We start from the raw sequence: 257,452 nt of genomic DNA on the forward strand, positions 1-257,452 counted from the left end.
TGCATGTGTTTAGTCTTGACATTCTACAGGGTAGTTTATGAGATAACCCGGTATGGACATGTTCTCGTGTTTTTGTATATTGAATAAATTCTAACAGAACCGCTTGAGACTGAATTTGCCTGTTGTCTGTGCTGTCAATAGTGTGTATGTGTAAGCACGTATGTCTACTCTGCATACCTTCGCTCTCAACTGAGTTCTGATTCAGAGGGGACCATGGCAGTGCAAATGGTCAGTGCGTACCGTGTGTGTGTCTCAGTGCGTCTGTGTATGACTAAGCGAGTACAAGTGGTGCAGGTGACTCAGCAACTATGTGTGAAGAGGGCAAACAGGTGTTATGGATCCTGGCTTCACCATGACTTTCCCTCCAGTAACTCCAGACCGTACGGAGCAGGGGGAGCACAGTTGCATCCAGCCAGAGGGTGCGTAGTATGAGTACATTATGCATCTCCGCATATCTGGGCTCCTGGATGTTCTCTAATCCCCCATAAACCCGCATTCAAACAAAACAGATCGACTGGATTAATCGCCGTTTGCATTATCCCCCTCCCACCCCCAACTGACAAATCACAAAACAGAAAATAATCATTAAATGTTTTGCCTGTTAGTTGGTTTGAATCTTAGAAGGAAATATGTATTTTTAGAGAACATTAAAACATTCCTATTGGGCGTACCAACTCTGTTTTGTTTCTACAGTGGGGTGGGCTGCATCATGGTGTTAGGGGATCCCCAAAGCAAGGCATAACAAGTAAAGGGAAAGCACATCAGGAGAGGAATCTGTTTCTGCTACATCAGCACACAACCTAGGCCCTAACCCCCCCACGTTCCCAGACCATGCCTTCATGGCAACACATTCAATACGTTGTATAACATCCATTATACATACAAGCAACACCGGTTCATCCTCACCGACTCATCATCAACTTATTTTACAAATTGCACTGTCTCCAACCCTTCCCCCTGTACAAAGGTTACATTCTGGACATTAGGTAACAAGAACTCGTAATAGAACACAAACTGCATAAGACCAAAAACCAAGGACTGCAAGAGGGCTCAAACTTAACTGGGGAAAACACTGAACTCATGACTGAATGAAAAACAAAAACAGCCCCACCCCAAAACACACCAAACAGAAAAGAGTGGGGAGGGGTGAGAACGAGATGTAGAAGTCACCAACTTGAACAGAAAAAGGCTAAAAAAAGACTAAACTATAAAAAGAAAAACAGAACAGAGAACAGAAGAGGAGAGACAGAAAACAGAGAAGGTTAAAGTGTGGGAGAGGAGGAAGGATCCAAATGAAAGGCTTTGAAACTCATGAACAGGGGTCAAAGTCTTTTGGTAAGGTGGTAGTCGTGGCGTTTTGGGACACATACCCCTGCACTCCAACATCTGTCAGCAGGCCAGTGTTGTGCACTCAGCTCACTCCAGGTCAAGATTCTAAACAACTTCCTTGTTCCTATCCAATTCCAGCGGCCCCTCCTCGTCCCACATCACTGGTCCCAGGCAGAAAGAGAAGGGCGTTGCGCTGGTGGCAGGGTCAACTCCACTGTCACCCTCTCCCCTGCATGGCCTCATGGGAGTTGAAGGGGCATTACTGTCACTGACCAGATCCTGGTGCCCGCTAGCAACACTGGGCATCTCCTCCTACACATGTGGTTCGCCAGCTCGCATTCATCAAGAATGTTCATCACCAAGGAGGGAAAAAAAGACTAAAAGCAACAAAATGAAAATACAGATACTTTGTTTTCGGTTGGCTTTTTCTTTCCATCCTCATGGTCTGTCTGGCATCACAAACTCACAGTGACGTCAATCTTTTTTATTTTATGTGTTTGGGTCTCTATTCAAGATTTTTGTTGTTGTTAAGACTAGCTTGCAGGGGCCTGGTTTAATATGTCTCCAAAAATCCAGAACCGGTGATGGTTCACTGTCCAAACTACTCTCCATAGCCCTGGAACATTCTCTCACACACATACCTGTGTGTGTACAGTATGTGTTTGGCTTAACATAGTTCATAGTGCGAGACCCATTGACGTAAATCTCTTCTTCACACCATGGTCTGTGGTGTGGTTCAGCTGGCTGCGGCGCTGGATTTCCACAGTACTTACATATAATACATTTAGATTTAAAAAACTAGAATTGTTACATGCAACATTTGGCATCTTCTCAAGTCCCCACGTGTAAGTCTCAATTGGTGTCCTTTTTAGAAAAATATTTGCTTTTCTCTTCTTTTTTTTGTACAATGAAGCTTCTGATTGTAACAGAGAGAGGGGAAGGGGGAGGTATTGAGCTGTGTGTGTGCGCGCGCATGTGTATGTGCAAGTGTGTGTAGTCATTTGGCAGTAAACTATTAGATGAGTCATAGAGACTCTTTAAAAAGTGTCATCATTTTGCTGGATAAACTCAGCATAGCCTCTAGCAGGCCTGCACTAAGCTGCAGCTACTTTGAGTCTAGAGAAGAATAACTACTACCCACTGTATTTACAATAAGTTTGTGTGTGTGTGCGTGTGTGTGGGGGGGCTGTTTAATGACTGTAGAAGACACCAGGACTCTGTTAAATTAAACACCTTTTCCACTGGCACTTAAAATTTGGCCCAAAATAGAGATGGTTCGAATGGAATTCTCAAATTCGAACCAGCACAGCCCAGTTTCACAACGGGTGCTAGCTCGATTAGAATTCAGGCTGGTGACTCAGTAAATAAATACAAAAAAAATTAAATCACCGCTGGATGGTGACAACGTTTAGCAGCTCATCTAGGTGTGTGCGCTGCTAGTTAGCACATGGACAAGCAGTACTGCAGTAGTCAGACATGACACGAATTACCACCACAGCTGGATCCATTAATTTTTGCATTACACAATAAACTTTTATGACAACAGTCAGCCCTAAAATGCTAGCTACCATTATTAGCTAGCATATCAGAGTTAAAACAAGCTACTGTAGCTAGCTAACGTGAGCTAGCAGGAATTTTAGCTGGCCAGTTCGTATTGAAAGCTAGCTAGCTAGCTAGCTAGCTACATCATATCAAACATTTCGTATAAAAAAATATAATTAAATCAATTAAAAAAAACTCAAACCTGCCGTCTGGTTTGCTTGATTAGCTAGCTAGCCAATAGCGACGCTAACCGTTTAGCTAGTTAGCAAACTAAATACATGGTTCTGAGTATGGCTAGCACTGACAGGAGTATGGGTTAAAGTTAGTTACAGTATTGTGAGGGTGAATTTAAATTCTTCAACATCTTGCCAGTTAGCAACATTAGCGAAGCCAGCTGCAGTCACATATTGGCTACCTAGCAACATGACATAATTTATTCTATTTAGGAGGCAGTGGAAACAATTTCAGCTAGCCACCAAGTCCAGCCTAACCTGGGTTGACTTCAAAAGTGCCAATGGAAACGGATCTTTAGCAACAAAAAAAAAAAAATTGGTTTGGAGTGGGCAGTATGGAACCAGAGGCTAACAAAGATAACTTCACATTTAAGTGCAGTTATGTCTAGAGGTAGCTTGACAGTCGTTGAAAGATTCTGAGGGCATTTCTACCAAACCAATATCCTCATAGTAGCTCTAGCCATGTTTCTGGTTATCCTCCCAACACCCACAAACACACATTGGATGTGAGTTTCTTATCCAAACCTATCTTCCTGATCCTTCAGTAAAAGGTCATAGTAGTCCATAGGGAACCTTGTATCAAGTGAGCCCTAGCTTCATGTAGTCCATACAGTGTATTAGGAGCCTAATCTGTAAACAGCAGTGGTTCTATTATGTAATCCTCCCTGTAATGCTGCGAGGTCTTTAGAACATGGGCCTGCGGACAGCAGGGAATGTACTGACGCTCATCTGTGGTGATGTGTGTGTGTGTGTTTATTTGTGTGTTTGACAAAGGCTGTTGTGAGTGGGTTTGGTAATGTCGTTGGGAAGGTTCTTCCCAGACCCGGTGGTGTTTGGGCTCTCTCCCTCTCTCTGCAGCTCCAATCGGGGGGGACACACCAGCATGTATACCTTGAGGCCGGATCGGACCAGGCCGAGCCAGGTTGGGTGGAGGGGCAGATGTTGGGCTGAGGGGGGGTGGGGACGCAGTCTTCACATCATAGCAGGATACAGCAGCGACAGAATCTCTGGCGACTCCCCCCGACCGAGGGAGGTGGGGTGACGGGGGCGAAATACGCGTGCACTTTGATGTTAGGTAGATGGGTCTGGAGAGAAAGAGATAAAAAAGACAAACGCATCTAAGAAATGTTCATTCATCTACTGTAATCTGTGTGTCTGTGTGTCTGTGCACAACGCATAAGCAGCAATGTACGATGTCGCACCAGTGCCTACCCTTAGTCTCTTAATGCCTGCGCGGGTGATCTGCTGGCAGTCGTAGAGCTCGATGCGGTCCAGGCTGTGGCAGGTCTTCAGGTGCTCCAGCGAGGCGTCCGTGATCAGGGGGCAGTTGTCCAGCTCGATCACCTCCAGCCGGTCGTGGGCACAAGGCCCGCTGCCCAGATGTCTGATGCCATCGTCAGTAATCAGCTCACAGTGAGACAGGCTCTGAGAGAGAGAGACCACAACAAGGGAACAGTTAAGAACAGCAATACTACGGTCACCGAACACATTGGGTTTCTTTTGTTATTAACACCATGAGACTGTGGATTATCTAAGAAACAAGTTCTTCTGAAATGTATTTCATAGAATTTAAAGACGTTCCTTAGATTTAACAAAGCATGTTTGAGACAAGCGCCTAGGATAAAAGCCATTAGCTAGTGCTCACCAGAACTTGCAGACGAGGGCAGTGGATGGACAACTGGATAAGTGTGCCGTCCGTGATCTGGGGAGAGACATAAACAAACGTATCCTTCTGGTGGATGGTGCTACAAGGTATGTTAGTGTGTGTGGGAACGTGCGTGTTGCGCAGGCTAGCTCACCTGCACACACTCTTCCAGGTCCATCTTTTCCAGCTCATGACAATTCTGCCAGAAAAAAACAAAACACAAACAGTAAGACAACACATGTACACTACAATTCAAAAGTTTGGGGTCACTTAGAATTTTCTTGTTTTTGAAAGAAAAGCAAACAGTTTTTGTCCATTAAAATAACATCAAATTGATCAGAAATACAGTGTAGACATTGTTAATGTTGTAAATGACTATTGTAGCTGGAAACAGCAGATTTTTTATGGAATATCTACATAGGCGTACAGAGGCCCATTATCAGAAACCATCACTCCTGTATTCCAATGGCACGTTGTGTTAGCTAATCCAAGTTTATAATTTTAAAAGGCTAATTGATCATTAGAAAACCCTTTTGCAATTATGTTAGCACAGCTGAAAACTGTTGTACTGATTAAAGAAGCAATAAAACTGGCCTTCTTTAGACTAGTTGAGTATGTGGAGCATCAGCATTTGTGGGTTCGATTACAGGTTCAAAATGGCCAGAAACAAACTTACTTCTGAAACTCGTCAGTCTATTCTTGTTCTGAGAAATGATGGCTATTCCATGCGAGCAATTGCCAAGAAACTGAATATCTCATACAATGCTGTATACTACTCCCTTCACAGAACAGTGCAAACTGGCTCTAACCAGAATAGAAAGAGGAGTGGGAGGCCCCGGTGCACAACTGAACAAGAGGACAAGTACATTAGTGTCTAGTTTGAGAACCAGACGCCTCACAAGTCCTCAACTGGCAGCTTCATTAAAAAGTACCCGCAAAACACCAGTCTCAACGTCAACAGTGAAGAGGCGACTCCGGGATGGCAAGTTTCATGGCAATTTCTCGCATGGAATAGCCTTCATTTCTCAGAACAGGAATAGACTGACGAGTTTCAGAAGTAAGTTTGTTTCTGGCCATTTTTAACCTGTAATCGAACCCACAAATGCTAATGCTCCAGATACTCAACTAGTCTAAAGGCCAGTTTTATTGCTTCTTTAAATCAGTACAATAGTTTTCAACTCTGCTAACAAAACTGCAAAAGGGTTTTCTAAATGATCAATTAGCCTTTTAAAATTATAAACTTGGATTAGCTAACACAACGTGCCATTGGAACACAGGAGTGATGGCTGCTGATAATGAGCCTCTGTACACCTATGTAGATATTCAATTAAAAATCAGCCGTTTCCAGCTAGTCATTTACAACATTAACAAGGTCTACACTGTATTTCTGATCAATTTGATGTTACTTTAAAATTGACCAATTTTTTTTGTTGCTTTTCTCAAAAACAAGGACATTTCTAAGTGACCCCAAACTTTTGAATGGTAGTGTATGTCAGAGATGTGTGTGTGTGACCTGCGTCAGTTTCCACACTCACCCTTGCTAGTGTAGTGAAGCCCACATCTGTGAGCTGAGAGCAGCGAGCCACCTCTAATATTCTGAAAGGAGACAGGACATACTGTTACTGGTCGGGGGAACTTCTATGTATTGACGTGTCTGAGGAAATACAAGGTGGGTTAATTTGGGCACTAACCAGAAAGGAGAGCGGGGTGTATTTGAGTCTTAATGTATGAAGGGTTGTATGGAGTTTCTGGTGGCATTTGGAGTGAACAGGGGTTAGAAGCAGGGATGGGTGGGGGTGGCGTGGATGTGGGTTGGATGAGGTGGGCTTGGTGGGGGGGGGGACACACCTGAGACCACTGTGGAGGGGTTGGAGCAGGGGTCTGGGGTGAGGAGGTGGACTAGGAGCAGAGGGAGTACCAACCTGAGGCGCGGGCAGTTCAGTCCCAAGGCGTGGAGGATGGCGTCTGTGATGTTGGCACAACCTGAGACACACAGCGACTGCAGATGGTGACAGCCCCGGCATATAGTAATGAGACCTTCGTCTGTGATCTGCTGCTCAGAAGGAAGCAGGCACGGGTCACTAGCAGAACTTCCACGGCATCAAACACCAAACAAAATTAACTAATGCCGTAGGTTATGAATATCCACCTCGGAACAGGGAAGGAGAATCATATCTTGTTTTCTGTGATATATTTTCATCTCTTTTCCCTCTATAGTTCTGATCTTACAAGATTGCAGAAAGTTGCGAGGGGGAGCCACAAAGAGAAAGCACAGGTGTAAAAAGAGAGAGAGGACAGAGGATGAAACAGAGGCGAGTCTGGCAAAAGAAGAGGGAGCTGCTGAAAGATGGGAGATATTGAGAAGGAGACAAGGAAGGAAAGAGGGAGAGAGAGAGAGACATTTGGGGTGTAGACATAACAGGAAGGGAATTTGGAGACACAGATAAAGAGGATACCAGAGAAACAAATGTGTTGTCTGGGTGGATTTCACACGCTATTCGTTATGTAGGTTACATGGCAGGGCAGGCCTCAGTCCACACCAGTCCCTTTACTGCAGGGCAGACTGACTGAGCAGCCTTGTACACAATAAACTCCCCTCAGTCCACCAAAAAAAAAAAAAACAGCAGAGGAGAGGCAGGACATGACTCATTTACCTTCCATATGGATGGCCACAACAGCTATTAGAGATTCATAATTTCTCAATGACAAACCTATTCAGGAGTTACAAGCCCCCAACCCACCACAACAAAGCATTCAGCCCCAAACATGATGGGTGGTGAAATATCAAGCGAGACACTCACTTTATTTTGGAGCTGTGAGACCAGCAGGTTTTGCTGTTATGAGACCTAAACACTGAAAGAGGTGCTTGCTTACCGAACACGTCTGTAAGTTGAGAGTGACCAGCTCTGGACAGTGTGCACCAATGTGCTTCAGTGCTTCATCCTCCAACTAGTTAATAGGTGGAGATGGAAAGAAGCGAGAGCGCGAGAGAGGGAGAGAGAGAGCGAGAGAGGTGTCATTTTAAATCCCATTAGCAGTGTACCAAGGTAACCCCACCAATGAGCTAGCTAGCTAACCCCCTTCTGCAACTAAATGTCCTACCTGCTGTTTGGATCTACCCTCCCCATCACACTGCTTGCAATACAAACATTAGCCCTGGTCTCATATCTAGACTAGCTAAGCCCCTCTCCCCTCAGTCAGCCATTGAGTCTACCTATATCTTAATGCCTCATCCTCCTGCCTACAATACTAATCATACGCGATCCGTTTGTTCATTTCACCTGCAAGGGTGTCTGAATACCTCTCCCATATCCAGTCTGTTCTTCTGTTCACGCACCTTGCTTAGATTGAGGTAGCGATCTTATGCTTTTTAATGGTCCCAACTCTAGCTGACCCTTTTGTTGCCTTGCCCTGGCCCTACCTGTGTGCAGCCCTTGAGGAAAAGGCCTTTGAGTCCGGGACAGCATCGTACCAAGGCCTGGATGCCATCCTTAGTCACATGGTCACACCACGAGATGTTAAGCTGCTCTAACAGAGGACAGCCCTCACTGCAGGGGAAGAAATGGGTCAGACCACAACACAGATATTAGATAAAAAGCCGGCAAAACAACAACAAATGTGTCCCATATTTATGCACATCCCCTGAATTACCTGTTCACCCTACACTTGTACAACAGATGCAACCATCTGCTCCTGCTGAGGAGACTCCCCGGTGTGTGTGTGTGTGTGTGTGTGTGTGTGTGTGTGTGTGTGTGTGTGTGTGTGTGTGTGTGTGTGTGTGTGTGAGTATTGTCGGAGTCCTGGAAAAACCTTGTGTCTCAAAAAAGTCCCAGGATATTTTGAATGGCTTATATTAGTTCTAGAGTCAACAAACTGTCACGGAGCATGAAGAGGGATGACTACAATCAAATCACTAAAAGGTGAGTGACAAGGTTTTTCCAGGAATGCTGACAGTGTGAGTGGGAGAAGGAGAGACCCCTCACCTGAGTGCTTTGAGTGACAGGTTGGTGATTGAGGTACAGGAGGCGAGGTCCAAGTGCTTGAGCTTGGGACAGAACTTACTGAGGCTGTTACATGTGCTGCATGCGAGAGAAAGAGACAAGAGGCTTACATGTATAATAATGTAACACTTTAGTACATTAGCAAAACATCATTATACTAGACAAAAAAAACATAAGGCATAAATGTCTGCAAATACCTGTCAGTAATCTTGGTGCAGCCATTCAAACTAAGCAGCTCGATATTCCTGCAGTTCTGGGAGAAGGTTCTGTTGAAAAACAAACAGGAACAGACATATTTCCACTGGAGTGTGTGTACTTGCCCTCCAGCTCCCACATAAATCTCCTCCCCTCACCCTCCTCAGTGCCAAGAGTGCCCAGTCTAGGCCAGATTCCCAGTCAGTCCTCACCTCAGAGCGCTGTCCCCCACCCCCAGACAGCCCCTCAGACTCAACTTCCTCAGGAATCCCCCACATCGTTTCGAGATGTTCTCCACCACTCGCCCCTGCAACACACGGACACAAACAAACACCTCTCATAAAACATAGATTCATCCCCAGATCATCTTCACATACATGCAAGAATGCATGTAGCAGGGGCATAGGGTAGGAGTCTGCCTGTTCAGGCAAAACACAACCATCTTTGTAAACACTGACTGCTTAACTTGAACCAATTTCACAGAGCCTGTTGAGTGTCTGTCTTACTATTGCACTCACGTCTGGCAGACATGATTATACTTGACCTGGCGTTCAGGTCATTCATTGTTGATTATGGCAATGTACTAAACGTGTCACGTGTGAATACATCAGTCATACCCTTCAAATGCCTTTAAATGGTCATCTGTGGTCATCCATACAGTGACAAGGTCAATAGATTGACATACAGTACATGACATTGATTGTGGTGAACGCACAACATCAATAGTAGTCAATTCAAACGTTCCTTTGGTAGACAACCAACTGCTAAGGTCCTGGATTCAAATCTTCGATAATCACGGTATGTGGGTTTAAAGTCAATGTTGTTTGTGTTTATAAGGTCAAAGCCATGAATGTCCACTTTGTTTCCATAAAAGATAGCAAGACAGACAAAGACAATTGATAAATCAATGGCAGGTGAGGAGGAGATGGAGAGGATAGGAGAGAGAAGAGGTGAGGAAAAAGGTTTATGCGAGACTTCCTGACCTCGATATCTCTCTGAAAGTCGAAAAGGTCAATCCTCTGCCAATTACTGCCGTCCAGAGCGAGCACATTCCACGACTGAGGGAGAGAGGGGCACATGGTCAACTTCACTGGTTTCACTATTCTGTCCAACACACAATTACACACACACACACACTCACACTGAACCAAATACACACTTCAGAAACACAAACTCACCCGTGAGACCTGGGCACAGCGACAGAGTGTCACCACATCCAGAAAGGAGAAGATTCTGGAACACAGACAGGGATGGTTCAGAACCCCTGGTACCCAGAATCAGAACCAGAGCCCTCTATGTATACAAGGCTCTACCCAGAATCCCTGTTCGACCCTATAAATTACACTTAGAACTCTGCTATGTATGCCACTTTATGTTTGATGAATATATGACACTTATGATTGTGAAGTTATGTTAACTCTACTATGGTTATCGTGTTTGAAGGCTAGATAAATGTTTACTTTTGCAGAGAGAGATTGTGTGGTGGGGCATTACACACACACAAAACGTTAAAAACACCTCTTTCCATGACAGACTGACCAGGTGAATCCAGGTGAAAGATATGATCCCTCATTTGTCACTTGTTAAATCCACTTCAAATCAGTGAAGATGAAGGGGAGGAGACAGGTTAAAGAAGGATTTTTAAGCCTTGAGACAATTGAGAATGTGTGCCATTCAGAGGGTGTATGGGCAAGACAAAAAAGGTGCCTTTGAACGGAGTATGACAGTAGGTGCCAGGAGCCCCTGTTTGTGTCGAGAACTGCAACGCAACAGTTTGTGTGTATCAACAATGGTCCACCACCCAAAGGACATCCAGCCAACTTGACAACTGTGGGAAGCACTGGAGTCAACATGGGCCAGCGTCGCTGTGGAACGCTTTCAACACCTTGTAGAGCCCATGCCCTGACGAATTGAGGCTGTTGAGGGCAAAAAGGTGGGTGCAACTAAATATTAGGAAGGTGTTCCTAATGTTTGGTATACTCAGTGTGTACATACATACAATACAATACCAGTCAAAAGTTTGGACACCTATTCATTCAAGATTTAGTCTTTATTTTTTACTATTTTCTACATTGTAGAATAGTGAAGACATCAAAACTATGAAATAACACATATGGAATCATGTAATAACCAACAAATTTGTATTTTAGATTCTTCAAAGTAGCCACCCTTTGCCTTAACAGCTTTGCACACTCTTGGCATTCTCTCAACCAGCTTCACCTGGAATGCTTTTCCAACAGTCTTGAAGGAGTTCCCACATATGCTGAACACTTCTTGGCTGTTTTTCCTTCACTCTGCGGTCCAACTCAACACAAACTCTCAATTGGTTTGAGGTCAGGTGGTTGTGGAGGCCAGATCATCTGATGCAGCACTACATCATTCTCCTTCTTGGTCAAATTAGCCCTTACACAGCCTGGAGGTGTGTTGGGTCATTCTCCTGTTGAAAAAGAAATGAAATGATTGTCCCACTAAGCGCAAACCAGATGGGATGGCGTATCGCTGCAGAATGCTGTGGTAGCCATGCTGGTTAAGTGTGCCTTGAATTCTAAATAAATCACTGGCAGTGTCACCAGCAAAGCACCCACACACCTCCTCCTCCTCCATGCTTCACGGTGGGAACCACACATGCAGAGATCATCCGTTCACCTACTCTGTGTCTCACAAAGACACAGCGGCAGGAACCAAAAATCTCAAATTTGGACTCAGACCAAAGGACAGATTTCCGTCGGTCTAATGTCCTTTGCTTGTGTTTCTTTGCCCAAGCAAGTCTCTTCTTCTTATTGGTGTCCTTTAGTAGTGATTTCTTTGCAGCAATTCAACCATGACGGCCTGATTCATGCGGTCTATTCTGAACAGTTGATGTTAAGATGGGTCTCCTACTTGAACTCTGAAGCATATATTTGGGCTGCAATTTCTGATGCTGGTAACTCTAATGAACGTATCCTCTGCAGCAGAGGTAACTCTGGGTCTTCCTTTCCTGTGGCGGTCCTCATGAGAGACAGTTTCGTCATAGCGCTTGATGGTTTTTGCGACTGCACATAAAGAAACTTAAAGTTCTTGAAATGTTCCGTTTTGACTGACCATGTCTTAAAAGTAATAATGGACTGTCGTTTCGCTTTGCTTATTTGAGCTGTTCTTGCCATAATATGGACTTGGTCGTTTACCAAACAGGGCCATCTTCTGTATACCACCCCTGCCTTGTCACAACTCAACTGATTGGCTCGAATGCATTAAGAAGGAAAGAAATTCCACAAATTAACAAGGCACACCTGTTAATTGAAATCCATTCCAGGTTACTACCTCAAGAAGCTGGTTGAGAGAATGCCAAGAGTGTGCAAAGTTGTCATGGCAAAGGGTGGTTACTTTGAAGAATCTCAAATAGAAAATATATTTGGATTTGTTTTACACTTTTTTGGATACTACATGATTCCATATGTCTTATTTCATAGTGTTGATGTCTTCACTATTATTCTAATATGTAGAAAATAGTAAAAATAAAGAAAAACTCTGGAATGAGTAGTTGTGTCCAAACATTTGACTGGTACTGTATGTATGTATGTATGTATGTATGTATGTATGTATGTATGTATGTATGTATGTTACCAGTGCCTTCAGAAAGTATTCATACCCCTTGACTTTTTCCACATTGTTGCGTTTCAGCCAGAATTCAACATTTACCCCTAAGTCAATAGAAGAACCTTTTACAGCACAGCTGTGAATCTTCTGGTCTTGCCATAGATTTTCAAGTAGATTTAAGTCAAACTGTCTTTTTGGTAAGCAACGCCAGTGTAGATTTGGTCTTGTGTTTTAGGTTATTGTCCTGCAGAAAGGTGAAGTCATCTAGGATTTGCCTGTGCTTAACTCCATTCACAATTTTTTTATCCTGAGAAACTCCCAGACCTTAATGATTACAAGCATACCCATAACATGATGCAGCCACCACTATGCTTTAAAATATGTAGAGTTGTACTCAGTAACGTATTGGCCCCAAAAATAACACTTTGTATTCCGGACAAAAAGTGAATTGCTTTGCCACAGTTTTTGCATTATTACTTTAGTGCCTTGTTGCAAACAGGATGCATGTTTTCACATTTTTGTATTCTGTACAGGCTTCCTTTTCACTATAAAATTAGGTTAGTATTGTGGAGTAACTACAATGCTGTTGATCCATTCGCAGTTCCCCTTTCACAGCCATTAAACTCTGTAACTGTTTTAAAGTCACCAACGGCCACATGGTGAAATTCCTGAGCAGTTTCCTTCCTCTCTGGCAACTGAGTTAGGAAGGTCGCCTGTATCTTTGTAGTGACTAGATGAATTGATACAACATCCAAAGTGTAATTAATAACTTTACCATTCTCAAAGGGATATTCAATGCCTGCTTTTTAAAATTCTTTACCCATCTACCAATAGGTAGCCTTCTTTGCGAGTCATTGAAAAACCTCTCTGGTATTTGTGGTTGAATATGTGTTTGAAATTCACTGCTCGACTAAGGGACCTTACAGATAATTGTATGTGTGGGATAGAGATTAGGTAGTCATTCAAAAATCATGTTAAAAACTATTATTGCACACGGAGTGAGTCCATGCAACGCATGTCACTCGTTGAGACATTTTTACTCCTGAACTTATTTAGGCTTGCCATAACAAAGGGGTTGAATACTTAGTCAAGACATTTCAGCTTTTCATTTTTATTCATTTGTAAACATGTCAGAAAACAATTCCACTTTGACATTATTGGGTATTGTGTGTAGGCCAGTGACAAAAAACATCTAAATGTTATCCATTTTTAAATTCGGGTTGTAACACAAAATGTGGAAGAAGTCAAGGAGTGTGAATACTGCCTATGCCCTTCGAGAATAGGTATGCATGTGTGATGGATTCATATGTAACACATTGCACCCTGCAGCCCAGTGTGATGTAGGGTGAGTATAATGTTGCATTTGGCCTCGGCAAGCCTGCCCCTAACCCAAAAGCCCTAGTAAATCAGAGCTCAGTCTGTGGCCCCTGCACCTTCAGCACACCCCCAACCGTCAGCACCTCTATCCCAGACCGTTCTGCTGGTGAGACCCAGGCTTGAGTTATGGCCTCCATTTTCTGTTTGCTCAGGGGCTTTTTAATTTTTTTCTTTGCTTAATCGATTTGAATGTTTTATAGCCCAGACCATCCGTGTTTAATTAGTTTTAGCATTGGGGGGGGATTGGGGCAAGTGGGATGGGGCGCATGAGGGAGAGTGGCAGATGGCAGTTGGTCGGTGATGTTGACCAAACCACTAGAGCCCCGGTATAGTGACCCTTCGTTTCTAGGGTGGCTCATGGCTCAAGTGTCACGATGTAACCTCGCTAATTGTCAGTGGCTGTGTTGCGTGGAGCAGGTGGATCAGAGTGTACACGGCTGTGTTTTGGGCAGGTTAAGATGTTTGATGGTGTTGAGCATGCCATATTCTGTGTGTGCATACGGCCCAGTCATTGGAAAGCCCTCGCTCACCGTAGCAACAGCTCCTTGGGCAGCTTCTTATTGATGACGGCCTCATCGCTGTTTGAGAACATCTGTGAGGAAGAGATGAAGAAGAGCGTGTTAACTTCCTTTGGCTCCATCGCTCACAGCAGGACTGGCCTAGACTTCCTCTACTCTCTCTGCCCCACCCCAAGGAAAGCTCCAGCATATAACCAATGACAAACAATCACTGTCATCAGTAGAGATAGGTTCAATGTCAAAGCTTGACGGGAGAAAGGGGGTGATACAGTGAGTGCGATGGAGATTGAGAGGAAGGGAGACATTTTCTGTCTCCTAATCAAACAGTGACTACAGAAGAGGTGTTAACACACCCACAAACAGAAAATTAGGATCCATGAGATATTCAGGCCCTTGATACACTGAAAGATGATGTCATGGAAAACAGTATCCTACTCTAGTTTGCAGACTTTAGCGCTTATTTAGGAGCAAACCTACATTTGTCCAAGTATGAAGCACTTAATGGGTAAGTCAATTGTATTCATATTTGATTCCTGGGGCCACTCATACAACAAATGTTGTATGACTAATGCTGCATTTACAACAGGCAGCCCAATTCTGATATTTAGAAATAATCTGATATTTTTCTCTCACTCATTTGTCTTTCGACCAATCAGATCAGCTTTGAAAAAGATATGTGAAAAGATCTGATGTGATTGGTCAAAACACCAATTAGTGGAACAAATTTCTTAGTTGGCCTGTCTGTGTAAGTCGCTTTGGATAACTTTGGTCTGCTAAATGGCATATATATATATATATTTTTTTTTTTAATGGAGGAGTATTGTAGTCAGAATAGGACCTGTCAAATGCAGTAATGCTGAACCATGCTGGTGGTCCATGTAATGACAAAGATATCAAGCATAAACAGGAATACACTTTGTAGAGACTTGAGCAACTTTGTGACAAAGTCAACCTGAGTCTGCTGTTAGTCTGACCTCCAATATATGAATATTTTGAATGTGAATACAAATTCAGTGGATGCACTGGGTCAATAGTACATTAAGCCTGTCCTACGATCCCTGTTTACTTTAACACTCCGAGGGAGCAGGAAAGGACAGGCATTTCACTTTTGGATTTGGGGAAAATTCACTCTGACAGCTTGCCTTTCAGAGAACTACTCAACAGGTCAAATAATCCACGGCCATTTCCAAAATAACCAGATGCGCATGGTCTGGGGCATATAGGCTACATTGTTTTTCCTTTGTGGAGTTTTTCCTTTGTGGTGTAACATTATATGATTGTTTGCTGGGCCACAGTAGTTATTGGTCAATTCCATGTAAAAAGGACCCATGAGCACCAACATGTGAAGTCCATAGGAGCATATAAAATCTGGTGTCAAATGAAAGCTAAGACTATATTTGAGAAATTAAGGCATACACACATTTTTAAACAATTTTCCATCCTAAACATTTCAGAATAAGCAACGGCTTTGATTTCAGGCCAAACAGATGGAAAAGGGGTATTAGAAAACATCTACCAGAAAAAGTCAACAACAAAAAAAGGTATTAAAAATACATAGTAATAATGCTTAAGTAAATAAAGACCCCTGCCAACTAATATCAACATGTTCCATTTTGTATAACTTTTTTTGCCGTGTAAGTTTAAGAAACATTGCCTTGAAATTCCTTTACCAAAAACCCACATATCTTTAAGTAACAAGTAAAGGTAGACCTATCAATAAACTACTTTTACTGATATACATTTTGTTAATTTATTAAGTGATTAAAACCCCCCCAAAAATGTAATTGGTAAGTGATTTTCTGCAATTGAATTGGCTACAATGGTAAACTATACTCCACTGTTCTGTCCTTTACTGAGCTCTATTGTTCTGTACTATACTTTGAATGTCCAAGCTTATGAAACATAGATGTCTATGATTGGTCTTGTTTGGGGGCAGAGCACATTAAAATAATAGCCGGTGTGTAGAATAATACCCAAATATGCAGAGGAGGATATTACATATTTATACCTTTGTGTACCTATTTAGGTTATAGAACTATGAAGAGAATGACATTCATATCCATAACTATGCATTTCTGTGTAGTACAGATCAGGGACCCATGACGAAGTTCTGTTACCGCAATTCTGTTACCGGGTGTAAATCCACTTCACTTGCTGTAGTTTAATAATCAAATGAGATTTTTCAGTCAATGTGTCATGTCATAGCTCACATGCCATTCTGTCTACAGACCTCGTTGAATCTTAATTCGGAGCAGATGTTTATAGTTTCTGGAAAACGTTGACACAGGGAGATTTTACTGAAATTCTGTCACCAAACTTTGCATCTGCACAGTTCTTCCAGTAAATGTGTTATTGTAAATTGTTCTCAAAAGTATTCCTTGTGCATAAACTTGTATGGTTTGTTAAACTTTGAAAACACTGGTTTTTGTTGGGCATACATTTTAATTGAAAAATCTGAGTCAACGCAATTCCGTTACCGTGGAACTGCCCTTATGGTTTGAGTATGTTGCCACATATTATTACAAAGTACCTTTTCTTGAATGGTGAGAAATACTGTTCCATGTGATATATCTTATTGTACAGTGTATTCAGAAAGTATTTAGACCCCTTGACTTCCTCCACATTTTGTTACATTACAGCCTTATTCTAAAATGGATTAAATTGTCCCCCCCACCCTCAATCTCCACACAATACCCCATGACAAAGCAAAAAGTTTTCAGATCCTTTACTCATTTCTTTGTTGAAGCACCTTTGGCAGCGATTACAGTCTTGAGTCTTCTTGGGTATGACGCTACAAACTTGGCACACCTGTATTTGGGGAGTTTCTCCCATTCTTCTCTGCATATCCTCTCAAGCCCTGTCAGGTTCGATGGGGAGCGTCGCTGCACAGCTATTTTTAGATCTCTCCACAGATTTTATTTTATTTTATTTATCCGTTATTTTACCAGGTAAGTTGACTGAGAACACATTCTCATTTGCAGCAACGACCTGGGGAATAGTTACAGGGGAGAGGAGGGGGATGAATGAGCCAATTGTAAACTGGGGATTATTAGGTGACCATGATGGTTTGAGGGCCAGATTGGGAATTTAGCCAGGACACCGGGGTTAACACCCCTACTCTTACGATAAGTGCCATGGGATCTTTAATGACCTCAGAGAGTCAGGACACCCGTTTAACGTCCCATCCGAAAGACGGCACCCTACACAGGGCAGTGTCCCCAATCACTGCCCTGGGGCATTGGGATATTTTTTTTTTTAGACCAGAGGAAAGAGTGCCTCCTACTGGCCCTCCAACACCACTTCCAGCAGCATCTGTCCTCCCATCCAGGGACTGACCAGGACCAACCCTGCTTAGCTTTAGAAGCAAGCCAGCAGTGGTATGCAGGGTGGTATGCTGCTGGCTTACCACCCTGCTTTAACCCGATGTTGGATCGGGTTAAAGTGCGGGCTCTGACTGGGCCACTCAAGAACATTCAGAGACTTGTCCCAGAAGCCACTCCTGCGTTGTGTTGGCTGTGTACTTAGGGTAGTTGTCCTGTTGGAAGGTGAACCTTCGCCTCAGTCTGAGGTCCTGAGGGCTCTGGAGCAGGTTTTCATAAAGGATCTCTGTACTTCGCATCGCTCATCTTTCCCTCAATCCTGACTAGTCTCACAGTCCCTGCCTCTGAAAAACATCCCCAAAGTATGATGCTGCCACCACCTTGTTTCACCATAGGGATGGTGCCAGGTTTCCTCCCAGACGTGACACTTGGCATTCAGGCCAAAGAGTTCAATCTTGGTTTCGTCAGACCAGATAATCTTGTTCCTCGTGGTCAGAATCCTTTAGGTCCCTTTTGGCAAACTCCAAGCGGGCTGTCATGTGCCTTTTACTGAGGAGTGGCTTACGTCTGGCCACTCTACCATAAAGGCCTGATTGGTGGAGTGCTGCAGAGATGGTTGTCCTTCTGGAAGGTTCTCCCATCTCCACAGACAAACAACTCCGGAGCTCTGTCAGAGTGACCATCGGGTTCTTGGTCACCTCCCTGACCAAATGCCCTTCTCCCCGGATTGCTCAGTTTAGCCGGGCGGCCAGCCCTAGGAAGAGTCATGGTGGTTCCAAACTTCTTTAATTTAAGAATGATGGAGGCCACTGTGTTCTTGGGGACCTTCAATGCTGCAGAAATGCTTTGGTACCCTTCCCCAGATCTGCGCCTTGACACAATCCTGTCTCGGAGCTCTACGAACAATTCCTTCTAACTCATGGCTTGGTTTATGCTCTGACATGCACTGTCAACCATGGGACCTTATATAGACAGGTGTGTTGCCTTTCAAAATCATGTCCAATCAATTGAATTTACCACAGGTGGGCTCCAATTAAGTTATAGAAACATCTTGTTTTTTATAAATTTGCTAACATTTCTAAAATCCCGTTTTCACTTTGTCATTATGGGGTATTGTGTGTAGGTTGATGAGGATATATATATATTTTTCATACATTTTAGAATAAGGCTGAAACGTAACAAAATGTGGAAAAAGTCAAGGGGTCTAAACACTATCCGAATGCACTGTATATCATCAAATAGTTTGAAATAAGGCTAAATCATGTTTGAATCTCCAATCATACTCATACTATTTAGGACGTGTTTAAATAACTTGGATCCTTTCCCAGCATGACAGGTTAAAAGTTAAATGTACAAATTGTTCACTTTCCTCTACTATTTGAATATAAAGTCATATCAAGAATATCTCTAGATATGAATGACTTTCTAGAATTCTCTTAGACCAGAGCCAATAATGTTATATGAAAAACTGTTTCAAATGCTCAAGACTTACGGGATATGTGTGTTGCCTTGCCTTGGTTACAGTACATGAGCTGAGCTCACTGACTGATTCACACTAAGAATTGCTGAAGACAACACACCTCATCCCTTTGGAAACGAAATACACACAACGCAAGATAGAGAGAAACTAACTGTAGCGTTTCAATCAACAACACTAGGCCACTTGACAATAGGCAATATGTTGATGCATTAAAAAAACAGGGGCGTGACTAAGAATAGGCCTGCCTATAAATGCAACACAATTACAATTCTACTCTCCAAACCGTTAAAGTCCATTGTTATTGGCTAGTAAACTACAGCTCACGTATCTGCCGCAGATGTCAGGCCAGAAGGTACGGCCTGAATCTTCTGAGTCGTCAGCTGTTGCACTGTTAAAAATAAATAAAACAACACAAATCCCACGCCACCTAGATGAGGATTAAACAACAGAGTGCTCAGGGCAGACAGGCCAATGTCACGGCGTGAACACACACGGACGGCATTTGTTAATGAGACTGTATTTATCCAAAGCCATATTTCACATTTTGGTGCATTCTTTATCGCTGCGTATAAAGCGACGAAAACTTTGCCACAACGTTGAATAACGATCGCTTGCATAAAAAACATGGGGCTTCTGTCAACGTAAACATCTATAGGGAAATCATAGCCTGTATGATTTGAAAAACAGATATATATTGTTGTTTTTGCTGTTGATATTCGGAGTGTGGTGGTGGACTAGCCGAGTCGTGGCCGAGCGAATGGCCCATCTGTAGCAGGATCAACCCGCAGCGGCCATGAGTCTACACAACAGAACCCTAGCTGATCAAAGACAACATTCCAATTCTCCAACTCTGTGAAATAACTCAGTCACACAGTAGGATGAAGTAGGCCCGAATATTATCACATTTTATGTTTATAAAACGATGGGAAATATAGGGCTTCGTATCAGTGTGAAGCCTAAAAGTCTTTATTTGTGCCATTGTCTTTGTTTTGACGGCACAAAGAGAAAGCTCGGATAGGCTCCACAATTTTTTAAAATCAGCCCGGAAACCTATGAATGCTTTATAAACACAAAATGTGAAACTATAACCCCATTTAATAACTGTACATTCTGTTAGGCTATTGAAGAAATCAAGATATTGTCGATACTTGAAAACAACATGTTTGCCCTAATCCAAACATTGACTGCGGAAGCTGCATCGGTGCGCAACCATGGACGTAGTTTAACAAACACCATAACACCAATCAAAAATAATTGTCATCTATCAATCTCCTATATTATAAACTCACCTCAAACCGGCTCCGCGAAACACCATTAACCTCCTTCCCCATCTCGGACGGTGGTTTACCCGACTCGATCAGGGGGATAAGTAATGCTGTGTTAAAATTACAGTAACGTGTAGATATCGGCGCTCGTCTTGCAAACCCCAGTCCAAAGCTACCATGCTACCGTTGTTTCGGCAGCTGCGACGGCGGATTTCATCGTTTTTTCGGTTTGTAACACAATTGCAATAGCCTACCTCTCGACAACTGCCCCAGCCAACAACCCGAACTCTTGTATCTCCGCTCACTAGCTCGCCCTCCCCTCCACCGTTCCCCCTTTATATGTGAACACTGCTTTTAGCATTAGCCTTCTTTATTATGGACACAAATAATTACATTTAGTAATAACCCTGGACGAAGTATAGCCTGCATGCATTTTTCATCAGGGCAATATTCTGCCATTATTTAGAATTCTATAGAATTAGGCCAAGCCTATTTCTCCCTTTAGCCTAGGCCCTGCCTACATCATTTGGGCTATGGGATATCAACACATTAACCTTAAATAACTGTGATATAAATGAGGACACTATGCAAGAGCACTTTATTTGGTAGTCCTACTGTATATGCTATTGTGCTGTCTAGTTGTCATTGGAGCCATGTGAGGCCTAGTTTTGGACAGGAGCATAACCTACCTGCGATTTGTTTTGTACCGTTTTTTTGTGTTGTCTTTCATGCAGGATAAAGGGCATAATTAGTTTGCATAAATAAAGATTACATACATAATATCATCGCCTTGTGCATATACCTACTTTGTGTGTATACACATAAATGGTCATAATAATGTAGGCATATCTTTATTAAAAAATAATGTACTGTGGTGTCCATTATTTCCCATTATAAAACATACATATATATATATATATATATATATATATATATATATATAACTTCAATAGTCGTTGACAAAACAATGTACAACATTCTGAAACTGCCAATCTGATGATCGAATGGATACATTGTAACTTTGTTGTTGCTGTTTGGGGAAAGAGCACTTCCGCTTTGGACTGCTTCCAGCTTGCAAGAAACCAATGAAGACACATATACGTGCCTTGTCATCCGATGTCATTATAGCGGGAAAAGGTGCATGTAAACAAAGAGTAGAAATCCATACTGAGCCATTGCATTTTAAATCAAATTGTAGTTCTTTCTGGATTCCTATTGTCGACTCACACAATATAAAGAAAATGATTACACATAATGTCTTTATAACGGAGGAAATGTACTTTGGCTATAATTTCCAACGTCGCATGCACATACGTCCAGCTGCTAAGACGTCATATATCCGGGACATGTGCCGCGTTCAAAACAACTGGGAACTCGGAAATCTCCGACTTCCGACTAGTGCGTTCAAAACAACTGGGAAATCGGAAGAAGACTAGCTCTGACTGGGAAAAACATCGATTTTAACAATCATCCAACTCGGGTCTCTTTCTAGAGCTCTGACTTTCCAACCTGAAGAAAACAAACGTCATGATTTGCCTTCATATTTTTCAGAGTTCCAGGTGGTTCTGAACACAGCAATGGACAAGCGTAGTTGGTCGAGAAATGGCAGGCTGGTCTCATAGACTAGGCGTAACATAGTAAACTAAAAGCCGATTGATATGGTTACAAAAAGTAAAAACGAAATGAGGGTGGTTGGTTGGTTGGCCGGTCGGGGTGGATATGACAAGAACATCTAGCAACCCAAAGGTTGCGTGTTCAAATCTCATCATGGACAACTTTGTAACTACTTACTACTTTGCAACTACTTAGCATGTTAGCTAACGCATAGCTCTAAAACCCAAAGGTTGCGTGTTCAAATCTCAAAACGGACAACTTTAGCATTTTAGCAACTTTGCAACTACTTACTACATTTGGGGCGGCAGGTAGCCTAGTGGTTAGAACGTTGTGCCAGTAACCGAAAGGTTGCTAGATTGAATCCCCGAGCTGACAAGGTAAAAATCTGTCATTCTGCCTGAACAAGGCAGTTAACCCACTGTTCCTAGGCCGTCATTGTAAATAAGAATTTGTTCTTAACTGACTTGCCTAGTTAAATAAAGGTTAAATAAAAAAGAAAATGTTTTAACTACTTTGAAACTACTTAGCATGTTAGCTATCCCTTCCCCTAAACCTTAATTTTAACCCCTAGCCTAACTAACATTAGCATTAGCCACCTAGCTAACGTTAGCCACAACAAATTGGAATTCGTAACATATCATACGCATTGCAAAGTCGTAACATATTGTGAGAATTCTAATTTGTAACACGTTATACGAATTGTAATTCGCAACATATCATAGAAATGGATGATGGACATCCACAAAATAATAAATACCATAGTAAATGTAATGTATCATACCAATTTGTGTGTCCCGGACTTTGTTTACTATGTTACGTCTACCCTTGAGTCCAGTTTGGAAATGGAGGTATCTGTTAGATAATTTACTATTTGGTTCAACATACAATTATGGATACTTTTTATAACACAAGTCTCTGATGGTGGAGACCGGTCTACGATAACATTAGTGTTGAAGAAAATAAGTTTGTAGTAACGCCAATGTTAAATAAATACTATAAACTGTTCAATGTTGAGCATCTCGCTGATTTATTATGGAGCTAAATTAAATAATTATTGAATGTGCGGATACCTCAGGGAAGCAATAGTTGGTCTCTGGTTACCATTTGTGTGGTTGTTGGTGTGACACCACTGAGTGATGTGGTTTTTGAGGTGACACCACTGAGTGATAAAAAATACATTTGTTTTAAGTCGGTTAGTGTCAGTTTGATATGTTTTACGACAGAGAGGTCTCAGTATCTGTGCTTACACATCATACATAGCTAGCTGTTTCTCTTTGGTCGACTGCACAGGGCTATGGCCACTCTCTGTTTAATTTCTCAATAAAATTAAGACACATTATTCTAGCCGTATCGTTTTTGTGTTCCGTATTTTGTTGTCAACTTCTGAAGTTGTTTAAATTATTTACAAGTTAACTAATGTAGTTGGAATACAATAACGTCGACTTTCATGGAAAGAAAGTTATATTTAATAGGCCCTCTACAGGTGAAACGTTGCGTCTCGCCACGGGCGGAAGGCGGTGCAGCTCTCTGGATAGCGCTTTGGGATAGGCTGTTGCTGAGCTACCATGAAGAATGACAGCCGTCGAAACTTCCGGTTCTAGTCATAGGGCGATAACGATAAGAGCGCAGTTGCAGAATTTATAACAGGAGCCACAATGGCGGTTGTCGTCTCTTGACAGGGCTGTGGATGTTATTAAATCCACTATCATCGCCCTAAAGATAGGCCTGGTTGATTCCCAGAGCCATTAAAAATAAACTGGAACATCTACTGCACATGAAAATACTATAATTTCTGATCAATATCAAATTAACAAGAGATAAAATTATATTAAAAGGGACCATGTAAACAGTACCAACCGGGTCAAGTTTTCATTTTGTTCGAGAAACAACATCGGCTATTAATGACGGCTAACTGTTTGTTTATTGAACTCCAAAACCGTAAATCTAAGGAACAATAACACCTAAACTAACCTTGGCACCGGACAAGGGAAGCTAAAAGAAAAGGGACTTATTTTTTTCTTTCGTTTTTTTACCAAACAGCATGCTAGCTACACAGAGCTAGCTAGCCAAATAGAAACGGAGAAGAGCACACAATGCTCCGATTTATTGTTTGGGCCTTTTCAGCCAGTTTCTCTAACTAGCTAAATGCACAGGCCTTCATTTTAGTGGCGTTTTTTGGCACTAGCAACCTTGATTTTTCTGCTTTGACAAACCATGCTGCCGAACAACTTGGATAATGCGTGAGGACTAAAGCTGGGCACACTATTTTCCATTTTGTCGGCTTGCTTAGAACACGATCTCATTTTACCGGATTTCTGAGTACTACTCTCCCGTTAATGTATTATCTCGGCTACAGAGGCCCACGCTCGGGAGAGGTTCCGCCGCTGACGTGAGGAATGCCTGGGTCGGATAGACACCATGGGACCAAGAGGAAGCCGGAATCCAACAGTAGCATTGCCCTGCCGCCCCAAACAACGAGTGGTAACAGCGGGCTACACCAGCCCCTGGTCCTGCCTCATACCTCTGCGGGCAACATGACGAGCAAGGACGGTAACCTCCAGTCAAAGTCGTCAGTGCCATCTTCCAAGCGCAAACGGCATAAATCTGCCAAATATGGACGTGAGTCCGAGGTGGCTCAGGGCCCTGGTTTTTCTGCCCTCACCTCCACAGCGCCTCCTTCCGTTAGCGCCGTGAAGCCGCTGGTAGAATATGACGACATAAGTTCAGATTCGGATACTTTTTCGGACCCGCCTGCTGAAAGAGGGTCTGGGGATCGGTTAGAACCTGTCCCAGATTATAGTGATGGGGGTGGGGCTGTTGGTAGAGATGGTCGGGAACACAAGCACCGACACTCTCGCAAAAAGTCGAAGGATCCCAACAAAGTTAGAGACTCTGGGGAAGGGGGTCAGAGTACCAAGAAAAAAAGCAGCAAAGACCGTGAGAGAGGGAGCTCTGGGAAAGTCAAGGAGAAGGTGGACTCCCTGTCCTCTGTAGCATCCCTGTCCTCCGGGTCACGGTGTCAGGGTCAGATGGAGGCTGACTTGGGGCCAAAGCGTGGAGAGTTGCCCCCTTCCTCCTCCCAGGCCCAAACTGCAGCCAGTGTGGGAAGCACCACATCCTCCTCCTCGTCATCTCGCAGCAAGGAGGGTGGCCGCTCCGGGAAGTCTCGCAAGGATAAGCCACAGAAGACAGAGGGGCGTGAGGGTCGGGGGGATGCAACCGCCAGCCAGAGCACCTCTGCCTCTCAGAAGGTCCGGACGGATAGGAGCCAACGTAAGTCCTCAAAGAGCCACAAGTCCAGCCCTAAGGGCAAGGGGCAGCCTTCCTCGAGCAGGGGGAGCCCTCGCCGGAAGGTAACAGCCCCTACACAGTCCCCCAGCCCCCCAAGGAGAGGGGGTAATGGAAGCCCCATGGTCGGTGGTTACAGCCAGGAGGTGGACAGCTACCACCACCAGAGACGCAGGCCGGCCCCACAGAGCCCCAGCCCCTACAGGGAGATGTCCAGGCGGAGCAGGCAGAGGTCTGACAGCCCCTATGCCAGCAGGCAGAGGTCTTCCAGCTATGAGCGAGACGACAGCCCCTACTCCAGGAGACGCTCCATCAGTCCCTATGGTAACCGCAGGTCCTCCAGCGCTAGCCCTGTGTCCCGGTGAGTATTCTAGCCTGGTCCAGGCACCTTCCATTCAGCCTGCCTCATATTCACATTTATGCTAGTAGTGTAATACGTACCAAATCGCACTCTTCCCTTTATTCAGCACTACTTTTGACCAGGCCCCATGAGACTGGTCAAAAGTAGTGGACTACAATGGGAATATGGTGTCATTTGAGACACAGCCTAATACTAACATGTAGTTTTGGACTACTACTAGCCACCCAATCTGTTGGTTATTCACTCACTGTATGCATGGCATGCACCTCCACACACAGAGGCATATTCACCAGTGCTGTCTAACACACACGTTGATTCTCACAAATGCCCAAGGTGCCTTTTTACAGAGGCCCAGTAAGGCCGCGAACGTGATGATGAACTGGTGTTGCTACTGTTGATGTTCTTATTGGTCATACTGGAACATGGCCACGCCACTGGAGGAGACACCAGGTCCGCTCTGACTGTTTCTACTGTTAGTTTTCTACCCACTTTTGTGCTAAGGAAGTGCTTGTACTGTGTGTTTGATAAAGCTGCAATATGTAACTTTTTGGGCGACCTGACCAAATTCACATAGAAATGTGAGTTATAAATCTGCCATTCTCATTGAAAGTAAGTTTAAGAAGCAGTAGATCAGTTCTATATGCGCTATTTCTATACTTCCTGTTAAGTTTCGTTCTTGCGTCTTTTACTTTTCGGTTTTGTACACCAGCTTCAAACAGCTGAAAATACAATATTTTGGGTTATAGACAATGTTTCACAGCGAGTTTAGTTGGTACAATGATGCATTGCTTGTTTTTTTTAACAAACTGAAACTAGGGGAACTATTAGAATTTTTGCAAACAGGAAATGGCGGAGAGATTTCTGCATATTGTACCTTTTTAAATCGTAAGTGGTTGAGACAGTGCTTTAGACAGCTGAGGATTGAGCCATGGGTAACAGACGGTACTTGTAGCTTCCTCTCCGGTGCTCCTAGCCTCAAGGTGTTGGAAAGGGAATGGCTAGGCCAGGTTGCAATGTCCTGCACGGGCTACTTAAAACTATGGTCAGGGAAGAGACATTGATTCTATGTTCAGATGTGTGTGACACGCAGGGCTGTTTCTGCCAGGGAGTTGTTGCCTCTTGCCATGTGGTGTAGAATGGAAACCTATGGAAGTCAGGAGAGGCATCACATTGGGCTCAGACAGACAGACAGGCAATGCCTGTGTGCTCCAGTCTAGGGAAACCCTATGAGGAGCTGTGGTCTTTGGAGCAGGAGAGGGCATGGGTTGGGGGATAGGCTACACTAGCCAGGCAGCGGGGTGATGTTAGCTCTCCAGGAACAGGGTTGGAGAGCCTTGGGCTAGGCTGTTGACATTCAGCCATTTTGATTTTGTGTTGCATCAGTGAGTGGACCTTGAGCTTCTGTTGGTTGGAGGTGGCATAGATGCACAATAAAACATTCTCTGCTGTCAGTAGACTCTATTGAAAGATGCTGCTGGGGAATCATGTTGGTGTAGTCCTTTTATTTCATTTTCTTTTATTCAACCTTTTGTTAACTAGGCAAGTCGGTTAAGAACAAATTCTTACTTACAATGACGGTCTACCCCAGCCAAACCCTAACCCGGACGACGCTGGGCCAATTGTGCACTACCCTATGGGACTCCCAATCACGGCCGGTTGTGATACAGCCTGGAATCGAACCAGGGTCTGTAGTGATGCCTCTAGCACTGAGATACTGTGCCTTAGACCACTGCGCCACTCGGGTGCCAGTCGAGCATGTAGCTAACTGTAGGATATTTGTTTAGTCTAGCTAACTAACTTCAATGTCCCAGTTATTAACTTATAATAATCACATTTTAGATTTAGTTTGTAGACTTTTATAAGTTTTCATGCTCAGGGACATATTCACTTGCTACTAGTTAATTTGTTTTCCTAACCTTCAAACAAATTATGGAATCTGAATGTTGTTTCCGCAATTAAAGGGATACCTAATGATTTTCGTCAGTGCCATCTTCTTCCAAGCGCCCTTTATGAGGCCGTCATTGTAAATAAGAATTTGTTCTTAATGTTCTTAACTGATTTGCATTGTAAAATAAAATCTACTTCCCCAGAGTCAGATCAACTTGTGGATACCATTTTTATGTCTGCATGCAGTTTGAATGAAGTTGCCAACTAGCGCCAGCAGAATTGCTAACTAGTTAGCATTGTCTCGCAAAACTACATCTAACTTCCTTCATACTGGACACAAATATAAAAATTGTATAGATGAGTTTCTCACTCTGTCGAAATCCCGAGAGTATCCCTTTAAGTATGTTCAGAATCTTTTCTTCTTTTCATCTTACAACTCCCACGTTTGAATAAAAGTTACTTTGATGGTTATCAAAAGTATGTATGGTGATAAGGTGTATGAATTTGTCCCTAAGCTATTTGACCTAATGCCAGAGGACTGTTGAGGTTAACCCACAAGACAGTAGACTTCTGGGGGACGTTTGTACACACATTGCTTTAGTCTGAACTTAAAGTAGCCAAAGGTTGTCCCCCTGACTGACCTGTTTGTATGCTGACTAAGGGAATGGGAAGTGTAGCTTATATGGAAGGAGACATAACTCCTTCTATGTGTAAACTCAGTCCGTGTGCTATCGTAGCAAATAGCGCTACCTCTCTGAACTAGCCTCTAACTGAGCTTGGACCAGGGTCCTACCTCGCCAACACACGTGAGCGCCAGTTGACCACTTACGAACCAGTTGAGTGACAGAAAAGGTTCCAATTCGATAGCACAATTGGTGAAATGTCAAGCTAGCTGTGGAGTGAGCTTGCCGCTTGGTCTTATCTCATTATAGAAACATAACACACGTTCCGTAGTTATCATTTGCAGTGACGTGCCATTTGTTGTTTTTATTAACACCTTAATACACAAGTGCACAATTCCCCAGTAATGTCAAATGGCTTCCCTTCTAGTTCCTCTGTCTTGGTGCTCACTCCCAACTTAGAGAGAGAACTTGCAGCCAACAAGGAATTATTGTTTTCCTAACATCTTCCCTCCTCTCTCTCTCCAGGCGCTCAGTTCGCTCCCGGAGTCGCTCGCCGCCTTTCTCCTCTTCCCGTCGCTCCTCCTCTCGCTCTCGCAACAAGAAGCATTCGTCCTCTGCCGGGGGGGGCGGGTCTCACAGCAGCCGTCCCACCAGCCGCTCCCCACCCTCCTCCCGCCTGCCACTCAACTCCAGCCTGGGGGCGGAGCTTAGCCGGAGGAAGAAGGAGCGCCAGGCTGCGGTGGCTGCAGCTCGCCCCCCCTCCCCTCCACCTTCGTCACGCAAGACCAAAGGATCCACCTCACGCCCTCCTAAAGCTGAGCCCGAGAGAGTACCTGAGAGAGACTCTGTTCAAGCCACGGACCTCCAGCCTCCACCCATTGCACACCAGCCCCAGGACACTCTTGTTGGCGAAGAACACGGCTCTGCATCTCCACCCTCCACCTTCTCATCTCCTGCTCCCCCTTTGCCACCCGGTCAGACGACCCCACTACCTCCACCTCCTCTGCCCTCCGCCCCTGTCGCCCAACTTCAGCCACCTACACCCCAGGGCCAGACTGAGGCCAGCCTCGCACCCTCCACAGCCCTCTCCTCCTCCTCATTGTCGTCTCCCCAGTCCAAATCTCCTGCCCCCATGCCCACTCGCAGCCCTGCCCGCCTGACACCCATCCACAAGACCTCCACTCTGCCCCCCCTGCCTTTACCACCCATGCTAGTGGGAGACTGTCAGGACAGGTAAGCCATGAAACACACACACACACACACACACACACACACACACACACACACACACACACACACACACACACACACACACACACACACACACACACAACTCTCCTCTCCCCAGCCCTGTTGCTTGGCAAACGTGTAGTCATCAACAGAACAGGCATTAGGCCTATACCTTAGGCTCAGGTTTCACCCAACAGTCAGTCTCTCTGAAACACACACCTGCCTGCAGTACAGTACTGGAATTCTGAACAGATTACCTGAATGCTCTGTAGTCGAAGCTTTAGCTGCCATTAGACCGTTACTATGTCAAGTAGTCAAAACAGGCCTACGTGGGACTTCAAAATAATGACTAACTCCTTGCAGCCTTGTCAAATTCAGTGCTTCCTCTACAGTGGACTGCACTGGCCAAAATGGCTGCCAAAGTGAAACTGTAGTTCATGTGCCCCACATCCCTTTGTCATGGTAGTTTGGGATACATTTGTGCTACAGACATATGAGGAAAAGAAAATCCAAACTCACTAGAGAAACGATGATGCGGTGTAGTAATGAAATGCTCTTTTTCTCTCCTTCCTTCTTTACCTTTGATCTCTCGCGCTCCCCTTTTCTCTCTCTCCCTCCATCAGTCCGAAGAAGTCCACTCCTCCTCAGAGGTCTTCCAGGAAGGAGAAAGAGGTGCGGAATCGGCCGTCTCTGATCGACCTCCCGCTGCCCCCCACGCTGGCCGGAGGAGACCCATCGCCCCCCCAGTCCCCCATCTACAGAGCTCCACCTCCGCCCCAGTCCACTCTCAAGAAGAGACCAAAGTGAGTTCCTATCTGCTCAACCGAATCTACCCTTCTCCTTATCAATCCCCCCAAACCACCTATCTACACTCTTTTCCACAGCCCTCCTCTCCCATTGCAGCCTATTTCCTTTCAACAAGATGGTACAAAGTTATTATCAAGGGCTTATTCCGTGAGGTAAAACATTTCCTAATAGCAAGTCTCCTTGGCTCTCCTGTCTAGGTTTTGCTGTCCACGCTATGGCGAACGCAAACAGACACAGAGCGACTGGGGCAAACGCTGCGTGGACAAGTTTGACATCATCGGCATTATCGGGGAGGGCACCTACGGCCAGGTGTACAAGGCCAAGGACAAAGACACCGGTGAGAGCCCCGTGTGCTGCCCTTTCACTGACACACCTGTGTTTCGTTGTTCTTGAGAGCGGCACAAGTGATCACCACGCCTGCGGTATGTGTGTATGCTATGGGGTGTTGTGACTGATCTCGCCTCCCCATGTCCCCTTTGCTCTAGCCTCTCTCTGTGTGTCTTTCAGAGGAATTTGAAATTAAGCAGGAGACACATTTCCGTTGGGCGTCCGTGTACATTGAAGAAATGTGTTTTATTTAGCACATTTATTAAACTTTTGATCAGGACAATCAACAGAGTTGGTACCATAAAACGGACGTTTTTATCCACCCCCTACATTGGACAGTGACGCAATCTGTAATGTTCACGTTGTTCCTCCTGCCCTCCAGGCGAGCTGGTGGCTCTGAAGAAGGTGCGTCTGGACAATGAGAAGGAGGGCTTCCCCATCACGGCCATCCGAGAGATCAAGATCCTCCGCCAGCTCAACCACCGCAGCGTGGTCAACATGAAGGAGATCGTCACAGACAAACAGGACGCACTGGACTTCAAGAAGGACAAAGGTGTGTGGAAAGGGGGACTGTGTGTGTGGGGTTTGTGCTTTGGTGCATGTCTGTGCCTGTATGTGTGTGTATGTGCATCCTCCTTACCCCTGCCTGTCCCGTCAGGTGCCTTCTACCTGGTGTTTGAGTACATGGATCATGACCTGATGGGTCTGCTGGAGTCGGGGCTGTGTCAGTTCTCCCAGGAACACGTGAGGAGCTTCATGAGACAGCTGATGGAGGGGCTGGACTACTGCCACAAGAAGAACTTCCTGCACAGAGACATCAAGTGCTCCAACATACTGCTCAACAACAGGTACTAGTGTAGCATGGTAATATCACGGTACCAAAATGTCATGATACTTATGATACCAACATTTTAACATACCTTAGTACCGTTTCGTATGATACTACTGAATCTTTCAGCCCTACCGATCTAAAGAACCTGCCGGTGCCTGTTATAAGATGTTTATAAAGTCAGTTGAATTGAAGCATCAGCCACTGGTCTCTTGTATGCAGAGGTCCAATGCCACTTGACTTTCATGCTCATATCACGTATGGCAGCTATAATCAGCCAGCCTCATCCCCGCCCAGCCCTAACTCACCTGCTTCTCTCAGCATCCCCTCCCAGCCCTCACCTCACCTGCGTCTCTCAGGATCCCAGCCCTCACCTCACCTGCGTCTCTCAGGATCCCCTCCCAGCACTCACTCACCTGCTTCTCTCTCCGTCCCCTCTTCATGTACATCTATTCCTCCATTAGTTTTTTAAATGTAATTTATCCATGATGGCGAGTGGGGATGCAGACCCTGATAAGTCTTCCGTTGTTAGATTTGTACATGTTACATTGGAGCAGCGCACAGTTCGAGCAATGTTGATACATTGTATAATTTCATCGCCTGTTATAACCAAGAACACAGGCCAGTCTGAGTAGACTTTGCAAGTTCACTGTCATACAGGCCCTGAGTGTCAGAGGGGAAATGGAGCACAACTTCACGACAGGCATGCTTGCAGCTTTACAGAAAAGAAAAGAGCTCATCTGTAGCCTAAACTGCAACAACAACAAAACATCTGAGCAATATTACCAGAGATACCATTTTGTCTTTCTAGCAGGATTCGTGCGCATTTTATACAATTTCACAAATCATGTCGCGGGCAGTTTTAAACTAATCCCGAGTCTCTGACGTTGTTCGGTCATGTTACCTAGCTAGCTAACAACCTGGTGACTTGACAGTAGGTTTAGACTAATTTGATTGGCACAGGAAGAAGGAAAAGGGTCTGCTACTCATGAGATGTGCTTCAAAGCTATAGGCCTAAACTATATAAAAGAAGTATTTCTTTCTGGGGCTCCTTAAATTCTGTTTGGTTCCTAACGTTTTAAAAGTTGGGAGCAGTGTTTGTGGGAGAGAGAGAGAGAGAGAGGTGTGTGTGTTTATGACAGAGGGAGACAGAGCGCGTGTGAGGGAGTGTGTCTGTGTTAACTGAGAAGAGAAAGGTGAGAGAGAAAGAATTTTCCCCTTGCTGCTACAGTTTAATTGTTTTTATTTTACCTTTATTAACTAGGCAAGTCAGTTAAGAACAAATTCTTATTTTCAATGATGGCCTAGGAACAGTGGGTTAACTGCCTTGTTCAGGGGCAGAACAACAGGTTTGTACCTTGTCAGCTCGGTGGATTCGATCTTGCAACCTTTTGGTTACTAGTCCAACGCTCTAACCACTAGGCTACCTGCCGATCATTATGCATGTCTATTCCTCCAGCCAAATCACAGTTAGGCCTTTACAAATGTGAGCAAATCAGCCACTTTATGCAGTTTAATGCAATGTGTTGTATTAAGTAGAAGTGTGAATTTCAGTAACAGATTTTTGCGTAGCACGTGCGCAGAACGTTTAGAAAAATCTGGAGCAAGCGTCCGGGAGACGGGGCGAACAGGATGCTAGGCCACGGATCCCCCCCCGTGGTATCGTGATACTTGGCCTGGTATCGTATCGTTAGTAAAATGTTAGTATCGTGACTAATAGGTTCACAGGGAGGAAGGAACAGTGTCTCTCCATCCCTGGTCCTTGGGCCGGTCCGTGAGATGTTGCTGGCTGGTCGCCGAGATGGTTCACTGCCCATTTGAAATGATACAGTTCCACTGCTAGTTTTAAAGGTAGACTCAACGAGATGACGAGCAGCACCGCAGATAGTGAGATGAACGCGATGCAAGACTTTCCTGTCACACAGAGTATCTGCGCTTCACGCTGCTACAACGTGGTATCTACGGGGCCAAAACAGAGGCCGAGTTCAGCCTCCCGCTTCAACGCTCTTAGTTGTCGTGGAAATTGACCCACTACTGCTGTTTACTTTGTGCGTCTACGTCATCTCGCTGAGTCTACCTTTTAATGTAAGCAGTTCCCCAAGGAGGGAAAAGCATAGCTTTGCCGGTCCCTGCTATGAACAATTGACACACTAACCTAGAATGTTATGGTGATAGCAACGGTAGTAGTTTGTGTGGTTTTAGTGAGCACAGGGAGTTTTTTAAAATGATTGTTGTAGCTATAGTAGGATTGGGTTCTTCCTTTTGATTGGTCCTGTTTTCAATGTGCAACGTTCTACAATGGGAATTCAAATGCCCTTTCCTCTGCCTCGCTGTTGTGATTGAATTATTCACTTCCGTAGTTAGGGTTGTGTAAGGTAACAGCTGTAGAATGTAATACATTGTTGTCTTGTTATGTTTGATTCTCTGTCTCTAACTTCTTTATCTCTCTCCTTGTGCAGTGGTCAGATCAAGCTGGCTGACTTTGGTTTGGCCCGCCTCTACAACTCAGAGGAAAGGTGAGACTTGGATTTCTTGCTTTGGAGCAACGATGACATCATCATAAAGTCAGAGGTCCTTCCTGCCCCTGGTTCAATCCTTTTAAACTGTGACCCTCACACGGGCCCTTTCTCATTTTGTAAAAAAGCCCGTCCTTCACCCTCTCCTATGTCCGCTCTCCTCTGTGACCCGGAAACCGATAAGTGGTCAAGGAAATGTCAATTCGTTAGTAGGCGACCGGAACAGTGTCCTTCCCTCCTTGATAGCCACCTTTCATGAGGATAGTCATGTGTATTCTACCAGAGTCCTTCACGGAAGAGTTTTGATATCTGCCACACCCCCTTTGAATCCGCTTTTGTTTTGTTGGAGGAGAAAAGCATGCACACAAACAATATGCTGCTTATCGTTTTATCTATATCTATTTATATCACATTACTCATTTGGGATCCACCCCTTGTAAACCTAATTTGCCTGATTGTTCGTGAGTGGAGGAGTCTCATTTCATACAAGCACATTTTCATCCACGTTCCCTCGCCTCCTCGACTACCTTTTTCAAAAGAAGGCGAGAGAGGACGTGGGAGTTGAGCAAATCCAATTGAGAAAAGGCCTCTGTTGCCTGAATGAAAACTATCTATTCCAGTGATTCCCCACTAGGTGGTGCTGTGTCCTGTATAAAGAGGTTCTGCCTCCATCAGCCCATTGTTGAGAGATGAATTGTGGGTGTTTGGGCACTGGAGGGCATAGTAAAGGTACTGTATCTGTGTGTTATATCTGAATGTCCCCTTCCCTGCTCCCTCCAGTCGACCCTACACTAATAAAGTAATCACGCTATGGTACCGCCCCCCTGAGCTCCTCCTGGGAGAGGAGAGGTACTCTCCAGCCATCGACGTCTGGAGCTGCGGGTTAGTACACACACACTCACCCACACACCGTCATGCACCTGGACACTGATTCTGTACATGCCCAAGAACACTCATTCCCTGTGCAGGTTTATTGGTGCACAAACATTTCATTCGCACATATATTCTCCAATCGAACTAGCTCTAAGTAGGAAAACAGATTGTACTTACCTTATTTTACCACATGGTGTCACTATAAAACTGCTATATCATTTTGACTGAGTTAGTCGGAGCTCTGAACCTAATGATTGGCAGATAATTATCACTCTTAACCAATCCTAACTCAAGATTTGTGAATGCTTTAAAAAAATGTTTTTTTATATATGCAAGTGGCCAACATTGTCCATTGACTGTTTGTGCACAGGTGTATTCTGGGAGAACTGTTCACCAAGAAGCCCATCTTCCAGGCCAATCAGGAGCTGCTGCAGTTAGAGTTGATCAGGTATGCTGCTATTGCCCCCTGCTGCCTGGAAGACTGCATCGCCACATTAAAATCCTGTCTGAGACATGGCAACCTATTTCTTATATAGCAGCCATACTCAACAGGCAGACCGCAGTCCAGACCCAGAATGGGGTCAATACGGTCCGCGGGTCCTGACTTTGTTGTTTTTGGAACTCACGTCGGGCTTTCAACCTACTGCGGTTGAGTGCAATTTGTACATTTGGAAGTGCATGGGCAGGTTTCCTCTTATGTCATTCACTGACAGATCTTAAAGAGCTGTTTTTAACTTGTCATAAATGTCCAGTTGATGTTAGCTTGAGAGGTAAGTTGACCAGCTACCTAAATCTTGTAGTTATCGTGGCCAAATGATGTGCCCAGGGGTCTCGACCCACATTGGTCCTCCATTTTTAGATTTTGTTGAGTCACTCGGGTATCATTTGAACACACAAGAAATGGCCAAATGTGTAGAATTGCAGGAAATTCGCTTATTAAAAGTATGTTCTCTCCGCCAACAAGAGGGGTGTGAACCATTTCGGGTTGTATGGGTTGCGAGGTCGGGGGTTGTTACTACGGTGATAAATGACTTCCCATCCGGACTTTTGCCGCCTAGGATATTTGTGTGACCGGACCTCCTCAAATAGGAGTTGAATACCCCTGCTATATATTGCACTACTTTTGACCAGAGCTCTAAGGGCCTTGGGTCAAAAGCATTGCACTATATAGGGAATAGGGTGCCATCTGTGATAGAGCCCATGTTTACCACAGCTCTAACGTTTACCACAGCTCTAACTCTCTCCCTCTCTGTCTCAGTCGTCTGTGTGGGAGCCCGTGTCCCGCTGCCTGGCCTGACGTCATCAAGCTGCCCTACTTCAACACCATGAAGCCCAAGAAACAGTACCGCCGACGGCTACGCGAGGAGTTTGCCTTGTATGTAACATGACATGCACACCGTGGGATTTTCTTGTCCTTTCATCAATCTGATAGTTGTGGCAGTACATCAGTTGTTGATGCTATTTGTTTGACTCGCGCTCTCTAATTTTGCTCTCTCTCTCTCGCGCTCTGTCAGTCTGCCTGCTCAGGCCCTGGACCTGCTGGACCGCATGCTGACCCTTGACCCTGCGCGGCGCTGCACGGCCGAACAGGCCCTCAATAGTGACTTCCTGTGTAACGTGGAGCCCAGCAAGATGTCCCCGCCCAAGTGAGGACCTCGTCTTAGCCCTGTCCTTTCCTGGGCTCATTACATCTAGAGAACAACCTCAAACTATCCACCACCATACTCCCAACACCCTTATTGCTTTCTTTCTGTCACACCAACACCCCTCTCGCTTTCTGTTTCTCTCCAGTCTCCCTCACTGGCAGGACTGCCACGAGCTGTGGAGTAAGAAACGGCGGCGCCAGCGTCAGAGCGGGCTGCCCGAGGATGTGCCTGTGCCCAAAGTGCCCCGTAAGGACCCCTCGGGGGCTTCCAGTGGAGAGAACAGCCGGCCCCAAGCCAGCCCAGCTGGAGCCCCGCCCCCTCCGCCCGGAAGACCACCCTCAGCCATCTCAGCCAATGAGCTAGCAGGTCAGGCCGACACAATAGTCACAGTTCGCTACTATAGAAGAACATACCCTTATCCAAATGTCTCCTTGGTTCGATAGTGGCTGCACAGGCAGACGAGGGTTGTTGTAAGTCTATAATGTGAACACATGTTGTCTCCATACACTCTCAGCAGGCTGCTGTCTACAGTATGTGTGACCATTGTCTCTCTCCCATCAGGCCTGGGTGCTGCGGCAGAGCAGCTGAACCAGACAGAGCTGGCTGTACTGTTGAACCTGCTGCAGAGACAGACAGACCTCAGCCTGCCTCAGATGGCCCAGCTCCTCAACGTCTCCTCCAACCCAGAGAGCCAGCAGCAGCTAGAGACCCTTAGCCAGTCCCTGTCTGCCCTGACCGAGGCCTCCCACCACCGGGGGGCCTCAGAGGACCAGGGTCCGGCTAGGTCCCAGCCCCCCGAACCTCCCCCAGAGCCTCAGGAGCCCTCCCCGCACCACAGCGAGCCGCCCCTCAGCCAGGACGACCAGACCAACCTCCTGGCCCTCCTATTGGGCCAGCTCATTAAGCCGCAGGCCGAGGCGACTGAGCAAGGCGACGAGAGCAATGGCGTCCAATCAGAGGAGGCTGTGACTCGCGGTTCTTCTGCCTCCACTGCTGATCGCAAGGGCAAGTCTGGGTTCAGTCTCTAGGGGGAGGGGCAGAGAGCAGTGGGTCAGGGGGATCTCACAGGGGACTGGTGGACGAGGGGGAGGAGACTGGGCGGAGGGTGACGCCCCGTCATAGCTTACCTGTCATGGTGCGGATCTTGTCATCGATTATTTTTCTGCTTACCATAAAGCAGTTGTAAATTCCTTTATAAACGAGCTGATGAGATGAAAGATCTTAACTAAATGGCAAATCGGAAGAAAGATTCCACGGTTACTTTAAATATTTTTTGAGGAAGATGAGTTTTATGTTGTCTAGAACCACCTCCTCTCAACAACAGTTTCACCCCCCTACCCACCTTTTGTCTGTCTCACCCGTCTCCCACTTCAAAGGCTACTTTCACCCACTCAGTCACACATAGGGTGGAAACATACCATACATGAAGTTGGCAAGTTCTCAAGATGTCTGACCAGAGAGTGGCTTCGGACGGCCCTGGTCACATGGACTGGGCTTTGGGCACAAGGACTTTTCTCATTGGTGTGAATGTAAACTAAGAGAAGGTTTGTAGTTTTACAGCGTTAGAAAGACAATGGTTCACACTGCACTCTTCCCTTCAACCTTTCACTCCTGCCTCTCTTTATCACCCTGTTTTCTTTTCCCACTCTTTCTCTCTCATTTCTCCATTTGTTAAAGCACGTTTCTTGGATTGTTCTTCCTTCCATAAAAATATATTGATTTAAAACCAGTCTGTAATGTCAACATTTTTATGAAGAAAGTCTAATAAATTATCAAGCAAAAATAAATGTTTTGAACCTTAGACTTCACCTGCATGTCTTTCTTTTAACTTTTATTTAAATCACACATTTTCATTTTATGTTTGTATGTTGTCTTTTACATTAGACCTCGGAATCATCCAACGCTTGTAAAGCGTTCTCCTCTGTAGTCTGTATCTGTAGTCACCCTACTGTTGGCACTTAAGGCAACAACCCTGTTGCCTAGGAAACAACTGTAGCAGCAGTGTTGCCCGGTAGCCATGACAGCAGACTGAGAAGGTATCTCGCTCTGTCTCAGCTTTATGGCCTGCATGGAGCTTTACGTACCTCTCTCCCTGTAGTGTCACCCCCCTCCCCAAACTTCAGGTTTTACCCCTCCCTATCCATAATAACCCATGCTCGTATTGTTGTTGAAATATAACTTGTGTCTGTCAGGGTTGAACAAACCCTAAGGTGAGAATCCCCTTCTACTATGTAAAGCGCTTTGGGTGTCTCGAAAAGCGCTATACAAGTCCAATCGATTATTATTGTTATAAACACCCCTCGTGTCCTGCGTCTTTCTTTTGTTGTTCACATACGTGTGTGAATAAATGTTATGTTGATTATTTAGGCCACCGTGAGGTCTTTTGATATTCCATCATCTCAACATTACAACTTGTCTGTCAACATTCAAAAATGTTACCTACTTAAGGATTTTATAACATACCAGTCACCATGAACCAAGAGGGGAGAAATAACATAGGTGGCACACCTCCAGACTAATTTAGAGAATTAACATTTATCATAATCACAATTGTGGTATTTAGTAGCAATATCAACCCATGACAACTACACGTATTACTCATCCAATTAAAACAGTAGCCTATTGAAAACATTTATCCAACTGAAACTACGTTGTTGAGTGGAAGGTGAGGATCCAGCGGTAGGAATGGTACATGATCTCCCTCTGCTGGCCAAGGTGGGAAATACAGCTGTACGTTGTCCAGACCCCACTCACAAACACTTACCTGGTTCTCTGGGACGTTTCACTAAAGGGAATTGAATAAAAATGTGTCTGTAGTGTAGATGGCACAAATGTCCAGGTGAAATCTCACTGTAACTGCGCTTTGTGTTTCTTGTAAATATCTGATTGACTGTCTTGTTTTCTCTGACCCCCTCAGACTGTGCAGTCACCAAGCGGAAGCAGCAGATCGGAACAAATCAGGTCCCTCCATCCTCTGAGCGACGTCCCCCCTCTCCGCCTGGCCCTCCACCCTCAGCCCTCCTCCCCCCTGGCCAGCAGCAGCCCAGCTCTGAACCCCAGCCCGGGCCCGGTCAGGACATCAGCCCAGCGGTGGCAGCCGCCCTGCTGCAGCTCATCTCACAACAGGACCCAGAGGCTGGGGCCCCTCAGCGCAGCAGGGACCACTCCCCCGCCATGGGTACCCCTGTCCGGGGACAGCCACCCCCTGCCTGGACGACTGACTCCCCTAAACCATCTCCTGCCAGAGAGCCTCCTACTGGCAGGGAATCTGCTGCCGCTGCTATCCCAGCACAGTTCCCCAAGGACCAGGACCTCCGCTTTGCCCACAGGGCCGCTCGCTGATCCTGGGTGGGCCTGTTTAGAGACCTGGGGTACAGTGGGCCGACCTACAGAGACAGGAGCCAGGGACACCTACTGTACTGATAATGATGATACTATAGACCAGTCTCTCTAGGTGGGAACAGAAGAGCAGCTCACCTGAGCAGGTTGTGTATATTGGAAGATGTGAGGTTGTTAGTCTGGAGGAAAGAGCAGGTCTTTGGGTCAGGATGTTATTGTGAAGATGGACAGTGTTGGTTTGGCTAAAGGACAAACTAAGCCCCACTCTAGACAGACAGACTGGGGTTGGGCCCTGGTGACGTGCTAGACCTGGAGGTGCGACAAACTTCCACACCCTTCAATCACTAACACTGCCCCTCCGGGACCTCATGACTTGTTGAAGAAGTTGGATCCTAATGAGTTCCACACATGGAATGTGATCAGCTGTTATTTCCTTTTATTTAATTTGCAACTCAAATGATTGTTATGTCTACTGCAGTGCCCTCTAAAGATGAGGCTTTCAGTGGGGTTTGGAGTCTGGTGTCCTCACTCCTCTTCATCTGCAGTTGAATGGGTGGGGGTTGGTGTCTGCTACGTATGACACCGGTGGAACAAAGAACAAGTCTGAAATGTAGAGGTGGTTAGGGGGGGTACAAAAGGAAAACACTGGGACTGAGAGTGAGTTAACTACTCAGTCAGTCTCATCGTGCTAGCTGGCTCCTGACTTTTGACCTTGTGCCTCCTTTGTGACCTTAACAACCACTGAATGATCTTTGCCCCCAGGGAAGAGTTGGGTTGTTTATTCTGTTCTGGAAGGCACATTAAAAGCCATGGCTCAAAATTCATTAGCATACCTTGTGTGTCCTTGGCCAAAGGTACTGTAAAATAAGGTTTTCGGATCTCAGTCCTATCTCCCCTCGTTGTCTCTCTCGCTCAATCTATGTATGTCAGCCTCAGTGAGCTTTCCCATGTAGAAATGATCATGTTCATTCTCGAACGCTCTCTCTCTAGGAACAGGTACATGTGCCTCTAACCCTCATACTCCCTCTGCTACACACTGACAGAAAACACAAACTCTGACACTGTGTCATTAACTGCTCTACTATGCTCACTAGTCTTTCATTGACCCTCTGGTCACAGCTAGCAAGCCGGTCACCCAACCCCGTAGCAACTGGACACCTATAGACCTAGACACACACACATACACACACACCTCTCCAAAGCTTTCCCTGAAGATCTCTGATAGCCTTGTTATCTTTTGCCTAACTCTGTGCAGCAAATACGTTTTTGTGTGATTATTTTCTACTTTAAAGACCTAGTTACATGTTAAAAAGATGGTCCATGGTTTTGTTTCCTTTGTTTTGTTTTGGGAAGGGAGAAATTGGGAAGAGATCTGACTTTGGGTTTCATGTGACCATGTGACTGTAAAAGATGATATTTTGTAATATGTGTTTTCTCGGTTCAATTTATTAAAGGAAATCATGCGACCAGAAAGTTTTTAAAAAGTGATGTGCTTTATTCTCTTGTCATGTACACGGAGTATACCAAACATTAGGAACACCTTCCCAATATTGAGTTGTAGCCCTTTTGCCCTCAGAACAGCCTCAATTCGTCGGGGCATGGACTCTACAAGGTGTCGAAAGCATTCCACAGGGATGCTGGCCCATGTTGACTCTCATGCTTCCCACAGTTGTGTCAAGTTGGGTTGATGTCTTTTGGGTGGTAGACCATTCTTGATGCATATGGGAAACTGTTGAGCGTGAAAAACCCAGCAGCGTTGCAGTTCTTGAAACAAACCAGTGTGCCTGGCACATACTACCATACCCTGTTAAAGGCACTTAAATCTTTTGTCTTGCCCATTCACCCTCTGAATGGCACACATACACAATCCATGTCTCAATTGTCTCAAGGCTTAAAAATCCTTTAACCTGTCTCCCCTTCATCTATACTGATTTAAGTGGATTTAACAACTGACATCAAAAAGGGATCTTTTACCTGGATTCACCTGGTCAGTCTATAACATGGAAAGAGCAGGTGTTGAGCTGTAGTGGAGCAGGTTGAGAGCTTCAAGTTCCTTGGTGTCCACATCACCAACAAACTAGAATGGTCCAAACACACCAAGACAGTTGTAAAGAGGGCACGACAAAGCCGATTCCCCCTCAGGAAACTAAAAAGATGTGCCATGGGTCCTCAGATCCTCAAAAGGTTATACAGCTGCAACATCGAGAGCATCCTGACTGGCTGCATCACTGCCTGGTACGGCAACTGCTCGGCCTCCGACCGCAAGGCACTACAGAGGGTACTGCGTACGGCCCAGTACTACACTGGGGCTAAACTGCCTGCCATCCAGGACCTCTACACCAGGCGGTGTCAGAGGAAGGCCCTAAACATTGACAAATATTGACTACCTCAATAGGCTGACTAACCGGTGCCCCCGGACATTGGCTACCCGGAATATCTGCATTGTGTCCCACCACCCGCCAACCCCTCTTTTACGCTACTGGTACTCTCTGTTTATCATATATGCATAGTCACTTTAACCATACCTACATGTACATACTACCTCAATCATCCCGACTAACTGTGCCTATATATAGCCTCGCTACTGTTACTATTCAGTTTTTACTTTTTTTTAAACATTTCCTTACTTATCTATTGTTCACCTAATACCTATTTTTTACTTAAAAATGGCACTGTTGGTTAGAGCCTGTAATTAATCATTTTTCTACACCTGTTGTATTCGGCGCACGTGACAAAGAAACTTTGATTTGATTTGTTCTTAATGTTTTGTATGCTCAGTGTATTTTGCTTGTTAGAATTCAGAATGGCCACTAGGTGGCACATTGAATCATCTTTCTCTCACTCTTTCACACATACACACAGGGCCGCTGGAAAACGTGTGGCTATGCATACACATACACACAGGGCCGCTGGAGAACGTGTGGCTATGCATACACATACACACAGGACGCTGGAAACGTGTGGCAAGGCATATTTTACCACAGGACTTTTCAATCAGGTGTGGAGCTACTATTGATTAATTTTAATAAAATGTATTGCCGCACATTTTTTTAAAGGGGAAAATAACCAATATATATATATATATATAAATAAATAATGATTTGACAACTCATGCACAATTTCTGTACTAAACATCGAGTGCTGCTGCAGGCTCTGTGCGTGTCTTGACCAATCAGTCACGGAAATTGCAGTTTCGCGCGGCCCAGGCACAAATCTCTCCTTTCTTCCGGTATTTATTTAGAAAGCGCGATGAGCAAAAACTCATACATAAATGTAGCAGCATTAGTGATATGACATGCTTTATTGGATGGAAACGAGACAATTTTTCAGTCTGATCAACTGTAGGCTACTAACAGCAGCTGTCCCTCTGGCCAAGGTAAACGAAGCGGTAACGTTGTGCATTTCTAGCCCATTTGTTTGTGAGAATGTGAATGGGATCAAATTTGGTTTATACTGACAAATTTTAACGCAATCATTTCAAAGATATTACTGAGTTACAGTTCATATAAGGAAATGAGTCAATCTCGAGAAATTCACATGACTGGGCAGGGATGCAGTCATGGGTGGGTCTTGGAGGGCATAAGCCCAACCACTTGGCAACCAGGCCCAGCCAATCAGAATGGGTGGTTGGATGCACTGACAAATTCTCTAAAATTATGTTGGAAGCAGCTTGCAGTAGAGAAATGAACATTCGGTTCTCTGTCAATAGCTCGGGTGGACATTCATGCAGTCAGTATGCCAATTGCACGCCCCTTCAACTTGAGACATCTGTGGCATTTTGTTGTGTGAGAACTGCACATTCTAAAGTGGCCTTTTACTGTCCCCAGCACAAGGTGCACCTGTGTAATGATCATGCTGTTTAATCAGCTTCTTGATATACCACACCTGTCAGGTGGATGGATTATCTTGGCAAAGGAGGAATGCTCACTAACATGGATGTCAACACATTTGTGCACCACATTTTTGAGAAATAAGCTTTTTGTGCATATGAAAAATGTCTGGGATTTTTTATTGCAGCTCATGAAACATGGGACCAACACTTTAAATGTTGCGTTTATATTTTTGTTCCGGGTATATTCTAATTTGGGCAGACTAGGCTAGACTTTTTCAATGCCAAATTATTAACTGGAATTAATCAATAAAGGCAACAGCTGACAAGACTGTGAGTAATTGTTTTATTAGATCTACAGTTGCATAGGGCAGGACTACGTGATGCAAACCTGCATGATGCAAGCTCAGCTCTGAGTTTTACTGTCCAATCATGTTGCTTTCTCTGTGTGTCACAGGAGGTTGGTGGCACCTTAATTGGGGAGAACGGGCTCATGGTAATGGCTGGAGCAGAATGTTATCAAACACATGGTTTCTATGTGATGATTCCATTCATTCGGTTTCAGACATTATTATGAGCCGTCCTCCCCTCTGCAGACTCCAGTGGCTGTGTTTAGGAACCCCCCAAGTCCTTCTTTTAAGATATACAGCACCAGTCAAAAGTTTGGACACACCTAGTCATTCAAGAGATTTTCTTAATTTTTTACTATTTTCTACATTGTAGGATAATAATGAAGACATCGAAACTATGAAATATCACATATGGAATCATGTAGTAACCAAAAAAGTGTTAGAAAATTCTTCAAAGTAGCCACCCTTTGCCTTGATGGCAGCTTTGCGCACTCTTGGCATTCTCTCAACCAGCTTCACCTGGAATAGATTTCCAACCGTCTTGAAGGAGTTCCCACATATGCTGTGCACCTGTTGGCTGCATTCCCTTCAATCTGCGGTCCATCTGTTTTGCACTTAGTGGGACTATCATTTGTTTTTCAACAGTACAATGACCCAACACACCTCCAGGCTGTGTAAGGGCTATTTGACCAAGGAGAGTGATGGAGTGCTGCATCAGATGATGCACAATCACCCGACCTAAACACAATTGAGATGGTTTGGGATGAGTTGTACGGCAGAGTGAAGGAAAAGCAGCCAACAAGTGCTCAGCATATGTGGGAACTCCTTCAAGACTGTTGGAAAAGCATTCCAGGTGAAGCTGGTTAAGAGAATGCCAAGAGTTTGCAAAGCTGTCACCTTTTATACAACAGATTAATCATGTCATACCATATTAGGTCCGGAGTTTTACCTGGTTAGCTTACCAGATCAGGAAAAACTACAGGCCCCAGAAAATGTTTTTCATCCCCCACACACACACACAATTCATTCAACTCTTTTCTCTGTATACATCAATGATCTTACTGCTGGTGATTCTCTGATCCACCTCTACGCAGACGACACCATTCTGTATACTTCTGGCCCTTCTTTGGACACTGTGTTAACCAACCTCCAGACGAGCTTCAATGCCATACAACTCTCATTCCGTTGCCTCCAACTGCTCTTAAATGCATGCTCTTCAACCGATCACTGCCCACACCTGCCCGCCTGTCCAGCATTACTACTCTGGATGGTTCTGACTTAGAATATGTGGACTACAAATACCTAGGTGTCTGGTCTGACTGTAAACTCTCCTTCCAGACTCACATTAAGCATCTCCAATCCAAAATTAAATCTAGAATTGGCTTCCTATTTCGCAACATAGCATCCTTCACTCATGCTGCCAAACATACCCTTGTAAAACTGACTATCCTACCGATCCTTGACTTTGGCGATGTCATTTACAAAATAGCCTCCAACACTCTACTCAGCAAATTGGATGCAGTCTATCACAGTGCCATCCGTTTTGTTACCAAAGCCCCATATACTACCCACCACTGTGACCTGTATGCTCACTTTGGCTGGCCCTCACTTCATATTCGTTGCCAAACTCACTGGCTCCAGGTCATCTATAAGTCTTTGCTAGGTAAAGCCCTGCCTTATCTCAGCTCACTGGTCACCATAGCAGCACCCACCCATAGCACGCACTCCAGCAGGTATATTTCACTGATCACCCCCAAAGCCAATTCCTACTTTGGCCACCTTTCCTTCCAGTTCTCTGCTGCCAATGACTGGAACGAACTGCAAAAATCACTGAAGCTGGAGACTCATATCTCTCTCACTAGCTTTAAGCACCAGCTGTCAGAGCAGCTAACAGATCACTGCACCTGTACATAGCCCATCTGTAAATATCCCATCCAACTACCTCATCCCCATACTGTTATTTATTTTATTATGCTCCTTTGCACCCCAGTATCTTTATTTGCACACTCATCTTCTGTACATCTATCACTCCAGTGTTTAATTGCTATATTGTAATTATTTCGCCACTATGGCCTATTTATTGCCTTACCTCCCTTATCCTACCTCATTTGCACACACTGCATATAGACTTTTTCTATTGTATTATTGACTGTATGTTTGTTTATTCCATGTGTAACTCTGTGTTGTTGTTTGTGTCGCACTGCTTTGCTTTATCTTGGCCAGGTCGCAGTTGTAAATGAGAACTTGTTCTCAACTAGCCTACCTGGTTAAATAAAGGTGAAATAAAAAACTGCATTAATACACAAAATCAGATTTCATGGAATACTTGATATGATTAATCATGTGGTTTACAGTACTTTATTGCTAACAAGCAAACATTTAGAGTTGAAGTCAGAAGTTTACATACACCTAGGTTGGCGTTATTAAAACTTGTTTTTCAACCACTCCACAAATTTCTTGTTAACAAACTATAGTTTGGGCAAGTTGGTTAGGACATCTACTTTATGCATGACACAAGTCATTTTCCCAACAATTGTTTACAGACAGATTATTTCACTTATACTTCACTGTATCACAATTCCAGTGGGTCAGAAGTTTACATACACTAAGTTGACTGCTTTTAAACAGCTTGGAAAATTCCAGAAAATAATGTGGCTTTAGAAGCTTTTGATAGCCTAATTGGCATAATTTGAGTCAATTGTACCTGTGGATGTATTTCAAGACCTACCTTAAAACTCAGTGCCTCTTTGCTTGACATCATGGAAAATCAAAAGAAATCAGCCAAGACCTCAGATATTTTTTTTGGACCTCCACAAGTCTGGTTCATCCTTGGGAGCCGTCATACCGCTCAGGAAGGAGATGCGTTCTGTCTCCTAGAGATGAATGTACTATGGTGCGAAAAGTGCAAATCAATCCCAGAACAACAGCAAAGGACCTTGTGAAGATGCTGGAGGAAACCGGTACAAAAGTATCTATATCCACAGTAAACCAAGTCCTATATCGACATAGCCTGAAAGGCCGCTCAGCAAGGAAGAAGCCACTGCTCCAAAACCGCCATAAAAAAGCCAGACTACGGTTTGCAACTACACATGGGGACAAAGATCGTACTTTTTGGAGAAATGTCCTCTGGTCTGATGAAACAAAAATAGAACTGTTTGACCATAATGGCCATCGTTATGTTTGAAGGAAAAAGGGGGAGGCTAGCAAGCCAAAGAACACCATCCCAACCATGAAGCACAGGGGTGGCAGCATCATGTTGTGGGGGTGCTTTGCTGCAGGAGGGACTGGTGCACTTCACAAAATTGATGACATCATGAGGGAGGAAAATTATGTGGATATATTGAAGCAACATCTCAAGACATCAGTCAGGAATTTAAAGCTTGGTCGCAAATGGGTCTTCCAAATAGACAATGACCCCAAGCATACTTCCAAATTTGTGGCAAAATGGCTTAAGGACAACAAAGTCAAGGTATTGGAGTGGCCATCACAAAGCCCTGACCTCAATCCTATAGAAAATTTGTGGGCAGAACTGAAAAAGCGTGTGTGAGCACTAAGTTACACCAGCTCTGTCAGGAGGAATGGGCCAAAATTCACCCAATTTATTGTGGGAAGCTTGTGGAAGGCTACCCAAAACGTTTTACCCAAGTTAAACAATTTAAAGGCAATGCTACCAAATACTAATTGAGTGTATGTTAACTTCTGACCCACTGGGAATGTGATGAAAGAAATAAAAGCTGAAATAAATAATTATCTGAACTATTATTCTGACATTTCACATTCTTAAAATAAAGTGGTGATCCTAACTGACCTAAAACAGGGAATTTTTACTCGGATTAAATGTTAAATGTATTAACTGTGAAAAACTGAGTTTAAATGTATTTGGCTAAAGTGTATGTAAACTTCCGACTTCAACTGTACATTGCTTTAAATTGAGATATGTCCTCTATTTCAGTTCTGATTACTGGGAGTTCGCTCAAGGTCTTGTTCTGTTGTCCACTGACAGAATAAGGTGTTGGATATGCCAGGCTAGCTGCAGCTCAGTGTTAGCCTGGAGCTGGGCCGTTACTCAAAGTAGGTTGATGTACATTCGTGTCCACTGACTGTGACCGTGAAGCGGCAGGTGAGCTGGACTGTCTCTGTCCTTGCCTTGAATGTGCTGTAGGTATACCCTGTGGAAGAGATAGCAAGGGGTTAGACAAATCCACGACACATTCAACAAAAGTATCGATATCTGAATATTAGGCTCATATAGTTCCAATATTGAAGTAGCCAAATTAAATATGTTAGCCTACTGAGAAAAGAGAAGATACATGCAACAGTTTTGCTTAAATATGAGAGCGGAGAAGGACACACCCATGTCCTGTTCCGTCTCCTTCGCTTATACCGGGGTCTCTTCTCAGTCAACACAGTCTCACATTCAATGGGCTGTCTCAGTAGGCCTGGTCTCGTTCACTACCACCAGTCCAACGGAGGGTGCTGCGCGTCTTTGTCCTAGGGGAATGAGAAACACCCTGCGCGCTCTTCCGAATTTAGGTTGACAACCTGTTGGGACCTCCGTAGTCTAGGGAGGGCAATGTTTGGACCCTGAGGGACAGGGATGGGGTTTAGTCTTCTGGGTAGCACTGGCACATTAGGTTGCAAGGACTGTGTTGAAGACGCCGGCTCCGCATATTCCTCCTGTGTGGGCACTGGGGGCACTCACATGAAAAGAGTCGTCGGACAATTCTGAGACACCAAACCCATTTCGGTAGCAATAAAAAACGGTGCGCAAAAACCTTAAACGTAATCCAGCCTAGACCTACCTATATTTTATCCAGACGGTAACACGGTTTATTCGGTTGTAACCACAGACTATTTCTCTTCTAAAAATATCCTTGTCCTGTCCAGCACTTTATGGGCAGCACGGCCATTAGTACATTTTGATGAGGCGGGAAGCGTGAGAAACCGTGTTATTTACCGCGACAAAGACAACACTTGAATCGTCAAGAGCACATTACATAAGCAATTGACAGGTGCGTCATTTGGGTAGGCCAAATCCCATAGACTCCCAACGTAAATGCAGATGGTACATCATGTACGCAATTAATACCTACAGCATGCTATGGATGCTCAGTCATGAGAGGAGGACCAAAGGCCGAAACGATAATAGATTGTCTGTAATTTTAAACAAACTGAAACATTTGGTTGCAATTCAAAAGTAGCTGGACATCATGTGAAATTGAGGATGATACCTGGTTAAAGAGTTTGTCTAACTCAGGGAGGAACATAAGGGAAGCCAGGGGGAAGGTCACTCAATACAAGATACTACATACAGTAGGTTATATTGGACTCCAACAAGGCTTCATAAAATGGGTTTTATCGACAATAATCTGTGCTGGAAATGTAAATTTAACACAGGGATATCTTAACAGGCTATATAGGAATGCATAGCTAGGTTTCTGGAAGGATATTCTGAAACATTTGGGAGAATGGTCAGAATCAACAATCCCGGTTTCACCAATAATATCTCTCTTAGGTGACAACATAATTACCTAATGTATCAAATGAGGAATTTTCACTGATCACTGATGGTATCATTACAGCTTCTAGATTGATTCTTCTACTTTGGAACGGCCATGCCACGGCCATGCCACTCCTACTATGAAGCAGTGGATAGAATTAATGCTGGAAGGGGCATCTTATGAACAAATGGTTGCTAGAATCACTGGTCGAAATGAAAACGTTAAGAGAATCCGGACACACTTTCTTTGTCATGTCGTTTCTGGGACCGGGAGGTGATAGCCCATGTTGTATGTTAATACTGTGCTTGTGAACCCATGTTGTATTGTATCTTATGCGATGCTGAAGTAGTATTAGATTGTGAATGCGTGTCATCCTGGAGGGTAGGTCTGGATGTCATGCTCAATGTTTTTATGCTTTACAATGTGTTTGTTTGATTAAACTAATAACTTAAGTAGCCCCAATTAGTTTTCGCTGGACATCATTCTAACCCATGTAGCCGAATGAACAGTAGGAAGTAAAGAATGGGGCAAATGTAGAGGCGGGGCTGAACAGTCTAATGGCAGGCTGTGTGTGTTGGTGTCGAGTTCTCCTCGCGCCCTATTTTGCCCACAGACTAGTTCTACATTTGGCACACGTACAGACACGCTTACCCCCTGCCCCACCAGCCAGACACAGGCCCAGCTGAGCCCTCTGGGTGAGTGATCCTTTATGAGTGGTGATGGTGGGGGGCTCACCTGCCCCAAACGCAGAGTGTGTGACTGAGAGGGTTGTGTGTGTGTGTGCGCGCATATATATGTCTGTTTGTGCGTTCCCATGCTTGTGTGTGTCTGTCCTATAGGGGCTTTATATGATAGTGAATGTGCCCACGGGGAGCTGCCACGGGAGAAGTAGTGGGCATGCCAGTGCCAAGTCTTCGAGACAAGAGGAATACATTGAGGAGCGGGGGTAGACAAGGTTTTACCATCAATCAGGGAATGCCCATAAAAGTGGCACCCTGCCATTTTGATTCTCATACTCAGTATAGCCCATCCAGACAACCCATGAACTATGTCTGTGCTAAGACCCTCCATTTTGACTGTTGCCATCGGTTCCATCCCACAGCTTGTTCTACACGCTTCTTTTTTATATGGTTCTGGAGGAATAAGAAATATTATAAACCGGGTGTTTCGAGCCCTGAATGCTGATTGGCTGACAGCTGTGGTATATCTGACCATATAGCCCGGGTATGACAAAACATGTATTTTTACTGCTCTAATTATGTTGGTAACCAGTTTATAATAGCAATAAAGCACCTCCTGAGGTTTGTGGTAAATGGCCAATATACCACGGCTAAAGGCTGTATCCAGGCACTCCGCGTTGCGTTGTGCGTAAGAACAGCCCTTAGCCGTGGTATAATGGCCAATACCACACCCCCCGGCCTTATTGCTTAATTCTACCACTAGTCATGTTTTGTACCCATAGAGCAGTAGACCAAGATACTTTTATATGTTCGTCTGGAATATGGTGTTTGTGTGTGTGTGTATTTTTCTGCTTATGCTTGTTGTACCTCCTGAGTGTTTGCTTGTGTCTGGGCCACAGTTGCCTCCCTGCGCCCTGCTAGAGTTTGATGTTCAGTTTGATGACTGAGGCTCTTTGATCCAAGGCTGTGTAAATTCAGGGAGCGGAGACAGACTCCTGCGGCCCCAGAGCTAAGACATAGTTATACGCACACACGCACGCACAGATACACACACACACACCACTGGAACACAGAGAAGGGAACAGGCATCACTGCTGAGCACGTGTCACGTTCAAAGCCCATATAGAGTTGCATGAACAGCAAAATTGCAACATTTTGTTTATTAATGTCTGAACACTTACAACGAACCTCTCCTCTCATGGCTTAACCGAACGTTGCGGAGTCCTTACTTCCTTTTTTCGGGGGAAACGGAAGTTAGGTTGAAAAATACTGTATCCCTGAAAACCATAAACATCTGCTTTCTGCCAACGCCGCGAAGGGCGCTCATGGCTAAGACACAATTATAAACGTTGAAAAATATTTGAATTATGAATTCAACTCAGGCCGTGTGGTGAAAGTTAAGCACAATGTTTAATTAGCTGTCTCTTCTCACCATCTTTGCAACAAAATTGTGTGTCAGTCGTTCCAGTTATGGTTACATATTTGATGGGCTCTTTGAAAAACACGGACTTTATTCCTCTGGTGATATATGTTTTACTGCTGCAGCAGTGTGCTTTATTGCTGTTTTAACACCAAATACTAATCCTCCTCAGTTTATAGTTCACAGCCAAAATGGTGCCACAGTTTCTTGTTCACTGTTTTATCACTAATGAGTAACAGCCACAGAAAGACAGTAACAGAATCGCTAGTTGAACCACTAGACAGAGATTAGAGAAACCGATCAGTGTCCATACTGTTTGAGGGGGGTTGGTTAAGACTACGGTTAGTCAATAGAAAGCTCCATCGACCAAATAAAGTCACTGCATAATCCCACATTTCCGGTGGATAAAAGTGACCGTTGTCACCCATCGCTCTGCCACTTTCTATTTCTCACTCAGGTCTGCCTCTTTAAGGGAGCAGGGGCTGCTGGGATGGCAGACTGTTGGGGGGAAGGGGGGGTGGCCCTGCAGGACCATTTGTGCTGAAGCTCATTTGCACAGCGACACTTAATTGGCTACAACAATTAATTAATGTGTTGGAAAGTTGGCACAAAAAGTTCATTTAAGAGGGTTTTAATAAGCAATTAGAGGAAAACCAGGAGAGAAAGGGAATTACCAGACTGGAAAAGAGGAGAGATGGACAGGAGAGATGGAGGGAGGAGGAGAAATAGAGACAGAGGAGAAAACCTGATCACAAAAGGCAGGTGTATGTTTTGATAAAATATATCGGTCAAGTTCAACTCTCTCTCATGACCGAATGTGAAAAACATAGTTTTGAATACCTAACAAATGATCTGAGGTCATTATTCTCCTTTCAGAGAATGTCGTTACTGTTATTAACTAGACTTAAGCCTCATGCTATATGTAGTGTGTGCTGCACCCTGACCCCTAACCCTAGACCCAACTTGTCCCGGCGTCAGCCAGGCCCAGTGTAAAATATCACATGACTAATGAGAGGAGGTGGTTGGAATCCTGGGGAAGATGTCCTTGGAAGATGAATGCATTTTCAGCAGAATAATTAACTTAATTAACAAATTCACATGCATATTCATCAGCCTATTAATGTCTGCTCCGCGCTGCTTGATGAGCAATGCGGTAATAACCATTTCATTTGCATACTGCGATCACACTACTCTCTCCCGTCCCCAAAAAAGAGAGAGGGAAGGAAATTCAAAAAACGGGTGAAATAGGAAGCACTCATAAACACTCATACTGTCGCCAAAACTTACGTACACTTTCATATACTATACACACAGGTACATGTAGTCAGTACCTACAGTACTCACAACCCCACATTCAAACATACAGTTTAACTAGAGCTTCTGCTAGTTGTGTATGCAGTGAATAATGTAGTTCCTGCTGTCTATTAAGTTTCAACAGCTGTGAGTATTGGTATTAGGCTCAATAGGAAAGTGAGATGGGGGTCTACCCTCCCCAGCTGTCTCTGTCTTCACTCCCTCTCTCTCTCTTGCTCTTGTTTCCTGTTTGCATCTCTCTCTCCTTGTTATTAATTCATCTCTAACATACTTGTCTTTTTATTTATTTATTTGTTGCTTTTTGAAGTTTCTCTCGTCTGCCTGTCAGTCCGTGTTTGTGGGAGAGTGTTTGTGTGGCTGACTGTGTGAGCACTTGTGACAGTTATTTTTTTGTGTGCTTGCGAACGTGTGGAACCTTCTCCTTTTTACAGGATATGTGTGTGTGTGTGTGTTTACGTTCTATCTGTCTCCATTGGTATTCTGAGTGGTACTGATTCTGTATGTGCTGTTGTCACTGATGAACTGTTTGTGTGTATTACCTCAGAGTCTGTACACGCATCATGGAGTTGCATAGATGTCTGTGTATTTCTGTTAATGTCTTTGATGGAACTTGTATTTGATAGTGTTTGTATTGGGAGAGTGCATGTCAAAATACAGCTTGTTCTTTATCTATGATGCGAGCTTGAAAGAATGAGTGTGTGTGGTTTAACATTGAAAGTGTGTGTGTGTGTAGATCTGTACGTGTATGTGTGGGATCTTAAGTAAGTGTCTGTGTTTTAGTGTGTGCCAGAGAGTGTGTGTGTATAGATCTGTACGTGTATGGGTGGGATCTTAAGTAAGTGTCTGTGTTTTAGTGTGTGCCAGGGAGTGTGTGTGTATAGATCTGTACGTGTATGGGTGGGATCTTAAGTAAGTGTCTGTGTTTTAGTGTGTGCCAGGGAGTGTGTGTGTGTGTGTGGTGTGCCAGCTTGTGCTCAGACAGCAGCAGTTTGCGGAGCGAGAATAAAAAGTGAGGAGTGATGCCAAGTGAGTCCCAGGAGACAAATTCAGGGGATAGAGAAGAAAGAGGAAATAAAACAGGATTTCACACACACACACACACACACACACACACACACACACACACACACACCGAGACCCAGAGATGTGCTGTGTCGAACATACAAACAATCTAACACACACATACAATGCACACAGTCACACCAACACATATCATTGTACTCATTTACAAACAAACGTTTGAATACTTTCATCAATTCATACACCAACACATCAGCACTGAGAAGGCCAAGTACACACAAACACACTTGCAGTCTATCCTTTCTTTTCCCATCCCTCTCTCCCACTCTTTGTCAGAGGGTGGTGACACATTGTGTGCAGTGTGACACGGTAAGGTCTGGTTTGACTTCCAACTACTCCCAGCCTTCACACCTCTGCCCCCTACTGGGCTAGCCGCATCACAGCACCTGACCTTCCTCCCTCCCCCCACTGCTTGCCAACTGTCCAATAGAAATAAATGAATGGTAAATAATGTATTGTTTCATTTTGGAGTCTCTTTTATTATAATTAAGAATACAATATGTTTCTTAACGTTTCTATATAAATGTGGATGCTACCATTATTACTGATAATCCTGAATGAATCGTGAATATTGATGAGTGAGAAAGTTAGATGCACAAATACCAAAATGCTAATCTCTCCTGTTATTGTAATGGTGAGAGGTTAGCATGTCTTAGGGGTATGATATAAAATGCTAATCTCTCCTGTTATTGTAATGGTGAGAGGTTAGCATGTCTTGGGGGTATGATATAAAATGCTAATCTCTCCTGTTATTGTAATGGTGAGAGGTTGGCATGTCTTAAGGCTATGATATTTGTGTGTCTAACTTTCTCACTTATCATTATTCACAATTCATTCAGGAATATCCGTAATCATGGGAGCATCCACATTCATGTGGAAGTGTTTAGAAACTATTCTATTCTATTTACAATAAAAGTGACTCCAAAATGACACAATAGATTATTTACCATTCTTTTCCATTGGGCACAAAATAGCCTAGTGGTTAGAGCGTTGGACTAGTAACCGGAAGGTTGCCAGATCAAATCCCTGAGCTGACAAGGTAAAAATCTGTTGTTCTGCCCCTGAACAAGGCAGTTAACCCACTGTTCCTAGGCTGTCATTGAAAACAAGAATTTGTTCTTTACTGACTTGCCTAGTTAAATAAAGGTAAAATTAAATTAAAAAACAGCTGAAGAACCTTTTTGGAACCCTTTTTTTCTAAGAGTGTACATTTCATGAATATCACAATGAATTGATCCAGAAGTTGAAGTCAACACTTTATTGGTTTCTGATGCAGCTGGAATCATTTAGTCACTTGTAAAAAATATTATGTACAACAGCTAGCAATATCTATATCACAATGCAGTGGTGAGCATAATAGGCATTCATAATTATACTATAACATCAGTCCAACTGAATATGGATGTCGTGTTGGTTCCAGAATGTTCTTCAGCTGGTGAACCTCTTCTTGTGTTGGGTAATGGCAGCTGGTTTAGCAGGCTTTGGCACTGTGCCAATGTTGGCAGAGATGTTGAGTTTGGGGAGCTGTGATTCAGGCTCCTTGTAGACAACCGTCTGGTCCTTTCTGAACTCCATAGCCAGGTGGACAAGCCTCTGGTACACTTTCTTCCCCACCCACTGCTTGGACCTCTTGCAGAAGATTTGTTTCTACTGCAAGTCTCTTGGAAAGACATGAAGACTGATCACCAGGATGTGTAAAACATGAAGACTGAACATGAGGATGTGTAAAACATGAAGACTGAACATGAGGATGTGTGTAAAACATGAAGACGGATCACGAGGATGTGTGTAAAACATGAAGACGGAACATTAGGATGTGTAAAACATGAAGACTGATCACGAGGATGTGTAAAACATGAAGACTGAACATTAGGATGTGTAAAACATGAAGACTGAACATTAGGATGTGTAAAACATGAAGACTGAACATTAGGATGTGTAAAACATGAAGACTGATCACGAGGATGTGTAAAACATGAAGACTGAACATGAGGATGTGTAAAACATGAAGACTGAACATGAGGATGTGTAAAACATGAAGACTGAACATGAGGATGTGTAAAACATGAAGACTGAACATGAGGATGTGTGTAAAACATGAAGACTGAACATGAGGATTTGTAAAACATGAAGACTGAACATGAGGATGTGTGTAAAACATGAAGACTGAACATGAGGATGTGTAAAACATGAAGACTGAACATGAGGATGTGTGTAAAACATGAAGACTGAACATGAGGATGTGTGTAAAACATGAAGACTGAACATTAGGATGTGTAAAACATGAAGACTGATCACCAGGATGTGTAAAACATGAAGACTGAACATGAGGATGTGTAAAACATGAAGACTGAACATGAGGATGTGTGTAAAACATGAAGACTGAACATGAGGATGTGTGTAAAACATGAAGACTGAACATTAGGATGTGTAAAACACGAAGACTGAACATTAGGATGTGTAAAACACGAAGACTGATCACGAGGATGTGTAAAACATGAAGACTGAACATTAGGATGTGTAAAACATGAAGACTGATCACCAGGATGTGTAAAACATGAAGACTGAACATGAGGATGTGTAAAACATGAAGACTGAACACGAGGATGTGTAAAACATGAAGACTGAACATTAGGATGTGTAAAACATGAAGACTGAACACGAGGATGTGTAAAACATGAAGACTGAACACGAGGATGTGTAAAACATGAAGACTGAACATTAGGATGTGTAAAACATGAAGACTGATCACCAGGATGTGTAAAACATGAAGACTGAACATGAGGATGTGTAAAACATGAAGACTGAACACGAGGATGTGTAAAACACAAAGACTGAACATGAGGATGTGTAGCCATAGAATCAACCGTGTTCTTTAAACAAAAAAAGGGTACAGTAGACTGGTATGTTTTTTTATTTGTGAAAACTTTGAGGGGGGTTTGCCTTGTAGACAGTATAGTCGTGTATTGTTGTGTATGAGCACCTACAGTTGTGCTGTTGAGTAGACAAGAACTGCCTACTATACAGTGAAAAGGCTAGAATAGTGTATTAACAGCCTCTCTCCTCTATGCCAAAGAACTGACTGCAAGGTTGGGAAAAGTTTGAGGAGCTCTTGTCTAGTTGACAGTTTAGTGTGTTGGGGATTTTCTTCTTCTCAAGAGGGTATTGAGCTTTCATAAATACCGTTGGCTGTGCAGGTAGCCTAGTGGTTAGAGCGTTGGGCCAGTAACCGAAAGGTTGCTGGATCTAATCCCTGAGCTGACAATGTAAAAAACTGTCCTTCTGCCCCTGAGCAAGGCAGTTCATGTTCCCCGGGCGCCGAAGACGTGGAGGTTGATTATGGCAGCCCCCCGCACCTCTCTGATTCAGAGGGGTGGGTTAAATGCGGAAGACACATTTCAGTCGAATGCAGTCAGTTGTACAACTGACTAGGTATCCCCCTTTCCCTTTCCTGGCTTGTTTAAAAGTCAGATGATGTTGAGCTTATTCCAGGCTGATTCCAAGCTTTCATCTAATGTGTCTACAAGCTCTGTACTACTAAAACTGGGGTCAAGATCATCATCAACATCAGCAACAGGATTAGTAGTCGGTGATTTAACCAACATTTGACTACTTTGTCCCCATCAATACACACTCAAACAAGGTACTATATCCACCCACATCCCTCATATCAATAGATCATGCATTCTAACCTTCACACACAATACCCATCCCCAACAGACGCCAGTCAGTCACCAACACCATCCCCTCCTTACTAATACCTCCTTTTCTCCAATTGAGACTTCAAGCCTTGCAACAGAGAAAACAACAGTAGAAGTTGTAGCCTACTTGTAAACACACCAACCATGAAAACAAGACACTGACCATGTTTATTCCTCGCTTCAGTATATTGATTTGCTCGTCATGGAGACATGGAAATATTGAGTAGATTTTAGTCAGATTTTAGAAAGTGTCTTACACTAGTTACTGGTGCTGAGCTTGGTGTTGATTTGATCGGACACTAAATAGAACATATAGTCACGTTGACCTCTGCGGTAGGTAGTGAACTATTTTTCTAACTGTTAGCTAACGTAACCTAACAAAGCTAACGTTAGCTTGCAAAGTTACAATTCACATTGCCATATAGCAGCTGACTAACTACATTGATGTGCTTTGGAATGTCTAGCCAGCATATTATGAAAGCTAGCTAGCTAGATTTTGGTTCAGCCAAACAAATGTAGTTTGCTCGCTAGCTAACGTTAGTTATCCATGTAAAGTTAGCTACGTTACCTCGGCTTGACTTATTTTCTGCTGCTCTGATGCCATCCTCTTTGAAGTGAAGGGGAAAGTCTATGGAATAGCATCACTTTTCAACATTCAACGACATCAGTTGAGACAGCCCCATCTGTTTTGAAATCCTCTGGCTGACAGTGCTGGCTACAAACACAGACATTTTCTACTGGATACACATCCATGGGGCGGTACTATGTCCTGAAATCGCTATGAATTCTGGATGTTGTGGTATGCTTATAACTAGGAAATGTAAACTGTCCCGTTTCTACTGGTGAAGTGAAGAAACGCTCGTATTTGCATGTTGTGAGGAAATTCTAAATTTTATGACACATATGATATGTTAGTAACATATTAATGGAGCAGCGGTGAAATTTTCCTTTAAGCCAATCACAGTCTCACCAATTGCAGTCTGACCGTGGATCACCAGTGGGGTCATCTGTACATATGCTAGCCTGCCCTGTTGCCTTATGGGTAGACAAATGGGCTCAACTCCAGGAGGTGTGGCTCAGCCAACACTCCGAGTCATCACTCTAATATGGCTGAACTCTATGGAGGCGTGTGTGTGTTCTTTGTGTCTATCAAAATCTGCATCAGTCTGTCGATATCTGAGGATGATGCCTTTTCCTTCACATGATGTACATGGTTTTGTAATTTGGGTTTGTGCGATGTGCTGATACTATAAACATGTAAGTGCGTGTGTCCTGGCAGGGCAGTGGCTAGCAGGGCCGGAGTGATTGAGATATAGAGCATTAGCTGGTGTCAGGAGTAAATGAGGGGCCAGATCTGTTTTATAATCAGAGCACAAGCAGCGTGTTAGAGGAATTAGGGCGACAGCTGCTGGGAGCTTTTTATTCCTCTCTCTCTCTCTCAGCCAGAGACAGGCAGAGCCCAGCTCAGGGACCACCTCTTTACTGGAGCCACCTGTCAACACAACGGAGTGTGTATATGTGTGTGTGTGTGTGTGTGTGTGTGTGTATATGTGTGTGTGTGTGTGTGTGTTCCACTCCCATTTGCATGCACACACTCCACTCATACACGTATGGGTGCACACACATATTAGCAGTTAGAAGCTAGCGCATGTGCATGGCAGTACACACACCATGCCGGTATGCACAAACGTGCGAAAACACACACATACACCGTCTGTTGGTACACTGACCTCCCTCCAGCTCTTACATTAATGACAGTGCAGGTTTGGTGTGTCTGAACCCATTGGTTAGTTTTTGTTTTATGTACAGTATGTGTGAAAGGGCCTGGTTCAATTTAAACATGGTAGTGTAGTGCGTGACCTTGCACATATCGGTTTACTATGCATATCAGGCCATAATGCAATGTGAAATTAGCTATGGTTTTGTACCGCTCTATGGGGCAGTCTCAGGGCTTTAGACATTCATTTGATATTGGCATCATCCCTCCTCGTGCCTTGCTGCCCACTCACTCTTGTGGAAGCCCTTACTGTCCGTGTCCAATCAGAGGAAGCATGCAGGAATGCCTGCTCTGATTCCCTCCAATGACAGAACATAGAGATGCAGTGACCAAGAGAGGCGCCTCAAAGTGACCAGGTGGAACTGTAAGGAGGTACAGTGCCTTGCAAAAGTATTCATCCCCCTTGGCGTTTTTCCTATTTTGTTGCATTACAACCTGTAATTTAAATTGATTTTTGGGGGGATTTCAGGTAATGGACATAAGCCATTTTGCCACAACTTTGGAAGTATGCTTGGGGTCATTGTCCATTTGGAAGACCCATTTGCGACCAAGCTTTAACTTCCTGACTGATGTCTTGAGATGTTGCTTCAATATAGACACATAATGTCCCATCATGATGCCATCTATTTTGTGAAGTGCACTAGTCCCTCCTGCAACAAACCACCCCCACAGCATGAGCTGCCACCCCCGTGCTTCACGGTTTGGATGGTGTTCTTCGGCTTGCAAGCCTCCCCCTTTTTCCTCCAAACATAACGATGGTCATTATGGCCAAACAGTTCAAATTTTGTTTCTTCAGACCAGAGGACATTTCTCCAAAAAGTATGATCTTTGTCCCCATGTGCAGTTGCAAACCGTAGTCTGGCTTTTTTTTTATGGGGTTTTGGAGCAGTGGCTTCTTCCTTGCTGAGCGGCCTTTCAGGTTATGTCGATATAGGACTCGTTTTACTGTGGATATAGATTATTTTGTACCTGTTTCCACCAGCATCTTCAAAAGGTCCGTTGCTGCTGTTCTGGGATTGATTTGCACTTTTCGCACCATAGTACATTCATCTCTAGGAGACAGAACACATCTCCTTCCTGAGCGGTATGATGGCTGCGTGGTCCCATGGTGTTTATACTTGCGTACTATTGTTTGTACAGATGAACATGGTACCTTCAGGTGTTTGGAAATTTCTCCCAAGGATGAACCAGACTTGTGGAGGTCTACAATTCTTTTTCTGAGGTCTTGGATGATTTCTTTAGATTTTTCCCACAATGTCAAGCAAAGAGGCACTGAGTTTGAAGGTAGGCCTTGAAATACATCCACAGGTACACCTCCAATTGACTCAAATTATGTCAATTAGCTTATCAGAAGCTTCTAAAGCCATGACATCATTTTCTGGAATTTTCCAAGCTGTTTTAAAGCACAGTCAACTTAGTGTATGTAAACTTCTGACCCACTGGAATTGTGATACAGTGAAATAATCTATCTGTAAACAATTGTTGGAAAAATTACTTGTCATGTACAAAGTAGATGTCCTAACTGACTTGCCAAAACTATAGTTTGTTAACAAGAAATTTGTGGTGTGGTTGGAAAAACTAGTTTTAACAACTTCAACCTAAGTTTGTAAACTTCCGACTTCAACTGTATGTATTCACCCCCTTTGCTATGAAGCCCCTAAATAAGATCTGATGCAACCAATTACCTTCAGAAGTCACATAATTAGTTAGATTGCACACAGGTGGACTTTATTTAAGTGTCACATGATCTGTCACATGATCTCAGTGTGTATATATATATATATATCTGTTCTGAAAGGCCCCAGAGTCTGCAACACCACTAAGCAAGGTGCACCACCAAGCAAGCGGCAGCATGAAGACCAAGGAGCTGTCCAAACAGGTCAGGGACAAAGTTGTGGAGAAGTACAGATCAGGGTTGGGTTATAAAAAATATCTGAAACTTTGCACATCCCACGGAGCACCATTTAAATCCATTATAAAAAATGGAAAGAATATGCCACCACAACAAACCTGCCAAGAGAGGGCCGCCCCAAAAAACTCATGGACTAGGCAAGGAGAGCATTAATCAGAGAGGCAACAAAGAGACCAAAGATAACCCTGAAGGAGCTGCAAAGCTCCACAGCGGAGATTGAAGTATCTGTCCATAGGACCACTTTAAGCCGTACCCTCCACAGAGCTGGGCTTTACAGAAGAGTGGCCAGAAAAAAAGCCATTGCTTAAAGAAAACATGCATGTGGGAGACACCCCAAACATATGGAAGAAGGTACTCCGGTCAGATGAGACTAAAATTTAGCTTTTTGGCCATCAAGGAAAATGTTATGTCTGGCGCAAACCCAACACTTCTCATCACCCCGAGAACCACATCCCCACAGTGAAGCATGGTGGTGGCAGCATCATGCTGTGGGGATGTTTTTCATCGGCAGGGACTGGGAAACTGGTCAGAATTGAAGGAATGATGGATAGCGCTAAATATAGGGAAATTCTTGAGGGAAACCTGTTTCAGTCTTCCAGATTTAAGACTGGGACGGAGGTTCACCTTCCAGCAGGACAATGACCCTAAGCATACTGCTAAGGGTAATTGTCGGGTGGTTTAAGGGGAAACATTTAAATGTCTTGGAATGGCCTTGTCAAAGCCCAGACCTCAATCCAATTGAGAATCTGTGGTATGACTTAAAGATTGCTGTACACCAGCGGAACCCATCCAACTTGAAGGAGCTGGAGCAGTTTTGCCTTGAAGAATGGTGGCTCTACAAAGTATTAACTTTGGGGGGGTGAATAGTTATGCACGCTCAAGTTCTGTTTTTTTGTCTTATTTCTTGTTTGTTTCACAATAAAATATATTTTGCATTTTCAAAGTGGTAGGCATGCTATGTAAATCAAATTATACAACCCCCCCAAAAAATCTATTTGAATTTCAGGTTGTAAGGCAACAAAATAGGAAAAATGCCAAGGGGGGTGAATACTTTCGCAAGTCACTGTAAACCCCTGGCCCCATGCACGCACACACGCACACAACCTAACATACCCTAATCTCTCTTCTTTCTCTCTCTCTCTCTCTCTCTCTCTCTCTCTGCCTCTCTCCTTCCCCACCCCATGTCTCTCTCTCTTTTGCACATCACACACACATGCCCGGCCACACACTCATACATACACACATCTACAATCAGAGGCCTGGAGAGGAGCCAGGTCTGCAGCAGCTCAGGAGTTAAATTATTAACATCAACTGGGAGAGACAAAGAGAGGAGAGAAGCAGGGAGGAGATGAGAGCAGAGGAGGAGATGCAGGGTGGGAGAAGAAGAGAGGAGGAGAAGAGGGGACATATAGGCAGAAGATGAGTGAGGAAAAAAAGAGTAAAGACGATCAATTCATAAAAGGGGTGATAAAGAAAAACGAGAAGAGAAGAGAGAGAGAGAAGGGTGTAAAGACGTAGAGAATGTGGGGATGTTGGTTCTGATCCAGAGAGTTAATGTTGCGATCACTGATGGATAGAGTGCCAGCCGCGAGGCTCCTTACCCACACAAGATGGATGGAAGACCAGCCTCCCTCTCTCTCTTTCTCTTTCTCTCTCTCTCGGCCCTACCGAATCTAAATAACAGAAAGATCCAGATCACAATCAAAATCCCCATCACAAATCACACTCAAATCCTTCTCGTGGACGACCCAAGTGCAGCATGTGTGTGCATGTTTCATGCAGCTTTGCAAAATGGAGTCATGTATGCGGCCTGTTTCACTGTTTTAATATGTATGGGGTACAATATAAAAGTGTGTTTTGTGCGCATGTGTGTTTGTGCGGGTGAGAGACTGTGTGTAAGAAAGAGAGAGTGTAAGCTTGAGAATTTTGTGCGTGCGTGCCCCCCCCCCAGCACCCCTCATTTCTGGCGGGGGCATCAGGGGTGAAGTGATCTGTGCGAAAGCCTCCTGTTCTGCTGCAGCGCGGGGCTAAGGCAGAGGGGAATTGTGGGTAGCTGTCTGCGGGGTGGGGGTGGTGGGGGGGTGCAGCAGATGGCATGCCACACTGAGGGCCGTCGGCTGGCATCCAGAGGAGGGGGAGGGGGGCACAGGGATTGGAGGGGCACTGCTTCCAAAGTGCCAGCAGGCATCAGGAGCGAGAGAGAGACCGAGAGAGAGGGGCGAGAGGATTGGTGGGAGATGGAGTGACAGACAGACAGAGATTGAGCGGGAAGCGGGTGACAGCAGCAGGAAGCTGAACCCTGAAATGAGGGATTTACTAGAGCTTCAGTGGAGGTTTCAGGGCTAATTGCCTCCACTGAAGGAGAACAGAACGACACATCTGATCTGCCTGGAATCCAAGCTCACTAGTGACTTTTGACCTTCTCAGCTCCGTACAGATAGTCAGGTGTCTTAAACTCCCACAGAACAAGTGATTTACATACGCACATACCAGATTGGGAGAGAGGAGGGGTGGTGGTGGGTGCTCTGGCATAGGATTGATATAGGACTGCCATTAAGGGGGCATGAGGTTGGCGTGTGTGTGGCATAGGGTTGGCATGTGGAGGGTATGGATTTGACACTGGGTCTGTTTGGCAGAGGTCTGGTGTTGAGGTGGCATAAGATTTGCCCAGAGTTGGCTCACTCGGTTAGTGTGTGTGTGTGTGTGTGTGCATTTGTGTGTGAACATGGCAGGAACTCTCCCTGTCACAGTCACTCAGGAGACAGCACACACAGCAGCTGAATATTTCATGGTTAAAACTTTGCCCGTAATTTCACATACAGATGTGAACTCACGTACACACACATCTATCGTTGCGTCTCTCACCCACTCTAGCTCACACACAAATAGACTTACACACTACCGCACTAATGTGTTTAACAGTTGATTTAGGCACAGAAATTAGATAATCAGTCAATACATAGAAAAGAACTCCAGTTTCTGGTCTAATGTCTGTCAATGGGGTTGTGGACTCTGTTACCGAGGTGATCTCAGTGTCGCGGTGTTGAATGGTACTGTTTGTATTCTCTTGGCGTGTCTGAGAGCGCTACAGATTACCTGGTGTTATTGTTGAAAATGAGTCTCTGTCTACCTCACATTAAAGGTCCGGTAGCAGAACGCAGAACAAACACACACACACACACACACACACACACACACACACACACACACACACACACACACACACACACACACACAAACTCACACACTTAAATAACCAGCTCCTACTTCCGAGCTCGGCAGAACAGATGTTGAGGAATTTAAGATGCAAACGGCAACTGGGACTCTCTCTCCCTCTCCACCATCTCTCCCCACCCCACGTCTCACACATACATACATGCACAACATTATCATACATACATAACACAGAAAGCACACAGATGCACACTGTCCGTCTCTCATAAACACAAGCACCCCCCCACCCCTCTCCAGACTGGCCCTGCTCGTGGGGGCACCATGTGGCACTCCATTCCCCCCTGGCACCATCCTCCCACTCTTCCAACTTTGCATTGTCCTCTGCCGCCTGGAGAGCAGGCACCCAGATCATGCCTTCTCTATTCCACTGTTATTTTCCTCCCTCTCTCTCTCTCTCTCTCTCTTTCCCCTTCTCTCTCTTTTTCTCTCGTTTCCCTTACTGAGATGGATGGCGGTGGCAAGCTTTTGGTCTCTGAAGTGCAAAGAGTTCAGATAAATATGTGTGCGTTACTATGTGTTATTGGGGAATCTCGTTCCCATGACGATGATGCTGGTAGCTCATTGTTTTCTACTTTCCCAAACGGCCAAAATACATCTCTGTACTTCCTCGCATAATTGATATGCATGTCTCCATTAGGACAATTCAATACTATACCAACATTATACCAATATTTATTTTATTGTGAGCTGACATACTCAACTGATTCAGTAGGGTCTGCATTTGAAAAAAAAATACATTTTCAAAGTTATTTTATGCTGGTTTATTCATTGAGGTAACAAGAGCAAAACTAGAAAGGTTTTGGTTGTTCAGTCATCATCAGTGTGTATGCCTACTCAACTGACATGGGGCCAAATCACATTGAATCATAACTTGAAATGCACTCACTCACATAACCTGAATTTATGTGCAAATATCCCACCGACATGAATGTTCTATAGGACAACACAATTATTCAGCCCATGGTGCTGGCTTGGGTCAAAGAAACCAGGACCAGTCTGAAAGAGCAAACTGACAATAAGACACCAAAGTTCCCATGATAGTAATGCATTGAGGACGAAGGCTGTTGGTTCCCTGCTACCCTGGAGAGTAAAGGGGACATGCTCTATCCCATCACAGATGTCGCTGTGCAGAGAGGGTCCATGGGGCTCCGGGTAGTTTAGCTAGTTTAGCTCTCTGTGTCTGGGTGAGAATTAGACAGCTTTACCGCTTCGCCTTGCTCTCTAATCTCTTAATCTGGCCTTCTGAAGAAGAGAAGGGCTGCAGGGAGATGGGGTGTCAATCCTCGTCTCCACATCATCCTCTCAAGCCATTTCTATTTCCTGTCCTGGCTGGCAGTAGAGACACAATGGCGGGAGAAAAGTTAACAGAGAGAGTGGGGAGGGAAGTTCCAGGTTGTGAGTTGTGCCCTGTTTTGATTTACAGAGAGAAAGTGGGAGGTGTGTGAGTGTGTGGGTGGGGTGAGAAGAGAGCAAGAGGGAGCATGAATTCAGTGGTGCCTTGCTTGTGTGAATGATGGATGCTAATGTCTTCTTTAATATTACCCCAACACACATCAGGTGTATTAACATGTTACGATGGTCCTTGGATTCTTGGAGCTTGCCACTGTGAAGTCTTAACCCTTTTAATCTAATCAATTTAATCCTTTAATCTAGTAATTTGATCAGGTAAGGAATATATGTATATTATATTTAGGGCTGTGACGATACTAGTATGGCATTATTTTTTCCATGGCAAAAATAAAAACACGAAGCAGACCAAACCCATTGGTCCTTTAAAAACCTGCTGGAGGCTAGAGCTGCAGGACACTAATCCAGACGCTTATAGGAAATCCCGCTACGACCTCTGACTCCGACACTGTGGCAGCGCTTGCAAACGATCACGGATTACAAAGGGAAACCCAGCCACGAGCTGCCCAGTGATGCGAGCCTACCAGACAAGCTAAATGACTTCTATAATTGCTTCGAGGCAAGCAACACTGAACCATGCATGAGAACACCAGCTGTTCCAGACGACTGTGTGATCTCGCTCTTCATAGCCGATGTGAGTAAGACCTTTAAACAGGTTAATATTCACAAGGCCACAAGGCCAGGCGGATTACCAGGACATGTACTCAGAGAATGTGCTGACCAGCTGGCAAGTGTCTTCACTGACATTTTCAACCTCTCACTGACCCATTCCGTAATACCTACATGTTTCCAGCAAACCACCACAGTCCCTGTGCCCAACAATGTCAAGGTAACCTGTCTAAATGACCATTACGCCGTAGCACTCACATCTGTAGCCATGAAATGCTTTGGAAGACTGATCATGGCTCACATCAACACACTCATCCCAGACACCCTGGACCCACTAGAATTTGCATACCGCCCCAACAGATCCAAAGATGATGCATTCTCTATTGCACTCCACACTGCCCTCTCCCACCTGGACAAGATGAACACCTACACTGCATTTGGATAGTATTCAGACCCCTTCCCCTTTTCCACATTTTGTTACGTTACAGCCTTATTCTAAAATGGATTAAATAAAAACAAATCCTCATCATTCATCATTCAACACACAATACCCCATATTCAAAGTAAAAACAGGTTTTTAGAAATGTTTGCAAATGTATTAAAAATACCTTATGCAGACCCTTTGCTATGAGACTCGAAATTGAGCTGCATCCTGTTTCCACTGCTCATCCTTGAGATGTTTCTACAACTTGATTTGAGTCCACCTGTAGTAAATTCAATTGATTGGACATGATTTGGAAAAGCACACACCTGTCTATATAAGATCCCACAGTTGACAGTGCATGTCAGAGCAAAAACCAAGTCATGAGGTCGAAGGAATGGTCCGTAGAGCTCCGAGACAAGATTGTGTTGAGGCACAGATCTTGGGAAGGGTACTCAAAAATGTCTACAGCATTGAAGGTCCCCAAGAATACAGTGGCCTCCATCATTCTTAAATGAAAAAGTTTGGAAACACCAAGACTCTTCCTAGAGCTGGCCGCCCGGCCAAACTGAGCAATCAGGAGGAGAAGAGCCTTGGTCAAGGAGGTGACAAGAACTGATGGTCACTCTGACAGCGCTCCAGAGTTCCTATGTGGCAATGGGAGAACCTTCCAGAAGGACAACCATCTCTGCAGCACTCCACCAATCAGGCCTTAATGGTAGAGTGGCCAGACGGAAGTCACTCCTCATTAAAAGGCACATTTGGAGTTTTCAAAAGACACCTAAAGGACTCTCGGGCAATGAGAAACAAGATTATCTGGGCTGATGAAACCAAGATTTAACTCTTTGGCCTGAATGCCAAGCGTCACGTCTGGAGGAAACCTAGCACAATTCCTACGGTGAAGCATGGTGGTTGGCGGCATCATGCTGTGGGGATGTTTTTCAGTGGCAGGGAGACTAGTCAGGATCGAGGGAAAGAGGAAGGGAGCAAAGTACAGAGAGATCCTTGATGAAAACTGGCTCCAGAGCGCTCAGAACCTCAGACTGGGGTGAAGGTTCACCTTCCAACAGGACAACGACCCTAAGCACACAACCAAGACAATGCAGGAGAGGCTTCGGGGGCAAGTATCTGAATGTCCTTGAGTGGCACAGCCAGAGCCCGGACTTGAACCTGGTCGAACAGACCTGAAAATAGCTGTGCAGCGACGCTCCCCATCAGACCTCACAAAGCTTGTGAGGATCTGAGGAGAAGAATGGGAGAAAATACCCAAATACAGATGTGCAAAGCTTGTAGCGTCATACCCAAGAAGACTCGAGGCAGTAATTGCTGCCAAAGGTGCTTCAACAAAGTACTGATTAAAGGGTCTGAATGCTTATGTAAATGCAGTATTTTTTTATTTTTTTTTAATAAATTTGCAAACATTTCTCAAAACCTGTTTTTGCTTTGTCATTATGGGGTATTGTGTGTAGATTGATAAGGGGGGAAAAATGTAATCCATTTTAGAATAAGGCTGTAACGTAGCAAAATGTAGAAAATGTCAAGGGGTCTGAATACTTTCCGAATACACTATGTGAGAATGCTGTTCAGCTCAGCATTCAACAGCATAATGCCCTCCAAGCTCATCACTAAGCACTGGGGCTGAACACCTCTGCCTGCAACTGGATCCTGGACTTCTTGACAGGCTGTCCCCAGGCGGTGAGGGTAGGCAACAACACATCCGCCACGCAGACCCTCAACACAGGGACCCTCAGGGGTACGTGCTTAGTACCCTCCTGTACTCCCTGTTCACCCACGTATGGCCACGCACGACTCCAACACCATTGTTAGGTTTACTGACGACACCACGTGGTTGGCCTGATCACCGGCGACGATGAGACAGCCTATAGGGAGGAGGTCAGTGGCCTGGCAGTGTAGTGCCAGGACAACAACTTCTCCCTCAATGTTAGCAAGACAAATGAGCTGATCGTGGACTACAGCAAATAGAGGGCCGAACACGCCCCATTCCACATCGGCGGGGTTGTAGTGAAACGGGTCGAGAGCTTCAAGTTCCTCGGTGTCAACATCACTAAGGAATTTTCATGGTCCACACACACCAACACAGTTGTGAAGAAGGCACGACAACGCCTCCCTGCCATCCAGGACCTCTATACAAGGTGGTGTCAGAGGAGGACCTTAAAAATGGTCAAATACTTTAGCCACCCAAGTCATAGACTGTTTTCTCTTCTACTGCACAGCAAGCGGTACCGATGCACCAAGTCTGGAACCAACAGGACCCTGAACAGCTTCTGTCCCTAAGCCATAAGACTGCTAAATAGTTAGTCCAGTTACAGTTGAAGTCGGAAGTTTGCATACACTTAGGTTGGAGTCATTAAAACTTGTTTTTCAACCACTCCACACATTTCTTGTTAACAAACTATAGTTTTGGCAAGTCGGTTAGGACATCTACTTTGTGCATGACACAAGTAATTTTTCCAACAATTGTTTACAGACAGATTCTTTCACTGTATCACAATTCCAGTGGGTCAGAAGTTTACATACACTAAGTTGACTGTGCCTTTAAACAGCTTGTAAAATTCCAGAAAATTATGGCGTGGCTTTAGAAGCTTCTGATAGGCTAATTGACATAATTTGAGTCAATTGGAGGTGTACCTGTGGATGTATTTCAAGGCATACCTTCAAACTCAGTGCCTCTTTGCTTGACATCATGGGAAATTCAAAAGAAATCAGCCAAGACCTCAGAAAAGAAATTGTAGACCTCCACAAGTCTGGTTCATCATTGGGAAAAATATCCATATGCCTGAAGGTACCACGTTCATCTGTACAAACAATAGTACGCAAGTATAAACACCATGGGACCACGCAGCCGTCATACTGCTCAGGAAGGAGACGTGTTCTGTATCCTAGAGATAAATGTACTTTGGTGCAAAAAAGTGCAAATCAATCCCAGAACAACAGCAAAGGACCTTGTAAAGATGCTGGAGGAAACAGGTACAAAAGTATCTATATCCACAGTAAACCGTGTCCTATATTGACATAACCTGAAAGGCCGCTCAGCAAGGAAGAAGCCACTGCTCCAAAACCTCCATAAAAAAGCCAGACTACAGTTTGCAACTGCACATGGGGACAAAGATCATACTTTTTGGAGAAATGTCCTCTGGTCTGATGAAACAAAAATAGAAGAGTTTGGCCATAATGATCATCGTTATGTTTGGAGGAAAAAGGGGGAGGCTTGCAAGCCGAAGAACACCATCCCAACTGTGAAGCATGGGGGTGGCAGCATCATGTTGTGGGGGTGCTTTGCTGCAGGAGGGACTGGTGCTCTTCACAAAATAGATGGCATCATGTGGTAGGAAAATTATGTGGATATATTGAAGCAACATCTCAAGACATCAGTCAGGAAGTTTAAAGCTTGGTCGCAAATGGGTCTTCCAAATGGACAATGACCCCAAGCATACTTCCAAAGTTGTGGCAAAATGGCTTAAGGACAACAAAGTCAAGGTATTGGAGTGGCCATCGCAAAGCCCTGACCTCAATCCTATAGAAAATGTGTGGGCAGAACTGAAAAAGCATGTGCGAGCAAGGAGGCCTAAAAACCTGACTCAGTTACACCAGCTCATTCAGGAGGAATGGGCCAAAATTCACCCAACTTATTGTGGGAAGCTTGTGGAAGGCTACCCAAAACGTTTGACCCAAGTTAAACAATGTTAATGCAATGCTACTAAATACTAATTGATTGTATGTAAACTTTTGACCCACTGGGAATGTGATGAAAGAAATAAGCTGAAATAAATAATTCTCTCTACTATTATTCTGACATTTCACATTCTTAAAATAAAGTGGTGATCCTAACTGACCTAAGACAGGGATTTTTTACTAGGATTAAATGTCAGGAATAGTGAAAAACTGAGTTTAAATGTTTTTGGCTAAGATGTATGTAAACTTCCGACTTCAACTGTAGCTATTTGGTTAACTGTCTGCATTGACCCTTTTTGCACTAACCCTTTTAACTAATCACATATGCTGCTGCTACAGTTTACTACCATGTGATGTGACTCTGGATGACAACATTATGGCTGTTTTCCTAAAGAAGTTACATCTGCTTCCTGTTTTGTTTCCTTGCCACAATACTAACGAGTATCGCGATACTGGTATCGTCCCAATCCTAATTATTGTCCTTTAAGGGTACTACCTGTATCATAACCCCTCTTCTTCTTCATCATCCTTCTTTCTCATGTTGTCTCTCTCTCTCTCTCTCTCTCTCTCTCTCTCTCTCTGTTCCTCTTTCTCTCAGACACATGCAACATATTGAGTGCCTGCAGCGAGATTCTTCCCCTTGAGCGGCATTCCAGAGCAGGTCATCCCATGGGAGGAGGAGAGTGGGACTGGGCAGGGGGGGGGGCCAGAGGATCCTTAGAGTAGATGGGGCCTGAGTGGAGGGAGAGAACCCCATTGATGTACCCCATCATTACACACACACACGTGAGTACTTGCGCATACATACACACACACACACCGTCAGTGAGTGTGTTCTGGACCAAGCTAGGGAGAGATGCCCCAACTCCCACATTGTTTGTCTGGTGTGGTTGGTGTTTGCATCAGCCTCAGTCATGCCAAGCAGGCCTCTCTCCAGTCCCCCAGTCTGCAGAGGGGCATCAATTCAAACAGCTCCTATCCACCTATAGGTAAGGCCTGTAGCTGGAAGAAGCAGGTAGGAGAGGCCCAGTTCATTGTAGTGTCTGTCTCTGTTGAGCATCAGTCACATGCAAATGAGTGTGAATGTGAATGATCATTTGAAATCAAATCAAGAACACAAACTATAGTTTAGTCTTTTCCGTGCTTTGTCCTGTTTCAGTTCACCCTGGCCTGTTTTCACCACAAACCGTAATGTATGTCCTGTCACATCACATCATACTGCTCATGTGGGAGTGTGTTAGAGTGACTTCTTGATTTGTCAGACTCTGTTCCTTGCTTAATTCAGTTAGAACAGGGACTTTGAGTGCGCGTGGCAATGCTTATCCGCGTTTGTGTGTGTGCATTTTTGTCACATATTATCTTATCATTTCTCTCGTTCTTTCCCTTCGTCCTTGCCTCTTTCTTCATTCTTTCTGTCTGCCACTAAATATTTAATTTGCTGTGCAGTAGAGGCAGGCTGCTACATTAACCAGAGGTGCCAATTGAGCTCTCTGCTTGTGGCTCGCTGTATAAAAATAAACACACTCTACTTGTAATGAACAGATGTCACAGAATTTAAACGTGCACTCACCCCCTCCTCTCCCCCTTCCTGCACATGCACACACAGCATACATACAGATGCACTAGTGCAAACACACACACACTCACTCCTACACACATAGCGCAACTCGGTGGCCATATTCACATGAACACTCTCTGAAACACACACACATACATACATTGACATGCATATGTAGAGCGCACACACACCTATTCCCATGTGCACTTTGCTTGGCACAAGACTTTGTATCATTCTGCCAGCTATGTCTCCCCTCTTCTCTCTCTCTCTCTCTCAGAAGGTAAAACAGCATGTGGGCCTGTTGTTAAGTTATTGCATCTGCACTGTTTTCCTGTAGTCCTCCCATCTCTCTCCCAGAGCCAGCCAGCCATCCCAGAATCCCTAGCGACAGCATCGGCTCCCATGTCTGTGCCGAGGGGAAGGGTTGCGTGTGTGTTTCCGACCCCCTGTTGTTCCCACCCTTTTCCCAGGGTGTGTGTGCCAACTCTCCATGTTTCCTGGCTGATAAGAGTGAAGGAGAGACGATGGAGAGACTCGCTACGTACCTGGAGACTCCCGGCTGCCAAGGCTGGGCATGGCTTCCTCTAGCTGGGGATGAGCCTTCAGACTGCTCATAGCAAACCTTCAACCTGTCTGTATTCAGAGAGCTGAGACGTCGGTATTAGTCCAGTAATACATGGAACATTAATTACATGTTGTTTAAATTATTGTTAGTGACCTACATGTAACTGAACACTAAGGAGTGGAGAGTGGGTAGAGGACAGGTGGAAGAGGACTAGGAGGAGAGTTGAGATGGTAGAGCTGAGGAGAGGAGTGGAAAGGACAGGTGGTGAAGGGTAAGGGAGAATAGGAAAGGGAGGAGAAGAAAGGAGGAGAAGACAGGAGATGAAAGGAGAGGTGCTGGAGGACAGGAGGGATGGAGAAAAGAGGAAAGGAAGATAGTGGAGAGGTCGTCAGGGGGGTGATCAGTGAGGTGGATGGGATGCCGTCTGACAGGTCCAGCTGGGAGACTGCCCGCCCCCCAGCACTGCAAACTGGTCAATATGGAGGCCAATTACTGCTGCCCATGTGACTGTGGCATCATCCAACCCTATCACACACACACACACACAAGCACGCAAGAGCACACTCACACACACTCCTATAACACATGCCATCTGTGCAGACCAGCAACAACCCACAGCTACCCCCTCTGATCCAGCAGTGTCCCCATGCACACTCCTACTTAACCTCCTAAACATGGTTCAACCACGCCCATCTCAGGGAGGGTCTCACTGGTGACCAGCCAGAACATAGCTCCACTGCCCTCGACAGAGATGACTGACAGTTGTCAGATGGAAGCATCCATCTGCAGAGAGTAAACAATAAACTATAGTTACCAAGCCATTGTCCCCTCACCCTCTCTGGTGTCTTCCCAATCTCCACCCCTGCCTGCATTGTCCCCAAAACCGCAAAACCCCAATACATGGCAACCCCAAAACCTCTAAACCTATGTGGCAAGTGGCAACCCCCCTAAGGTTCCAAACCTCTGTTACCCACCCTGGCTGTACCCTTCCTGTGTCCACCTCGTTCCTCCCCTGGCATTCAGTCCAACAGTAGCAGATTCTCCATTTAGCTTCTGCCTCGTCTGCCCTCGTCGCCCGTGCCCCACCGCCGTGCCCCATTGTGCGATAACAAACAGATGTTGTGGAATTTCCACTGAATCGCCTGCCAGTGACAGCCTTGCCTCCTTGTCTGGCATACAGTCTGGCACTGGGGCTGAGAAGTGCATGCATGGGGCTGGCTGTGTTGGATTGTGTGCATGCTTGTATTCATTATGTGAAAGGCAAGATATTTAATGTAAGCTTACTCTCTCTCCCTCTCTTTGTGTGTGTGTGTGTGTGTGTGTGTGTGTGTGTGTGTGTGTGTGTGTGTGTTCAATGGCACTAGATATGACCTGATGTTGATTTACTTTACTTACCTTCAGCATCATGGTCTCTTCTTAAAAAAGTCCTCTCCTGTAGCTTTTATGATAATGACATAAAACAATTATGTATATTTGTATTTTATTGATACACACTGTATTATAAGTAGGCCTATAGGTTCTTAAATGTTTCCTGTTTAATTTGCGTTTCTAATATTTAGACTTGTTAATTGGAATTCACACCAGTTAAGGATACTTGTGACATTTTGATAATCGCACTATATTGCCTGTTATGTCGGACAAACACTATTCTTTGATATATTCCACCAAGTTGAGCGAGAAAAGAGTGGGCACACACGATAATTTAAACAGCGAGATGTATTCTCTCACTTTGCAGAGGGCACGTGAATACTGTGTGTTCGGTTTGTGAAGTTCGTAGCCTTCAATACGATCTCTATTCCATTTCTGTTGCAGTGACTCCCTCCATCTCTCAGAGCTGAGGATTGTGCTGCTGGTGGTCAACAATAAACACCATACTGGGCAGAGAGGAGTTACTGTAAGGCCACAGTTTACGTTGGCCTAAATATTTTCATACATAATTTAAAAATAAATCAATGTTTAGAAAGAATATGAATTGACGTGTGGGAACCATCCTATCATCTGTGCGAGCTCGTGGACAGCCTAGGCACTCGCCCAGGTCGAGAGCTCTCTCCATTGTGCAGAAAATTAGCCTACTGCCACTCTGTACAGGGTATCTGCATCCGTCGTGGTTCGGGCAGAAATAAGGGAATGATTGTAATGCAAAGTTTTAGCCAGATACCACATTCGTTAACAATACCAAAATGTAAATTCCTGCTATGTCAATTGATCAAAAAACAGCATGAAGACATTTTCACCAGAGGATTTGTGCAGCACTTACTCGGTGTGTGTGTGTTTTGAAGTCAGAATAAGAACTTTCTTTTTAAACGTGCTGGATAATGAACAGATGCCGTGAAATTAGGAAAGAAATACAGACTCCTCCCAGCAGCGCCACTTTGGCCGGCAAACTGGCACGAGACAGCGGCGAGGCGCGCGGGTGTCCTCTCCAGAGCTCGTGCTGGTGCCGGGGAACATTAAGGAACTTGGCACGCGCAGCTCTGCACGGCTGCCAACTTCCGCCTCTGGAAAGCGCGCACCTCACGCCGGACGGGGGAATATTTTGATAGATGCCCTCTCCAACTGGCTCGAGCCTGCTCCACCGCCTGCACTGACTCTATAAACGCACCAGCACACTTCGGTTTTTGCTGATTTGCCTAAAAACGCATTTCAAAGAATAGACTAGGCCTATAGCATTATCATATGCTATTTAACCTTTTTTTATGCAATACATCATGCAGTACTCAACTTTCTGCACACAACATTTATATTCCGTTTGTCAAGATAGCGTAAATCGTTCCGGTAATTGTATTATCCCAAAGTGAGTGAAGGCTCAATTTAGTCACATCACAGTCACGTGTAAGGGAATGCATCAATGACCACGTAGCCTAGACTTTAGTTTATTTCTCGTCCTCTCGCGCACTGTCGTCGCAGAATGAAACGCGCGAGTGAATTGTGCTCAGTGTTCAGTTTGAAACGAGAGAAAGGAATAGACTAGCCTAAAAAATTGCCTAGATGATTTTAGTTACATATACTGTATAAGCAAACTCAAGTATTACTGAGATAAATGCACTGGATTGAGTCTAGGCTACATCAGACTAATTCCAATTTGATGCACCTGAAAATCTCCTGCGTGCAAAATAGCCTGCTTTTGGGATTAAGTAAAGTTGTGTCTATTTTTATAGGCTGATATCCGATATGTAGTTATGTTCGTTTTATATTTGTATTTAGTCTATTAATGTAAAATGTAGCTAAACTTTCACTTTAGATTGCTGTCCAAATGTCTAGCCTCTAATGCAAATGGACAACAATAAAACTGGGGTTACAAAATTAATTTTGTCCATATATATGTTGTTTTATTTATTATATTTTTAACAAGGCTGTTCTCAATTTATACTGTTGGCTGGCCTACATTGCTGCCGGTCATCATCGCTCCACGGCTCAAGTCCAGCTCCCTTTCTTCTGTGAGCCGGAGTGTCCTCAGCTAATCGCACCCTGGACATTTTGAGAAACATATGGGTCCCGGGGCAGCGCTCCAAACCAACCCGGGTGACATCGTCTCATGCACAAGGGACGCGCGAGGGCAACTGCTGCCCCTTGCATTGTGCGTCTAGAAGGCTTGCCTCAAAATCACACCTGTGTGTTCAAGAATAATACAAATGAATGTCATTATTTTTTTTCTCTTCACGTTATCATGGCATTGAATAAGCTTAATGAAGAGTTCAAGAGTTGCGACGACAATATAAGATCGTCCGAGCTGCCGGACATGATCGTATTGGGACTAGGCCTGTTGTCTCTTAAATTACATTTTATTTTCTCATTCCGATATGTACTTTACAGCACATGTCAATGTGTTTTTAATTATAGTTGATAGTCAGGAAGTAATCCCCTCCGTGAATTTAGTGATGTCTTATATGCTCCATGAAATTTTGAGAGATAGTAGACTATTATCTAGTGATGGAGACGTGTGAATTAAAAAATATATGTATTTAGGAATATGAATGTTTTACTGTTGTTAATGTGCTTATGCTAAAAACTGAAACGTATAAATATTTGAGTGCAGTCATCAATACCAAAAGCATTAGACAGTGCGGGAGGCCATTCAACTAGTTGATAGTCAATTTTGAAAAGCATGTTTGCACATTCAAAGACACGTTCATTCAGTGCATTTGACTCAAAATCCCAAAATTTTGCTCATAAGAATGCACCATGTACATTTTTTAAAGGTTAGTGTATAGATTCATTAAAAACAAATCATTTCAGTTGAAACAATAAGCCCACTGTATTTTCTGACAAACAAAAATCGACGAAAGAAGTTTTGCATCAAGGGAATAGAATCACACAATACACTTTTGATTAAAGTTAAAAGCTGTAACTGTGACCTAGAGAATTAGCTACGCCTGGCAAAATAAATGCTAAAAGTCAAGCACAATGGAAATCTCTCTCTCTCAATTCATTTCAATTTAAGGGATTTATTGGCATGGGAAACATATGTTAACATTGCCAAAGCAAGTGAACTAAATAATAAACAAAAGTGAAATAAACAATACAAATTAACAGTAAACATACACTCACAAAAGTTCAAAAAGAATAAATACATTTCAAATGTCACATTATCTGCAAATAGTTAAATTCCAAAAGGGAGAATATATAAACATAAATATGGGTTGTATTTACAATGGTGTTTGTTTTTCACTGGTTGCTCTATTCTTGTGACAACAGGTCAAATGTTGCTGCCGTGACGGCACACTGTGGTATTTCACCCAGTAGATATGGGAGTTTTTCAAAATTGAGTTTGTTTTCAAATTCTTTGTGGGTCTGTGTAATCTGAACAATATATGTGTCTCTAATATGGTCATACATTTGGCAGGAGGGTAGGAAGTGCAGCTCAGTTTCCAGTTTCCACCTTATTTTGTGGTCAGTGTGGACATAGCCTGTCTTCTATTGAGAGCCAGGGATGCCTACAGCAGCCTTTTTCAATAGTCTTTACATAGTCAAAGCTTTCCTTAAGTTTGAGTCAGTCTAGTTTTCTCAGTTTTTGTTGTTAATTCTTTCCAAAGTGTCAAATAATTATATTTTTGTTTTCTCATGATTTGGTTGTGTCTAATTGTGTTGCTGTCCTGGGGCTCTGTGGGGTCTGTTTGTGTTTGTGAACAGAGCCCCAGGACCAACTTGCTTAGTGGACTCTTCTCCAGGTTCATCTCTCTGTAGGTGATGGCTTTGTTATGGAAGGTTTGGGAATCGCTTCCTTTTAGGTGGTTGTACAATTTAACGGCTCTTTTCTGGATTTTGATAATTAGCGGGCATCGGCCTAATTCTGCTCTGTATGCATTATTTGGTGTTTTACGTTGTACATGGAGGATATTTTTGCAGAGTTCTCTCTCAATTCAACGGGCTTTATTGGCATGGCAAACATATGTTAACATTGTCAAAGCAAGTAAAATAGATAATAAACAAAAGTGAAATAAACAATATCAAATGAACAGTAAACATTGCACTCACAAAAGTCCCTCTATCTCTCTCTCTCTTTCTCTTTCTCTTTCGGTGTGTGTGTGAAAGTTATGGATGTTATGATGAGTTATGATGTCCTGCTTAGTCCATCAGGGTAGGCTACCTGTGGAGAAATAAAGGTGGGGTTGAAGAAATGCGCTGTGGCAAATACATGACTTTCTTTTGCTTGTTCCCAAAACATTCCAATATGGAGTACATGGGCTGTATTAAGGTCCTCGGCTGGCCGAAATATTTCAGCCTCTTTCCAATGCCGTGTTTTGATTACAAATGATATTCTTTGCTAGTTTGGGATCCCGTATGTTTCGTGCTTTTTTGGGCCACAAATTTCGATAATTTAATGTCAATTAATAGGGCCTATAGTCTCTGTATTTCTTCCGCGTTTCAAAAATCATCTCATATACATATACACCGCGCATTTGTCTCTATCCCGTGCATTGTGACCCTTGTGTCCGTTTGAGTCAAGCTTACCTTTGATGCCAAGAATATTCTGGCATGCGCTCAAAGTGAGCAGGAGCACGGCTGCTTGTATGCACAAACGCAAAAGAAGCCCGAAAAACTCACAAACGCATGATCTAGAGCCGGGATGGGCACCATTGATTATCAGACTGCATAACTGCAAGAGGGGGGTTGCTAAGATATTGGACCGGCTCAGACTGCATCTGGGTATGGGTGTGGGTATGCAGACCCGCGAGCCACTGCGGCCCCTCATGATGACTTCCTATGTTTTGTGACCCCACCCACATCAAAGTTGCACACCCCTGATCTAGAAGTTAGTTGTCATAGCAGTCCCTCCCTTCAAAGGAATTCGTTAGGCTTATAACCGCTCCCATATCATTTGAACATCCTAGAAATCCCCGAAAGCTTCAGACAGGGCCCTTTGGTAACTGTTAGGGATTTTGGCTCGCCTGCAGATCCGGAGGCCGTTTCCCAATCTGTCCAGATCCTGCTGTTCAACTCATTAGAGTCCATTGCAGGGCTTCTTTGTTGACACATTTTGTCTTTGTAATATGTTCGTTGTGTTCTGGAAAGATGGTGTTGGCCTGTTGATTAGATCCTATACTGCCCGTTTCTGCCTCCATGCCTAATCATTAGGAATGCTAGCATCTCCCACCGTGGAAGTCTTTCGGAAATGGTTTTGAACTCATTCTGCAACTCTTTTTGTGGGTTTAATTGAAGAATGGGATTTACAGCAACCTATTGACATAGCTTATATATGTCTGCCATATTAAACCATTGGATATAGCCCGCCGAACCTGTTAGAGTCACATGTCAAGTGATGCTACTTCTTGAAATCGGTAAACGCACTTACCGAAAGCAGAGCGATATGGGGATGTTTAATAGTAAACCCATCCCTTTCCAGGCCACACTGCGTCATTTTTTCATAGAGAATTTCCAATGATAAGAATAATCACAGGAAGAATATAATACAGTCCTTACGTAGTTGATTATTATCCTGATAATTTAACCAGCTAGCCAGAATATACTTGTTTTACACTATGTAATGGTTCTCAAATTCACCGAGAAAAGACAACGTTAACAGATAACTTGGATATAGGTTTAAAATGAAATGATGTAGCGCAATTTCATGTATTATCATTTTATTTTACCACACACACACATTGTTTAAATACAAAGTTTTAACTTTCACTTTCAATGAAAAATGCAACACATGTTGACGACTCTGGGGACCCTTAGTGGAAATATTTGCATTGATTAGTTATTATAGGCAAAATGATGCATTAAATAATACTGTTTGTAAATAATAACAACAATAATAATAATAGTCATGTTATTTCAGTGCAATATATCGACCGACCTTCTGATATAACTTCGACTATTTCGAAATTGAGTGCTAAATCCTGGCCCTTACACTTTTAGAAATAGGCCCATTCAACAAGTCAATGTGCTCGATGAATTAGAAAGTTACTTGACTTGCCATATTTATTCCTGTGGCATGACATGAAATATTGTGTTTAGCATATTTTATTGTCGGCCTATCCCATTCTCCGTTCAGTCACTGACAGGATTGTAGATGTATAAAGGCCAGTAGATGTATAAAGGCTTACATTAAACCATTTTCGATTGCATTTTAATGACATCTCAAATTTAGTGCAAACGTGCAAATCCATTAAAGGTAGTCTAATCTAATGAACGTAAACACTATCGAATCGTTTACATTAGAAAGACTTGAGCCCATATCTGCTTCTTTAGAATCATTCATTTAAAATGTTGGCTTTAGCCTTATAGGCCTACTCTGCCAAATATTGTTTGCTTTTCCTTTGCTTTTCCTTATCCATTGGTGGTATTCTAGGGATCGAAAATTGTATTCTCTGTGTCATTATGGTGACTTGAATCCATGTCCCTCAATAGAAAAATAGACGTCAAGCAATTCCCCCCGTGTGTGTTATGGCAAGTCAGAATAGGGGCCGAGAAGCAATGAAATGATATTGTTGAGAAGTATTAAATTAATGATTTAATGTACACTATTTTAGATATAGCCTATAGTTGGTCCTTGTATACTCGTTTGGCGTAGGCTATTTCTTGCATAGATGTGAAATATGTTTAATTTTCTGACATAGCTGTTGCCAATTGTCGACATTTAAAAATATATATCTTCCTATCTCTGCGACATGCTTGCTTTTAAGTGCACTGCTTGCTTCTTAATTTAATCCTCTATTTTCATATTAGGCTATTATTTCCAAATTAGTTACAGCATCATCGGTTGTTACAATGTTATAAATGCGGCTATGCGGTTGCATTTTAACTCTGTTCATCTAGCAATTTCAATAATAACCCATACGTCAATCACCGTCAAATCTGTACACATTCCATTTCAAATGCAACATTTTCACAGCATCCCATCGTCACAGAATAGAAACAAAATAAATACAATTATATAAAAGGACATAGAAAAACAATAAATAAAACGCTGTTTCCGCAATGATCAGTGTCTGGTGTCATAGTCCTTTGAGACTAAGTTTAAGGGTAGGGGCTGGGGGGTGACCGTGCACGCTCCTTGCCAAAGGTGGGCAACTAATTGATTGTTGATTGCAAGAAGACTCCCACGCATGGCAATATCACTGCCGTTTCAGTTGTGGAAAAACGCATTGAGTTCATCGTATACGGGGACGGGGGCCCTTTCGTGGTGCAGGTGCATGTCGTGGTAAGGCGATACGTTTTCAGAGTGGATGCTGCTCCGCACACCTGAAGAACCGTATATGTGGCCAGCAGTGGGGCGAGAGCCGGCCAGGCCGGAGTAATGCATAGAGTAATGATAGCTTTTCTCGGCTACCTCGGGGGACGTAGTGCCCTGGTGCTTAAGAGAAAAGTTGCCATTGATGCACACGGGAGGGGAGATGGGCCCCTCATACTCTGGGCTGTTGTATTCTGGAGATCCACTGCCACCGTACAGTGAATCGTAGGCTGAGCAGTACCCTTGTGTCCGTAAGGGATGCGAGTTGGAACCAGACTGATACTGAGGGCTGGAGAGGCGGGAGCACTGGTAGGGGTAAGGATGCATGGAGAAGGAGTTGGAGCCGGGATAGCGTCCCCCCTCCGGACACTGCTCCGTTAGGAAGTTTCGGGAGTTGAGCTGCAGACAACCCGCAACCAGGTTGGTCGTGGGTTGGGACAGTCCTTTACACAGCGTCTGCACGTAGGACACAAGATCAGGCTTCTTCCCGGAGCGCAGGATCTCAGAGAGGGCCCAGATATAGTTCTTGGCCAAACGGAGAGTCTCGATTTTGGAGAGCTTTTGCGTTTTGGAGTAACAGGGCACGACTTTACGCAGATTGTCGAGCGCAGAGTTCAGATCGTGCATGCGCGTCCTCTCCCGCGAGTTTGCCTTCTGACGACGCAACTTGGAGCGCTCGATACGCGCAGGTGTCATTTTACGCTTCTTAGGGCCCCGTTTTTTGGGCCCGTCCCCCTCTGCACCGTCCTCTCCTTCGTCCTCATCCGCCTCGTCGTCGTCCTCGTCTTCACCGCCGATCTCAGAATGTGCCCGGCTGCTTCTCAGGTCCGGGACATCCATGTCGTCATCGCCCACGCGGCAGTGATCTTCATCATCCTTGGTCTTCGAGTCCTCGCTCTCGCTGTCCTCTGCCCAGGCCGAATACTTATGCATGTCGGGAAGCAGCGACGGGTCACTGAACAGCCTAGTCAACATTGCGGCACTGAAAGAAATAAAGGACGTTGTGTGAGGAGTGAGGACATTTCAAATCAGAAAAGGGCTAAAGGAAAAAAAGAAGAATGTAATGAAATTCATTCAACAACAATGGGATAATACTCAAATTAGGATTAATATCTCTTCATGATAAAGGCAGAGGACATGAATAGCCTAATAAGACTGAAATGATACGTGTTGGAAGGAACTAAAACAGCATGCCATCGGAAACATTTCAGTGAACACCGGGGTCTATCGCCCAACCGGTCCCCTATTTAATTCCCTCCTGTCGTCCATGTGCCCCCTCTTGCCCTCGCGCAGCGGGTCCCAACAGCAGAGGCCACATCACAGACCCGTGGGGCGCGCTGTGAAGCAACGTACCCCTACTTTCACTCCCCCCCGACGCCCACATACTCCTGGCTACATTCCAGCACTACTCCACCGCACTACCCACCTCCACAGAAAGCATGACAAGAGGATATGTACAGTGTCTCTACCTCGGTGTTGATCATCGTGTCAGAAGATAACAAAATAATGTGTGTGGATATCGGAAATTATTTGAATTAATAGGCTATCATATTTTTTGTAAAAATGTGACATTGAGATGACTTCTACCACACCTGCAGAGCCGCTGTTGTCTTATCACGCTCAGCCTTATAGTCTACCAGAGGGCACTATAGGATAACATGGGTTAATATTATCCACAAAGATCCATTTTGATTGGCAATAAATAATTATAATGATAATAATAATAATAATAATGTACATTGTTATTATGGCACTCAAAAATGATTTAATGTGTAAATATCTTACCCAAACGCCAATTAGAATATCATCCAAATATTATAATCCAAAAATACGAAGTTAATTGAGACAGCCCTTTTTTGAAAATGGCATCAATTATCCGAAAAGGGGAAACGAGATGGTATTTCAATGTAAATAGCCAGTGCAAAGATATGATAGATGGACAGTTTAAACCATCTCAAACCAGTAACATATTGTCACCCTAAATCACTGTAAATCTCTTGTATCTCTGGTAGGCTGTAGAACTGTGGTTGGGCTACGTGATGTGTGTAGACCCAAAGTCAACCAGGAGGAATACGGTGCTAATTATCTCGAGGGTGTGCCAGAGGCAAAATCTCGTTTGGAAATTTCAGGCTCAGGAGATTTGCTCAATTAAAAAAAAAAAAAAAACGTTTAATTAACAAACCATGTAGACTACCTTACAAGAAAAATATTTCACACATAATTCAGTATGCACGACAGAGCGATTCCAAACCACTTTTAGTTGGAAATGTTTGCATTTACAGATGGAAATTGCTTGTATCCCTTTAGCAGTCGTTAAATATATATCAAAAATGCATTTCCGAAAGCAGATTTGTATTTTCTTTCAATTGCAACAATAATCTCCTCTTGGATGTGCTTGCGGTGCTTGCTTGCGTGATTTAGGGGAGCTATCGATGTATTGTTATGCAGAAGGTTGTGCTGTTGAAAGAATAATTGTGGATGATAAAACTACACAAACACAAATAAATAATGTCCGTATTAGCCTACTGTACATTCGCTTTCAATAACGCCCCACCCACCCTTTCATTTTCTCCAAGATGAACACTCAGATAAAATCATCGATAAATCTTCTCTCTAAACCATGAGACGGAGAAATAATTAGCTGACGGTGAAGAATAATTCTGCCTCCCCTCTCTCTCCCTATGTATCTCTCTTTCTCTTCATCTCTCTGGTTCCATAGGTCCATGGAAACAGGCTTCCTTTTGTATTTTTCACTAATCAAATTAATGCCTTATACTGTCTGACTATAGAAATTAATTCAATTCAGGAGGAAGATTGCTGCTATTTTTTCGATTGTTCAGAGATAGACGGTAAACTAGAGCTTGTCTTTGTGTATAGCTGTTTTCTGAATAAAATAAGCATGGAATATTATATTGCACTCCTAGCCTATAATTAACACACAGAATGGAGGTCCGCGCTGTTAAAAGTTGAAGGACAAATGGAGCATAACATCGTGCCAAACGAAGAACCATAGCTACACCATAATCCAAATGTTCAAAAATGGCATATAGCTGAGTGAACTCAAAACAGACGTTTACAGGAGGCACAGAAATCCACCGAAAAACCGTCACGAATTAACCTTGCATTATTAATCTCTATTTATTAAATTAATTACTTTCCATATTGGGAAGGTCACTCGTCGATTTGTTTACACTCCAACTTACCTCCGCGGGAGCTCTTGAAGGGGTGGAAAGCGCGTGAGTTCAGACCATCTTCTGGGACCGCGAGCAAACGCTCCTATAGGTGCGGCAGGGTGCTTTCAGTGTGGTATCCGCGCGCGCGCTCTGAGACAGTGTGGCATCGCTACCAGGCAGGGTTACATACCAGCTATGATGCCAGGCCATATGGTTGGCACGTCACTGGCAAGAACCATCACATGAGAGCCGGTGATTGACATGCGCCCGCATTCGGAGAGATTGTCTTCCCGAGGGAAGAGGGCCCCGCCATCTGTCACTGCGCTCGCGCTCACAGCCAGAAAAAGCGAGAAACTGAGACGGAGGCAATACGAGTGAAAGAGAGGAAACAGAAAAGTGGGCGCACAAAAATGTTTGTTGTAGACAACGGCAATTATTGGTGTATTTGCCTTTATTTTTTATTTTTGTACATTTAACCTAAGGGTTAAGTTATACGATAGCATGCATAAAACAACGGTGCTCAAGGAGAGGGGGTTGGGGTGCATTTGCAGACCTGGGAACAGAAGGCGATATTGTTTATCTATTTATTTACCTAATTGAATGGCATTATAGTGATCTATTCAGGGGGGAAATAATCGAAACAAATAGCATTGCGCGCAGACTCTACGGGCAGAATGATCAATGAGACTCATCTTCAATAAAGACCGACAGACAGATAAATATAGGCTATTGAGACCCTATTGATTGTTTGTTATTTATAGGTGCTCGTGAGATGAGATCGGAGATTAGACGTGAGCACGGGTAGGAGAGATGACGAGGTTGCTTGAGCGGTGGTGTTTTCAGAGTGAGACGCTGAGGGGGGCCTGGGGGGCGAGCGAGCTCCAGTCCTCCTGCACAGCAACAACGATGGGGCCCAGGTGTGCGACCCCACCAGGGACGGGATAAGGGCGGGGATCGGTGAGGGAGGGGGCCAGGGGTTGGTTGGAGCTGGCATCTGTGCGGTTGCCCAGAGTGGGAGGAGCGTTGGCACACTAACCAAATCAATGGCGTTATAAATAAGAGAGCTGCAAGCCTGCGAATTCCTGCTTTTCTCTTCCCCACTTCTTGTCATTGGTATCTCTGAGTTATCTCTATTCCAAGTTCCAACTCCAATATCTCACCATTAGGCAGGCATTAGTGAAGTTAATCTGGAAAACGAGCTCTGTGACCACCAGGTCCAAGTTGGCATGCATGTGTCTGTCCATTGGCACAGCAATGACAGACCATTGAGAGGTGGGAAAAGGGACATTTTGAAGCAGGAAAATAGCACCATGGGTTCATGTCCTTGGACCAGGTTCTCCTCCAACTCCCCAGAGATCCCAGTTAGACACCCACCAGCGGAGGGTCACCTGCGGGGTCAGCAGTAGTGTGGCAACAGCTGTGGCTATGGGGGTCATGATTCTGCACATTCGATAATGTGTCCCATCCAGTCCCCGACGGTCCTGAGAGAGAGGATGGCATCCTGGCACCACTCCAAAGGTGGGGGATGGAAGGCATCACGTCAGGCCCTGCTGCCAGCCAAATCGGTGCCCTACCTCAGCAGCACTAGTGAGGCGGGAATGGAGGGCGGTGAGCACGGGTTGCCTTACCCGTGCGTTTCAACAAGTCCCAATCATCCTTCAAATCACCTTGCCAAAAGAAATGGCAAATGTCAACAGCATCGTTTTAGCCAATGACAGGCTAAAGGAGACAACAAACATGGCGGCTGTAAACTGGTATTAGAATACTGGGAAGAGTTTATGCAAAATAATGTGTTCGTGTGTATGGATTTTGCCAGATCAAATCAAATCGAATTTTATTGGTCACATACACATGGTTAGCAGATGTTATTGCGAGTGTAGCAAAATGCTTGTGCTTGTAGTTCCGACAGTGCAGCAATATCTAAAATGTAATCTAACAATTCCACAACAACTACCTAAAGCACACAAATGTAAGTAAAGGAATGGAATAAGGATATATACATATAAATATATGGATGAGCAATGACAGAGCGGCATAGGCAAGATGCAATAGATGGTATAAAATACAGTATATACATATGAGATGAGTAATGCAAGATATGTAAATATTATTAAAGTGGCATTATTAAAGTGACTAGTGATCGATTTATTAAAGTGGCCAATGATTTCAAGTCTGTATGTAGGCAGCAGCCTCTCTGTGTTAGCGGTGGCTGTTTAACAGTCTGATGGTCTTGAGATATTAGCTTTTTTTCAGTCTCTCGGTCCCAGTTTTGATGCACCTGTACTGACCTCGCCTTCTGGATGGTAGCGGGGTGAACAGGCAGTGGCTCGGGTGGTTATTGTCCTTGATGGTCTTTTTGGCCTTCCTGTAACATCGGGTGCGTAGGTGTCCTGGAGGGCAGGTAGTTTGCCACCGGTGATGCGTTATGGAGACCAAACCACCCTCTGGAGAGAGCCTTGTGGTTGTGGGTGGGCAGTGATACAGCCCGACAGGATGCTCTTAATTGTGCATTTGTAAAAGTGTGTGAGGGGTTTAGGTGACAAGCCAAATTTCTTTAGCCTCTTGAGGTTGAAGAGGCGCTGTTGCGCCTTCTTCACCACACTGTCTGTGTAGGTGGACCATGTACTCTGTGTACTCTGAGGAACTTAAAACTTTCCACCTTCTCTACTGCTGTCCCATCGATGTGGATAGGGGGGGGGGGGTGCTCCCTCTGCTGTTTCCTGAAGTCCACGATCTTCTCCTTTTGTTTTGTTGACGTTAAGTGAGAGATTGTTTTCCTGACACCACACTCCGAGTGCCCTCACCCCCTCCCTGTAGGCTGTCTCGTCGTTGTTGGTGATCAAGCCTATTACTGTTGTGTCGTCTACAAACTTGATGATTGAGTTGGAGGCGTGCATGGCCACGCAGTCATGGGTGAACAGGGAGTACAGGAGGGGGCTGAGCACACACCCTTGTGGGGCCCCAGTGTTGTGGATCAGCGAAGTGGAGATGTTGTTTCCTACCTTCACCACCTGGGGGCGGCCCGTCAGGAATTCCAGGACCCAATTGCACAGGGCGTGGTTGAGACCCAGGGCCTCAAGCTTAATGATGAGCTTGGAGGGTACTATGGTGTTGAATGCTGAGCTATGAACAGCATTCTTACATAGGTATTCCTCTTGTCCAGATAGGATAGGGCAGTGTGCAGTGTGATGGCGATTGCATCGTCTGTGGACCTATTGGGGCGGTAAGCAAATTGAAGTGGTTCTAGGGTGTCAGGTAGGGTGGCGGTGATATGATCCTTGACTTGTATTACAAAGCACTTCATGATGATAGAAGTGAGTGCTACAGGGCGATAGTCCTTTAGTTCAGTTACCTTTGCCTTCCTGGGTACAGGAACAATGGTGGCCATCTTGAACTGGGGGACAGCAGACTGGGATAGGGAGAGATTGAATAGGTGCGTAAACACTCCAGCCAGCTGATCTGCGCATGCTCTGAGGACGCGGCTAGGGATTCCGCCTGGTCCGTCTGCCTTGCGAGTGTTAACAGGTTTAAATGTTTTACTCACGTCGGCCACGGAGAAGGAGAGCCCACAGTCCTTGGTAGCGGGCCGCGTCGGTGGCACTGTATTGTCCTCAAAGCGGGCAAAGAAGGTGTTTAGTTTGTCTGGAAGCAAGACGTCGGTGTCCACGACGCGGTTGGTTTTCCTTTTGTAGTCCGTGATTGTCTGTAGACCCTGCCACATACGTCTCGTTGAATTGCAACTCAAATTTGTCTCTATACTGACATTTCACTTGTTTGATTGCCTTGCGGAGGGAATAACTACACTGTTTGTATTCGGCCGTATTCCCAGTCACCTTTCCATGGTTAAATGCAGTGGTGCACGCTTATGAACCACCTGGGTGTTATCATTGTCTGTTGACGACCACCCAATATATACTATAATTTAGAGACCCTTCAATGGGTGTTTGCTCTATAAAGGGGTAGTCCTTTAGGTGCAACACTCACATGTACTTCAACACTGTGACTCTCATTGGCTGCAGTGGATTGGTTGGTCAGATTATCTACCACAGGGGTGTCAAAGTCTGTACCTGTCATCTCCCAGCGTACCACACTACCACGATTCTGACCAGATTACACGTATTTCACTTTTCCGTCTGTGATGCAAGTCCTACACTGCAACTTCCACACACACACACACACACACACACACACACACACACACACACACACACACACACACACACACACACACACACACACACACACACACACACACACACACACACACACACACACACACACACACACCCTCCCCCGCCAGACTCCCAGACCCCATCTGCACTCTCCTCTCTCCAGCCTCCTAATTGCATATGCACAAATGCAAATGCCTATTAATTAATTACTTGACTAATTAGTGCAGTGGTATTAGAGAGCGATAAATCAAGTGGAGATGGGGCCGAGGATGAAGGGGCAGGATGAGGTCTGTGTGCAGCCAGCATCCACAATGAACACACACCAGGGGGAGTGCTGCTACTGCTCATCTGTGTGTGTATGTACGCGCGTGTGTGTGTGTTTCTGTGTGCCCATAAGAGTGTGTGTGCACTGGAGCTTCCAAAAAATCATTAAAAGACTGAAGAAGTGAAGAGAAAAGAGCGAGTTTATGAATACAGAGAGTTTGTGGTTCAGCTCATGTATCAGTTTTGACGCTAATGGTAATGTAGCCTAGTTGAGAGGCATACAACAAACCTGGCAGCCCTGTCTGTGTTTGTGTGTTTGTAGGTCTGCCAGGACACATCATAGGTGCCCATAGAGATCTCCGGTCTGAAATATTCATCCCTGTGCGCTCACCGCTCACCAAGACAGTGTGGTCCTAATTGCAGCATCAGACAGCTCCACCTCTCTGTCTCTGTGCTGCCTGGAACTGGCTGCCGTGGATACCAGCCGCATTTGTCTGTGTGTGGGTCCATGTGTGTCTGTATGGAGGTGGAGAAAGGTACTCACATTACTTTGTGCTTTGCTTACGTGTCTGTCTGTCTGTCTGTCTGTCTGTCTGCCTGCCTGCCTGCCTGCCTGCCTGTCTGTCTGTCTGTCTGTCTGTCTGTCTGTCTGTCTGTCTGTCTGTCTGTCTGTCTGTCTGTCTGTCTGTCTGTTTGTTTAGACTGACTGGGTGTCTGTGTGTGTGTGTCTCTGTGTGTGTGGCTACAGGGTGTGTGTGGCTCAGGGATTCTTCATCAGTTCCCGTGCCAGACCATGCCCGGCCAAGCTGAACCATCTTATGGGATTTCTGCCTTTTAATTATAGTAACGATAGAGGATTAATTGTGGCAGTGGAAACAAGGGCCCATAGATTATTGATGATATGAGTGAGGGGCTTGGGGGTGTAGAGGGAGGGAGGGAGAAAGAGAGAGCGAAAGAGAGATATATAAAGAGAAAGAATGGGAGAGAGAAAAATAGGAGAGAGAGAGAAAGTGAGCGGGAGAGAGAGAAGGATAGATAGGTAGGTAGAGAGAAAGAGAGAGCGGGAGAGAGAGAAAAAGAGAAGGAGAGAGAGAGGGGGACAGAAAGAGGGAGAGAGCGAGAGATAGCGCTAAATAAATCACTGCCTTAGTCACAGCCACCTCCTCTCCTCATAATGTCATAATGTCCACTGCCTGCTACAGTACCATGTCTAGATGTCAGTGTCGGGGGTTTATTCAAGTGATCAAATATGAGGCAAAAGCGACATCTGTAGGATATTAAGTGACACTCCATCCTGGCATGGTTTCTGTTTGTTTCATTGCTGCATCTCCTTTTCTACCAGTAGATGGTGGACTTTGGACACAAAGTGTTCCTGCCGTGGATCTTTTCATCACTTCTTCCCCCTGCCTCGTCTGTAATCCACCACTCACAGTGGACCTGGTCCATGTCAACATGTGCTTTGTGATTCTCCCTTTTTCCATATTCTGTTCCTCTCGCTCTCCCTCTTTCTCTGTCTCCCAGGGATTATCCCATTATTCGGTGAGTGCGCCGCTGTTGTCCTAACACATTCCAGATGGATGTAGGTCCAGGCCAGAGCTAGAGTACTCACTTTCTCAGTATGTTCAGTGTCTGGCTTTGTCATCATAATAGTCCTTATGGTACAATAATCTCTCTCTCTCTCTCGCACTCGCTCTCGCACTCGCTCTCTCGCTCTGTCTCTCTCGCTCTCGCTCTCTCTCTCGCTCTCGCTCTCTCTCTCTCTCTCTCTCTCTCTCGCTCTGTCTCTCCCTCTCTCTCTCGCTCTCGCTCTCTCTCTCGCTCTCTCTCTCGGTCTCGCTCTCTCTCTCTCTCTCTCTCTCTCTCTCTCTCTCTCTCTCAATTCAATTCAATTCAATTCAATTCAAGGGGCTTTATTGGCATGGGAAACATATGTTAACATTGCCAAAGCAAGTGAAGTAGATAATATACAAAAGTGAAAAAAAAGAACAGTAAACATTACACTCACAGAAGTTACAAAAGAATAAAGACATTACAAATGTCATATTGTGTATATATACAGTGTTGTAACGATGTGGAAATGGTTAAAGTACAAAAGGGAAAATAAATAAACATAAATATGGGTTGTATTTACAAAGGTGTTTGTTCTTCACTGGTTGCCCTTTTCTTGTGGCAACAGGTCACAAATATTGCTGCTGTGATGGCACACTGTGGCATTTCACCCAGTATAAGGGAGTTTATCAAAATCGTGTTTGTCTCTCTCTCTCTCGCTTTCTCTCTCTCACGCTCTCTCTCTTTCTCTCACTCAATTTTTTCAATTCAATTTGCTTTATTGGCATGACGTAACAATGTACATATTGCCAAGGCTTACTTTGGATATTTACAATATGAAAATAATAAGAATCAAAATTGTCAACGGGACAACAGTAACAACAATAACCAAGGGTCAAAATAACCATACATTGAACAATAACAATAAGCATACAGTAGAGTACATGTGCAGGTTGATTGGTCTGTCAGACACTGTCCCTCATCTTATGGCAGGCAGCAATGTAGTGCGCTGCCAACCCACAGCTCTCTGCGTCCTCCCCCAACAGGACGGGTAGCCTATCCTCATCAGAGAGGTCTTTGGAACCTTAAATAAGTGTTTCAAATTTGGGGAAATGACACTCTCTAATTGTTTTATATTTTTGGCATTTTGTCAGGAAATGCAGCTCTGTCTCAGGTTCTGCTGTTGTGCAGTGGTTGCACAGCCTTTCCTCTACAGCGAGCCAGGTTTTCCTGTGTCTACCCTTCTCAATGGCAAGGCTGTGCTCACTGAGCCTGTACTTTGTCAAGGTTTTTCTAAGGTTTTGATCAGTAACCATGGTCAAATAGTTAGCCACGGTGTACTGTCGATTTAGGGCCAGATAGCACTGCATTTTACTTTGTGCTTGTGCTTGTGTTTCCCAATAAACAATGTAGTTTTGTTTTGACTGTGTTGTAATTTGTTTTATTCTGATTGATTGGATGTTCTTGTCCTGAGGCTTCAGTGTGTTATAGAACAGGTTTGTGAACTGAGCCCCTGTAACGGGTGTCGTCGTCTGAAGAGGAAGAATCGGACCAAAGCGCAGTGTGGTAAGTGTTCATGACTTTTATTTAAACTGAACACCAGAACAAAATAACAAAGTGCAAAACGAAACAGTCCTGTCAGGGGCAGAAAACACTCAACAGAAAATAACTACCCACAAAACACAGGTGGGAAAATGCTACCTAAGTATGGTTCCCAATCAGAGACAACGATAGACAGCTGTCCCTGATTGAGAACCATACCTGGCCAAAACAAAGAAATACAACACATAGAGAAATGAACATAGAATGCCCACCCCAAATCACACCCTGACCAAACCAAAATAGAGACATAAAAAGCTCTCTAAGGTCAGGTGTGTGACAGCCCCAGGACCAGCTGGATGAGGGGACTCTTTTCTTTGCTCAGCTCTTGGTGTTGCAGGGCTTGGTAATGATATGAGAGTGGGTCACTGTATTTTAGATGTTTCCAAAACTTAATTGCTCTTTTTTGAGTTTTTATTATTAGTGGATATTGGTCTAATTCTGCACTGCATGCATTGTTTGTAGTTTTCCTCTGGACATGTAGGAGAATCTTACAGAACTCTGCATGCAGGGTTTAAATGGAGTGTTTGTCCCATTTAGTGAAATCTTGTTTTGCAAGTGGACCCCACACCTCGCTGCCATAAAGTGCAATTGGTTCAGTGACACATTCAATTAGTTTTAGCCAAATTTTAATAGGTATTTCAATTTGAATTTATTTTTTAATGGCGCAGAATGCCCTGCGTGCTTTCTCTCTCAGTTCATTTACTGCCTCATTAAGGTGTCCAGTTGAGCTTATTTTTAAATCTAAGTCGTTGTAGTGTGTGCAGTACTCTATATATTTTTTACCAATTGAGAACTTTGGTCTAATTCCCTGAGATTTGAGATATTTTGCTCTCACTCCCTCTCTCACTCTCTCTCTCTCTCTCTCTCTCTCACTGTCTCACTCTCCCTCACTCTCTCTCTCTCTGTCTCACTCTCTCTCTCTCACACACTCTTTCTCTCCCCTTCTCTCTCTCTCCCTCTCTCTAGCTCTCCCCTTCTTGCTCACTCTGTCTGTCTGTCTGTCTGTCTGTCTGTCTGTCTGTCTGTCTGTCTGTCTGTCTGTCTGTCTGTCTGTCTGTCTGTCTGTCTGTCTGTCTGTCTGTCTGTCTGTCTGTCTGTCTGTCTGTCTGTCTGTCTGTCTGTCTGTCTGTCTGTCTGTCTGTCTGTCTGTCTGTGTCTATCTGTCTGTCTGTGATCTCATAGTGGTGCTTGTACTCATGTTACCATATCACATACCATTATGGTGTGTGTGTGTTTCTACTTGCACGCATGACCGTATGCATATTCATCTGGTTCCCACAGTGCCATCCCTGTACTGACAGACAGGCCAGTAGATAGTGCCTAAACAATGGTCTGTCTCATCCTCAGTCCAGGAGCAAGGCAGGAGATACACAGGTGGATTTGAACTAGCTGCCTCACCTGTCCAGTGCTACCTTCCCATACCCTATAACGACCACATGATCAGAATCATTGTATGATGTGAACACGCAGTTAGTATTTGCCAGCTGTGATGCGTCAGCGATGTAGGTAATGTAGGTGGAGAGCAGAGGGATGAGTTTAAGTGAGGACTGATAAACACTCTCTTTCTGTGTGACCTGTTATGAATTATGAGAACACCTGCCGTCCTGGGACAAAGCCTCTCTGTGATCCTTAGAAATGAATGATTTCACATTTTATGTTGCTGTTGACGTCCAAACCCCAGGTGCTTCAGCTTATTACCAACAGAACACTTGGCTGGCGCTCATGAGGAATTAGGGTGGGGCAGGATTTGGACCCGACTGAGTGGGGGTGTGGATTATAGTTTCAATGGTCCATTACCTTTCCATAGCCTTGCCATCTCCATGTACGCAGGTATCTACGTTTCTTTACATCGTATGATCTTCTCTGTTAACAGGACCAGCCACAGAGGTTCTATAGTTGACTGTTACGTCATTATATGGGACCAGCTCTCAAACCTCCACTCTTCTTAGTCTGAGCTCATTGAGCCAGAGCAGAGCTGAGCTGAGCATGGCTGAACTTGCCTCTGGGGGGCTGTAATAACTTTGGGGAGAAGCACTGTCAACCCCTGCCCTATTGGCTGTCACATGGACAGAGATGCCCCATTTACGAGAGGGTAGATACTTGTCCAGTCTGTCATAGGAGATGCATTCTTCTCTCTCGGTGTGTGTGTTTATGTGTGTCCCCTGCAGCAGCCAGAGTCAATTCCAGGAGTTTTATGGTGGATTTCTGTTTTTTGTATTCTCTTTCCAGGATGTCTGGCTCTAATTCTGCCAAGATCATAGCCGAATGGCCCCTGGCTTTTTCACTCTTACATGCTAACAGAGGAGGTAGATGTGTGCAGAGAAGGATGAGGCCAAACCCTCTAAAGCCATGCTTCTCAACTTGTTTTGCCTCGGGACCCAAATTGAACCAGGTTGTCTCAGCTGGACCCAATATTCTCATTACGAAAAATGATCGCCAGAATACAATCTGGAAAACTATTTGTAATGCTATATTGATAGTAAATGTAGCAAGTATATGACATGGGAACAACATTCCCACCTCTTTCATTGCCAATAATACAAGTTTTCTGATATTCTTAATGAAGAACGTAAATAAACTCAGGGCCGGAGTAATGCAGGGGCTTACCGGGGCTGAGGCCCCTGGACCAAGGCCCGTGGGGGGATCCAAGAGGCAGCAACTACTAAACTTCAGCCATCGAAGAGAAGTGGGACAACATTCCACAGGCCACAATCAACAGCCTGATAAACTCTATGCAAAGGAGATGTATCGAGCTGCATGAGGCAAATGGTGGTCACACCACATACTGACTAGTTTCTGATCCACGCCCCTACCTTTCTTTTAAGGTATCTGTGACCAACAGATGCATATCTGTATTCTCAGTCATGTGAAATCCATAGATTAGGGCCTCATTTATTTATATCAATTGACTGATTTCCTTATTTGAACTGTAATGCAGTTAAAATGGTTGAAATTATTGCATGTTGCGTTTATATTTTTGTTCAGTGTATATATACAGTATATATATTTATATTTTACTCAGACATCCGTGACCCGTTCAAAACCTCCCGTGACCCACCAGTTGATAATCGCTGCTCTAAAGCCCACTGATGAACTTCCGATCTGTCCTCCCACATGTAAGCAAGGCAGAGTGAATAACACGGCTGGCAGCGTTCCTCCTCTGACTGGCCCCCTCTGTCACCTATTTGCACTCCTCCTCCACCAACCGCTGTGCTGTCTCCCTTATCCCACTCCCACTCCCAACCCAATACAACCAAAGTCCTTCCCTGACCAGGGGCCAAATCCACCCAGCTTGTACGCTGATGTGTCCGAGATGTTGTTTTAGTGGCAAAGGTGCATAAAGATGGCAGCCCCCCATGTACTTACCACGAATGCCTTGTTTGCTCAGTTCGCCATCTTGTACATTGCTCTTCGTCGCTCTTTTTTTTTTGTACACCGGCTTTTGCACAGTATACATGATCCCAAATATAGCTCCAAGACAGTGGCAATTTGAAAAAAACATTTACCGGCACATTGAACCATGTCGCGCGCTGTCGTTGAAGAACTCTGCGGACCAGTGGTAAAAACAATGACGTAACATCGGAATTCCTCCATCTTTATGCACCTTCGCCGTTGAACCATCTCAGCGCCTGATTCGCAGCTCTCTGTGGAACAGAACAGAACAGGAATGAGACTGTTAACATTCTTCCTGCATCCTAAGATCTGGTTCTTTATGGAAATTCATTAGATGAGGACCCATCAGATATTCATAGCACCACTGTTCACTAAATTAGCCAGCCAGTCATAGCACATGCCTCTCTGCCTCCATGCCTGATGCTGATAAATCTGTCATGATTTATTCCTTGTTTTGCTCGGTAACCTCTCTGTTTTTCATCCTTTCTTTCTTCCTTTCCACTCTCTATATCCCGTTGTGTCTCTATTTCTCCCTGTTTGTCCCCCCCCCCTCCCCCTGCTCTCTCTCTTTCTCCTCCCCCTCTCTCCCTCTGAGAGCACAAATCTCTCATTCACAAACAGAGGCCAAAAGAGGCTCAGTTGATGGGATGAGATTATCTTTTTTTTCTGATTACAAATCAACGTCAGCTTAAATATATACAAAAACACAACTCTCTTCCCTCCCTCACTCTAGCTTCCTCCGCCCCCTCCCTGCCTCTGTCCCACCCCCTTCTCTGTCCCACCCCCTTCTCTGTCCCACCCCCTTCTCTGTCCCACCCCCTTCTCTGTCCCACCCCCTTCTCTCTCTCTCTCTCTCTCTCTCTCTCTCTCTCTCTCTCTCTCTCTCTCTCTCTCTCTCTCTCTCTCTCTCTCTCTCTCTCTCTCTCTCTCTCTCTCTCTCTCTCTCTCTCTCTCTCTCTCTCTCTCTCTCTCTCTCTCTCTCTCTCTCTCTCTCAGCTCTAAGGACATGTCTCAATTACTCTTGTTGCACAGGTTGTGAGCGAGGGAAAGAGAGGGAGGAGAGAGAGATAAACACACACCACCTAGAACGTCAAACAAGAGTAAGTGTCAGACAGAAACAGGCAGAGAGGAAGAAGGGAGGGAACAGGGGAGATAAAGGATAGGAGAAATAGCTGACCGTGAGTGAAAGAGGAGAGCGACAAAGATAAACAAAGAGAACTCCATCTGTTTTGTTTTTGAAAGGAGACAGTGGCAGAGAGGTGTATATATATATATATATAGAGAGAGAGTGAGGTAGACCCAGCAGAAGCAGGACTGCTGCACAGTGTGTTGTGTTGGGACCTTCCTCCAGGGAGCCTAGTGGAGCAGAGCTTGGTGCCTGGTGAGAGAGTGACCCCCCCGGGACATAGACACATCCATGGATCCCTCTGCGTCGGATGAGGTTGGGGACGAGTGCAAGGAGAGCAGGAAGATCCACTTTGCTGTGCAGTCCTCGGCACCCACCCAACTGGACCCCCGGCAAGTAGAGATGGTAAGTGAGAGAATTGGTTTGACCCGGGTAGAACAGTGTCTGTGTGTGTACAGTCAGTATGTGTTTAGCTTGTCCTCAGTTACCTATGTGTGTGAGTGTGTGTGTGTGTGTGTTCATCGTGTTCTGTGTGTGTTGCGTCTGACCTGTGTGTCTAGTGTGCTTTCTTGTATGCATCATCAGTTTCTCGTGTTACGCACGTGTGCTACAGATGTTCGACCTCACAGCCAAGCTGCGGGATATAACTTATAGTTGATCATGGTCATTGTCAGGATTGGAACTTGTGTTTTACCAGACTGGGACAAACCACGCCATATTGGACCGTCAGTCTCATCTGCAGTGTGACTTCTCTTTTTTGTTGTTGTATCTTGATCTGTGGCCTGATCTTCTCTTTTTCCGCCACCCGGTTGAGAACACAGTGTTGTCATCTCCTTCTCGGCTGTTTCTCATACTTTATTCTTCGGCCGATTTAACTATGTGTCCCGTTGTCGCTGAATGTTATCACTCTGGCCAGTTAAACCGTATAAAAGTCAACCATGCTTTGTTATATCGTTGTAGTCACAGAACTGTAGTTAATGATTATACAAGTGACTAATATTTGTCTTGGTCTGACAGATTTTCTTTTGGACTGCTAGTCCTTCTCACTTCACTTCTTCTATTCACTGCTCAGTTTGTACAGTCTGTTTCCCTGTCTTGCCTGGTTCTTTTCTGCCGTTTGCCTGTAGTCATAAAAGATGGAACGGGACAATTCTGGTTCTTCTCCTTGGCCCTGCAGCCTGTCGACAGTGTGTTCAATTTTAGTCCAGGAGAAAGTGGGTCAAAGTAGGAGTTGGTTGGTGCTGTGTGAGATCCAGGCCAGTGGCTCAGCCTCAAAAGATGCAGAGAGAGAGAGCGCGAGAGAGAGAGAGAGAAATAGAGAGAGAGGAAGACAAGAACGCTATACGATGAAGGAGTGCAGAGACAAAGGCACAACCTGTTTTCTCTCACTTTCACCTGTCTGGTGTCAGTCTGCTGTCCCTGTTGCAGAGCTCTATCTCACATCAGCTAATAGTTTGGCACCGTCTCCATGCTTTAGCCTGATTGAATCACTTACACTGTACAGTCTCTGACTCAAGGGCACGACTGCAGCACTCAAATATCTTGGGATGTGAACCCAAGATCTCCTCTCCCTGTCCAACGGCCTTCTCTGCTTCAGCCCTGAAACCCTCTCTCTCTCTTAGAGAAGTGTTAAAACCCTCTGGTCTGTTAGTCAACGTTTTTCTGTTTTCTGTTGATGGCTCTCTTTCTTCCTTTTTCTCAGAGGAACTGTTGCTCAATCTCCCCTTACATCAGATGTTGTGATAGATGATTTCTCTCAGCTTGCAGCTGCAGGCAGGCTGACCCTGGCCTTTGCCTTTGGCCAGAGCCTCCTGTGGGGCCAGCTGGCTGGCCTGCCCCCGCACCCTCCATGGGGCATCGTGTCTGGCTGGCACCCCCATCCGGAGAGCAGAGGCTGGGGTCATCTGGTTTATTTGAAAGCAGTTCAGATAGTTTACAGTAAAGTCCACAGTAACATTCACATCTAAAGAGAGGTGCAGGTTCAATGGTGCTGACTGTTGTTACGACTCTCGTTCGAAAGGAGTGGACCGAAGCGCAGTGTGGAAAGTGTTCATGATTTTTATTTTCAAAAAACACTCAAACAAAATAACCAAAGTGAAAACGAAAGCGCACAGTTCTGTCAGGCACAGACCACAAAACAGAAAACAAGATCCCACAAAACCCAAAAGGAAAATGACAACTTATGCATGATCCCCAATCAGAGACAACGATAGACAGTTGCCTCTGATTGGGAAACACACACACACGACAAAAAACTAAGAAATAGAAAACATAGACTTTTCCCACCCGAGTCACACCCTGACCTAACCAAACATAGAGAATAATAGGGGTCTGTAAGGTCAGGGCGTGACAACTGTACTCTACTCTGGGAGGGGCTCCATGAAGGGACTGCTGTCTGTGAGTTGTGTTGTGTGTGTGTGTGATTTAATGTAAGTACCCATGTGTACGAGCTAACTTGTGTGTTTGTGGGCGAGTGTTGAGGTGTGTGTAGTTACTATACCACACAAACATACTGTCACAGGAACGACAAAAGGGAGTTTGGGAAGAGTGGAGGATGTTTCACAACTGTGTGTGTGTATTACTGAAGATACAATCTAGCAGTGGTTAGTTTTGGGGCCCCAGGGACAATGGGGTGGGCATAGTTAATGAGACCCTCGTTATCCCACAGCATTAAACACATCCACGCATGTATACAAACACACAAACACACTCAAGGCCAGTGTTTGCTAAGGGGGTTTGATACACAAATCACTTCAATTATGTTAGCGCCACAGTTTTAATGACAGCTATCAACTCTAACTACATAGACTGCAGTACAGTTAGTATACTAAACTAGCAGAGACCCATAGGAGCCATTTACCCTGAAGCACAGCTAACATGATTTAACAAACAGCACCGTCACAATGACCGGTTGTATACTACCTCAGGGTTGTTTCCATGACGACCGACCGCACAGCAACGTTCCACAGCCTCCCTCACAGATCACCTCTGAAAGGTCACTGTTTTAATGGAGGAATGTCTCCGTGTGGTTGGGTCGTTTGCATAGGCGCTAGCTTGCACATGTGTCAATGTATGAGTGGCTCCAGGATCCTGATTTCTGCCCTGGGAGTTTTAATGTGAGAGCGGCTCCCATAGCTGACACCTAGTGTGCCCTGGACCTGAGTCTGACAGCGAGAGAGCGAGAGAGCGAGAAAGAGCACAGAAACATGCCCCGCGATAAGGTGACCAGAATTTGGATATGTAAACCGTACATTTTTGTTGTAGCTAGCGGCGCGAAAAAGTATAAAAACAATGTCATGGAACTATATTTAATACATTTTCACTATAGTCCCTTCAAATACTTGTAGTAATTATAACACAGTAATGGATTACACATCCTAGACTATCTAGTTGTTTTCAAGTTTGGTTCAGTGGTTAAAATGTATCACTGATCAAATGTTTGGCTGAACATTCTCATAAAAGGGCTATGGCGAAGCCACGGGAGCAAACAAGTTTGGTACAGGGACAGACAACATTTTTACATGCAAATCTGATTGGATACAGCGTTGGATTATTGAAATATCAGACTCAATTTAACTCCAGAGTTGCTTTTTTCTTTCTGAGGGCCAATCGGGGACATTTCTGGGGACAGCTCTGGTCGGGGACAGCTCACCAAAATCGGGGACTGTCCCAAGAAATCGGGGACGTCTGGTCGCCCTACCGCAGGGCCTCATTCACACTTAACACTCAGACCAACTAGACAAGACCCCAGCATGTCCACTGGCTTGGTACACGTGTAGGCTATGACCACTCAACATCTGTTTTAGGGATACTTCATGCAAATAAGATTTGTTTTTCTTGACAGTCGTTTCAACATTAGATGTGTCCATCCATGCTCTAAGATTTTCCCAAATGAAATGTACGATTTTAATAGGGAAAAATGTAATGCAACTCTTGTGTCACAAAAGTCATTGTGGTGGCCTACAGTACTGGATCAACAGCACATGGCAGCGTGTTTTTAACCTCCGTATTCCCCCATGTAATGCTCTGGGAGGGACTAGTGTGGGGGAATGTTCATAATGGACACAGATTAGGGTCATCGGTCAGACTGAGAGGCTCCAGTTGATTCACTCACAGTGAGTCGGCCCATCCCATCCGTCTATGGACTAAACACACAACACGAGCCCTCTCCATACTAATCCTAATGTCAATCCACCTCTGATCCTATGGATTGATAGATAAACTCAGGGGACCAAGGGTATCAAAGTACACCAAAGGGCAACAACCGCCCGGTCACCTATTTTAGGTCCAATCTAAATGAATCCAGCAGATGGGATAGAGAGCCTCTGTTGGGGTGGAAGGGTGAAAACCGTCACCCCACCTCACTCTCCTGAGTTACGTGCCCTTTCTCTGGCTGGGCGTCACACAGCAACCTTTGGTTCAGCGAGTGTTTGTGTGGTAACACTGTGGATCTGATGGACTGTCAATATGCACTCCTAACCAGAGCTTCTCAGCGGAGAGCACAGAGCATTCTGGGTTGGTAAGACATCGTGATCATTTAGGCTGCATGTGTGTGTCATGTCACCGGAGTGGGTTCTAATCCAGAGGTGATTCGTTAATGCAGTTTATCTGCCAATGGGCTGTTTCTAACGATGAGTATTCCTGTAAATTAAAATAGTAGTGAAATATTTTATGCTTATTAAGGTGTTACATTAGTTATACCTCATTCACAACAAAAGGCAGTGCTTTCCCCCCCTCTCTAACATCATCACCAGAGCTCTTGTTGATGAGTGTCTTGTTATCAATAACAGCATTAGTGGAATTGATTTGGCTGGTGTGATCAAAGCACTATGGATTGCCAAATGTGTGATGCATTACAAAGTAACAGCTGTTATTAATTATATACTATTGTCCCACAGTAACAACAAAAAATATAGAACACAATGGCTTAATAATGCCCATACCAATAAGGCCTTATTTTTTTTACTTACACCATTTTGTTTTGTTGTGTTAATTTGAAGTGTGCGTCTGTATGTCTACCTTAAAGAGCAACTGCCTCTAAAAAACAACTTCTCATTTAGATATTAGCCTATGTGGCGTCGATATGAGTCAGACACAGTTATTCTACTGTCAAAATTGGCCACACTACAAAGTGTAAATAGGATAATTTTTGTTATCAAGTCAGTCTCGTCCAAAATTGAGTTTTGAGAGACTTGTGGTCTTGACGTAAATTAAGGTTGGGTTTGTTTCAATCCTGCCCACAGCTGGCGTGCTGCCAGACAAGTAATAATCAATTCGGAGTGTAGCTTTAGGTGACCCGATCGTGGTAAATTTGGGTTGACTTTTGATATCACTATGGGGCTAGATAGGGACAATTGGTAAATTACACAATGTACATGCGACAATATATTAAATTCGAATATCTCCAAATTTCAATGACTTAAAACCTCAAACCAACTATAAATTGTAGAAATTTATAAACAAATTTGGAAAGCATTTCATGACAAAACTGCAAGGTTTGCCCCCTACCCTAGAGAAGTTTTAAGAGGCATTCGAAGAAGACAAAAAGGATCCATCAAACACATTATTTTGGTGTGTCATCATAGGGGTCTCTGACTTGTGATCACGCTCGCTCAGGTGGAACAAACTTAAACTTGTGCCATTTTTCAATGCTGAATTGAATGTCATTGAGAAAACAGAAAGGTGTCATAATGTATTTTTTCGCTAACATCCTTTCAGAATTTAAAAGTCATCCAAGAAGTAATCATCTATTTTTTCCCCAAAAAGTATCTGTAATCTGATTACAATCTTTTTTGCTGGTAACGTAACCGATACAGTATTTATTTTAGAATCAGATTACATGTTATCAGTTACTCCCCAACCCTGGCTGTGAGGGTGTACATTTGCATATCTAGATTCGATCTTATTCTATTAGGAAAGTGAATCCCATACTAATACTGCTCCTCTTTTTAATTGAAACTCATTGATAGACTATTATTAATAAACTCAGGCTGATTGATATTCTGTTGTCCTTTACATGCTTCCTATGATCAATCTTTTCCATGTGGCTTCTCTCTCTCATTATTTAACTGTAGTCAATATGGATGTTTCTCTCTTGTGTAGTGTAGCAGACCTATTCCTTTTGTGTGACTGTATGTACTCATACTTGTGTGTGCCTGTCCTCTGTGAATCTGCAGGTGTTGTATAAACAGGTGAAGCACAAATATTGAAAGTAGGCAGAGTGATTTGTGGTGTGATGACACTGCACACAGTCATCAAAAGATCAACCAGAGAGCACTTCAAGAGCATGGGGGCTTATTATGATGTAACGTGTGTGTGTGTGTGTGTGTGTGTGTGTGTGTGTGTGTGTGTGTGTGTGTGTGTGTGTGTGTGTGTGTGTGTGTGTGTGTGTGTGTGTGTGTGTGTGTGTGTGTGTGTGTGTGTGTGTGTGTGTGTGTGTGTGTGCGCGTGCGCTGTTAAAATGCTACCACCCAACCCTGTGTTATGATAAACGAGTTGCCTGTTGGATTTGGGTACACACATATACAACACTGCAACAGCGCTCTCCATAAATCACACCTAGCACGGCCTACCTAAATGTCAACTCCATAGGAATTAACATTACATCCTGTGAAAGGATTACCCAATGCCTCTGAATATAATTTCAGTAAAATGCATTAATTTACATAATCTCAGACCCTATTCTAAACATGCACATCCACGTAGTAGGTTGTCTTGTGCACTCTTGTACTACCCATCCACTCCAGTCAGTCAGTCAGCCAGCCAGCCTGTGAGCTACAGGCTCTCAGCAGTGCACCCTGCTGCTGTGACAATAACAGCAGTACCATTTCCGTTGAGGGGAGAGAGAGGAAGGATTATGATCTTACAGCTCTGTTGCAAACAACAGTGGTGGGGGTCTGGATCTGTCATGCTAGCTGATCCTACCAGGAGTGGATCAGAGGGTTCGGTCAGTACCAGGACTAAGAACTGTTGACAGGGGTCTGGGTTTACAGTGGCAAGAAAAAGTATGTGAACCCTTTGGAAATACCTGTATTTCTGTATAAATTGTTCATACAATTTGATCTGATCTTCATCTAGGTCACAACAATAAACGAAACACAGTCTGCTTAAACGAATAACACATAAGCAATTATACGTTTTCATGTCTTTATTGAACACACCGTGTAAACATTCACAGTGTAGGGTGGAAAACTATGTGAACCCTTGGATTTAATAACTGATTGACCCTCCTTTGGCAGCAATAACCTCAACCAAACGTTTTCTGTAGTTGCGGATCAGATTTGCACAACGGTCAGGAGGAATTTTGGACTATATCTCTTTACAAAACTTTTTCAGTTCCACAATATTCTTGTGATGTCTGGTGTGAACTGCTCTCTCGAGGTCATGCCACAGCATCTCAATCGGGTTGAGGTCAGGACTCTGACTGGGCCACTCCAGAAGTCGTATTTTCTTCTGTTGAAGCCATTCTGTTGTTGAGTTACTTCTGTGTTTTGGGTCGTTGTCCTGTTGCATCACCCAACTTCTGCTGAGCTTCAATTGGCGGACAGATAGCATAACATTCTCCTGCAAAATGTCTTGATAAACTTGGGAATACATTTTTCCGTCGATGATAGCAAGCTGTCCTGGTCCTGAGGCAGCAAAGCAGCCCCAAACCATGATGCTCCCTCCATCATACTTTACAGTTGGGATGAGGTTTTGATGTTGGTGTGCTGTGCCTTTTTTTCTCCCCACATAGTGTTGTGTGTTCCTTCCAAACAGCTCAACTGTAGTTTCATCTGTCCACAGAATATTTTGCCAGTAGCTCTGTGGAACATCCAGGTGCACTTTTGCAAACTTCAGACGTGCAGCAATGTTTATTTTGGACAGCAGTGGCTTCTTCCGTGGTGTCCTCCCATGAACACCCTTCTTGTTTAGTGTTTTACGTATCGTAGACTCATCAACAGAGATGTTAGCATGTTCCAGAGATTTCTGTAAGTCTTTAGCTGACACTCTAGGATTCTTCTTAACCTGTTGAGGCCACGGGTGCCGCTAGCGGCACTCCTCCCACATTCCATTGAAAAGGCAGAGCGGCAAATTCAAAAAAAATAATTGAAATATTTAACTTTCACACATTAACAAGTCCAATACAGCATTTGAAAGATAAACATCTTGTCAATCCAGCCAACATGTCCGATTATTTAAATGTTTTACAGAGAAAACACCACATATATTTATGTTAGGTCACCACCAAATAAAAAAAGACAGACAGACATTTTTCACAGCACAAGTAGGCTGCATGTAGCATGCACAAGCCAACCTAACTAACCTAGAACCAACCTAAATAACCTAGAAAAAACTACCTCAGATGACAGTCCTATAACATGTTACACAATAAATCTATGTTTTGTTCAAAAAAATTGCATATTTTAGCTATAAATCAGTTTTACATTACTGCTACCATCATAGCTACAGTCAGAAATCGCACGGGAGTAGCCAGAGTAAATACAGACACCAACTACCTAATTACACATCATAAATCATTTCAGACAAATATATGGTGGATAGCTAATGAAAGACAAATATCTTGTGAATACAGACAATATTTCCGATTGTTGAAGTGTTTTACAGCGAAAACACCACATATATTTATGTTAGTTCACCACCAAATACAAAAGACAGACAGACAGTTTTTCACAGCAACGGTAGCATGCAAGTAGCTAACCTAACTAACCTAGAACCAACCTAGAACCAACCTAGAACCAACCTAAATAACCTAGAAAAAACTCCCTCAGATGACAGTCCTATAACATGTTACACAATAAATCTATGTTTTGTTCGAAAAATGTGCATATTTTAGCTATAAATCAGTTTTACATTACTGCTACCATCATAGCCACCATCACAGCTACAGTCAGAAATCGCACGGCAGTAGCCAGAGAAAATACAGACACCAACGTCAACTACTAATTACACATCATAAAACATTTCAGAACAATATATGGTGGATAGCTAATGAAAGAATAAGATCTTGTGAACAGAGCCAATATTTCCGATTTTTGAAGTGTTTTACAGCGAAAACACAATATATCGTTATATTAGCTTACTACAATAGCTAGCACACAGCAGCATTGCTTCTAGTCAAACGGTAGCATAGCACAGTTCGACAGATATATATGAAAAAGCATCCCAAATTGGGTCCTTATCTTTGTGGATCTTCCATCAGAATGTTCTCCAAGGGGTCCTTTGTTCAGAACCGACTTTATTTGGATCCATAACGAACGATTTCCCTCAGAATTAGCAAGCAACATTAGCTAGCATTGCTAGCCTCTCGTTCTTGAACCAATTCTTGCGTCGCATCACATCTAAAGTCCAGAATAAATTTCAATAATATAATTAAACTATATTGAAAAAACATACTTTAAGATGATATTGTGACATGTATCAAAGAAAATCGAAGCCAGAGATCATATTCACCTTTAAAAAGGTTCTTCAATGAGCCGAGTACAGGTCAGACTTCGCGCCCAGAAAATAAATAAAAGTGCGCACGTCTCAGTCAAAGACGTTGTGTTCAGTCCCTGGTCGAGATAATCAACTGATTTTTTCTCTCACTTCCGCATTACACACAGGCGAAGGCGTATGACGTGTTTCTACAGTCATAAGTGACATGCCCTTTTATAGACAAGCTCCTGAAGAGAGAGTTCGATTTTGGAAATCTCAGTTCCGGTTAGGAAATGGTCTGTAAAAGGAGTTCTGTTTCACTTAGAGAAATAATTCAAACGTTTTTAGAAACTAGAGACTGTTTTCTATCCAATAGTAATATTAATATGCATATTGTACGAGCAAGAATTGAGTACGAGGCCGTTTAAAAATCATACGATTTTCTTCAAAAGTGAAAACAGCACCCCCTTGTCCTCAACAGTAACCTCATTGAGCATTCTGCGCTGTGCTCTTGCAGTCAACTTTGCAGGACGGCCACTCCTAGGGAGAGTAGCGACAGTGCTGAACTTTCTCCATTTATAGACAATTTGTCTTTTTTATTTATTTTTATTTCTCCTTTATTTAATCAGGTAGGCTAGTTGAGAACAAGTTCTCATTTGCAACTGCGACCTGGCCAAGATAAAGCAAAGCAGTTCGACACATACAACAACACAGAGTTACACATGGAATAAACAAACATACAGTCAATAATACAGTAGAAAAAGTATATATACAGTATGTGCAAATGAGGTAGGATAAGGGAGGTAAGGCAATAAATAGGCCATGGGGGCGAAGTAATTACAATATAGCAATTAAACACTGGAATGGTAGATGTGCAGAAGATGAATGTGCAAGTAGAGATACTGGGGTGCAAAGGAGCAAGATAAATAAATAAAATAAATACAGTATGAGGATGAGGTAGTTGGATGGGCTATTTACAGATGAGCTATGTATAGGTGCAGTGATCTGTGAGCTGCTCTGACAGCTGGTGCTTAAAGCTAGTGAGGGAAATATGAGTCTCCAGCCTCAGTGTTTTTTGCAGTTCATTCCAGTCATTGGCAGCAGAGAACTGGAAGGAAAGGCGGCCAAAGGAAGAATTGGCTTTGGGGGTGACCAGTGAGATATACCTGCTGGAGCGCGTGCTACGGGTGGGTGCTGCTATGGTGATCAGTGAGCTGAGATAAGGCGGGGCTTTACCTAGCAGAGACTTGTAGATGACCTGGAGCCAGTGGGTTTGGCGACGAGTATGAAGCGAGGGCCAGCCAACGCGAGCATACAGGTCGCAGTGGTGGGTAGTATATGGGGCTTTCGTGACAAAATGGATGGCACTGTGATAGACTGCATCCAATTTGTTGAGCAGAGTGTTGGAGGCTATATTGTAAATGACATCGCCAAAGTCGAGGATCGGTAGGATGGTCAGTTTTACGAGGGTATGTTTGGCAGCATGAGTGAAGGATGTTTTGTTGCAAAACAGGAAGCCGATTCTAGATTTAATTTTGGATTGGAGATGCTTAATGTGAGTCTGGAAAGAGAGTTTATAGTCTAACCAGAAACCTAGGTATTTGTAGTTGTCCACATATTCTAAGTCCGAACCGTCCAGAGTAGTGATGCTGGGCGGTCGGGCAGGTGCGGGCAGCGATCAGTTGAAGAGCATGCATTTAGTTTTACTTGCATTTAAGAGCACTTGGAGGCCACGGAAGGAGCGTTGTATGGCATTGAAGCTCGTCTGGAGGTTAGTTAACACAATGTCCAAAGAAGGGCCAGAGGTATACAGAATGGTGTCGTCTGCGTAGAGGTGAATCAGAAAATCACCAGCAGCAAGAGCGACATCATTGATGTATACAGAGAAGAGAGTCGGCCCGAGAATTGAACCCTGTGGCACCCCCATAGAGACTGCCAGAGGTCCGTACAACAGGCCCTCCGATTTGACACACTGAACTCTATCAGAGAAGTAGTTGATGAACCAGGCGAGGCAATCATTTGAGAAACCAAGGCTGTTCAGTCTGCTGATAAGAATGTGGTGATTGACAGAGTCGAAAGCCTTGGCCAGGTCGATGAATATGGCTGCACAGTAATGTCTCTTATCGATGGTGGTTATGATATCGTTTAGGACCTTGTGCAGCCGTACTTCCTGGCTGAGGTGCACCCATGACCATCTTTGAAACCAGATTGCATAGCGGAGAAAGTACGGTGGGATTCGAAATGGTCAGTAATCTGTTTGTTAACTTGGCTTTCAAATACTTTAGAAAGGCAGGGTAGGATAGATACAGGTCTGTAGCAGTTTGGGTCTAGTGTGTCTCGCCCTTTGAAGAGGGGGATGACCGTCTTACCGTGGACTGATGAACATCAAGGCTTTTAGAGATACTTTTCTAACCCTTTCCAGCTTTATGCAAGTCAACAATTCTTAATCATAGGTCTTCTGAGATCTCTTTTGTTCGAGGTATGGCCTTGTCCCAGACCTGCTGTTTTCGACTCTCTCTCTACCGCACCTGCTGTCTCTAACTGAATGCTCGGCTATGAAAAGCCAACTGACATTTACTCATGCACCCTCTACAACCACTGTGATTATTATCATAATTTTTCTGACCCTGCTGGTCATCTATGAACGTTTGAACATCTTGGCCATGTACTGTTATAATCTCAACCTGGCACAGCCAGAGGAGGACTGGCCACCCCTCAGAGCCTGGTTCCTCTCTAGGTTTCTTCCTAGGTTTTGGCCTTTCTAGGGAGTTTTTCCTAGCCACTGTGCTTCTACATCTGCATTGCTTTCTGTTTGGGGTTTTAGGCTGGGTTTCTGTATAGCACATTGTGACATCGGCTGATGTAAAAAGGGCTTTATAAATACATTTGATTGATTGATTGCCACACGGTATAGCGCGATTGGAATTTAAAGGCAATGTTCCCGCTGCATATGTCAGCTCAATCGAAAATAACCCTTACATTTCAACCGCACTATACTGTGGATTTTCCACGATGCGGATTGAATCGACCCCTTAGTGTATATATAAGAAAGGACAAAGGTGGAACAGTGGAACACTCCTGTGTTTGTATTAGACTGACTGTTGACCGATGGCTAATTAACTGAGCAGTGGGGTAGTGCAGTGGGCAGGTCAGTGAGGATGTGTAGTAGGGTGGGCAGTTGGGTGATGATGGGTACTGGGGTAGGTGTGACATCATACTGCCAGTAGCTATAATTACTTCCTGTCTCTTCTGATGTTTGCTGGTTACTCATCGAATCCCAGTGAATGGTGTCTGATATCATCATATATTCTACTGTGACACTGTGGTGAGTGTGAGTGGATCTGACAGAGGTGTGACATGATAGAGCTCCCGAGTGGCGCAGCTGTCTAAGGCACTGCATCTCCGTGCAAGATGCGTCACTACAGTCCTTGGTTTGAATCCAGGCTGTATCACATCCGGCCGAGATTGGGAGTCCCAGAGGGCGGCGCACAATTGGCACATCGTCGTCCGGGTATGCCGTCATTGTAAATAAGAATTTGTTCTTAACTGACTTGCCTAGTTAACTAAAGGTTAAATAAAAAAATACAAATAAAATAGAGCTGTGTAGCTACTGTACTGTAAATGACTCTTAGATGTTAGAGAAGCTAGAGAGAAAGGGGCTGAGGTTCCTATAGGTGGGTGTGTTAAGGTTTAAGAAGAGGTACATGGAGACAGTATGGGGATGCTGGTGTTTTATTTATTAGGATCCCCATTAGCCGACATCAATGGCGGCAGCTAGTCTTACTGGGGTCCGACACATAACGAAAAATACGTTACAGACAAAATACTTTACAATTTATATACATTTAAAAACATGAAACATTAATGGCATCAAACACATCAAAGATGTGGTTTCCATGTGGTTGATACGATTCCATTGACTCCATTCCAGCCATTATTATGAGCCGTCCTCCCCTCAGCAGCCTCCACTGACATACATGTCAGTACATACACACAACAAGTAGGTCACATGGGGGAGAGGCGTTGTGAGCTGTTGCTTTATTTGTTTTTTGAAACCAGGTTTGCTGTTCACTTGCACTATTTAAGATGGGAGTTCCATGCACGCATGGCTCTGAATAATACTGTACGTTTCCTTGAATTAGTTCTGGACCTGGGGACTGAGAAAAGACCCCTGGTGGCATGTCTGGTGGGGTAAGTGTGTCACGCACCTGTCAACATCATTATGCGCAGCAGCACTCATTGGACTCGTCTGGCCTCCTTCACGTTGTTGATTACCCCTGTATATCTGTCTGTTCCTCGGTGGTGTTCCCTGTGTCCGCATTAATTGTTCTTATGTTTTCCTGTCCAGACGCAGTTCCTGTTCCGTTTCATGTCCATCAACTATTAAACCTTCACTTGCTGTACCTGCTTTTCATGTCCTGCGTCATTCCTTACAGAATGCAGACACCACTACAAGAAGCATCAGGGAGTTTTTTAGGGTTTTGTTTTGTTGGTGATGTCGGACCCGGGGCCTGCCACCGGTGGAACCGGGGGTGCCTAAGCTGGCTCGTCGGGCTGTCATGCCCTAGCTGGCTCAAGAGGTTTCCTTGCCCCGGTTGGCTCAGCAGGTTCCCATCTCACTTCACGCTTCAGTCGGCTCGTTGGGCTCCTATGCCTCAGCCTGCCCATAATTTATTTTGTTTTGTTGGTGACGTCGCGCTTGGATTCCGCCGCCAATGGAACCGGGGGTGCCTAAGCTGGCTCGTCGGGCTGTCACGCCCGAGCTGGCTCTTGAGGTTTCCTTCCCTTGGTTGGCTCGGCAGGTTCCCATATCACGTCATGCTTCAGCCGGTCCATCGGGATTTCACGCCTCAGCCGGATCGTCAGGCTCCCACGCCTCAAACGGCTCGCCGGGCTCGCCCAGGTGGCGCCCCTAGAGGGGGGGTACTGTCACGCCTGCTCCCTCTCCCCCTCTCTGGCGCTTGAGGGCGCCAGGCTACCCGTCTTTACACGCACCTGTCACCATCATTTTGCGCAGCAGCACTCATTGGACTCACCTGGACTCCTTCACGTTGTTGATTACCCCCTGTATATCTGTCTGTTCCTCGGTGGTGTTCCCTGTTCGCATTAATTGTTATGTGTTCCTGTCCAGACGCTGTTCCTGTTCCGTTTCATGTCCGTCAGCTAATAAACCTTCACTCCTTGTACCTGCTTCTCATCTCCTGTGTCGATCCTTACAAAGTGTGTGTGTCAGTGCTGTGTGTAAGTTGACTATGAAAACAATTTGGAATTTCCAACACATGAATATTTCTTATGAAAACAAGAAGTGAGGCAGTCTTTCCTCAACTCTTAGCCAAGAGAGATTGGCATGCATAGTATTAACATTAGCCCTCTGACTACAATGAAGAGCAAGACGTGCCGCTCTGGCTATCGGGATGCTCTGAACCCCTATTTCAGTTTGTTTACACAGAGTTCCAACCTGCTATCTTCTATCCACATGCAGCCCGCATGTGCTGTACGTCCCTTCCTTCAAACACGATGATCATCAATGTCTCTTGTGTTTCAGTTCTTTTTAGTTCATAAGCTCATAATACCAGCAGCATTCTGTTCAAGTAGGGAGAGAGATGTTCTTTATTTCTCTATTATATTTTGTTATCTGTCACCAAAAGAATTTCATTACTTTTCGGGCTGTGCCGAGTATCCAAACCACGTCAGCACCACCAGGCTTTTGATTTAAACCTTTGATGGTTTTGTTCTTGACAGAAGTGTTGCCCCGTTGCTAATGCCTCTTAATAGAAACAACATAATCGCAGTGCACGAAGGGAAGGATTACTTTTCACTTTATTGTGTCATTTCCTTTATCACTTAGAGCGACCTAAAGGTCCAACCATTTCATTTGTCTGGGCTCTCCCAGGACCTGACACGGAGAGGAAGGGAGATGCCCCTGGTGAATTGAATAGAGTGAGTCCTGCTGCCTTAGAGTTCAGGCAGACACAGAGCTGTGATGGCAGAGGGTGAATGAGGCTTTGCAGCTATGTGCTCTTAATCAGAGATGGACAGAGCAGAGATGAATTAAAGAGAGAGAGGGGGACAGAGATGGAAGTGTGGATTAGAGGGAGAGAGAGAATAGTAGCAGATGGGATATTGACCTGCTTGTGGGAGAGAGAGATTTTAATGAGTTGTGTTTGACAGTGTTAGGTTGGATGGGTGGTTAGTCACTCCTCAGTCGTGAGTACGTGCCTGGTTGCACACGTAAGTGTACTTTTAATTGCATAAAAGTTGCCATGCACATATGCAAACACTATTCCCTACTCATGTAGCTCATGAGTGTCTGTGTGAGGCCGGGCATCCTAATTGTACAGTATATCAATCACTTGTAAATCTATATGCGTTTGAGTTGAATTATGGCCCAATCATTACAGTGAGAGAGACAAGGATGGAATGCCGTTTTATGGGACCAAAGTGCTGCGTCCACCTCTATATCTGGGATCTGCCATACGCTGGGCTAATGAGATGGGCTAATGTAATGAAGTAGTACCTACCATATACCTGGAGGACAGGACAGGACGCCTCCTAGGGTTGACAGGGGAGTATAACATGGGGGGGGGGTGTCTCTCATTGTGTTGTGTTGGCATTGCAGGTGCTGGGTGGATATAGTGTCTCCCTTTAGAGATGGTTGGCTGGTATGATGTAGTAGAGCTCTGCTTAGTTTTAGCAGCATTAGCTAGAGAGAGCCTCTCTCTCGCCTACGCAGGGTCCACTGGGGGTCCTCAGATCTAGTTTAGGTTGTTCTACTGCTGTCTTTTAATAGGCTGGCCTGTTAGCTGGCCTATCTACGAGGACCGCCTCTGGAGAGCAGACCCATATCAGCCAGATCTGCACCCCACTCAGCAATGCAAGGGGTGCTAACCCTCACACTCTCTTTTTCTATACACACACACACACACACACACACACACACACACACACACACACACACACACACACACACACACACACACACACACACACACACACACACACACACACACACACACACACACACACACACATACAGTACCAGTCAAAAGTTTGGACACACCTACTCATTCAAGGGTTTTTATTTATTTTTACTATTTTCTACATTGCAGAATATTAGTGAAGACATTATAACTATGAAATACCACATATGGAATCATGTAGTAACCAAACAGTAACCAAACCGATTCTTCAAAGTAGCCACCCTTTGCCTTGATGACAGATTTGCACACTTGGCATTCTCTCAACCAGCTTCACCTGGAATGCTTTTCCAACTGTCTTGAAGGAGGTCCCACATATGCTGAGCACTTGTTGGCTGCTTTTCCTTCACTCTGTGATACAACTCATCCCAAACCATCTCAATTGGGTTGAGGTCGGGTGATTGTGCAGGCCAGGTCATCTGATGCAGCACTCCATCACTGTCCTTCTTGGTCAAATAGCCCTTACACAGCCTGAATGTGTGTTGGGTCATTGTCCTGTTGAAAAACAAATGATAGTCGCACTAAACTCAAATCAGATGGGATGGCGTGTCGCTGCAGAATGCTGTGGGGGCCATTCTTGTTAAGTGTGCCTTGAATTCTAAATAAATCACTGGCAGTGCCACCAGCAAAGCACCCACACACCACCTCCTCCATGCTTCACGGTGAGAACAACACATGCAGAGATCATCCATTCACCTACTCTGCATCTCACAAAGATAAGGCGGTTGGAACCAAAAATCTCAAATTTGGGCTCATCAGACCAAAAGACAGATTTCCACCGGTCTAATCTCCATTGCTTGTGTTTCTTGGCCCAAGGAAGTCTCTTGTTCTTATTGGTGTCCTTTAGTAGTGGTTTCTTTGCAGCAATTCGACCATTAAGGCCTGATTCACACCGTCTCCTCTGAACAGTTGATGTTGAGATGTTTCTGTTACTTGAACTCTGTGAAGCATTTATTTGGGCTGCAATTTCTAAGGCTGGTAACTCTAATGAACACATCCTATGCAGCAGAGGTAACTCTGGGTCTTCCTTTCCTATGGCGGTCCTAATGAGAGCCAGTTTCATCATAGCTCTTGATGGTTTTTGCGACTGCAAAGTTCTTGAAATACTGTCTTAAAGTAATGATGGACTGTCGTTTCTCTTTGCTTATTTGAGCTGTTCTTGCCATAATATGGACTTGGTCTTTTACCAAATAGGGCTATCTTCTGTATATCACCCCTATCTTGTCACAACACAACTGATTGGCTCGAACGCATTAACTTCTCTGGGATAGGTGGCAGTATTTTCACGTCCGGATGAAAAGTAAAGTAAACTGCCTGCTACTCAGGCCCAGAACCTAAGATATGCATATTATTAGTAGATTTTGATAGAAAACACTCTGAAGTTTCTAAAACTGTTTGAATCATGTCTGTGAGTATAACATAACTTATTTGGCAGGCGAAACCCCGAGGACAAACCATTCAGATCTTTTTTTGTTGTTGAGGTCACTCACCTTTCAATGGGTTTTCATTGGGAATCCAGATTTCTAAGGGACCTTCTTGCAGTTCCTATCGCTTCCACTGGATGTCAACAGTCTTTAGAAATTGGTTGAGGTTTTTCCTTTGAGAAATGAAGAACTAACACTGTTCAGAATGAGGGTAGAGGGAAGTGTACTCTTTGTTAGAGGCGCATGACCTGAAAGCACGCTCCACTTTGTTTTCCTCCGGTATTGAACACAGTATATCCCGTCTTCAATTTTATCGATTATTTACGCAAAAAAATACCTAAAGTTGTATTACAAAAGTAGTTTGAAATGTTTGGACAAAGCTTACAGGTAACTTTTGAGATTTTTTAGTCACGTTGCGCAAGTTGGAACCGGTGTTTTTCTTGATGAAACGCGGCAAATAAATGGACATTTTGGATATATATCGATGGAATTAATCGAACAAAAGGACCATTTGTGATGTTTATGGGACATATTGGAGTGCCAACAGAAGAAGCTCGTCAAAGGTAAGGCATGAATTATATTTTTATTTCTGCGTTTTGTGTCACGCCTGGAGGGTTGAAATATGATGGTCTGTGTTCGTTTGCTTGGGTGCTATCCTCAGATAATAGCATCGTTTGCTTTCGCCGTAAAGCATTTTTGAAATCTGACACGTTGGGTGGATTCCCAACAAGTGTAGCTTTAATTTGGTATATTGAATGTGTGATTTCATCAAAGTAAAATTTTTATAGTAAGTTATTTGAATTTGGTGCACTGCATTTTCACTGGATGTTGGCCAGTTGGGACACTAGCGTCCCACATATCCCAGAGAGGTTTTAAGGAAAGAAATTCCACAAATTAACTTTTAACTTCTCTGCGCTACGGATCCCTTTTACGGGATCATTTTCCTAAACAACCGCTGAATTGCAGGGCGCAAAATATTACAAAAAATATTTATAATCATGCAATCACAAGTGAAATATACCAAAACACAGTTTAGCTTGTTGTTAATCCACCTATCGTGTCAGATTTTGAAAATATGCTTTACAGAGAAAGAAATCCAAGCTTTTGTGAGTGTATCAATCAATGCTAGAACAGCTAGCCCCAAATTAGCATGGTCACGAAAGTCAGAAAAGCAATAAAATGAATCGCTTACCTTTGATAATCTTCGGATGTTTGCACTCACGAGACTCCCAGTTACACAACAAATGTTATTTTTGTTCGATAAATATTACTTTTATAACAAAAAAAACGCCATTTGGGTTGCGCGTTATGTTCAGAAAACCAAAGCCTCGTTCGACGAAAATTCCAAAAAGTATCCGTAATGGTCGTAGAAACATGTCAAATGTTTTTTATAATCAATCCTCAGGTGGTTGTTTTTAACAAACATAATCGATAATATTTCAACCGGACCGTAACCTACTCAATAAGAGAGAAAAAGAAAATGGAGAGCTACCCTCTCGCGCGCAGGAACTAATCTGAGGACACCTGACTACTTTTGAAAAATCTCGCTCATTTTTCAAAACAAAAACCTGAAACTATGTCTAAAGCCTGGTCACAGCCTGAGGAAGCCATTGGAAAAGGAATCTGATTGATACCCCTTTAAATGGAAGAAAGACTGGCCAGGAAACACAGATTAAAAAAATAAAAATAATCACTTCCGGGTTAGATTTTCAGGTTTTCGCCTGCAGAATCAGTTTTGTTATAATCACAGACAATATTTTGACAGTTTATGAAACTTTGGAGTGTTTTCTATCCTAATCTGTAAATTATATGCATATTCTACAATCTGGACCTGAGAAATAGTCCGTTTACCTTGGGAACGTTATTTAAAAAAATAAAAAATAAAAAATCTGACCCCTAGCGTCAAGAGGTTAAAAAGGCATACCTGTTAAGATGGTTCTGGAGAGGATGGCTGCCGTTTCATGGGCTCTTAACCAAAAGTGATATTTTGTTTTTAAAACATTTTTTGTAACTTATTTTGTACATAATGTTGCTGCTACTGTCTCTTATGCCTGAAAAGAGCTTCTGGAAATCAATTACTCATCTTGAACTGGACAAAGAATTTCTCCTTAATGAGTCGGACGAGAGGGATTTACTGCAGACACCTGAACAGGCCCTCATCCCCGTCATTTGCAGGAGAAAGAGGCAGAAAATATATCTCAGAAAGAAATTGGGATGCCTTGTGAGGATCCGCCGACGAGTGGCTAATCTACCCTTGCCATCCATACTACTGGCCAACGTACAATCGCTGGAAATAAATTGGACGAGCTAAAAGCACATATCCTACCAACGGGACATTAAAAACTGTAATATCTTATGTTTCAACGAGTCGTGGCTGAACGACGACATGAATAACATACAGCTGGCGGGTCATCCCCACGGTGACCGTACGTACATATCCCAACCAGAAGCCTTGGATTACAGGCAAAATCCCCATTGAGCTAAAAGCTAGAGCTGCTATTTTCAAGGAGCGGACACTAATCCGGATGCCTATAAGAAATCCCTCTATGCCCTCAGACGATCCACCAAACAAGCAAAGAGTCAATACAGGATTAAGATTGAATCCTACTACACCGGCTCTGACCCTCGTCGGATATGGCAGGGCTTGAAAACTATTACGGACTACAAATTGAAGCCCAGACGCGAGCTGCCCAGTAACGCGAGTCCACCAGACAAGCTAAATGCCTTTATGCTCGCTTCGAGGCAAGCAACACTGAAGCATGCACGAGAGCACCAGCTGTTCTAGATGACTGTGTGATAATGCTCTCGGTAGCCAATGTGAGCAAGACCATTAAACACGTCAACATTCACAAAGCCACGGGGCCAGATGGATTACCAGGACGTGTACTCAAGGCATGCACAGACCAACTGGCAAGTGTCTTCACTGACATTTTCAACCTCTCCCTGACTGAGTCTGTGATACCTACATGTTTCAAGCAGACCACCATAGTCCCTGTGCTCAACGAAGCGAAGGTAACCTGCCTAAATGATTACCGCCTGTAGCACTCAAGACGGTAGCCACGAAGTGCTTTGAAAGGCTGGTCATGGCTCACATCAACAGCATACTCCCGGATACCCTTGATACACTCCAATTCACATACCATCCCAACAGATCCACAGATGACGCAATCTCAATCCCACTCCACACTGCCGTTTCCCACCTGGACAAAAGGAACACCTATGTGAGAATGCTGTTCATTGACTACAGCTCAGCGTTCAACACCATAGTGCTACGGCGGTCATCACTAAGCTAAGGACCCTGGGACTAAACACCTCCCTCTGCAACTGGATTTTGGACTTCCTGACAGGTCGCGCCCCAGGTGGTAAGTGTAGGCAACAACTTGTCTGCCACGCTGATCCTCAACACTGGGGCCCCTCAGGGGTGTGTACTTAGTTCCCCCCATTCTCCCTGTTCACTCATGACTGCATGGCCAGGCACAACTCCAACACCATCATTAAGTTTGCCTATGACAACAGTGGTAGGCCTGATCACCAACAGCGACGAGACAGCATATAGGGAGGAGGTCAGAGACCTGACCGTGTGGTGCCAGGACAACAACCTCCCCCTCAACATGATCAAGACTAAGGAGATGATTGTGGACTACAGGAAAAGGAGGACCAAGCACTCCCCCATTCTCATCGATGGGGCTGTAGTGGAGCAGGTTGAGAGCTTCAAGTTCCTTGGTGTTCACAAACCAACAATCTAACATGGTCCAAGCAAACCAAGACAGTCGTGAAAAGGGCACGACAAAACCTATTCCCCCTCAGGAGACAAAAGATTTGTCATGGGTCCTCAGAGCCTCAAAAGGTTCTACAGCTGCACCGTTGAGAGCATCCTGACTGGTATGGCAACTGCTCGGCCTCCGACCGCAAGGCACTACAGAGGGTAGTGCGTACGGCCCAGTACATCACTGGGGCGAAGCTTCCTGCCATCCAGGACCTCTATACCAGGCAGTGTCAGAGGAAAGTCCTAAAAATTGTCAGACTCCAGCCACCCTAGTCATAGACTGTTCTCTCTGCTACTACACGGCAAGCGGTACTGGAGTGCCAAGTCTAGGTCCAAGAGGCTTCTAAACAGCTTCTACCCCCAAGCAATGAGACTACTGAACATCTAATCAAATGGCTACCCAGACTACTTGCATTGCCCCCCCCCCCCCATTTACACTGCTGCTACTCTGTTATCTATGCATAAGTCACTTTAATAACTCATGTATATATTACCTCGACTAACCGGTGCCTCTGCACATTGACTCTGTACCCCCTGTATATATCCTCGCTAATGTTATTTTACTGCGCTCTTTAATTTGTTACTTTATTTAAAGGATTTTTCTTAACTGCATTTTTCGGGGCTTATAAGGAAGCATTTCACTGTAAGGTCTTCACCTGTTGTAGTCGGCGCATGTGACAAATACAATTTTATTTGAATTGAAATGTATTCCAGGTGACTACCTCATGAAGCTGGTTGAGAGAATGCCAAGTGTGTGCAAAGCTGTCAAGGCAAAGGGTGGCTATTTTGAGGAATCTCACAAAATATTTAGGTTTGTTTAACATTTTTTGGTTACTACTACATTCCATATTTGTTATTTCATAGTTTAGATATGTTATAGTTTTATTCTACAATATAGAAAATAGTAAAAATAAAGAAACCTTTGAATGAATAGGTGTCCAAACTTTTGACTGGTAGTGTACATGTACTGACACACACAAACACAAAATCATGCACACACACACAATGTCAACCATGGCATATGAATCCTACCTGAGTCATTGTCACGCATTGAATGCAGGAGTGAAGAGCAGCGAAGGGTTGTTGTGCCCAGTGCAGGTTTGACTTGGTCCTACCAGCTCAGTTTAATCTTCCATACCCCTATGCTACTGATTAAAATACCATCACTGAGTCGACGCACACAGCCCATTAGTGCCAACGGTTTTATAGGAGAATGGAAGAGAAACATCCTGTTAAGCGGAGTGACACAGGGAAACCCAAGAGCAGACCCAGATGAGGAAACAGGGATGAATGAACCAAAATATTTGTTGCACAGAGAGATATGGAGTGCAGTAACTGCAATGAGGATAAATAGTGTCAGGCAGGGAAACAGGCACAGCAGAGTAACAGGATCTTGAGTAATAATAAATAGCTAGAATCATGAACTGACTGAGCAGAGTGGAAGGACTGAGTATTTGTAGAGGTCTTGATTATGGAATGAGTTGCAGCTGGTAGGGATCTGCTCTGACTCCAGCACACCTGTCTCCAACCACAGAGAGGGAGAGAGAGAACAGGGGGAGTAACTGCAGGTCAAGAAAACACCGGATGAACATCAGAGGGCGTAGCAGGAGCAGATGTGACAGTACCCCCCTCCACGGACGCCACCTGGCGCACAGCCCAGCTTGTCTGGGTGTGAGGTATGAAAATCCTGTAAGAGGGAGGGATCCAGAATCTGATGACAGGGCACCCAGCAGGGCTTCTCAGGCCCATATCCCTCCCAGTCCACCAGATGCTGCCAACCGCAGCCCCGAAGGCGCACATCCAAAAGCCGCCGAATAGTATAGGCAGGATGGTCGTGGATGAGCCGAGGAGGTGGAGGAGCAGCTGCAGGAGGGGACAGGAGCAGACTGGTTTAATTAAGGATACATGGAAGGTGGGATGAATTTTGAGAGAGTCTGGGAGTTTCAGATGAACAGCAGAGGGGTTTATGACACGATCAATCTTAAAGGGGCCAATGAATCGGGGAGCTAGTTTTTTGGAAACCACTTTCAGGGGCAAGTCCTTAGATGAAAGCCATACCTTTTGACCTGGAGTGTAGACTGGGGCTGAAGCACGTCGACAGTTAGCTTGAGATTGGGTCCTGGTGGAGGCACAAAGGGCAGCCCGGGCTCTCCCCCAGGTGCGACAACAGCGCATGTGGTCCTGGACTGAGGGCACCGCTACTTTGACCTCTTTGGCAGGGAACAAGAGAGGTTGGTAACTCAGAGCCACACTCAAAGGGAGACATACCTGATGAGGCGTTGATGAGGGTGTTGTGGGCATATTCCACCCAGGGTAGCTGGGCACTCCAGGAGGAAGGGTTAGCCGAATTCACACAGCATCTTTCAGTTTCCAGCTCCTGGTTGGCCCGCTCGGTCTGGCTGTTGGTCTGGGGGTGATATCCAGACGAAAGGCTGACCTTAATACCCAGAGCCGTGCAGAAGGCTCTCCATACCTGGGGTGTAAACTAGGGTCCTCTGTCAGAAACAATGCCACTAGGGATGCCATGCAGCTGCAAAACATGGGATACCAGCAGGTCCACAGGTCCACAGTCTCCCGGGAGGAAGGAAGCTTGGAGAGCTTTGAAAAAAAATAAAAAAAATATGTAAATAATAGTTAGGATGACTGAGTTACCATTCGATGGGGGAAGGCCAGTGACGAAGTCCAAAGCTATGTGTGACCAGGGGCGACTGGGTATGGGAAGATGATGAAGCAGACCAGGTGTAGGTTTGGTGGAGGTTTTGTTCCGAGCACGCTGAGATGAATTCCCAAGCGTCTCTCCATGGTGGGTCACCAAAATCGCTGACGCAGGAAGGCGATAGTCCGGTTCATGCCAGGGTTACAGGTGAGGTGAGTAGAATGGGCCCATTGAAGATCAGAACGAACTGAATCTGGCACAAACAGAGCCTTACAAGGACCGTTTCTAGGATCAGGCTGGTTCAGCTGAGCCTGACGAACACGGGACTCAATCTCCCAGGAGACAACAGCAACGATGCTGGAGGATGGCATAATGTTTCTAGCTCAGAACTTGTGTTGTCTGCGGTGAACTGACGGGAGAGGGCGTCAGGCTTGGTATTCTTAGATCCGGGGCGATAAGTGAGTGTGAAGTTCAATCTTCCAAAAAACAATGCCCACCTGGCCTGCCGAGAGTTTAGACGATTGGCGGTCTGGATGTAGACTAGATTTATGTGATCCGTCCACACAATGAAGGGAAGGAACGAACCCTCTAACCAGTGACGCCACTCCTCAAGAGCCAGCTTAACAACCAGGAGTTCCCGGTTACCCATGTCAATTTCTCTGCAGGTAAGAGCTTGCGGGACAAGAAGGCACAAGGATGGAGCTTCTGATGAACTGGAGTTCTGGGTAAGGATTGGAGCAGAAGTGAAGTGGTGCTTGAGTTCCCAGAACGCTGCCTCTGCCTCAGGGGACCAGTGGAATGGAGTGGAGGTCAGAGTGGTGAGAGAAGCTGCCAAACGACTGTAGTCACGGATGAATCATCTATAAAAATGGTCAAACCCCAGGAAATGCTCTAACTGCTTCAGATTAGCAGGTACAGGCCACTCTGTGACTGCCCTAACCTTGGCAGGGTCCATTCGTAGCTGTCCTTGCGCAATAATGTAACCCAAGAAGGACACAGAGGAAACATGAAACTCACATTTCTCCACCTTAACAGCTTATTCTCCAACAGCCTTTGGAGAACGTGTTGCTTGTGAGCCTCAAGGTCCTTCAAAAAAAATAAGAATGTCATCCACATAGACAAAAACAAAACACCCAATGACATCTTTCAGGACATCATTAACAAGGCTCTGAAAAAGAGCAGGGGTGTTAGTGAGACCAAAATGCATGACCAAATACTCAAAATGTCCAAGTGGTGTGTTGAACGCCGGTTTCCACTCATCCCCTTCTCTGATGCGGACAAAATGGTAGGCATTCCGGAGGTCAAGTTTAGTAAACACTGTGGCCCCATGGAGGGGTGCAAAAGCAGCACTGATGAGTGGCAAGGGATACTTGTTCTTGACAGCGATACTATTCAACCCACGGAAGTCTATACATGGCCTCAGTGACCCATCCTTTTTCTTGATGAAAAAACCCCAGCACCCACTGGAGAGGAAGGCCTGATTTGTCCGACAGCCAGGGAGTCCTGGATGTATTCTTCCATGGCTTCTTGCTCGAGGCGAGAGAGGTTATACAACCTGCTACTAGGGAGGGGAGCTCCAGGTTGAAGCTCGATAGCACGGTCTTATTGCCGATGAGATGGGGTGTGGTGCTTACTGAATACAGGAGCTAGACCGTGATATTCTGGAGGAACAGAAGACAGGTCTGGGGGATCTGGAATGGACTGGGGTGCAGACAAGGCAGGAGGAAGGGCAGAATGTAGACAATTAGAATGACAAAATGTACTCCAAGTAGTTACCCTTCCGGTGGACTAGTCAATCTTTGGGTTGTGTAGCTTTAACCATGGATGGCCCAGAACCAGAGCTGAGTGAGAACAGTCGATTATGTGGAAACTGATCTTTTCCTGGTGATTTCCAGAGAGACGCAGGATAACAGGAACAGTAGCTTTCCATTGAGAGCGTTGGCATCCAGAGGTGAATCGAGCGAAACAGTGTCCAGACCTAACTGATTAACGACCCCTCGGTCCAGAAAGCTCGTTGGCACCTGAATCGATGAAAGCAGGCAGAGGAAAAGCCTGGCTCTGCCACACAAGGTTGGCCTCAAGCAGGGGTCTGGGAAATGATGGGCAGGCGATTTGGCTCAACAGTATATCCCCCACTACTGTTGAGCCCCCTCTTGCTGGACACAGGGAACAAGTGGAGACCCGGTGACCAACCTGGCCACAATACAGACAGCTCCTAGTACTGATACGCCGCTGCCTCTCCTCTGGAGATAGATGGGTCCGGCCGACCTGCATGGGTTCAGGATTAGAACATGCCTGGAGATGTGATGCAGTCGGAGAAAGTGAGCAGGGCACTGAAGCAGATGTTATGGGACATGCAACCCTACCTCCCCTCTCCCTCCAATGCTCACGGAGATGGTTGTCAATGCGCATAGTGAGAGAAATTAGTTTGTCAAGTCCAACAGGCTCCTCTCTGGACACCAACTCGTCCTTGAGGGTCTCAGTGAGTGCGTTCCGGAATGCTTCCTGAAGGGCCTTGTCATTCCAGCCGCTCTCTGCGGCGAGAGTGCGGAACTCATGCCATTTCAGCCACACTCTGGGAGCCTTGATGAAGGGACAGAAATTGTTTAGCAGCATCCTTTCCACAGACCGGGTGGTCGAAGACCTACCTCATCTCATCTGTGAATCCACTGTAGGAGAAGGAGATAGGTGACTGTCTCTCCCACACCATAGTGGCCCAGGAAAGTGCTGCTCCCCGAAGGCAGCCAATCAAAAATAAATATTGGCTCATTCACTAGCATACGAGTAGGGCTGTTGCTCAAATTCTAGTTAACATTGCACAAGAAAGGCTCTGCAAGCGCCAAGATTACCATCATAGCGCTCAGGAGTCGGAACAAAAGGTTCCCGGGGCGGAAAAGAGGGACTTGAGATTGGTTGTGAACTCTGGGCGGAGGTTCGGACCTGTAGGTCAGACAGGCTCTGTGAAAATTCTTTGATGTTCTCCAGCAGGGTTTTCAGGGCTTGGTCATGTTGCTCAAGAAGGGTGCCTTGACCAACAAGAATTTGGTGAAGAGTAGTGGAGTCTGCTGGGTTCATCTCTTGGCCAGATCGTACTGTTAAGCGGAGCGACACAGGGGAACCCAAGAGCAGACCCAGATGAGGAAACAGGGATGAATGAACCAAAATATTTATTGTTGCACAGAGAGATATGAAGTGCAGATCCGGGGTAGCTCGGATGAGTTGCAGAAAAACCAGATGTGGAGACTGAGGTTGGAGTTGGCTGAGTAGAACAGGGTAAACAGGTCCTGAGGGGAATCCAAGGTAGTGATGGTGAGTACAATCCAGAGCAATGTAGTTGGGTGGTGAGATGTGGAACAGGAGACAGGAGCCAGAGCAGTAACTGCAATGAGAGGATAAACAGTGTCAGTCAGGGAAACAGGCACAGCAGAGTAACAGGATCTTGTGTAATAATAAATGGCTAGAATCATGAACTGACTGAGCAGAGTTTACGATCTGGCAGAGTGGAAGTGGCAGGACAGTATTTGTAGAGGTCTTGATTATGGAACAAGTTGCAGCTGGTAGGGATCTACTCTGACTCTAGCACACCTGTCTCCAACCACACAATCACACAGAGAGGGAGCGGGAGAGAGAGAGAGAGTGTACAGGGGGAGTAACTGCAGGTCAAGAAGACACCGGATGAACACCAGAGGGCGTAGCAGGAGCAGATGTGACACATCCAAGGGGGAGGTGTGAAAGTCACATAAATCAAAGTAGGTTCAAAACGCTCTCATTTTCCGCTCACCATCACTACAGCTCTACACACACACATGTACACACACACACACACACACACACACACACACACACACACACACACACACACACACACACACACACACACACACACACACACACACACACACACACACACACACACACACACACACACACACACACACACACACACACACACACACACACACACACACACACTGCTGCTGAGGGAAGGGTGGCTTATAATAATGGCTGGAATGGAGTCAATGGAGTGGTATCAACCACATGGAAACCATATGTTTGATGTGTTTGATTCCATTCCATTGACTCCATTCCAGCTATTATTATGAGCCGTCCACCCCTGAGCAGCCTCCACTGATGCACACACACACACTTACCCCTAGATCAGCATGTATCTAACCCACCTTCAGTTAAAATAAGGTCTCCATTTCATTTAACCTTAGTTTAACCAGGTGAGTCAGTCAAGCACCTTCTTATTGATAATGACGGCCTGGCTCTCTTGAAGCTTAAGAGCTGTAATATTTCCCCTGTGCTTGTAGGCTCTGTGGGGGACAGGGAGTCCCGTGGGGACACATACCGGCTGTAGCCCCACCTGTGTAGCCCATGAGTGGCCCTGTGACAGCTCATCAACAGCCCACGTCTGTGTACCAAATGGCACCCTATTCCAATATAGTGGACTACCTTTGACCAGGGCCCACTCTGGTGCACTATATATGGAATAGGGTGCCATTTGGGATGCACTCCTGCCCTACAGAGCTGCTGAGAGGCCAGAAACAGTTGGACTGATACGTAAGGATACTGAACAATGGCTGCAACTGAGGAGAGTTGGAGTGGGGGGGGGGGTAAAGTATAACAGGAGTAATCTCACATGCTGTGGCCCAGTGTAAAAGCCTACATGTGAAGGTCACAGATGATCTTATGTAACTACTGAAGTGGGGCGATTGAAAGACTGGAAAATTACAAGTGGTTGTGTGTTATGTCATCTGGCCTTCCCACCGTCATCCGCCCTGCTGCCACCGTCACCCAGCCGGATGTGTGTGTGTATGAGAAATGCCAGGTGTGTGTCTGTGTGTTTGACCCGTATACAGTGCATATTATTCTTTGGAAATGGCATGTGTGCATAATCACTGTGCATTGATGCCTGTCACAGTAGCTGTTACTCACCCTGACCCCTCTATGCGTTTATAGCTGTATATACTCACCTTCTCTATAATCGATGGTGACCTTTTCCTGGAAGCAACTTGACGCCATTCATTGGTCCATTACAGGAAGTCATTAATCACTCTAGCAGCCCTGGTAGTCTACAGGTAGGAGTGACGGTAAAGAGGTTTTAAGGGTTAAACGTCACCGTCTCTTCATTAACATGGGGAGGCCAGTTGTGATGTCAGTAAGAGCTGAGTCACTCTCACACACACTCTGAGGGTCCACACACACACACACACACACACACACACACACACACACACACACACACACACACACACACACACACACACACACACACACACACACACACACACACACACACACACACACACACACACACACACACACACACACACACACACATACTGTATAAATCCTTTTATTATACCATAATGACCTCAATTATCCAGCAACACCCTTTCAGCTCTAGGGCAAAAACACATACGCTTGCTCTATCCCCCTGTCTCTCTCGTTCTCTCATTTTCTCTCTCTCTCTCTCTCTCTGTGCGTGTGTATGCCGCTTGCTTTCTCTACCTTTTTGAGCTCCCTTGACATATGTTATTTTAATTTATTTTGCTCCATCTACCTCACTGTTCTTTTCTCTCTCCTCTCTCTTCCTCTAAAGAACAGCGACATCTCAGAGCTCACACCAGAGCCCTAGGAAGATACCTGGATTGGTACTATGAGAGTCACACCAGAGTCCTCTACATACCTGGATTGGTACTATGTATAAGACCACGAAGCATCCCAGTATAGTAGCTGGGACATGGGCCTGGTTAACATCTGGTCTGCTGTGCTCTGTCTTACCCACTCTTCCACCACTACCTCTGGCAGGGGGGCAGGCGAGGGGGTTGGTTTTACCCAGCAGAGATATCAGGTGTCAGCAATGCTGACCAGCAGCCACTGCAGCTGGCAGCAGCAGCCACAGCAACAACCAGGGCCTCTCACCATGTCAGTGGAGAGAGATGGAGACGTAGGGGGTCACACAGTGAGGGAGCCCTGCTGGGATGTCTCCCACCGAGGGTGTGGAGAGACGTCATTCAAGCTGAGCGCCATAATGAGATTACAGAACCCGGTGGGCACAGCCCGGTGATGTGGGGAAAGGGAAGAGAGATGGGTGAGAGAGAAAGAGGAAAACGATAGGAGAGAGGGGGAGGTTGAGAGAGAAGGTAGTAAAGAAACAGAGGAGGGCGGTTGAGGATAATGTCATGTCACTGTCAAGGAATGAAGAATGATATGTGGGGTGAACAGGATAAAGGGAGGAGAGGATGAAGTGGAATTGGAAGTGGGGGATGAGAGAGAGCGAGGGATAGAGGGGAAGTGAGGAGAGATATACAGAACATTCATGAGGAGATTATGATGTGTTGTGTGGCCCACCAAGCCTGTGCTTTGGCAACAGTGACCTGCTTGCTTTGACGCACAGCTCCCAGACCCAGGATTTTTCCCAAATGGAACGCTATTCCCTCTATAGTGTGCTACTTTTGACCAGAGTTTTGACCGGGGCACATGGGGCTCTGGTCCAACGTAGTGCTCTACTGTATGTAGGGAATAGGGTGCCATTTGGGACGAAGACCCTGTCTGCCCTGGATAACTAGAGGAATGAGATCCACAGGGTCAAACACAAACACATCCAGAGAGCAACTTCATGGAAAATAGAGAAGTGCTACTGATGTTGTGTGACACCATAAACAGAGAGGAGCAAAGGTTCAGGCTATGGCCAAGGTTGGCTGGTCTAGATCTAGAGAGGATCCACTGGTAACAAACTGGTTAAATCAACATCGTTTCAACTTCATTTGTCAACGTATTGTGACCTGTTGTCTACGTGGAAAATACATTGGATTTGAAAAAAGTCGTCAGCGTAAACTGTTGTTTTGAAGGTGAGATTTCAACCACAGGATTATATGATCATGGTAACCAATATTCAACATAGACAAACCTTGTATAAAACATGTTTAATTTTCACCTTTGAAACAACGTCATCTTCGACGTAATATCCACTATAAGATAGAAAGCGGTAGTCTGGGCAGCACCTCCTGCTGGAGAGCACCTTAGAGGCTGCTGTCCTATGTACATGGACTTGAAATCACTGGCCACTTTAACCAAGGAACACTAGTCACTTAAATAATGTTTACATATTTTGCATTACTCATCTTATATGTATATACTGTATATACTCTATACTTTTCTACTGTACCTTAGTCTATGCCGCTCTGACATTGCTTGTCCAAATATTTATACATTCTTAATTCCATTTTTACTTTAGATTGGTGTGTATTGTTGTGAAATTGTTAGATATTACTGCACTGTTGGAGCTCGAAACGCAAGCATTTCGCTACGTCCGCAATAACATCTGCATGTGACCAATAACATTGGATTTGATTTGATCTACAGCTATCTCGTAGTTCTCCCATCCAGACTTTTTTAACCAAGCCCAACACTGCATAGCTTTAATACTTGTCACTGTCTATTACCAATGTGCGCTAGTAATAACTATGTCAGATTCACTTCTCCATTCAACCAAAAATAAACGTTAAAGAATAGAGATGAAGTCAAATCAAACTGTATTTCGATTTTTGCTTGAAATGAAAACGGGAATCCAACATATCAATTGTTAATTAATTTGTAGACAAGCTGGAATTAAAGCCAAGCTCAGTGGCACCGATGGGGCTATCCATACAGAAGATACATCTCCTTCTAAAGTTGATATTGGGTTGCGTTGTCTACCAAACACAATTCAATATGACTTTTGTACGACAGCAAATAGCCTAATGTGAAGGCTATCTTACCAACTAATGTAACACTATTTCTTCAACCTTAAAATGAGTGGCCACATTTTGAGGTTACTGTAACAATAAATGTCTTCTTATGTAATCATAGAAAGCGTGTATGTTCAGGTTTGCAGGTCTGTGGAAACCTTCCCAATTGCTGTAATAATCTGCATAGACTCTCAAACAGCATTGATCCCTTGCACTATGTACTTTAATGTAATCTCAACTAACTGCAGTCCAGGTCATTTGGTCATGCTGTTAGATCAAACACAGTGATAACACATTCACTTGATGTAGAAATAAACAAAACATCTAACATTGTATTCCCATTTGAACTTGAATGTGCTTTTAAACGGTTGGAGGCGCAGTGATAAGACATACAACTAAACCAAATATCAGACATTGATCTTTTCCTTGGAATTTGGTTGTAATTTTAGATCAGGGGTTCTCAAACCTTTTGGGGCCGGTTCTCACCCCTTTTGTGTTAGCAAATTCATCACAGACCCGTTCGTAATCAGAACACAACCCAAGTGCGTTAACAACAGCCTACAAAAGGTTTTACTATGACGTCTGCAGTACATGGCTGGATTAACCAAGTCTCGGGCCCAGGAAAAGAACATTTAAAAGGCCTGCTTCTTGGCATCAGAGGGAACGTTCAGCAGTTTTCAATCTAATTTCCTGTAATTCTACACATTTTGTCATGGGACAGATATTTGTTTTTACTGTTGCAGCTCTAAAGCTAATATCCTGCAATTCAACACAGAGAGACAACTTTGCAGTTTTAAATTACAGTGCATTTATGTCAAATAAAAACAATTTGGGGGGGAATAGTACTGAATAGAAAAATGTACAATTGGTGGAGTACTGTGGATACCAATAACACTGTGTCTCCCAAGCCTATGTTGCCCAGTATTAAGAACATACATTGTAAGCATTTCACTGTTAGTCTACACCTGTTGTTTACGAAGCACGTGACAAATAAAATTTGATTTGATTTGATTGATTTGATTGTAGATTCATAATTTTACATTGTGTTGTTTTATATACGTTTAACTTATTCCACAGATCCTTGGCCAAAAGTCATTTAATCTGTTGTTAGTAATATTCCCCCCCCCCCCAAGATTATGTAAAAAAAATAAAAAAATAACCTCTGTTTTAGATTTTTTTTAAATACTATTGATAACACATTGGGAATTCAACAAACCTTTGGCTGTCTTTTTGAGTGGGTGAAAATAGGTTGGAATCTCATTAATCAACGTACTAAATATTACCCAATTGTATGCCCGGTAAGGAGACTTGTCATGAACTTCTCTGTTTGACTTTCCAGGATTCCATCCTTATAAGTAGTGCACTATTCATCTGACCTGAATGCATGTATCCAAAACAACTTACCACAGCTAGTTTGCAAACTGTTTTCTGTTTGATCTATTTTAGACTGTGGGAGACTGTGTTTGCGAGTCAATGCACTGTGAGTGTTGTTGCCAAACCTTCACAGTGGAGTTCTACCTGGAATTAAAACGACAGAACAGAACGCCCCATAAACTGTTCTCCTTGACCCTCTCTCTGCATTCCTTCCATTGTCAAATGAATGAACCTTGTACCGTAGCTTAAGAATGCCAGTGTTGACAGAATGAGAGAGCCGTCTGCAGTGTACTGTGAGCACCCAGTTAGAGTGGGTAGCAGGTTACCCGTTGGGACAGAGAGTGTACATATAGTCATTTTATCTTTATTTAACTAGGGAAGTCAGTTAAGAACAAATTCTTATTTACAATGACAGTCTACTGGGAACAGTGGTTTAACTGCTTTTTTCAGGGGCAGAACAACAGAGTTTTACCTTATCATCTCAGAGATTTGATCCAGCAAGTAATACCTACTATAGGGCCCTCACTAGAAACATTTTTTGATCAATTAGTCGCATGTTTTTGTTTCTACATGTTTTTGTTTGCAGATATGCAAACGTGAATTTATGCTCACAGACTTGTTTGCTTGAGTGACATAGTTTTGCATCAAACTACTGTTCTGCAGTGAATACCCACAGGCACATGCATATTGATTGGTAAACTATGTTTGTACCATATAATGTATATATCAACCATGTACTAAGTACATGACTAAAGTAGACTAAAGTAGAGTTCAGAGTGATACTGATTTCTCTCGGGGGGTTGCTCTGTTAAGTGGGCTAAATCGGGGTCACACAGAGAGTGTCTATATATACAGTGGGGAGAACAAGTATTTGATACACTGCCGATTTTGCAGGTTTTTCTACTTACAAAGCATGTAGAGGTCTGTCATTTTTATCATAGGTACACTTCAACTGTGAGAGACGGAATCTAAAACAAAAATCCAGAAAATCACATTGCATGATTTTTAAGTAATTCATTTTCACCTCTTGTTGACCCCTAAACTCTGACCCCTGGCCTTCCCCAACAGTACTCAGACTTGACTCCTTGCCTGGAGTCAAATTAGGAGAACTGGACACATTACAAGCGCTGATGAGATGGCTTACACCTAAAAAAAACAAATACCAGATTCTCTTCTTCTCTCTTGTGTGTGTCTAGATCCGACGCCGGCGGCCTACACCTGCAACGCTGTTCAGAGTGGCAGACCAGTGTTCTCCTGAGGATGATCAGTCCAGCCATCAGGTAACAGAGCGCCCCTAGTGCCTCAGATGATAACTGCATGTCACCCTATAGTCATGTGAATGGTTGCGTTATTTCAAAACTGTAGGCTACATTCAACTTGTTCTTCCTTCCACAGTGGATTGTAGGAGAGAATGGGGTACTCAAGCCCAAGCGAGTCAACTCAAATGTGTATCAGCCACCATCCCTGAAAGGTAAGCGTATAACTGACTGAGTAAGTAGTGTATACATGTCCTCTGTATGGTGAATTATCCCTGTGTTGATACTGTGTTTACCTTGCTTTACTGTTCTGTTGTCTCCTGATTGTATTATTTGTGAAATGGGGTCAGTGGGGTAAGATACACGTGACAAGTCATGTCAATCAGTTGGAATGTCTTTATAAGAGTAGGTACTATATACACACACACACACACACACACACACACACACACACACACACACACACACACACACACACACACACACACACACACACACACACACACACACACAGTTCTAAATGTTGCTTCATACTTGTTGTTTCACGCAGAGCCATAAACATAGAGCATGTGCTAGTAAGACCAGAAAAAAATATATTTGGAGGCTTGTCAGTAGATGTTAATTAAATAATTAAAGGGGGATTACTATATGCGTGTAGAGTGTTATTATAATAACCCAGTCTTTGTTCCTGTATCAGTATTCAATTCTTCATTAGCTGAGAGAGAGAGAGAGAGAGAGAGAGAGAGAGAGAGAGAGAGAGAGAGAGAGAGAGAGAGAAATTCCACAGTGTGCCATCACAGCAGCAAGATTTGTGACCTGTTGCCACAAGAAAAGGGCAACCAGTGAAGAACAAACACCATTGTAAATACAACCCATATTTATGCTTATTTATTTTAACTTGTGTGCTTTATCCATTTGTACATTGTTACAACACTGTATATATATAATATAACATTTGTAATGTCTTTATTGTTTTGAAACTTCTGTATGTGTAATGTTTACTGTTAATTTGTATTGTTTATTTCACTTTTGTATAATATCTACCTCACTTGCTTTGGCAATGTTAACACATGTTTCCCATGCCAATAAAGCCCCTTGAATTGAATTGAATTGAATTGAGAGAGAGAGAGAGAGAGAGAGAGAGAGAGAGAGAGAGAGAGAGAGAGAGAGAGAGAGAGAGAGAGAGAGAGAGAGAGAGAGAGAGAGAGAGAGAGAGAGAGAGAGAGAGAGAGAGAGAGAGAGAGCAAGGTGACCTAGACAGAGTGGGATTAAGAGAGAGCAGGATGAGTCTGCATTTTTTTAGAGAGCAAAAGAACAGGACCAGACAGGAGAAATGAAAGGATAAAAACAAATGCAGGAAAGAGTAAATACGTGTATATATAGGACACAAATGTATTATACCAGTCCATTACAAACTGCAAAACATGAAAGTGCTGGCTATTCTGCCTTTAAATTTGTCTGTATGTCTGTCTGTCTTGTTGGGTGATTGGCTGGCTGCTTATCTGTCTGTCTGGCATGCATCTGAAAGCCCATATGACGCATGGTACCGTTGACAGTGTTGAAGCCTGGTAAACCCAAAACAACCGATCCCTCTCTCCCTTTGTCCCTGTGTGTGATCCTGTGTATCATGTGTATGTGTGCGTCCAGCCGTCCAGAAGATGGCTGAGGCACACATGCAGAACCTGGGTGTCTACCCCCCCTTGGAAGACCCCTTTGAGGGGGAGGAGTACGACGACTACCCCTGTCATGAGGAGAGGGAGGAGAGATTCCCCACCAAAGCTGCTGGTGAGATAGGGATTCCATACACTGTCAACCAGTAACACACTATATACACTCACTCATATAATCGCATTGATGCTTTGACCAATGGTGTAACCGGCTTACATGTTTAGCTGTGTGTATAGCCATTGTTATTCAGTGCCCACTTTTAAGTCAAATGGGATGAACGTTGCACTATGCCATGTTCAAAACAGCAGGGCCTCAGATAAACTCTTCTCTGCGACAAGTAGCAGTGGTATTATATTAGCACATATTAGCATCACTCCACCAAATCTATCAGAGAGCACAGCAGACCTCCCTGTGCTCCCATCCTGCCCTGTGCCAGTCAGGGGCCAGAGATGCTTAGCCACGGCTAACAGTCTATCTGCTTTCTCTGTGGCATCAGTACTGATGCTGGGCTGCCAGCCCAGATGGCAGAGCTTCCTAGTGAAATCTCCCCTGTAGCATCGTTAAACGCTGTTTCATTGGCTATTACAAATCAAAAATCAAATCAAATCAAATCAAATTTATTAGTCACATACACATGGTTAGCAGATGTTAATGCGAGTGTAGCGAAATGCTTGTGCTTCTAGTTCCGACAATGCAGTAATAACAACAAGTAATCTAACCTAACAATTCCGCAACTACTACCTTATACACGCAAGTGTAAAGGGATAAAGAATATGTACATAAAGATATATGAATGAGTGATGGTACAGACGGCATAGGCAAGGTGCAGTAGATGGTATAGAGTACGGTATATACCTATGAGATGAGTACTGTAGGGTATGTAAACATAAAGTGGCATAGTTTAAAGTGGCTAGTGGTCCATGTATTACATAAGATGGCAAGATGCAGTAGATGATATAGAGTACAGTATATACATATACATAAGAGATGTGTAATGTAGGGTATGTAAACATTATATTAGGTGGCATTGTTTAAAGTGGCTGGTGGTACATTTTTACATAATTTCCATCAATTCCCATTTTTAAGGTGGCTGGAGCTGAGTCAGTTTGTTGGCAGCGGCCGCTAAATGTTAGTGGTGGCTGTTTAACAGTCTGATGGCCTTGAGATAGAAGCTGTTTTTCAGTCTCTCGGTCCCTGCTTGGATGCACCTGTACTGACCTCGCCTTCTGGATGATAGCGGGGTGAACAGGTAGTGGCTTGGGTGGTTGTTGTCCTTGATGATCTTTATGGCCTTCCTGTGACATCGGGTGGTGTAGGTGTCCTGGAGGGCAGGTAGTTTGCCCCGGGTGATGCGTTCTGCCGACCTCACTACCCTCTGGAGAGCCTTACGGTTGTGGGCGGAGCAGTTGCCGTACCAGGCGGTGATACAGCCCGACAGGATGCTCTCGATTGTGCATCTGTAGAAGTTTGTGAGTGCTTTTGGTGACAAGCCGAATTTCTTCAGCCTCCTGAGGTTGAAGAGGCGCTGCTGCGCCTTCTTCACAACGCTGTCTGTGTGGGTGGACCAGTTCAGTTTGTCCGTGATGTGTACACCGAGGAACTTAAAACTTTCCACCTTCTCCACTACTGACCCGTCGATGTGGATAGGGGGGAGCTCCCTCTGCTGTTTCCTGAAGTCCACAATCATCTCCTTTGTTTTGTTGACGTTGAGTGTGAGGTTATTTTCCTGACACCACACTCCGAGGGCCCTCACCTCCTCCCTGTAGGCCGTCTCGTCGTTGTTGGTAATCAAGCCTACCACTGTAGTGTCGTCCGCAAACTTGATGATTGAGTTGGAGGCGTGCATGGCCACGCAGTCGTGGGTGAACAGGGAGTACAGGAGAGGGCTCAGAACGCACCCTTGTGGGGCCCCAGTGTTGAGGATCAGCGGGGTGGAGATGTTGTTACCTACCCTCACCACCTGGGGGCGGCCCGTCAGGAAGTCCAGGACCCAGTTGCACAGGGCGGGGTCGAGGCCCAGGGTCTCGAGCTTGATGACGAGTTTGGAGGGTACTATGGTGTTAAATGCTGAGCTGTAGTCGATGAACAGCATTCTCACATAGGTATTCCTCTTGTCCAGATGGGTTAGGGCAGTGTGCAGTGTGGTTGCGATTGCGTCGTCTGTGGACCTATTGGGTCGGTAAGCAAATTGGAGTGGGTCTAGGGTGTCCGGTAGGGTGGAGGTGATATGGTCCTTGACTAGTCTCTCAAAGCACTTCATGATGACGGAAGTGAGTGCTACGGGGCGGTAGTCGTTTAGCTCAGTTACCTTAGCTTTCTTGGGAACAGGAACAATGGTGGCCCTCTTGAAGCATGTGGGAACAGCAGACTGGGCTAAGGATTGATTGAATATGTCCGTAAACACACCAGCCAGCTGGTCTGCGCATGCTCTGAGGACGCGGCTGGGAATGCCGTCTGGGCCTGCAGCCTTGCGAGGGTTAACACGTTTAAATGTTTTACTCACCTCGGCTGCAGTGAAGGAGAGCCCGCAGGTTTTGGTAGTGGGCCGTGTCAGTGGCACTGTATTATCCTCAAAGCGGGCAAAAAGGTATTTAGCCTGTCTGGGAGCAAGACATCCTGATCCGCGACGGGGCTGCTTTTCTTTTTGTAATCCGTGATAGACTGTAGACCCTGCCACATACCCCTTGTGTCTGAGCTGTTGAATTGCGATTCAATTTTGTCTCTGTACTGGGACTTAGCCTGTTTGATAGCCTTGCGGAGAGAATAGCTACACTGTGTGTATTCGGTCATGTTTCCGGTCACCTTGCCCTGGTTAAAAGCAGTGGTTCGCGCTTTCAGTTTCACGCGAATGCTGCCGTTAATCCACGGTTTCTGGTTTGGGAATGTTTTAATCGTTGCTCTGGGTACGACATCGTCAATGCACTTCCTAATGAACTCGCTCACCGAATCTGCATATTCATCATTGTTGTTGTTGGACGCCGTGCGGAACATATTCCAATCCGCGTGATCAAAGCAGTCTTGAAGCGTGGATTCAGATTGGTCGGACCAGCGTTGAACAGACCTGAGCGCGGGAGCTTGTAGTTTTAATTTCTGTTTGTAGGCTGGAATCAACAAAATGGAGTCGTGGTCAGCTTTTCCGAAAGGAGGGCGGGGGAGGGCCTTATATGCGTCGCGGAAGTTAGTATAACAATGGTCCAGAGTTCTGCCAGCCCTGGTCGGACAATCGATGTGCTGATAGAATTTAGGGAGTTTTGTTTTTAGATTAGCCTTGTTAAAATCCCCAGCTACGATGAATGCAGCCTCAGGGTGTGTGGTTTCCAGTTTACAGAGAGTCAGATAGAGTTCGTTCAGGGCCATCGATGTGTCTGCTTGGGGGGGAATATATACGGCTGTGATTATGACCGAAGTGAATTCCCTTGGTAGATAATGCGGTCTACATTTGATTGTGAGGAGTTCTAGATCAGGTGAACAGAATGACTTTAGTTCCTGAGTGTTGTTATGATGGTCACACCACGTCTCGTTAATCATGAGGCATACCCCCCCGCCCCTCTTCTTACCAGAAAGATGTATGTTTCTGTCTGCGCGATGCGTGAAGAAACCAGCTGGCTGCACCGACTCCGTTAGCGTCTTTTCAGTTAGCCATGTTTCCGTGAAGCAGAGCACGTTGCAATCCCTGATGTCTCTCTCGAATGTTACCCGTGCTCGGATTTCATCGACCTTATTCTCAAGAGACTGGACATTGGCGAGTAGTATGCTAGGGAGTGGAGCGCGATGTGCTCGTCTCCGAAGCCTGACCAGGAGACCGCTACGTTTGCCCCTTTTTCGGCGTCGTGTAGCTTCGCCGGCTGGGATCAGGTCCATTGTATTGGGTGGAAGGCAAGACACTGGATCCGTTTCGGGAAAGTCATATTCCTGGTAGGAAGGGTGGTTAGTTGACGTTAATCGTATATTCAGTAGTTCCTCCCGGCTGTATGTAATGAAACTTAAGATCACCCGGGGTACCAATGTAAGAAATAACACATAGAAAAACAAAATACTGCATATTTTCCAAGGAACGCGAAGCGAGGCAGCCATCCTGTTCGGCGCCGGACATCATACTGTCATCATTTTTCTGTAAATCTGTCGTTTGAACACAACACGGTTGCAGAGTGACTGTAGTGTCACACATCGCTAGACATGGGCTCCTAAAGATACTTTGAAGTAGGATGTGACTATCCTAACTAGAGCAATTGCCTAATTAGGCCTGCATACACATGCACATTTATACAGAAGACACTTTCATATGTACTGGTATGATTCAGACCTGTATACCATGTTCCACACACATGTATTTGTACACACACACTCACAGGAGGCATATGCCCGACCAGGAAATGACAGGTAGAACCAGATTACCATAGACTGGTTTGGGAGTAGAGTTATTATGATGTCCCATAAATTGATTAACCTCTTTCCCTAGTGCTGTTTGTTTACCTTCCCTGCATGTCTTTTCTGAAACATCAAAATCCACAAATCTAAGTAGTCCTCAAGCTTACTTGTGTAAAAGGTTAGTGGTTTGATTTGAAGGAGACCAGTGTGTGCTGCTGTTCTTTGACATCACCTCTTGTCTCCTTAGACCCCCAAGCGACCAGCACCACAGATCAATCAGAGAAGCCAGATGAAGAGGAGGAAGAGAAAGAGAAAGAAGAGGAAAAGACTGAAGAAAAGACAGAGGAGAAGGCAAAGAAAGTGCGCAAAAGTGTAAAGTTTTAACACTACTTTAAACCAAAAAAAGGAAGGGAGAGATGGATGGTTGCAGATGTGTAAATGATTGAGTGAATGAATGAGTGATTTAATGTGTGAACGTGTGAGTGAGAAAGAGAGCTTCTAAGTTTGAATGGTGCATATTCAAATTCAATGAATTAATGAATGTAGGTAGGTACTGTTAGCATATCTGTGAGCAAAAAAAATCTAAAAATCAGTACATTAATGGATAGGGCATTAATGGATAGGGCAAGGTCATCAAGGTCACTGTGACCTTGAGGTCCCTCACTGCAACGCTAGTCTTCTCTTCCATGTCAGGGGAACCATTCATTCACTTCTTACTTTCTAGCTTTGCTCTTTAATGTTACAGAGCAATGGAATAATGGCTAGAAATATCAACTACACATGACACTCAAAATAACTGTAAACGGACAAATGCTGATGAACAGCTTCAGTATAGAACACACACACACACACACACACACACACACACACACACACACACACACACACACACACACACACACACACACACACACACACACACACACACACACACACACACACACACACACACACACACACACACACACACACACACACACACACACACACACACACATACACACACACAGAGAGGAGATATCATCAGTCTCTGACTATCGGTCCAGACTATATTCTAAAGCTGCTCCATTACTGTGCAGCCTAATCATATTGAGATTTTGTTCTTGGAAGAAGTGAGCAGATACTGCCATCTTGTGGCAAGATAGGGGATGTAGAATAACCAGAGTGTGTGTATTGACATGGATTCACATACAATAAACTGTGCACTGCATAGGCCTTCAGATAATATGCATCTATATAATTGAAAGGATCTAGATTTGTAATGCATTTGAAACATTTATTTGTGATGCATTTGAAGTTATTTTTGGGGCCCATCAAAGCTAGTTGTGTCAATGATGTATTCTGGGTGTATGTGAGGATGCCATGCTTTTGTAAAAGTAGTCCAATTTAGTTTTTTTGTGAGAAAAAAAATGTTTTCATTTTGTATACCGAATCAGATTCTTATTGTTTGTTTGTTTAAATCATTTCCTGTGTAAAGACCTATTAATCAACTTAGCTGTATATGGTCTCTCTCTGTTGAACAATTGTCACAAAGTTTAGTAACCTTTTAGTCACAACTTGGATAACTGTGTTTTTCATATTGTCATGAAAAACAACGCAGACAATACAATACATAGTGACTCTCTCTCACTCTCTCTCGTCCTGCTGAAATGGAATGACACATTTGAATATAAAAATATTCACCCTCAGAATTGATCATGTCAGTCTAATAAACAGTTTTCTTTATTTCCATCACATCTGTTCTCCAACTGCAGGATTGCTTGAGTCAGCAGAATACATTTCTGTAGTGTCACAGTTGAATGTCTCAATCTGTACCAACTGTTAATATATAGTCATTGTTTTGATTCTCTTTTTGTTGGACAAAGTGTTGAGACATATGGCACCTACTCCCTCCATTGTCTGGCTGGAGTGAGCATCCTCTCCTTCTCCAAGTCTATCTATCCTCTATGGTCAATAGACGAGTGCCATGGCAAGAATGAACTCTAATCGCACTATTCTTCTTTATTCCACTTTTTGTTTTAATTCTTTTTTCTGTACTTGTTAAAGATGTAGACATTTCAATGTGAGCAACAATAACAATATCTAAATAAACACATTTTCCTGATTTGAAATGACTTCGTGTGTGTTCTGGTGTGTGAAACTAATCTTAAAATCCTAAAACTTTGAAAATATACTTTATAAAATAATATATATGACCGCACAAAATTATTGCCACAAGATGGTCAGTATTTCACACCCTATGATGGAATGAATGAACATGACCCACATTCCAGAAGGAATTCTGATACTTGGAATGCTGTCTGGTTGCTTCTCAGATGGTATGTTCTTCTTGTGGAGTTTGTCAGAAAACACCCTCATGGAAAACAAAACTGGCAAAGTCAGCTGACAAATTAAAAATAGGCTTCCTAGAAAGTATGCTAATTAATTTCTTTGGACTGATAAGTTATTGCAACAATAGACAAATATATTGGTAGGTCCTTTAATATTGCATTTGTAGCTTAAGTAGCCTAATGCTACTGTCAGATGAAAAACAAATAGCTAACATTGTACCACCATAAACATTAAAACCAGATTACCACAAATCTAAACCGGAAGTGAGATAGTGACCCGTTTCATGTAGAAGGTATTCCCGGAAGAAACGTTTCGTCGATGATGATGTACTAAATCAGGTGAGTTAAAGGCTCATGACTACAGTTTTTCCTTTTTAAATTCAAACCAATTTCATGTGGTCATTGTTCAGATGTGAAAGTTGTATCATATTTATTTATGTTTAATTGTAATATAGTCATGGGGTGTATAATGGGGTGTATACTGTGGCTATGTTGTTAGCTAGCTAATGGTAATGCTAAAAACAGCGCTAGCACTATTGTTTGCTCCACTTGTAATGCAAGCCTTTTTCAATTAAATATTACCCCCAGTATTATATACCAATTGTACATGTGTGTACGTAAACGGAACCTGCATGTATTGCTAATCCAGTTGTAGCTAGCCAGTTTCAGTTTAGCTGTCAGCTAGCTGGTTAGCTAACTAGCTATCTACCGTAGCTAGTTAGCTATGTAACGTGACCTAGTTATTGTACAGTTTTAGTACCATTTCTATTGCAGTGATTTATGTCGACTGGTTTTGATATGACTGTCTGAGCATAACTCATTCACGTTGGTCACTTATGTAATTTGGCTGGCGGTACACAGGCCAGATTTCAGGGTTAAGTTGCTTGTCTGTAGGAGGGTGATTTAGCCTAATGTGTTGTGTTTAGTCTTCAACTGATGCATTCCATGTTAATCAATACTGTAAATAGGCCTACTCAGAATCCGATAAATCAACAGCATTTATTGTTATCTCTAACAGTCGATTGTTCGAAGTAACTTGTTTACTTTATTAGAGGGTGGACCGGCCATCACTGTTAATATCAACTCTTGTTGATTGACAAAATCGATCATCTTTTACGCTTTCCGTGCATGTATGCCTTTTTACTGAAAACACTGTGTTGTGTTACGTTTTCCTTGTGAGGTATTTACATTTTAATTCAATCACTTTTTGACGGCACTTTTTGTACCTGACTGACAAAACATCAAAGAGATAAAGGTGCTCAAAGTTGACCCGTTTTTGCATACTATGAGACATCCATATCTTCATCACTGGAAAAGATAAACTGTTCAGATTGATATCATTTAAAAGCTTACAAACAGGGTATTGGGAAATTCAGAAGGTCATCAGGCAATATTTCTGTATGATCTTCTGTCTAGAATAGAATATCATCATTGATGCTGATCAAATCAAATGTTATTGGTCGCCTATACACATAATTAGCAGATGTTATTGTGGGTGTGGCGAAATGTGTGGTTTCCTAGCTCCAACAGTGCTGTAATATCTAACAATACAAGCTCATTTAAAAGTAAAAGAATGGAATTAAGAAATATAGACATATTAGAACAAGCAATGTCTGAGTCCGGAGTATAAATAAGTGTGTGTGTGTGTGATGTATAAGCAGTATGTGGATAGAAAATATAGTATATCTGAAGAATACATAAGATACAATAGTATATGCACAGCAATAATTGAATAAGATGGCCTTGACTAGAATACAGTACAGTTCAGACAGAAAGTATTCAGACAGAAAGTATTCAGACCCCTTGACTATTTTCACATTTTGTTCTGGCCTTATTCTTATTCTAACAAGTCAGTTTGTCAAATTTCTGTGCTGCTAGTGTGAAGTGGAAACGTCTAGGAGCAACAACGGCTCAGCCGCGAAGTGGTAGGCCACACAAACTCACAGAACGGGACCGCCGAGTGTTGAAGCACGTAAAATCGTCTGTCCTTGGTTGCAACACTCACTACCGAGTTCCAAACTGCCTTTTGGAAAGCAAGGTTGGCACAATAACTGTTTGTCGGGAGCTTCATGACATGGGTTTCCATGGCCGAGCAGCTGCACACAAGCCTAAGATCACCATGTGCAATACCAAGCGTCGTCTGGAATGGTGTAATGCTTGCAATTGGACTCTGGAGCAGTGGAAACACGTTCTCGGGAGTGATGAATCACGCTTCACCATCTGGCAGTCTGACTGACGAATCTGGGTTTGGCAGATGCCAGGAGTACATTCCCTGCCCCAATGCATAGTGCCAACTGTAAAGTTTGGTGGAGGAGGAATAATGGTCTGAGGCTGCTTTTCATGGTTCGTGCAAGGCCCCAATGACATCGTAGACGATTTTGTGCTTCCAACTTTGTGGCAACCGTTTGGGGAAGTCCCTTTCCTGTTACAGCATGACATTGCCCCCGTACACAAAGCGAGGTCCATACAGAAATGGTCTGTCAAGATTGGTGTGGAAGAACTTGACTGGCCTGTACAGAGCCTTGACCTCAACCCCATCGAACACCTTTGCGATGAATTGTAATGCCGACTGCGAGCCAGGCCTAGTCGCCCAACCTCACTGATGCTCTTGAGGCTGAATGGAAGAAAGTCCCATCAGCAATGATCCAACATCTGATGGAAAGTCTTCCCAGATATCCTGTTATAGCAGCAAAAGGGGGACCAGCTCTATATTAATGCCCATAATTTTGGAATGAGATGTTCAATGAGCAGGTGTCCTCATACTTTTGACCACGTAGTGCATGAGAATATATTTTTAAAAGAAATGCCATTTGTGTTTTTAGAATTTACGTTAAACTTGTTTTTTCAAGAAATAGTCATAGTTCGACAACACTGTTTTTTGTAAGCTTTTAAATTGTAGCAAACTCCACCGTTTATCTTTTCCAGTGATGAAGACATGGATGTCTCATGGTATGGTGGGGTATGCAAAATGGGTAAACTTTGAGCACCTTCTTCTCCTGAATGTTTTGGCATTCAGTACCAAAAAATCACTTTCTGACCACTTTTTGTTTCAATTTAAAGGGATGCTGTCAAAAAGTGATTGAATTCAAATGGATTTACCCTGTGATTTTCCTCTTCTTATATCCCTAAACACTGGGCCAGTTTCCCAGACACAGATACTCCATTCAAATAGCTTTTTAGTCCAGGACTAGGCTTAATCCGCTTCTGAGAGATCAGCTCACTGGCCACACCTCACCATTACTCCCCCTCTCTCTGTCCCACGTGGATTGGCCCCTCTCTCAGTAGTAATGCCGGGCGGAGTGGACTATGGGGAGTTTGGGGGGAGCCTTCCTGCCATCGCCTCTCTGAATGCGTCCTACTCCACCACTGTATCCCTCCCCTCCCCCCACTACCTGGTGGTGCCCCCTGGGGAGAAGAAGGTCATCTCGGACGTCCGTCGCACCTTTTGCCTCTTTGTCACCTTTGACCTCCTCTTCATCTCCCTGCTGTGGATCATCGAGCTCAATGTGAGTTCACTCGTTGTCAATCTATTTCTACTCTTATTTTATTTTTTATTTATTTTGTTTAACCAGGCAAGTCAGTTAAGAACAAATGATTATTTACGATGACGGTCTACCCCGGCCAAACCCTAACCTGGACAACGCTCTGCCCCTTGTTTTTGACTTTTTCTCAGTATCACTCTCCGTACTTATTTTCACTGTTCTATATTATGCCAATTGTATATATTGTGTGTGTGTGAACCACAGGGTATACACTGAGTATACCAAACATTAAGAACCCCTTCCTCTACAAGGTGTCGAAAGCGTTCCACAGGGATGCTGGCCTTCCCTTTCCCGTGTCGACTGTCAAGTTGGCTGGATGTCCTTTGGGTAGTGGACCATTCTTGATACACACGGGCAACTGTTGAGTGTAAAAAAAAAAAAACAGCAGTGTTGCAGTTCTTGACACAAACCGGTACGCCTGGCACCTACTACCATACCCTGTTCAAAGGCCCTTAAATCTTTTTTCTGGCCCATTCACCCTTTAAAAAGCATACATACACAATTCATGTCTCAATGCTTAAAAATCCTTCTTTAACCTGTCTCTTCCTCTTCATCTAAACTGATTTGAAGAGGATTTAACAAGTGACATCAACGAGGGATCATAGCTTTCACCTGGTTGGTGGAAAGAGCAAGCGTTCTTAATGTTTTATATACTGAGTGTATTGCTCTCATCTCTTTACCACTTCCTTAAAAATGTGAACAAGATTGTTAGTCAGATTCCCAGCAGAGCTGTTAACAGTTTACTTTAGGTTATTTTCTCTCCGTGTGTGTCAGTTACTTTCTGTCATTATGTCAGCGGTCCCCTAATGATGATGGTATGTATGTATGTTATAGGAAGAGCCTGCCTCTGGCTGCATGTTTTACATTTGGTTCTACTCTTGCTTTGTCTCACTGCAGATCAATAACTCCATTTGGCAGAGCCTTGAGCTGGAGGTTGTCAAGTACAACTTTCAGTCCTCCTTCTTTGACATCTTTGTGAGTGTAAACGATCAAGCTATAATTGTAATGGGTCTGAAAGTCGTACGTTTGAATGAACTGAACGTACTGTCGCGGTTATTCACATGCCGACGCGTGCCTTTATTGACAGCAAAGTCGTCATGGCCAGCTTTCACGATTACGTACGGAAATAACTTTGTTTTACTGTTTTCTGGTTTTGTCTTTTTTTCTCTCCACCATAGCTCCTTGCCTTGTTTCGTTTCCTGTGTCTCCAGTTGGGCTATGCTGCTCTGCGTCTGAGGCACTGGTGGGTGATTGCGGTAAGAGCGCTCCTTGAGACGGACTGTTACCTAGATGGACTGATGGTCGTATGTGGTGGGCTGACTGCTCTCACCCAATACCAGCTGTGAAAGCTCATTGTTTTTAACAGTGTTTCATTCTCATAGATCACCACTCTAGTGACCAGCTCCTTCCTTGTAGCCAAAGTCATTCTCTCCAATGTGAGTGCCTCCCCCTCTTCTCTTACCAGAAACGGTTCTGACTGAGCTCCACATTTGTCTGTGTTCTGGGCCACTTCACATTTTCACTTCTCTATTCAATTAGAACATGAATATATTGTCAGTTTGTCTGCAGTTGACCTTTACTGTGTATTCAGCATGGTGGGGATTATACATTCAAATCTATTCTGATCTGAGTTAAGCTTTTCTTCTGCCCTCTGTGTCTATGCGCCGTGTCGACAGCCAGAAGCCACACACCCCTACAATCTCTTTGCTATTTATTCATAACGAAGGGAAGGAGACAAAATGTTGCTGTTGTCAAGATACTGCTCAGCATAATTTCTCAGAAATGGCATAAGTAGTAGTGTTTATTCAAATGGGATATGGCTGTCTACACAAGTGTATGGTAGAGTCCCAAATGCCACCCTTTCCTCTATAGTGCACTACTTTTGACCAGACCCTTATGGACCCTGGTCAAAAGTAGTGAACTAAATAGGGATTAGGGTGCCATTTGGGATGTAGCCTATATATACCACTTGTCTCAGACTGACATGTCATTCCTCACACAGCTGCTATCCCAGAATGCCTTTGGCTATGTGTTACCCATCACATCCTTTGTGGTGGCGTGGCTGGAGACGTGGTTCCTGGACTTCAAGGTGCTCTCCATAGAGGCTGGTGATGAGAGAGGTGAGTCACAGAGAGATGGATACATTTGAATGGGTCAGTGGAAACTCCTGGACATGTTTGTTCAGTCATTTTGCCAGAAAGCACATGAATATGCAAAAGAAGAGGACTGGCCACCCCTCATAGCCTGGTTCCTCTCTAGGTTTCTTCCTAGGTTCTGGCCTTTCTAGGGAGTTTTTCCTAGCCACCGTGCTTCTACACCTGCATTGCTTGCTGTTTGGGGTTTTAGGCTGGGTTTCTGTACAGCACTTTGAGATATCAGCTGATGTAAGAAGGGCTTTATAAATACATTTTGAAGGTTTGTGCCCTCGGGAAAGCCCTTCAGAAGGAGGAAGTGGGTTGTAGTAGACAGACAGAAGTAGGGATGGAATGATGCATTGGATAATGGAATGGACAAAGAGGAGAGGAAGATATAGTCTTTTACGTCTCCCTTGATGGTCTCTGTCTCCCTCAGCCTACCTAGCAGCAGTGAACGCAGCGTCGGAGCGAGCTTCCATGATCTACCCACGCGCTGTGTCTGAAGGACAGTTCTACTCTCCACCTGAATCCCTCGCAGGTACCACACTACATCTCCCTTTCTCTCTCCCTTGTAATTCTCATTGTCTTTCTCAATCTTTCATGTCTCTCTTTCTTTGTTTCACCTTTCCGCTGTCTCTTACCTAACTAATCTCCATGCTACCTGTGTTATGCTGGTCAGGGTCTGAGGAGGACCTGGATGAGGAGGGGCTGGGTCGCAGGGCAGTCTCCCCCCAGGAGAAGGAGCTGGTGAGGCAGGGTAAAGAGGCCATGGCCGTGGTGGAACAGATCCTGGCCCAGGAGGAGAACTGGAAGTTTGAGAAGAACAATGTGAGTGGCTAGTTCAGGGGCGTCAAACTCATTCCATGAAGGGCTGAGTGTCTGCAGGTTTCTGTTATTTCAATTTGTATCTAGTTAAGACCTAGACAATCCGGTGAGGGGAGTTCCTAGCTAATCAGTGACCTGCATTGGTCAATCAAGTACAAGGGAGGAGCATACACTTGGCCCTCCATGGAACGAGTGACACCTGTTGCTTCTAGTTAGCTACTTGTTGTTGTACGCTGTTAGTTTGTGGGTTGGACACAAGATGGTTTAATAGTGACAGATTTACTGGATGTTGCTAATATGTCGTTTCTCCTTTTGTCAGGACGCGGGGGATTCTGTGTACACACTGGAGATCCCCTTCCATGGAAAGACCTTCATTCTCAAGGTACATGGTCATCGCTGTTTATTTCTGTGTATGGCCTTTGCTTTCATAATGTGTGGCTTGTCTGGTGTAAGTATTTGGCACATTGGGCTATATGCCTTCGGAAAGTATTCACACCCCTTGACTTTTTCCGCATTTTGTTACAGCCTTATTCTAGAATGGATTAAATACATCTTTTTCCTCAGCAATCTACACACAATACCCCATAATGACAAAGCGAAAACAGGTTGTTCGACATTTTTGTAAATATATAAGAAATACATAAATATGAGACTTGAAGTTGAGCTCCGGTGCATCCAGTTTCCATTGATCATTCTTGATGTTTCTACAACTTGTTTGGAGTCCATCTGTGGTAAATTCTAGATGCGCAGTGGTCTAAGACACTGCATGTCAGTGCTAGAGACGTCACTACAGCACCCTGGTTCGAATCCAGGCTCTATCACAACCGGCCGTGATTGGTAGTCCCATAGGGCGGCGCACAATTGGCCCAGCGTCGTCCAGGTTTGGGCGGTGTAGGCCATCATTGTAAATAAGAATTTGTTCTTAACTGACTTGCCTAGTTAAATAAAGGTTACAAATTGGACATGATTTGGAAAGGCACACACTTTGACAGTTGACAGTGCATGATGAGGGGAAAAAATTATTTAATACATTTTAGAATAAGGCTGTAATGTAACAAATTGTGGAAAAAGTCAAGGGGTTTCAATACTTTCTGAAGGCACTGTATATCGTATATTCAAGGTCTTCCTAGACTGTTTGATAGGTTTTGTATTTATAGCTATGTGTTTGTGTGTTGTCTGTCCCAGGCCTTCATGCAGTGTCCAGCAGAGCTGGTGTACCAGGAGGTGATCTTACAGCCAGAGAAGATGGCCCAGTGGAACAAAACCGTTTCTGGCTGCCAGGTAACCTACACTATCCTGTCTCCTCTTTTTCTCATGACCAGTCATCAGACAAACAGGCTTAACCTAGTACAGTGAATCTACTGTGAAAACCAATTTGTTATGATTCGGATAAGTTGTTGTGGCCCATATGAGGGCGATGTAGAGGTTAACCTATGTCCCCAGGCGCTCTCATTTGTTGACTTCTGCAACCGTAAAAGCCTAGGTTTCATGCATGTTAACATCAGAAACCTCCCTAAGTTTGCTTTATTCATTGCTTTAGCACACTCCACCAACCCTGATGTCCTAGCCGTGTCTGAATCCTGGCTTAGGAAGGCCACCAAAAATTCTGAAATTTCCATCCCCAATTACAACATTTTCCATCAAGACAGAACTGCTAAAGGGGGTGGAATTGCAATCTACTGTAGAGAGAGCCTGCAGAGTTCTGTCATACTATCCAGGTCTATGTCCAAACAGTTCGAGCTTCTACTTTTAAAGATCCAATCTCTCCAGAAATAAGTCCCTCACTGTTGCCACTTGTTATAGACACCCCTCAGCTCCCAGCTGTGCCCTGGACACCATATGTGAATTGATTGCCCCCCCATCTATCGTCAGAGTTCGTACGGCTAGGTGACCTAAATTGGGATATGCTTAACACCCCGGCCGTCCTACAATCTAAGCTAGATGCCCTCAATCTCACACAAATGATCAAGGAACCTACCAGGTACAACCCCAAATCCGTAAACATGGGCACCCTCATAGCAGCACTTCGAGATATTAGCTGATGTACGAAGGGCTATATAAAATAAACTTGATTTGATATCATCCTGACCAACTTGCCCTCTAAATATACCTCTGCTGTTTTCAAAGTGCTTTCCTCACCATCTTAAATAAGCATGCCCCTTTCAAAAAAATGTACAACTAAGAACAGATATAGCCCTTGGTTCACTCCAGACTTGACTGCCCTTGAACAGCACAAAAACACCCTGTGGTGTACTGCACTAACTTCAACTAGTCCCCGTGATATGCAACTTTTCAGGGAAGTCAGGAACCAAAACACACAGTCGGTTAGGAAAGCAAAGGCTAGCTTTTTCAAACAGAAATTTGCATCCTGCAGCACTAATTCCGAAAAGCTTTGGGACACTAAAGTCCATGGAGAATAAGAGTACCTCCTCCCAGCTGCCCACTGCACTGAGACTAGAAAACACTGTCACCACTGATAAATCCACGATAATCAAGAATTTTAATAAGCATTTCTCTACGGCTGGCCATGCTTTCCACCTGGCTACCCCAACCCCGGCCAACAGCTCTGCATATTTTTCTATTGTGTTATTGACTGTACGTTTGTTTATTCCATGTGTAACTCTGTTGTTTTTGTCGCACTGCTTTGCTTTATCTTGGCCAGGTCGCAGTTGTAAATGAGAACTTGTTTGCAACTAGCCTACCTTGTTAAATAAATAAAGGTGAGGGGGGAAAATGATGCCAAAGGCTGACATTGCTCTCCATTTGTTCCTTTAGATCCTCCAGAGGGTGGATGACAACACCCTGGTGTCGTACGATATCTCTTCCGGAGCAGCGGGGGGGGTAGTGTCTGCCAGGTAACACAACATGGACTACCTCGAATATGGAGTCACCCCGTTCCCTATGTGGTGCACTTCTTTGGGTCAGAAGTAGTACATTATATAGGGTGCCATTTTATATAGGGTGCCAACCCTCGTTTTGTCCATGTTTTGAATGTAACAGTAATTAATGTCCTTGTATCCTTCAGGGACTTTGTGAATGTGAGGCGGGTGGAACGCAAACGAGACTGCTACGTCTCTGCTGGCATGGCAACCGACCATGGCGCCAAGCCTCCGCACAGTCGCTATGTCAGGTCTGGCCTTGCCTCTAGACAGCCTCATTTCACTGGGAACAATACTGAAAGCAGATCATGTCAACCAAACCATTCATGCTAATTAGCCGATATGTGATACTACCATCCCTCTCCTCTCTCCTCTCTCTCTCCTCCCTACCATCCACCCCTCTCCTCTCTTCTCTTCCCTAGAGGTGAGAATGGTCCAGGAGGGTTTGTGGTCCTGAAGTCCAGCAGTAACCCCTCGGTTTGTACCTTTATCTGGGTGCTCAACACAGACCTCAAGGTAAGAACAGACTGTTGAGGATGGTTTGCGTGTGCTTGTTGCTTTGATATATTGTCGGTGGGCTGGAGAAGCAGTATAACTTTCATGTCTGATCTTGTTTTGTCTCAGGGTCGACTGCCCCGCTACCTTATCCACCAGAGTCTGGCTGCCACCATGTTTGAGTTTATGGCCCATCTACGCCAGCGCATCACTGACCTACGGTCCACTCGCTAGATGCCCACTTACTTCCTGTAGGGAAGCTGGATGCCTGCAACCCACAGCGCCACCGCAGGTTTGGTGGTGCTACTGCAGATGTTTAGGAACACCTACATTTGGAAGTGCACCTGAGATTATGGTGGATATCAAACTTACTGAGACTAGAGGAAAGTCAACAGCCTAGCAGATGGGAGACTGCTGTGTCTGCACTTTCACCCGTCTTTTAGATGTGCGGAGGTCTGGGGCTGTGTTCCTCCTCTCCCATGGACACCTTGTTGTTTTTAAACATAGTTACACACATTTTTATGTAACTTTTCTGCTGTTTCTCTCACTTGGACGCTAGTGCTGGATGCATCTCCCTCTAGCCAAGACGTCTAACAGTATTGAACGTGTAATGGAGGTCGGATTAGGACTATGCTTGACGAGACTTGATGAAGGTGGACGTCTTTTTGACTGCGTAGGTTTTTTTCCCTCTCTCACTGGAACAGAACTGGTGCAATGACTGGGTTTGCTGCATCAGACCGCTAACTCTGAGCCTTATCCTACCGCACATATATTTTAGCCATAGATTGTCTGTTTTGCTTTTTTCTTGTTATTTTTCCACTGTCTTCACTGTCATTCTCTTGTAACCGGGGAAACCGCTGCACATGACCACATTATGAACAAAAATTGAGCTGTTGGAACACGATGAACCCACAGTGTGTCCCTTTTTGTCCTCGTTGGCCCTCACTGCACTGTTATCTATGGAAGCTGACTGTAGGAGTGCTGTGGTCCTCCAGCCACTAGGGGGCGACACCACCACTGATCTACTAACAACGGGAGACCACCTACTTAATGGAGCTCAAGATGGGTGGTTGTGATGACTTATCGGTCGCTCACGGGTTCATAAAGAGTTTCAGATACTGTACTCTTCTGTGCCAAGCCTTTAGTGGCCTTTTTAGCTAGAGGGAATCCATCTGCCCTTAATGATGGTTGATCTAAATTGTAACTGTATTGGTAAATGTATTGCAGCCTTCTGAAATAAGCCTTTACTGCAGACATACTATAGACGGAGAAGTGGCAGTAAATTTAGTTATGTGATTATTTATGTTAAACATTTATCATTGTAGTGGATGCAATATTGAAATTGACTATAATTGGAGTTCTGATTCTCTACTGTCTGTATGTAATAAAAATATGACAGCTCCTCGATGGCAAAGCAAGCTGCTTCGCATATCACAACCTTCAGCCATCAGCCTGCTGTGTGCATGTTGATGCAGTGCTGAATGTCTGGTATGTCAGGTTATTGAACATTACGCTTGTGAGAACTCATGTTCCCCTCTCATGCCTTGCAGTCCTGTAAAAACAAAAAGTTTTAAAAAAGTCATAATTGGAACTTGTTCTGTTTTTGGCTCCACTCTATTTTAGGTCCCTAGTTAACAGGCTTAGCTACATCATTATTGTATCAGAACAGAAACACAACATGTTGAACAAAGAAACAATGTTACATTTTTTTTTTACGGGCTGTCTGAAAGTGAAAATAAGGTCTTTGATTTCCATGAAGAAGAAAAAGAAAGTCTGAAGTTAATTTGAACAGTTTGCCATCTGTGTGAGTGGGAGTTTCACACTTAAACCAGTTCTGTAAATCCCTTAACTAATAATTGGGCTGAGAAAGCAGTTGGTTTTTTTGGTGCCTTTGTCACAGTGACAGAAATGGGCATAGTGTCACTGTGACCACACTTTTCTTTCACTGTTAGGACTTATCTATTACTACAATATCACTTGTTTGCTAAAGGTTGTTTCTTTTTCAGTTTTGTATGTTTTAATTTCTATGATTTGTTCTAATGTTTTGAAATCATACGAACTGCAGATCATTTACAAAAATGTGTCAATTTAAGATTGTTTTCAAACATTTTAACAGGATACTGACCAACTGTATTTTTTTTAAACAGAAGATTAGCCCGCCTCGAATCTCTAATAAAATTTAGAAATTAGTTATAGATTAAACGTCCTGACTCATTTCTCAGCCTTTCCAGTAAACCAACCCCTCAACCATGTAACACAAATTGTCCAAGATGCCATTTCTCAGCCTTTCCAGTTAACCAACCCTGTAACACAAACTGTCCAAGATGCCTGGGTGAGTAGGTTATCCTGTAGGCCTACATAGAAAGGCCCGATTTACAAAATGTACGCTTGGGATGTTAGGAGTGACTCCGCTGAAAAGGAAGACTTGACAGGGAAGGTGTCTGGGGTCACAAGCAGTTGATTTTAAACCACTGTGTGTTTGTTAATTGGGTTGATGCAGGCAAAATACAGGGTTTTGTCCATTAGGTGCCAAACTGAACAAAGAGGACGGGAACATGGAGAGACTACCTGGACTTGTCCACAGCAACCTTTGGTTTGCTAGACGTTTACGTTATATGGCCGACCAACCACACTACTTTCATTTTTGCCTTAAGTAACCTTGGGTGTTATGTAACCATACCAAACGTGACATGTCATACTAATATGAGCATCCCGGATTTTCGTTTACTATGTTACGCCTAGTCTGAGACCAGGCTGTCCAATAAGAAACACTTATTGTTTTAAAAAGTTTCTTCTTGCGTTCCCTAATGAACATGGTCACACTCCATTTTTCTCAGTCTCCCTCTTTCTCACCCTGTCTACAATTTGTATGCTTCTCTGTGCACTCGTGCTTGAGGCTGAGGTGTTTATATCATGATTATAACACTGACTAAAGTTGGCCTCACATGAAAGTCACCCTGTCATGGGAGCTGTCCATTAACAGTTACACTATGTTGTCCTTTTTTGCCTTTTGGAGTGTGGTAGATAACAAGATACAGAATTTGGGTAGAGATAATTTTGTGAACCAAGCGTACCTTTAGTCTAGAATAAAAAGAGGTCCATTCTGCATGGATAGAATCTAGTCTTTTTATAATAGGGGCACTGATTATCTTGTTTACTGATGAAACAGTTCTCTGATATATTTGCTATTTTACCATTTCCACTATGTTTAGAATACATCCAGATTATTGGCCTAGGGGCGATGACATCTAACAACAAATATTTTACTTTGAAGCAGTACATTCCCTAAACAAAAGCTTGTTTTGTTTGAAATATGTAGCCTAGGCTTCTTTCATCTGTGGAGTATGTAGTTTTAAGTGTATATGATTGGATGGATAAAGGAGATAAGTGGGGGTACAGGAGCTAGGGCCTTGCTATTGCTGCTGGGGGGCAGAGGATCGTTCAGCTCACATGACTGGGTTGTGACTGAGTTGGGTCTTGTGTGGATCTGTGGTGATGAGTAAGAGGGGAGAGGCTACTCGGTACTCTCTTTGTGCTGAGACATTCCCTGGGTCATCCTCTCTTCCAGCTTCTCTTTTCCAGGAGGAAAGTCTCTGGGCCAGGATTTGGAGACCCTAGCTAGCTACCTCTTCTGGACCTCAGACATCGGGACCTGGAATGAGAAGAGGATTCCACACTAGTATATACAGGGTGGATGTCGGATGGAGATTTGAACCCATAGATCTGTAACTTTTGTGTCTGGAAACTAGTTGAAAATGACCTGTTCACTCTTGACTCTCTTTTAGAATGGTTTCTGTCTGAACGAGATATTTGTCTTGAAACTAATTTTGTCAGTGTGGAGGCAGGGTATTAACAGAGCGAGAATCGTGGGTGTTCAACAGCTCTGTGAGTGCTGACAAACTTTTTCTCTTTGCTCCTGTGGATATTGTTTTGGAATCAAACTCGGAGGGTGTGACCAAGGTTCCAGGTCCAAGCCCTCATTCTACACCACTGGGTCACCTATCCTCAGCAGCCACAACAGGGAACTGGTAGACAGAAAGAGGTGGATATAGTGTGACCAACTACACCGGTGGAGAGGACATTTTTTTTTCCTTCTTACCTGTCCTATACCTGGATAGGACTTGAAAAACGGTACCGTATGCCCCCTCTTGTTTAGAAGAGTTTAACCATATCTGGACACTAGACCTTATCTGGACCTCTAACTGCTCTCACACTATCTTCTCCGACCGCTCTACTACCCTCTCTGTCTCTCTATCAGAGATGGGGGCTGCCTTCAAGAGGTTCTGTGCTCGGTTCTGTTGCTGCTGCTGCTATAGCGATGATGAAAGTGAGGAGGAGAAGGAGCCTTTAATCAGGTATGCAATCCATGACACACTGACATACACACTTATCGCCATGACACACTGACATACACACTTATCGCCATGACACACTGACATTCACACTTATCGCCATGACACACTGACATTCACACTTATCGCCATGACATTCACACTTATCGCCATGACATTCACACTTATCGCCATGACATACACACTTATCACCATGACAGCCCATGACATATGCACTTATCACCATGACAACCTGACACACTTCCACCACAGGAGGCTGCTGAGGGGAGGACGGCTCATAGTAATGTCTGGAACGGCATCAAACGTGTTTTGATGTATTTGATATCATTCCACCTATTCCGCTCCTCCCATTACCATGAGCCCGTACTCCCCAATTAAGGGGACGTCAACCTCCTGTGACTTACACACACTTATCGCGGCACACTATATGATGCTTAAAAAACAAACTATGTCACAATTCCTCATGTGATTTTTCACCCTCCTTATGTCTCTCCACACCAGTCCATAGATTTGAGAGATATGCCATGCTCTCCATCCACAGCCCTCCGATTTAGTCACTCTAGTGTAATTCACAGGTGTGGAACCAACCAACAAACAAAGATCCTCTCTATATCTATTGAATTGATAACAGCTTCACAGTCATCCTGATGTTCCCCTGATAGACCACGCGCCTGTGTGTGTGAGTGTCTATTTGTCTATTTGTTTCAGTCCTGACACTTTGGAGTACTTTGACCGCGAGGCGAAGAAGCGAAGGGAACAGGAACAGAACCTATGGAGTGAGCCAGGCGACCCGAGCCACTCGGAGAGAGACGATGACCGGATCCTGTACAACCTCATCCAGAACAGGAACCAGACCCGCAGGGGCTCGCTGGTACCAGAGGGGGGACCCAGGGAGGGGGACAGGGGACACTTACTGTATGACAACAGAGAGTTTGGGTCCCTAAGAGGGGGAAACAACCCACTGGGCACACACTGGTTGAATCAACGTTGTTTCCATGTAATTTCAATGAAATTACATTGAATCAACATGGAATAGACGTTGAATTGACGTCTGTGACCAATGGGAGGTGGACAAAATGAGAAATCTGGGGAAAGGAGAGGCAGCGTGAAGTTATGCTAGATTGTCTGCTCTGTCTACAAGGTTTTGCAGGGCAGCATACAACACTTTACCTCCATCAGCCAGTAGATGGTGCATTTTATGCACTCTAGTATAATGTAGGCCTACATTATCCAACTGGGTACCATGCCTGTCCTCTGTTGTCTCCTGTTTGTTGGGTGAATGTGCTGCACATCTCACAGTAGGCTTACTCTAGTTGATTGGCCTGTGTTTGTGGTGATAGTTGTGCACTAGGTTAATATTGTTTGTATGTAACCCTGTACCCTGTATGTAACCCTGTAGGCGCACCGGCGTCTGAGTGTGGACATTGAGGGTATGAGAGATCTGCGTCGGGAGGTCAGGGACAAGTGGAAGATGATCCTGGAGAATTTAGGTGAGAGAGAACAAATGGAATGGTAAAATGAGGGTGAGGGAGAACAAATGGACTGGAAAAATGAGGATGAGGGAGAACCAATGGAAGGGTAAAATGAGAGAAAGACAAAATGAATAAAATCTCATCTCAGCAACTGTGAACTCTCATTGGCTCAGGGTTCATGGCGGAGGCGGAGTCTCTGCTGACGGTGTCTGCCAGTGCGTCGTATGACCGTATGAAGAACGCCTCGGCGTCACGCACACTACTGCACACGCTCCACTCTGAGACGTCTATCTTCTACACCCGGGAGGCCCCACCTGAGAGATACCTCTTCATCCTGGTGAGAACAGAATCTAACAGAGGGGGACATTTTGTATCATGGTTATAATGTCTTCCACTTCTTTCTCCAAATCACTTCCTGTTTGATGATGATGACTCTTATGCCTCCCCTCTTCCTCTGTTTACTCTTTCTTCCTTCCCTCTTTGGGTCTTTTCTCTTTTTCCTTCACTCTTTGTTTTTCACCCTCCATCTTCCTCTCTCTTCCCCTTCTCTCTCCTTTTCATATAGGATCGTCTCATATACCTGGATGCTGCTGAGGACTTCTTGGCGAAGGCTAGACGCTTCTACCCCAAGCGTGATACTGATGATGAAGATGAGGACAACCCATTAGCCGTCAACCTGCCGTTGCTACTGGCCAGAGTGAACCGCACCATGAACGGAGAAGGGGGCGATGATGAGGACGAGAGGCTGGATGAGGAAGATGGGAGTGGAAGAGAGGACAACTTCTAGACCGAACAGGAGCTGCAATGACCTCAAACAGTAGACAGGGGGCAGTAGTTAGTTTGTTGCAGAGTTGGGAGTATACAGTACTAGGATGTCTGATTCTGAAAATACTCTCCCAATTTGCACTAACACTAGGGGATCTATTCAATCTGTGTTGCTGAAGTGTTACAAATTGTGCAATAGAAATGTAAAGGTCATTTTTGATTGAACAGACATATGCAGTGTTTACCGTGAAAGCAGTCTCTGCTAACACGGGAACTTTGCCTTTACATTTCAATCACTCTGTAACGCTGCCCTCCCGCGATTCAAATTTAGGAGAGCCCGAGGTTTGAACAAAAATATACAGCTTTCCTTTCTCCTCATCAGAACCGTGATCCAATATGGTTCTGTTTTTCTTATTTTTCTGTTTAGGCATACTTAGCTGGGTCTCAGGTATATTAGGGAGAGTTTTGGAGGTTATCACCCTGCCATTTTTTTTTATCCATCTGACAGTGTTAGTTACCCAACTCCTTGGGTCTGTTCATTATTGGTCTCCACCAGGGAACACAGTGGACACAGTTAACACAGCACTGAACCCCGTAGGGCACAGCTGTCCTGTTCCACATCAGCACTTTGTCTCATGATTATCAGCACTTGTTTTATCTAGTCACAAGACAGTATTTTAAAACCAGTAATTAAGATTACCTTGTAATAAATGTGTAGTAAACTAATTCAAATATTTTTGAGTTGTCAATTTCCTTACGGACCATGCTTATCAAGAGGTACTAGTGTGTTTTTGTTCATGAAGTTTACAGAGATGAGTTTACTAACAAAATGACTCAACTTTGAATGAGTGTGTGGGTCTGTATGAACAGTGGAGGTTGCAGTATGTGGGTATCTAATGGTCACTTTAAGTACATGTCAAGATTGTGAGAGCATTTGGGATGTTTGGGGAGTTGAAGGGGATGCAGCATGTGTCTTATGTTCTATTGTAAAGTTGATATGGGAAATAAAGTGGCAACCTGATACTGCAGACCAAGTTGTGTGTTTGTTTGGGAGGGTTAATGTGTCCACGGGGAGCTCTAAACTCCCAGTCACATGTCGGCATGGTGTGGTCACAGCTCCAACACTGGCTCAGCCATGCCGGCTGTGAGCCACGCCCCACAGAGATAGCCTCTGACCTGGCCTGTCCTGGGCGTGCTCGTCCCTCTGGGTTCACAGGGGTGTGAGGATGTTGATGGTCAGCTGTCTGTAATGTTACGTGAGAATGACACTGGTGAGGGTACATCTCTCAACACGGTAGCAGCCTGTTTCTTAGAGCATAGACAGACAGTGGATTCATGCCCAAAGGGGGAACAAAGCCACGCGCTCCCTCAGATTTGTCCTGTTTTTACATTTTTCAGATGTTAAATTAATTACTCAACTTTTTTGTGGAGGGGACACACTGACTGGACAAGGCTTCTAAAGTTTGTCATTTCCACTCTGAAATTTCGGACTTGATTTGCCCTAACGAAAAATGATTCAACCCCTACGAAAATGGCCATTAATTACTATCCACATAATAATTTACATTTCCTGTTGCTCAGGAATATATTCCTGCTGCGGTTCAAATTAAGATCCTACATCCGTAGCCACCTATCAATTTTATGAAGTTGGAGTTACATACACTTAGGTTGGAGTCATTAAAACTCGTTTTTCAACCACTCCACAAATTCCTTGTTAACAAACTATAGTTTTGTCAAGTTGGTTAGGACATCTACTGTTGTTGCATGACAGTAATTTTTCCAACAATTGTTTACTGACAGATTATTTCACTTATAATTCACTGTATCACAATTCCAGTGGGTCAGAAGTTTACATACACTAAGTTGACTGTGCCTTTAAACAGCTTGGAAAATTCCAGAAAATGATGTCATGGCTTTAGAAGCTTCTGATCGGCTAATTGACATAATTTGAGTCAATTGGAGGTATACCTGCGGATGTATTTCAAGGCATACCTTCAAACTCAGTGTCTCTTTGCTTGACATCATGGGAAAATCAAAAGAAATCAGCCAAGACCTCAGGAAAAAAAACATGTAGACCTCCACAAGTCTGGTTCATCCTTGGGAGCAATTTCCAAACACCTGAAGGTACCACGTTCATCTGTACAAACAATAGTATGCAAGTATAAACACCATGGGACCATGCAACCGTCATACCGCTCAGGAAGGAGACGCGTTCTGTCTCCTAGAGATGAACGTACTTTGGTGCGAAAAGTGCAAATCAATCCAAGAACAACAGCAAAGGACCTTGTGAAGATGCTGGAGGAAACTGGTTACAAAGGTATCTATATCCACAGTAAAACGAGTCCTATATCGGCATAACCTGAAAGGCCGCTCAGCAAGGAAGAAGCCACTGCTCCAAAACCGCCATAAAAAAAAGCCTAACTACTGTTTGCAACTGCACATGGGGACAAAGATTGTACTTTTTGGAGAAATGTCCTCTGGTCTGATGAAACAAAAAAATAGAACTGTTTGGCCATAATGACCATCGTTATGTTTGGAGGAAAAAGGGGTATTCTTGCATGCCAAAGAACACCATCCCAACCGTGAAGCACGGGGGTGGCAGGAACATGTTGTGGGGGTGCTTTGCTGCAGCAGGGACTGGTGCACTTCACAAAATAGATGGCATCATGAGGCAAGAAAATCATGTGGATTTATTGAAGCAACATCTCAAGACATCAGTCAGGAAGTTTAAAGCTTGGTTGCAAATGGGTCTTCCAAATGGACAATGACCCCAAGCATACTTCCAAAGTTGTGGAAAAATGACTTAAGGACAACAAAGTCATGGTATTGGAGTGGCCATCACAAAGCCCTGACCTCAATCCTATAGAATATTTGTGGGCAGAACTGAAAAAATGTGTGCGAGCAAGGAGGCCTACAAACCTTACTCAGTTGCACCAGCTCTGTCAGGAGGAATGGGCCAAAATTCACCCAACTTATTGTGGGAAGCTTGTGGGAGGCTACCCGAAACGTTTGACCCAAGTTAAACAATTTAAAGGCAATGCTACCAAATACTAATTGAGTGTATGTAAACTTCTGACCCACAGGGAATGTGATGAAAGAAATAAAAGCTGAAATAAATCATTCTCTGACATTTCACATTCTTAAAATAAAATATAATGGTGATCCTAACTGACCTAAAACAAGGATATTTTTTTTTTTCTCTCTCTCTCTCTCTCTCTCTCTCTCTCTCTCTCTCTCTCTCTCTCTCTCTCTCTCTCTCTCTCTCTCTCTGTGTGCGTACGTGTGTTTTGTGTGTGTGCGTGAGAGAGAGAAAATCTCTCTCTCTCTCTCTCTCTCTCTCTCAGTTCATTTAAGTGTCACTTCCCAGCAGCTGAGGCTGACTGTATAGTTATGTAACAGAGCGAGCACGCCCTGGCACTGTGGAGGGGGACGGAATGATCAGCCTGGCAGGATCACCTTATCATTGCTCACTGCCAGACATTTGACTTGTGTTGTTGTTGTTGTGTGCTTAAAGAACCCATGCAGTCATTTTTAACTCAATATCTAAGCATTTCTGCATTTCTGATTGTTTTCAATTAGAATGGTAAAAAATAAACAAAAAATCTTCTTAGCAAAGAGCAATTTCTCAAGCAATAATTTTGCTAGGACTGTCTGGGAGTGAGGAGGACAACTGAAAACTAGCTGTTATTGGCAGACAGGTTTGGAACTCTCTTTCTTTTTGGTCTATCAACTAATTTACAATATACCACAAACCCCAGAGGTGCCTAATTGCTATTAGAAACTGGTTACCAATAAGCGCAGTAAAAATAAATGTTTTGTCATACCCGTGGTATACGGTCTGATATACCATGGCTGTCAGCCAATTAGCATTCAGGGCTCGAACCACCCAGTTTATAATCTCGAATGTACTACTATGATGATGACTGTTATGATTTTACTTCACAGTAAGGGGGGGGTCACACTGCTTTACTAAAATTGCATTGGCCAACACAGTACTGTAATACCTACCATTTACATAGCAGACACAAAATGATAACAGTCCACACATTTTGGTATGTGTCCCCAGTGGGAATTGAACCCACAACTCTGGTGTTGCTAGTGCCATGTTCTTATAATCTGAGCAAAGTACAGGACCACTACAATACATAAATTCAATACAATACTGTAAAATACAATACACGATTACCATACAGGTGAAATATGTAGGATTGCCACCCCCACGAGCGTACCACCCTCCTTCACGCCATGGAGGAGGCATGCAATAACATCAACCCAGACCTATGTCAGGCTTGGATTCACCATACCAAAAGGTTTTTCCCCAGGTGCATGAATAATAAGGATATTTACTGCGATTCCGATGAGAACCTATGGCCAAATGCTCAAGACAGGGGTGATGCAAAATAGTGCCTGCTAAACATGATGTTTCTGTCATTTATTTAATTTGTTACATTGTGAAAGACATCTTTAATGATCATACCTTTGATCACACATGGGATAGAAATGATGGAAATTTGATGTTCAGTCAATTGCTATGGGTCGTGCAAGTGTATTGCCTGATGTGAAAACAGTGTAATGTAATGTAATTTACAGTACCGTAGCATTTACATTCAAAGGGCAATTGTGAAACATGTATCTTACATTGTTTCTATTGGATTAACTGGTTGCTAAAATAACTACATTGAGAACGTGTCATTATGTGGTGTTTTGGTGGTTAACCCTTGTGTTGTCTTATTAAGGGTAAACATTGACCCGCCGCTATGTTAAACAGCAGAGAAAACCCCCTAAATTATATTTTTTCAACTTGACATTTTATTACTTTTCCTAGAGTGACCCCAACATTAGAAAAAGTGAAACATCGCCTTCGTTCATATTTCCATGAAAGCTGTACACCAGCAGGGTACAAAGATTGTTTTAGGGTTATTTTTGACCCGGCAGTCATAAAATAATGTACACACCACAAACACACACACACACACACACACACACACACACACACACACACACACACACACACACACACACACACACACACACACACACACACACACACACACACACACACACACACACACACACACACACACACACACACACACACACACACACACACACACACACACACGTAAATAGCTATCTAGCAATATGACATGAAATGCTGTGTCAAATATCTAAAAGGCTGTAATGTAACATTAACTGTACATCTATCAGTCACTAGCGGAAACATTTACAGCTGCAATTAAGTTACATAATCTACAATCAGTTTGTTTGTTCCACCTGACGAAGATCCGTTTCAGATGGATACGTTGTCAATAAAGAGGTGAATTGGGAGCTTTAACAGTGTGCGGGCCTTCTTGTTCTTTACTCGCATTACAAATGTTACCAGTTTGGAGTTATGTACGAAGAGTTTTTCAAATTCACCACATATTTGTGAATATAGCACCAAAGCGATAAAAAAAAGCGGTAACACTGACTCATATGACAGTCACTAATGTACTGTATGTGCTAGGTGAATGAGTGTCAAAAAAAGACTGATTGACTTATCAAATGTCAAAATGTATTTAGTTCCGTTTTTTGAAAAGGAGAATGATCTCACTGCAGAAGTATGCCTCGAGACTTACTAGGTTTCTGCAATTGGAATCCTGAACTGAAGTGACATTTTTTGGTTACCATGGCTGCATAACACATAGTGTGTGTGTGTGTGTGTGTGTGTGTGTGTGTGTGTGTGTGTGTGTGTGTGTGTGTGTGTGTGTGTGTGTGTGTGTGTGTGTGTGTGTGTGTGTGTGTGTGTGTGTGTGTGTGTGTGTGTGTGTGTGTGTGTGTGTGTGTGTGTGTGTGTGTGTGCGTCTGCGATGTGATATCTTACATACGTTGTTGTGTCATTACGGTACATGTCTTAGACGTGAGAATAGGAAAATATTGCTGTACTTGGGGGCCATTTTTATGAGGTTTTATTTGAGGACATTTAAAATAAATAAAGTACATGAGAATATTAATGGAAACTAATAAGTCATAGCTCATGTATAACCTAAAGTTGAGCGAGAGGAACGAATCTAATACTTTATAATTATTTGTATTATCCGATAACTATGCAGCTGTGTAAAATATTGTACATTGAAGAATAGATTCATATCTAGTTTCAATATTAATTTGAAAGCAACGGATACATGCGTAACTTTAAATGTATTCTTGCTATGCAGGTGTTATATATTGGATGACATCAGTGTCTGATGCGGAAGAGTTAGTCATTGACAGAGTGGCTGGTAGTGACACCGAGGCGACATTACATGTGTGCGTGAGCGTCTGTGTGTGTGTGTGTGTGTGTGTGTTTTTGTGTGTGTGTGTTTTGTGTGTGCGTGTGTGTGTGTGTGCGTGAGAGAGAGAAAATCTTTAAGACTGTAACCTGAGAGACTCTTGGCTGGAGTGGGTCTCTGTCATCAGACTAATAAATCACAGTCCATGACAGACGAAACACTGCTACAACACAGCTAATAAGCCCGATAACAGATTCACAAGGTACTGTTCTCCAGTCAAATAGAAATGACTTGTGTTTTACTGACCGTAGTTTATACAAAAAAAGATTTGGTCCCTTGGTCAATGCCTTGGCCTGGTATCTGTTCCGTAGCACGTATAGACTGACCACCTGCCTACAGAACATCACCTTTGATCTCTAGTCTCTAAAAGGAACTGTTACCCCAAATATAGCCAGGCCGTACATGCCAGGGCACTCCAGGGTTACTGAAAGAGACAACCTTAAACTCAGCAGTTTCACACTGCTAGCTATCAAGATAACTGTCAGTTTCAAAATCTGTATGTATATGTACAGTATATGTACATGTACACTGAGTATACCAAACTTTAGGAACACTTTTATATTATTGAGTTGCCTTTCGCCCTCAGAACAGCCTCAATTCATCGAGGCATGGACTCTACAAGGTGTTCGAAAGCGTTCCACAGGGATGCTGGCCCATGTTGACTCTAATGCTTCCCACAGTTGTGGGAAGTTGGCTGGATGTCCTTTGTGGGGTGGACCATTCTTGATACACACAGGAAACTGTTGAGCTTGAAAAGCTAAGCAGTGTCGCAGTTCTTGACACAAACCGGTGCACCTGGCACCTACTACTGTACCCCGTTCAAAGGTACTTACATTCACCCTCCGACTGGCACATACACAGTCAATGTCTCAATTGTCTCAAGGTTTAAAAATCCTTCTTTAACCCGTCTCCCCCCTTCATCTACCCTGATTGAAGTGGATTTAACAGGTGACATCAGTAAGGGATCATAGCTTTCACCTGGATTCACCTGGTCAGTCTATGTCATGGAAAGAGTTCTTCATGTTTTGTATGTTCAATCTATGTATTCTCTCTTGGGGCAATAGAGTTTCCCCTCAACACCCAGCATTATTAGCATGAGCTAATCTCTTTCCACATTAGTGTTCTGCCACTGGTTACTATATGTACATCAAGACCTGAGCTCTATTCAGATGCCAGCTCTCAGAAGTACCCCCCTGTGTGCTCGTGTGTGTTTACATGTCTCTGAACACTGGGTCCGATAGTGCTCTTATGAGGGAAACGTTCTACTTCGTTTGATAACCAGATCTCCCTCAATTTAGCATGTTAGGTCGAGGTGATTATAGAGGGGATTGGGGGTATAATTTGAGTATCAGGGGATTCTGAGTACAATTACCGGTAACCCACCCACTCCCATTTCTTTACCGCACTCTCTTTCTCTCTCCCCCAACCACCTCCCTCTCTCTTTCTCAACAGCTGCCCTGAGTGAGTCAGTTCTAACTCCCGGGACAAAGTCAGAGACGGGCCGCTCTTGGTGTCAGGTGTCAGCACACACTAGCTGTGGAGTGACAACATGGCTTAGAAATAGCAGCAGGGCTTCTATAAGAGAGATAGACGGGCATGGTCCCAGACACAGACAGCAGAGACCCCCAGACCATCACCATCACCATCACCACAGAGGCAAGAGAGAGGAGAGACCTGCCTGAACCGTCACAGATTACCTTGGCTAGCAACTACAGACAGACAGATAGTCCAGAGAGAAGAACACCGAACACAGAGATACCAAGACAGACAGATAGAGGAGTCTGAGAAACTAACGGAGGTGATAAATCCGATATAAGGACCGAACTTCACCCACACGGAACCGTGATAATGCAGGTGTGTACCGTTGTTGAGAAGCGTGCTGGGGCCGTGGTGGGGGCTGAGCTGGCCTGCAGCGTACGGGAGGAGAACCAGGCTCAGAGGGAGAGCTATAAAGCCGACTGGAACAGTGTTAACATGAAGACCCGGGCCATGGACAGGTGAGTCCCAGCATTTGGACAAACTGTATTAATTTCTTCTGGTAGATGTAACGTATTGAACAACATTAAGTAATTTCTTCTTATTTAAAGTCTTCGATATCGATAAAGCTAGACGTCCTCCTATATTACCCTGCGAGTCATCATACTCAAGACTAGCCTACTGGATAATGTATCTAGTTATAAGAACTGTCAGGCTAATCTATCAGCTGACTGTAAAATGTAATGATTTTCTTTTCGCTGGTAGGATTCTCAGCTTGATACTGAGAGAGATTAGAGTTTGAAAATCACTGCGCAATGTCCAACTGTTCATTCCTAACTGTGTCGGTCTCATCTCTTTACAGGCAGACAATGAACATGAACGATGACTCTCGTCGGGAGACCTACACTCGTCAGTGGGAGGCTCGCTCTCTGGTCCAGGCCTGTCCCTCGGGGGTGTACAGAGTGGGCACCGTGGAGAGGGGTGTGAGGGAGCACCAGCTCCTGCCCAAGAGGAACACCCTGCCCCTGCCCATCTTCACCCCCGCACAGCTGGGCATCCGGCTGGGCCGCGGAGCACCACACACCCAGGAGGACCTCCGTACCTTCCCCATCCCCGACGGTGCCTGCCCTGGCAAGAGGGCCGTGGTCGAGATCACACAGGACCTGCCCCCCGCCAAGCCACTCAGGATGGAGTTCGCCAAGGCGCCCAAAGCACTGGGCCGCTCCGTGTCACAGGAGGTCCAGAGAGGGTGAAGGAAGAGGAGAGGAAGAGGAAGAGGAAGAATGGATGTTAGGGAGAAAGGTTCATTGTGGGGCTCAGCCCATCAGATAATAGCATGGAGGGGTGTGTATAGATTTATACCTAGTGACATTTATTCCATCCCTATTCCCTAGTAGAGCCGTCACACATTGCATACCTTTCCTGTTTCATTACTGTAGGTATTACATGTCCAATGTCGTACTGTTTGTTATACAAGGTATTATTCGCTTAGAGATCTGATGGCATCTTTTGACTGACAGAAAGGCAGACAAATGCTCTGTTCTTTCAGCTGTGCCATAAACTAATCTCCCTGCTGACTGGAAAAGACCAGACTGTCATTGTCACGTCTACACACTGAATGAACTGCCCCTGCCGCCCTGCCTGGCTAAAGCCAGCTGTGGATAAGCCACACAGCGTAGTATGGCATTCTGACCGCATTGTATGCAGTGGTACATTCTACCTCACTTGTCATATTATGGCAATGACACCTCACAGTATTGAGACAGCAGGATGTTTTATATGCTCAACCAATGTGTGTATGAGGATGAATTTATTGATGCATTCATGTGGAATGACCATGCACAGATGAGGGAGGTGAAGGAAGGGAAATATGAAGATATCAAAGACACTTCAAAAGGGACAGAGTGGGAGAGAGCAGAAGAGAATTGGAACTGTAGAGAGGAAAGGAACAAGAAAGTGGGCAGGGAGGGAGGGGTGGGCTCAACATACCTTGGCATCCATCCCTCTTCTTTTGTAACAATGGAGAGCTGGTGAGCCTCCAGACCTTCAGAAGTCCTTGACACACTCTAATCCTGGGTGAGAGGACAGAACGGTACGACACGATCCCACACTGGGAACCCAGACAAAGGAGCCCCGTGGTCACAGACGTCAATTCAACATCTATTCCACGTTGGTTCAATGTAATTTCATTGAAATGACGTGGACACAACGTTGATTCAGCCAGTGTGTGCCCAGTGGGAGGTGTGTGTGAGCTGACAATTCATGACTCAACTCATTGATATAGACTGACCATCTGTACGATCAAGACTTATTGTCTATATTTTAACAAGGTGTAATTTGACCGTGTATGAGCTGATCTGCCCACCTAGCTGTGTGTTAATGTTGACATCTGATGTATCTGGTAGAGTTAGTGAACAGATCATACAGAATGATGTGTCTCTACTGTTGTTGAGGAAAGTGGGGTAAGTTGAGCCATTTCTTACATTCAGCATCACTCTGTCAAGGGAAATATAGTATTCGTTCTAACAAAGATATCTACATGTATTTCAGGATGTTGTGTATCCCTGGAAATAAACAGAATTCATGTAAACATTATAGTTCTGAAAGCATAGTTTGTCCAAAAAAAGTGGTCTCTTGGCACAACTTAGTTGAGCCGGGGGCCGGGTAAGTTAAGCCGTCTACAAAGTTCTGTACTGAATGAAATATTACCACTACCTGTTTCCCAAACACAATTCAACACCATCACAATCACTTGTTTGTCTTGTAATAATTTAAAGCATCTTTTAACACTTGCCATTGGCTCAACTTACCCCAAGGCAAACATTTTGACAATATCAGCCCACACAGTTACAAGGATGCACTTTCATGCCAGGTTTAGGACCTCATATTGTAGCTTATAAAGACTCCACATTATGTATAGAACAATTTTTCACAGACTCCATGAAATTATGACCTCTTCCTAAATATTTAGTCAAATTATTAATTTTGTGTATGGTTTCCAAGAAACAGCTAACCCTTTTGGCTCAACGTATCCCTATCTGTTTTCATGTGTTTTTAAAATGTTTTTAGAATTATTTTTGTATAATAAAATCTGAAGTGCTTTTCACTTTTTTTCTGTGTGTTGACCTGTCTTAATAAAAAAAGTTGAGTACAACCATCACAAAGACCACACACACACACACACACACACACACACACACACACACACACACACACACACACACACACACACACACACACACACACACACACACACACACACACACACACACACACACACACACACACACACACACAGTAAATGGGGAGTGGTGATGATAGATGAAGCTACGCCTGACTGATTATCAGCTGTAAACAACATGGCTGACTCATGACCTTGCACCTACAGACTTCTGTTCAGGCAGCAACAGCTGGACTGGGTTAGACACTTCAACATACAGCTTTATTAGTGGGGTAGAATAAACATGGTCAAGCTCTGGAATAAGGAGAGTACAGATGTAAGATCTTAATTTGAGCAAGTTTGTTACAGCAGGAAAATAGTCCTGCAGTAACAAGAAATGTGAATTATTATGTCGATTATAATTAATGGACATTTTTGTAGGGGCTTATAGATTTTTTCGTAAGGAAAATCAAGTCTGAAATTTCAAAGTGGAAATTAAAAACTTCAGAAGATTTCTCAAACTTCAAATACACTACAAGTTTTCTTGAAAGTTCCCCTGCAACAGGGTGATACAATTAGTGCCTAACATCTTACCGTAAGGATGGAAACTTGTAGACGGACTGAGCTGGACATCTCTCATCTCTATCTCTTGACTTTTTCAACATTTTGTTACGTTACAGCCTCATAATAAAATGTATTAAATTGTTTTTCCCCCCTCATCAATCTACACACAATACCGCATAATGAAAACGCAAGAACAGGTTTTTAGAAATATTTGAGAAATATTACATTTACATGACATAAGTATTAAGACCCTTTATTCAGTACTTTGTTGAAGCCCCTTTGGTAGCGATTACAGCCTTGAGTCTTCTTGGGTATGATGTTACAAGCTTAGCATACCTGCATTCAGAGACTTGTCTCGAAGTCATTCCTGCATTGTCTTGGCTGTGTGCTTAGAGTCGTTGTACGGTTGGAAGGTGAACCTTCGCCCCAGTCTGAGGTCCTGAGAGCTCGGGAGCAGGTCAAGAATCTCTCTGTACTTTGCTCCATTTATCTTTCTCTCGATCCTGACTAGTCTCCCAGTCCCTGCCGCTGAAAAACACCCCCACAGCTGCCACCACCATGCTTCACTGCTTCACCAAGTTTCCTCCAGACGTGACGCTTGGCATTCAGGCCAAAGGGTTACATTTTGGTTTCATCAGACCGGAGAATCTTGTTTCTCATGGTCTGAGAGTCCTTTAGATACCTTTTGGCAAACTTCAATCGGGCTGTCATGTGCCTTTTACTGAGGAGTGGCTTCCGTCTGGCCACTCTACCATAAAGGCCTGATTGGTGGAGTGCTGCAGAGATGGTTGTCCTTCTAGAAGGTTCTCCCATCCCCACAGAGGAACTCTCTAGCTCTGTCAGAGTGACCATCGGGTTCTTGGTCACCTCCCTGACTAAGGCCCTTCTCCTCCGATTGCTCAGTTTGGCGGGTGGCCAGCTAGGAAGAGTCTTGGTGGCTCTAAACTTCTTCCATTTAAGAATGATGGAGGCCACTGTCTTCCTGAGGACCTTTAATGCTGCAGAAACGTTTTGGGTACCATTCCCCAGATCTGTGCCTCAACATAATCCTGTCTCGGAGCTTTACGGCCAATTCCTTCAACCTCATGGCTTGGTTTTTACTCTGACATGCACTGTCAACTGTGGGACCTTATATAGACAGGTGTGTGCTTTTCCAAATTATGTCCAATCAATGGAATTTACTACAGGTGGACTGTAGTCAAGTTGTAGAAACATCTCAAGGATGCTCAATGGAAACAGGATGCACCTGAGCTCAATTTCGAGTCTCATAGCAAAGGGTCTGAATACTTATGTAAATAAGGTATTTCTGTTTTTTATTTGTCCCTGTCATCTCTCTTTATTGCTTTTTCCCCAGTAGGCTAACATCTCCACCGGCTCTCTGCCTAGGACACACTGTTCCAGTCTCGACCCACATACTGTGACCTCTCTACTACTTTCTCTCCCTTGTCCTTTCATGTTTACTCTTTCCTTCCAACTCACAGTTTCTCCAACTGGGATTGTTCATTTTCTCCCACTTCCCTTTCTTTTGGTCTTTCTCTCCATCTCTCCCTCTCTCTATCCTTTTCTCTGCCCACCCCTTGTCTCTCTGTTATGGGGTCTAGTATGGCTCTGTGTAGGGGTCTAGGTATTATTAGCAGGGTAAACATTGCTATCACTAGAGAGACAGAGCCAGAGAGACAGCCGTATCTGCCTGTTCTTCTCCTCTGAGCTCTTAATCCCTCACTTTTTAATCAGAGCTTTGGTTCATCTGGTCTGCTTCCTTTCCCCCATATCTAGAATATTCCCCCCCTCTACCACCCCCCTAAACCCTATCTGCCACAGCCACACCCCAAACAGGCCGAGACAGAATCCACCATAGACGCTGCCAAGTCACGAAACTCCCCTCCAGTAGCCAAGGAATGTCAGTTGACACGGAGAGTGAAGTTCATGTGGAAAATCTCAACACAACACGGACTCCCCCAAGTCTCAGTCCATCAGATAACCCTCATCCCATATCTCCTACTCCATCGACTAACTGTACATGCATTCTAGCACAGATATTACTTGTGTGTAACTTTAACTTGATTGAATTAATCCATCCATTCATTGAGTGAGTGAATTACCGGTATATGCTTTATTGTCTCCCATTTCAAGACCGACCCCAGATTTCGTTGTATTCTTCATCACCTTCAGGGTTCATGGAGTCAGTTTGCTTTTGATCTCCTGCCTTCTAACCCCCCTGTGTACTCATCACAGTACATTTAAACCCTCGGGGGGTCATGAGAGGTCATACTGTGGTGAAGTACGGTAGAATGAAGAGTCACTGTGAACGCCTGTCAAAACATGTGTTCTATTCTCTTGTGACCAATCAATAGGCTCTTAAAAGCACTTATGTCACACCCTGATCTATTTCACCCGTCTTGTGCTTGTCTCCACCCCCCTCACCAGGTGTATCCCATTTGTCCCTAATATCTCCTGTGTATTTACTGTATACCTGCGTTTTCTGTTTGTCTTTTGCCACTTCGTCTTGTCCAGTCATGTCCTATCAGTGTTCTTTTTCCCAATTTTTGAGTTTCCATAGTTGCTGTTTTCTAGTCCTCCCGGTTTTTCCAACATTTTCGGACTACTAAACAGCTATTGATTTAGAACAACGGAGATACCACAAGTCGAAAAGAAAACAGGAGCTGCCTCCAATATTGCAGCACCATTTCAACTTCATCTTCTAATCCCCTATGCTTAGTATAATACAGTGACAACTAAAATATACCAAAAAAACGATTTAGTTCAATCAAGGTAAGCTAAATATGATGTGGCTGTCCATGGCACTGATTTCTGTGTGTGCATGCAAGTAGAAAAACACATTTTGACTGACCCTACTTGAAGGGAAACGCCAATGCCATCCTCCTCTTTCATGTTGCCCTATATTCTGACTGTCATACAGTATACACCTTTAGTTTTTATTGTCATAGGCTACCTGTCTAAAATGCTTGCTTGCTAGTCTAACTTCCTTTCATAGACAACGATGCACCAGGCCAGCTAGTTAACATTAGCGTACTACATCTAGCTACATGTTGAACTTCCATCCTCTCAGGCCAGGGGCACAATGTATGAATTTATGGTTGGATCAGAATTGCCATTATAATCATTGGCCAGTACAGAGAATTAAGTAAAACCACAAGTCCAAATTCCTATCTCCATCCATGGCTGACTTAGGAAAGGCCGATTTTAGCTAGCTAGCTAACCACCGGAGGACATTGACATAGCGAGAAGCAACAAATCAAGTTTTTTTTCTGTTTCTGATGTGATGTGATTGGTGTGAAGCCAAATCCAAACTTGCTTCCCTTGACACTTTTTGGGGAGTGAGCCAGGACCATCTTTTTCTTCTTCTTTGGTCTCATGGTATTTTCACATTTTGTTTGTGCATGCCGCCACTTACTATGTGTTCAATCACGTTCAATTTGTGATACAAAAATAAAAAGGGGGAAAAAATATAAAATTGCACCACCAACCAACACTACACATATACCACTATTTCATACAAATTAAAAGCCTCAGAACATCTTATAACTCTTCTGCAGTAAAATCTCATACACCCAGGTACCTCCCTGCAGCTGCCACCTACACTCATTAAAAACCCACTGCCCCATTCCACTACTTTGACCTGATCTGCTCCTGAACCATGCCAACAGCCTGGGAGGACGGGACACCACCACTCAACACCCCCTGTAACTCTTCTGACGTCAGATCTCGTATACCCAAATACTTCTCTGCAGCTGCCACCACAACATCTATTTTCTGTGATTTACTTCCCTCACCCTTGACCCATCCTCCTCTACTTTCTTCACTGCCACAGCATACGACACCTTCTGCACTACTCTGATTCTGGCCACTTCCACCTGCCTTTATCGCACCGGACACTTTCGATCCCCGGCACTGATCTTTACCCAAGTCGCATGACACTGAGCGCCTGCTCCCTCTGGTCAGAAGAAACACAAACAAATATCTCAAGTCCACTACAGATTACCTTCACTGATTCAACTGCACCCAACTCCTTTCTCAACCACCCTGAAACCACAAATGGAACCGCCAAAAGGCATGGATCCACTTTCTCCAAAAATGTCACTCCTACTGGACCAGATTCTTCTTTATCCATTGATGCCAGGCTCGGGTTCCGAGCTCTTCACCACACCTTCCACCTCACTTAACTCGCCCTCATTCACTTCCATTTTACCTCCAGATCTCGGTTTGGCTCACGGCTCACTCGGTTTGCACTTGACACCAATCTTCTTTGAAACCCCATGTCCATGTTTAGCGCCATCTTCCTCAGATTCAGATTCAACATCTGCTTTCCTCGTTCTCTTCAACCTCTTCATTCCTCCTCAGAAACTCACCTTTATGTCTCCCTGTTCCAAAATTCCTGGTCCATGATTCCTCCTACAACGGTTTACAAATGTTTGCTAATGTTATCAACTCTGTTGCGTCAGGACAGCTGAGCTCACTCAGTTTAGCGCAAACACTGATTGGCTGTTATTATTATTTTTTAAATATCAAGGGAGGCTAAATGCTCTCTAGCTTCCCTTGCTATGGGCAACAACCATGTCATACTCTTTTTGAACAAACCGCATCAGATAGATGAGCTACACATACTGAGATAAAGGGGCTCTGTTTTGTTTGCTCTCTCCAGTGAGAAATATTTTTTATTTAACTAGGCAGGTCGGTTAAGAACAAATTCTTATTTACAATGACGGCCTAGTGGGTTAACTGCCTTGTTCAGGGGAAAAACGATAGATTTTTACCTTGTCAGCTCGGGGATTCAATCGAGCAACATTTCAGTTACTGGCCCAACACTCTAACCACTAGGCTATCTGCTGCCCCAAAACTCAGTCTCTTGCAAATTTTTTCTTGTTACATTTTTGGGGGAAGCACAGGGGCCCCCTCAGATTTGTCCTGTTTAATAAAAAATGTATAATTTGTTGTTCATTTTGCTGTTGTTTCTCTGTGCCCCCTAGCAATTTTATGAAGTTCGCTTTAGCTAGCCCAGATAGTTATGAGGTTGGGAGATTAGGAACCTAACTACCAAAAGGGCAATTCAGGCTATCAATCAAGTTAGAGTAGCTAGCCTGTCTAACTGTCTCAGCTGGCATGCCGGTTGGTAAACTTTAGAAAAGCAAGCAATAACGAAATGTACTGAATAAGTCACATTCCTTTCCATCTTTTACCCAGATTTTAGTATAGATGCAGAGAACCATATTTAGTTTCTTTAAAAAGAATAACAACTAGTCTGGAGGATACAGACAGCTCAAGGAGTATGCTTAGATATGCAGAAAAATATACAGATTTTTGACATACACTAAATATACAGAAGTATGTGGACACCCCTTCAAATTAGTGGATTCTGCTATTTCAGCCACACCCGTTACGATCTCCATATACAATCATTGGCAGTAGAATGCACCTTTTCCAACAAGTCAGTATGCAAATTTCGGCCCTGCTAGAGCAATTGAGCTACGGTCAATTGTAAGTGCTGGTATTGTGAAGTGGAAATATATAGGAGCAACAACGGCTCAGCCGCAAAGTGGTAGGCCACACAAGCTCACAGACCGGGACCACTGAGGGTGGAGGGTGGAGCTGGGACTGGGAATAGCCAAATGAGCTGAGGGCTGACATGGTCATGGTACTGAAGCGTTTAGAGCGTAGAAATTGTATATCCTCAGTTACAACACTCACTACTGAGTTCCAAACTGCCTCTGGAAGCAAAGTCAGCACAATAACTGTTCGTTGAGAGCTTCATGAAATGGGTTTCCATGGCCGAGCAGCCGCACACAAGCCTAAGATCACCATACGCAATGCCAAGCGTTTGTAGGAGTGGTGTAAAGCTCGCCGCCATTCCTGTTTCAGCATGACAATGCCCCCGTGCACAAAGCGAGGTCCGTACAGAAATGATTTGTCGAGATCGGTGTGGAAGAATTTGACTGGCATGCACAGAGCCCTGACCTCAACCCAACTGAACACCTTTGGGATGAATTGGAATGCTGACTGCTAGCCAGGCCTAATCGCCCAACATCAGTGCCCGACCTCACTATTGCTCTTGTGGCTGAATGGAAGCAAGTCCCTGCAGCAATGTTCCAACATCCAGTGGAAAGCCTTCCCAGAAGAGTGGAGGCTGTTGTAGCAGCAAAGGGGGGACCAACTCCATGGTAATGCCCATGATTTTGGAATGAGATGTTTGACGAGCAGGTGTCCACATACTTTTGGTCATGTAGTGTATATATGAACTTGTCAGATACTCACTGAAATAACAAGTGACATCCTGATAGACATGCTGGTGGACATGGATATAAACGAGCGGCTTGACATTTATTGTCACGAATCTTGCCGTGGAGGCAAACCTGAGCGATTTCCGCTAGATGAGCCAGTTGCAAAGTAAAAATTGGCTATATCATAAACATGTACAGTATGAATACAAAAATTAGCTTTTTGGTCTTAATTTAAGGTTAGGGTTAGGCATTAGGGTCAGCAGTGTGGTTAATGTTAAGGTTAAGGTTAGGGTTAGGTTTAACATCTGATTTTATGACTTTGTGGCTGTGTTAGCTAGTGACCTCTCTGCAGAGCTGCCTCCAGGTCAAGATTCATGACAATAAATGCCAACCTGCTGTGAACTAACTCACACGCTCATAGAAAAGCACCCTCTGACTTTGTCATGACAAAGATGATGCTGCTCCCTGCTGGGTGTTTTATGTAATGCATGTAGGAATAAGGCCCAAAACTGCTATAATATTGGATAATATATGCCATTTAGCAGACATATATCCAAACTGACTTACGGTCATACATTTTATGTATGGGTGGTGTCAGGATTCAAACCCACAACCCTAGTGTTAAAAGTGCCATACCAACTGAGCTACAGTACAAGTCTGGAAGTGAGCTTAAAAACATTGAACAATGCTGAACAATGATGAGCTTGGCCTTTTCTTTACTTGAAATAACATGTAAAGGAACAACAATCTAAAAAGGAAGGCCCACATTAAAATGTGTCAACACAAAAAACAGAAATGCAGTGAGCATTCTACGATTTCTGCAAGATACACAAACATGATATTATGAATATCTATTATAAAGAACAAAACTGCAGTGCCTCTGAAATGTATTTCTGTTTACTATGAGTTTCGAATGATTCTATCTAAAATCTATAATAATAAGGCTAACGATGAATGGATGCTGTAGAGGGTGCCAATGGGATGTTAGATCCATAGAATTAGTAGTAGTAGTAGTAATTGAAGAAGATATCACATATCATTGTTATCTCTGGCCCACATTGTTTCACAACATCAGTCTATGTAAGTGTGGGTACAGTAGGGGTTATGAATGGGGTTGTGTTGTGATTCACCTGATGGTGTCTCTGTGTGTCTCTGTGTGGGGAGAGTGCTAGCTCCAGGGGTTCAGCAGTGTTGTGGTAGACCAGGCTAGGGTGAGGCTGGGGTGGAGGCAACCAGGTTGGGTAGGGCAGGTAGGCCGGGGTAGGCTGGTAATGGTACACCTCTGGATCCTCCTCCTCCTCCTCCTGCAGTATGTAACCCTTATTTAACTAGGCAAGTCAGTTAAGAACAAATTCTTATTTACAATCACGGCCTACCCCAGCCAAACCCTCCCCTAACCTGGACGACGCTGAGCCAATTGTGAGCCCGCCCTATGGGACTTCCGATTACGGCCGGTTGTGATACAGCCCGGGATCAAACCAGGGTCTGACGCCTCTAGCACTGAGATGCTGCGCCTTAGAGCGCTGCACCACTCGGGAGCTGTAAAATCCCTTGGGGACAGCTGGCCTGGAGGGGAGGATAAAAACAGCCCATTCAGACACAGCATTTGTCAAATGGCACCATATTCCCTAGTAGTGCACTATATAGTGATTAGGGTGCCATTTGGGGCTCATCCTCACTCTCCACTGCAATGGGTTGGACGACCTACTGCTTATGGAGCCTCAACACAACCACTTAACTGACTAGGAACAGTGTGACCCAAAACAGACTCCAAAAATAACTTTTAGGTGCATTAGCTAATGTGAGGAGTCACTCTGACCTCGGTCTGTTTACTTTTCCAGATTGTCATGTCAGAATAAGTATGTCTCTACCTACTGAAACACATGTTTTCAGATGAATAATGTAAGATGAGTGTGCTGCACACGGACAGGCTGGATGATAAGTTGGCACATGTGACTAACAGTAAATGTACTTCAGGGGTGGAGCTGGGGCTGGGGATAGCCAAATGACTGAACTTCAGAGGTAGACGGAGGGTGGAGTTGGGGCTGGGAATAGCCAAATGACTGTACCTCAGAGGTAGACGAAGGGTGGAGCTGGGGCTGGGAATAGCCAAATGAGCTGAGGGCTGACATGGTCATGTTGTTCATGATGACCTGGTGCATCTGTGCATTCTGGATCATCATCAGCTCCACCAGGTCTGAAGAATAGCAGAGAGCAACGTTACACACACACACACACACACACACACACACACACACACACACACACACACACACACACACACACACACACACACACACACACACACACACACACACACACACACACACACACACACACACACACACACACACACACACAACTGCATGGAAGCTAACTTCTTCTTTATGCCTGTTGTGCTGTCCTTTATCCTTTAAGTGACAATCAACCCGTTTCAACCCGCATGGTGTCCAATCACGAGTTATAAATCAGATCTACCATCTACCGTTTTATCCCCTCCATTCCTCAATTTCTGTCTGACATCCTTCCAGCAATAGGAAAATACAGATTTTGCACGCTGGCTGCTTGTCATGGTACTCTGGCGACAGCCTGATGCAACATTTAGCAAAACGACACTATATTATACAACTCTGTCAAAACTAGAGGAATCCGAACTACTCATTGAATAATATCAGAAATAATGCCAATACTGAAATGAACCTCAATATAAGTGAGTTGAAAGTAAGAGGAGCAGAAAGGTGTCAGAGCAAACAATCACTGCCCTGGCCTGAGCGACCAACAGACAGACAATGGTGAGGCTAGAGGTGGAGAAGGAGTGCTATAAAGAACATGACTGTAATTATAGATGGTTGAGCTCTGGCCCTTAGGTCCAACTGGCACCTGCAGTGACATTCACAAACACAGAACTCAATCCACACAGAGAACGAGTGAGGCGGGCTCTGTCTGAAAAGGGATCTTGACAGCCTGCCTGCCATACGCACCCTGCTTGACGTGTGCTGGCCGGGTGGAAGGAGTGGGAGATGACATGGCAGCAGAGAGCTGCTGTAGGATGGTGGTGGGCTGCTGGGAAGCCTGGGAAGGAGACATGAGACTGTAATGAGGATCTCTTCCTGGAGGCATGCAGCCAGGGAGAATATCTATCTCCCATATCTAATACTGCCATGGATGAACTGCTGTTGAGAGGCAGGCAATATCAGCCCACTCACTCAACATAGTTAACAGTAGCAATGCGCGATAAAACATCCAATTAAAACTATAAGGTAGTGAGCCTGAGATATGCATCAAGAAGATATGACTCATCAAGCTATTAAGACAATACTCAAATCACAGCTGTTGTAGGCTAAAGATGCCTCCCTTGATGATGCTGCGCATGATGTCAATGGCATGCAGAGAGCCAACTTTCTCTGTAAATGAGTGTGGGTGTTAAATATCACATAGAATTACAGTTTCTATGATATGCCAAGAAAACAGGTCAACTGTATTTTTTGCTACCAAAAAAATCCCTGTTGGCCAAACGTATTATTATCTGCACATTCTGTGCGTCCTGGTTCCACTGCTGAAACTGTGGGTAAGTATCATCTGTCCATGCCATTGAGTTTCATATGTTGGTAGAAATAGAGCTGTAAACAGTAACTGAAGATAAACCTTGTTTTGATGCAACCCAGGCTTGGAGTATACACGCACTAGTTGGGTTGACAAGGCGTCAAAGCGCAAACAACAATTGCGAGAAATAAGCGCAGGTTGTTGAGCACATATAAGCTGGTGCGTCACTCACTGTAATGATTATGCTGCTATGGGATATTTAAACTAGGACTAATTAGTCACTCTCTCTATCACATGTATTTTCTTACCATTTAGGCCTATATGATGTAACTGACTTTCTAAAAGTTTCTAAAAGAGCAAATGAGATGGTCACACTTGAATTGATTTTGACAGCTGTGGCACAAAGGTAGCCTTCTTCCATGCAGTTAAGTGAGTGAATTCCTAAAAGTAGCCTATAATTGGGATTTCCCGCCCCTAGACAATGAGCCTGGCAAGTCCATATGGTCACATGCATCAACGTTGACGGAAAAGTCTGGGAACAGGTGGGCCGCCGCCACCTAGGTCTCTCACTCTAAATTGAGTGGGCTAAGTTATGGACACCTGGGATAGGCCTGGGCCAGCTCGCTTTCACTTCACAGACCACTAATTACGGCTTCCATTTGACGAGTTTTCCACTCCGACTCCCGCTATCTCCGTTCTCCTCCTCAGCGTCTCTCTCTCCACTCCTTCCCTTCTCCTATATGCTGTCACTGTCTCCCACGCGGATCCCATCCGCCCCCACCGCAGCATTTCAAACGGTGTAATTAATCAATGTGTGCGCCATCTCGGAATGATCGCCTCTATTTTTAAAAAGCCCAGTCACCAGGGCCATTTCTAGCATTTTTGGGGCCCTATGCGAGATGTGGTTGTGGGGCCCCACCACCTCGTGGACAAACCATTTTAGTGGCCCCACTCTTGGCAGAGGAGAGGAATAATCGCAGCTTTAAAGTGAATGTCCTCCAATTCCCCCAAAATGTGCCATGAGGAATAAAGAAATTCTTGTAGTTCTACACATTTTGTCATGTGGTACGGAGAGAAAATGTTGCCATTTTAAAGCTAATTTCCTGAAATTCTGAGTGAGAGAGACGGGGCCCCCTGGAGGTTAGGGTCCCAGGACACCAGGGTTGGGCTCAATTCAAATTGAAGGCAGTCAATTCAGGAAGTGATTTGAAACACTTTTTGAAACACTTTTGAAATAAATAGCTTCTACTTTTCAGTTTATTGAGAAGTTGTTGAATTTTTTAAATATTTTTAGATGATTGAATTGTGATTTTAGTTTACTTCCTAAATTGACTGCTGGGCATGTGCCTTGCGATTCGGCCATGATTACTACAAGGTTTACATCGCTAGAAATGTACCTAGCAACCTATAAAATGTTAGCTGACATGGGCTAATTGAGTGACTGTCAACGACTCTAATAGAGAAAAACTGCTGATGGGTCTTTCTATAAACTGGAGTACCAATTAGCATTTCTTGTAGTGGACAAGTGTTTGGAGCTGTTACAATGTCATTAATAATAATTAGCTTCAACATAATTAACGAGTTGAATGAAAACCCTTTCTCATGCTTGGAGTCTTTACAGATTTGGCAAAAATCGTGACATGAAAAAAAAATACATTGACCTTGATTCCGTGAAATTCCTGGATATTGCTGTCAGATTCTTCTTTGTATTGATGTCTCAGAAGTGTACTGTAACCTTTTAACATTTCGTATCTCCCTATCTCCCTATCTCCCTATCTCCCTATCTTATGGTGCGAAACTGTTTTTATGGGCACACATATTCAAAAGAATGTATGTGATTGCAAAATCCAATGCTTCAAACAGAAATAGCTGCTTTAATATGATTAATAAAACAAAAATAGATACTGTCATTAATGAGGTTCTTTAATAATTATGCATAATAGTTTTTTAATGTGCTTTTGCAGCCTGGTCTCATAGACTAGACGTAATCTAGTAAATGTAAATGTAAATCAAATTAGTATGATACACTACATGGCCAAAAGTACGTGGACACGCCTTGAAATTAGTGGATTCAGCTATTTCAGCCACACCCTTCGCTGACAGGTGTATAAAATCGAGCACACAGCCATGTATTTGTAACTGTAATTGCTGTAAGTGCTGTTAACTATAAGTGCTGTTATTATGAAGTGGAAACGTCTAGGTTGCAACACTCACTCCTGAGTTCCAAACTGCCTCTGGAAGCAACGTCAGCACAAGAACTGTTCATCGGGAGCTTCATGAAATGGGTTTCCATGGCCGAGCAGCCACACACAAGCCTAATATCACCATGCGCAATGCCAAACGTTGGCTGTAGCAGTATAAAGCTCGCCACCATTGGACTCCAGAGCAGTGGAACACGTTCTGTGGAGTGATGAATCACGCTTCACCATCTGGCAGTCCGACGGACGAATCTGGATGTGGCAGATGCCAGGAGAACGTTACCTGCCCCAACGCATAGTGCCAACTGTAAAGTTTGGTGAAGGAGGATTAATTGTCTGGGGCTGTTTTTCAAGGTTCAGGCTAGGCCCCTTAGTTCCAGTGAAGGGAAATATTAACGCTACAGCATACAATGACATTCTAGACGATTCTGTGCTTCCAACTTTGTGGCAACAGTTTGGGGGAGGCCCTTTCTTGTTTCAGCATGACAATGCTCCCGTTTACAAAACAAGGTCCATAGAGGTTTGTCGAGATCGGTGTGAAATAATTTGACTGGTCTGCACAGGGCCCTGACCTCAACCCCATCAAACGCCTTTGGGATGAATTGGAACGCCGACTGCGAGCCAGGCCTAATCGCCCAACAATGCCTGACCTCACTAATGGTCTTGTGGCTGAATGGAAGCAAGTCCCTGTAGCAATGTTCCAACATCTAGTGGAAAACCTTCCCAGAAGAGGGTAGGCTGTTATAGCAGAAAAATGGGGGACCAACTCTATATTAATACCCATTATTTTGGAACGAGAAGTTTGACGATTAGGTGTCCACATACTTTTGGTCATGTAGTGTATGTTACGTTACGTTTGGTATGGTTACGTTGCGGTGGATGGGTAGGCGTATAACACAAATGTCTCGCAACCCAAAGGTAGCGAGTTCAAATCTCATCATGGACAAATGTATAACATATTGTACTTTTTGCAAATTCATAACATATAATACGAATTTTAATTCGTAACATATACTAAACGTAATACAGACAAGTGTGTTGGAGCGAGTAGTCGCATTTCGCTTCGCTCCACAGGTAGTATTACATTTCATTTCATTACAGTACAACGGTTTGATTTGTTTGATCTTAGCAATTTTTTCTTAGCTAGCTACATAGCCGTCTTTGTATCAAAGATAATTGTGTAGTTTAGAGTAATTATCGAGGTTAGCTAGCCAGCTATTTTCGTCCTTCTAACGTAGTCAACACTGCTAGCTGCTAGCTAGCCAGCTAGCTAACTTCTACCGAATAGCAGCACTGTAGGAACTATTACATTACAACGGAACGACTTGATTAGTGTAGTGTTAGCTAGCTACATAGTTGTCTTTGCTGTCTTTGTATCTAAGATAATTGTGTAGTTTAGAGTAATTATCGAGTAATTATTGAGGTTAGCTAGCGCCGCCGTTAGCTAGCGCCGCCGTTCTCCTACCTAGTCAACACTGCTAGCAACACTGCTAGCTAGCCAGCTACCAACTATCATTTTAGTCAATAAGATTTTTTGCTAACTTCTACCGAATAGCAGCACTGTAGGAACTATTACATTACAACGGAACGACTTGATTAGTGTAGTGTTAGCTAGCTACATAGTTGTCTTTGCTGTCTTTGTATCTAAGATAATTGTGTAGTTTAGAGTAATTATCGAGTAATTATCGAGGTTAGCTAGCGCCGCCGTTAGCTAGCGCCGCCGTTCTCCTACCTAGTCAACACTGCTAGCAACACTGCTAGCTAGCCAGCTACCAACTATCATTTTAGTCAATAAGATTTTTTGCTAACTTCTACCGAATAGCAGCACTGTAGGAACTATTACATTACAACGGAACGACTTGATTAGTGTAGTGTTAGCTAGCTACATAGTTGTCTTTGCTGTCTTTGTATCTAAGATAATTGTGTAGTTTAGAGTAATTATCGAGTAATTATCGAGGTTAGCTAGCGCCGCCGTTAGCTAGCGCCGCCGTTCTCCTACCTAGTCAACACTGCTAGCAACACTGCTAGCTAGCCAGCTAGCCAACTATCATTTTAGTCAATAAGATTTTTTGCAACGTAAGCTTAACTTTCTGAACATTCGAGACGTGTAGTCCACTTGTCATTCCAATCTCCTTTGCATTAGCGTAGCCTCTTCTGTAGCATGTCAACTATGTGTCTGTCTATCCCTCTTCTCTCCTCTCTGCACAGACCATACAAACGCTTCACACCGCGTGGCCGCTGCCACTCTAACCTGGTGGTCCCAGCGCGCACGACCCACGTGGAGTTCCAGGTCTCCGGCAGCCTCTGGAACTGCCGATCTGCGGCCAACAAGGCAGAGTTCATCTCAGCCTATGCTTCCCTCCAGTCCCTCGACTTCTTGGCACTGACGGAAACATGGATTACCACAGATAACACTTCTACTCCTACTGCTCTCTCCTCGTCTGCCCACGTGTTCTCGCACACCCCGAGAGCTTCTGGTCAGCGGGGTGGTGGCACTGGGATCCTCATCTCTCCCAAGTGGACATTCTCTCTTTCTCCCCTGACCCATCTGTCTATCGCCTCCTTTGAATTCTATGCTGTCACAGTTACCAGCCCTTTCAAGCTTAACATCCTTATCATTTATCGCCCTCCAGGTTCCCTTGGAGAGTTCATCAATGAGCTTGACGCCTTGATAAGTTCCTTTCCTGAGGATGGCTCACCTCTCACAGTTCTGGGTGACTTTAACCTCCCCACGTCTACCTTTGACTCATTCCTCTCTGCCTCCTTCTTTCCACTCCTCTCCTCTTTTGACCTCACCCTCTCACCTTCCCCCCCTACTCACAAGGCAGGCAATACGCTTGACCTCATCTTTACTAGATGCTGTTCTTCCACTAATCTCATTGCAACTCCCCTCCAAGTCTCCGACCACTACCTTGTATCCTTCTCCCTCTCGCTCTCATCCAACACTTCCCACACTGCCCCCACTCGGATGGTATCGCGCCGTCCCAACCTTCGCTCTCTCTCCCCCGCTACTCTCTCCTCTTCCATCCTATCATCTCTTCCCTCTGCTCAAACCTTCTCCAACCTATCTCCTGATTCTGCCTCCTCAACCCTCCTCTCCTCCCTTTCTGCATCATTTGACTCTCTATGTCCCCTATCCTCCAGGCCGGCTTGGTCCTCCCCTCCTGCTCCGTGGCTCGACGACTCATTGCGAGCTCACAGAACCGGGCTCCGGGCAGCCGAGCGGAAATGGAGGAAAACTCGCCTCCCTGCGGACCTGGCATCCTTTCACTCCCTCCTCTCTACATTCTCCTCTTCTGTCTCTGCTGCTAAAGCCACTTTCTACCACTCTAAATTCCAAGCATCTGCCTCTAACCCTAGGAAGCTCTTTGCCACCTTCTCCTCCCTCCTGAATCCTCCTCCCCCTCCCCCCCCTCCTCCCTCTCTGCGGATGACTTCGTCAACCATTTTGAAAAGAAGGTCGGCGACATCCGATCCTCGTTTGCTAAGTCAAACGACACCGCTGGTTCTGCTCACACTGCCCTACCCTGTGCTTTGACCTCTTTCTCCAGATGAAATCTCGCGTCTTGTGACGGCCGGCCGCCCAACAACCTGCCCGCTTGACCCTATCCCCTCCTCTCTTCTCCAGACCATTTCCGGAGACCTTCTCCCTTACCTCACCTCGCTCATCAACTCATCCTTGACCGCTGGCTACGTCCCTTCCGTCTTCAAGAGAGCGAGAGTTGCACCCCTTCTGAAAAAACCTACACTCGATCCCTCCGATGTCAACAACTACAGACCAGTATCCCTTCTTTCTTTTCTCTCCAAAACTCTTGAACGTGCCGTCCTTGGCCAGCTCTCCTGCTATCTCTCTCAGAATGACCTTCTTGATCCAAATCAGTCAGGTTTCAAGACTAGTCATTCAACTGAGACTGCTCTTCTCTGTGTCACGGAGGCGCTCCGCACTGCTAAAGCTAACTCTCTCTCCTCTGCTCTCATCCTTCTAGACCTATCGGCTTCCTTTGATACTGTGAACCATCAGATCCTCCTCTCCACCCTCTCCGAGTTGGGCATCTCCGGCGCGGCCCACGCTTGGATTGCGTCCTACCTGACAGGTCGCTCCTACCAGGTGGCGTGGCGAGAATCTGTCTCCGCACCACGTGCTCTCACCACTGGTGTCCCCCAGGGCTCTGTTCTAGGCCCTCTCCTATTCTCGCTATACACCAAGTCACTTGGCTCTGTCATATCCTCACATGGTCTCTCCTATCATTGCTATGCAGACGACACACAATTAATCTTCTCCTTTCCCCCTTCTGATAACCAGGTGGCGAATCGCATCTCTGCATGTCTGGCAGACATATCAGTGTGGATGACGGATCACCACCTCAAGCTGAACCTCGGCAAGACAGAGCTGCTCTTCCTCCCGGGGAAGGACTGCCCGTTCCATGATCTCGCCATCACGGTTGACAACTCCATTGTGTCCTCCTCCCAGAGTGCTAAGAACCTTGGCGTGATCCTGGACAACACCCTGTCATTCTCAACTAACATCAAGGCGGTGACCCGTTCCTGTAGGTTCATGCTCTACAACATTCGCAGAGTACGACCCTGCCTCACACAGGAAGCGGCGCAGGTCCTAATCCAGGCACTTGTCATCTCCCGTCTGGATTACTGCAACTCGCTGTTGGCTGGGCTCCCTGCCTGTGCCATTAAACCCCTACAACTCATCCAGAACGCCGCAGCCCGTCTGGTGTTCAACCTTCCCAAGTTCTCTCACGTCACCCCGCTCCTCCGCTCTCTCCACTGGCTTCCAGTTGAAGCTCGCATCCGCTACAAGACCATAGTGCTTGCCTACGGAGCTGTGAGGGGAACGGCACCTCCATACCTTCAGGCTCTGATCAGGCCCTACACCCAAACAAGGGCACTGCGTTCATCCACCTCTGGCCTGCTCGCCTCCCTACCTCTGAGGAAGTACAGTTCCCGCTCAGCCCAGTCAAAACTGTTCGCTGCTCTGGCACCCCAATGGTGGAACAAACTCCCTCACGACGCCAGGTCAGCGGAGTCAATCACCACCTTCCGGAGACACCTGAAACCCCACCTCTTTAAGGAATACCTAGGATAGGATAAAGTAATCCTTCTAACCCCCCCCCCCCTTAAAAGAGTTAGATGCACTATTGTAAAGTGGTTGTTCCACTGGATATCATAAGGTGAATGCACCAATTTGTAAGTCGCTCTGGATAAGAGCGTCTGCTAAATGACTTAAATGTAAATGTAAATGTACTAAATGGGTTGTCTTGGATTTATGTACAGAATAATACGAAATGCCCTGAGACCAGGTTTGCATTTGATTTCTGAATGACATCAAGTGATAAAGAGCTTGTGTGATACTGCACTCAATTTAAAAACAGCCAAAGTGCAGGAATTAATATTGATCTTGAGGATTGACAGAACATTTTGGTGTCTATGTTGTTAAACGGTCAAGGTAATTTGCCTATTTCATTGACAACATTAAATCAAGATTCCTGAGGTAAGATTAAGGCCTATGTACATTTTGATCCTTTGTTTTCTGAGGAGTAATGGGGGAGCATGAAAAAATTGCATGTAATTTATTTTTGCATATAAAACCAAAAAATGAATTGATAATTCATTGATAAAATGTGGGTGGGGTTAAAAATGGAATACCTGGTCAAGTGCACAGCCAACACTTCCTGTTCTTTCAAAGTTGGAAGTCACCCTTCTGAATTCATTCTATTAATCTATTAATTCATTGATTAATAGCTGCTCATACTATGCCACAGTGCCAAGATAACGTAAGGTCAATTTCTGCATAAGATTTAGTGTGTATTGACTTATTAATGAACTGCTGTTACTGTAAATGGTTCACTGACTGATATATCCTAGTTACTTAACTAACCATTGGTAATCTTATTAAATTATGTCATACAGAGCAGAGCCCCAGCTGTTTTGAGCCCCCACTGTTGAGCAATTAAGAAAATATATATATATATTGGTTGTTGCATGTGTTTCAGCCTAGCTCAGTGCTTTCTGTGGTGGTGGGGCAGCCAGCGGAAAATACGAAGCGTAGGGTTTGATAATGTTCTCTAGTTTTGCCGTGATTGGCTCAGTGTTCTGTCACTCATGGGGACACTACGTCACCGCAAAATCTACGGGGAGAGGTCGAAAATTCAAGCCCATCGGGTGCTGCCATAGATTTACATTAGAAGTGCCCATCCAAGAAGGCTCAAGGTCATTGGCCACAGATAAAATGACGTCAAATGACATTATACCTACCGTAGCTTTGATTGGACTGATCATGTCAAGATCATACTTTCAAAATCTTAGCTAGTAAGCTAGACAAGAAGTCATCATGAACCAAGTCAACAATCTACAGGGAAATCCTTTTCAATCCTTGTCATATGAAGAGATAGTATAGATAAACACGTATCAGTGCTCATCCTTCATTGCACATAAACATTACACAACATGTTGGAAATCGCAAATTCAACAATGTGTGGTTTGGAAGGAATCAGTGGCTAACTGCAAGCGTTGAAAAGCAATCACTAGCCTGCTATTCAGTGGAGAGGGTGTGTGGTCCAAGTTTGGGTTTAAGGGTCTCTTTTCCAAGCTTAAAAGGATAAACATTCACATGCAACACCATGGACTAGAAAAAGTTGAATACATTGGCCATGCTGTCAATCCAGCATGACTTTTGCTGCGTTCAAGACAACTGGGAGCTAGGCAGAAAATGAGCTCCGACTGGGAAAATACATTTTGACGGTCATCCAACGCTGAATTCCAAGTCGGGCCTCTTTCTAGTGCGCCGACCTGAAGATCACTGACTTCATGATTCGACCTTGTTTTTTTTCAGAGTTCCCAGTCTTCTTGAAAGCACCATAAATCCAGAGAATGCCAGACTTTGATGACAAAGATTGTTGACAGGAAGGACCGCCGCACCACCTTCCTGTTCAAGTGAGCACAGCACAACAAGGTGAGTCCAAAAATGTATTGTATGCTGCTGCATAAATGGTGTAATATGCCCGGGAGATATGTATACTGTAGCTAAGAAATCAATGCTAAGTGTATGTTGTGTAGTAAGCTGTTAGAAGCCCTTGTGCCTCACCCTAATAATTTGGTCCCTTTCTCCCTCATAACTTAGCCTACTGTTCTAACTTGGTGGTGGACGTGTAGACTATAGCCTGTTTTAGAGAAATGTAATCATCGAATATTGTGAAAGCTTTCATTGTCTGCTTATGTGCCCACTTTATTTATCTTGGTGTACAGGGAGAATACTGTACATTTCAAAAGTGCTGAACAAATAGTTATATTGACTACGACCATCTTAGCTCACTCATTAATGTCTTAATCGAAATTATGGATCGCTTCTTATCCGCTCATGGTTCCCTTATGCCATAGTTTGTACATCTCAATTATCAGTAGAAACCACATTTGTTTAAGCAAGTCAGCCATATCAGCTATGTTTTTTAAAGGGCAGTAAATGAGGCTGAATGAACTGTTTCACTGCCAGACAAGGATCAGCTGATAGCCAGGTGTAGCAGTGGTAAGGATTCACTCCATGGTGCTGGAAAGAAATCTCTGCTGTTGGGACCGCTTTATCCAGGCCCTAACAATTGTGGGTTATAGTGAAATGAATGTATTGTTTAGTGTTGTGTAGTGTAGTGGCTTTGCTGGCATGCATCTAAAAAACATTTTGGGAGTTTGCCCCACCAAGATTTACATGCTGAAATTGCACATCTAACTAGCTGGAATAGTAGTGAATAGTAGAAATGTAAATATATCCTTTCACTGTTTGCAGCAGGTCTTCAGTTCACTGTTTACAGCAAGTCTTCAGTTCACTGTTTACAGCAGGTCTTCAGTTCACTGTTTGCAGCAGGTCTTCAGTTCACTGTTTGCAGCAGGTCTTCAGTTCACTGTTTACAGCAGGTCTCCAGTTCACTGTTTGCAGCAGGTCTTCAGTTCACTGTTTGCAGCAGGTCTTCAGTTCACTGTTTACAGCAGGTCTTCAGTTCACTGTTTACAGCAGGTCTTCAGTTCACTGTTTGCAGCAGGTCTTCAGTTCACTGTTTGCAGCAGGTCTTCAGTTCACTGTTTGCAGCAGGTCTTCAGTTCACTGTTTGCAGCAGGTCTTCAGTTCACTGTTTGCAGCAGGTCTTCAGTTCACTGTTTACAGCAGGTCTTCAGGTCACTGTTTGCAGCAGGTCTTCAGTTCACTGTTTGCAGCAGGTCTTCAGTTCACTGTTTACAGCAGGTCTTCAGTTCACTGTTTACAGCAGGTCTTCAGTTCACTGTTTGCAGCAGGTCTTCAGTTCACTGTTTACAGCAGGTCTTCAGTTCACTGTTTACAGCAGGTCTTCAGTTCACTGTTTGCAGCAGGTCTTCAGTTCACTGTTTGCAGCAGGTCTTCAGTTCACTGTTTGCAGCAGGTCTTCAGTTCACTGTTTACAGCAGGTCTCCAGTTCACTGTTTACAGCAGGTCTCCAGTTCACTGTTTACAGCAGGTCTCCAGCTAACCAGACCTGCCTGATCAGCCTGATAGGGTGCCGTGTGTGTGTCCAGTTTACACCAGTGCAAATCTGTGTGTGTATAGCAATGGAATGAAACATCCAACCAACACCTCAAGTGTCGTACTGTAGGTCCACCATACACCTGAAGGGTTGTGGGGTCCTGTCCAGAAACAACCCCTAGCCCCTACCCCTTAACCCTAGCGGATATCTGATAGAATTGGACAGGTTTAAGCAATACCGCCAACATTCCACAAAGCATATCAGAGGGTAAGGTGGAGCTCTCACCATGTCACCACCCATCAATCCCTCTCAGATCTCCACAAGTGTCTAGACTCTGGGCAGTAGGGGCTATGGGTTGTTTCTGGACAGGCCATTGGTATTAGGGTAGCTCAGTCAGTCTGGCACTGTCAAAAAAAGGTATAGCTGTCAAATACTTGCTTCCTCTGTCCTCAGTTGCATTTCCTTGATTCGTTGCGTCCTCTCACCTCGTCTCCTTCTCAAAAACTATTGGATGAAAAGGTCAGAAAAGGTCCCCTCTCACCTTCATATCTAATGGGTTTTGAGAAGGAGGCGAGGAGAGAGGATGTGAGGAATGAAGGAAATGCAATTGAGATTCTCCCCTTGTTTCCTCCATTCCTCACCTCCCTCTCGAAGCACATTGGGGGAGTGGAGGGCAGGTTCCTCCCCTCGGGCTCTAATGCACAGAGGCAAGGAATGGAGGAAACAAGGACAGAGGAAGCAAGAATATGATGTATAGATTTCACACACACACACACACACACACACACACACACACACACACACACACACACACACACACACTGCTTGAAGAGTTTACCTATTATAATTATTTCATTATTGGTTATTATTATTATCAATTATTTTGTTGATAGAACCCATTGTATTATATTATTGTATTCAATTATTCTATAAACTATTAAAAAATATATAGAAAGGCCGTTGTTTATCTTTTTCATTCTTCTGGGAGGTCCAGCATGGCTATAAATGATAGAGAATCTTACTAAAGAAAGTGACATTTTAAAATTACTTGAAGATGTTTTGTTGTTGCTAGGAGTTATGGTCTCATTGTGCCTATCTAGACACTTATTCCTGTAACTACACATGTGGAGATACAAGAAAATCATATTTAAATGTATATCAAACCATTTAGAAATGTTGACCCTTATGTCACACATTGGCCCCTTTATTTATACACTGAACAAAAATATAAACACAACAAGTAAAGTGTTGGTTCCATGTTTCATGAGCTGAAATAAAAGATCCCAGAAATGTTCCACACGCACAAAAAGTTTATTTCTCTCAAATCTTGTGCACAAATTTGTTTACATCCCTGTTAATGAGCATTCCTCCTTTGCCAAGATAATCCATCCACCTAAGTTCCCCTCGCCATTTTAGCTGCCAGACATTTTGCATTTCCCAACATCTTTGCAGGAACTAGTCGTTTCTAAGCACGGTGCAACCAAAACAAAGATCTACACACATGCAAGCAGGCTTTTCTCACTCGATACAAAAAGTGTTTTTAATATTTTTCTGAATATTCTCTGGTTTTTGGTGTTCCAACTGCAACTGGATACAGAAGTTTACAATAGGCTTTGTTTCTTCCGAGTCAAGAGTTGAAAGATTGCTGCCGTGGCTTTCCACTAGCTAAGATGTAACGGCTGTATGGAAACGTTCACATATCATCGTTACAATGTGCAGCGAGTAAGCATTTGTAGTCATGTGTGAATGTTGCTGTCTTATCTGACTTGCCAAAACTGAAGATCCACCTGGAAAAATCAAGTAATTCTATTCTATACAGTTAAAGTGCTCAATTAAGTGAATATACACCTGGCCAGCTGCATTAATACAGGTAGGCTATCCTAAATAAATATCCACTGCCTGTTGTGTGCTGCCTGCATCTGAATTATGCTTAAATGATCTTCGGTAATATTTCATGAAGACACACACACACACACAAACACACACACTGGACAGTGTGGGGTAAGGGTTAGCTCCATCCCATTAGGGATAATTTATGCCTGAGATGAGTTCCCCTTCTCATCACAGATAACATCATTAACATTAACTCAGCATTAACTCAATCCTCCACTGAACACATTACGGAAAATAGAGTGACAACGCTGCAAATGTTATCACATTACTGTAAATGTTATGCTATTAGTGAGTTCATTTTGTGTGCTGGTGTTGAGTAATGTTGAGGGTGCGGTTATGAATGGGTAGACGAGAGAAGGTTTTGCTTTTTTAACTTCAACCCCTCATCACCGGTCCTTATTCTGACTCACTTGCACCCCCCGCGTCCCCTCCCCTCCTTTGCCCCCCTCAACCCCTGCGGCATGTGCTCAAGAACATGGCCATTACCTTTCCCGGGTTCCTATGGCAACCCTACCCTGCTCTTGCAGCCCATAGATAATGGTGGTAGCAGTGACAGTATGTGTGCTCAGTGGGGTTTGTTGGTATAACAAAAATGAATGTTTACAGTTAGGATAGATATGTCCTGTTTTGGAACATAGGGATGGAGAGAGAGAGAGAGAGAGGGAGAGAGAGAGAGAGAGAGAGAGAGAGAGAGAGAGAGAGAGAGAGAGAGAGAGAGAGAGAGAGAGAGAGAGAGAGAGAGAGAGAGAGAGAGAGAGAGAGAGAGAGAGAGAGAGAGAGAGAGAGAGAGAGAGAGAGAGAGAGAGAGAGAGAGAGAGAGAGAGAGAGAGAGAGAGAGAGAGAGAGAGAGAGAGAGAGAGAGAGAGAGAGAGAGAGAGAGAGAGAGAGAGAGAGAGAGAGAGAGAGAGAGAGAGAGAGAGAGAGAGACTAAGTAAATGTTATTCTTTCTTTGTAGGTCCCGTATCTGACATATACCTTTTGAAAGAGAGAGAGAGAGAGGGAAGGATGGAGGGAGGGAGATAAGGCCATGAATACATGTCTGTCCTCCCTTTTTCTTGTCAGTACCCCGAGGAGAATAGTTGAATGACAGGCACACACACACATACACATACACACACACACACTATGTGTGGTAGCAGGCAGTATGTGTGTGGTGCACCCCACCACCGACTGCTTCTAATTAACACGTCTCTGTACACACACTCCGCTCGTGAATACTGCATTACCCAGTTAGTAACAGACTCCAAACTCATTTAGTCTTTGAGGGAGCTTGGGAGTTGGGGAACGTTTCTTCCCACTGTTTACCCAACATCCCTGGTGTGGTTACGCAAGCTCATTACAGGTGATTTTCAGTGGAAATCAATGGCACAATACCCAGAGTCCTCCTGGGATAGAGGGGTCAGAGAGAGACACCTTCATGTCAATTGTCTCAGGCAATTCTAAGCTCTCCAGAACCCATTGTTTGTTTAATGTTTTTTTAAAGGCAGGCACAGAAATTGAGTCCCATTAATACTGAAAAATACCTGCCTCTGTCTGCAGTGAATGTAGCAGAGCTGTCATGCCCGTCCTTATCCTACTCCCATTCGGAAGGGACACTTAAAGAGATGTTATCTAGTACATTTTTTTGTCGTTACTTATCTCAGAACTGCTCATGAGTTGCTTTAGGTGCTAATGGATGGGGGGGATAACTTATGGAAAGAACCCCCCCAAGACCTTTGTGATTCATTTTACTGAAAGAAAGATTCCAGTCCCCCTATAACTCAGGGGTGTCAAACTCATTTTGCCCCGGGGGCCACATTCAGTCTTCAATGAGGTCCGGGGGCCACACAAAAAAAAAAATATTTCAAAATTTGCAAAAAAATCATCCTCTATCCATATTCCCTGGCTGTCTAGCTTTAATTCCGGTGATTATTAGCACGCTAGACACAGTCAAGAAACGGTATAAATGTAGATCCATTATAATTTCTACACAGTTTTACTCTCATGATACACTAGCACAGGATGCCAGGCAGTGAAACACCGCTTCCCATTCATTTCAATGGAAGGAAAGCGGTGAGAAGCGGAGAGGGCGACGCCCAGCGGCGACCGCTGGGTGATGACCAATCATATCGAGTGGTTCCCATGACGAATTTGACGCACTGCGACACAATGCTGGAGACTTTCTTCAGCAAAAATGGCTGACAAAAATACAAAAATACTAAGTGATTATAACATCATAATGAATCATGCAAAAATGTACAGTTGACAGGAATAGGTTAGTTAATGTAGAGACAAACGATTATGCATATTTTTTTTATCATAAAGTTAATTTACTAAAACCGTGATTTAGCAAGCTAGCTGACTAGCTAACATTAGCCAGCTAGCTGGCTAGCTTTATGGGTGTTGTGACATGAGTACACAATTGTAATTCTGGTTGTTTAATGTTTTAGGGACTCCTGAAACAACCAGTAAACCAGGCTGTTGTCTTGTGAAACAGTGGATGTGAAGAATCTAGCTTGCTAAAGCATTTACTGCAAATTGAATGTATAATTTTCTAAGCTTGCCTTGCTGATATTTGCCATGCAATGCAGATAGATTAAATAACGTAGCTAGCTATGTTCTTGCTTATTGTGCAGTGGAGGATAAAAATACCTCTATGCCTATGGATGTGTAGCTAGCTATGTAGCCGATCTGTGTATGGACCCAAACGTTTGGTATAAATATTCGTTCAGAACCTAGCTATGAACCTCAGCTATCATAGCCAGTTGTATCAACTCCAAAACAGTCTTAATGACATTAACGAAGCCTATGGATTGAGTAGAATATAATATAACTTTGTGCCAAGGATGCAAGTTGTATATACATGTAGTTATTACCATGCATGAGATCAGCAAGGCTACATTGTAGCCTGTACATGTAATATATTCACTGATCATGTACTCTACCTTGGCCAATAAAGGTGCAGTTCAGGTATGAATGCCTTTGAGATTATTTTTCAGTCATATCCAATACCAGGAGTATCAAATTCCAGTCTTTGAATGATGCTGTGTCTGCATGTATGTATTACAATTATACACTTCAACAGTGTTTACCAATCCTGGTCCTGGGACATCAATGGTTACACATTGTAACTAATAGACTAGAAACAGGATTTAACTAGTTAAAGGCTGATTTGTAATTCATATATACAGAAATAGAATTTAAAAAACAGTACACTACACTACCTATGCATCATGTAAATACTCTAAACCCGGTTCATCTCAATATCTAATGCCCTTCATCTGCATTGATCTGATAAACACAGGATAGGTGTAGTATTTCATCAAATGAGAGACTTAATTTCAACCAGTAGAGAATGTGAAACGCTTTATTGAAAGAAGTTCATTATCCAAGTGTTATAAATACATGTATTATAAACATTATAATTGTAATATTATAAATACAAGTTCAATCTGTACTTCAATGCACATCTGTTGTGCATTATAAAAACAGAGGAAGAAAGAGGAGGTGGCGAGAGAGGTGTAAAAGGCAGAAAGGGAAAGAGGTAAGAACATAGGAGCAGCGAAGGCAGCATATGATTAATGAATCACAGTGCTACCCAAATATTCTCTCAGTTCATCATAATTACATAATAGTGTCTTTATTCGGCCCGAAGGTTATCTTAAAAGCGGGTGGCGATGATGGGACTGGGGGTTGGCATCCTCTCTCACATCAAAACATACCTGCAGACGAGAGACAGATGGACAGAGAGAGATAGCATGTTTAAGCGTTGTGTTTTTATTTTCTATTCTAATATTGTTAGTCATCATAATAATCAGGAGGTGAAATGCAAAACTGACCATGGGTCATTAACTCTGGGACCAGTGCATTTATATCTGTATTTCAATGTAAAGCATCTCTTTACTAATACTTCCTGTTGACCTGACCAAGTGACCTCTCACCTCTGATCATGCTGTGCCATCTATGTAGCCAGTTCAGATGCGGGAGGGGTTCACTGACACAGCTGATATAAGCTAGAGGATTTAGGGAGAAGAGGAGAGAGGGAGGAAGTAAAGGAGAGAGACTGTTATTGAGAAAATAAGGTAGTTTAAGAGACAGTGTTCAACAGGAATCTGTGTGTCTGGCGTAACCTGGTGTCTACACCACACTAAGTGGCTGCAAAGTACTTTAAACTGAAAAACATGAACGGACACACAAGGACAAACAATATAGCATAGTTATAGAAATAATGAAGTGTCTTACTATTCTCCATGGTTGGCCCTCTTGCCTATTCTTTGAAGATGGAAGGAGCTACAGTTATACACCTGAGCCTGCTTACTGCACAACACAATCCATAAATCAGATTGATACATAAGTGTGTAGGTGTGGGTTATAGGGTGTCTAATTGTCCTACATTTTTTCAATATGGGTGATTTAAAATAGCTTGTTTTGTTTTTGTACAGACATCACACTCTTACCTAAACAGCACCCTCTACTTCTAAGAAGTATAAATCAAAGGGAGAGAAGCTGGGAATTGAATAACTGCAGTTGACTTAGCTAAGTAAATGGAAGAATACTCTTATTGCAATGTGAATGGCTCTTAAAATAGCTTTTGGTTGTGCATAGTGTAGTCTATGGTGTTCCCAGGGAACAGGAGCCTCTTCAAAGAAGTAGATGGTGAAGATCTCCCGCACATGGAATGCCTCTCTTGCTGCGTTATTGGACACCATCCTTGAAACAGCAGACTTCTTCTCTGGCACACGGCGGTGAGTTGCAGACCCCCCTCCTGGTCCTCGTGTCCATCCTCATGAAGTTATTCATGACACAAGTAGCCTTCATACACCTGAATTCCTCCAGGAGGCAGTCCCAGATGGCCCTGGTCACCCAACCTTGCAGTAACCTACACGTTAACTGTAGGCAATAGTTTTGAAGGAATCTCCAGGTATCTGTAGGAATATGGAAGACAATGTAATTATTAGACTTTTACATCACCAGGTCACTGTGGATTATTAAAGTATAATATACCTGATAACAAATCATGATGTAAGATGACGCCGGAGAAGAAGGCAGATGTTTTACATGCCCCCAACCGATTGTTCGATTATTTGTTGTTTGTAACTAATTTTTATACTTATTTTGTGCATAATGTTGCCGCTACCGTCTCTTATGATCGAAAATAACTTCTGGACATTAAAACTGCGATCACTCACCACGGACTGGCAGAATCCTTTTTTTCCTTTAATGAGTCTGAAGAGGCCGACGCGAACGATATACTGCTTTCTCGGGAACAGGCCCAGATCCCTGTGATTAAATCCGTTTGACCAAATTTCTATCAGCATGTTAAATGTGCAACCAGAGGAAAAAAACTCTGGACCACCTTTACTCCACACACAGAGACGCATACAAAGCTCTCCCTTGCCCTCCATTTGGCAAATCTGACCATAATTCTATCCTCCTGATTCCTGCTTACAAGCAAAAATTAAAGCAGGAAGCACCAGTGACTAGAGCAGTAAAAAAGTGGTCAGATGAAGCAGATGCTAAGCTACAGGACTGTTTTGCTAGCACAGACTGGAATGTCCCGGGATTCCTTCGATAGCATTGAGGAGTACACCACAGCCAACTAGCTAGCTCATTTAGGAGCTTATTTGAGTTAGCCTGCACTGTAGCTAGTTAGCTAATAATACATAATTTTCTTTACATTTTCAAAATGTATTTACTTACTTGAATAGGTTCTCCCAGCCATGTGGACAATTGGAATCAGGGCAGCAAGTTTGTTTGTCACCATAGCCTTTATTACTATTTAGCTATCTACCCATTTAATAACCAGACCTTCATACAAACTTGCTATGCTGAATTCTTGATGCACAATCTAGCGTGCTGCTATATGCTGCCATGTGCTGCCAGCAAGCCCACAAGCAAGTCTCAATGGGTAGCCTAAGCGGCATGGGGAAATTTACCGCTATCTAGTGTACATGCACCGTTAGTCATTTTAAGTAACTCTAATCACCCGTGGGCCAGATTGGACCCCCTCCGGCCCGCACACCGTATGTTTGACACCCGCGCTATAAACCCTTTAGCTTGTTAGTGTGTTTGTGCATCTGTTTATTTCGATCCTGCAGCATTGTGCTGACCTGGACATGCTCCTCAGCTAAATACAGAAACAGAGATAAAAGATGGGTCAATATAGTCTCTGATGGCCCATTCCTCTTCATGGGAATTTGATTTGGCCACACTGCCAAAGGGCTGCCTCTGCAGACAACGAGCGCCGCAGTAATATACTGCTCAGTCTCAAACGTTCATATGGTTAGAGTATCATTAGATCTATTCAATTCAGAATCCTATATGTTTGGTGAATGAAGTCAAGAGGTCTGAATGTCAATATATGAGGGGGAGTCATAGACATAGTCTGCCCATTATTCCATTTTATAATGATGTTGAACTTCACTGCAGGCGTCAATATTGTCAATTATTTCATAAGAATCTGTATTTTAGAGGACCTGTATTCCACGTTGGTTTAGGTGTAATAGTGGAGACGAATGGCAAACTGAAGGCTGAGTTAGCTGAATATCCATAATAATTCCTTTCATATCTTGTGGTTTGAAGTCTCTTCAAATCCACCGAAAGCATCTGTCTCATCGGTTGTTACCTGGTACACCTGGTGCATGCTGCTAAATGATATCAGTCTTCTACTGTCACGTTCGTCATAATGATGAGACCAAGGCGCAGCGTGAGTAGAGTTACACATAATTTTTATAAACTGAAAATCACCTAACAAAACAACAAACAACCAAACGAAACGTGACGCTACTGATGTGCACTAAGGCAACAATACATAGACAAGATCCCACAACACAAATGAGGAAAATGGCTACCTAAATATGATCCCCAATCAGAGACAACGATAAACAGCTGTCTCTGATTGGGAACCATATCAGGCCAACATAGACATACAAAACCCCCTAAACTAGAGTACCCACCCTAGTCACACCCTGACCTAACCAAGATATATAGAAAAACAGAGATATCTAAGGTCAGGGCGTGACATCCACCTTTGTGTGATGTAAATTCAGGGCCGGGGCTGGCTGATGGAGAGAAGAACAGCAGATGGAAAGCTGAGGAAGAAAGAAGCAGAACGGAGGATGGTGAGGAGGAGGAAAGCGGAGAACAGCAGGACATGCTGACAGCTAAGGAGCTTCAGGACTGTGCAGGTACATGCACTTCACCCTGGAGCTGAAGAATCCACACCGCTCACATCTGACAGCATGCCATTATACTGCACATACAATTAACTATAATCACCAGTGACTTGCATTCAGTAGGCCAAACCTTCCCCTCTCACTGTACTATAGTAAGAATATTTATGTTAGTGAAAATATGACACAATGGAAGAGTACAGGTGTTAGTTTATTGACTGTTTTATTGGCTGAATATGTATTTGGCGTGTGGGTATTTCTCAAGAAGAAGACCGGCGTCAAAATGGCTACCAGCCTTACAATATGGCTACCAGCCTTACAATATGGCTACCAGCCTTACAATATGGCTACGAACCTCACAAAATGGCTACCAGTCTTACAATATGGCTACCAGCCTTACAATATGGCTACCAGCCTTATAATATGGCTACCAGCCTTACAATATGGCTACCAGCCTTACAATATGGCTACCAACCTCACAAAATGGCTACCAGCCTTACAATATGGCTACCAGCCTTATAATATGGCTACCAGCCTTACAATATGGCTACCAGCCTTACAATATGCCTACCAGCCTTACAATATGGCTACCACTTACAATATGGCTACCAGTCTTACAATATGGCTACCAGCCTTACAATATGTCTACCAGCCTCACAAAATGGCTAAATAGGAATGCATTTCCATCTATCTGAGAAGAATCGGAAAGGGGGATGCAGGGGGAGAGATAGAAGAGGGGTTTTACTATTCCATGTCGCTATTGCCTAGTGTCACTGCACTGCCTCTGCTGTCTCTGTTCTCTACAGCACGTCCCATTAGAAATGACTTAAATTGGGTTGAGAAAGGCCACTTCAATTCTAGTGAGCTTGGTACCGGCACAGAAAATGTGTTTATTGTGGATTGCTCTCCCCCAAGATACGAGGAGAATAGCTACTTGTTTTAATAAAAGGTTGGCATCATCTCTCCCTGGCAAATTTGTATTTTGGATATTTCTCAAATTCTCAAAACCATTCCCAGACAGAACATATTCGGCAACACTAGAAACCAGTGTAATATGTGAACGTTTCATTCCAGACAAAGTTTCTATGCTGGCGAATCATTTAATGCATTATCCCACTAAGTGTTAAATACCAACCGTGGCTTACTCACCATTATTTCTGTCATGTTTCCAGTCCTGGTGTAGCTTTCATTATATCCACTGCTGTTTCTGTTGTAAAAGGTCACCCCTGACGTTGCCTGACAAGCTAATATAGCTCTGTGGAGCGCACCGAGCAGTGTACCAGAGCAATAAAAGGGCCACATTCTCCACAAAGGGGAAGGGTTAACGTCCGTCAGTCTAGCACTGAACGACTGCATGAGAAACAGCTCCTGCAACAGTACAGTGTACTTGCTGTGCGTGCACACAGCACAGCGATCCAATGATCTTGATGCCTCTCAATCATCCCCATCAACCGTTCTGAAACTATCATCCCTATCTCTCCCACACCATTCCTCACCATATCATTTGCATTTTAATTTATCCTTGTCACACAATCAATCAATCCTTCAAAGTGGAATTTGCATAATTAAGCATGTCATTCCTTTTAATCTTTAATCTTCGTTAAGGGACTTCAGATATGACAGTTCCAATTAGGTCCCATTGTTTCCATGATCCATCAGTGAGTGTTGTAGCTGACCCTTTTCCTTTTTCCACATCTAAGAGTGTTTTCCTGTTATTGTCATCTTCCCTGCTGTAACTAGTGGTTCATGATAGATGTTGTTTTTCCTCCGACACAACAGTGTGCTGGACTCTCTCCTTCTCCTCCATCCCTTCCTCGCCCCCTCACCCCCTCCGCCTCCCTCCCTCCCTTCCTCCCTCACCCAGGCAGTCTGGGGTCTCATGTAATTTAGTTTTTCCCCCGACACAACAGTGGGCTGGACTCTCTTCCTCCCTCTCTCTCTCACTCTTCCATCTCTCCCTCACCCCTTCCTCCTCCCTCCCTCCCTACCTCCCTCACCCAGGCAGTCTGTGGTCTCATGTAATGAGTTAAGAAGTGAACCGCCTTTTCTTCTAAATATAGAGCAGCACGTTGTTCTCGCTCAATCAGCATTCACCTGCAGATCACGACTGTATCTCAGAACACAACAGTGTGTTTGTTCTCCAGATCCCAGAGTGGCCTTGAAGAAACATGTGCCTTATAAGCAGTGGTTAGCCAATGATCATAGAATGGTCCTATCTACAGCAAAGGGCTTCAAGTTTCATGGGCTTCAAATCTAAGTCCAAGGGTTTTGTGGTCTCCATGTCAACGGGTCCACATACTCAGAACGCTGTGGTATATTATTTCGTTTGATGAAATGGATTTCAATCTGAGGGGATGTGGATGCCTCTGTGGACGAGGAGCTAGTTTGTGTGCGTGCGTGCGTGCGTGCGTGCGTGCGTGCGTGCGTGCGTGCGTGCGTGTGTGGATGTACTCATCCGCCTCTTAGAGACTCAGCTCTCCTGACAAGTGATAAAATAATCATGAGAACATTTGTTGCTTCTGAGTAGGGAGTCAGAGAGGGAGAGAGAGTGACAAGAGTAGAGGGGGTAGGGGAAAGCAGAGGTATGGATATATGGGTGAGGGAAAGAGGAGCAGAGAAAGAGAGGAAGATGGGGGATAGATTTTGACGTAGACTCTACTCGGTATGATTTCCTTGAAATGCAAAGAAACTTCAAGGAAGACGGGGAAAGTGGTGGAAAGTATGATGGGTCAAAAATATTGGTGATGAACAGAGTGAGGTCTGCTTTAAGAGACGTAATTCACAGGCTGTGGGTGACAGCAGGTAGAGATGGAAAGAGGAAGGGAGAAAAAGAGAAAGGGAAGGATAGATGTCTGAAGGTGCATTTAGCTGTTTCTTGGCTGTATAATGCCCAGAGATGTCAGCCATAGTGAGACTGCATTCAGCTGCACACGCTCTCTCTTTCTCTCTCCCTCTCTCTCTCTTTCTCCCTCTCTCTCTCTCTCTCTTTCTCTCTCCCTCTCTCTCTCTTTCTCTCTTTCTCTCTCTCTCTTTCTCCCTCTCTCTCTCTCTCTCTCTCTCTCTCTCTCTCTCTCACTCTCTGTCTGTCTGTCTGTCTGTCTCCCTATCTCTGTGTGTCTTTCCTCTCCTCTCTCTCTCTCTCTGTCCCTCTCTCTGCCCCAGGATTGTTTAGAGATTAATGTGGATGTCTTGAGGACAGACAGTGTGCCTGGACCAAAGCCCTTAGGGTCCAGTAGATAGATGCACCAGGGGTGTGAGGAGGTGTAGAGGGGTGAAAGGGTTCCTAATTGCGGTCAACTGGTGTGGTCAGTCAATTGCAGGGTTTGACTAGAGACAACTGGTCAGATCCTGTGAACCCAATATGGTGTGAGTCCAGTCCTATGGGTTTTAGCTGAGGCTCTCATCTCAAGGTAGACAGTGTAAATGATTTTATTATTAGGTTTACAAGCCCTTATTCAGTGTACTGGATAAAAGTGTTGAAGTTTAGCTTGTAGGCCTTGGACCGGGAGTATATGGTTAGCTGTTTACAATGTTAGCTGTTCCCAATGTTAGCTGTTCCCAATGTTAGCTGTTCCCAATGTTAGCTGTTCCCAATGTTAGCTGTTCCCAATGTTAGCTGTTCCCAATGTTAGCTGTTCCCAATGTTAGCTGTTCCCAATATTAGCTGTTCACAATATTAGCTGTTCCCAATGTTAGCTGTTCACAATATTAGCTGTTCCCAATGTTAGCTGTTCCCAATGTTAGCTGTTCCCAATGTTAGCTGTTCCCAATATTAGCTGTTCACAATGTTAGCTGTTCCCAATGTTAGCTGTTCACTGCCCAGTATTCCTCATAACTTTGGAGGTTCATGCCCCCGGGTGTGTGTGTGTGTGTGTGTGTGTGTGTGTGTGTGTGTGTGTGTGTGTGTGTGTGTGTGTGTGTGTGTGTGTGTGTGTGTGTGTGTGTGTGTGTGTGTGTGAGAGGGTGTGTGTGAGAGGGTGTGTGTGAGAGGGTGTGTGTGAGAGGGTGTGTGTGAGAGTGTGTGTGTGAGAGTGTGTGGCAACTTAAGAGTCTCATGGACTGGAGCCTGCATTGAGAGAAGACTTAGCGCCTTGCTGAGTGCTAAGAGTATTTGACCAGACTTGCAGGCATACCTCAGTCTGACTCTGAAGTCTGAACCATAGGCTACTCTCCCACTGGGCACACCACATCATTGAAAAGTGGAAATGTGGGTAATATTTGGTTGAGACATCCATCAATGAGATTTCAACCTTTACTCACCTACTCAATAAGACAGCCAGAAGTGTGTTGAATTCCCAATGTGTTTACACTATGATTTCAACCATCTAAAGGCACAACCAAATTCCAATGGAAAAACAATATCAGATGTTTGGTTAAGTTGTCATCTAAATGTGTTAGAACTGCACTTTCAATCAGTTGTAAAAGCAGGAGATGTATATTTTGTGCCACGGACTTAGTCTGGCTTTAATTCCAGTTTGTCTACAAATGAATAACTGTTGGATAATGAATTCACGTCTCCATCTTAACCAAAAATCTAGGTTGGAGAATAGGACGAAATCAAATCAAACTTTAAATGGACTTTATATAAAGTTTGATTTGATTTAGTCCTATTCTTTAACTTAGATTTTTGGTTGAGATGGAGACATGAATCCAACATATCAATTATAAACGTTTATACAAACTGGAATTAAAGCCAAAGTGGAATTAAAGCCAGACTTAGCCCTAGTACAAACAGCGCTCTATCGCCGCACCTAACAAAAACACTTCACTGTCTCGTTGGAAGAGCGGGGATAGAGTGCCCCCTCGTCGGACTTTTGATAATAGTTTCGGCAGCCTCTGCGGCTCTTTCGGCGCGGTGCTGGTGTTTCATGTGGCCCACCAGAGAAGTTCTTCCACTGTCGGGAGACATGGCAATGCGTATTAACACATGTGTATGCAAATAAAGGCTGCTTCGCTACCACACCCACAACGGAAGCACAGTCATGGTCTCATACATGGTCTTGTATGAAACCAATCCGTACGTCAAGCAAAGCTCTTCACCGTGCCAGCCCGCTCATAATTTCTATTCACTTCAACTCGCCATAAATTCGGCGTCTGAACTGTGCATAACTATGCAAGCTGAAAATACCTCTCCTTCAAATGTTTATATCTGGTTGCGTTGACAACCAAACACAATTCAATATCCAGTTTGCCTACAAATTAATCGTTTATATGTTGGATTCACATCTCCATCTCAACCAAAAATCCAAGTTAAAGAATAAGACTAAATCGAACCTAATCAAACTTTGAATGCACTTTAAATAAAGTTTGGTTTTATTTAGTTATATGCTTTAACTTAAATGTTTGGTTGAGATGAAGATGAGAATCGAACATATTAATGATTAACTTGAAGATTACATTGAAATCAATTAAAGCTTGAAACCATAGACCTATACTTTATATATTGTCTATTTCTGGTTGAATTCTGGGTTGAATTGAAACAATAGATGTTGATGACTTCGCAAATGCTATATAGGCCTAAATAGTATAATATTGAGGATATGACTTATAACGTATTGTTACATTTTATTTGCTCTGTTTAAACCTACCCTTTGGAATGACTTCGATAGGAACAGTGAATATATTTAGTTATTTAGAGATCTATCGATAATCAATCATTCACGCGTTAGCACAATGGTAGTGGTCAGTGAAATATCAAAGCCAATCTCTGGTTGGGAGACCAGTAGGAGATGTTGCCCAGCCTATATGTATTATTTCTGATGGTGTATATAACATTGAAGATCTGACATTGTTTCAAAGGTACAAATGCAACATATTTTATACAAAGTTTGTATATGTTGAACATTGGTTACAATTATGACATAATTCTGTGGTTGAAATTACATCCTCAAAACAAGTTAACGTTGATTACTTTTTCAAACACAATGTATTTTGCACGTAGATCCACGTCACAGTAAATTGACAAATTACATTGAAACAACGTTGATTCAACCAGTTTCTGCCCAGTGAGGTATGTCTCTACTCAACCTAGACTTTATTTGACTGCATGGATTTTATAGAGAGAAGGCATCTGTGAAACATACCCTCTGTGGATTATCTCCACTTTATCGTCAGATAAGAAATTCACAAATTCATTTTTATAAAAGTCAAGGCATGAGTGCACTATATTTAATAGTGTTGAGTAATCGTTCACCTGTGCATTAAAACGAACCAGTCTTACAGCCAATTAAAATCTATGCATTTGAACAATATTAGATTTTACACAGTTATTTATGTATGTAATTGTGTGCAAATGAAGGAAAAGTTTAGACTTGTGTCTAAAAACCATTTCCTTATAATATATTGTTATAATTATAATAGACTAGTAACATTATTATTGTTATTATTATCATCGTTGTTATTATTACTGTCATTACATTATTATTATTGTTACTGTTATTGTTATTCCTATTACAGTACAGTATAACATGCACAAGGTCCTCGATCACATTTTAAATGTAACTCACTTGTTGAATATATACTGCTTATTTATGCTGCTTTGTGCGATAGGCCTATGCCATACATGAATAAATCTAATCCACTGCAACACGTAGCCTGTAACATGTACAATAGATATCAATGAAGAGATACGACAACGTCACGTTTATTCGTAGCATGCTGCACTTTTCATTCAGGTTTCATCTTGGTACAAAAATCATGCAGCATCAGGTGCTTTCAAAAAGTGCAAAAACAGTAGGTCCAAATACCACTTTGTACTGCAGGCTACAGACCAAGCCGCGTGCATGCTGAACTGGACATGAAAACAGTCGTTGAGGCAGCGATGGGGTTAGTTATTAAACATGCAAGATTCCAGCACCTTGAGTGTTTGCCAGACATGCTACTTAGAAACGGGACCAAGAAAAATATATTTTCAGAGAATTCCCACGTCCAAAATGTATAGCCTACTGTCAGAACTGAAATGGAAAAGATATACAATATGCATGCGTAAAGTTGTTAAACAATCATGGAAATATCGACTTTTGCAAATATAATTTGAGGTAACAACGTGTAAACATTTTTATCACAAGAGTCCATTACTTTTTTCAAGTTGACAGTCAAAAACAAAACAATATCCAACAGCCTATGCGTAAACAACGATGCATTCCTGGTTCTCCTTAAACGTTTGAGGTGAGGAATTGGCTGCGCTTGACTGCAATTGCAGTCTATACTGCCAAACATGTTTTGTAAGGAAATCAAACGCTTTGCATATCATCGTGCCGCCCCAAAGACAGCGTGTTGAAGCTATGGGTCCGTGGCGCGCGGCTACACACCATTCTCCATCCCGGCGCCATAGACTAGCTGAGTCCTATCATCACCGGCGCCTCTGCGTCTTTGGAAGGTCTCCGGTCCTTCACCATAAAGTTAATCATACTCTCCGATTTGATCATGAGGTTGCAGCCGAGGAAAAAGATGCCAAACATGACGGTGAGCGACAGTACGCACAGGACCGCGATCTGTACGACGCGACTGATAAAGAGTTTCCGCTCGTCCGAAGGCAGCGCCAGCGAGCCGCCGTCACTGGTTGCCACGTCCGTCCCGTTGCAGCAGTTCACCAGAGTACCGGCGAGGACTTGGCTCCTGTTGAATAGTGCGCCCTGGGCTTGGTCGAAGAAAGAGCCGTTCATGTCTCCGTGGATGTCAGTCTGACAGCGCTATGGCAGCTATGGGCGCACGCGGTTCCACAGACACACACTCACGGCTAAACCCTGTCTCGCAGTTGCACGTTGCGTCATGTGACTGTGAAAACAAACCAAAGTAAAAATCAAATGAGAAATATACAATCTTCTTTTAATTTCGGTAATAGCAGCACTACCAAAAGTCGCTGCGTATCAGCGGAGAGAAACTATCACAACCCTAACCAGATGCCGTATTCAGCGTCATACTTGCAAGTCAAAGTAATAAACTGAACACAACTTCTACGTAGCTCGAACCTCTTAAGCGGGTCCCATTGGACATCTCGAAGAAGGTGTAAGTCTGTATGTAAGACTGCCCTGCATGCGCACCTGTGCCCGCGTGTGTGTGCTTTCCTGGCTAGTCTCTCGTGCATTTTAAAGGGCTGGTGAGTTCCCCTGTGGATCTCCATGAGGGGAGGTGGGTGGGCGGGTGCGAACAGTAGACAATCGAACGATTTATGCAGCCCTCATCGACTGTCAGTGACAGCAGGCATATCGAGTGTTATTATTAGAATATGTAATCAATGGCATAAGGATTGGTATTGGTCTGTCACCACCAACACTAAAGAACTCCCATTATATGATTTCTGATGGATGTATGGTATGACAAATCTTTACAACCTTAATGATGGGAGATACGTGTATCGATCTCTACAACATTTTGCTCAAGCTGCATTTCTCCCTGAAGTGCCACCGTTCTAATATTCACTGCATAATAAAACAGGAGGCCTCACAACGAAGGAGGGATCTGAAAATAACCTAATGTACTGTACAGTTAAATTCTGCACTCATCCTCCAAATGCCACCGTGACAGTACAACCTGAAGCACAGTCAGAGAGAGACACATCCAGAGACAGACTTCTTGAATTGAGAGACGGAGAAATGTAATCAAGTTGATCAGTCTGGGCAAACTTTTCAGCAGAGAAGTCTATTTCCATTCCTCCTCTCTCTGCATACTTTGTGTGTGTGGACGCCAGTGCTACTTTCGCTGAGATTAACAGCCTCTCTCTGTTTTATTAACATTCCTTATTCAAATAGCAGTTTCTCTCTCAAGTGCACAGTCAAGCTAGTTCAGCTGCCGAGGAGGCAACTCCCTCGACAAACATTAAGATCTCTGCAGTACCGCCAACGAGATGCAGGTTTAGATGCTCTGACAAACGGAAAGCAACCGTAATCACCATCAACTACATGCAGATTGAAGATTGGGTATGAGAGCTTATTGTCTTCGCCCCCTATGGAGTTAACCTTCTCAACCATGCCTTTGTATTGAAAAACGTACATGTGCCCTAGTGATAGGCTATATGATTGGCTGTACATATTCCAGTTACTGGAAGAGTCTCCAAGGCTCATATTATTGTCACGATCGTCTTGCTGAGAGAGAGTGGACCAAGGCGCAGCGTGTGCAAAATACATTCTCTTTTATTTTAGAGAAAAGGAAAAACATGCAACGAACACTTTAACAAACTGAAACCAAAACAACAAACGATCGTGAAGCTAAAGACGTAAGTGCACACACAAGCTACAAACGTACAACATAGACAATTACCCACATTAACCTAGTGCCTATGGCTGTCTTAAATATGGCTCCCAATCAGAGACAATTAATGACATCTGTCTCTGATTGAGAACCATTCAGGCAACCATAGACACAGCTAGACACCTACACTAAACACAAACCCATCTACTCTACTTAACCCCCTAAACCATACAACCACCCTAGACAATACAAAAACACATACATTCCCCATGTCACACCCTGACCTAACTAAAATAATAAAGGAAACAAAGAATACTAAGGCCAGGGCGTGACAGTACCCCCCCCCCCCAAAGGTGCGGACTCCGGCCGCAGAACCTGAAACAGAAGGGGAGGGTCCGGGGGGGCCCCCATCATGGCGGCGGCTCGGGCGCGGGACGAGGCCCCCACTCCACCATTGTCAATACCCGCTTTGGTGGCGCCTCTGGAGCGGCGACCCTTGTAGCAAGTCCCGGACTGAAGACCATCCCAGAGGGCGCCACCGGACGGATGGGTAGCTCCGGACTGAGGGGTAGCTCCGGACTGAGGGGTCGCTCCGGACTGAGGGGTCGCTCCGGACTGAGGGGTCGCTCCGGACTGAGGGGTCGCTCCGGACTGGAAGGCAGCTCATGACTGGAAGGCAGCTGACTGGAAGGCAGCTCATGACTGGAAGGCAGCTCATGACTGGAAGGCAGCTCATGACTGGAAGGCAGCTCATGACTGAAGGACGGCAGCTCATGACTGAAGGACGGCAGCTCATGACTGAAGGACGGCAGCTCATGACTGAAGGACGGCAGCTCATGACTGAAGGACGGCAGCTCATGACTGAAGGACGGCAGCTCCGGACTGAAGGACGGCAGCTCCGGACTGAGGGACGGCAGCTCCGGACTGAGGGACGGATCTGGCTGCTCATGGCTGGCTGACGGATCTGGCTGCTCATGGCTGGCTGACGGATCTGGCTGCTCATGGCTGGCTGACGGATCTGGCTGCTCATGGCTGGCTGACGGATCTGGCTGCTCATGGCTGGCTGGCGGATCTGGCTGCTCATGGCTGGCTGACGGATCTGGCTGCTCATGGCTGGCTGGCGGATCTGGCTGCTCATGGCTGGCTGGCGGATCTGGCTGCTCATGGCTGGCTGGCGGATCTGGCTGCTCATGGCTGGCTGGCGGATCTGGCTGCTCATGGCTGGCTGGCGGATCTGGCAGATCCTGGCTGACTGGCGGCTCTGGCAGATCCTGGCTGACTGGCGGCTCTGGCATATCCTGGCTGACTGGCGGCTCTGGCAGATCCTGGCTGACTGGCGGCTCTGGCAGATCCTGGCTGACTGGCGGCTCTGGCAGATCCTGGCTGACTGGCGGCTCTGGCAGATCCTGGCGGCTCTGGCAGATCCTGGCTGACTGGCAGATCCTGGCTGACTGGCGGATCCTGGCTGACTGGCGGATCCTGGCTGACTGGCGGCTCTGGCGGATCCTGGCTGACTGGCGGCTCTGGCGGATCCTGGCTGACTGGCGGCTCTGGCGGATCCTGGCTGACTGGCGGCTCTGGCGGATCCTGGCTGCTCTGGCGGATCCTGGCGGATCCTGGCTGACTGGCGGCTCTGGCGGATCCTGGCTGACTGGCGGCTCTGGTGGATCCTGGCTGACTGGCGGATCCTGGCTGACTGGCGGCTCTGGCGGATCCTGGCTGACTGGCGGCTCTGGCGGATCCTGGCTGACTGGCGGCTCTGGCGGATCCTGGCTGACTGGCGGCTCTGGCGGATCCTGGCTGACTGGCGGCTCCTGGCTGACTGGCGGCTCTGGCGGATCCTGGCTGACTGGCGGCTCTGGCTGACTGGCGGCTCTGGCGGATCCTGGCTGACTGGCGGCTCTGGCGGCTCCTGGCAGACGGACGGCTCTGGCGGCTCCTGGCAGACGGACGGCTCTGGCGGCTCCTGGCAGACGGACGGCTCTGGCGGCTCCTGGCAGACGGACGGCTCTGGCGGCTCCTGGCAGACGGACGGCTCTGGCGGCTCCTGGCAGACGGACGGCTCTGGCGGCTCCTGGCAGACGGACGGATCTGGCGGCTCCTGGCAGACGGACGGCTCAGACGGCGCTGGGCAGACGGACGGCTCAGACGGCGCTGGGCAGACGGACGGCTCAGACGGCGCTGGGCAGACGGACGGCTCAGACGGCGCTGGGCAGACGGACGGCTCAGACGGCGCTGGGCAGACGGACGGCTCAGACGGCGCTGGGCAGACGGACGGCTCAGACGGCGCTGGGCAGACGGACGGCTCAGACGGCGCTGGGCAGACGGACGGCTCAGATGGCGCTGGGCAGACGGATAGCTCAGATGGCGCTGGGCAGACGGTAGACTGGCCGGCTGAGGCGCACTGTAGGCCTGGTGCGTGGTACCGGAACTGGAGGTACCGGGCTAAGGACACGCACCTTCAGGCTAGTGCGGGGAGAAGGAACAGGGCATACTGGACCCTGGATACGCACATTAGACCTAGTGCGTGGTGCCGGCACTGGTGGTACCGGGCTGAAGACACGCATCTCAGGGCTAGTGCGGGGAGCAGCAACAGGACGCACAGGACTCTGGGAACACACAGGAGGCTTGGTGCGTGGCGTAGGCATAGGTGGTAATGGGCTGGAGACACGCACCACAGGGCTAGTGCGTGGAGGAGGAACAGGGCTCTGGAGACGTACTGGAAGCCTGGTGCGTGGTGTAGGCACTGGTGGTACTGGGCTGGGGCAGGGAGGTGGCGCCGGAAATACCGGACCGTGCAGGCGTACTGGCTCCCTTGAGCACTGAGCCTGCCCAACCTTACCTGGTTGTATGCTCCCCGTTGTATGCTCCCCGTCGCCCGACCAGTGCGGGGAGGTGGAATAACCCGCACCGGGCTATGTAGGCGAACCGGGGACACCATGCGTAAGGCTGGTGCCATGTAAACCGGCCCGAGGAGACGCACTGGTGGCCAGATGCGTTGGGCGGTCTTCATGACATCCGGCTCAATCCTCAATCTAGCCCTACCAGTGCAGGGAGGTGGAATAACCCGCACCGGGCTATGAACACGTACAGGAGACACCATGCGCTCTACTGCGTAACACGGTGTCTGCCCGTACTCTCGCTCTCCACGGTAAGTAGAGGGAGTATGCGCAGGTCTCCTACCTGACTTCGCCACACTCCCTTTCAGCCCCCCCCCCCCAAGAAATTTTTGGGTTGTACTCACGGGCTTCCAGCCTTGCTTCCGTGCTGCCTCCTCATATCGCCTCCTCTCGGCTTTAGCTGCCTCCAGCTCTTCACGAGGGAGGCGATATTCTCCCGGTTGTGCCCAAGGTCCCTTTCCATCTAATATCTCCTCCCATGTCCATGAATCCTGTGTAAGTGGGTCCTGTTGCTGTTTCACACGCTGCTTGGTCCTTTGGTGGGTAATTCTGTCACGATCGTCTTGCTGAGAGAGAGTGGACCAAGGCACAGCGTGTGCAAAATACATTCTTTTATTTTAGAGAAAAGGAAAAACACGCAACGAACACTTTAACAAACTGAAACCAAAACAACAAACGATCGTGAAGCTAAAGACGTAAGTGCACACACAAGCTACAAACGTACAACATAGACAACTACCCACATTAACCTAGTGCCTATGGCTGTCTTAAATATGGCTCCCAATCAGAGACAATTAATGACATCTGTCTCTGATTGAGAACCATTCAGGCAACCATAGACACAGCTAGACACCTACACTAAACACAAACCCATCTACTCTACTTAACCCCCTAAACCATACAACCACCCTAGACAATACAAAAACACATATATTCCCCATGTCACACCCTGACCTAACTAAAATAATAAAGGAAACAAAGAATACTAAGGCCAGGGCGTGACAATTATGCATATCGTCAATGGTTTGTAAGGACTTTTTCCCTTCCCAGTTTGGCTTTCGGTGTTGAGCTTGTGTCAAGATAGAGGACCTCACAAGGAGCCTTATTAAGAGGCAAATTGTATCCAACTGTTCATATTCTTCTTCTCATGATGATCACCTGCTACAGTAATATTATTCTCCTGCTCCCATTACCATCTGTTATCTTTAGTACCATCAAGCCCTCTTTAATGGCCAAACGGGGAACCGTATTCTCATAGGTCATTATCTCTGGCATCCACAATGACTTTGAGTGTCGAGAACATTGACTTGGAACAGAAGTGATATCATTCTGAGTAGTAAACAGTATTTTCTCATCATAGACCAGAACACTACTATTATGCACAGAACCTCCACGGTTCAGTATTTATTATATTTGAACAGGAGTATTATAATAACCTTACAGTCATTTATGCTCGTCTTGTCCCTGGGCATTGTGGAGTAGGCTATTATATGAAGAAGCAATGGCACCGACGTTATGGTGGGCAGGTGTAGGCTATGACGATGCTTTCAAAAAAATACTCCCTCAGATAATGTGAGAGAATATTTAAGCCCCCAGACCGAATATTCTGTTGATCCTCTAAACAAAGCCTGTGAAAACCAATTTAGGATGCTCACGTTATGTCTGGCTATAAGCAGCTTTAGGCTGCGAACTGAGAAGCGTGTGTACAAACACCGATTAGCTCGTTACACAAATATATTTAATTGCACTTCTAGGGGGTCAATTACAGTTTATTTATCACTGTATAATAACTGGAGATCAAACAAAGTGTTTGGTGTCCACCAAGCTGGAATAATCCTATTAGCCGTTTCTCATTTCGATCAGGGACTTGTAAATGACAACAGTTGGCGGTATCAACTAATGCTGCGTAGATGTCATTCTGTTCATTCATTTAATAGTGTATTGTCATTATAGAAACAGACATGGATTTAAATGTCGATTCCTTTGTAAATACAGCCTGCCTCCCCGTTAACGATAAAGCACACAGTCGTCTATTTATGAAACATTAAACTGCAGCCCACGCAAAGTCAAATACGGTTGCAATGCAAAGTACAGCCAGGGTGAAGAGGAAGTTCTTGGATGAAAATTCTGTTACTTTCAAACTTTTTGATATGAAACTGCTTACAAAGACTTGTTCACAACATTTCCACAGACTTTGAAGTCAATGAATTATATTTTTCGTCCATTTGCTGCACACAACCTGTTGGTAAAACTGAGGCTTATATGTGGAATACAGAAGTTATATTTTCTGAGAAGCAGCACGTTCGGTTTGGTCAATTATCTACATCATTAGTGACACTAGATGCAATACAGAACTCAACACACAGGTCACAGGTGGCATGAGCTCATTATTATTTCATATCATGACACACAGCATGTAGGCCTGTGTATAAAGATATAAATAGATATGGAAAGTACATATAGACATGTATGTGTGTCTCAGACTTGTTCCTTAGCAACAGTAGCCCTGTGAGCGTAGTGATGGATGGTTGGTAAAGTTATTTTGGTTGAGAAAAGGAGGGAGGGAAGAAGAGAGGGAGAGAGAGATGGTGTGCCTGGACGAAGGAGAAGGGAAAACGCTTCCACTTAGCACGGGGGAATTGGCAGCCTAGCAACACAAACTAAGTGAAGACATCCCTTAGCAACAGGGAGGGGTTTAGCCCATACCTCCACCTCCCCCTTCCACCTCCCCACTCCACCTCCACCCATGTCTTTAGAGGCCTTCACACAGGGCATGGCAGCACCTGAACACAGCAGAGTAGATTCCCCACCCTCCATACACTTCTCCATTCCCCAACCCCTTCATCTCCACATCCCTTCTCCAGAGGTGCAGCTGGGGGCAGACTTCTTAGGATGTTGATCCAGTTCAATTAGTCTAATAGATTACCTGCAGCCAAGTTTTCATTAGATGAACTAAGTGTGTGTGCGACTGGCTTGTGTGTGAGTGAGTGAGTGTGAGTGGGGGTCTAGATTAAGTGAGAGAGAGAGAGAGAGAGAGAGAGGGGATTAAGCAACAGGAAACACCGATAAACAGAGAGAAGGTTAGGGAGTATAAAAGAGAGAAACAGAAAAATAGAGACCGAGAGAGAAACAGAGAGAGAGAGAGAGAGAGAGAGCGAGAGAGAGAGATAGAGAGAGAGAGAGAGAGAGAGAGAGAGAGAGAGAGAGAGAGAGAGAGAGAGAGAGAGAGAGAGAGAGAGAGAGAGAGAGAGAGAGAGAGAGAGAGAGGGGGGGGGGGGGGCATGTCTGGGGTTGTGGGCACTGTGACCCGTGGGACAGTTGATCACATAGAGCTAAATGTAGTCATTAGTTCCCCCCTGACAGAGACTCCAGGTACACAGCAGCAGAGTGTTTCTGACTGCTCCTCTCAACAACCCCTTAACAGGCTACATCCATTAGTCATTCAAGTTGTTTCAGGGAGATAATGGCTTCATTGCCTTCATTTGTTGTAGCGTTGTCCTGTGTGTTTGTGTGTGTGTGTGTGTATGTGTATGTGTATGTGTGTGTGTTTGTGTTTGTGTGTGTGTGTGTGTGTGTGTGTGTGTGTGTGTGTGTGTGTGTGTGTGTGTGTGTGTGTGTGTGTGTGTGTGTGTGTGTGTGTGTGTGTGTGTGTGTGTGTGTGTGCGTGCGTGCGCATCCATTTGTTTGAATGAGTGTATCTGTTTGTGTGTTTGAGGGCAGTGAATTTGAATTGCATAGCCTTAATTGAATTAACTTGCCTTTTCTGCCTCCTATCTCCAGGGACAATGTCTCTCCCACTTCCCTCATTGAAGAATCTCCTGGCCTAAACATTTTGGCAGATCTACACATCTCTCATTAAACTTTCTAACTTGATTCCTCTCCTTCTTTCGCCCCCTCTTTCTCTCGCCACCTCTCTCCCTCCCTCTCTCTCTCTCTTTGTCTCCGTCTTTCTGTGTCACACAGCAGGCTATGAAACAACCCCATTGAGCCAGAGAGTGGATGTGCTTTTAAAAAGAGCCTGTGGAAGAAAAATGCTCACCCTCTCTTTATCCCTATATCCCTTTCTCCCCTCCGTTAAATGCCAGTTCAGGGTCTTTCTTTCTCTATACGTTCTCATTTGAGTTACCTTGGGACACCTGTTGAGGAGAGGAGCAGTGCTCTCCGAGCCAGACAGGCAGGGGGCCAGCGGGTCAGGAGGCACAGCGTCACAACACAAACAACATGTCCGCCATGAGAAGAGCTAGGGCACATCTCAGAAGGTAAACCCCACTGATATATAGACTACCTGAGTTCAAACAAATCCCAGGTGGACCCTCTCTTACACGACGAGGTGGTCTTCATTATACCCAGACCCAGTGAAAAGGAAAGGGGTGACATGGTGGCGGTTGGTTATCCAAACACTGATATTGGCAGAGTGATTGCATTCTCAGACTCAGTGAAAAGCTTGACCAGTGTTCTATGGAGCGGAGACAGAGGTCGAGACCAATCTCCTGTCACCGGCCCCAAACCCCCCCTCTCCTCCCGATGGTCCGGCTCACTGTTTTAATTGGGTGCCATCTGACCCCCTCTTTAGCTCTTTACCCAGCACAATGTGAGCCATGGAGCATTATCCCCCACACATAGCCAGGAGCAATCAGAGCCCAATGCATGCACACTGCCTGCCTTCCTGGGTATTACAGCTTATCTATTTCTCTTTTTCTATCACCCCACCTCGCCGCAATTCCAGAACACTGGCTAGCGGCAGTAGCTTAGCAACCAGCGAGACAGAGAGAATAACGGGTATAGAGGGAGACGGACAGTGATTCAATAAATGGACAAGCTTAGAGGCAGAGAGAGAGAGAGAGAGAGACAGAGGCATTGTCCGGCTCCCACTTCCGCCCCCCCCAAGTCAATTTCTACAGGGGTGGCGGTGACGGTGACAGGTAGGCAGCAGTGGCGGCGGGGCTGGAGACGGCCAGGGCATTGATCTAATCTTGTTTTTATCCCCCTCCTGCAATTTTAGAGGTACACAATTTCTCTCCTGCTCCATCACTCCATAATGGACAGGCCTGGGAGGGCCACTAGGCAGGTCAGATTCAGATAAAGGAAGAATGGATCAAACAGGACTACTGCATCCTTCTCTAAAGAAGAGATGGGAGAGAATGGATGTAAATTGTCCAGCCTACATGCCCACATACACAACAAGCAAACTATGCTCAAAACCCTGTGAAGAACAGCACAAACCTCCTCATATCTCCTCAGATAATAAGATATAACAGATCAAGTATGAATACATCCGTTTAATTGGGATTATAATCAAATAATTATAAACTCATACTACAGTCATCTGGTTGAAAATGAATATGAGTTTCAACCGCTAGGGGGCTTTCAAGCACAGGTCACAGATTTTGAAACTTTTCTGACCTTTGTTACGTGGGTTGCTTGTAACTATCAATGAACAGACATGCCGTTAGCTGAAAACCAAACAAAGATGTAAACAACAATGTTTACAAACACTTTTCTCTGCATTGTTATAACAATGTATTGTTTTTGTCAATATGTTTTTATTTCTATCCATTTTTTATTTCTTGTGTCTTTTATTTTTATTCATACATTTATTTGTTTATTTTATTTTATTTTTGTATTCATTCATTTATTTATGTTTTTTGGGGCGGAGCGGGGATATTGTCGAATAGACTTCAAAAGATTAGCAGGCAATTTGAATGTCTTGAATCACACAGACGCTTGCTACCTTTATAGCGACTGACACATCTGTGCCATTGACATGTGGAGAATAGGCCAACGGCATATTCTTAAATATAATGCACATCCACACTCTAGTCTATATATTATGTCGTACATTTACGTTTCTATAAAGTAGCCTAACCGTGTATGTCAAGAGCCTCTCTGAATCATAATCAGCATTGCATTTTGCAAGAATGAGGAAAAGCATTCTAATTGGTGGTCCACTGGTTTGAGAGCAGGCTACGAATACTACTACAGAGGTGGAGCAGGCAGAGAAAGTCAAGCAGTCAGTCCTAACCCGTATCTCCAACATGGGAACTTTTTTTGACCGACTATGGATATTTTCTGCTTTATTATTAGCTTCTTCTGAAGTTCTTGGTAAGTATTTTCTTTTTCATTCTATAGTTTTTATGTAAAAACTTTTCCTCTGCCATTATATAAGACATGTTCTATTCTAGCCGACGGAATATTATATTTTGTTATATCTTATGTTTTTAATAAGTAATACGTCTTAAGAACCAGGAAAACTCACAAAACTGTAGTTTTTGACGATTTTATTTGTTAAAACAATAAACTGTATCGCACTGTATTGCGCTACTGGAATGGAACATTGGGCATGTTGAGTCCTTAAAAGGGAGCGCTAATTCGCGAAACGTTGTGCCAGAGTGCGCTCATATTTGTACAGGCCACACCTTTGCATTTCTCATAGTATTTGTTTTGGCCTCCTGTTTTTATAGAAACAAGTGCTATATAGACAAGCAATCACTTCAACATGCACAATAGCGAATAGCCTAATAATAATAGCCTAATAATAATAAAAGGATATCTAACACATAATTAATCCTCAATACGTCTAATAGACAACGCGTATACATCTCATTGAAAGAAATGATATGAAACAGCGTTTTCAATTGATATGACTGCAATCAGGTTTTAAACCAACTGTTGCAAGACATAATGTGTAACATCCGCGACTTATTGAGCAGCGTCAACATGACACGTTTCAGCGTCATACAGTGATGGAAATTCCGGCAGTGTGTGCGTCTTCCTCTAGCATCGAATTGCCTGTTAACAGCTGTTTTACAGAACAATGTGCGTGACAGGACAGGCTTGGGTAGCAAGCAGTATGGCGCAACAGAGGAGGAGAGAAGTAGAGCCTGGGGCAGAGAGGAAGCAGAGGAGGAGGGACCAGCCGAGAGAGAAAAGAGAGCGTGTGGTAGAGAAACGGAACCGTCTGTGGCCCAACTAACTACTAAAGTCGTGAGAAAAGAAGAAGAAGTGTAGTTTAAATGCAGAGTCAGTGTGGAGAAACGGTCACGAGACACAATTACTTGGCAAGACTGCAAGTGGAATAACATTGTCAGAAACACTCAAAGCTAATAAAGAATCAATCTAAAAGTGTCCATACAGCAAATAGCCTATATGATTCCTTTCAAGTGTCCATATATGGCTTATTTGATTCCCTCTACTGGACCTCCTACCTATTCACTCATGTTTATGTTGGTGTGTACTTCAGGCTCAAACATCTGCACATCTCGAGGGGTGAGCACCTGCAGACAGTGTTTGGCTATCCACCCTAGCTGTGCTTGGTGCTTTAAGGAAGTGAGTATATCCTCTGGGGGACTATGTACAAAAAGTGCTGTCATTTCTAAACGATTCACTCTATATGGGTGAAAATACCCTCAAATTAAAGCTGACCTGCTGCACTTTAACATCATAGTCATTGCATCATTTCAAATCCATAGTTCTGGAGTACAGAGCCAAAACAACGTAAAAACGTGTCACTGTCCAAATACTGTATTCATCTACTGAGCTCCCCTTCCATTGTATTGCATTTAGATGCTCTTTTTAAATTGATCACTGTCCCTTTACTGGTTGTCTCATTGGGAAGTGTTACTCTTACCACTGTGTGTTGTTGTTCTCCTGGTTTCAGGAGTTTGGCCAAGGGGGCTCCAGTGTGTCCCGTTGTGATCTGAAGCAGAACCTGTTGGATGGGGGGTGTACGAAGGAGGGGCTAGAGTTCCCCTTCAGTACCCTCACCGTGCAGAAAGACACGCCCCTCAGTGACAAGGCATCGGGGGCGGCTGACGACGTCACCCAGATCAGACCCCAGAAACTACGCCTCACTCTGAGACCAGGTACTCTAACACAGCATAGGCTTACATGCAAACACCCATATACTGTACACCGGGTTCACAACTCATCTAAAGTACATTGAACAGAGGAATTGTTACATACTCTCGCTCTCTCTCTCTCTCCTCAGATGATGCCAGGCGTTTCACAGTGACAGTGAAGCAGGTGGAGGACTACCCAGTTGACCTGTACTATCTGATGGACCTCTCCTACTCCATGAAGGACGACTTGGCCCGCCTGCGCTCCCTGGGCAACCAGCTGGCTGCAGCCATGGGTCGCACCACCAGCAACCTGCGTATGGGCTTTGGGGCCTTTGTGGACAAGCCCTTGTCCCCATATATGTACACCTACCCTGAGGAAGCTGTCAGTAACCCTTGCTATGGGTGAGTGGGGGGTGGAGTGGACAGAGAGGTGGAGCAGGAGGAGAAGGAGGGAGAGGAGGAGGAGATTTGAAGAGGGGAGGATTTGAAAAGGTTGATATTCTGTGTTGAAGCTCAAATTCCCTCAGGATTTGGCTTCGTTAATAGCTGTCAAATTGTGTCTAACAGCAATGTATTTCTCTCTCCACCTTTTTGTCCATTTCCTGTTTTCGGCATGGCACGGGGTGTGATGTGTAGGATCCAGACGCGGTGCCTGCCTCAGTTTGGCTACAAGCACGTGCTGTCTCTGACCAAGCAGGTGGAGCGCTTCACCGAGGAGGTGGCGAAGCAGCAGGTGTCTCGTAACAGAGACTCTCCAGAGGGAGGCTTCGACGCGGTTATACAGGCAGTGGTGTGCAAGGTGATACACACACACACGCATGTACGCACACACCTAGAGACATACAGGCACGCACGCACGCACGCACGCACGCACGCACGCACGCACGCACGCACGCACACACAATCAGTGGTTTAGAAACAGCACACAAACTTGAATACATACCGTTTCTCTCCTCTCATCTCCTCTTCTTTCCCTCTCTCTCCCTCCGTCTGTCACTAGGACAAGATAGGCTGGCGTGGGGATGCCTCCCACCTGTTGGTGTTCACTACCGACGCTACGACACACATAGCCTTGGACGGCCGGCTGGCTGGTCTAGTGCAGCCCAATGACGGACAGTGTCACATCGACAGAGACAACAACTATGACAAGTCGTCAACCCTGGTGAGTGGTGTGTGTCAGGGAGTTTGTGTTGGAGTTCTATTCTTCTGTTATCACAAGAGAAACGTAATGATAATGATGGTCTCCTCCTTCAGGACTACCCCTCTCTGGCTCTGATCACAGAGAAGATGTCTGAGAACAACATCAACCTCATTTTTGCTGTGACCAACAATGTGGTGCCCCTCTACCAGGTGAGTACATATGCAGGGTCACCGTGGTTACTAGGTGTAGGGATATGGTACATTACCTCTTATGTCCCCTTGGACCCTCTTTCCTCAGAACTACAGCCAGCTCATTCCTGGCACCACAGTTGGAACACTGTCGGATGACTCTGGGAATGTGATCCAACTCATCCTGGATGCTTACGAGGTAAGAGACAGCCGTATATATGAGAGTTGGGTTTTGATTTCTATCATGCCCAGTCATGCCTACTTTACCATTAACATGAGTTGGTAACACCTAGGGAGAATTGTCTTGCACTGAGAAACAGCTGCGCTGAGTGCACTCTATCCAATCATAGCAGCAGAATCAACATACAGCCCGGCCATTTACAGACAACAGAACTACCCATTAACATGCAGCGCCTCGGACATGTTTACACATGAGACAACAAAACATAGACATCGTAGCCAATGTTATGTTGAAAGAATGACTCTTATGTTGAAAGAACAGGAGCTAACGTTAACATCATGAACACAACTGTCATAAAAAATACTGATACTCTAGAAAGTAGGAAATGCTTTGAGCTTGTCATGCTGCGTCATGCGGTTGCTAAGTCATTCGTCTCGTACATTGGCTGCTTGAGATATTTCAAGAAGAACACACAACATTAGCAAACATACAGCTCCCACTTCAAAACTCTCATTGCTTCTAGCGTTTCTTAATGAGGACGTGGAAAAGCGCGGCTAAAGGACTGAGTTCAGCTCCCCTTTAATTCTCAAACAGTCTATTTGACTTCCCACGAGCCGATGTGTCACAGATAGAACACTGTATATACACACTGTATCCATTTCCACAGAGACTAAGAGTAGAGGTTTTCTGAACCGTTTATGTTTCTGATTGAGTTCATTCTGTCCTCTGACCTCTGCACATTGACCCTTGACCTGTGGAGTAGAGGATCCGTTCCAAGGTGGAGCTGGAGTTGCTGGGTGTTCCAGAGGACCTGGCTCTGTCCTTCAACGCCACCTGCCTCAACGGAGAGCTCATCCAGGGACTCAAGTCCTGCTCCGGACTTAAGATCGGAGACACAGTCAGTACCTGTACCACTCACCATCTGGATGATAAATGCTGGCCTAGTGTCAGATCTTAGGTATATAAATAATGCTCTGTTCTTACTGCACAGTTCAAATGTAACCTGCTGTATCACACACACCTTTCCCCCAGGTGTCGTTCAGTGTGGAGGCCAGGTTACGCGGCTGCCCTAAGGAAAAGAACCGTACCTTCACCATTAAACCCGTGGGCTTCAAGGACGCCCTGGAGGTTACGGTCCACTTCGCCTGCGGGTGTGACTGTGAGGCCACAGCCCAGCCCGAGAGTCCTCTCTGTAACCAGGGAAATGGGACCTACGAGTGTGGTGTGTGCCAGTGTCACCCGGGGCGCCTGGGAGACCGCTGTGAGTGTGCCGACGGGGACTACAGGCCCTCAGACCAAGGCAACTGCAGCCCCAAACCTGAGGACCCCATCTGCAGTGGGAGGGGCAACTGTGTGTGTGGCCAGTGCTCCTGCCACACTAGTGGCTTTGGAAAGGTGTGGGGCAAGTACTGCGAGTGTGACGACTTCAACTGCCTTCGCTTCAAAGGAGAGATCTGCTCAGGTGAGTGGATAGATACACTGTTGTGACAGCCATGTTGGTTTCTTTCACTACATGTTCTTTTCTGCTGAGTTTTGAAGCTTTACTCATCAACACAAGTCGAAAAGTTGTTTTTGTAACATTTCTTCTCTCTGTTTGCTTTAGGGTTATGGGTTTTGGCAGGCTTATGGTTTTAGCAGGAAAAAGGAGATTTCCATTTCCTTAGAACATGTCCACAACGCCTCAGTTGACCCTTATCCAGACCTCTCTCTCTCTCTTTACTGTTAAGGGTGGGACCCTTTTTTCAATTTTAGCCTAAAATGACATACATACATCTAACTGCCTGTAGCTCAGGACCTGAAGCAAGGATATGCATATTCTTGATACCATTTGAAAGGAAACACTTTGAAGTTTGTGGAAATGTGAAATTCATGTCCGAGAATATAAACATTAGATCTGGTAAAGGATAATACAAACAAAAAAACATGCGTTTTCAAAAAAAAAAATTCCATCAACTTCACAAGAAGTTATTCAGATTATTAAAATAAAAACCACGTCTTCTTCCATGCTCATTTTAGCGGAGTAAACAAGCTCACAGAGCTCACTGATTCCATCAACCTTCTAACCACTCTTGGAAATGAAGTATGAGATGTCATCGCTGATCATCTCTCCCCCTACTGCACGCCTGCACAGCACACACGTTGCTCAATCAAAGTAACAACATTTTAATAGGTCCTGTCATTGGATAATTCAATGTTGCTGCATAGCAGATGAGTCATGGTGCTGTTGCTACATTTATACAGTGGGGAGAACAAGTATTTGATACACTGCCGATTTTGCAGGTTTTCCTACTTACAAAGCATGTAGAGGTCTGTCATTTTTATCATAGGTACACTTCAACTGTGAGAGACGGAATCTAAAACAAAAATCCAGAAAATCACATTGTATGATTTTTAAGTAATTAATTTGCATTTTATTGCATGACATAAGTATTTGATCACCTACCAACCAGTAAGAATTCCGGCTCTCACAGACCTGTTAGTTTTTCTTTAAGAAGCCCTCCTGTTCTCCACTCATTACCTGTATTAACTGCACCTGTTTGAACTCGTTACCTGTATAAAAGACACCTGTCCACACACTCAATCAAACAGACTCCAACCTCTCCACAATGGCCAAGACCAGAGAGCTGTGTAAGGACATCAGGGATAAATTGTAGACCTGTACAAGGCTGGGATGGGCTACAGGACAATAGCCAAGCAGCTTGGTGAGAAGGCAACAACTGTTGGCACAATTATTAGAAAATGGAAGAAGTTCAAGATGACGGTCAATCACCCTCGGTCTGGGGCTCCATGCAAGATCTCACCTCGTGGGGCATCAATGATCATGAGGAATGTGAGGGATCAGCCCAGAACTACACGGCAGGACCTGGTCAATGACCTGAAGAGAGCTGGGACCACAGTCTCAAAGAAAACCATTAGTAACACACTACGCCGTCATGGATTAAAATCCTGCAGCGCACGCAAGGTCCCCCTGCTCAAGCCAGCGCATGTCCAGGCCCGTCTGAAGTTTGCCAATGACCATCTGGATGATCCAGAGGAGGAATGGGAGAAGGTCATGTGGTCTGATGAGACAAAAATAGAGCTTTTTGCTCTAAACTCCACTCGCCGTGTTTGGAGGAATAGAAGGATGAGTACAACCCCAAGAACACCATCCCAACCGTGAAGCATGGAGGTGGAAACATCATTCTTTGGGGATGCTTTCCTGCAAAGGGGACAGGACGACTGCACCGTATTGAAGGGAGGATGGATGGGGCCATGTATCGCGAGATCTTGACCAACAACCTCCTTCCCTCAGTAAGAGCATTGAAGATGGGTCGTGGCTGGGTCTTCCAGCATGACAACGACCCGAAACACACAGCCAGGGCAACTAAGGAGTGGCTCCGTAAGAAGCATCTCAAGGTCCTGGAGTGGCCTAGCCAGTCTCCAGACCTGAACCCAATAGAAAATCTTTGGAGGGAGCCGAAAGTCCGTATTGCCCAGCGACAGCCCCGAAACCTGAAGGATCTGGAGAAGGTCTGTATGGAGGAGTGGGCCAAAATCCCTGCTGCAGTGTGTGCAAACCTGGTCAAGAACTACAGGAAACGTATGATCTCTGTAATTGCAAACTAAGGTTTCTGTACCAAATATTCAGTTCTGCTTTTCTGATGTATCAAATACTTATGTCATGCAATAAAATGCAAATTAATTAATTAAAAATCATACAATGTGATTTTCTGGATTTTTGTTTTAGATTCCTTCTCTCACAGTTGAAGTGTACCTGAAGCAAGGATATGCATATTCTTGATACCATTTGAAAGGAAACACTTTGAAGTTTGTGGAAATGTGAAATTCATGTCCGAGAATATAAACATTAGATCTGGTAAAGGATAATACAAACAAAAAAACATGCGTTTTCAAAAAAAAAAAATTCCATCAACTTCACAAGAAGTTATTCAGATTATTAAAATAAAAACCACGTCTTCTTCCATGCTCATTTTAGCGGAGTAAACAAGCTCACAGAGCTCACTGATTCCATCAACCTTCTAACCACTCTTGGAAATGAAGTATGAGATGTCATCGCTGATCATCTCTCCCCCTACTGCACGCCTGCACAGCACACACGTTGCTCAATCAAAGTAACAACATTTTAATAGGTCCTGTCATTGGATAATTCAATGTTGCTGCATAGCAGATGAGTCATGGTGCTGTTGCTACATTTATACAGTGGGGAGAACAAGTATTTGATACACTGCCGATTTTGCAGGTTTTCCTACTTACAAAGCATGTAGAGGTCTGTCATTTTTATCATAGGTACACTTCAACTGTGAGAGACGGAATCTAAAACAAAAATCCAGAAAATCACATTGTATGATTTTTAAGTAATTAATTTGCATTTTATTGCATGACATAAGTATTTGATCACCTACCAACCAGTAAGAATTCCGGCTCTCACAGACCTGTTAGTTTTTCTTTAAGAAGCCCTCCTGTTCTCCACTCATTACCTGTATTAACTGCACCTGTTTGAACTCGTTACCTGTATAAAAGACACCTGTCCACACACTCAATCAAACAGACTCCAACCTCTCCACAATGGCCAAGACCAGAGAGCTGTGTAAGGACATCAGGGATAAATTGTAGACCTGTACAAGGCTGGGATGGGCTACAGGACAATAGCCAAGCAGCTTGGTGAGAAGGCAACAACTGTTGGCACAATTATTAGAAAATGGAAGAAGTTCAAGATGACGGTCAATCACCCTCGGTCTGGGGCTCCATGCAAGATCTCACCTCGTGGGGCATCAATGATCATGAGGAATGTGAGGGATCAGCCCAGAACTACACGGCAGGACCTGGTCAATGACCTGAAGAGAGCTGGGACCACAGTCTCAAAGAAAACCATTAGTAACACACTACGCCGTCATGGATTAAAATCCTGCAGCGCACGCAAGGTCCCCCTGCTCAAACCAGCGCATGTCCAGGCCCGTCTGAAGTTTGCCAATGACCATCTGGATGATCCAGAGGAGGAATGGGAGAAGGTCATGTGGTCTGATGAGACAAAAATAGAGCTTTTTGCTCTAAACTCCACTCGCCGTGTTTGGAGGAATAGAAGGATGAGTACAACCCCAAGAACACCATCCCAACCGTGAAGCATGGAGGTGGAAACATCATTCTTTGGGGATGCTTTTCTGCAAAGGGGACAGGACGACTGCACTGTATTGAAGGGAGGATGGATGGGGCCATGTATCGCGAGATCTTGACCAACAACCTCCTTCCCTCAGTAAGAGCATTGAAGATGGGTCGTGGCTGGGTCTTCCAGCATGACAACGACCCGAAACACACAGCCAGGGCAACTAAGGAGTGGCTCCGTAAGAAGCATCTCAAGGTCCTGGAGTGGCCTAGCCAGTCTCCAGACCTGAACCCAATAGAAAATCTTTGGAGGGAGCCGAAAGTCCGTATTGCCCAGCGACAGCCCCGAAACCTGAAGGATCTGGAGAAGGTCTGTATGGAGGAGTGGGCCAAAATCCCTGCTGCAGTGTGTGCAAACCTGGTCAAGAACTACAGGAAACGTATGATCTCTGTAATTGCAAACTAAGGTTTCTGTACCAAATATTCAGTTCTGCTTTTCTGATGTATCAAATACTTATGTCATGCAATAAAATGCAAATTAATTAATTAAAAATCATACAATGTGATTTTCTGGATTTTTGTTTTAGATTCCTTCTCTCACAGTTGAAGTGTACCTATGATAAAAATGACAGACCTCTACATGCTTTGTAAGTAGGAAAACCTGCAAAATTGTCAGTGTATCAAATACTTGTTCTCCCCACTGTATATGTGTTGGCTATAACTCTGTGCTTTAACCACAACCGTTCCCTTAGGGATGGACTGAGCTTTATTAGACCACCAGGACTTTGCTTATGGTAACAGAGGTTAAAGTCCGATTGGCCAGTCGCTGTTGTACTCACTGAAAGAATGAGAGGCACTGGATACCTGTAGAGAAGTTATATCTGTATCTTCTTGATGTTTCCGGGGAAAGAGCTACGTAGTCTATTATAGTCTTTTTACTGAAAATACAATGTTTGATTCCCTCCATAAGACATCCTTTGTTGTCAAATAGATGGTTCCCATTAGTTCCCAGCGTAGCCCTGAGTCTGTCGTCCTAGGAATGAGGATGTTCCCATGGTCAACCGCTTCAATTGTTTTGTTTGTTTTCACGTTGTCCAGACTTTTCCTCGTTCCTCTCTCCCCTCACCCAGCCATAGCATGCCTCCACATGGATTTAGACGGGAAGGCAGGGGGGTGGGGCCTGAGTCGCGTGAGACAGCATCTCTTAACCCAAACAGTCTGGGCCTTTGGGAAGGCATCATAGAAAGGGCCCCTGGGCTGAACAAGAGTGGTATCATGTGCACCGGAATTGTATTTATTTATTCAACGTACGTAAGGTAACCAGCTGCAATAGGATTGTGAGTTTGCTCAACAAAATGGGATTAAAGTTGATTCAATGTACAATTGTAAGGCAACCAACTGCAATAGGATTGTGTGTTTGCTCAATATTTGGGCATATTGCTGAACCAACATACATTCTGTTCTACCTTATTTGCATATTTCCCAGTGTAAAATGAAACTTCATGACAGTATATTACATACAGTGCCAGTCACAAGTTTGGACACACCTACTCATTCAAGGGTTTTTCTTTATTTTTACTAATTTTCTACATTGTAGAATAATAGTGAAGACATCAAAACTATGAAATAACACATATGGAATTATATAGTAACCAAAAAAGTGTAAAACAAATCAAAATATAATTATTATTTGAGATTCTTCAAAGAAGCCACCCTTTTCCTTGATGACAGCTTTGCACAATCTTGGCATTCTCTCAACCAGCTTCACCTGGAATGCTTTTCCAACATTCTTGAAGGAGTTCCCACATATGCTGAGCACTTGTTGGCTGCTTTTCCTTCACTCTGCGATCCAAATCATCCCAAACCATCTCAATTGGGTTGAGGTCGGGTGATTGTGGAGGCCAGGTCATCTGATGCAGCACTACATCACGCTCCTTCTTGGTCAAATAGACCTTACAGTTCGTGGGGGTGTGTTGGGTCATTATCCTGTTGAAAAACAAATGGTAGTTCCACTAAGCGCAAACCAGATGGGATGAGGTATCACTGCAGAATACTGTGGTGGCCAGGCTGGTTAAGTGTGCTTTGAATTCTAAATAAATCACTGGCAGTCACCAGCAAAGCACCCCCCACACCATCACATCCTCCTCCATGCTTCACGGTGGGAACCACATATGTGGAGATAATCCGTTCACCTACTCTGCGTCTCACAAAGACAAGGCGGTTGGAATAAAAAATATCACATTTTGACTCATCAGACCAAAGGACAGATTTCCACCGGTCTAATGTCCATTGCTCATGTTTATTGACCCAAGCAATTCTCTTCTTATTATTGATGTCCTTTAGTAGTGGTTTCTTTGCAGCAATTTGACCACGAAGGCCTGATTCACACAGTCTCTTCTGAACAGTTGATGTTGAGATGTATCTGTTACTTGAGCTCTGTGAAGCATTTATTTGGACTGCAATTTCTGAGGCTGGTAACACTAATGAACTTATCCTCTGCAGCAGAGGTAATTCTGGGTCTTCCTTTCCTGTGGATGTCCTCACGCGAGCCAGTTTCATCATAGCGCTTGATGGGTTTTGCGACTGCACTTGAAGAAACTTTCAAAGTTCTTGAAATGTTCCGTATTGACTGACCTTCATGTCCTAAAGTAATGATGGACTGTCATTTCTCTTTGCTTATTTGAGCTGTTCTTGCCATAATATGGACTTGGTCTTTTACCAAATAGGGCTATCTTCTGTATACCACCCCTACCGTGTCACAACACAACTGATTGGCTCAAACTCATGGTTGAGAGAATGCCAAGTGTGTGCAAAGCTGTCATCAAGTCAAATATTCTACTTTGAAGAATCTCAAATATAAAATATATTTAGATTTGTTTAACACTTCTTTGGTTACTAAATGATTCCATATGTGTTATTTCATAGTTTTGATGTCTTCACTATTATTCTACAACGTAGAAAATAGTAAAATAAAGAAAAACCCTTGAATGAGTAGGTGTGTCCAAGCTTTTGAGTGGTATTGTATATCATCAGGCCTTTCTTTTGGGGGCAGTGGTCTGAAACTGCTGGTTTACAGGCCACGTCAAGCCTGCAAGTCACATTATGATGTGTAATTCCTATTGGAATCCACTGAGAGTGAGGATATCCAACAATTAGAACCTTTAATCACCCGCAACCTGCATTGAGAATGACTGACAGGGTAGGTAAAATGAGTTATTGAGACTACCTAAATCATAAACTGCAACAGCCATCACAGTAACGGGTGAAAAAAGTCCAACTAGTAACAGATTGGATTAGTTTTGAAAAATGTTTATTTTTTATGTTTGTGTAGCTTAAGATTAATCAACCAATCAACCAAAACACAGGTATTGAAACAAACAATTCTGAAAATCAACCTGCAATAGAGCATGCTGGAAAATCTTATAATGATGGGTGTAGTTTTGAGCAAACATATTTGTAATTTTACTCCAAAGGCCAACATGAATTTGTAATTTGTCTCAACAAGTTAATATACAGTACATTCAGCTCAATGTGAGAAAAGTCTGTTGAATGAACAAACCGTCACACATTAGCTAAATTTATTTTCCTTCAATTCACAGAATAACGCTGATTAAGCAATTGGTTAAATTGGCTTTTTTACAGTGTGTGCTATGTGTGAAATGCTATGTATGGTGGTTAGGGTGAAGTCAGGACTTGGGAATGGGACATATTTGGTTAAAAGAGTCATTTATGTCTTAACTCAGCATTAGCTATGGTTTTGTCAGTGGAAAAGATGTTGTTTGTGGGATTGTGGTCTTAGTCATTGAGATCTACTCTTGTATGAAGCGTCTAGGGTTGGAATGAATGACACAGAAATGCAACAGTCCAGAACTCCATATTTAGTGAGTAGAGCCAGTGGAGCACGCTGAAGGAGACTCAACTTTGCCAGCCTGTGTCTCTGGAGTCTTGTTGTCATGATGTCATTACTGTGTGAAGAACAGTAAAGTATCAGAGTCCCTGGGCTCCAGCTCAATCTGGGTCTCCCCCAAGGCCCATCCCGTCCTCCTAACCCCAGGCCCTCCCACATCCCCCTGATGGTGTGTATTTCTCCCTCTGCTCTGGAGCTAGGGCAGTGGAGCAGGAGTCAGCAAGCACATCCACAGGGCACACAAACATGCAAGAGAGAACATGAAAGTTAGCATTCCTCTGGCCCGCTACCCTCTCTCTTTCTATCCTTCTCTCTCTATATCTCCCTCTTTTAAAGTTCATATCCATCACCAAAACTCCCACTCATCTCCTCTCTCTTTTTTTTTATTATTCTTGTAGTTCTCTCTCTCTCTCTCTCTCTCTATGTCTATGACTCCCTCCACCTCTTCGCTCTCATTCTCTCTGTCCTCCCTCCTGGACTCCATGTTTATGTGTCTCTGTAGTTCATGTTTACGACTTGATAAATTGGAGTATTAGAGTGCCGTCTCAGACCGAGGCAGATTATTTAGATATGCATGCTAAATGGCACCCTGTTCCCTATATAGTGCACTTCTTTTGACCAGGGCCCATAGGGCTCACGTCAAAAGTAGTGCACTATGTAGGGAATAGGGTGCCATTTGGGATGTATACCTAGAAACTCCTTCTCATTTCTCTGACTCGACCCTACAACAAGTACAGTAGAGAGAACAAGGCACAAGCATGAACTCACTGTACAGATGAGGTAAAGTATAAGGAGCATTTGCCAAACACAAGAACGTTATTATGAGAGGAAAACCAGGACTTTCTTTACTATGTACTGATTGTGTCAACAGCATTCAGTTGAGTTTGTGCTCTGTTTGTGGGATACATACTGTAGAACATTAACCAGCTCAACGCAGACAGCTTATGTGCCTGCAAGACAGTAAAGCGACCTTTTATAACTATAGCTGCCTCTTTCATTACAAACACACACACACACACACACACACACACAGACACACACACAGACACACACACACACACACACACTTATCTCATAGTGATGACAGAGTCAGATAGGGTGTGGGAACTGGGGAATTCAGTTGAAGGAGGTGGTTTCACCTGAAAACAACAATTCCCCATGTCTCTGAGGGCCTGTTTATACAGTTTACAGACCTCTGTTTAGTTTCCATCGGTCACTCTAACCCAGTTGCGCTCTGAGACAGTGACTCAGTGTGTCTCTGCTCTTCGTCATTCATTGCCCAGCCCTGTTGCATTAACCTTCATCCTGTGAGAAACAGCCAGTTGCTCTAGCATGTCTGTCTGAAGGCAATCAAACAATAATTTCTCAACTTTGCTGGCTGGGCTGAGAAATATTGTGGAGGCTTCAGGGAGTGGTCATCACAGCCAGGGATTGTCCCAGTGTTGGGAGGGGAAGAGTGGGATGGATTACCAGTTAGCTTCCTGCCATTGTCTGCACTGTCTGGTCATGAATTGATGACTTCATGTTTTGGAAATGATTACCTAATATGGACTCATCACATATGTGTCTGCCTGCCCATGCTCTCAATACACTCATTAATACAGAGACAAACACATTTGCTGACAATTATACTGAACAAAAATAGAAACACAACATGCAACAATTCCAAAGATTTTACTGAGTTACAGTTCATATGAGGAAATCAGTCAATTGAAATGAATTCATTAGGCCCTAATCTATGGATTTCACATGACTGGGAATACATATATGCATCTGTTGGTCACAGATAACAAAAAAAAAAAAAATGGGCCTCAGGTTCTCGTCACATTATTTCTGTGCATTAAAATTGGCATTGATCAAATGCAATTGTGTTTGTTGTCAGTAGTGCCTGCCCATAACATAATCCCATCGCCACCATGGGGCACTCTGTTCACAATGTTGACATCAGCAAACCGCTCGCCCACACGACGTCATACACATAGTCTGCGGCTGGACGTACTGCCAAATTCTCTAAAACGGCATTGGAGACGGCTTATGGTAGAGAAATGAACGTTAAATTATCTGGCAACACCTCTGGTGGACATTCCTGTCATAAGCATTCCAATTGCACGCTCCCTCAAAACTTGAAATATCCGTGGCATTGTGCTGTGTGAAAAACTGCACATTTTAGAGTGGCCTTTTATTGTCCCGGGCACAAGGTGCACCTGTGTAATCATCATGCTGTTATATCAGCTTCTTGATATGCCACACCTGTCAGGTGGATTGATTATCTTGGAAAAGGAGAAATGCTCACTTACAGGGATGTTAACACATTTGTGCACAACATTTGAGAGAAATAAGCTTTGTGTGCGCATGGAACATTTCTGGGATCTTTTATTTCAGCTCATGAAACATGAGACCAACACATTACATGTTGCGTTTATATTGTTGTTCAGTATAGTTATGATCTGGCAAAAACACACGCACAAACCACTCACATACACATTGCTTTGAAATTCAAAACATTCCAGGCCAGGGTTGTAATTGCACTCATGGGTTTGTCCAGTACTGATAACGTGATGATAAGAGATATATAAACCTAATGTACAAAACATACATTATTAGTGTCTCTAAGTTAGACATAAAATGTCCATAAAAAATTGCTCATCCTCACTCTCTGTGTCTCTGCCAGGCCATGGGAAATGTGACTGTGGCTTCTGCAAGTGTGGCTCTGACTGGATGGGGGAGAACTGTAACTGTTCCACCCGGACAGACACCTGCATGTCCAGTATGGGCCTGCTGTGCAGCGGCCGGGGCCAGTGTGTGTGTGGGGCCTGCGAGTGCACCCAGCCAGGGGCCTACGGGGCCACTTGTGAGAGGTGTCCGACCTGCCCTGATGCCTGCAGCATCAAAAAGTGAGTAAATACTGTACAGGGGGCAGTACAACTGCCTACACACAGATACTGTATGAGTACATGTGATAGGGGTGATGATGAAATGGTGATGCAATAAGGAAGAGGAGGAAAAGGAGGATGATTATGATGAAGAAGTTGGTGGTGGTGACGATGATGATGTATTAACATTGTGTTGCATCTGCAGGGAATGTGTTGAATGTAAGCACTTCAAGAGAGGCCGTCTCTTTGAGGAGAAAAGCTGTGCCCGAATCTGCAGGGATGAAATTCAGAAGGTGGAAGAACTAGGTAAGAACTATTACACAATGTTCCCTTATTGTGTGTTCAACATGCTCTCCACGCAACAGATTGCATTATTTATAGTGCTTGATGTTCTCACATATTCCATCATATGAGTGGCAGGTAGCCTACCGGGTAAGAGCGCTGGGCCAGTACCTGAAATGTTGCTGGTTTGAATCACTGAGCTGACTATGTGAAATATTTGTCAATGTCCCCTTGAGCAGGGTACTTAACCCTAATTGCTCCTTTAAGTAGTTTAAAGCATGTTATATATGTTTTTTATTTAACTAGGAAAGTCAGTTAAAAAATGTATATCTCCACGAGTCTGGTTCATCCTTTGGAGCAATTTCCAAATGCCTTAAGGTACCACGTTCATCTGTACAAACAATAGTACACAAGTATAAACACCATGGGACCACGCAGCCGTCATACCGCTCAGGAAGGAGACGCGTTCTGTCTCCTAGAGATGAACGTACTTTGGTGCGAAAAGTGCAAATCAATCCCAGAACAACACAAGGACCTTGTGAAGATGCTGGAGGAAACAGGTACAAAAGTATCTGTATCCACAGTAAAAAGAGTCCTATATTGACATAACCTGAAAGGACGCTCCGCAAGGAAGAAGCCACTGCTCCAAAACTGCCATAGAAAAGTCAGACAAGGGTTTGCAACTGCACATGGTGACAAAGATCGTACTTTTTGGAGAAATGTCCTCTGGACTGATGAAAGAAAAATAGAACTGTTTGGCCATAATGACCATCGTTATGTTTGGAGGAAAAAGGGGGAGGTTAGCAAGCCGAAGAACACCATCCCAACCGTGAAGCACAGGGGTGGCAGCATCATGTTGTGGGGGTGCTTTGCTGCAGGAGGGACTGGTGCACTTCACAAAATAGATGGCATCATGAGGAAGGATATTTTGTGGATATATTGAAGCAACATCTCAAGACATCAGTCAGGAAGTTAAAAGCTTGGTCGCAAATGGGTCTTCCAAATGGACAATGACCCCAAGCATACTTTCAAAGTTGTGGAAAAATGGCTTCAGGACAACAATGTCAAGGTATTGGAGTGGCCACAAAGCCCTGACCTCAATCCTATAGAAAATTTGTGGGCAGAACTGAAAAAGCGTCTGCGAGCACGGAGGCCTACAAACCTGACTCAGTTACACCAGCTCTGTCAGGAGGAATGGGCCAAAATTCACCCAACTTATTGTGGGAAGCTTGTGGAAGACTATGCGAAACATTTGACCCGATTTAAACAATTTAAAGGCAATGCTACCAAATACTAATAAAACTTCTGACCGACTGGGAATGAGATGAAAGAAATTAAAGCTGAAATAAATCATTCTCTCTACTATTATTCTGACATTTCACATTCTTAAAATAAAGTGGTGATCCTAACTGACCTAAGACATGAAATGTTTACTAGGATTATATGTCAGGAATTGTGAAAAACTGAGGTTAAATGTGTTTGGCTAAGGTGTATGTAAACTTCCGACTTCAACTGTAGAGCCAGACTATAGGTTTGTGATATGAAGTCAAAACTGTGTGCTAACAACCCACATTGAGGCCCCAATTTCTCTACAGTATCAGAGCCTGTTCTTCCTGAGGAAACTGCAGTTTCAGGGTGGATATGATGCTGATGATCATTCATTGAATCCATTTTAACATTCAATATGATCTGCTGGTTTGGTAATCTTAACCTAAAGAGTCAAAACATGCTGGGTAACATTGTGAAACCAGGTAGCAGGATCATTGGTATGAACTTACAGTATCTGACCTTTCTCACCAGTAACAGACATGAATCATACGCCATGAGCCATCCATTCTGAGAGACTCCTGGCATCCCACGTTTGATGCATTTTTGTATACTTCCCTTAGAGTGCAGATACAGGCCTCCTAGGTTAAAAATGAATTGCTCAAAAGTCTCCTTCATCCAAGCTGCTATTAGCTTTCTCAATATGCGGTAGGACTGTTCTGTTTTGGTACGGACTGGTTTATTCATGTCTGGTTCCTTATCCACTAATTCCTGTGGACACTACTGTTTATATTGTATTTGTTCCTCTATATATTTAATGTTGTGTGTCCATAGATTTTACTACGTGCTGCAAAATAAATATTATTAACCTCCAGCTCCTCATCTTGTCTCTCTCTCTCGCTCCTTATCCTCCACTTGGTTCTAACCCCCTATAACCCTCTCTTTCATCCCAGTCTTCTATGAGAAGAATGCTGTGAACTGCACCTATAAGGATGAGAATGACTGTGTAGAGCACTTCCAGTACTACGAGGATGCCAGTGGAAAGTCCATCCTATATGTCATGGAGCCTGGTGAGTGTGTCCATCCGTGTGTGAATGGGTCTGAGTTCTGTGCTCATATGTACAGCATATGATGTGTTTGACAGGGTCTGGATGAGAGTGAATTCCTTTAGTATTCTAGAGAATAATGATGTGTGTAGAAATAATGTGCATTACTACTGATGCCTGGGAGCTGTAAGAGGAGTCGATTTTTCTCCCTAAGTATGAATAGTGTGTTCCTGGGTTCCACGTCAGTCTTTATCTGTGTGGCTGGCATGCACCACTAGAGTAGAGCAGGTACAAAGAAGGCAGCCTGGTTCTCTAAAGCTCATAATAGCACTCAGCTCTGCCACCCCTGGTAGTCTTCTCCCCTCTGACACGCACCCAAGAGGAACAAAGACAATTCCAAAGCCAGAGCGAGGTGCATTAACGCTAGTCCCCTATTGCCGACACAAATATCATCCACCCAAACCCCCCCCCCCCCTTTTTCATCCCTCTCCATCTCTTTTCCCCGTTCAATCCTCTCTTCTCATGTTTTCTTCTCTCTCTTTCAGACTGCCCTAAAGGGCCTGATATCCTGGTGGTTCTCATGGCGGTGGCGGGGGCCATCTTGTTTTTGGGTCTGGCTGGCCTGCTCATCTGGAAGCTGCTGGTCACCGTTCATGACCGCCGAGAGTTCGCCAAGTTTGAGGAGGAGAGGGCTAAGGCCAAATGGGATACGGTGAGTCCGACTATGCTTTTAAGACAAAGCTGCCATCTGATGGAGAAAATATGAATGGCATGAATATTTATCCATGTCAAGATGACATGTGTCTGATTGGATGTTTGATATATTTGTCCTCTATTTGTTTCCATTTTTCAGGCTAACAACCCCTTGTACAAAGGAGCCACCACCACTTTCACCAATGTGACCTACCGTGGGAACTCTTGAGGGACTCTTGACCAATCACAAATCAGCAAAACTCAGGGGTCTATGAGAGATGCAATGTAGTGACACAGAGGGGGTTGGTGAGGTGGAACCTCTCCACTGTCATGTGATAAAGTGTGCTGACTCTGTCAATGAAATATGTTTGTTGACATTGTATTGTAGTGATGGTATTGTACATATGTAAAAACCAAAGCATTAAAACTGCCTTATCCAACATTTCAATGTCAGTCCAGATTATGGCAAGGCCTCCAGGACCCCTATTTCACCCACGAAGTGTGACGTCATTCCTGTAATAAGGCCTAGTATAGTTCAGAGACCCCAAACCTACCTTTGGAGAGAAAGATTGTTATGCTCTGTTATTGTTTCAAATTTGGTGCATGAAATTGCACTGCACACACCACAGCACACTTGCCCACAGGCCTCTTTTACAAACAACCTGGCTGTAGTATATTATTATGGATCCCAGCTGCTTGCTACTACTGCCACGGTTTACTTGTGTTGTGACACTGAACTCAGGTATTCACACTGTATTACAAAAAAGTCAAGTCCAATACCTGTAATAAACAGCCACATGGGATATCATGAGTGAATTATGTTTTAGTTAATGGTGCTGGTGCCCAATGTATGCTGTATGTTAATGGCCACTAATGAACAGCTATGGCAATCTGCTCTAGCATGTGTACAGTACAGTATGCATTTGTGCTTTGGTATCAAACTTGGGAGTGATGGACATCAATTAACTGTTTGTAGCGAAGTTTGCCAGTTGTTAGAATGTGGCTACACAAACAGAAGTTTGTGGTCCCTTTTATAAATCACATTTTTTACAAAAGAAAGCATTTCTGGGACATTGGTTGTTCTGTCATTTGCTTTATTGCATAAAATATGTAAATGTTACATTTAATGTGTTTTGGGAATGAGTGGCTTTTGGTTAGTTGATTGGTTTTACTATGTTGATTTAAAAAAATGAAATCACTCATCCATTTTTCTGTCTTTTTTTAGCAATTTCACACTGCTAAGAAACATTTTAGAAAAGATGATCTGCTTTTGTGTTTTCCTTTTATATATATAACATTATGTTTGTAATTGAATGAGTATCAATAACACATCGTGCAAACCTGTCACGCTCGTCGAAAAGAGTGGACCAAGATGCAGCGTGGTATGTTTCCATCTCTTTTAATAGGAAGAGAAAAACTCAAAGAACAAAAACAATAAAGCAAACAAACGAAACGTGAAGCTAATAATAGTGAACACAGGCAACTATAGGCAACTATACATAGTCAAGATCCCACAAAGCACAATGGGGAAATGGCTACCTAAATATGATCCCCAATCAGAGGCAACGATAAACAGCTGCCTCTGATTGGGAACCATACCAGGCCAACATAGACATACAATTCCCCTAGATAACCCACCCTTAATCACACCCCGACCTAACCAACATAGAGAATAAACAGCTCTCTATGGTCAGGGTGTGACACAACCAGTACAAACACGATTTGCCATGGTGAAAGATACAGAGATTTCTGCGCATGTGCAGGATATATTTTTTTTTTAACGTAGCTGCTGTCAACTCCGCTGCTTCTCAGTGCTCTGTTGCCGCTTCACCCACCCGTACCATGAGCATCTCGTCATTATATACAGATCTCTAGTTTCAGCCACTTGCGAATTAAAAAGTTAAGTTGGCAGGTGCACAGTGCACTGCTAAAATGCTCGCTAACCCCTAAAGTACATTGATGTTTTGCCAAAAGTATATAAATACCACTGTCTAAATAAAATAATTCAAAAAACTTTACCAGAGAGCTTGACTTAGCTATAGAGGACCATTAGCATCTTTTAAAAAAAATAGTTGTGGATTGTTTTCAAATCACAAGTGCATAGGCCTCTGCCTATTTGGGAAGCCGGCAATAAGCAATAAGCCTAGCTGATTGTTGAGTTGCAGCTGCTAGTAAAAAGCTTTTAAAATGTGTGGAGATAATGTGTCTCGACTATAATTTAAAATGTTGAGACAAGAAGATGGGGAATGCATGCTCTCTCCAGAATGTGCTCCACTGTCACCTGCCAATTCTTGCACATTCATTGTTTCATTGTGTGAATTGCTTGCCCTTTATTTATTTTGACAAATTCCCCATTACATATGTAACCAGCAGGCCTAGGAAATGTACAGGCAATCCGCATCATTTAGTTACATACATTTCTATTATTCATTCCTGGTACTGTACATCTCGGGTTGTTTTGCTCTAGGATTCCCCCAAGTCTCACAATACTTGTCAGAAGGTAGCCCAGACACTTTAAAACAAACTTTGTTTAGATTTTTTTCACTATCTGTTTTTCCATGTATGAATCTGTTATTCAATGCGTTTCAACGGGCCAATAGCAATAGCAGGTCAAATTCAATGTTTCATCAAATCATTTTTTTATATTTATCTTTCATACCTAAAGGGGTCCTAAAATTCTAAATCAAATAGCTAAATTATCCTTGGTATGACCATCTTAAAACAATTCCATATGTTAGCTTAGTAGAGTGGCATCCCAAGGATATCCAGAGGTGCAGGTGCAAAGTCTTATTTTTCTTCTAAAGGATTTGGTTGGCGGAGTGCATCCAACTTTTAGGGGCATACACCACCACCTACTGTACTGGTGTGTGAGGCCATTCACGGCCTACATAAATTTGATAGAGTAATACAATATTGGGAAACAGGAAAATTACCCTGCCAACTATTAGCCCTCTATTAAAAAAAACACCAACCAATTCCACTATTTAACCCTGTCTAATCCTACTACTGACCAACGGTCTGAGAGAACAGAACACTACCACTCAACACCCCCTGCAACACCACATTCCTTCGTCTCATGCCCCCCTGCACACTTCTCACTTCTAGGAATCTCCCCTCCTACACACTGCTGCAACATCCCCATAAACTTCACAACTAAAACACTGTAGTATTTTCGGAACAAAATCTCTCACGGGATACTTTACACTTCCTAACTTGACCGTGTTCGGGCAAAGACTCTACATCAAAACTCAGCAGTACAGACATTGTCTTCTCCATTTTCCCAACGCTTTCCACCGGGTCTCCGTCGCACCAAACGGCGGGTGTCACAGACACCGCAAATCTTCCATTTCAACTGATCCTCCTCAACACACTGCCATCCCTGTTACCACTCCTTTCAACTCCACCCTGCTCCAGAGAGCAAAGCAAGTGACATGTCTTGTCCCTAACTCCTTCTGGACTGAAGAAACACAATAAATCATCACTATTCCACTCAGAGTTACTTTCAACAGACCCCAACCTCTTCTCCATCCAACCTGACACCACATATGGATTAGCCAAAATGCAAGGATCATTCCCTCCAAAAATCTCAGTCCCACTGGGCCAGAATCATCCTTTTCATCCTCGGGACGCTAGGCGGTCCTCACCGCAGGTACTACATCCATAAACTCGTCAGGTTCCATCTCTGAGCTACTAGGGGACATATCCCTCTTTTCGCACTTGGCGCCAACCTCCCTCACCACACCACTGCCCTCTACACTCAGCTCTTCTCGGTGGTTATCACTGCACTTGCCACCACAATGAATTCACCCTCACTCTCTTCACGTTCACTTTCCTTCTCTAGCTCTTCCAAAAGTGCTGTGCAATCCTCAATTCCATATTCCCTCAAAACCAAATCCCCTTTTTTTGCCTTGCCCGCCATCTTCTTTCATCCTACCATTCATCCCCAAGCGGGGATCTCATCAGCAGCCACGTTCTCGATCATAATGCCAAATGTAGGGCTATGGCGCACTCAACTGGTGTAAACGAGTACTCACAGGCAACGCTGATTTACTGACTGTAGTGGGATATCTCGTTGACAATGTAGTCTTTGTTTCAACTTCTCTGGACATTCCTTCCGGTGCGTCAATTCGACATGGCAGCGCCCGTTACTCTGGGAGGGATAGTGGAGCAAAACATCACTGAAACGGGACAAATATTACCAGAATCCACATCTGGTGAACTGAAAAGACCTCCGTTTGGAACCCGTTTCCTGACAGACCCACGTCAAGTTTTTCAACATAACGCATGGTTCGTATTTTAGCATGCATACTGGTGGTAGTACACACACATGGATAGCCCTTGATCATGATTCTCAGTTCCATTACATTACACAAGAGTCATTGGATGAAGGTGTCTTCTGTACATGGGTGTTTTGTTAAGAGCCCCAAGGCTTGGTCTGAACATTAACATGCATCGCTTGCGGTACAGCTTTTTAAAACATTATCTTTCATCTCAGCCGAGAAATCATTAAAAAAAGGTTAAATTGATACACACCTTTGTATATAGGGTTATGGTTCCCACACGGCCATATTTCCATGTTACAGCGTTTGATTATTAGCTATCTGCGTCTTCGATCACCTGTGCGTAAATTTGCTTTTCAACAGAACATGTAAGGTCCTTGGACTATAAGTATAGGACTATAGGCTCCATTAGTCTATTATTGGGCTAACATATGGACAGAACATAACAGAACTAGGCATGGGTAGCATGTCTTCCTCTTGGTTTCTAGTGGTGTTGGTGTCCCATTCACTTTCAGGGACAATGTGGAGTGGACAGAGGAGCAAGAAGCAGCTGCCAAGAAGAAGGTCCAAGAAAACAGTCAGCCCCTCCCTCAAGAGAAGCAAGGTTGGTTCTGAACCAGAATCTGGGCTTACAGGAGACGCCCTCCTTTAAGCCCAGAAGCATCCATTCAACTTGCCATTCACCAGCTTTTCAAGCTTAATAATGTCAAAATACATTTGATACTTACCAAAGAAAGGAGTTTCACTGAGCAACTATCATAATTGCTGCCGTCCCGGACAGTATGTACTTCCAAAAAAGGTCTAAATAAAAAGTTACATGCAACCGAAAAAATCTACCTCATTACTGCCATCAGAGATCTGTATATAATGTCTCAACTGACTGATCCACAAATCACCTTGCATCATAAGTAGCGACTCATTATTATTTGAAGATCAGTCAGTCAGTCACAATTTACCCATGCTACATTGCAGTTTTAATCCTCTTGAACATGGCCAATGCCTTTTCTGGAAAGAATCTAAATATTGTTTTCGAGCAAGTGCGCATGCGCCAAATCCACCTCTTCTGCACCTCCTGCAATATTAGTAACATAATTAAAATACACCAAAGAAAGCCTTGAAATATGCAATCACTAAAAACGTACCCTTATGATTATAAAAAATGTTCTCCCCAATTTCGTTCCAGTCATTGGCAGCAGAGAACTGGAAGGAAAGGTGGCCAAAGTAGGAATTGGCTTTGGGGGTGACCAGTGAAATATACCTGCTGGAGCATGTGCTACGGGTGGGTGCTGCTATGGTGACCAGTGAGCTGAGATAAGGCGGGGCTTTACCTAGCAAAGACTTATAGATGACCTGGAGCCAGTGGGTTTGGCGTCGAATATGAAGCGAGGGCCAGCCGACGAGAGCATACAGGTCGCAGTGGTGGGTAGTATATGGGGCTTTGGTGACAAAACGGATGGCACTGTGATAGACTGCATTCAATTTGCTGAGTAGATTGTTGGAGGCTATTTTGTAAATGACATTGCCGAAGTCAAGGATCGGTAGGATAGTCAGTTTTACAAGGGTATGTTTGGCAGGATGAGTGAAGGATACATTGTTGCGAAATAGGAAGCTGATTCTAGATTTAATGTTGGATAGGAGATGCTTAATGTGAGTCTGGAAGGAGAGTTTACAGTCTAACCAGACACCTAGGTATTTGTAGTTGTCCACATATTCTAAGTCTGAACCCTCCAGAGTAGTGATGCTGGACGGACGGGCAGATGCGGGCAGCAATTGGTTGAAGCGCATGCATTTAGTTTTACTTGCATTTAAGAGCAGTTGGAGGCGACAGAAGGAGAGTTGTATGGCATTGAAGCTCGTCTGGAGGTTAGTTAACACAGTGCCCAAAGAAGGGCCAGAAGTATACAGAATGGTGTCGTCTGCGTAGAGGTGGATCAGAGAATCCCCAGCAGCAAGAGCGACATCATTGATGTATACAGAGAAAAGAGTCGGCCGAGAATTTAACCCTGTGGCACCCCCATAGAGACTGCCAGAGGTCCGGACAACAGGCTCTCCGATTTGACACACTGAACTCTGTCTCAGAAGTAGTTAGTGAACCAGGCAAGGCAGTCATTTGAGTAACCAAGGCTGTTGAGTCTGCCGATAAGAATATGGTGATTGACAGAGTCGAAAGCCTTGGCCAGGTCGATGAATACGGCTTCACAGTATTGTCTTTTATCGATGGCGGTTATGATATCGTTTAGGACCTAGAGCGTGGCGGAGGTGCACCCATGAAAATAAAGGAGAGCCGCACACTCTAGGAGCTCAGATGCAAAAATGTATTGTCCAACGTTTCGACAGCCAAGCTGTCTTCATCAGGGTGTGATCAAACACTGCGGTATGACTCGTTTATATAGTGTCAAAAGACACAGGTGTCTGTAATCATGGCCAAGTGTGGCCTAATATCATTGGTTAATTATCAAATATTAAAATGGCATACAAAGAACAGCATACAAAAAAACAAATGGATAGCATACGATCATAGATTCATGTTAGACTACACAAGCTTACAAACAATTACAATGGCAAAGTCACAATAATCACAATAATGGCTTCAGATGCACCCATGAGGTGCACCCATGACCAGCTTGGAAACCAGATTGCATAGCGAAGAAGGTAGGGTGGGATTCGAAATGGTTGGGGATCTGTTTGTTAACTTGGCTTTCAAAGACCTTAGAAAGGAAGGGTAGGATAGATATAGGTCTGACACAGTTTGGGTCTAGAGTGTCTCCTCCTTTGAAGATGGGGATGACCGCGGCAACTTTCCAATCTTTGGGGATCTCAGACAATACGAAAGAGAGGTTGAACAGGGGTAGGGGTTAGGGGTTGCAACAATTGCGAGGATAATTTTAGAAAAAGAGGTCCAGATGGTCTAGCCCAGCTGATTTGTAGGGGTCCAGATTTTGCATCTCTTTCAGAACATCAGCTATCTGGATTTGGGTGAAGAAGAAATGGGGGAGGCTTGGGCAAGTTGCTGTGGCAGTCCGAAGGACTACTCAGGGTTTGGCGGATGCCAGGAGAATGCTACCTGGCCGAAAGCATAGTCAACTGTAAAATTTGGTGGAGGAGGAATATTGGTCTGGGGCTGTTTCTCATGGTTCAGGCTAGGCCCCTTAATTCTATTGAAGGGAAATCTTAACGGTACAGCATACAATTACATTCTCGACGATTCTGTGCTTCCAACTTTGTGGCAACAGTTTGGGGAAGGACCTTTCCTGTTTCAGCATGACAATGCCCCTGTGCACAAAGTGAGGTCCATACAGAAATGGTTTGTCAGAATCGGTGTGGAAGAACTTGACTGACCTGCACAGGGCCCTGACCTTAACCCTATCGAACACCTGTAGGATGAATTGGAACGCTGACTGCGAGCCAGGACTAATCGCCCAACATCAGTGCCCGACCTCACTAATGCTCTTGTGGCTGAATGGAAGCAAGTCCCCGCAGCAATGTTCTAACATCTAGTGGAAAGCCTTCCCAGAAGAGTGGAGGCTGTTTTAGCAGCAAAGGGGGGACCAACTCCATGTTAATGCCCATGAATTTGGAATGAGATGTTTGGCGAGCAGGTGTCCGCATACTTTTGGTCATGTAGTGTAAGTACCAGAACAAGATATAGAATATGTAGTAGTCAATTTGCATCTCTTCCACTCATTTGAACAGAGGACTTTGACTGCAGGGCGAACGAGTACTGGAATGAATTCTACACCATCCATGAGAATCGCTTCTTCAAAGACCGCCACTGGCTCTTCACAGAGTTCCCTGAGCTGGCCCCACAGTGTCGCCTCAACCGGGACTCCTGTATTGGGGACCATAGAGCTGAGGACAATGAACCACATGGTGTCGAACAGTGTCAGGGCCAAAGCAGTGAAGTCACCCCTCTGGCCCCTGTAGATGGTGACTTCCCTGGCTCCAGTGCCATGTATCGCATACTGGAGGTGAGGAATATTGTATCATAGTATGACTGCAGTATATGTTAGCTTGAGTGCCAGTCTGTTTGTGTTATGCCAACTCATTGTCACTCATTGTAATGTCAAACATGTTTGCCGTGAGAATGAGCAATAGAGTTGGCAAGAGCACAAACAGATATGGGACCAGCTAAGTATATGTGGCCCTCAGGCATAAAGTAGGCTAACCTATGCCCTTGTTTGATTCAATAGGTTGGCTGTGGTGTTGGCAACACTGTCTTTCCCATTCTGAAGACCAACAAGTGAGTGGTGGTTGGGACCACGTGTATTGAGCAGTCCCATTATGCAGTATGCAGCCTGATCAGTTTGACTTTGTATGGTAGCTACTACCCTCTTCGTATGCACATGCTGTATATCTGCAATTCAGATCTCAATATGTATTAGATGCAACCCTGTTCGCACCTTCATGTTGCGTGACCCTGTCTTCTTTGTGTGTGACAGTGACCCTGGGCTCTTTGTCTACTGCTGTGATTTCTCCAGCACCGCTGTAGAGCTGGTCAAGGTGAGAAGGAGAAATGCTTGATAGATGATGTCATTAGTTGGCTGATAAATAGATTTATTCATCTTGTCCCTTTCACTACCAGGCTAATTCAGAGTATGACCCCGGGCGCTGCTATGCCTTTGTTCATGACCTGGGTGATGAGGGAGCTATTTACCCTGTCCCAGACGCCAGCATGGGTGTTATAGTGCTCATCTTCGTGCTCTCAGCCCTGCATCCTGACAAGTAAGCCGCCCCTGTGTGACGTTTGAGTGTGGCAACAATCAAGTGTGGGTGCGTGGTATGTGTGGCTGCGTGTGTGTGATGGGGAAAATTTAAGTGCAATCAAATTCCCATGTCTTTCTTTTTCTCTGTCAGGATGCAGGCCTCCATCAGCAGACTGGCTCGGCTGCTGAAGCCTGGAGGAGTGCTGCTGCTCAGGGACTATGGGCGCTATGACATGGCACAGCTACGCTTCAAGAAAGGTGAGTTACCATTGGCGCTCAGGCGTGGGACTGTGTGGGATCAAATCAAATTGTATTGGTCACATACACATATTTAGCAGATGTTATTGCAGGTGTAGCAAAATGCTTATAAATTGTGATTAGCGATATGTACATGTTTTGGGGAAAATCGATTTAATTATTGAATGTGTTCCTTTTTCAGGAAGGTGTTTGTCAGATAACTTTTATGTCCGGGGTGATGGAACACGAGTCTATTTCTTCACACAAGGTAATAAATCAAATCAAAAGTCTAGTATGTACTGCTTTTTAACAGTGGTAATTTGCAAGTCAGTTTATTTATTTATTTTTTATTTCACCTTTATTTATCTAATCACCTGGGGGAACCCAGAGCTGTGTAGACAAATGGCTGAGGGAACCCAATAGCAAAACATGTCTAATTCTTTGCACACGCATCACCCCGCAATCCATCTCCATGATGTCCATCATCACAATGGTCTCATGGAGGTATCCATCACTCCCAGGGGTTGCAGTCCCACATCTACCTCAGACACTAGACACTTTCGTGTTTTTTTGTGTATAATATCTCTATGACATCTCTCTCCAGATGAGCTACATGACTACTTCAGTGAAGCGGGTCTGGAGAAGGTCCAGAACATGGTGGACCGGCGGCTGCAGGTGAACAGAGGCAAGCAGCTGACCATGTACCGTGTCTGGATCCAATGCAAGTACCGCAAGCCTCATACCCAACCGCCAGAGACACAGGAGTGAGCCAGGAACAGCAGAGAGAACACTGTGGCTTATCATTGAACTAGTGTCTGAGGTAGATGTGGGACTGCAACCCCTGGGATGGATGGATACCTCCATGAGACCATTGTGATGATGGACACCATGGAGATGGATTGAGGGGTGATGTGTGTGCAAAGCATTAGACATGTTTTTCTATTGGGTTCCCTCAGCCATTTGTCTTCACAGCTCTGGTTTCCCCCAGGTGCTATTTGATAATGAATCTCTGACTGAGAGGTGGACATGACTCAGAAACGGAATATAGAGAAGGCTGATGAGCTAATGAAACCTGAACAAAGGTCTGGAAACGCAATATTCTAATGTTTACATTCAACAGACTGTTTGCCATAATCCATTATTTTAGATAAATTGCGCTGTATGAGTAAACTTCTTTTTAATTTTTATTTTTTACATTCACCACTTCAAAATGATTAAAAAACAGTGTGTAAACCCATCATTGTGACATGATTCCTTTCAGATAATTGCCTTCACTTCACATATATAAAAAAAGATGATTGCATTTCTGTCTCCCTGAAACCTTATGGGCAGTTTTAGATTGCATGTAGCTAGTTTGTAAATCGACTTCAATTGGTCTACAGTCGGTTTTGGGGGCAGGCGTGGTTGTGGTGAAGGTGGAAAGACAAATTTGAACAATCTCACGAGAATAAAGGGAGATTTACCGATTATTGTTTACATTCCCCCAAAAAATGAGAAACCGAACCGATCCAGATTCAACTGAAATGATCGGAACAACACAACTTCCGTAACAAATTGTTTGCTAGGGCGAGGAAGGTGAAGCCGAACACCAACTTTGTTCTGATTGAGTACAGAATTAGACCGAACATATCAGATCGGAGGACAAAATTATAACACAAAATAGCCACATTGTTGGATCATATTCGCGATGAAAAGGGCAACTGATGGTCATTGTTCGGGATAAAATACCCCGAAAGAGGCATGGTACGGCCCTTGATGAAAGGAATGTGAACCTGGGGATACCCGTGTAGGGAGTGCGGAAAGGCGGGTTCGGGATACCCCAGGACTTCTAGGCCTAGAAGGGAACTATCCGTCGTTATTGGGGGGCCAAGTAGTCGCTCGTCTCCTAACGGGTAACAAATCAACACCGAAGAACGAGGATTTGGATGAGGCCTCGTTTGGCAGTGTCGAGGTAGGGAGACAAGAATCGTGGACATAAAAAGATTGGACCCGTGGAAAATATAATTACAACAGGTAACCTTGGTCGAGTTGTATTAATGTTTTATTTCTAACATAAAACTTAGGGTTGGGTCATAATATTCCTGAAAAACAGCAGTTTTCATGTAGCTAACTAGCTAACGTTAACGTTACATGTTAATCGGACATTTGACATGTCGCTATCCATCACCCTTACCCTAGTAACGTTAGTTAGCTAACTAGTTATGTATCCCCCTCCTTAAATTTACCATTTCGCAAGTAGGTATATTTTGTTAACATAACATTTTGTTTTTTAGTTACCTATCAGACATATTTGCCAACGAAGTGACCAAGTTACTAGTTAGCTGCACCAGGTCGCTAACGTCGGACATTAGCTAGCTACTGTAGTTAACTAGCTAGTTAACAAGCATTTAGCTTGGGGGGGGCTGAAATATTGACACACGTCAACTAATGTAATGAACACATGATCATGAGTCATGACAATGTCTATCATGTTACTCTCATTGTTAATAGTTTGTCCCCTGCAAGTGGATGATGGCAAGCTGCCTGTATTCTTTGATCAGCTAGTTAGTTAGCTAGCTAGTTGATTTGATATACTATTAACAAGTTGGTTGGTCGCTGGCCTGACCCTTCTTGCCAAAACGGTCTGCTTCGTCGCCTAGCTAGTTAGCTATGTGGCAAAATGACTCAATCAGATTCACTAATCTTATCACAATACTGTAATCACAGTTTTCAAACCATATTTGCTGAAATGTCCCATGTCAGCACTAGAGTATGTACAGCTCTTGCCTGTTTAGTCTTTGCTTGATTTGTTGTTGTTGATCAAGTTCTGTGTTGGAATCAGTGGTGGTGACTTTAGATTTTTTTTAACAAAAACAGGTGTGTCTAAGGTTATCCATGAGTCAGTTTCTGCGAATTTATAGTTGCATGCGTCAACACATTCATCTATAGGCAACCCTGAACTGGTTGTGTCACTAAATCCTCAAGCTGTTGTCAGAGGATTTCCAACCTCATGTATTCTTACTCTGTGTGATGTTCGTCTGTGCTATGGAAAGTAAACAGATCTGATATCAAATTGTGTGTTTCTTGCTCATTGTCCCTGCAGCCATGATGGAAGAACTGCACAGCCTGGACCCGCGACGCCAGGAGCTGCTGGAGGCTCGCTTCACTGGGGTCGGCGTGGCTAAGGTCTGTGTTACTACACTATATCATTGGAGATGAGATAGGCCTATATAGGGTCCTGCTCCTTTGCCACTCCACCTTTTCTAATGTAGGACTGACCACGGGATCTCAGTGTTGCACATCTACTTTAGGACCATATCTATCTTTCTTTGTCTCTCTCTCACCCCTTCTCTTTGTTTCTCCCTTTCTTTGTTTGATTCTCTATTTCTGGTTGAGCTTGGCCAGGGACCGGCTGGCCCCCTCCGCCTCTCTCTCTCTCTCTCTTGAGAATGTAGAGCTGTGTGTCTGTGTTTGTTGGCTGGTGTGATATGGTATCCTCGCCTACTGGCTCATGATGTGGTGGCTGCATATGCATGTGCAGAGGGCTGCCAAGAAGGGAGCGGGCAGGAGGGGGAAGTGGGGCAGGGAAGGGCATGAATGCCGGTCACCCTCATACGCGTAGAAACCCTGACCAGATGTTATGGCAGTAGCGCTCTGGCTTTTGATTAGAGGTCCTGCCTGGTGGTGCTGAGGTAAACTCCATCTTAGAGAGCTGCCTTTGTGGAAAGTGATCCGGAGCGCAGAGAGTGAATCAGAGCCAGGACTGGGCTCTATGCCAGCCATAGGCAGAACTGAACCCAGAGCACGGTGCTGTCGCAGAGAAAATGGCGGCTCCCGCTAAAGCATCACACCACGGCCACCCCGTCTGACCAGGGTCCGTCTGACAGAGTTGCAGTGTGTGGAAAGACTGGGATAGAGAGAAAGGAAGTATTAGGCTAGAGAGAGATGAGCGACATATAGCATGCCCTGGTGTTATAGGTCTGAAAGCCCCAAGATATAATGAGGGCAGCTCAGCCTGTCTCTCTCGACCTTGAACAGCCCTGTAGCTCTGCTCCCTATCAGTCATCCTGAGCTGCCTTATAAGCATTGTGGGCGCTGCTTAAATAGGTCCAGAATTGGCGGCAGAGAGGAATGTGCTGTTTTTCCGCTAATTTCCTGCAATTCTACCAATTTTGCAATGGAGCTGAGAGAATTTTGCATTGTGAAAGCACATTTCCTGCTATTCTAAGCGTTTCTGTGTTCTAATGCTTACACATTATAACATAACCTATGGGGGCCCCTGGGCATGTACCCTGCATGCCCCGTCAGTAAACCAGCCATTGTTTTTGGATTTTTTTATTCTCCCTGACTGTCTAGTTAGTTATTATTTAGGGGATTTCTAGTTCTCAAAGATTATATAACAAAATATATAGGTCAATTATATTTTTTACATACTTTCTGTCCATCCTTAAAATGTATTTCATTTAGCTGCGCCACTACTAAGTGAATACAGGGGAAACACTGAAAGCCCTCCAATACCCTATCTGAGTAGTAGGATTTCAAAATTGTTTGAACAAGGCTGGAGAGAATGAGGATGAAATAATGAAAGGCGAGAGTGTGAGGGAGAAAAAGATTGAGAGAGAGACCTACTCCCACCTGCATTAGTTATGTCTGATGTTCAGCAATTTCAGGCTCAATTTAGTTAGAGGGAGCAGCATTATGTGCCCAGAATGACTAAGTATATTTCTCTGATATGGCACAGCCTGGTGAATTCAAAAGTGAGTCATTTGAGTGACAGGCATCACCTAGGGAACAGACATTTAGAATTGATAGGCTAGGTGCACAGTGTGGAGACGAATGGTGATGATATTAGCTCAACCCTATTCCTCTCCGACTCTCTTCTGCTCTCTCTTTCTCTCACAAACAATCACTCACCTTATCTGTTCACCAGAGAGTAGCCATGGGGAGAAGCAGTCAGTCAAATGAAGGCATAATCCCCATCCCTCCCTACCACACCCCTGGTTTAATTGTGAATTAAGTTTAGTCCCTCCCTGCCCTTGGCATATCCTTCCACTCTTTGTCTGACGTGTAATTGTGTGGGTTTGTTTGTTTGTTTGTTTTTGAACAGGGTTCAGGCCACAATGAGTCATCCAATCAGAGCCTGTGCAGCGTGGGCTCTCTCAGTGACAAAGAGCTGGAGGTCAGTGTCCCACAGCATGTTTTCACTCTTATATGATATTTTAGACATCTTCCCCTGTCATAAAGTACAATGTGTTTCTCCTGCTCTTTATCCAGACCCCAGAGAAAAAGCCCAACGACCAGAGAACGAGGAAGAGGAAAGCAGAGCCGTACGACAGCAGCCAAGGTGAGATGTTTGTCTCCCTTCCTCCGTGATCTCTCTTTCACCTCAGTCGTGCCTTGCCGGCAGCCATTTTGTTGTCAGAATAGATCAACGGCCCACAGATTTTCAGCCTTTCTTTTTTCTTCTCCAGGGAAAGGAGGAGCAAGAGGACAGAAAATTAGTGATTATTTTGAGGTGAGTGCTCACTTTCAGGCAAAACGCATCCATCCAGCTTTGAATTCCTTCGCTCTTCTTCTGACTTTTCCATTAAATCTGTCAGTTTGCGGGTGGTAGCGGTCCTGGTACCAGTCCTGCCAGGAGTCTCCCTCCAGTTGTCCGCTCCTCCCCACAACATCACTCCCTCTCCAACCCCCCAGGCACGGTGAGCATGCTCCCTCACTTCCCTGTTCTTTTTCCTCCTTCCTTTTCACCGTATCTTTTTTTCTCCCCCTGTTCCTAACGAACCCATCATGTCCTTCAAACTGACCTGAATGCAAAGCAGAATGTTACTGTGGTCCATGACATGATGTTAGTGGTATGTGTGGATGTCTTTGTATCCCAGATGCAGCAGGGCAGCCCGTCCTCTATGGGTTCAGCCAACACAGAGCACTCATCCTGTTCCCTAAAGCCTGTCTCCCTCTACATGAACCACAAAGCCACACAGGTAGCTGTTACCTTACACCTTTTGTACAGATACACACAGAGCACTGGTGATGTCTGTAATAACTTCCTGTATAATATGACACGTCTCTGGTGAATGTTTGACTTCATCGCTCTTTCTCGTCCTCTGGTTCTCCTCCTGCAGTCTGACCTGACGGTAGAGAAGCTAACTGCTATGGAGAACAACAAGAACTCTGACCTGGAGAAGAAGGAGGGGAGGATCGATGACTTACTGCGGGTGGGAACACCTCTGCCATCAACGTGTCCTTGTTTTCCCATTCTGTCTTCTAATGGAATAACATGTTGTTGGCCTCGTCATGAGACAGCATTATGCTCCAGACATGGGAACAGATCTCCTCAGAAACTACCATCTGACATTATAAAACAGCTTTGTTTCATTAAAAGGACTATTAATTAATGGGATTTTAACCCGTTCTGTTTCAGGCGAACTGTGACCTTCGAAGGCAGTTGGATGAGCAGCAGAGGATGCTTGAGCGGTACAAAGAACGCTTGAACAAATGTGTGACCATGAGCAAGAAGCTGCTGATTGAGAAAGTGAGTTCTCCCTCTGTCCCTACAACAGGCTTGGGAGTCTAGAATAACTTACCCATGTCTATTTTCTTGACCAAGGACTAGCTTTCCCCAAGTATAACTCTGTGTGTGTGTGTGTGTTCTCTCCCCCCAGTCAAAGCAGGAGAAGATGGCGTGTCGCGACAAGAGCATGCAGGACCGTCTTCGTCTGGGTCACTTCACCACCGTCCGACATGGTGCCTCATTCACAGAACAGTGGACCGACGGATATGCCTTTCAGAACCTTATCAAGTAAGGGTCACTCAAAAGCCTCTCTCACTCTGCATCTCATCCTCTCCTCCTTCATACTCCTCCTCTCTACCTTCCTCTGTTGTTTTTAATCTCTTTCTCTCTCACATCAGCACTGACCCTCCCCATCTCCTGTCTGTGTCTCGTCTCTAGGCAACAGGAGAGGATCAACTCCCAGCGAGAGGACATAGAGAGACAGAGGAAGGCCCTGGCCAAGAGGAAACCACCCTCAATGGCCCAGACCCCGCCCCTTAGCCTGGAGCAGAACAAACGCAAGAGCAAGGCCAACGGAGCCGAGAGCGAAGCGTACGTTACCCCGCCTCTTCCACTCTCTGTTTATAATGCATACATTTCCCCACGTTTGGTTCTGTTTATGATGGTGAGTTTCTTCTTCTTCCAGGTTATCACAGGCCGAGTATCACGAACAAGAGGAGATTTTCAAACTAAGACTGGGCCATCTCAAGAAGGTAGTGTGCTGTTTTACATGCAATGTTTCTATGTTTTGTGTATGTACTTTGTGTACTGTTTATCTGTTGGTTCCTGTAAAAGTTGCTAATAAGCTTGCTGGGTGTTGCAGGAGGAGGCAGAGATCCAGGCTGAGCTGGAGAGGTTGGAGCGAGTACGGAACCTGCACATCCGCGAGCTCAAGAGGATCCACAACGAGGATAACTCCACGTATGTGCTCTCTACCAGTGTTCTCTTATTTGTGTTCTCTCTGTTTTGACCTTTAATCGAAATATGTCTGATTTCCGCAACAGGTTCAAAGACCACCCCACGCTAAATGACCGGTACCTGCTGCTCTACTTACTAGGCCGAGGTGGCTTCAGTGAAGTTTACAAGGTGAGCGCACTCTGCCCGTTCACAGTCATTGGAACTGACCTTGTTGTCATCATGGTCAAATGCATAGTTGTATACCCATTGAACTAAGTACAGCGACTACATAGTCCCCAAGGTTTTCTCATAATGATGAACTTTTGATGTTCACCTGAATCCATTTTTTTTAAAGTCGGTGCCAAGTTTTCATACGGTTTCATGTTGGTGCCAGGTTTCTCTCAGATATGATAAAGAATAATGGATGTGATAGAATCATTTATTTGTAATTGATGTCATGTCTCTCACGTTTTGAAGGCCTTTGACCTAACGGAGCAGAGATACGTCGCAGTCAAAATCCACCAGTTGAACAAGAACTGGAGGGACGAGAAGAAAGAGAACTACCACAAGTGAGTTCCCTTTTTCTTATCAAGGACAAATCATTTTTTTCCTCAGAGTGATATGGGTAACAGAAGCACTTTGGTTTTAACATTGGAGTTTAACATGGTCTCTTTTTCAGACACGCATGTCGAGAGTATAGAATCCATAAGGAGCTGGACCACCCACGGATAGTCAAACTCTACGACTACTTTTCACTCGACACAGACTCGTAAGTCCCCCCCCCAAAGAGCAGCAGAACATATCCAACACATCTTTGGAATAGAACGTGAGAATTTTGGGGGTTTCTAGTTCCGGTGTTATTTTTCTCTTTCAACTCTCTATCCTACTGTTTTGAAACAGTACCTCACAGTTGGTTCCTTTGTCGCTCGTGGTGGAACAGGCTCTGTACTGTTTCTAAACTAAAACAGTACCACACAGCTGATTCCACTCTCGTTGTTCTGTGCGGTTCTGGAGTTGAACAGTACCACATCCTCTCGCTCGCTCTCTCTCTTTCTCGTTATGTCCTAGGATCTGTACGGTTCGAGATTAAAACACTACCTCACCGTGGGTTCCTCCGTCTCGTTGTGTTCCAGGTTCTGTACGGTTCTAGAGTACTGTGAGGGGAACGACCTGGACTTCTACCTGAAGCAGCACAAGCTGATGTCGGAGAAGGAGGGCCGCTCCATCATCATGCAGATGGTCAACGCCCTCAAGTACCTCAACGAGATCCGCCCACCCATCATCCACTACGACCTCAAACCCGGTGGGTGCACACAGCAGATCACACGGACACTAGCATGGCAGCAGTTACACTGCAATATTAGTATCAGGTCCACACTGATGCGATCACTTACAGTACCAGTCAAAGGTTTGGACACCTACTCATTCCAGGGTTTTTCTTTATTTGTACTATTTTCTACATTGTAGAATAATAGTGACGACATCAAAACAATGCAATAACACATATGGAATCATGTAGTAACCAAAAAAGTGTTAAACAAATCCAGATATATTTGAGATTCTTCAAAGTATCCACCCTTTGCCTTGATTACAGCTTTGCACACTCTTAGAATTCTCTCAACCAGCTTCAGCTGGAATGCTTTTCCAACAGTCTGGAGGAGTTCCCACATATGCTGAGTACTTGTTGGCTGCTTTTCCTTCACTCTGCGGTCCAACTCATCCCAAACCATCTCAATTGGGTTGAGGTTGGGTGATTGTGGAGGCCAGGTTATCTGATGCAGCACTCCATCACTCTCCTTGGTCAAATAGCCCTTACACAGCCTGGATGTGTTTTGGGTCATTGTCCTGTTGAAAAACAAATGATAGTCCCACTTAGCGCAAACCAGATGTGATGGCGTATCACTGTAGAATGCTGTGGTAGCCATGCTGGTTAGGTGTGCCTTGAATTCTAAATAAATCACAGTCAGTCACCAGCAAAGCACCATCACACCACCACCTCCATGCTTCACGGTGGGAACCACACATGCGGAGATCATCCATTCACCTGCTCTGCGTGTCTCACAAAGAGACAGCAGTTGGAACCAAAAATCTCATTTGGACTCATCAGACCAAAAGGACAGATTTTCACTGGTCTAATGTCCATTGCTTGTGTTTATTGGCCCAAGCAAGTCTCTTCTTCTTATTGGTGTCCTTTAGTAGTGGTTTCTTTGCAGTAGTTTGACCATGAAGGCCTGATTCACACAGTCTCCTCTGAACAGTTGATGTTGAGATGTGTCTGTTACTTTATTTGGACTGCAATTTCTGAGGCTGGTAAACTAATAAACTTATCCTCTGCAGCAGAGGTAACTCTGCGTCTTCCTTTCCTGTGGCGGTCCTCATGAGAGAGTTTTATCATAACACTTGATGGTGTTTGCAACTGCGCTTGAAGAAACGTTCAACGTTTTTGAAATGTTCCGTATTTACTGACCTTCATGTCCTAAAGTAATGATGGACTGTCATTTCTCTTTGCTTATTTGAGCTGTTCTTGCCATAATATGGACTTGGTCTTTTACCAAATAGGGCTATCTTCTGTATACCACCCCTACCTTGTCACAACACAACTGATTGGCTCAAACGCATTAAGAAGGAAAGAAATTCCACAAACTAACTTTTAACAAGGCACACCTGTTAATTGAAATGCATTCCTGGTGACTGCCTCATGAAGCTGGTTGAGAGAATGCCAAGAGTGTGCAAAGCTGTCATCAAGGCGAAGGGTGACTACTTTGAAGAATCTCAAATATAAAATATATTTGGATTTGTTTAACACTTTTTTTTAGGTTACTACATGATTCCATATGTGTATTTCATAGTTTTGATGTCTTCACTATTATTCTACAATGTAGAAAATGGTCAAATAAAGAAAAACCCTGCAATGAGGGTCTTCAGAAATGCGATGGAACGCAGGTCGCTCTCACGGGAGCGCGCGTGATCAACTCATGCCAGACACCTGACTCAAAGAGCTCTCCTTCCCTCATTCTTCACAGTAGAAGCATCAAACAAGGTTCTAAAGACTGTTGACATCTAGTGGAAGCCTTAGGAAGAGCAATATGTGTGTCAACTTTTGACTGATACTCTACGTGTAAAGCAAGTTGAAACGATGACGGCAGACTAAAACGAAACACCTTTCACTCAGTTATCTTTTGACTCTTAAGGCTGGTTTACAGTTGGTCTATCGACATCGACAGTCTGTAGACTGTTGTCGCAGTGACATCATGAACGTTCTATCGTCGTCCGACATCAAACTTGTCGTTGTTGTTATGATATGCATGACAGCAGCCTAGTGGTCCAAATAGCATAACTGGTTTATTTTAACACCAATAAATCTCATCCGTTTGGGTTACTGGACCAACGCTCTCACCACTAGGCTACCTTTTTAGTAAATTTGTATTAATTATTACAGGAAAATAAACTCCCAACAAGAATTTAAGGTAATGGCAAGCTAATTACAGAAAATAGCTTACAGTTGTGTGTGTGACGTAATAAATGCAGGGTATTCTACCGGATAATTGTTTTACTTGTCTCGTTGCTGTCGCAATCAGGTAACCATGACGACACACTTATCTGTCTGCGACAAGGAAACCGAAAAGTCTCAGTGACTGTCTATAGACATTCTACCAGAGTGTAAATTAAATGTTGTTTTGACCAGTGAAACTTGTCCCATTCGAATTGTCTACAGACATGTCGTTAGACCAATTTATAAACCATCCTTGACAGTATATTACAGAGAAATGTCCTTCATGTTCATTGTGACCTTTTGTCTTGACCTCTGACTTGTCGTTTCCTCAGGCAACATCCTCCTGGTGAATGGCACAGCCTGTGGGGAGATCAAGATCACCGACTTCGGCCTGTCCAAGATCATGGACGACGACAGCTACAACTCAGTGGACGGGATGGAGCTGACCTCGCAGGGTGCAGGGACCTACTGGTGAGGCGCCGCACAAACCAGAACAATAGAATGACTATCTTGTTTGGATGATTGTTATTGTGGAAAGAGTGTTGCTCTAAGCAATGATCTTCCCTTGCAGGTACCTTCCCCCAGAATGCTTTGTGGTGGGGAAAGAGCCTCCTAAAATCTCCAACAAGGTGGACGTGTGGTCAGTGGGAGTCATCTTCTACCAGGCTCTGTACGGACGCAAGGTAATGCAAGCACGCACACACTACTAACTCCTCTCAGAATTCTATTCATACTCTTTATATTCCATTTAAGAGATGAGGATGTTTTGTGTTGCTAACTTTAGCCTTTTATCTCTTTCTTTGTCTTCCCCTCCAGCCCTTTGGCCATAACCAGTCTCAACAGGACATCCTGCAGGAGAACACCATACTGAAGGCAACAGAGGTTCAGTTCCCCCCCAAACCAGTGGTCACCCCAGAAGCTAAGGTACTGCTTGTTTTTTTTCTCTGTCTGTCCTTCCTTCACCTTTCTGTCATTTGTTAGTCCATTCCTTAAATTCTTCCTCACCTGGTGTTGTTTCTCCATCCCTCTTTCATTGGTCTGTTACTTTACACATTCATCCCTTTCTGCTCTGTGCACAAATTATTCTCCTGTCACAACGTCTCTAAATGTCCCCTCCTTATCTCTCTCCAGGCCTTTATAAGGCGCTGTCTGGTCTACCGGAAGGAGGACCGTATCGATGTGCACCAGCTAGCCTGTGACCCCTTCCTCATGCCTCACATCCGCAAGTCTGTGGCCACGTCTGGGGCCTCTGGCACGGCTATACCCTCCACCTCCAGCTCCTCCAACAGCAGCGCCTCAAACTGAGCCCTCACTATCTATCTCACTACGAACTGACTGACCTGAGTGGAAGGTGGAGGTGGGGGTGGCTGCCTGATTCAGCCCCCTCATCACTTCCCATCCTGCTATGTCCCGCCATGGGCTCAGCACCCCAGGGAAACCTCTGGGGTGCAGGCAGGGGGAGCGTGAGGAATCATGGATGAGGTGGAGGGGGGAGAGGTGGGGTAATCAGTGTTCCAACTGCAACCTGGAGCCCTCCATGTCCACCCACCCAGCTTCCTTGTCTCTCCCTCCCCTGAGGGGTGTTGTTGTTCTGGGGGTCAAAGCCCTAGGGTCCCCCCACAATGAGAAGGGGGACATGGCACTGAGCTGAGGTGAAATGGGAAAATTCAACAATGTTAAGGTGAAAAGAATGGAACAGGGCTGCATTAGCTTTGAGAAATGGAAGGGACTGTTGGAAGACTCTGTTTTCCATCTCATACACACACACACACCCACCCACCATGCCTCGGAGTCGTCCCAGATGCTCTGGGTTCTCCTTTTGATAAATGCTTTGGTTGTCATCCAACCCCCTCCCCTGACTGACAGTACCAGTCTAGCCTGCCTTTAGACTGGACCTGATCAAGACCTATGGCGTTCATTAATTTAAGCCACTCTCCTGGGTCCAGGTAGTTTTTGAAGGGAGGCATACCCCCCCCTGTCTGTTTTAAATCCTGTGACCAAAGCTTAAGACTTCCAGATGGTGGCACTGTTCCGCTGCAGTTTTTATATTGGTTCTAGTTGTGTTACATGATATATGAAGTGGAAAACTAATGAATGGTCCCTTTTTTAAGAATTGTTACTTTTACATTTTCCCAATTTTAAGGGAAAAAAAGCAGTTGGTGGTTTTTAAGAGAGAGAGAACCCAGTTTTTAAATTTTTTTATTTATTTTTTGCTCTTCTCGTTTTAGTAATTCCCCCTTCATAAAAACACATATTTATTTAGGTCTGTTTTAATGAATTTTTTGCCAATAAAATGCAAGGGACTGGTTTACTCATTGTACTGTTGGGAGGAGATTGGGCCTTAGCAGAGAATTGCATAACCCATTAAATACTATTGGTTAAACTGCGATCTGAGTGTTTGTGGGGGTGTTAGTACTGGTTGGGTTGTTTACTCTCAGAAGGCTCGGCAAGCTCATTTCTCTACATCAACAACACAAAGCACACTTATGTAATATTTATTATCTGTAACCTGGAGGCTCCAGGGGAAAGCGGGAAGACCCAGGAACAGCTGGAGAAGGTCTATCGAGGAAGAACTAAAATAATCAAGAAAATCTTTGAAAGGGCGGCAGGTATCCCAGCGGTTAAGAGCTTTGGGCCAGTAACCGAAAGGTCGCTGGTTCGAATCCCAGTGCTGACCAGGTGAGAAATCTGTCAACATGCCCTTGAGCAAGGCACTTAACCCTAATTTCTCCTGTAAGTCGTTCTGGATAAGAGCGTCTGCTAAATGACAAAAATATAAAATGAATATAACGGAGTGGGGGAAACCAAACCTGATGGAGAAGTTTGAATAACCTAAAGACGGGTTGGCTGACAACACCATGAGACTGTGGACGCATTGATGAGGCAGAAGGCCATGTGGTGGTATGATTCAAATAGCTAACAACCATGTGGGGAATCGTAGGTGTCTAGTTTCAGCTCGTTGTACCTTGTTGATACTGTGTTGAGGTTTTGACTAATGTCTATGCTAATATGGCTCAAATTCGCTAGCTAACCAACAACTAATGATGTATTTGAGAGACAAGTGCTCCTTGTGCAAATGTATTTATGTTTTCAATAAACATTTTGAGACAAAATATAGTTTACATGTCAACAATCTAAGCCAGCCCTGTCTGTTTTGCCCCATTTTTGCTTGTTAAGTTTTGTTGCTAAACATCCAACCCGTCTATACTCCCCAGGGGTTCTCAAAGTGGGGTCCACGGACCCTGAGGTACTGAAGGGGGTCCGCGGTCAGATCTCAAGATCTCTCTATACACTATATAATTTTTACATTCTATTTTTTTTAATGAATATTACAAACAGATGAAATTAATTTTGGCCAAGAGATCTGTAGAATAAGTTAAGAGGGTGTAATACAATGGCACATGATTGATCT

At 44.4% G+C, this 257,452-nt stretch overlaps 11 protein-coding genes, 1 long non-coding RNA gene, 1 other non-coding gene and 1 pseudogene across 18 annotated transcripts; 9 read left to right on the plus strand and 5 right to left on the minus strand.

Annotated features, from left to right (window-relative positions):
• Window positions 1-2,213: 2,213 nt before the first annotated feature.
• Window positions 2,214-20,792, minus strand: LOC139578926 (F-box/LRR-repeat protein 20). Its single transcript, XM_071407065.1, has 15 exons — window positions 20,506-20,792; window positions 14,429-14,490; window positions 10,124-10,178; window positions 9,929-10,003; window positions 9,158-9,252; window positions 8,948-9,016; window positions 8,733-8,828; window positions 8,171-8,297; window positions 7,624-7,698; window positions 6,672-6,802; window positions 6,285-6,345; window positions 4,904-4,948; window positions 4,750-4,806; window positions 4,317-4,529; window positions 2,214-4,189 (listed from the first exon to the last, which is right to left on the minus strand). Exons 1-15 carry the CDS (start codon window positions 20,545-20,547, stop codon window positions 4,082-4,084), a joined length of 1,311 nt encoding a protein of 436 aa, XP_071263166.1. The 5' UTR covers window positions 20,548-20,792; the 3' UTR covers window positions 2,214-4,081.
• A 3,404-nt stretch (window positions 20,793-24,196) lies between these two features.
• On the plus strand, window positions 24,197-41,294 carry LOC139578933 (cyclin-dependent kinase 12-like). The gene is made up of 14 exons (XM_071407077.1): window positions 24,197-25,744; window positions 28,780-29,487; window positions 30,108-30,287; window positions 30,489-30,628; window positions 31,001-31,171; window positions 31,277-31,466; window positions 33,907-33,963; window positions 34,744-34,845; window positions 35,207-35,284; window positions 36,095-36,211; window positions 36,351-36,482; window positions 36,628-36,848; window positions 37,044-37,487; window positions 39,400-41,294. Exons 1-14 carry the CDS (start codon window positions 24,492-24,494, stop codon window positions 39,822-39,824), a joined length of 4,218 nt encoding a protein of 1,405 aa, XP_071263178.1. The 5' UTR covers window positions 24,197-24,491; the 3' UTR covers window positions 39,825-41,294.
• LOC139540276 (small nucleolar RNA SNORA5) lies at window positions 29,843-29,979 on the plus strand. Its single transcript, XR_011668146.1, has one exon. It is a non-coding gene; the product is annotated as a small nucleolar RNA SNORA5 (small nucleolar RNA).
• A 13,944-nt stretch (window positions 41,295-55,238) lies between the features above and the next one.
• Window positions 55,239-58,680, minus strand: LOC139578938 (uncharacterized). The gene is made up of 2 exons (XR_011675649.1): window positions 58,265-58,680; window positions 55,239-55,655 (listed from the first exon to the last, which is right to left on the minus strand). It is a non-coding gene; the product is annotated as an uncharacterized lncRNA (long non-coding RNA).
• A 21,257-nt stretch (window positions 58,681-79,937) lies between these two features.
• On the minus strand, window positions 79,938-84,970 carry LOC139578941 (neurogenic differentiation factor 2-like; annotated as a pseudogene).
• Window positions 84,971-96,718: 11,748 nt separating this feature from the next.
• Window positions 96,719-139,580, plus strand: LOC139578949 (protein phosphatase 1 regulatory subunit 1B-like). Its single transcript, XM_071407106.1, has 5 exons — window positions 96,719-97,232; window positions 131,374-131,457; window positions 131,573-131,648; window positions 133,081-133,218; window positions 137,717-139,580. Exons 1-5 carry the CDS (start codon window positions 97,119-97,121, stop codon window positions 137,851-137,853), a joined length of 549 nt encoding a protein of 182 aa, XP_071263207.1. The 5' UTR covers window positions 96,719-97,118; the 3' UTR covers window positions 137,854-139,580.
• Window positions 139,581-140,050: 470 nt separating this feature from the next.
• On the plus strand, window positions 140,051-151,870 carry LOC139578956 (stAR-related lipid transfer protein 3-like). Of its 3 annotated transcripts, none has more exons than XM_071407118.1 (14): window positions 140,051-140,138; window positions 143,082-143,305; window positions 144,239-144,316; window positions 144,520-144,597; window positions 144,724-144,777; window positions 145,344-145,461; window positions 145,913-146,014; window positions 146,156-146,304; window positions 146,621-146,683; window positions 147,487-147,582; window positions 149,077-149,156; window positions 149,327-149,431; window positions 149,603-149,696; window positions 149,805-151,870. In XM_071407118.1, the coding sequence occupies exons 2-14, from the start codon at window positions 143,087-143,089 to the stop codon at window positions 149,907-149,909; spliced, it is 1,341 nt and encodes a 446-aa protein (XP_071263219.1). In that variant the 5' UTR covers window positions 140,051-140,138; window positions 143,082-143,086; the 3' UTR covers window positions 149,910-151,870. The 3 variants fall into 3 exon arrangements, with proteins under 3 accessions (XP_071263219.1, XP_071263232.1, XP_071263226.1); XM_071407125.1 differs by having other exon boundaries at window positions 140,073-140,138; window positions 143,085-143,305; XM_071407131.1 differs by lacking the exon at window positions 144,239-144,316.
• A 1,287-nt stretch (window positions 151,871-153,157) lies between these two features.
• On the plus strand, window positions 153,158-157,292 carry LOC139578974 (melanoregulin-like). The gene is made up of 6 exons (XM_071407144.1): window positions 153,158-153,806; window positions 153,934-154,030; window positions 154,736-154,898; window positions 155,427-155,517; window positions 155,673-155,836; window positions 156,065-157,292. The coding sequence occupies exons 2-6, from the start codon at window positions 153,936-153,938 to the stop codon at window positions 156,284-156,286; spliced, it is 735 nt and encodes a 244-aa protein (XP_071263245.1). The 5' UTR covers window positions 153,158-153,806; window positions 153,934-153,935; the 3' UTR covers window positions 156,287-157,292.
• A 6,888-nt stretch (window positions 157,293-164,180) lies between these two features.
• Window positions 164,181-167,162, plus strand: LOC139578983 (telethonin-like). Its single transcript, XM_071407149.1, has 2 exons — window positions 164,181-164,572; window positions 164,914-167,162. Exons 1-2 carry the CDS (start codon window positions 164,424-164,426, stop codon window positions 165,302-165,304), a joined length of 540 nt encoding a protein of 179 aa, XP_071263250.1. The 5' UTR covers window positions 164,181-164,423; the 3' UTR covers window positions 165,305-167,162.
• Window positions 167,163-174,820: 7,658 nt separating this feature from the next.
• Window positions 174,821-177,603, minus strand: LOC139562268 (proline-rich protein 29-like). The gene is made up of 5 exons (XM_071379863.1): window positions 177,528-177,603; window positions 176,993-177,115; window positions 176,081-176,208; window positions 175,142-175,339; window positions 174,821-174,829 (listed from the first exon to the last, which is right to left on the minus strand). Exons 1-5 carry the CDS (start codon window positions 177,601-177,603, stop codon window positions 174,821-174,823), a joined length of 534 nt encoding a protein of 177 aa, XP_071235964.1.
• A 26,310-nt stretch (window positions 177,604-203,913) lies between these two features.
• LOC139578988 (reprimo-like protein) lies at window positions 203,914-205,385 on the minus strand. Its single transcript, XM_071407160.1, has one exon. It carries the CDS (start codon window positions 204,956-204,958, stop codon window positions 204,629-204,631), a length of 330 nt encoding a protein of 109 aa, XP_071263261.1. The 5' UTR covers window positions 204,959-205,385; the 3' UTR covers window positions 203,914-204,628.
• A 9,374-nt stretch (window positions 205,386-214,759) lies between these two features.
• LOC139578995 (integrin beta-3-like) lies at window positions 214,760-235,100 on the plus strand. Its single transcript, XM_071407173.1, has 15 exons — window positions 214,760-215,485; window positions 216,624-216,709; window positions 217,041-217,245; window positions 217,371-217,623; window positions 217,858-218,020; window positions 218,222-218,383; window positions 218,476-218,571; window positions 218,660-218,749; window positions 219,495-219,629; window positions 219,764-220,193; window positions 230,410-230,632; window positions 230,817-230,917; window positions 233,113-233,229; window positions 233,751-233,917; window positions 234,059-235,100. Exons 1-15 carry the CDS (start codon window positions 215,419-215,421, stop codon window positions 234,125-234,127), a joined length of 2,364 nt encoding a protein of 787 aa, XP_071263274.1. The 5' UTR covers window positions 214,760-215,418; the 3' UTR covers window positions 234,128-235,100.
• A 2,747-nt stretch (window positions 235,101-237,847) lies between these two features.
• Window positions 237,848-244,355, plus strand: LOC139579015 (tRNA N(3)-cytidine methyltransferase METTL2-like). Its single transcript, XM_071407220.1, has 9 exons — window positions 237,848-238,185; window positions 238,694-238,782; window positions 241,872-242,146; window positions 242,369-242,418; window positions 242,618-242,678; window positions 242,761-242,900; window positions 243,033-243,139; window positions 243,321-243,386; window positions 243,723-244,355. The coding sequence occupies exons 1-9, from the start codon at window positions 238,031-238,033 to the stop codon at window positions 243,884-243,886; spliced, it is 1,107 nt and encodes a 368-aa protein (XP_071263321.1). The 5' UTR covers window positions 237,848-238,030; the 3' UTR covers window positions 243,887-244,355.
• Window positions 244,356-244,529: 174 nt separating this feature from the next.
• Window positions 244,530-256,423, plus strand: LOC139579004 (serine/threonine-protein kinase tousled-like 2). 4 transcript variants are annotated; one of them, XM_071407182.1, is made up of 21 exons: window positions 244,530-245,131; window positions 246,201-246,283; window positions 248,205-248,276; window positions 248,372-248,441; window positions 248,569-248,612; window positions 248,698-248,799; window positions 248,980-249,081; window positions 249,223-249,315; window positions 249,522-249,632; window positions 249,763-249,899; window positions 250,050-250,202; window positions 250,297-250,363; window positions 250,474-250,571; window positions 250,655-250,736; window positions 251,025-251,116; window positions 251,227-251,316; window positions 251,681-251,850; window positions 254,373-254,511; window positions 254,612-254,723; window positions 254,857-254,964; window positions 255,172-256,423. In XM_071407182.1, the coding sequence occupies exons 2-21, from the start codon at window positions 246,203-246,205 to the stop codon at window positions 255,343-255,345; spliced, it is 2,097 nt and encodes a 698-aa protein (XP_071263283.1). In that variant the 5' UTR covers window positions 244,530-245,131; window positions 246,201-246,202; the 3' UTR covers window positions 255,346-256,423. The 4 variants fall into 4 exon arrangements, with proteins under 4 accessions (XP_071263283.1, XP_071263296.1, XP_071263307.1 ...); XM_071407191.1 differs by having other exon boundaries at window positions 244,933-245,069; XM_071407195.1 differs by lacking the exon at window positions 248,698-248,799.
• The last annotated feature ends 1,029 nt before the right edge of the window (window positions 256,424-257,452 follow it).

This window comes from Salvelinus alpinus, chromosome 1 (genome assembly GCF_045679555.1).
Source record: "Salvelinus alpinus chromosome 1, SLU_Salpinus.1, whole genome shotgun sequence".
Taxonomy (NCBI): domain Eukaryota; kingdom Metazoa; phylum Chordata; class Actinopteri; order Salmoniformes; family Salmonidae; genus Salvelinus; species Salvelinus alpinus.

Bases quoted from the DNA above. Each gene is read 5' to 3' on its own strand.
- LOC139578995 (XM_071407173.1), top strand. From the start codon at position 215,419: ATGGGAACTTTTTTTGACCGACTATGGATATTTTCTGCTTTATTATTA. The intron at 218,021-218,221 runs GTGATACACACA...GTCTGTCACTAG, and splicing joins TACAGGCAGTGGTGTGCAAG to GACAAGATAGGCTGGCGTGG. The intron at 218,572-218,659 runs GTGAGTACATAT...CTCTTTCCTCAG, and splicing joins ATGTGGTGCCCCTCTACCAG to AACTACAGCCAGCTCATTCC.
- LOC139578983 (XM_071407149.1), top strand. From the start codon at position 164,424: ATGCAGGTGTGTACCGTTGTTGAGAAGCGTGCTGGGGCCGTGGTGGGG. The intron at 164,573-164,913 runs GTGAGTCCCAGC...ATCTCTTTACAG, and splicing joins AAGACCCGGGCCATGGACAG to GCAGACAATGAACATGAACG.
- LOC139578956 (XM_071407118.1), top strand. From the start codon at position 143,087: ATGCCGGGCGGAGTGGACTATGGGGAGTTTGGGGGGAGCCTTCCTGCC. The intron at 147,583-149,076 runs GTAACCTACACT...TTGTTCCTTTAG, and splicing joins AAACCGTTTCTGGCTGCCAG to ATCCTCCAGAGGGTGGATGA. The intron at 149,697-149,804 runs GTAAGAACAGAC...GTTTTGTCTCAG, and splicing joins TGCTCAACACAGACCTCAAG to GGTCGACTGCCCCGCTACCT.
- LOC139578974 (XM_071407144.1), top strand. From the start codon at position 153,936: ATGGGGGCTGCCTTCAAGAGGTTCTGTGCTCGGTTCTGTTGCTGCTGC. The intron at 154,899-155,426 runs GTACCAGAGGGG...GTAACCCTGTAG, and splicing joins AGACCCGCAGGGGCTCGCTG to GCGCACCGGCGTCTGAGTGT. The intron at 155,837-156,064 runs GTGAGAACAGAA...CTTTTCATATAG, and splicing joins AGAGATACCTCTTCATCCTG to GATCGTCTCATATACCTGGA.
- LOC139578988 (XM_071407160.1), bottom strand. From the start codon at position 204,958: ATGAACGGCTCTTTCTTCGACCAAGCCCAGGGCGCACTATTCAACAGG.
- LOC139579004 (XM_071407182.1), top strand. From the start codon at position 246,203: ATGATGGAAGAACTGCACAGCCTGGACCCGCGACGCCAGGAGCTGCTG. The intron at 248,277-248,371 runs GTCAGTGTCCCA...CTCTTTATCCAG, and splicing joins TCAGTGACAAAGAGCTGGAG to ACCCCAGAGAAAAAGCCCAA. The intron at 248,442-248,568 runs GTGAGATGTTTG...TTTCTTCTCCAG, and splicing joins GCCGTACGACAGCAGCCAAG to GGAAAGGAGGAGCAAGAGGA.
- LOC139578926 (XM_071407065.1), bottom strand. From the start codon at position 20,547: ATGGGGAAGGAGGTTAATGGTGTTTCGCGGAGCCGGTTTGAG. The intron at 8,829-8,947 runs GTATTTGCAGAC...TCTCGCATGCAG, and splicing joins TGCACCAAGATTACTGACAG to CACATGTAACAGCCTCAGTA. The intron at 6,346-6,671 runs GTTGGTACTCCC...GTCTCCTTTCAG, and splicing joins CTGAACTGCCCGCGCCTCAG to AATATTAGAGGTGGCTCGCT.
- LOC139562268 (XM_071379863.1), bottom strand. From the start codon at position 177,603: ATGGCATGGACAGATGATACTTACCCACAGTTTCAGCAGTGGAACCAG. The intron at 176,209-176,992 runs GTGCGTATGGCA...GCTATTCTTCAG, and splicing joins GCCAGCACACGTCAAGCAGG to ACCTGGTGGAGCTGATGATG. The intron at 175,340-176,080 runs GTACAGTCATTT...TGACTTGCCTAG, and splicing joins ACCCTTCGTCTACCTCTGAG to TTAAATAAGGGTTACATACT.
- LOC139578933 (XM_071407077.1), top strand. From the start codon at position 24,492: ATGCCTGGGTCGGATAGACACCATGGGACCAAGAGGAAGCCGGAATCC. The intron at 31,172-31,276 runs GTGTGTGGAAAG...CTGTCCCGTCAG, and splicing joins GGACTTCAAGAAGGACAAAG to GTGCCTTCTACCTGGTGTTT. The intron at 36,483-36,627 runs GTGAGGACCTCG...GTTTCTCTCCAG, and splicing joins AGCAAGATGTCCCCGCCCAA to TCTCCCTCACTGGCAGGACT.
- LOC139578949 (XM_071407106.1), top strand. From the start codon at position 97,119: ATGGATCCCTCTGCGTCGGATGAGGTTGGGGACGAGTGCAAGGAGAGC. The intron at 131,458-131,572 runs GTAACAGAGCGC...TTCCTTCCACAG, and splicing joins ATGATCAGTCCAGCCATCAG to TGGATTGTAGGAGAGAATGG. The intron at 133,219-137,716 runs GTGAGATAGGGA...TTGTCTCCTTAG, and splicing joins ATTCCCCACCAAAGCTGCTG to ACCCCCAAGCGACCAGCACC.
- LOC139579015 (XM_071407220.1), top strand. From the start codon at position 238,031: ATGGCAGCGCCCGTTACTCTGGGAGGGATAGTGGAGCAAAACATCACT. The intron at 242,679-242,760 runs GTGAGAAGGAGA...TTTCACTACCAG, and splicing joins CCGCTGTAGAGCTGGTCAAG to GCTAATTCAGAGTATGACCC. The intron at 243,140-243,320 runs GTGAGTTACCAT...TTCCTTTTTCAG, and splicing joins ACAGCTACGCTTCAAGAAAG to GAAGGTGTTTGTCAGATAAC.